Source organism: Polypterus senegalus, chromosome 8 (assembly GCF_016835505.1).
Source record: "Polypterus senegalus isolate Bchr_013 chromosome 8, ASM1683550v1, whole genome shotgun sequence".
Lineage (NCBI taxonomy): Eukaryota > Metazoa > Chordata > Cladistia > Polypteriformes > Polypteridae > Polypterus > Polypterus senegalus.
The window spans coordinates 164437817-164714686 of record NC_053161.1 but is presented as its reverse complement, the minus strand read 5'-3'; the positions used below and the strand labels follow the sequence as shown (position 1 = coordinate 164714686).

General features: G+C 40.8%; 5 protein-coding genes, 1 long non-coding RNA gene and 1 pseudogene across 10 annotated transcripts; 3 read left to right on the top strand and 4 right to left on the bottom strand.

Moving 5' to 3' along the window:
• Positions 1 to 17583: 17583 nt before the first annotated feature.
• LOC120534678 lies at positions 17584 to 22921 on the top strand. Its single transcript, XM_039762269.1, has 7 exons — positions 17584 to 17668; positions 17979 to 18133; positions 18226 to 18362; positions 18489 to 18582; positions 19193 to 19361; positions 19460 to 19604; positions 22378 to 22921. Exons 1-7 carry the CDS (start codon positions 17584 to 17586, stop codon positions 22919 to 22921), a joined length of 1329 nt encoding a protein of 442 aa, XP_039618203.1.
• Positions 22922 to 98277: 75356 nt separating this feature from the next.
• Positions 98278 to 188426, bottom strand: LOC120534677 (zinc finger protein 708-like). Its single transcript, XM_039762268.1, has 7 exons — positions 187906 to 188426; positions 171783 to 172232; positions 151105 to 152006; positions 106077 to 106113; positions 104502 to 104598; positions 103965 to 104416; positions 98278 to 99076 (listed from the first exon to the last, which is right to left on the bottom strand). Exons 2-7 carry the CDS (start codon positions 172018 to 172020, stop codon positions 98304 to 98306), a joined length of 2499 nt encoding a protein of 832 aa, XP_039618202.1. The 5' UTR covers positions 172021 to 172232; positions 187906 to 188426; the 3' UTR covers positions 98278 to 98303.
• On the bottom strand, positions 117103 to 118884 carry LOC120533325 (leucine-rich repeats and immunoglobulin-like domains protein 2). Its single transcript, XM_039760173.1, has one exon. It carries the CDS (start codon positions 118810 to 118812, stop codon positions 117988 to 117990), a length of 825 nt encoding a protein of 274 aa, XP_039616107.1. The 5' UTR covers positions 118813 to 118884; the 3' UTR covers positions 117103 to 117987.
• On the bottom strand, positions 119994 to 148777 carry LOC120533367 (annotated as a pseudogene).
• Positions 188427 to 188469: 43 nt separating the features above from the next.
• LOC120533372 (zinc finger protein 260-like) lies at positions 188470 to 259824 on the top strand. Its single transcript, XM_039760224.1, has 4 exons — positions 188470 to 188639; positions 193550 to 193923; positions 221848 to 222861; positions 258525 to 259824. Exons 2-4 carry the CDS (start codon positions 193587 to 193589, stop codon positions 259538 to 259540), a joined length of 2367 nt encoding a protein of 788 aa, XP_039616158.1. The 5' UTR covers positions 188470 to 188639; positions 193550 to 193586; the 3' UTR covers positions 259541 to 259824.
• LOC120533375 lies at positions 207757 to 239576 on the bottom strand. Of its 5 annotated transcripts, none has more exons than XR_005634478.1 (5): positions 239536 to 239576; positions 218629 to 218695; positions 218398 to 218464; positions 216728 to 216917; positions 207757 to 208978 (listed from the first exon to the last, which is right to left on the bottom strand). It is a non-coding gene; the product is annotated as an uncharacterized LOC120533375 (long non-coding RNA). The 5 variants fall into 5 exon arrangements; XR_005634476.1 differs by lacking the exon at positions 239536 to 239576 and adding an exon at positions 219256 to 219563; XR_005634479.1 differs by lacking the exon at positions 239536 to 239576 and having other exon boundaries at positions 207757 to 208269; positions 208486 to 208978; positions 218629 to 218831.
• Positions 208972 to 210722, top strand: LOC120533334 (homeotic protein female sterile-like). Its single transcript, XM_039760185.1, has 4 exons — positions 208972 to 209592; positions 209819 to 209965; positions 210102 to 210318; positions 210632 to 210722. The coding sequence occupies exons 1-4, from the start codon at positions 209487 to 209489 to the stop codon at positions 210684 to 210686; spliced, it is 525 nt and encodes a 174-aa protein (XP_039616119.1). The 5' UTR covers positions 208972 to 209486; the 3' UTR covers positions 210687 to 210722.
• Positions 259825 to 276870: the final 17046 nt, after the last annotated feature.

Below are 276870 nucleotides of genomic sequence, written 5' to 3'. Positions count from 1 at the left end.
AAGGACTTAAAGAAGACCTCTAGTGCAGATCTACTCTAACTGGGACCTTGTCTGTTACCCTAACAGTGCTTTTAATCAGAGTCCTCACTCGCTCCTACATATCCTGGACAATCCTAACATACTGCTCTGGTCCTCCCTTCTCTCTCATGCACCTCCAGACCTCCTGACACTCGATCATAACCCTTCAGCACCATATGTAAACCTTTCTGTTTTTCTCAATACTCCACTATCAGTTGTCTCAATGCAAAGACTGCATCAGTTGCTTCTCTCTTTGCTATAAAACCAAACAGCCTCCCCTATGGTGTTTTTTTACCTAAGCCTTCTCTTGAAAACCCTTTCCCAATTTTTCATTGTGTGCGACATCGCTTTTATCCCTCTATAGTTTCCAAACTCCAGAGTATCAAAGAATACAAAAAATGTTGCTCAAAATTAGAAGTGAACAGATTACTAATGCCTGGCCTAAAGGTAACAATCACCACCACAACACCTTTTTGTTGTCAATAAAAATCTATTGTTAAACAAAAATGATTCCAGTTAACAGTAACAGATGTTTGTTGACCAATAAGATCAATGAAATCCAACAAAGAGCTGGAAAATGACATAAAGGAACTTTAAATTACAAGTGGAGCAGCCATTTAAGGAATGTTGGTGTAAGAGAATTCTGTATCTGTGTGGCCAAAATCTGAGCAGGGAGATGAGTAACATCTGGATGGAGAAACATAAAATGAATAGAGTCAAGAACATAGGGGGCTAAAAGAGAAGCAACAGACAGATAGAGAAGCTTTTATCTGTGGCACCTCTGCACGAGAACCACCTTTTCCCAGCCTCTCAAACGTACGCAGATTTAAATGTCTGGAGAACATTTGGGATTAAATCACTTAAGAGAACTGTACATACAGGGAGTGCAGAATTATTAGGCAAGTTGTATTTTTGAGGATTAATTTTAATATGGAACAAACACAGTGCTATCAGTCAATCCAAAATGTTAATAAACATGAAACCTGAATGTTTCACAACGGAAATGTGAGTGTGAACATCATCAGGGGAATACATATGTGCGCACAATTATTAGGCAACTATTAGTGTGCAGATTTATTATGCAACTAAAGGAAAAATGAAAATTTTCCCATCTCACTTGTTTATTTTCATCTGTTATAGTGAGAATAATAAACAAACACCTCAAAATTTACAAATAAACATCTCTGACATTTCAAAAAAAATCAATCAATCAATCAATGACCAATATAGCCACCCTTCTTTCCAATAACAGTCATAAGCCTTTCCATTCATGGAGTCTGTCAGTTTCTTGATCTGTTGACGATCAGCTTTTTGTGGAGCAGTGACTACAGCCTCCCAGACACTCTTCAGAGAGGTGTATTGTTTTTCTCCCCCGTAAATCTAGCGTTTAAGAAGTGCCCACAAGTTCTCGATAGGGTTTAGGTCAGATGAGGAAGGGGGGCCATGTCATTATTCCTTCATCTTTAAGGCCTTTACTGGCTGGCCACGCAGTGGAGAACTTCGATGCAAGTGATGGAGCATTGGCCTGCATAAAAATCATGGTCTTTTCCTGTATCACTGTTTGAAGAAAGTGTCTTCAAAACTGGCAGTAGGTTTGGGAGTTGATTTTGAGTTCATCTTCAATGCAAAATGGTCCAACTAGCTCATCTTTAAAAATACCAGCTCATACCAGTACCCCACCTCCACGTTGGAGTGGAGCTCTGTGCCCATTACTGATCCACAGGTCCATCCATCTGGTCCATCAAGAGTCACTCTCATCTCATCGGTCCATAAAACCTTTGAAAAAAATCTGTCTTCAGATATTTCTTGGCCCAGTTTTGACGTTTCAACTTATGTTTCTTGTTCAGTGGTGGTTGGGTTTCAGCCCTCCTTACCTTGGCCATGTCTTTGAGCACTGAACACCTTGTACTTCTGGGCACTCCAGGTAGGTTGCAGCTCTGGAATATGAAAGTACTGGAGGATAATGGGTTCCTGGTAGCTTCACGTTTGATTCTTCTCAAATCTTTGGCAGCTAATTTGCATCTTTTGTTCTCAACACGTTTCTTGCGACCCTGTTGACTATTTGCAACAAAATGTTTGATGGTTCTGTGATCACACACCAATATCTTAGCAATTCCAAAAGTGCTGCATCCCTCTGAAAGACTTTTTACAATTTTTGACTTTTCAGAGTCAGTTAAATCTCTTTTTTGGCCCATTTTGCCTGAGGAAAACTAGCTGCCTAATAATTCTGCACACCTTGATATAGGGTGTTGATCTCCTTAGGCCACACCCTCCCTCATTACACAAATACACATCACCTGACGTGCTTAAATCCAATAAGCATTCAAGTTAATACAGCTTGGAGTTGGAATATACGCATTAAAAATGATGATATGGTCAAAATACTCACTTGCCTGATAATTCTGCACTCCCTGTAGACGTCCTACGAACGATTACACTCCAAATTTAACTTTCCAGCAACACATTTCTTTCACTACCTCCAAATTAGAAACTTTGTTAAACAGAACCTACCCAGTTTCCCTCACCTCCTACCTACCTCAGAACCAGAAGAAATTTTGATCAGTCTTGAGGACTCCGAAAGTATTTCTGTAATATATAAAAACATTTTACAGTCACTCTCTTTCAAAGATCCCCGAGTACAGTGGGAAAAAGGATCTCTAACTCAACATCTCAGAAAAGGAATGGCAGGTAGCAATGTACAGAATTCACTCGAGCTCCATATGAGCAAAGCATACAATTATTCAACTTAAAATTATACATCGAGCGCATCTGTCTGGTTTAAAATTATCCAGAATGTTTCCAGGGCAAGACCTACAAATGTTGCAATCGAGCTCCAGCCTCATTAGGTCACATGTTCTGGACCTTCACCAAATGAACATCATTCTGGACCAAAATCTTAAAATGCCTTTCAGACAGCCTTGGTGTCACAATTCCTCCTAATCCACTAACAGCTGTGTTTGGTGGGCTCACAGAGGGGCTTAAAGTGGAGAAGGACAAACAAACTGTGATCGCCTTTACTTCACTACTAGCACGTAGACTTATCTCGCTCAACTGTAAGAATCCTATCCCACCTCTTTTAAGTCAGTGGGTAACCAATGTCATATGTGTGACAGATTAGGGCTTTCCTCGCACCCTTGTACCCTCAGACCACACGTCAGACACCAGATAAAAGTCCAAATAATTGATTTATTATTATAAATAAGTGCACAAAGCGCACACCTCTCCACAATTCTCAATAAACAATACTCCAAAATCACAATCCTCCTCTCCCAGACGCTTAGCCACCCTGCCTCCCAACTCAGCTCGTCCGTCTGGGATTTCCCACAGTCCTTTATAGTCCTTGACCCGGAAGCGTTTCACCCTCTCTGTCCATGTGACCTGGAACACTTCTGGGTCAAATAAAAATCCTTCTTTTCTTCACCCAGGAAGCACAACGTTCCCTTTGTCCACGTGACTATGACGTACTTCCTGGGCGTAAGGCAAATAGTCTCTGGGCCCCCATGGTATCCAGCAGGGCTGTGAATAAAGACTCCAATGTCCATAATGCCCTGCTGGTCTTCGGGGCACCTCTATGCTGCAAGGAGGGCACCATCTGGCGGCCTGGGGGTATTGGCCGGGATGAACGGCCGGCCATGTACCACATCTGAAATTGGAAAAAAATCCAATTCACACACTTACAGGATCTGTGCAGAACGTCTTCAAAACCTGGCAGGATCTAAGCAGTAACCTTTTAAAATATGCATTTAAATTGAGAAAGCTGATTCTCTCCCCTCTTTATTTTAATTCTACATATTTTTACTATTATTAAAGTTTTACTCTGCTGGCCTAGCTCTCTTTCTCATAGGTGGGGGTCAATTTGTTTCAAACCTAGCTTTGTTAATCTTGATTTGCATGTATGAAATGTTTTTTTGATTTTAAATAATTAAATAGAGAAGCAACAGTGTCAATTTAGTTGTAAAAAGGACATGTGACAATAATGGAGACAATAAACTGTAATCAAGTGGATGACTGTGATCCTTGTATATTTTCCTAACAGGCTAAATATATTGCATGCGAATCAAGCTAATGTCCCATGCATTCATTCAGATGACCACGAATCATCCGCGGTAGAGCTGATCAAGAAAGCGACATGCTCTGTACAATTCACATTTAATGGCTCACACGACTTCATCTGAACGTGATGAGGTGTCCATTACCACAATAGCGTCATCTTTCTCCTCTTGTTGTATATTAACTCTTTCAGGGCTGATGTTGACTTTTGTCAAAATTCAGGAGTAGAGGATGCTAAATCAGCTGTAAACCGCAACAAAACTCACATTTACATTTTTGTTTGACTCTCCTTGCAAGAAGGAAAGTTACATAGCTTTGGTGATTGAACCTTGATTCCCTAAGCATGCAAACAATCTCTAAAATGGTACTGACATCTGGCAAGAGACCAAAGCGAATGTACAAAGCAAAATACTCCATGGACGTTTTACGTAATTACGTTGAATAGGACTCGGACTTGTCGGACTCCGAGTTTGATGCAAGTGATCTGGAGATGGATATCAAAAGTGAAAGTGAGGTACCAGCATCATCTGATCGGCCCCCAGCTGATTGTTGTGCTGAACACTTTTTTTGCAGCTGATGCACCTGCCTGGTAGGACCACCACTTATGTTGTCAAGAGGTACAAACCAGATTGCGTCACACTGCGACCACCACCACCACCCACCTGCCAAGCAACTGGCCCACCGTGCATTCCTGCTGACCATCGACGTGCCCCCACGCAGCCACTGCTACCAGAGATGCCGCACATATGCCAACAGCAGCCACAGCACATAGCAACAGACGTTTTATGTTGACGTATGTGTGAAACCATTGCTGTGTGTGCTTTTCAGAAAACTGAGTTTTTTGGAAAAAATATTCAGCCCTCAAAGAGTTAATATTAGAGCCTCACCATAAACGAAACAAAGCTTTACATTCATCAAGAGTGAGGCTAAAGGAAGGATGTGTTTCAATAGTAATATCAGTGTTAGGCTTTCCCCTTACACTAAGATAAAAAGAAAGTCATCAGAAGATTTGAAAATGAGATCCAATACAGTGGCGTGCCAAAGTATTCAGTCCCCTTGAAAGTCATCCTAATTTTCTGCATGACAAAAGATTTGTACACAAATGTATACTTTTGAGGTGAATTCTTATGCTATAATGGTACATTTCCAAAATTATAATAAACCATTGTCTGTAGATATTTAAGTGAAGAAGAAAAACTCCAAAGCTCATGTTTGCAGAAGTATTTAAACCTCTGTGCTTTGGAAGCTCCTGGTTTATACAAATGAATCACAAAAGACACAAAGGTGACAATCATATTTAAGCATAATGAGGTACTACTTGTAAGTCCTTTGTATCGCTTTGAGTATAATTTGCTCACGTGAAATGCACAAAATGGCTACAAAAAACATTGAAGAGTTTGAATGTCCCAATGTGCACTGTTGGAATCATCATTAGAAAGTGGAAGGTTCATCACAGCAGCCACAGCAACTCTTACTAGAACCGGCCGTCCCTCAAAACCAAACATCACAGCAGGACATCGACCGGTGAGAGGGGCGACTAAAGGTCCAACCGTCACTCTCAAAAGTCTGCAATGCTCTTCGACTGAAAATGGAGTGAAGGTGCAGGGGTCCACAATTTCAAGAGCTTTCCGTAAAACAGGCCTCATTGAGAGGGTAGCAAGAAAGAAGGAAGCCATTCCTTACCAAGGTCCACATAAAAGCACATAAGACATTTGCTACAAAGCATGAGAAAAAGACCAAGTTAAAAATGTCGGAGAAGGTTTTATGGTCAGGACTTTTTGGCCTGACCTCACAAAGTTATGTGTGGTGTAAAACTAAAACTGTCCATGCCTGAAGAAACACCACACCTACAGTGAAATATGGCGGTGGCAGTATGCTGCTATAGGGATGCTCTTCATGTGCTGGGACCAGGAATCTGTCAGAGTTTAGGTGACAATGGATGGACACAAAAATGGTACAATATTGCAGTTGAATTTGTTGCAGTCTGCTATGAAGCTACAGCTTGGGATAAGATTCATCTTTCAACATGACAATGACCCTAAGGGTAAGGCCAAAGTGACACTGGAATGGCTCAGAAACAGAAAGATGAATGTTTTGGAATGGCCAAGTCAAAGCCCTGATCTTAACCTTACTGAGAATCTGTGCCACTATTTGAAAACTGCCGGCCAGAGTTGGTGCCATCCCACCAACACAGAGGAGCTCTAGAAATTCTGTCAAAAAGAATGGGAAAGAATCCCTCATGAACAATGTGCACAACTGGGGCCAAAAGAATGAAGGCTGTTATTACAGGAAGAAGGTTCTTGACAAACTATGAACGTGTACAGCTTGAATATTTACACAAACATTAACTTTGTTGACTTAAGTGTCTTATTTTTCAACTGCATCATAGCTGAAGGGATGATCCCCTGGAAAACAAGCACGGTGGTGCCCACATGGAAGGGCAAAGGGAATGTGGCTGAATGCAAAAACTATCTCCCCATCAACTTGCTAAGCCACACCATGAGGATATTTGAATGCATTCTGGATTCCTGCCTTCGCGCAATCATCAAAATCACGCCAAACCAGTTGCGGGTTCATCAAAAGCAGTGGCACAATGGATGCGATACACGCCGCCCGTCTGCTGATTAAGTGCCATCGAGAGAAGAGCCTGCTCCTTCACCTCCGTTCCGTGATCTGCCACACAAACGTATTTGACACTCGTTACGCTCTCACAGTGGCCCAGAGGCCTATGTCCAGTGGGTCAAGCTGCTCTATGGTGACATCTCGAGCACTGTCCGCTACCTGGTTGGCACTACTCGCCCTTCAACATCAATGTTGGCATCCACCAGGAGTCAGTCCTGTCACCACTCCCGTTCATCGTGTGCATGGATCCCACCATGGCTGATTATCCAACACCCCCCACCCATGGAACCTCTTGTGCACCAACGATGTAGGTCTCAATAATGAGACATACGTTGGCCTTAAAAACTAAATGCAGTGGTGGGCAGCCAAACTCCGTGCTTAAACCTTTAGAAGACGGAAAATCTTGAATGTGGTGACCAGACAGATGGCACCATCCAAGTCAAAGGCCACAACATTAAGAAGACTATGCAATTTTGATACCTTGGCACGATCCACTCTTAGGATGGCGACACTCTACCTGATGCTCGAACCCCCATCAATGCCACCTGGCTGAAATGCAGCCAAGTCACAGGCATCCTTTGCAACCAGAAAATTCCCATCTACTTGAAGACAAACACCTATAAATGGATGTAAATACTGGCCAGCGAACATGAAACGCGATCTGCTCCTCTTCATGGAAATGAAGATTCTCCAATGGTCGCTAGGGCTCAACATTCTAACTGTGTCATGAACGAGGATGTCCGACAGATGGTGGGCATTGCACCCATTGCTGCAAAGATGCGCAAGGCCAAGATCTGTTGGTATGGTTGTATCATCAACTCAGTAGTGCAAACTACTCTCCATCTCAGCCTACGTGGTCACTGAGCACAAGGCCGACCGACGTGTGGATAGAATTAAGGACGACATGAAACACACCAATGTTGCCCCCAAGGATGCGGACAGCAGAACCTGCACTTAAGTGGCAAAGCTGCTAGGATGAAAAAGGCTAACTTTGGAGTTTTTCTTCTTCAGCTAAATATACACAGAAAAACGGTTTATTTTTAATGCATTGTTACAGCATAAGAGTTCACACTAAAAATATCGAATGGATAAATGTGTAGAAATATTGTGTCATGCAGAACATTATGACGACTTGAAGGGGAATGAATGCTTTTGTACACCACAGTACAAGAGCATTACAGACAATACACTCACTTAACTGAGCACAGACACTGAGACCATAAACCTCATGGCTGACATTATGTAAAAAAGGCACAAAATGGCAATGAATATCCAAACTACAGAATCATGACAGTAATAACACAATTACTAAAATAACATTAAAAAAAATATTAAGTGCACAAAATGTCCAAAACTGAGAGGGGCAGGCTCCAAACTGAAATCAAACAAATCACCAGGCCCAGATAATATTTACCCTTGAGTTCTTAAGGAGGCTAGTGAGTACAGATATAAACCCTTGACACATATTTTTAGGAAGTCACTGTGCACTGGAGAGACTCTGAAGGACTGGAAAATGGCAAATATCATCCCATTATATAAAAAGGGTGACTGGGCAGATCCAAGCAACTATAGGCCAGTAAGCTTAACAAGCATCACAGGAAAATTAATGGAAGGAATTATTAAGGATAAGATTGAGCAACACATGACAAGGACAGGAGTTATTCTGAACAGTCAGCATGGGTTTAGAAGAGGTAGGTCGTGTTTTACTAGCATGTTGGAATTTTATGAGGTTGCAACAAAAGCATACGATCAAAGTGGAGCTTATGATATTATTTATCTGGACTTTCAGAAAGCATTTGATAAGGTGCCACATGAGAGGTTGGGCATCAAGTTAAAAGAAGTGGGAGTTCAGGGTGATGTTTGTAGATGGGTGCAGAATTGGCTCAGACACAGGAAGCAGAGGGTGATGGTGCGAGGAACCTCATCAGAACTGGCCGATGTTAAGAGTGGTGACCAGCAGGGGTCAGTGTTAGGGCCGCTGCTATTTTTAATATATATAAATGATTTAGATAGGAATATAAGTAACAAGCTGGTTAAGTTTGCAGATGATACCAAGATAGGTGGATTAGCAGATAATTTGGAATCCGTTATATCATTACAGAAAGACTTGGATAGCATACAGGCTTGGGCAGATTTGTGGCAGATGAAATTTAATGTCAGTAAATGTAAAGTATTACACATAGGAAGTAAAAATATTAGGTTTGAATACACAATGGGCGGTCGGAAAATCGAGAGTACACCTTATGAGAAGGATTTAGGAGTCATAGTGGACTCCAAGCTATCAACTTCCCAACAGTGTTCAGAAGCCATTAAGAAGGCTAACAGAATGTTAGGTTATATAGCACGATCTGTGGAGTACAAGTCACAGGAGGTTCTGCTCAACCTTTATAATGCACTGGTGAGGCCTCATCTGGAGTCCTGTGTGCAGTTTTGGTGTCCAGACTACAAAAAGGACATAGCAGCACTAGAAAAGGTCCAGAGAAGATCGACTAGGCTGATTCCAGGTCTACAGGGGTTGAATTATGAGGAAAGATTAAAAGAGCTGAGCCTTTACAGTTTAAGCAAAAGAAGATTAAGAGGTGGCATGACTGAAGTGTTTAAAATTATGAAGGGAATTAGTCCAGTGGATCGAGACTTGTATTTTAAAATGAGCTCATCAAGAACACGGGGACACAGTTGGAAACTTGTTAAGGGTAAATTTCGTACAAACATTAGGAAGTTTTTCTTTACACAAAGAACGATAGACACTTGGAATAAGCTACCAAGTAGTGTGGTAGACAGTAAGACGTTAGGGACTTTCAAAACTCGACTTAATGTTTTCTTGGAGGAAACAAGTGGATAGGACTGGCGAGCTTTGTTGGGCTGAATGGCCTGTTCTCGTCTAGATTGTTCTAATTCCAACTCAGGGAACAATACATATTATAATAAAATAAAATTCCATTCAGGTAGAAGCTTATATCATTGATGCAGAAAAGGGTTGTGGCAAACTGCGGAAGAGTGGCGTCTGTCTGTCTGTCTGCTCCACAGTATGCCTGGAAGAAGAACTTGGACCTCATCTTTCATCTGCCCAGTGATGCTGTTTTTATAACGCCTAAATGGGCAGCACAGCTGGGTGTTTCAAGGCCTAAATGGGAACAAGACGCCCTGCTGTGGATTATAATGATGGAGGAGTGTGCCCACTTCTCATCAAGCCGTCACTTGTAAGCTGTATAATATGAAGCTTTAATTACTTTGTGCTACTGAGCTCCTGAATTAATAAGAGCAACCCTAGCTTTTTCTCTCTCTCTCAGTGTCAAGTCTTTTGTTCTCGTCTAAAACTCCAATAATTCAACTGGTAGTTTAATTATCCAGGCTTTCATAGACTGCTTTTTTAATAACTATGTAAAGTTGTCTGTCAGTTGGTATTGTTGTGTCCCAAGTGACTCGCACCTCCTTGTTCTCCGTCATACAGTCTTTATTGTGATCAGTTGCATTCCCTGCAGAATTTACAGTCTGGCCACTTTGTACCATCAGGACCTCACAACCAGGGGCCTCATGCATAACGCAGTGCGTAGAATTGACACTATAACATGGCGTAAGCACAAAGGTGGAAATGTTCGTACGCACAAAAAATCCAGATGCATAAATCTGTGCGAACAGCCACTTCCACGTTCTTCTGCTCCACAAATCCCAGTCAGCGTGAAAAGTAACGCACGTGCATGCGCCTGCTGTCCTGCCCCAACTCCTCCCAGAATTACACCTCTTTAAATATACAAAACAATATAAATAGCCCTTAAGCTCAGCCTTTTGTGAAAAGACAATGGCAAAAGCACGAGGGAAAAATAGAAGAATTTCAGCAAATACCAAGTGGAGGCAAGGAAACGCGTACTATTTGTTGGTTTAAACAGTGGTACAAACAACAAAAGGAAGTTGATCAAGTGACATAGAGGGTCGGAGAAATTCGAAAGCTCAAGTTCACAAAGTTGCACAATCCCCAAAATAAAAAGGTTGTCAGATATCAAAGTCGCCATGAAAAGGCGAGTCTTAGCCCACTGTCTGAGTGTCAGATAAAAGCTTATTAGGGTACAGAGAAAAAAAAAAAAAGGTACATAGTGGGAAAAAAAAAAAACGAAATGTCAACTTTAATCTCAAAATTTCCACTTTAATCACGTAGTTTATTTTGTCATTAAAGTAGAACGTCATAAACTTAATCTTAGTTTCTCAAATCCCATCGTATCTAAAGTAGCATGTTAAATGCTTTGTTTTGCATTTGATCCTCTATGTGCTCTATGTGTGTGAATCACTACGTGCTTCCGGGCTTTCTCTTCCTCTGACAGGACACAGAATCCATTACAGCTCTCTGAATAATTAAAATTCAGAGAGCTGAGATGTATACGTGATATAATTTTCATGACGATAGGAGTTAAAGTACGTTATTAAACATGTGAACACGGTGGCACAGTGATTGTTCCTGCCTCACCCAAGATGCTTGCTTTGTCATGCGTGACCTTCGATGAAATAAATTATTGCAGCAGTACTGTCTCTTTCAAACGTACTAACCTCCAATTCCTGTTCTTCCCTTTCTATCTCCAAATACCCAATCGCCACACAATCAGCTCTGTAAGAGACGTTAAGCCATCTGTAAGCTTTGAATGCTGATTCTTCAAAACTTTTAAGGAACATTGAAATATCTTAGTAGTATATGTTTAATTATTCTATCCTTCCAGTGTCTCGTCAGCCCCAGCAAGAATACAGTACGAGGCAGAAACAATCTGTGAACAGAGCGCCAGCTCCTCGCTAGTGCTGGCACCGTGTCCTCACATGTTTAAGTATTAACAATATAGATTATTTAAATAAAGTTGAAGTTTTATCTGTATATTTTGCTGCATTTCATTTTAAAAATGATATTGTCATCATATGTAAATACGCGCTTTATAAAGTGGCTCAGGTTGTGCGATATTATAACTGTATTGCAAGTTTACAGTGAGGTGATTGTACTAATAAGTATACGAGGTGTGGCAGAAAAGTAATGAGACTGGCAACACTGCAAGCGATGTGGCAACGCTGCGCTGTTGTCCTTGATAGAACACGTGTATCAGTACCCTCTCATAGCTCAGTGTGAGTTTCAACTCCTTCCGTTAACTACGTGATTTTTGTGACTGCTGTTAGCGAAGTTGTGTTTTTGGTTGTGCGTCACGCAAAATGGAACAGCGGAATTTGGAGCAACGTTGTGCCATTAAATGGCAAGTGTGACGTTGGAAAAGTTAAAACAGGCCTATGGGGAAGATTCTTTATTCCAAGCTCAAGTTTTTCGCTGGCACAAATCATTTTTGGAAGGCAGAAAACACGTTGAAGATGAACACCGCTCAGGGAGGACTTCAACTTCGAAAACCAATGAAAACATCAAACATGTGAACACTCTTGTGAGATCAGACCGTCGTTTAACATTAAGAATGTTGAGTGAACAATTAAATTTGAACAGATTTACCGTTCATCAAATTTTGACTGAACATTTGCACATGCGAAAGGTCTGTGCCAAAATGGTGCCGAAAAACTGCCCTCTCCATAACAGACTTTTTGACCTCAAAAGGCATTCCTGTGGTTCCCCAGCCCCCTTATTCACCCGACCTCAGTCCGTGTGACTTTTTCCTTTTTCCTAAACTGAAAAATGTCCTCAAAGGACGTCATTTCTTTAGACTTTAGAAAACATCCAAAAGAGTGTAACGGACATGCTGAAGACCATACCGGTTGAAGACTTCCAGCGCTGCTACCAACAGTGGGAACAACGTCTCCATCGGTGTGTAGCTGCCCAAGGGAACTACTTTGAAGGAGATAACATTGATGTTTGAAAAAAAAAAAAAAAAACTTTGGTAAATATAAAATCAGTCTCATTACTTTTCTGCCACACCTCGTAAACAGTTCTACAAGGAGCACTTGATGGACTGATTGAGTGCATTTAGAGTTCTTGGGATGAAACTATTTCTGAACCGCAAGGACCGTACAGGAAAGGTCCTGAAGCGTTTGCCGTATGAGAGCCTCAGTTCAATGAGGCTGAGGCAGCGTGTGCTTGATGCTGTATACCGATAATTCTCTTTCCAGTCTGCTGCTGTACAGCTGTGATTCACACTCAGATACAGTGATATAAATACTCTGAGTGGTGCAGTGAGAGTGATATGGAAAAAGATGATCTGCTGTGGCAACTCCTAACGGAAGGAGCTGAAAGAAGAAACAGAAGGGGCAGTGAGAGTAACAATTCTAAAGCAGCTATGGTATTTGGAATACTTTGGCCATTCCGTGGACAATTATATTGTTACAGGTTAATTACAATCAGATGCCTTAAACTAATAAACAATATGTGGTTAATTTCAGTGTATTTATAAAGTCAGGGATGTGGATCTAAAAAAGAAAAGGAAACCTAACTGGAACAGTAGCACTGCTTTGCCACTGGGAGCCGCAAGTCTGCAAAACCGAGCGCAGAACTTGCGTACGCCAGGGTATGAGCTGCCGTGGAAATGTTTACAACTTTACAACAAGTTTAGGATTTATACATCACGATTTGAGCGTGGAAAGATTCGTATGTAACATTTTTGTGCGTACGCACCATTTATACATGAGGCCCCAGGTGTTCAAATGGAGTTTCTAGCTCCATTTCACAGAAGCAGTATTTATCTGATATCTGATGTGCCATTTGTTTTCTATTGATGTCCTTGACCACCTTGTGTGCAGCCATGTTTACGAGAAAGCACTCATCTTTAAGTCATAGTTCACCTCTTCAGTGTCATTCACAAGAAAGGTCTTGAGATTTTCCATTGTGGTTTGTTGCCTTGTCTCTTGTTCTCCTTTTCTGCTTGAATTCATGTTTCTGATGCTCAGTGTGATGTACTGTGTCTATCTGGGCACAAGACCAGGTAATTTCAGTCATTCCATCCCTTTTTCAGCGTAGATGAGCAAGGTTGATTACGTTTTGGACTTTTGGATTTTTCATTTAACAATTTTTGGTAAGTTTGGGTCCTTGGAGTTCATTAATTGCTAATGTATATGTGTAGTCAGTGTCAATCACACCCTGTCACACATGTGCATAAAAGAATCTCATGATAGGCTCTGTCAAGGTATGTAATAGCCCATCGGGACAAGAGGGGGCACTATCACTAACAGTCACTCCTTCTCTCCATACAGTAGACAAACCACCCAGTGAGAATAACGGACTCTAGCCAGTCCAGTTCACATTCCATAGAAGCCAGAGTTTTCCAGAAGGAGTCATTTCTGACATGAGCTACCTTCCAGACGGACCGCCGTTCCTGAAGTTTCCCAGCTTCTGGCTAACCAGGCAAACTACTTTGATGTGTTTCTCAATCCTGTTTTGAGGGACACACATGCCGAAGAGCGTTATTTTCAGTTACAATAAACAGGATAACCCGGTTGGCACCGCACATTTCTGGCACTGTCATTCCTGCTCCCAGTCACAATCCATATCTCCTTATGCCCTTTTGCATATAAATTCTTTATTCGAATGCACCGATTCTTGTGTATTAGTTGGTATGCATGCCGTAGTTTTCTTGTTTTGGTGTCAAGTTCATGAAGATGACTTTGTGGCTTGTTGATTATTCCACAATGGTAGGGCTGGGATTGCTAATTGGCTTATGGTTTGGAATTTGTTAAGTTGGTAAGGGAGCTCCTGAAGATCATATTTGGTCTGTTAGTATACACACCGCTGACTGTTTGCCTTAATGTCTTATGATATACAGTGGGTACGGAAAGTATTCAGACCCCCTTCAATTTTTCACTCTTTGTTATATTGCAGCCATTTTCTAAAATCATTTAAATTAATTTTTTTCTCTCATTAATGTACACACAGCACCCCATATTGACAGACAAAAAAGAATTTTTGAAATTGTTGCAGATTTATTAAAAAAGAAAAACTGAAATATCACCTGGTCCTAAGTATTCAGACCCTTTGCTGTGACACTCGTATATTTAACTCGGTGCTTTCCATTTCTTCTGATCATCCTTGAGATCACCTTCATTTGAGTCCAGCTGTGTTTGATTATACTGATTGGACTTGATTAGGAAAGCCACACACCTGTCTATATAAGACCTTACAGCTCACAATGCATGTCAGAGCAAATGAGAATCATGAGGTCAAAGGAACTGCCTGAAGAGCTCAGAGACAGAATTGTGGCAAGGCACAGATCTGGCCAAGGTTACAAAAAAATTTCTGCTGCACTTAAGGTTCCCAAGAGCACAGTGGCCTCCATAATCCATAAATGGAAGACGTTTGGGACGACCAGAACCCTTCCTAGAGCTGGCCGTCCAGCCAAGCTGAGCTACCGGGGGAGAAGAGCCTTGGTGAGAGAGGTAAAGAAGAACCCAAAGATCACTTTGGCTGAGCTCCAGAGATGCAGTCAGGAGATGGGAGAAAGTTGTAGAAAGTCAACCATCACTGCAGCCCTCCACCAGTCAGGGCTTTATGGCAGAGTGGCCTGTCGGACACATGACAGCCCACATGGAGTTTGATAAAAGACACCTGAAGGACTCTGAGATGGTGAGAAATAAGATTCTCTGGTCTGATGAGACCAAGATAGAACTTTTTGGCCTTAATTCTAAGCGGTATGTGTGGAGACAACCAGGCACTGCTCATCACTTGTCCAATACAGTCCCCACAGTGAAGCATGGCGGTGGCAGCATCATGCTGTGGGGGTGTTTTTCAGCTGCAGGGACAGGACGACTGGTTGCAATTGAGGGAAAGATGAATGCGGCCAAGTACAGGGATATCCTGGACAAAAACCTTCTCCAGAGTGCTAAGGACCTCAGACTGGGCCGAAGGTTTACCTTCCAACAAGACAATGACCCTAAGCACACAGCTAAAATAACGAAGGAGTGGCTTCACAACAACTCTGTGACTGTTCTTGAATGGCCCAGCCAGAGCCCTGACTTAAACCCAATTGAGCATCTCTGAGAGACCTAAAATGGCTGTCCACCAACGTTTACCATCCAACCTGACAGAACTGGAGAGGATCTGCAAGGAGGAATGGCAGAGGATCCCCAAATCCAGGTGTGAAAAACTTGTTGCATCTTTCCCAAGAAGACTCATGGCTGTATTAGCTCAAAAGGGTGCTTCTACTAAATACTGAGCAAAGGGTCTGAATACTTAGGACCATGTGATATTTCAGTTTTTCTTTTTTAATAAATCTGCAACAATTTCAAAAATTCTTTTTTTTGTCTGTTAATATGGGGTGCTGTGTGTACATTAATGAGGGAAAAATTTAATTTAAATGATTTTAGCAAATGGCTGCAATATAACAAAGAGTGAAAAATTGAAGGGGGTCTGAATACTTTCCGTACCCACTGTATGTCTACACCTTAAATGATTTCCAAGTATTTATATATTCTGTGTTTAAATTTGCTATAATGTACTCCTGATCAAGATTGGTATTTTCAGTAGATGATAAGTCCTCATTACACAGCAAAATCTTCAGTGTTGTTTAGTGTTGTTTTTTCCGAGTTAACAAGTGTTGATTCTGGTGTTAATTTGAGAATATCAACACTTGGAGTGTTACACAGTGTTTGCACTCAGTGTTATTTTGGGGAGTAGGTATACATTACACCACCAAAGAGTGGATTTGATTTCCGGCAGTGCAGCAGCACTTCCCCTTTCTTTATTGTGGTCATTACTGAACACACTGCGAGAATGGCCAATAAATTAATGTGAGAATAATACTTATTTTTAACAAACTGATTACTGAAAAATGATTGATTGTCAATTGTTAAATGGTTACAATAACAAGCATATTGCAATTGTATGCTTATAATTTATATATATATATATATATATATATATATATATATATATATATATATATATATATATATATATCTGGCTGATCTTTTCTTTTCTCTCAGAGATGAATATTTTTCCAAAAAGCTGAGTTCTCTAACAGCACACAAAGCAGTGATTCTGACCTGAATTAACATAAAACGTCTGTGGATGTATGCAGTGTGTTGTCACCGCGTGTTAGCTCTCTCCAACTCCGGCGACTAACATCTATTTTCTGACAGGCACTACAAACAATGGTTTCACACATAGATCAACATAAAACATCTGTTGCATGTTTGCTTCCCGGGTCTTCCCTATGTGGAGAGCGGTTTGAGTAGTGAGAAAAGTGCTGTATAAATGTAAAATAAATAATTAAAAGAATTAAGTCAACGTGAGAAGCAATCTGGATTGTACGAGCCCCTCGTGTGCCTCGTTTGGACAAAGTCGACATCTGCCTTTAACAATCCCCTTTCTCACCATCTTCCACTTAACGACATTAACTCTTCTCCGTTCAGGTAAAGTGAAGTTACATTTTCGTCTATATTTTATGTATTTATTCTTTTGTGTAAGATTGTATGCATTTTCATTGTTCTAGTATACGATTTTATGCATGAAGTGTGGTTATAAAGGTTTAAATAAGCAGTCATGGGGTTCGGGAGCGGATGAATCAGTTTTACATGATTTGGTATGATGGGGAAAATGGTTTCAGTTTTTAAACAAATCGGTTTATAAACAGCCTTTAGGAACGAATTTATAATCAAAATCCGAGGTTCCACTGCATTTCCTTATTTATTTCTTTGTGTGTTAAATTAATTATGTACTCATTTACTTATTTCAATGCCGCTGACAAGATACGAAACACACCTTGAAATGTAATTATTCTTAGATTTAGTTGTCTGCGTATTTAATTTTGACCAAAATATGCCTCCATATTAGATACATTTATGTTCTGAAATATATATTGTATGTAGCAAAAACAAAGTTAAAAAATTTAATGACAGTTTAAGTTGCTTTAGCCAATATATTAAACTGTTGTACCGAGATTGTTAAACAACTGCTCTCTCAAAGCTAAGATTGAAGTTCTTTCATGAGGTCTCATCATGCTGGTGAAGGTGAATTATCTTCAGGTGAAGAAATACATCAAATTGCAAGATGGGTTCACATTTGAGGAGTTTCTAAACGAAGGTAAATTTGAATTTAATTATGTGTTGGATAATGTTTCAGCTGATTCAAAAAGTTAATTTTATTGACATTTCATAACCAAATGTATCTTGTTTTAGTAAAAAAAAAATTTGGGCTTACAGCAAATGATGCACTTCAAGTCTTTGATGAGACAAATACTAATGTGGAGGAAGATATTTTTCAAGAGTTGGTTCAGAGCAACTCACAGATATGCTTCACAGTAAAATGTCCTCCACAAGGACTTTTGCTGATCTGGATGTTTCTGGTGGTATTAATTTTTTTTTTCTGAAATGACTAAACAACTTAATAAAATATTTGATAATTAAAATTTCACCACCAAGTACATGCACTGATCCACTTTCAAACTCCAGTGATGTAGAAGGGTTGGAGAGAACTAAACTGAACCCGTCTGCAAGCTCAAACTTTAATAATGGCAGAGAAATCACAAGTGCTGAAAAGGCAAAACAGGTAAATGTGGAAATATCTGCATTCACGGGTAACTTTTGTGTGTGATGTCATCATACCATTCCTTCATGTTTTTTTTTGTCTTTAATAACTAGATTGTTCAAAATGCCCTGAAACAGAAACCTGTTGGTTTGGATGTTCTCGAAGAATATGAGCTAACTAAAACACTGAAGCACAGCACAAGACGACAGCTTGTTAATGTTCTTGTTAGCCATATGACAGAGGTTCATGGGTAAGCTATCAGAGAATTAATAAATCAACACAATATCAGGCTTGCTTTGTGTCTATTCATACATATATGGAGGTTTAAGTATTGGATAAATGACTAAGTTCTACTTAATCTTCTACAATTTGTCAGGAGGATTCCCACACTTAAACAGAGAGAGACGTATGCCTTGGGCATTGTTTCTCTTTTCCCTGCTCTAAGAGACCCATATTCATCGAAGGGCTATGTAAGCACACCTTAGTCACTTTCACGTACTTTTATGTAGTTGAATACTGCAATTATTTAAAAGAAATACCTGGATTTTATTTAACACTTTTTCGTTTGGTGTGATTTTCAATGTTAGTGTTTATGTAGTTCTAATTTACTATTGAGATTTAATAAATGTACTTTATTGCTTCTTTGTTTGTTCTTTCATTTTAGGAACATTTTTATGACCCCGAGAAGGGAACAGGATTTATTTCTTGGCGGCTTAAAACTCTGTCAATCCAAAACGTGTTTACTTGATGTCTCATAAGACTAGAGGACCAAGTCGTCGAAGAAAAATAGAGGACATTGAACAACTTGATGGAGATGCATGCAGAGAAGCCATTTCACTCCTTCTCCACACCGCTGATGAGACTGAAGTTAGGCAAAAGATGAAGCAAACCTTTAAGCATCGGCAAGAGCTCGTTCATGACCCGGAAAGGTCAACTGACATCTTAAAAATCTTTCCAAGATTTTTAGAAGTAAAAGGGTTGGTAAGTATAAAAATCCTTTCCTGTTTATTTCTTGGTTTAAGGGATTAAGTGTGATTCAAGCATGATGCCATTATGTTTTGTTGTATGCAAAATCATTAGTTAAATCAAGACTTTATTTTGCTGTTTAATGCTGAAACATCTGCAAAATTGCTTGAGCAGTGGGAGATGGCATTCAAGCCAAAAGTCATTGAAGAAGCAAAGTCTCTCACTTTGACAGCAGAACTTCAAAGTCACATCAGTGCAGCAGAGAAACAACAGTCTGAACACGGTAAGCGGTATTTTGAGGTTTTAAATGGCAGGCAAGGCTATCTATTCTACATACTAATTTATATTTCTGAACATTGATCCCTTCTCATTTTCCATCAGAATGGGACAGTGACATTTCCTCTTTCTTGTTGCTGTTGCATTTGCTACCACCTTCTGCAGGGAGAAAGAAAGTTAAAATCAGTCCCACTGATGCTGTTGACAGGCTTGTACATTTTCAGAAGGTGAATTACAACGTGGGATCAATGTGTTGTACAGTCATAGATGCATTTATTTGGTTGATACTGAAGGAAGTTGTTCTCATTCTTTTCACTTCTTGATGGCATACAAACTTGATATCAATTTTAACCGTGTCACAGTGGCCTGCACTTGTCTGTCTTTTCTAGTAGATTTTCTTCCTTTTGGACATGACATGAATTACAAACAGCTATGTATCTTGTAGTTGCAGATCACCTCCAGACTTACTTTCTGTTAAATTTTAGCTGTAGCACTTTTCAGATTTTCACCCTGATAAATTCTTAGTCGTGGTTTGAACTGTTTAATGTATTAAAGAATTCTGTTCTTTTTTTTTTTTAAAGGGCCGTGCATTCATCAGCTGTAAAATATAACTTGTCATTCTTTTATAGTCCTGTACCAGCATTGAAGAACATCTCATGGGAAGAGAAGGCCACCAACCATACCTACTTGCAGTAGGACGAACCAAGAAGACGATTGACAATTTTGATGTCGTTGTTGACAAGCAGCTCATCCCCTGTGCAGGAGCCACCTCCCTGAGTGCCACAGATGAACTTTTCAAAGTTCATTACATCTTTAACCTAACCTATGAGGAATCCCTGGCAAATGTCTACACCTTTCTACAGACAACAGTCTACAACATTGACATAGTGTTTCCGATGGGAGTGTTAGCTCCGTGGAAATATGTTCTTTTATATTGCGGCGTTTTAATAAACCTTTCTTTAAACAATTATAAATTATAACGGCGATCTCCCTCTTTTCGGCGATAGGCGGCGACAAAGTCACAGAAAAGACAGAATATTAGGTCTAACAAACGAGTCGCCAAGAGTAAAGAGAACTACGTGTGAAATTTGTTAAACAATGTTTAAATGTTTTTGCTGTGAGAGTTTGTATGCAAATAGCCAGCAGCTGATATCTCACTTGCGAGTTACACACAGTTTCTATCCTTCATTGAAGTTCAGGTTGATTTGTATGCAAGGCGATTGTAGGCGCCGGTTTTGTACTTTTTCAGGGTTTAGGAAACATTTCAACAGTGTTCATTTTGAGGATAATAGTTTGCATTATGTAGAACCACAGTCATCCCAAGATGTTGATAGTAATCAGTTAGGTTCTATACAGACAGGCGTTGGTGATTCCCGGGGTGCCTCTTCTTTTGAGAACAATGGTGACAGTGATGCCCCAGCTTTTCCCACAGATTGTCTTTACAACAATGATGACTGCCTTTCTGAAAGAGATACAAAGGCTATGTGTGCTTCAATTTTGGCCAAATTACAATGCAGCGGTGTGGCAAACAGTTTAATTTCAGTACTTGTCTCAGACCTTGAAGAGCTTACTTCTGAAGTTCACACACAAACTTTTGTCATCTATTCCTCTTGATAATCCAGTCAGGTTGGCAGTCGAGAGAAGTTTTAGACATTTTGAAAACCCATTTGTTTGCTTTAACACAGAAAGCAAAAGAACCAATTATTTCATTGATAAATGGAGTGCAGTTGAGCCAGTTGAAATTGGACTTGGCATAAGGTATGATGTGAGACGCAATAAAAAAAACAGGCTGTTATGATCAGGTCCCAGTAAAAGATACCTTTGTTTATGTACCAATATTAGAAACTTTAAAATTTATGTGTCAAAATTCAGATGTATGTAGATTGATTAGGGAATCTTCAGAAAGGCAGCGATCAAATGATTGTAAGGACGTTTGTGATGGAAGTTACTTCAAGGCTCATCCATTATTTTCCAGACATTCCACTGCGTTGCAGATCCAATTATATTATGATGATTTTGAAACAGCAAATCCCCTTGGATGCAAACACGGGATACACAAAGTTGGAGCACTTTATTTTGTACTAAAAAATCTTCCGCCCAAATGTAATTCAACACGGATGAATATCCATTTAGTTGCACTTTTTCATGCTCACGATTTGAAAAAATATGGGTTCCAGCCGGGCGGCACGGTGGCGCAGTGGTAGCGCTGCTGCCTCGCAGTTAGGAGACCGGGTTCGCTTCCCGGGTCCTCCCTGCGTGGAGTTTACATGTTCTCCCCGTGTCTGCGTGGGTTTCCTCCCACAATCCAAAGACATGCAGGTTAGGTGGATTGGCGATTCTAAATTGGCCCTAGTGTGTGCTTGGTGTGTGGGTGTGTTTGTGTGTGTCCTGCGGTGGGTTGGCACCTTGCCCGGGATTGGTTCCTGCCTTGTGCCCTGTGTTGGCTAGGATTGGCTCCAGCAGACCCCCCGTGACCCTGTAGTCGGATTCAGCGGGTTAGAAAATGGATGGATGGATGGGTTCCAGCCCATACTGGAGCCTTTGATCCATGACATCAGTATTCTAGAAACCAATGGCATTGAACTGCCAATTTCCACAGGGACAATTTATGGCACTCTGTGTCAAGTGAATGGAGACAACTTGGGAATGCACTCAATCCTTGGCTTCTCTGAATCTTTTAGTGGTCAGTATTTTTGTCGTTTATGTTTGACTGAAAAGGCAGATGCCCAGGTTATTTACAATGAGGATGACCCAAGGGTTGTTTTACGTGATTGTGTAGTCTATGAGCGCCACTGCCTTCAATTGGAATCGGACCCACAAATCTCATCACATCATCATATAAAATCATCATATGGCCTCAAAAGAAAATCATCACTCAACAATCTAAAATTTTTTCATGTATGCCACAATTTCTCTTTTGATGTAATGCATGACATCCTAGAAGGAGTTGCTCAATATGAAATGAAATTGCTCTTTGAATATGTTGACAGTAACTTTATGTCATGGAGTGAATTGGTTTCCAGAATATATGCCAAGACTGATTTTTCTAAGGTTTTATGGACTGATGAAATGAGAGTGAGTCTTGATGGGCCAGATGGATGGGCCCGTGGCTGGATTGGTAAAGGGCAGAGAGCTCCAGTCCGACTCAGACGCCAGCAAGGTGGAGGTGGAGTACTGGTTTGGGCTGGTATCGTCAAAGATGAGCTTGTGGGGCCATTTCGGGTTGAGGATGGAGTCAAGCTCAACTCCCAGTCCTACTGCCAGTTTCTGGAAGACACCTTCTTCAAGCAGTGGTACAGGAAGAAGTCTGCATCCTTCAAGAAAAACATGATTTTCATGCAGGACAATGCTCCATCACACGCGTCCAAGTACTCCACAGCGTGGCTGGCAAGAAAGGGTATAAAAGAAGAAAAACTAATGACATGGCCTTCTTGTTCCCCTGATCTGAACCCCATTGAGAACCTGTGGTCCATCATCAAATATGAGATTTACAAGGAGGGAAAACAGTACACCTCTCTGAACAGTGTCTGGGAGGCTGTGGTGATGGTGAACAGATCAAAACACTGACAGAATCCATGGATGGCAGGCTTTTGAGTGTCCTTGCAAAGAAAGGTGGCTATATTGGTCACTGATTTGTTTTTGTATGTCAGAAATGTATATTTGTGAATGTGGAGATGTTATATTGGTTTCACTGGTAAAAATAAATAATTGAAATGGGTATATATTTGTTTTTTGTTAAGTTGCCTAATAATTATGCACAGTAATAGTCACCTGCACACACAGATATCCCCCTAAAATAGCTAAAACTAAAAACAAACTAAAAACGACTTCCAAAAATATTCAGCTTTGATATTAATGAGTTTTTGGGTTCATTGAGAACATGGTTGTTGTTCAATAATAAAATTATTCCTCAAAAATACAACTTGCCTAATAATTCTGCACTCCCTGTAGTTTACACCAAGTGGATGTTCAACACACTTCTGGTGTTAAAAAATGAACTCTTACAGTGATGATTTCAACACCTGAAAGTGTCCAAAAATATAACACTACACAAAGTGTAAATTTAACTCGATTTGGTGTGGACCTATATAAACTCTGAAGAAGTGTTACAATTAACTCTGTATGTATGAATTTAACACTTTGGATTTTGCTGTGTAATGAAGGTTGCTTTGGCACACTTGTTAAGCCTGAATGTAATTCTGGCAGTTTGAAATTCCCTTTGCCAAGTGTACCTGCTGCCCCTGTCGCCAGTTGTGAGAGCTGTGCAGTTTGAGATCATCCACGGGAGGTGAGTGACTATCACCGGGTCCAGCTCATTGCGAGTACGGGTGTTACTGTAAATTCAAAGATTGAGCTTGTTGAGGAGGGTCTTAATGTGTTTAACACCAGACAGAACAGCAATGGTGAAAATGAGTCTCCTTGAAACATTTTTATGTTTGTGATTAGGATCTTTTCTTGGCACAGTGAAGCTACACAGTTGTTTGGCAGTTGTGCCTGGTGGCTGAAATGAACTTTATCGTGACTGGGGGAATTTCGTACACTGTAAAAAGCTTTTTTGCAACCAACCCATGCCACGATAAGGTTTGTGCCCTTCTTGGAGATTTCCATGACCATTTTGTTTAGTAGCAGTTGGTCTTTAATTCCATAGGACTCTTTTACTTCCTTCCATTGATATTACCAACAAGCTATTTTGGTCCAGTAGTTTGTTCATTCCGTCTGCGTCTACAGTTGAGAAGCAGGTTACTGGATGGTAATTTTTAGAAATGTTAGTTTGTTGGACATTTTGGGAGCAGGACAGTTCTCTCTGTAGTGAGCCCTTGTTTGGTCATCTCCAGTTTTTGCATCACCATATTTTTACAGTTAGCCAAATCCTGATGCAGTGATGTTAGGTGATTTAACCAGAAGTTAGGTACAGAATCTGGACCTTCCAATTGGCACTTGGGTTATTTCCGTTTCCATCTGTAGTTTGGTTATCCTTGTTGCTTCTTTGCAATCTTCATAAATGCCCCCACCCAAATTCTTTATTTTTGTCAGGTGGTATAGTTGCTTTCAGGTTTTCTCCACTATATAGAAATTTTTTAGATTATCCTTGTATGATCTGGTCTGTGCCCTTTCTTTGTGTTTCTGTTAGTCCATTCTTAATTTGTGTGCTTCTTTTAAAATTCTGAATTTGTTTGCCATCACAAACTTTAGGTCTTCAAATCTTAATATGCACACTGCAGTTTCAACTGTTGTGTTTTTGTTAGAATGTTGCATGTTCTCACCCCTGCCTTGTAGACTTTGTCACCACAATAGAAGTCTTCTTTGTCATCTGACAATGTTGCACAATTGATACCACCTTCATCTGCCCTAGCACAGAGGCAAGGGGTGGGCACCTTTTCATCATAGGAGATGTGCTACCAGGATGAATTATTATTTTTTTTTATAATTTTCATGCTAAGAAAGTAGTTTTACCATGATGCGATTTTGCATGGATCTTATACAAAGAAGCCCACCACGTGAAGGGTCTCATCACTACTTGAGTAGTTATAAGGGTAACTTCTGAATCCTTTCTCATTCACTCCCATCTAACTCACTCCTCAGGGCTTCATTCAAGTTTGAATTGTAGGGCATCCCTGAAGATGACTCCCGTCATACAATTGTTTTACACATTCCAAATGGCAAAATAGCTCGCCTCTCGGAATTAATTTCTTAAAAATACTTTAGTTTGCTTATTTTCTGAACCTCACTCTGGAGTCCTGGAGCAGGAGTTCTGCATATGTTCTGCTGTATATGTGGGCTTACCAATTGCTCTTCCTCTTCTGTTGGCCAATCATATATATTCTTCTTATAGTTTTTTTCTGGTAGTTGCACAGCTGTTGTCTGCACACAAGATGGGGGCGTCTCTGTCATGTCCTTGTTTTTTCAAAATGTTTTGCCGAGCTTAACAGTTGAGGTTGATTTGGGCTTGTTTGCTTCCTATTGTTTTATCTTCTATGCATGGTGGTCTATCGAGCAGAGAAGGTATGTCTGCAGTCCAATACGTAGTCTATATCGATGAGCCCCATGCCTCCTTCAGATCTGGGAATATAGAAGATTTTTATATATTGAATGGCGTACATGAAGTCTGCATGTTTTTATGTCTAGTTTATATAAATTGTTCCATGGCCAGCGACAGGATGGAATGGCTGGTTGGTTTATCGCCTGGCTTTCATTGTGCACTGGAAGGGAAGTTTTGACATTATCTTTGCTCAATGAACATATTCTGTTCCAGTTTTTCTCCACAAATCTTTAGGATCGATTTCTTCATGTTCATTTACTCCCAAGTACTTATATCTTTCTTCTGGATTACGATTTTTGATGATCCACTCTTCATTCAGTTGTTTTCATTGCAACTAACCTTTCCATTTATGAAAATTGCCTTGGCACACTTGTCCAGCTCAAAGGTCAGTTGGATGTCTTGTGAGACGTTCTTTACCAGGTGAAGTTGGTCCTGTAGTTTCCTGTTGCTGGGGCTTCAATAGCTTCAAATTACAGTACAATCCCTCTTAAACGGCCTCGCATTAACTGGCCGATGGATTAACTGGCCTGTTAATCCATCCATCCATTTTCTAACCCGCTGAATCCGAACACATGGTCGTGGGGGGGTGCAAACGAGGTTAAAACAATGGCTGGAAGCAGTTGCTTAAAATCCAAAGCACGGTGCCGCCTTCTTTCCACCTGGCGGCTCCCCTGCTTCTCCCATCGGGCTTCACAACAGGGGAGTCGCCCTACCTGCAGGTGCAGCTGCCTCCCACACTGGTGGGGTAACCCTCCGATCCCTGGCTACGTTGGGTTCCATCCGGACCAAGACTTGGGTTCTTTCCCCAGCGGCCAGGGTGCTCACACTACGGCTAAACCAGCCCAAAGCCTCCATGACTGCCGCTGCCTTTCGACGGCCACTCCAACTCCGTAATTGCTCAGCTGGGCCGACCGCTTTCTTCAGCCCCACCGGGTATCGGCCAAACACTCCTCTGCAGGGGTTCACCTCCCAGCTGCCTGCCTTTGCTCCATTGAAACTCCTCTCTCTCTCACTCACTCACTATCCTGCACTGGCTTTCCCCTACAAGCTTCCTTCTCCCGTTCTTTCCTATTCTCCCCCTAGCCGCCTCACGTTTCTATTTAACACGGGGACGTGGATCAGATCAGATATGGCAATTAGCAGTTCGTGGGAACAATTACAGAAGCGGACGACTCCTCACCTGTGCACTTAAGCTAGGATCGCCAGCATCACGAATTCCCCGGGAACCAATCTGCCACACATACAATGCCCCCTCGGTAAGGCGCGAGTGCGGTGAATATTTATTTAAAAAGTGACCTTTTTGTCTTGAGCTGTGGATCTGCTACATCACATTGCCCAGTCGTTGTACGAGAAAAACACCTGTGTGCGAAATCGTGGATGAAGCCTTGTGGATATGGTTCCTTTAGGAACGTCAAAAGAGGTACAGTAAATACCTTAGAAATATTTTTGTACCTGAAAATAGGTATGCATCAGATTAACCGGCCAAAATAGCAACCGGCCATGGGTCCAGTTCCGAGGTGGCTGGTTAAGAGGGATTGTGCTGTACCCTCGAACAGGAGAGATGTTATAATCTGGGTATTGGGCTGGTTCTGAGTGCTGATGTTCCATCTGTGACTGAGGATATTGAGAAGGGTGCTTAATGGATATTTTGATAGTCAGAACTGTGCTGTTGAAAGTGACACCTCCCTGGAAAATTCCTTTTTTGATTTGTATATCTGGTAATGTAGTTTTTCCTTTGTTGTGGTGGAACTGCAAGCTTGTTTGCCAGTGGTTCATAGTGGTGGAAATTTAACTTTATGAGAGCAGGTTGGATTTTGTACCATTCCAGATATTTCGAGTATCCATGAGTGTGGTACACTGCCAAAGGCTTTCTTGTAATCAACGCAAGGCACACTCAAGTTCCTGCCCGTTTTTACAGCACTCCATCTTTGCTCAACAGTAACTGGTCTTCTTTCACATTATATTTGTTTCTCCAAAATGTTTCAATTCTCATTTTCTATGTTGGTGTAGTTACTTACACTGTGCCAATACTTAACATTTTATAAAACATTTTGGGGTTTTTCCTGAACAACTCAGGTATCCAGTGTGAGGTCTTGAGTATTTCTGAAGATTACTCCTGGTAGACAATTGTTTGCCCAATTAAGAACAGGAATACGACGTCTCTCAGGGGTCATTATATGAATTTTCTCAGTGTGCTGAGGATTTAACTTCACTCTTTAGTCAGGATAAGTCTTTTGTAACTGTGAAGATTACTATTGTCATTGAAACACTGGGCACAATCCAAACAGTAATATGGCTTCTCTTGGGGATTAATTTCTCAACAAGCGTTTAGTTTTCTTTCTTCTCACAACACGAGTTTTTAGTCGAGTATGAATTACAGCGTGTCTGTGAAGACAACTCCTGTCACGGAATTGTTTGCCACATTCCAAACAGCAATATGGTTTCTCCCCAGTGTGAATTCCAGCATGTCTCTGAAGTCCACTCTTGACACGAAACTGTTTGCCACATTCCAAACAGCAATAAGGCTTCTCTCCGGTGTGAATACTTGTGTGGCTTCGAAGACTACTTGGGTCACAGAATCGTTTACCACATTCCAAACAGCAATATGGCTTCTCTCCTATATGAATTCTTTTGTGTCTCTGCAGAGTATTATTGCTAAAGAATCGTTTACCACATTCCAAACAGCAAAACGGCTTCTCTCCAGTGTGAATTCCAGAGTGTCTCTGAAGGCCACGCCTGTCACGGAACTGTTTGCCACATTCCAAACAGCAATATGGCTTCTCTCCAGTATGAATTGTAGTGTGTCTCTGAAGACCACCCCTATCACAGAATTGTTTACCACATTCCAAACAGCAATAAGGCTTGTTTTCTGTGTGAATTCTTTTGTGTCTCTGCAGAGTACTCTTGTCACAGAATCGTTTGCCACATTCTAAACAGCCAAATGGCTTCTCTCCGGTGTGAATTGCAGCGTGTCTCTGAAGACTACGACTCTCACGAAAGTGTTTACCACATTCTGAACAGCAATATGGCCACTTTCCAGTGTGAATATTGGCATGGCTCCTAAGACCACTTGGGTTACAGAATCGTTTGCCACATTCCAAACAGAAATATGGCTTCTCTCCTGTGTGAATTCTTTTGTGGCTCTGAAGATTGGTGAAACGTGAAAAATATTTGCCACATTCAGAACAGCAATATGGCTTCTCTCCTGTGTGAATTCTTTTGTGACTTTGAAGATGGTCGATTCGGGAGAATCCTTTGCCACATTCAGAACAGCAATGAGGTTTGTCACCTGAATGAAGTATAAAACAGAGAAAAAAAACTTTTCAATCCATTGGCATTTATTCACTTTAAACTACAACATTAAATAAATGCTAATTGAAATAATGAATAGCAATAGTAAGTTTATTTGCCCATAGAAAGACATTCAACTTATTCATTTTCCCATCTGAAAAACAACTACTCACCACATGAGGACAATCAGTGGAACCACCTCCAGTTATAGTTAAACTTTTAACATATTCTAATCATCAAAATCATTTTGGGGGGTTGGCACAAAGCCAATCACTCTGAAAGAAATCAAAATTGTATTTTTTTCCCAGATTATAGTGCCTGGACTGTGCAGGCCCCTATCATAATTTCCCAAGTTTTGACAAAATCCTGAAGGAATGGAATTGATGTCTTCCGTTCATATCAAGCTGTAGTTCATTTAACACACGCAGGCTTGCACCGCCTCTTTAGTGATGCCAAACTGGCTTTAAAACAGACTGGTATTTTTATTATCACCAGTGCTTGGCCTATCTGATTGTTTCTTGCTAAGAAATGTTAATAGCATTATCATAGTTAAGTTCTATTTGCGAAATAATTTTGACTCCTCTGCTTTTGAAAATTTTAGGCCTATTTCTAACCTGCCTTTCTTAAGAAAAATCCTAGAGAAGGCAGTCATTATGCAGCTAAATGACCAACTCAATAAACCTGCTATACTTTATAAGTTTCAGTCGGGTTTCAGAACAAATCACAGTACAGAAACTGCACTCAAAGTAGTAAATAACTTGCGGGTAAATGCAGACAGAGGCCGTTTATCTGTTCTCATCCACCTAGATCTGAGTGTTGCATTTGATACCATTGATGACAATATTCTTAGAAATCTCCTTAGTCAATGGGTAGGCCTCTCTGGCAGTGTCTTAAATTGGTTTGAATTCTACCTGGCAAGTAGAAAATAATTTGCTAGTTGTGGCAATTATACTTCAAAGACATGTGATATTCTATATGTTAGTCCACAAGGCTCTACTCTGGGTCTGATGCTCTTATTGATTTACATGCTTCCGTTAGGTCAGATTATCTCGGGGCATAACGTGAGCTACCACAGCTATGCTAATGACACACAACTGTATTTATCAATAGCGCCTGATGACCCTGACTCTCTTGATTCACTGACACGATGCCTTACTTGTGTTTCTGAATGGATGAGTAGTAATTTTCTCAACCTAAATACGGAGAAAACAGAAATTTTCGTAATTGGCAAAAAATGAATATAATGAAATTATCAGAAATAAACTTGATGCATTAGGATTAAAAGTCAAGATGGAAGTAAAGAATTTGGAAGTAACTATTGACTCTGACCTGAATTTTAAACCACATATTAAATCAGATTACTAAGACAGCATTTTTTCACTTAAGAAATATAGCAGAAGTTAGACATCTCATAACACTACAAGATACTGTGAAATTAGTTCACACTTTTGTTTTCAGTCGGCTAGATTACTGTAGCGTACTTCTCTCAGGACCACCCAAAAAAAGACATAAATCGATTACAATGAGTGCAGAATGCAGCTGCTAGAATCTTAACTAGGAAAAGGAAATCCAAGCACATCTCTCCAATTCTAATGTTAATTAATTCTAACACTGGTTACCTGGGTCATTTAGAATTGACTTTAAAATCCTGCTGATGGTTTACAAAGCCTTAAATAATCTCTCTCCATCGTAAAATTTTGGAATTTCTTACAGTTTACACTCCAAATTGTAACCTTAGATCATCAAATGAGGGCCAGCATATTATTCCAAGCGCTAAACTTAAAAGAAGTGGTGAGGCGGCCTTCTGCTGTTATGCACTTCAAATCTGGAAAAGCTTGCCAATAGGAATTCAAAAGGCTAATACGGTGGAGCACTTTAAAAAAACTTTTAAAAACTCATTATTTTAACATGGCTTTCTCATAGCTTCATTTTAATTTAATCCTGATACTCTGTATATTCAACTAATTATCATTCATGGTGGCTCCGAAATCCGTACTAACCCCTACTTTCTCTTCATTTTATTTTTTTTTTCCAGTTTTCAAAGCACCATGATGTCCGTACAGTGAAGAATTAAAAGCAAGAAGTCCACATGACCATCATCATCAAGTTCTTCCATGTGAACCTTGAATACAATGAGGACGGATTAAGATCATTTATGTTAGGTAGAATGCATGCAGGGGGTGAGCGGTCTCGTGGCCTTGAAACCCCTGCAGATTTTCTTTTTTTATGCAGTCGTCTGGAGTTTTTTTTTTTCCCCCGTCTGTCCTCCCTGGCCATCGGACTTTACTTTTATTCTATGTTACTTAGTGTTCCCTAATTCTATTTTCTCATTTATTTTGACTTTTTTCTCTTTCTTCATCATGTAAAGTACCCTGAGCTACATCATTTGTATAAAAATGTGCTATAGATATAAATGTTGTTGTTGCAGCAAACATCCAGCAGTGTTATTTTTTACTTTTAAGTTTTTATATTTAAACAATTTGGTATTCTGAATTCTCTAGTATTCTGATCTGAGGGGTGACTTTACCATGAAATGAGTTTGCTTGTTCTGAACTTTCTCTAAATGGTTTTAAAATTTACAAACTGCAATGCACACAAATCCAGAAACTGGCTTGTAAAGACCACACTTCAAATGGGCTGTGAACTTTGATGGAGTCGTAAAAAGGTCCCGAAGCTGCCTTATGTCTACAACACCTGAAACTCTAAGAGACACTGAGAAAATGAAAGCGGTGCATATTAAATACTCCCATAATCAGCTACTTGCACTGTGATCACAAGCGCCTAAGCAGCTAAATTACACTTTATCGCAGGAGCTGTTTGCTCACAGGCAGGGAGGAAGACATGACGGCACAAGAGTAAAAGCAAAGCAAAAAGGTTTTAGAACTGGTCTACTATCTCTTGTAATGGGAAATGTTCAATCACTGTCAAATAAGATGGATGAACTGTCTGCACTTAGAGCACACCGCAGAGCATTAAAGTATAGGGGTATTTCATGCTTTATGAAAAGCTGGCTTAAACTGGATATGCTTGACACCTTATTTCACCTTATATGAGCATACAGAGACCCAGAGCAATGTGGAATAAAAGACAGGAGGGGACTGGTCATCTAGGTGAATGAGGAATGGTGTAAAATGGAGCATATTACAGGTTCAAACTAGAATTTGTAAATTAGACAGTGAAATTCTGGCTGTTGGAATTCGACCACATTATTTGGCCAAGGAGAGAAATAACATCATCCTTTGTGATGTGCGAGTACCTGTCTTGCACCCCAAAACATGAGGCTGAGTCTCAGTACTTTAGCAAAACCAGCTTTTATTCATCTTGAAACAGGAACAGCACGGTTATTTATTGGAGTGGGATCTACCATTCTCTTATACACAGACACAGCAGTCAGGCAGGATCATGGCCAAGTAATATTGTTCCCTGCATTTATAATGTTCCTTGCATCACCCATCGGCGACAGGTGCTTATAGCGCAACCGCGGTCGACTCAGATTTATTTTTGTGGCGAACTGCTGCAGCTCTGGGAGCTTGTGGGGTCTTCGGCACTGGATAAGCTGTCCTCCACTGATGCGGCAATCATGCCTCAGGACGCTCTTTGGCATGTCGTCCTATTATGGATGGGGTGGAGTCCCAAAAGAGTTTAGAAACCTTACACCTTATTAATGTTTATAATCCTCACTCCAAAAATAGGGAGCTAGCAAAGGAAATGATTCATTCTGTCACCGATACTTTAAACACTAGAATTACTGAGGCCTAGGAAAAAGCTCGTAAACCTGCACCACCTTAAATCCGTTCACACCTCTCCATTCAGCGTCTTTTGGGCTTTGACACATTTACAACACAAGCAGCAAGCAGCCTGATATCCCATTGCTGTAGAAAGGGCAAAAAGGTCTCCCCAACTCAAGCCATTTATCAGGGAATCGGGTACCTAGAGCTGTACAGTGTAAATAATATAGCGTTATTTGGAACACATGCATTTCATGCATGTTCCGTGTCTACAAAGATCTATGTAAGTGTAGGATGACAGGAAATGCAAGAAATGTTGAACACATACTTAAAAGACCAACTTTTTTCCTGTTTTAGGACTAACAACAAAATTTTGACATGAAGTGCATAATGTGTGAAGATTGAAGTCCAAATATCAAATAAATACTTTCACAAAAGGCATATAAGCATATAACCAAAAAAAATGGAATTAGTGTGGCTTGTTGTTGTGACTTCTTTGGTAGTATAGTGGTAAGAGCGGCTGACTCCTATTCAAAAGGTAACGGGTTTGAGTCTTCCCATGTCACAAAATTAACGTTTTGAGTAGTGGGCTGCTCTTATTGTTATTATTATGCAATAAAAAATACATTTGATTTGAGGCTGTAACAGCCGGTGTAAATGTATGGTGCTTGTAAAGGTTAGCTTTTTTTTTTAGTCAGTTTTATTTTCTCAGTCACATTCACGCTCACCCCGATCTGACACTGCCGTTTTCAAATAAAGATGTGCTATAACAGAGGTGAACTCGGATGAGGACGAGAGTTCTACATTGGAGAAAGAGAACAGAAGCCCTCCCAAGAAATGTCCACTCACATATAAGAACAACACAGCTGCACCAGGTGTAAAGGCGAAAGATGGCACCGTTTAGATGCAGCAACAGGTCGGGCGTCATCCTGCCAGTCAGTTTGCCCCACACCTGTCCTTCAATGAAACAGCACGGCTTACAGAACTCACAAACATATCAGGCAAAGTCCTGTTTGTGATTATGTTTTGTGATGGTCTTTATATAGATGGTGTATCGCCACGACTGCTGAAGTCCTGTGCGTTGGAGCTCGGGAGTCCTCTACAGCGCATCTTCAACCTGAGCCTGGAAGAGGGGAGAGTTCCTAGGCTTTGGAAAATATCTTGTATCACCCCAGTCCCAAAGGTCTCATGTCCTAGTGAGCTGAATGACTTCCGGCCTGTTGCTCTGATGTCACATGTGATGAAGACCACGGAGCGGTTGCTGTTTCGCCACCTGAGGCCACAGGTCCACCACACCCTCGACCCTCTGCAGTTCACATACCAGGAGAAGGTGGGAATGGAGGATGCCATCATCTAAATGCTACACCGATCCCTCTCCCATTTGGACATAGGCAGTGTGTCTTATATGTGAGTGAATGTTTCTTGTGGGGAGGGCTTCTGTTCTCTTTCTCCAATGTAGAACCCTCATCTGAGTTCACCTTTGTTATAGCACATCTTCATTTGAAAACTAACAGTGTCAGACTGGGGCAAGCGTGACCGCGACTGAGAGAACTGAATAAAAAAAATGCTAACCTTTACAAGTTCATAAAATTTGCAACAGCAGTTACAGACTCAAATTAAATTATTGTACCGTATATTAGTAACAATAACAGCAGCTCACTACTCAAAATGTTTATTTTATTAAAGTGGCTAGGCTCAAACCCGCGACCTCTTGATTATGAGTCAGCAGCTCTTACCGCTGTACTACCAAAGCAGTCATAATGACGTACTCTAACCAGATTTCTTTTTCGATTATAGACTTGAATAAAGGCACACTTGTTCTGTCATACTTGTACCTTTTGTGAAAGTGCTTTTTGATATTTTGACTTCAGTCTTCACACCTTATACACTTCACGCCAAAATTTTGTTGTTAACACTAAAGCGTAAAAAAAGTTTGTCTTTTAGGTATGTGTTCAGCATTTCGTGCATTTCCGTCATCCAACACTTACATAGATCTTTGTATACACAGAGTACAGGTGAAATGCATGTGTTCCAAATAATATATTATTTACCCTCTACAGCTCCAGGTACCTCACACTACGATAAACAAGGCTTGAGCTGGGAGAGTGATTTTGCCATTTCTGTGGCGGTGGGAGGATGGGATAGCAGGCTGCTTGTGCTGATCGACACATTTACAATGCAAAAGAGGTGCAAACAGATTTAAGGTGGGCCAGGTTTACCAGTTTTCGTAGGCTTTGGTAATTCTAGTGTTAATGATGACTCACTCCAACCCTGCAGTTATAAAATGTGTTGACTTCAACCATGTGACTTTGTAAAGAACATTGACAACTTTCTATTAGTTTGCGATATGTTTCACTGGAGGATGTCACGCTTAGGTCACAGAACTGCACAGAAACACATGAGACAGGAACTTTATTCAAACAAACATGTCTCTTTCAGAAGTAAAACAAGCTCAGTATGCCGTTAGTCCTCGATTAAAAGAATAGACAAACATCATAGGGGAGCACAATGGGAGCGGGACCCCCAACAGGAGCAGAGGATGTCTGGGGGAGAAGAGAGAAACAAAGCAATCAGCCAAAAAGGACAGGTCCTGTTCAGGCTTTTAAGTATGCGTAGCGCGCGAGAACATATCACGCGACAGAGCAGCCGCCAGTAAGCCCAGCCAGTAAGGGAGCAATGTGAAAGTAGTCTATCAGAATTTTTAAGAGGGTTTTTTTGTTTACTGAGCCCGTGTCTTCTAGGGGTGCATTCAGCCCCTGCTCAGAAGAAAATAAGCTGGACTTGCTGTATTCAAAAGTTAAAGATGCCTTTAAGGGCACATTGGCTCCTTCAGGCAAACCTGACCACAGCCTGATTCACCGTGTTCTCAGCTATAAGCCTGTTATTATTATTATGGCAACCTGTTACCACCAGAATAGTCAGGAAGTGGAGTCTGGAATGGCTCTGAATGACGGCTTCCAAATGAGAGAGTGGGAAATGATGTTTGAGTCACATGGGGACAACACCAAGGGTCTCTGTTACTGCATCACAGACTATATTAACTTTGGTGTCGACAGTGGTACTCACAAAGACAGTGCGTTGCTTTCCAAACAACAAGCCCTGCATTACTAAGGAGCTAAAAGGTCTACTGAATGAGATAAAGGAGAGTGATCAAATTCAGTGACAAAGAAACTCTGAGGGACATACAGTGTGTGCTAAAGAAAAAGCCGAGTGAAGGAAAGGCAGCTTACAAAGCTAAAATAGAAAACAAATTCACTCAGAATAATATGAAGGATGTCTAGAATGGACAGGGCAGGATAAAAGGATAAAGATGGAAACATACTTACAAAAGAGAAGGGTGTGTTGAGCAGATGGAAAGAGTACTTTGAGAGGCTGATGAATGAAGAGAATGAGAGAGAAAAAGGTTGGATGATGTGGAGATAGTGAATCAGGAAGTGCAATGGATTAGCAAGGAGGAAGTAAGGACAGCTATGAAGAGGATGAAGAATGGAAAGGCCGTTGGTCCAGATGACATACCTGTGTAAGCATGGAGGTGTCTAGAAGAGATGGCAGGTGAGTTTTAAACCAGATTGTTTAATGTAATCTTGGAAAGTTAGAGGAAGCCTGAGGAGTGGAGAAGAAGTGTACTGGTGCTGATATGTAAAATAAGGGAGATGTGCAGGACTGTAGTAACTACAGGGGAATAAAATTGATGAGCCACAGCATGAAGTTATGGGAAAGAGTAGTGGAAGGTAGGTTAAGAAGTGAGGTGATGATTAGTGAGCAGCAGTGTGGTTTCATGCCAGAAAAGAGCACCACAGATGTGATGTTTGCTCTGAGGGTGTTGATGGACAAGTATAGAGTATTCCAGAAGAAGCTGCATTGTATCTTTGTGGACCTGGAAAAGCATATGACAGGGTGCCTAAAAAGAAGTTGTGGTATTATGCAAGAAAGTTGGGAGTGGCAGAGAAGTACCTAAGAGTTTCACAGGAGATGCACAAGGGAAGTATGACAGTGATAAGGTCTGCAGTAGGAGTGACGGATGCATTCAAGGTGGTGGTGGGATTACATCAGGGATTGGCTCTAAGCCCTTTCTTATTTGCAATGGTGATGAACAGGTTGACAGACAAGAGTAGACAGGAGTCCCCATGGACTATGATGTTTGCTGATGACACTGTGATCTGTAGCGATAGTAGGGAGCAGGTTGAGGAGACCCTGAGAGGTGGAGATATGCTCTGGATAGGAGAGGAATGAAGGTCAGTATGAACAAGACAGAAAACATGTATGTAAATGAGAGGGAGGTCAGTGGAATGGTGAGGATGCAAGAAGTAGAGTTGGCTAAGGTGGAGGAGTTTAAATACTTGGGATCAACAGTATAGAGTAATGGGGATTGTGGAAGAGAGCTGAAGAAGAGAGTGCAGGGTGGAGTGGGTGGAGGACAGAGTCAGGAGTGGTTACCAGCAAGAGTGAAAGGGTGTCTACAGGATGGTAGCAGACCAGCTGTGTTATATTGGTTGGAGACGGTGGCAATGACCAGAAAACAGGAAGCAGAGCTAGAGTTGGAAGAGTTAAAGATGCTAAGATTTGCATTGGGTGTGACGAGGATGGACAGAATTAGAAACGAGGACATTAATTGGACTGGCGGTTAAAATACTAAATATTATTTATCAGAAGCCAAGCCATATATATCGTTAGCCTTGAGGCCCTGTGAGATGTGATGCTTTCTTCTCATACCAATCCGTCAACACTGTATTGAGCACACTTCTTAACAATCAGTTCATCCACTTTAACAAAATCCTATCCTCACTATTTCATTTTCTATGAAATCAATCAGATTCAGTCAGGTGTTTAAGCAAACTAGGGATTTGTTACTTAAAGAGATTATATAATTCTGTTGAAATTCAATTGCCTACTTGTGACTCTGTGGGATTTCTTAATAATGCTGACTATTTAATTCTGTGTCTGGAAGACAGCTAGTGTGTGTGTGTGTTTATATATAGACTCTGTTTCAGTGTTAATAGAAACTTCAATCTGCCGATATGTGTGACATTTCCAATATTGTGAAGAAAACTGCCCTTTATATAAAAACAGGAAATATCTACAATTTACATGGATGTCACTTGAAAGCAAATCACTAAGACAGAAAACGTCAAGATTTAAAATGTTGATCAGGTATATTAAACTCTTGGCTGTGAATTGGTAACATTCATGCCAACACTTCCCTGAGTATGCCAGAATGTCTCATCAGTGTTGTTTTATATTGCTCGGGCAGAATTTTGCAAAGGAGTTGTGCTTCCTCAACGATTGTTCATTCTGAAAGGGGCACAACATTTTCACTATTTCATCGGCCATTTCTGCTTCTTAGGAATTGCAGCCGAGATCAACATTTGTAACAGGACATTTACAACCTTTGATCTTTTGATTGAATGCTCTAATCCTTAATTACTGAGGCCTCAAAGTGTTAATCCTTCAACATTAAACCTACTCTTCACCAGATTAGTTTGATAGCATTGATTGCCCCTGTTATTGAGCTTAACTTGGTGAAGTTTTTCTTTCTGAAATATGGAAATCCTGATGCTGTTCCAAAAAGCAGGTTTAGCGAGTTATCTCCATTTTGGCCTCACAGATCATTTAGTTCTTACTTAAACTGTTCCAGAAATGCAGGTTTGGCAAAATCCTGGTCTTCTGGAAATAAAATACCATCATGTCGGGAATCCCAATTTACTTTAAATGGAATTTACACTAATCCTGCTTTCTGGAAAGACCCGCAATTACAAATGATTTCTTTACACCTTATCCCTGGGTTGGAGATGAGGATCTGCCTTAAGCACAGGTCTTTAACTGTCTCCGAGTCTTGTTTATGAGTAAGACAAGAAGGGAGCAGTTATTCTGATATTGTACTGGTCAGTCATGGTGAAGAGAGAACTAGGTCAAAAAACAAAGGTCTCAAATTTGGCCCATCTAATTTTCCGATCTCACCTATGGCTACTAGTTTTGAGTAGTGACCAAATGGACTAGATTGAGAATCAAAGTTTTTAAAAAAGAGTTTTCTTTGCAGGGTGTCTGGGCTCAGCCTGAAGCTGGGCATACACTGTGTGATTTTGGCAGGGTTTTAAGCCTGATATGCAGTCAGTGACTGACTTTTGAGTCAGCCTAAATTTCAGCTTTACTGGCCATCATTTCCCATGAAGTATGAGCGGAGTTTTGATGCCCAGTTCCATCTTACGATTGGGTTGTCACGCAATCAGTAGAATTTCTTTCACGTCAGGAACTTCAGTCAGCTGTCTTGCGGTGTGAGCAGTCTCATAAGCCAGATCTCTAATGTCGCCACTAACTTTCCTGAAATTCATTGTGCAGCAATTGCAGTGACTATCATGCAGTGATACCCATGATGGAAGCTGTGAGCAGACAAATGAACAGAAAATGCAGTCCTACATGAGGATAAACAGTGCCAAGGACCTGTGACATAATGATTATTTCTAGTTTCTTCTCGTTATCACAAGAATGCCTCAAAGAGACAAAAGGCATATATATTTATTTATTTTTTTTTAAATGGAGACCTTTCTGCTTCACGGTAAATGTATTAGCTAAGTTTAAATGCTTTTTCATTCATAATGGACCCTTGTATCCAATGATCCTGTTGAAACCTTTAAGAACAGTCAAGGAATTTGTACTTTTTTTTTTATAAAGCTTTACTTTAGAACATTTATATGGCAAGTGACTACATACCAAGATTGTGAAGAAATTAATTTGGCTTGAAAAATAACACACTACCCTTTCAGATTAGATTTTAGAAAATAACAGTATAAATTAGAAAATTAACACAATATAAATAAAAATAATACAATATATATATAAATTGAAAAATAACGCACCATCCTTTCAGATTAGATTTAGCCATAGCTGTAATAGTTCTATAAAATTGCTGTTTAAATGCATAGATATGGCAACTGCATCCCTTACATCATTCTTTTCATGAGCGAAAAAATAAGAAGCTGAAAATAATTTAAAATGGAATTAAATATACAGATTCATTTGTACACATTAAAAGAGGCCAAATGAAAGAATTTTGTTATCTAAAATGTGGTCTGATCTTCAGCTGCATCATAATATCAGACAAACACAATCAACTTAAAAATCGTAACACAGAAACAGGTGGACTGTCAATGCTGTTCACGTGTGACCCTTAATGCTGATGACCTCTCTAGAAAATCACTGCAATCGAAGAGACTGAAGGGGTGGCTTGGAACACAAATGCTGTGTCCCATCTGAAGTGGGAAGTCAAAATGTCTGAGTTCCAAGTCATAATTTTCAACTGGAATCCCTCCTAACATCCAATTTCAAACTCAAAACTCGGGGCTAGTCTATCAAATCTGAGTTTGTCCGACTTCAGATTATGATGTCATTTTAAAATGGCGATGTACATTGCAAACTTTAGTGAAAGTTGTAGTATTAGACAGAAGTGCTAATAAACAGAACACTTGTGTCTTATTAAATTAGTTGTAACCAAGGTCTTGTCCAACTTCATGTTGCTACAGTGTTTGGATACTCAATATTGCTTTATTTGTTGCTACTGACTGATATTTATTCCGCGTAATCACGACAAAGGTTTGCCTGGACATTTCCAATTCTTTTTCTGGAATGCGGTCAACTCACGTGTGATGTCAATCCCTGCTCCGACATCCGAGGTAAATGAAACACAGCAAAGGTTTAGGTACTGCCAGATGGTTCGTCTCAAAAGGGATCTGCTCATGAGATGTTAGCGGGCCTTAGAAGAGCTGGAGAGATACATTAAGGCCTGAAAGCCCATCAATATATAAGGAAGACAAGCTGTCTACAAATGGGGAAAATTCACTACTGCAAAGATCACTGCAAGAGCACACAGGTGAAAACGGACCCTGAGAGGAAAAGCAAAGGACCGGCAGAAATCAGATTAATTCTGTTCATGCGGCTGTTAAAAGGAAAACGCAAAAATGATGTTCATGGAAGGAGAAAACCAGAAGAAAATACTTTTCGCTAAAACAAACATCACTTCACATCTCAAGCTTGCAAACAACCATCTTGATGTTCCAAAGCAGGCAATGCCCTGTGGATAAATGAGAACACCTTGGCAGAAACGTGCAACATCATGGTCATGGCGGAAGGAGCATCATTGTTTGGGGCTACTTTGCTTCATCAAACCTGGGACAGCCTGCTGCCATCAAGAGAACATCGAATACAAAATATTATCAAGAAATCTGACAGGAGAACGTCAAGGTAGTAGAAAATTAAATAAAGTTGGATGATGAAACAAGACAATGATCTCAAACACAAGGAGAGAACAACAACTAAAAGGCTTACACAGAAGAAAACCGTTCTGGAATGGCCCAGAAATGGAGATGTTGTGGAGGATCTGAAGACAGCTGAGCAGGAAAAGAAAGCCAGAAATAAGACGGTGCTGAAAAGTTTGGAAAGGAGGGACAGAAAATAAAAGTTAAGCCAGCTTTTATTCATCTTGAAACAGGAACAGCACGGTTATTTATTGGAGTGGGATCTACCATTCTCTTATACACAGACACAGCAGTCAGGCAGGATCATGGCCAAGTAATATTGTTCCCTGCATTTATAATGTTCCTTGCATCACCCATCGGCGACAGGTGCTTATAGCGCAACCGGTCGACTCAGATTTATTTTTGTGGCGAACTGCTGCAGCTCTGGGAGCTTGTGGGGTCTTCGGCACTGGATAAGCTGTCCTCCACTGATGCGGCAATCATGCCTCAGGACGCTCTTTGGCATGTCGTCCTATTATGGATGGGGTGGAGTCCCAAAAGAGTTTAGAAACCTTACACCTTATTAATGTTTATAATCCTCACTCCAAAAATAGGGAGCTAGCAAAGGAAATGATTCATTCTGTCACCGATACTTTAAACACTAGAATTACTGAGGCCTAGGAAAAAGCTCGTAAACCTGCACCACCTTAAATCCGTTCACACCTCTCCATTCAGCGTCTTTTGGGCTTTGACACATTTACAACACAAGCAGCAAGCAGCCTGATATCCCATTGCTGTAGAAAGGGCAAAAAGGTCTCCCCAACTCAAGCCATTTATCAGGGAATCGGGTACCTAGAGCTGTACAGTGTAAATAATATAGCGTTATTTGGAACACATGCATTTCATGCATGTTCCGTGTCTACAAAGATCTATGTAAGTGTAGGATGACAGGAAATGCAAGAAATGTTGAACACATACTTAAAAGACCAACTTTTTTCCTGTTTTAGGACTAACAACAAAATTTTGACATGAAGTGCATAATGTGTGAAGATTGAAGTCCAAATATCAAATAAATACTTTCACAAAAGGCATATAAGCATATAACCAAAAAAAATGGAATTAGTGTGGCTTGTTGTTGTGACTTCTTTGGTAGTATAGTGGTAAGAGCGGCTGACTCCTATTCAAAAGGTAACGGGTTTGAGTCTTCCCATGTCACAAAATTAACGTTTTGAGTAGTGGGCTGCTCTTATTGTTATTATTATGCAATAAAAAATACATTTGATTTGAGGCTGTAACAGCCGGTGTAAATGTATGGTGCTTGTAAAGGTTAGCTTTTTTTTTTAGTCAGTTTTATTTTCTCAGTCACATTCACGCTCACCCCGATCTGACACTGCCGTTTTCAAATAAAGATGTGCTATAACAGAGGTGAACTCGGATGAGGACGAGAGTTCTACATTGGAGAAAGAGAACAGAAGCCCTCCCCGCAAGAAATGTCCACTCACATATAAGAACAACACAGCTGCACCAGGTGTAAAGGCGAAAGATGGCACCGTTTAGATGCAGCAACAGGTCGGGCGTCATCCTGCCAGTCAGTTTGCCCCACACCTGTCCTTCAATGAAACAGCACGGCTTACAGAACTCACAAACATATCAGGCAAAGTCCTGTTTGTGATTATGTTTTGTGATGGTCTTTATATAGATGGTGTATCGCCACGACTGCTGAAGTCCTGTGCGTTGGAGCTCGGGAGTCCTCTACAGCGCATCTTCAACCTGAGCCTGGAAGAGGGGAGAGTTCCTAGGCTTTGGAAAATATCTTGTATCACCCCAGTCCCAAAGGTCTCATGTCCTAGTGAGCTGAATGACTTCCGGCCTGTTGCTCTGATGTCACATGTGATGAAGACCACGGAGCGGTTGCTGTTTCGCCACCTGAGGCCACAGGTCCACCACACCCTCGACCCTCTGCAGTTCACATACCAGGAGAAGGTGGGAATGGAGGATGCCATCATCTAAATGCTACACCGATCCCTCTCCCATTTGGACATAGGCAGTGTGTCTTATATGTGAGTGAATGTTTCTTGTGGGGAGGGCTTCTGTTCTCTTTCTCCAATGTAGAACCCTCATCTGAGTTCACCTTTGTTATAGCACATCTTCATTTGAAAACTAACAGTGTCAGACTGGGGCAAGCGTGACCGCGACTGAGAGAACTGAATAAAAAAAATGCTAACCTTTACAAGTTCATAAAATTTGCAACAGCAGTTACAGACTCAAATTAAATTATTGTACCGTATATTAGTAACAATAACAGCAGCTCACTACTCAAAATGTTTATTTTATTAAAGTGGCTATAAACTATGAATCAACAGCTTTCACTACTTGGATTAAACATACAGTGTTCTTGTGGTTCTAGACTCACATCATCAGTTATGTTGAGGAATGTTCACATAGGTAGGGCCACAGAACTGCGTTAAGAAACTGATGCACGTCAGGAAGGGCGAGATAAATCGAGGAAATTATCTTTGTTCAAAAGCATGGCCAGCAGCAGGAGAAATAAAGGATTTGTTAGCTTATGTTGAAATGTGTAGTGTTTGATGCTAATATATGATTTTTGGTGGTAGGTTGGTGTTTTGATTTGGGAAAATGGTTCAGGGGATTAAAACATAAGTAGGCAAAAATCAGAGAGAAGAGGTCCGATACTTCAATAAAATTTACTTATTCAATTATAACATATAAATACATATGAATGGGTATAGAAATAAATATATACGCTTAAAGAGACAAACTTATACTTACAATGACATACATACATGCAGTAACATACATCAAAAGACCCAGAGCCATCATCCTAGACCAGTAGACTGAGGGAGCCCGCATGTCAGTCTCGCCAGAGGATCAACCCATGTGCCTTTTATCAGATAAGACCGGGCGGTGTGCGCCTTTCCCCACGGTTGAGCGTCCAAAGAAACTGAGGGCGGAACCTTACATATATATACTAATTAGGTGTCCTTGCCCAAAGCGGCCTACGTGGAAGCAGTGTATGCAGAAGTGATCAATTTCAGCCTACCACCTCCTTCCACGGACACGGCGCTATGTTTTTCTTCTACTCGGCCTTGAGACTAGTGCCTGATACCAGAAGACACAGTAATATGCTTATATGTGAAAAAAGCCTCTTGAAGTGAAAAACAAGTCGGCATAACCTTGGCTGTATCTTTAGAACATTCCCGGCTGTTTCTCTCAAAACATTAGTAATGCAGCTGGGTTTGCACTGGAGCGATCAACACCCATCTGCTCTCCTGATTCCCTTCCTCTCTTTAGAAAAATCCTTCCATTACAGTTGGACAAAAACATTTGCACGGTAACAGACAAAAAGAGAGAAAGAGAGCAAGCTCTCTCTAATCTATCCTTTTAATCCTTATAATTACCAACATAACAACAATAGACTGCATGACAATAACCCCTGGGAAAATTGGAAATTAAGCTCAAAGCTATCTCACTTTCCGTTAAGACTACAAAATGACATTAAAAATTCAGAATCAATGTCTCCAAGACGGGACAGTTAACTTTGTGAGCTGGAATGTTAAAGGCCTGAATCACAAATTAAAGAGAAAGAAAGTACTCTCTCACCTAACAGGTCTAAACGCTAAAACAGTATTTTTTTACAGGAGACCCACTTACTAAGCAAGGATCAGTTCAGGCTGCAAAAAGACTGGAGTGGCCAAATGTTCCATTCCAGCTTTACAAAAAAAAACTGGAGGTGTGGGAATTCTTATACATAGAACAGTCTCATTTGTAGTATCAAATGTTGCATCTGATCCTGAAGGGAGATATGTGATGGTTATGGGCAATTTATTCAATTGTAAAGTGATTTTAATAAATGTTTCTGCACCCAATGTGGATGATAGAGAATTCATCCAAAGTGTATTTGCATCCATTCCCAATGTGAACACTCATAAAATTATAATGGCTTGGGAGTTTAATTGTGTTTTAAATTCAGACCTAGATAAGTCTCCTATCACAGGGGCGATGACATCTAACACTGCAAAGACAATTAAACAGTTTGTAACTGACCACAACTTATCAGACCCCTGGAGATTTCTAAACCCAAACTCAAGAACATATTTCTTCTACTCATCAGTGCATCATTGCTACTCAAGCATTGATTATTTCTTTGCAGATAACCATTTCATGCCTACAATTAAATCCTGCAAGTACGACACTGTTGTTATTTTTGACCATGCTCCTCTGATCTTGGAGCTAAAATCATTATGCCCCACATACTAATCTCACAGATGGCGCCTTAACCCACTTTTATTAGCAGACGAGAACTGTACAGAATTTATATCCAAGCAAATCAGTTTTTTTGTAGAGACAAATATATCCTCAGAGGTCTCTGCAGGAATACTCTGGGAAACCTTGAAGGCCTTCTTAAGAGGTCAGATTATCTCATATCTTTCCCACAGAAATAAATTGGAAACCAAGCAGGGATCAAAGCTAACAAGCGAAATTACTAGAATAGAACTAGAATTCAAGAACATGCCAGGTGTCCAAGTGAGGCTCTTCATAGGAATAGGCAGGCTCTGCATTCAGAACTCAATCTCTTGACAACTAAAGAAACTGAACAACTCATTTTTAAATCAAGACATCATTACTATGAACATGGAGAGAAAGCTAATAAGTTTTTAGCTCAACAAATCCACAAGCAAGAAGTTAGCAATGCAATCCCAGCAATCACCAACACAAACAGAGACAAAATCATTGACCATAAAAATACAGTGGCTACGGAAAGTATTCAGACCCCCTTCAATTTTTCACTCTGTTATATTGCAGCCATTTGCTAAAATCATTTACATTAATTTTTTCCCTTATTAATGTACACACAGCACCCCAATATTGACAGACAAAAAAAAAGAATTTTTGAAATTGTTGCAGATCTATTAAAAAAGAAAAACTGAAATATCACATGGTCCTAAGTATTCAGACTCAGTATTTAGTAGAAGCACCCTTTTGAGCTAATACAGCCATGAGTCTTCTTGGGAAAGATGCAACAAGTTTTTCACACCTGGATTTGGGGATCCTCTGCCACTCCTCCTTGCAGATCCTCTCCAGTTCTGTCAGGTTGGATGGTAAACGTTGGTGGACAGCCATTTTTAGGTCTCTCCAGAGATGCTCAATTGGGTTTAAGTCAGGGCTCTGGCTGGGCCATTCAAGAACAGTCACAGAGTTGTTGTGAAGCCACTCCTTCGTTATTTTACCTGTGTGCTTAGGGTCATTGTCTTGTTGGAAGGTAAACCTTCGGCCCAGTCTGAGGTCCTTAGCATTCTGGAGAAGGTTTTTGTCCAGGATATCCCTGTACTTGGCCGCATTCATCTTTCCCTCGATTGCAACCAGTCGCCCTGTCCCTGCAGCTGAAAAACACCCCCACAGCATGATGCTGCCACCGCCATGCTTCACTGTGGGGACTGTATTGGACAAGTGATGAGCAGTGCCTGGTTGTCTCCACACATACCGCTTAGAATTAGGGCCAAAAAGTTCTATCTTGGTCTCATCAGACCAGAGAATCTTATTTCTCACCATCTCAGAGTCCTTCAGGTGTCTTTTAGCAAACTCCATGCGGGCTGTCATGTGTCTTGCACGGAGGAGAGGCTTCCGACAGGCCACTCTGCCATAAAGCCCTGACTGGTCGTCCCAAACGTCTTTCATTTAAGGATTATGGAGGCCACTGTGCTCTTGGGAACCTTAAGTGCAGCAGAAATGTTTTTGTAACCTTGGCCAGATCTGTGCCTTGCCACAATTCTGTCTCTGAGCTCTTCAGGCAGTTTCTTTGACCTCATGATTCTCATTTGCTCTGACATGCATTGTGAGCTGTAAGGTCTTATATAGACAGGTGTGTGGCTTTCCTAATCAAGTCCAATCAGTATAATCAAACACAGCTGGACTCAAATGAAGGTGATCTCAAGGATGATCAGAAGAAATGGAAAGCACCGGAGTTAAATATATGAGTGTCACAGCAAAGGGTCTGAATACTTAGGACCATGTGATATTTCAGTTTTTCTTTTTTAATAAATCTGCAACAATTTCAAAAATTCTTTTTTTGTCTGTCAATATGGGGTGCTGTGTGTACATTAATGAGGAAAAAAATTAATTTAAATGATTTTAGCAAATGGCTGCAATATAACAAAGAGTGAAAAATTGAAGGGGCTCTGAATACTTTCCGTACCCACTGTATAATGCACACAATTAGAGACTACTATAAATCCTTATATTCTACTGAGTTTAAAGAAGACAAGACACAATCTAATGGATTTCTGGATGCATTAGAGATACCACAAATAGATACTCTTAATGCAGAGGAATTGGATAAACCACTGGCACTATCAGAATTATTAGATGCTATAAAGTCACTTGAGGGTGGGAAAGAAGCAGGCCTCGATGGCTACACTGCCGAATTTTATAAGAAGTTCTCCACTCAGCTAGCTCCCCTCCCATTAGCAACATTCACAGAAGCTAGAGACAATAAAATTCTAACTCAAACTTTTCGCCAAGCATTAATCATTGTCTTTCCTAAACAAAATAAAGTATTGTAATAAATATTACAATGTGCATCATACAGACCAAATTCACTTCTGAATAATGATGTTAAGATACTCTCCAAAGTCCTAGCTAGAAGGATGGAGAAAGTGCTGCCTTCGGTAATATCACAAGATCAAACTGGATTTATTAAAGGCTGACACTTAACGTCCAATCTTCGAAGCTTGTTTAATGTGATATATTCACTCGCAAAGTCAAACACCCCAGAGATATTATCCTTGGATGCAAAAAAAGCATTTGATATGATTGAACGGAACTAGCTTAGCTTAGCTTAGCAGACCCTGCCGCACATTGCATTCAGCACTTTAATAATTTTAATCCTGTAACTCACCAGGAAGTCTTAACTTTAATTACTAAAATGAAGCCCACTACTTGTTCCCTAGATCCAGTGCCAACAAAACTAGTAAAAAGTGCAATGGATGTTCTTGCAGCACCTATTCTAACCGTTATCAATAGTTCATTACTGCATGGCATAGTACCGGATGCACTAAAAGTGTCAGTCATTAAACCTTTACTTAAAAAGTCAGACCTAGACCCACACATGCTAAATAACTATAGGCCTATTTCAAATTTACCATTTCTCTCTAGAATATTAGAAAAAGTAGTCGCCAGTCAGCTTCAGTCACACCTTACGCATTACAATTTATTTGAGAAATTCCAGTCTGGCTTTCGCACTGGTCATAGTACAGAAACGGCACTAACACGGGTTGTAAATGACATTCTGATATCCTCTGATGAAGGAAACTCCACTGTAATTATGTTGTTGGACTTAAGTGCAGCATTTGACACCATTGACCATTCTATTTTACTGCACAGGCTAGAAAACGATGTTGGGCTTACAGGCCCCGTGCTCGCTTGGTTCAGTTCTTATTTATCAAATCGATTCCAGTATGTACAGAAATGTGCTGATAGTACTCCATCATTATACACAGAAGTTCAATATGGTGTCCCGCAGGGCTCAGTACTGGGACCTTTACTGTTTTCACTTTACATGCTTCCACTGGGATCTCTCATTAGGAAACATAATGTTAATTTTCACTGTATGCAGATGACACCCAGTTATACCTTTCATTTAAATCAAATGAAGTTTCTCCGATGTTGTCTTTAATTAGTTGTGTTAGTGAATTAAAGGAATGGATGAATGAGAACTACTTGTCTTTAAATACAGATAAAACAGAGATGTTAATTGTTGGAGGAATTGACGCTGATCACAGCAATATTTTGTCGTCATTTAACTCAGTTGGAATCCCAATTAATTTTACTGAATCAGCCCACAATCTAGGAGTTATCTTTGACTCTAGCATGTCATTTAAAGCACATATTACAAAGTCGTCCAAAACATGTTTTTCCATCTTAAAAATGTTAGGAAATTAAGGCGCTTTCTAAATAAACAGGATTGTGAGAAATTAATTCATGCATTTATCTCTAGTAGGATTGACTACTGCAATGCGGTGTTCACTGGCTGTTCAAACTGTTCTCTATACAGCCTCCAGTTAATCCAAAATGCGCTGCAAGAATTATTACAAGAACAAGAAAATATGAACACATAACCCAGTTCTTAAATCTTTACACTGGCTCCCAGTTAAGTTTAGGGCAGATTTCAAAATCCTCCTTTTAACATATAAAGCATTAAATGGCCAAGGTCCGCTTACTTGTCTGAACTTATCATGACTTACAAACCTGAGCGCACATTAAGATCTCAAGATGCCGGTCTGCTTAGGATTCCAAGGATTAATAAAATAACAGTGGGAGGTCGAGCTTTTAGTTACAGGGCCCCTAAACTGTGGAATGGTCTTCCTGCTTCCATAAGAGATGCCCCTTCAGTCTCAGCCTTTAAATCCCGGCTGAAGACTCACTACTTCAGTTTAGCATATCCTGACTAGAGCTGCTGATTAACTGTACAGACTGCATCTCTGTTGTTAGTCATTAGCACTAAAACATAAGTAACATGATAATTATATTTGAATACTAACCCTCACCTATTCTGTTTCTTTTCTCGGTACCCAAATGTGGCCATTGGTGCCACGGCCCACCTGCCAAGTTGTTTGCCTGCCTATGGTAAAGTCATCCCTGATGGAGGATCACAGGAATCATGGGAAAGAGGGTCCTTTCATCGGAGCAACGTTTCAGCCGTGGCATGGCCAAATGGGGAGGCAGCTAGATGGATGAGGTCTCCAGGACTCTATAAATATCCAAACCTAATTATGTCATATCATCTACTGTTAAACCGTACTTCTAAAGTTTTTATTCTTATGCTGTATTAAGGAATTGCTCTGTTCTGTGTATTGTATTGTATTGACCCCCTACTTTTGACACCCACTGCACGCCCAACCTACCTGGAAAGGGGTCTCTCTTTGAACTGCTTTTCCCGAGGTTTCTTCCATTTTTCCCTACAAGGTTTTATTGGGAGTTTTTCCTTGTCTTCTCAGAGAGTCAAGGCTGGGGGGCTGTCAAAAGGCAGGGCCTGTTAAAGCCCATTGCGACACTTCCTGTGTGATTTTGGGCTATACAAAAATAAACTGTATTGTATTGTATTGTAACTACCTTTTCACTACATTGGAGAAATTTGGGTTTGGCCCAAACATTTGTGCATGGATCAAACTACTGTATACCAATCCAGAAGCTTCAGTTTGTATCAACAACATTAATTCAGACTGCTTTAAACTAGAACATGGTACCAGACAAGAATGCCCCTTGTCACCACTGCTTTTTGCAATCGCCATTGAGCCACTGGCAGTTCACTGTTAAAATGTTTATGAGATAAAGGGGATTATCAGAGAAGGACTTGAACAGAACAGTTCTCTATATGCAGATGATATGGTACTGTATATATCAGACCCACAAAATACTGTGCCTGCAGTCCTAACAGCACTAACAGAATTTCAAAAGATTTCTGGTCTCAGAATTAATTTGACTAAAAGTTTGCTCATTCCAGTGAATTCTCAAGCACACAATATTTGATTGGACACCTTCCCTTTTATCATTGCAGATTAGTTTAAATATCAAGGGGTTAACATCACAAATAAACATAAAGCTCTTTATCAACAAAAGATCACCATCTGTATGGAAAAAATTAAGACTTGCATAGATGGTCAACCCTTCACCTCACTTTAGCTGGAAGAATTAACATGGTTAAGATGAATATTCTTCCTAAGCTTCTCTTTTTATTTCAAAATATTCCAACATACATCAATAAATCGTTTTTTTTAAGAAATTTGATTCAACCATTACCACATTTATTTGGAATTCAAAACATGCACGTATCCAAAAAGCGACCCTACAAAGACCTAAGACAGAAGGTGGCACGGCTCTACCTAACTTTCAATTTTACTACTGGGCAGCAAACATACAAACTATAAAAACCTGGACATGGATATAAATAGATGAACATAAACAGGCTTGGTCTGCAATAGAAAAAAAATCCTGCAGTACTTCTTATATTCCTTGCTTTGTGCCCCAATAAATGCAAGTTATCGCCAAATTACTAACAACCCAATAGTGCTTCACTCACTCAGGATATGGAACCTAAGCATTTTAAGATAGAGAATCTTTTATCGGTGGCACCTCTGTATGAGACCCACCTTTTTCAACCCTTGCAAACATTTGCAGTTTTTAATATCTCAAAAACATTTGGGATTAAATCACTTACAGATCTATACATAGACAACGTCTTTGCATCCTACGGGCAATTACATTCTAAATTTAACTCTCCAGCAACACATTTTTTGCACCATCTTCAAATTAGAAACTTTATTAAACAGAACCTGCCCTATTTTCCTCATCTCTCACCTTACCTCTATGCTGCAAAAAATACTGCTCAGTCTTGAGGACTCAGACAGCATTTCTGCAATATATAAAACCATCTTACAGTTCCTCCCTTTCAAAGATCCAAGAGGAGAGTGGGAAAAGGATCTCTCACTCAACATCTCAGAAAAAGAGTGGAAGGTAGCAATGCACAGAATCCACTCGAGCTCCATAAGCGCAAAGCATACAATTATTCAACTCAAAATCATATATCGAGCACATCGCTCTGTCATAAAATTGTCCAAAATGTTTCAAGGGAAAGACCCAACCTTTGAACGCTGTAATCGAGTTCCAGCCTCACTGGGTCACATGTTTTGGGCCTGCACCAAATTAAAATCATTCTGGACCAAAATATTTAAATGTCTCTCAGACAGCCTTGGTGTCACAATCCCTCCTAACCCACTAACAGCTGTGTTTGGTGGGTTCACAGAGGGGCTTAAAGTGGAATAGGACAAACTGTAATTGCCTTTACTACGCTATTGGCACATAGGATTCTTCCAGCTAAGTAAGATAAGTCTAACTCACCTCTTTGACGTCAGTGGGTAGCTGATGTTATACACTCACCTAAAGGATTATTAGGAACACCTGTTCAATTTCTCATTAATGCAATTATCTAATCAACCAATCACATGGCAGTTGCTTCAGTGCATTTAGGGGTGTGGTCCTGGTCAAGACAATCTCCTGAACTCCAAACTGAATGTCAGAATGGGAAAGAAAGGTGATTGAAGCAATTTTGAGCGTGGCATGGTTGTTGGTGCCAGACGGGCCGGTCTGAGTATTTCACAATCTGCTCAGTTACTGGGATTTTCACGCACAACCATTTTTAGGGTTTACAAAGAATGGTGTGAAAAGGGAATAACATCCAGTATGCGGCAGTCCTGTGGGCGAAAATGCCTTGTTGATGCTAGAGGTCAGAGGAGAATGGGCCGACTGATTCAAACTGATAGAAGAGCAACTTTGACTGAAATTACCACTCGTTACAACCGAGGTACGCAGCAAAGCATTTGTGAAGCCACAACACACACAACCTTGAGGCAGATGGGCTACAACAGCAGAAGACCCCACCGGGTACCACTCATCTCCACTACAAATAGGAAAAAGAGGCTACAATTTGCACGAGCTCACCAAAATTGGACAGTTGAAGACTGGAAAAATGTTGCCTGGTCAGATGAGTCTCGATTTCTGTTGAGACATTCAAATGGTAGAGTCAGAATTTGGCGTAAACAGAATGAGAACATGGATCCATCATGCCTTGTTACCACTGTGCAGGCTGTGGTGGTGGTGGTGTAATGGTGTGGGGGATGTTTTCTTGGCACACTTTAGGCCCCTTAGTGCCAATTGGGCATCATTTAAATGCCACGGGCTACCTGAGCATTGTTTCTGACCATGTCCATCCCTTCATGACCACCATGTACCCATCCTCTGATGGCTACTTCCAGCAGGATAATGCACCAAGTCACAAAGCTCGAATCATTTCAAATTGGTTTCGTGAACATGACAATGAGTTCACTGTACTAAAATGGCCCCCACAGTCACCAGATCTCAACCCAAAAGAGCATCTTTGGGATGTGGTGGAACGGGAGCTTCGTGCCCTGGATGTGCATCCCACAAATCTCCATCAACTGCAAGATGCTATCCTATCAATATGGGCCAACATTTCTAAGGAATGCTTTCAGCACCTTGTTGAATCAATGCCAATGTAGAATTAAGGCAGTTCTGAAGGCGAAAGGGGGTCAAACACCGTATTAGTATGGTGGTCCTAATAATCCTTTAGGTGAGTGTATATTATTTGAAATTGGAAAAAATCAAATTCTCACTTAGAGGATCTGTGCAGAAAATTTACAAAACCTGGAAGAATCTAATCAACAACATTCTAGAATAAGCTTTTAAAGCATTGAGGAAGAAGATTCTCTCCCCATTTTCTTTATCTTCTCCATTTATATATATGCACTTATTAATTTATCTATTTACTTATTTTTATTAGGTTTAAGTTTTATTCTGCTGCACATGCTCTCTTTCTCAGGGGTGGGGGTTGATTTGTTTTCAATCCTATTCTTGTAAAATTGATCTATTTGTATGGAATGTTGTGTGATTTTGATAAAATCAATAAAAGTAATAAAAAATAAAACAAACATTAAAGAACAAAAAAAATAAAACTACAAGGCACCCTATTGCCCACCTAACTGGTCATAATATTTGATAGGAGTAACCCATTTTATAAAACTCCTCGTTCCCATTATACATACTGTATTAAAGCACTTTGTTTGATTGAAATATGGAGTTCCCTCGCAGCTACGACGACATATTTCAGTGTTTAAAAGTTAAATCAGATTTACTTATCATATTATCTTAACCTAAAATGTTTTAATTGAATTTTCACAACAACTTAGTGGGAATAAGGTACAGCTATCAGTTTGATCCCAATATATGCGGTTCTAGAAAACGTCTGAAAGAGATGCTCCTTTTTAGTGGAAATTTGCCATCATTGCTTTCAGTGGGGAACAAAAATTTGTCCCCAGCACATCCTTAGTCCGGCAACTATCCATCCATCCATCCATTTTCCAACCCGCTGAATCCAAACACAGGGTCACGGGAGTCTGCTGGAGCCAATACCAGCCAACACAGGGCACAAGGCAGGAACCAATCCCGGGCAGGGTGCCAACCCACCGCAGGACACACACACACACATCAGGGCCAATTTAGACTCGCCAATCCACCTAACCTGCATGTCTTTGGACTGTGGGATGAAACCCACGCAGACACGGGGAGAACATGCAAACTCCACGCAGGGAGGACCGGGAAGCGAACCCGGGTCTCCTAACTGCGAGGCAGCAGCACTACCACTGCGCCACCGTGCCGCCCAGTCCGGCAACTAATTTCCCCAAATATCACTCAATGGATGGTGGGATAGTCCACCTATAATTCCTACAAAAAATAAAGCATTTCAAACAAAATTGACCTAACTATGCAATGCTTAACAGGATTATTAAAGTGCTGTGTTTGAGTACAGCAAACAAGTCAATGCGACAACACTTTGTGGTACGGGATAACAATTATGCTTTCTTGTAAACTAGAGTCAACACGTACCGTAATTTAAATAAACAGAGAAATGCTTCTTCTTTCGGCTGCTCTCGTTAGGGGTTGCCTGTCTTCCTGTCCTCTGCATGTTGCTGGGGTTTATTGGCAGGATTGACATGCCAGTCACTGTACAAAACCTCACACTCTTCAGCGTGGTGCTGAGGTGTCACCCGTTGCACGGCTGCACTTGCATCTCAATCCGGGTGGTTTGTCATGTGGTGGGTGTGGCAATGCACTGTAATCCGAGCGTGCTCTCTCTCTCTCTCTCTCTCACACCACCTATGAATTGTCTAACAGCAGACGCGGACTCCCAGCCAGGTCACTCGCACCTGAAACACAGAAGGGGGAAGCGTACAGGGTCTCTCATGTGGTTCAGGAGATGCACATTTCAAGCACCTCGTCCCGGTCTAGTTTTATCCAAGGTCAGATCACTTGACAAACTTAATCTTCTTCTCACAACAAGTAAGGATTACTTTCTCTCTTCAGCGTATTGCTTTGTGGAGACATGGCTTAATGCATCAGCCCCCGCCGCCACATTAGAACAGCCGGGATTTCTGCTTTAAAATTTCAGACAGAGATGCTGCTGATCATTGCAACAAGTCAGAAGGAGTCTACTTCTACATGAACAACAATTGGTGTATTGATGTTTCCATAATATCAAAGCACTGCTACAGCAATCTGGAACTATTTACTATTAACTGTAAGTCATTCTAATCACCTTGAGAATTTTCTTCAATAATTCTCGCTGGAATTTACATCTCGCCTGAGGCGAACGTGAATAAAGCGCAGCAACAGTTGGCAAACTTCATTGCTAGTTTGGAGAATAGCCATGTGTACTCCCAGATTATTGTGATGGGCGATTTTAATAACGCAAACCTAACCATCGAGTTTCCCAGATACAAAAGGCTTGTTAAATGCTCTAGCAGGGACGGGATGATTTTGGAGCACTGCTACAGCACTACAAAGGTCAAAAACCGGGCTTTGTCACCGGATAATTCTCACCATGTTACACTGCAGTTGCTACCCACTTATAAACAAAGGCTAAAATCAGCTACACAAGTATGAAAATCTATACGTTCATGGACTGATGAGTCAGCTGAATCATTAGATGATTGTATGGATTGTACAGACTGGGCTGTTATTAGAAATGCTTGTGAAAACATTCAGGAGCTGACTGACACTGCTGTTACTTCTCATATCAGTATTTGTGAAGAGATTTGCGTACCCAGCAAATCCACTGTGATTTACAACATTAGAGAGCTTTGGTTCACCAAAGAACTAAGGAGTCTCCATCAGGTAGAAGAACAATCCCATGAAACTGGTGATAAAGACGCTTACAGACAGCCCAGGAATAGGCTAAACAGTTCAATCAGACGTGCAAAATGAAAACACCAAAACAAGCTGAAGCTTCAGTTTTCAGCAAACAATAGTACAGAGAAGCCTTCAGTCTAATATTACTTAGAAAAAGACACCTCCCGGTGCTCACTCAGATTCATCCCTCCATGATAAACTTAAAATGCTTTACGGCAGATTTGCACAACAAGGTGCTGAATATCTACACTCCCTATGCTCCTCGAAATTCTGAAGTGGTTTTGACAACAGGCCACTTCTTCACATAAGCCTCACCCCTCTTCTATCAAGGAATGCGACGTCTGAACGCTGTTTGCAACACAGAACTGCAAAAAGTCATCCGGTTTGAATTGTCTCACCTGCAGCAATCAAACACTCCGCTAGGCAGCTCACTCCTCTCTTCACAGACGTCTTTAACCAGAGTACCATAACAGATTGATTTAAATCTTCTGTTATTGTTCCTGATCCCAAAAGTGATAAAATAAGCTGCCTTCGATGATTGCAGACCTGTTGCTCTTACATCAGTTCTAATAAAAACATTTGAACGGATTATTCTAACCCATCTGAAGTCTGTTACTGCTACCGATCTTGAGCGACTAAAGTCTGCATAGCGAGCAAATAGCCCTGTGGACAATATCTTCAACAGGGCCTACATTTTGTGCTGGAGCATCTGGACAATGAAGGAACAAACGTATGCCACAATACTGTTGGTTGACTTCAGTTCAGCTTTTAACACCATTGTCCCTGAACTGTTCTTAACTAACCTTGTACAGACTGAACTGAATCCTTCCACCTGTAAATAGATTTAGAGTTTTCTAACAAACTGGAAACAATACACTGGTGTGGGCTCCCATCTCTCAGACTGTCAACATATTAGGAAGGGTGCCCCTCAAGGCTGTGTACTTTCCCCCCTACTTTATTCCTTGTACACTAACGACTGTAGGTCCACTGATCCTTCAGTAAATATGATTATGTTTGCTGATGACACCATCGTTATTATTACTAACTAGCCAACCCTCGGCGTACCATACGCCTCATAATCAGGCCGGTTTTTTAATGATTTTGGAGAAAATTAACATTTGAAAAATCGGTAATGTAATAAATCAGCAAGAAAAGCAACATTGTAACAATGCACGCAACCAAGCAACACACAATCGTCCGTGACTGAAAACAGGCGGACCGCCATCGCGCCTTCTCCTCCCAGATGGAGGGATGGGGGTGGACGGTGCTCAGGCGCGGAGGGATGCACTGCCTGCTCACGTGCCCACCTCCAACTTGTCACTTGAGTCGTTGTCGTCTTTGCACAGTCCACATGCACCTGTGACTCACGTAGACTTTTCATTGCTCTGTGAGGTTTTGGCTGCTTTTCTATATATAATCCACCAAGACACCCGACCACGGTAGTAGCGCGAATTGCTGTATGTAGCGTGTAAAACAGTTTGCTATGGTGCACGCGGTCATGCGTCGTAACCGAAAACTCATTTTTTAAAGACTGCTCACTTCATTGTGTTTTAACCTCAGTTGTAAAGGATTGTTTTAAGGATCCCATGGGATACCCCTCACAAACTGTTTTACACGCTGCATATGGCGACTCACCTCCGAGAAACATGCCTCTATGAACAGTCAACGTGGCTCGGAGGTGCATGTGGCCTCTACGACAGATGAATATAAATGACGCTGGTTTTTCTGTGTCGTCGCGTCTGAGTTGGTGGGCGTGGCTCTGCGAGTTGTCATCATATCCAATGGTCTTGGAGTTGGTGGGTGTGGCTCCTTCCTGCGTGCACCATAGGAGTCTCACTTGTCGGCGGCTTAGTGAATCCACGCCCCTTCCGGCGTGCTTTCCATGGTCGTCTTGCCTTAGTGAATTCTATATATAGATGGCAACAAAACACCTTAAAGAAAAGAAGTGTCTCGTCTTGGTGAGTTTCCAACAACCTAGACTTCAATACCACCAAGACAGAGGAAACGGACATTGACATTCGCAAACAGCAGTTACCACATCTCCAATTAGAAAATAACAATTCTGCAATCAATGTGGTGAAATCCATCAGAATTTTGGACACAACTATCATGAACACTCTCAGCTGGGACATTAACACCACTACCATCACTGTTGAAAAGGCAATATATTATTTATGTGTTGTATCCCCTTAATTAGTTGTCTTCCGCCTTGGTTTATTGGTTGTTGTGGTTGGCCCGTGGTGAGTTGGAACTTGGCCAATCACGGGGCTTCACTTTGAACATTTAGATTAGTTTGGTGGCGTCTGAGCAGTAGAGTAGGAGCTTCGTTTAAATGTGAAAGTTTGCGTAATTGATTATAAAGTAAGTGGAATTCGTTTATCCTTAAAGTATATTGTTTATATGTTTACATTTGTAATTTGGATATAGATATATATATATATATTTAGTACTGTTTCTAAATATTGAAGTTTGAAGAAGTTAAAGTATAGTTGAACAGACGCTATATGGAGTTTCTCACATTGTTTGTTATGGAATTGCGGTATTATCGTTTCCTCGTATATAATATGTATATCTGTTAAGAATAATTACTTTTTTAAGTTGAGTAAATGCTTTATTGTTTAACGTTCTAGTAATTTCCGATATTGATGTTATCTGGGGTGTAGTACGCCATCTACTGGATAAATGAAGTAACTGTTAAATGTTAACATTGACAAACTGAAGAGAAAGAAAGTGGGATAGCTAATTTATGTTTATTATTATTTATTTAGACCATATCTTCACATTGTATAAGTTTGGAAGAAATTAATAATTACAATTTGGACATCTTCATCCATCCCTGACCGGATGTGTGCAGTGGTTGTAATTTAATCCGAACCAACATAATTCTTCATTACAATCACTAAAAAGGCACAGCAGCAATTGCACTTCTTACACCAACTAAATAAATTAAATATTTCCCAGTCACTCCTTGTTCTGTTTTACAAAGCCCTAATTGAAAGTGTAATCACATTCTCCATTATTGCCTGGTACGGTTCGGCCAACAACACACTCCAAAAATAAATGATAGGGTATTGTGAGGTGTGATGAGAAAATAACTGGCTGTGCTCTTCCATCTGTTGCAGGCCCGTATACATCTCGTGCCACTAACCTGGTCATAAGGACCACCATGGACTCATCTAATCCAGCACATCACTTGTTCCAAAAACTCTCCTCAGCTCAATTAAAACTAAAACTAACAGACACCTCAAAAGTTTCTCTCCCAGAGCCACAGCCTTCTCAAACCAGCAACTTAGCCGTGTTCTTGTATATTCAGGTGTTGGCATATACTGTATGAAGGTGTGTGTGTGCATACAGTGGGTATAGAAAAGAATCCCCCTTCAAAGTTATTCTAATTTTTTTTGCTTTACAGCCTTAAATGAAAGCACACAAACCAATATTTTTTCCAGCTTTGCTTACTCAATGCAATCTATAACATCCTAATGTGAAAGAATTATAAAAAAATCAAAAACAAGACCTACTGAGATGAATAAAGGATCCCCGTACCCTCCTAAACTCAATCAGGTGTCAGTGCCCACCATTTTCATTGCAGACCATGATAACTGGTGTCCTTCCAACTGTCATCAGTTGTAATGAGTGTGATCAGTGAAGCTGTTCCTGGATCATTCCATTCATTCCCTTGCTTGGTAGTGCAACTGACAGCAAACAACTGACTATGGGTGGCAAGCCACTTTCAAACGATCTCAGGGATAGAGCTGTGGACAGACATAAGGCAGGAGTTGGATACAGAAAAAAATCTCAAAGGCGTCATCAATCCCAAGTAGCACAGTAAAGTCCATAATGAAGAAGTGGCAAGTGTCTGGTACTACTAGGACGTCCTTCCAAACTGGATGGAAGGGCAAGGAGGAAACTGGTAAGCGAGGCTACCAAGAGGCCAATGGCCACTTTGAATGAGTTACAGGATTTTATAGCAAAGAGTGGTCATTACTGGTGTGCATGTGACAACAATTTCACAAGCGCTCCACAATTGTGGCTTGTTCGGGAGGGTTTCAAGGAAAAAGCCACTTCTCAAGAAAGGCCACATTAAGGCTCGTTTGAGCTTTGCCAGAATGCACCTTGAAGATTCTGATGCCAAGTGGAAAAAGGTCTTATGGTCAGATGAAACCAAAATCAAACTATTTGGCCTCAATACCAAATGGTACACCTGGCAGAAATCCAATGCAGCTCACCATCCACAACACACCACACCTACAGTAAAGCATGGAGGGGGCAGCATCCTGTTGTGGGGGGTGTTTCTCTGCTGCAGGGCCTGGGACTCTCGTTAGGGAATAAGGAAAAATTGATGGAGCAAAATACCGTCAAATTATTGAGGAAAAACTGCTACCCTCTGCCAGAAAGTTGAAGATGGGCAGAATGTTCACCTTTCAACGTGATAATGACCCGAAGCACACAGCAAAACTGACCACACAGTGGCTGAAGGAGATACAAAAAGCGAATGTCCTCGTGTGGCTGAGTCACAGCCCAGACCTAAATCACACTGAAAACCTGTGGAAAGATATGAAGATAGCAGACCACCAACGCTCAGCATCCCATTTGACGGAACTCGAACAGTTAAACTGTAAAGAAGAGTGAGGGGTAAATATGAATAGCTGATCCAGATCCAGCAATCCAGATGTGCAAAGCTGATAGAGAAGAAAAATTCCAACAGACTCAAGGCTGGCATTAAAGCAAAAAGTGGCTCAACAAAATGACATTGTGGGGTGATCCTTTATTCATCTCATTATGTCTTTTGATTTTTTTTTATACTTCTTCTGAACTGTAGCTGTGATATCTTTCACTTGGATGTTATAGGTTGCGTTGAGTAAGTAAAGCTGGGAAGAAATATTGGTTTGTGTGTTTTCATTTAAGGCTGTAAAGCAAAAAAAAAAATGTGAATATTTCGAAGGGGGCGATTCTTTTCTATACCCACTGTAGGTACACGTATGTGTGTGCACATGCATACACAATATACACTCACATCATGATTTGCACATCTCCTTTATAACTGTACTATTCTTCCAACTTTGTATGAAGTTTTTCTTTTTAACTTATCGTTATTTATGCCTGATATTTTCTATTATAAGCAGCTCCAAATCTACCAAGTCAAATTCATAACATTAAGTATTGGCGAATAAAAAGTGATTCCGATATACACTTTAATGAAATGTCAACAGCTTATATTTAACTGACATGTCCAGCAGAAACACTAAGGAGGTGGGGGTCTGGCATCATTGAACAGACTGACTGCAGAAAAAGGATTTTAAAATAATAAAAACCAGAAATATCCCATTATCCATCCATTTTCCAACGCGTTGAATCGGAACACAGGAGCCAATCCCAGCCAACACAGGAAATAAGGCAGGAACCAATCCCGGGCAGGGCGCCAACCCACCGTAGGATACACACACCCACACACCAAGCACACATTAGGGCCAAGTTAGGATCGCCAATCCACCTAACCTGCATGTCTTTGGATTGTGGGAGGAAACCCACGCAGACACGGGGAGAACATGCAAACTCCACGCAGGGAGGACCCGGGAAGCGAACTCAGGTCTCCTAACTGCGAGGCAGCAGCCCTACCACTGCGCCACCGTGCTGCCCAATATCTGACTATTGTTCTCCTTAAATCTAACGAGATTTCTAATATACAATTCAAGTAAATTTGAGTCATAAAATACCTAGTAATTCGGACCATTGTATACTTTTAATAAACGTAATGTTCTCCATCCCCCTTAATCCAGTTCTTTTCTATTATGAACTGCTTGTGGCCACAGCCATAACAGCCATTCTAATCTCACATTTTGAAGACTAATAGAGAGTCATGTATAACAGAGGCATTAGGTGTCAGTTTAGGGTTTACAAATAAGACTGTCTGGGGGGGAAAAGGGCTTAATGATGGAGAACAGCAGCTAAACAGTACCTCTTTTAATATACCTTTGCAAAATTTCCTGAAAATCACTTTTTTATATAAAAAAAAAATCATCTTTTGGCTTTGTTTTCAAAATCTAAAAGCAAATAATTACATTTTAACATGTTGATAAACCCCCTACTAAATACCAGCTCCTATCAATAATGTGAATTTGATGTGTGGTGGAGGCCTGGAGTGGTTCAATCATCCTTAGCGTTTCATTATTTGGAGATTTGTGCTCCTGATTGATCCACTTGTTGGATTCAGCAAGGTAAAGCTTACATGTATTATCAATAAAATGTAATACTAAAAATACTTTGGTGGATTTCATCCTGCGATCTCAAGTATACATCTTAGTATTCTAAATGTTCAGAGGGCTCTCTTAACATGCATTTAAATGAGCACTTTGTGGAGATGGCTACTGGCTGCTACAGTCATTGCAAGGGGAAGACTAAAAAGGGCTCAACAATTAGCGACTGGATCGGGGATTAACGCTTTACTAAGGTCACAGTGAATCATGGAAAATTTGGTTCCTTGGTGCAAAGAAAACTGTCTGCATCTTAACATCAACAAAAGCAATGAACTCCTTATTGACTTTTACAGCAACAAAATGCCTCTCTTTCCTATCATTATTCAAGGAGTTGATGTAGAAGTAGTCCATATTAATAACAGGTTGGACTGGTCTCAGAACACAGAGGAACTATGAAGGGGAAGAGCAGGCTCTTTTTCCTTGGGAGATTGTGTTTGTTTAATATGGGAAGCAACATCCTTCGCATCTTCTATAACTCTGTGATGGCCAGTGTGATGTTCTACACTGTGGCGTGCTAGGCTGGTAATATCACTTCAAAAGAAGCCCACTGAATCGAAAAGCTAATAAAAAAAACGTTAGACTCAGTTATAGAACTCACTCTGGATCCCCAGATGTCGCAGCAAATGACAGAATTAAAACGAAACTAAGTGTCATTAAGAACAATGCTGCACGTCCTCTCTCTGACACACTAACACTGAGAACTTTCAGACAACGAATTCACCAGCAGTGTTAAGAAACGCAACAGGGGCTCCTTTATAACAATGGCAATACGTCTGCATAATGCTTCACTGAAACTGACATCCAAGTCAGAACACTTCTTTCTTTTTAATTGTCTTGCTTTATAATCATTCTGGTGTGGCTTCAGACCAAAGTATTTGTGTATTTGTGTATTGTTACTTACGTATCTATCTATCTATTTATATATTTATGTAATTAAACCGATTCTTTAAAAAGCCACATCCTTCCCAGTGGACAAATAAAGTTTTATCTAAGTAAATCAAGGATCGATCTTAACAAGGATTTTACGAAGTTTCTAGCGTTACGATACTATCGGGAAACACACCCCAGTGCAGTAAAGTCAGACACATCACTGTCACCGCAAACTCATCAACTTTGCGATCGCCTTTGAAATGTACGCGATAGACCGAATAAAGAAACACAGGCAGAAATCAAAGCTGCGTATGCGGAGTCAACACCCCTCTAGAGATCAAATTTAAAGCGGACACAACTGACACAATATACAATGAGGAATGAATATTAAGTAAAAGCGAAGGTGTGTACTGAAGCTTTGAGGCAGAAATAGGACTCGATGACATCAAGTAAGCCGGAGAAAATGACACACCAGCTCAAGCCAAGTTCGGCGGTGGCCTGATGGACACGGGCGCTCTGCTCCTTTCTGATTCAGGTGGAGTGCAGTAAATCTCTGCGGAGCGAATGAAAACTCAAACATCCATAAGGTGGCGTCCTTAAGCCCCGGGCACTTACCTTCAGTCTTTCACGCTGTCGGTGAGAAAATTCTTTTTAAACTCGTTCCCACTCCCGCCTCATTCACCATGGCAGCCTTTTGTCTCTTGTATTACCCAGTGTCAGTCGGCAGCGTGCCTTCAGTTTCCGTCGCCCTGCATGACGTCACGGATTTCATTCTTAGAAACTTCCCCAGAGAGCTAAAACGCGGAAGTGAGCATGTAGATTAAATCACCGACAGTAACGAGGGTAAGTTAGCGGAGTTTTAGTTATTATTCTTCGGGTATGGGATTTCTGTGCCCACCGAACCGAGTGACAGCATATTCGCTGGGAGCATAGACATAGAATTACTAGACGCCGCATGACCAGCTGCATCGCACGTCAACGTCGCCGCCATATTGCGAGTGGCACTGCTGTGGAGTAAAGTAATGAATAATGTACTGATAGATAGATAGATAGATAGATAGATACTTTATTAATCCCAAGGGGAAATTCACATAATCCAGCAGCAGTATACTGATACAATATATATATATATTAAATTAAATAGTAATAAAAATGAAAAATGAAAAAAAAAAAATAAAAAAGCAGACAATAACTTTGAGTAATGTTAGCATTTACTCCCCCGGTGGAATTGAAGAGTCGCATAGTGTGGGGGAGGAACAATCTCCTCAGTCTGTCAGTGGAGCAGGACAGTGACAAAAGTCTGTCACTGAAGCTACTCCTCTGTCTGGAGATGACACTGTTAAGTGGATGCAGTGGATTATTCATGATTGACAGGAGTTTGCTTAGTGCCCGTCGCTCTGCCACAGATGTTAAACTGTCCAACTTTACTCCTACAATAGAGCCTGCCTTCTTAACAAGTTTGTCCAGGCGTGAGGCATCTTTCATCTTTATGCTGCCACCCCAGCACACCACCGCGTAGAAGAGGGCACTCACCACAACCGTCTGGTAGAACATCTGCAGCATCTTACTGCAGATGTTGAAGGATGCCAACCTTCTCAGAAAGTATAGTCTGCTCTGACCTTTCTTACATAGAGCATCAGTATTGGCAGTCCAGTCCAATTTGTCATCCAGCTGCACTCCCAGATATTTATAGGTCTGCACCCTCTGCACACAGTCACCTCTGATGATCACAGGGTCCATGAGGGGCCTGGGCCTCCTAAAATCCACCACCAGCTCCTTGGTCTTGCTGGTGTTAAGGTGTAAGTGGTTTGAGTGCACCATTTAACAAAGTCTTTGATTAACTTTCTGTACTCCTCCTCCTGCCCACACCTGATGCAGCCCACAATAGCAGTGTCATCAGCGAACTTTTGCACGTGGCAGGACTCCGAGTCATATTGGAAGTCTGATGTATATAGATTGAACAGGACCGGAGAAAGTACAGTCCCCTGCGGCGCCCTGTGCTGCTGAACACAATGTCAGACCTGCAGTTCCCAAGACACACATATTGAGGTCTGTCTGTAAGATAGTCCACAATCCATGCCACCAGGTGTGAGTCTACTCCCATCTCAGTCAGCTTGTCTCTAAGGAGCAGAGGTTGGATGGTGTTGAAGGCGCTAGAGAAGTCCAAAAACATAATTCTTACAGCACCACTGCCTCTGTCCAGTTGGAGAGGGATCGGTGAAGCATATAGATGATGGCATCCTCGCTCCCACCTTCTCCTGGTATGTGAACTGCAGAGGGTCGAGGGCGTGATGGACCTGTGGCCTTAGGTGGTGAAGCAGCAGCCGCTCTGTGGTCTTCATCAGATGTAACGTCAGAGCAAGAGGCCAGAAGTCATTCAACTCACTAGGACGTGATACCTTTGGGACTGGGGTGATACAAGATGTTTTCCAAAGCCTTGGGACTCTCCCCTGTTCCAGGCTCAGGTTGAAGATGCGCTGTAGAGGACTCCCCAGTTCCAATGCACAGGCCTTCAGCAGTCGTGGGATACACCATCTGGACCCACTGCTTTGCTGGCACAAAGTCTTTTCAGCTCTCTGCTCACTGGGCTGCTGTAATTGTGGGTGGGGATGTCTCACCTATGCTGGTATCAGCAGAAGGATGGTTGGAGGATGCAGTACTCCGAGGTGAGAGTGGGTTAGGGTGATCAAACCTATTAAAGAAGTTGTTCATTTGGTTTGCTCTCCACATCTCTCTCGATGGTGGCACCCCCTCGAGCTGCAGCCAGTGATAATCTTCATCCCATCCCACACTTCCTTCATGCTGTTGTTCTGCAACTTCTGCTCCAGCTTTCTCCTGTACTGCTCTTTCACCGCCCTGAGCTGGACTCGAGTTCCTTCTGCACGCTTGAGCTCATGCTGATCACCACCTTTAAAAGCCCTTTTCTTCTGGTTCAAAAGGCCTTTGATGTCACTTGTAATCCATGGCTTGTTGTTAGCATAGCAGCGTACTGTTCTTACTGGAACTACAATGTCCATACAGAAGTTGATGTAATCAGTTGTGCATTCAACAGCCTCCTCAATGTTCTCACTATGTGACCCCTGCAGGATATCCCAGTCTGTAGTTCCAAAGCAGTCTCTCAGAGCCTGCTCTGCCTCAGGGGACCACTTCCTGAATGATTGTGTGGTTGTAGGTAGCGCCCTCACTCTTGGATTGTAGTGAGGCTGAAGCAGAACCAGGTTATGATCTGCTTTCCCAAGCGCAGGCAGCGGGGTGGCGCTGTATGCGTCTTTAACTTTTGCATACAGTAGGTCGATAGTCCTGTTTCCCCGAGTGTTACAATCCACATACTGGGAGAAGGCAGGTAATGTTTTGTCCAGCGTTACATGGTTAAAGTCTCCAGCGATTAGCACAAGTGCCTCAGGGTGCTGCGTTTGTACTGCTTGGGATTGTACAAACCGCTGTACGCTCCAAACCAGATCCCAGAGGATAACATTTCATAGGTAAAGCGGAACAATTGTTTTTGGTTATATTTGGCCATTAGAAAATCCCGTTTTATAATCTTAGCACTCAAGGTCACCTTACAATAAAATTAAACATCAGTAAAATTCAAACAAGAGAATGATAAATCAAAAAGCAATAATTAGCAAACAAACAAAAATAACTGGCAGTACAAGTACAAAATTCACAATTGGTATGCCAGTTTGAAAAGATAAGTTTTGAGGGCAGTTTTAAAATGTGTTATTGAGTCGAGCTGACGAGTATGAGCCGTAAGAAAATTCCGGAGTTGAGGAGCACTAAGAGAGACGCTTGAGCTCCCATAGCACTGAGTCTGATGTGCGGTACAGAAAGTCGAGCTGTAGATGAGGATCTGAGTGAGCGAGAGGAGTGTCAGTCTGTAGGAGATCAGTGAGGTTGTGGAGAGCTTTAAATGTCCAGAGCAGTATTTAGTATTGGATTCTGTAATTAACAGGGAGCTAGTGAAGTTAAGAGAGAATAGGTGGGATATGTTCAGTGGATTTAGAACAGCAGGTTATTATCCTGGCAGCAAATTTTTGAATAAATTATAAGCGATGGATACGTTTTTGTGAGATGCCAGATAGAATAGCATTACAGTACTCTACTATACGTGAGGTGACTCGGGCATTAACCAATACTTCAGTACTGTGTTGCATAAGAACAGGAGTACAGGACGAAGTCCAGAAATGTTTTGGAGATGGAAGAAAGCAGTCCGAGAAATGTTACGGAATTATTTAATAGTAATAATTATTATTATTTAATAATTGTCATTATTAGTGTATAAATAGTTATAAATGATTACATTTAAATGATTCGCCAAAATCTGTTGTATGAAAACGATACTGTTTTAAACGTTATTGTTCTTTCATCAGAAAACCTGTATTACCTGTATTAGTTTAAATGGCACTTTTGGCACTCGCAATAGGACGGACACGCTGACGTATCGTGTGGACTGGGCAACACAGTGAATGCTGCGTATATTTGTCTTTGGCTGCGAGTACATGAAATCGTCACCTGGATTGCCTTGCGATGTCATACCGGGCGACAGAAATTGAAGCTACGCTGCTGACTGACATTGGGTAACATAGACTGTCACTAAGTGACACAGACATACAGACGCCGCATTCACTGTGTTGCCTGGTCGACACGTGACGATTTCATGTACTCGCATATATCTTAACATTCTAAATTTTCAGAGAGCAGGAATATCATGAAGTGAATGGATTCTGTGCGGTGATCGCTGCCTGCACTTCCTTAGTACAAGAGGAAGTCAGTTTAAGAAGCGCGCAGTGATTAACAACTGGCTCGGGGAACACAACACAAAGCATTTCATGTGCTACATTAACTTATGACGGGGTTTGAGAAAATCTAGTAAATTAAACATTGATTTTAGGATGAAGTTTATTTAACGACTTTCTACTTTAATTATAAAATAAACTATGAGAATAAAGTGGAAATATCGACTTTAATCTCGATATAAGCGTCAAAATGAAAGTGCAAATGTCTAGAATAAAGTCAACAAGTCGACTTTATTCTCAACATATAGTTTGTTTTTTTTGTTCTTCACTGTGGCCCTAATACTATTCCGTAGGGATATTCCCCTACAGATTTTATTTATTTTTTTCTCCAGCCTTTGGAGTTTTTTTTTGTTTTTTTCTGTCCACCCTGGCCATCGGACCTTACTCTTATTCTATGTTAATTAATGTTGACTTATGTTTATCTTTTATTGTGTCTTCTATTTCTCTATTCATTTTGTAAAGCACTTTGAGCTACATTTTTTTGTATGAATATGTGCTATATAAATAAATGTTGATTGATTGATTGATAGGGCTATACCACAAATAGCATTATAAATGCAAGTTGCAGTTTTATTATTTATGTATACAGCTTAGCTTGAAGCAAGGTCCATATTAATGCAATTTGCCTTAATGATGGTTCACTTGGTAAAGATGTCATCACCAAGTTGCACTTGTTTAATTTTATTTTTATTTGGTGAATACTTTGTAATGCACCTAGTCTTGAAGTAATAGCATTATTACTGGAAGCTGCACTATTATTTATTTTATTGTTATTATTTATCAGTTTAAATATTATGAAGTTTAATGATGATAAAGTTATTTAAAAAGTGTCAGTGGACAGAGATTGTTAACATTAACAGAAAGTGTAGTTGGTTTACAGAAAATATTTACTATTTATTCCTTTTCTAAGACATGTTCAGTGCAATATACCTTTTGACAAGCACCTCCGGATATTTTACTAAGTCTAAATGCCTCTTTGGATGGTTGAATATATGTTGTCAAAATTTTAGTTTAAGTTGTTTGCAAAATTTGTTCAATAAAAAGGTTCTGTATTTTTACTGCATCTGTCATGCAATGTGATTCCTTCTCTTCATTAGTGCCACCCCCTTGAAAACTGTCACTTTATGGGGCCATGCAAACCTGTATTAATACTTGTGTGCACATGAAAATAATTTTTTTTGTACAGTGCTCATGACAGTGGAATAGGTTATTCTTAGCCAGTCTACTGCAGTAATTACAATGGAAAATGTGGTTAACATCCAGTCATGCATGGGAAAAAAATACCGTGAGACCGGGATAATTTAGAAAAATATCGTGATATAGAATTTTGGTCATACCTCCCAGCACTACTTTATACCTATAAAAAAGTACAGGGGCCTCATATATAAATGGTGCATATGCACAAAAACATCATAATGTATAAAACCTAAACTTGGCGTAAAGCCACGCTCATTTTCACGCCAGCTAAATTCTTGGCGTACGCAAGTTCTCAATTCGGTTTTGAAAGCTGGCAGCACCCAGCGTCAAAGCAGTGCTTTTTTTCCAGAGTGGTTTCCCTTTCTTTTTTAGATCCATATCCCTGACGCGGCTTTATCATATACACTGAAAATAATTGCATATTGTTTATTAGTTTATGGCATCTGATTGTAATTAACCTGTAACAATATAATAGTCCACGGAATGGCCAAACTATTCCAAATGCCATAGCTGGTTTAGTGTTGTTACTCTCACTGCCCCACTCAGAGTATTTATCCCACTGTACATGAGTGTGGAATCACAGCTCTACAGCAGCTGATTGGAAAGAGAATTATCAGGATACAGCATCAAGCACACGCTGCCTGAGCCATGCTGTCTATTGAACTGCTCTCATATGACAAATGCTTCAGAGCCTTTCCTGTACGGACCTCGTGGTTCAGAAACAGTTTCATCCCAAGAACTATAAACACACTCAATCAGTCCATCAAGTGCTCCTTGTAGAACTGTTTGTACTTATAAGTACAATCACCTCACTGTAAACTTGCGATACAGTTATAAAATTGCACAACCTGAGCCACTTTATAAAGATTGCATTTACATATGATGATGATATCATTTTTAAAATGAAATGCAGCAAAATATGTTTATTACATTTGTCACAAGCGGCTGGGGGCCAGACCCTGCCGGACACCTGGAAGGACCGGGAGGTGGCATGTACGTTCTCCGGGCCACGAAGGGGCAACCGCCCTGGATCAGGGGAGGACCACAGGAAAGGAGCAAGGAGGCTCAAGACCACTGGGGCCCATGGCCACCGCCAGGGGGCGCCCGAGTCTCCGAGGGCCCGGGAAACATCTACTTCCGCCACACCCGGGAACATGGAGGATGTTCCTTCCAGGGATGCCTGGAGTGCTTCCGAGTGCTCTCCTGACACTTCCGCCACACCAGGAAGTGTCGTCAGATGGAGCACCTGGAGCACATCTGGGTGGGAAAAAAAGGGGCCGCCTCCCTACAGTCTGGGAGCTAGAGTCAGGAGTAGGAGCAGGACGAAACTGCCGTGGAGAGATGAAAGGCGGCCCACAGACATTTAAAGAGAGGCCCGGATTTAAGGTGATTAGTGTTATTTTTCTAAAATCTAATCTTAAAGGATTGTGTGTTATTTTTTTCAAGCCAAATTTATTTCTTTGCAATCTTGGTGTATAATCACTTGCCATATTAATGTTCTAAAGTAAAGCTTTTTTTTATAAATTGTACAAATTCCTTGCCTGTTCTTGAAGGTTTCACTGGGATTGTTGGATACAAGTGTCCATTATGAATGAAAAAGCATTTAAACTTAGCTAATACATTTACCGTGAAGCAGAAAGATCTCCATTTTGAAAAATATGCCTTCTGAATGTATGAGGCATTCTTGTGATAATGAGAGGAAACTAAAAATATCACAGGTCCTTGGAACTATTTATCCTGAAGACTACATTTCCTGTTCATTTGTCTGCTCACAGCTTCCATCTGCATGATAGTCACTGCAATTGCTGCACAATGAATTTCAAGAAAGTTAGCAGCGACATTACAGATTTGGCTTATGAGGCTGCTCACACTGCAAGACTGCTGACTGAAGTTTCTGACATGAAAGAAATTCTTCTGATCGCATGGCAGCCCAATCGGAAGATGGAATTGGGCGATGACCAATAAAGCTGAAATTCAGGCTGACTCAGAAAAAGTCAGTCACCGACTACACATCAGGCTTAAAACTGTGCCAAAATCATACAGTGTTATGCCCAGTTTAAGGCTGAGCCCAGACACCCTGCGAACAAAACTCTTTTCCAAAGCGTCAATTCTCAATCTAGTCCATTTGGTCACTACTCAAAACTAGTGGCCATAGGCGAGATCGGGAAACTAGATGGGCCAAATTTAAAGATGTCTGACTGACCAGTACAACATCAGCGTAACTGCTCCCTTCTTGTCTTACTCATAAACAATTCCTGAGACACTTAAAGACCTGCACTTAAGGCAGATCCTCATCTCCAACCCAGGGATAAGGTGTAAATAAATCATTCTAATTGCAGGGTCTCTTCCAGAAAGCAGGATTAGTGTAAATTCCATTTAAAGTAAATTGGGATTCACTGAAATGAGGCGAATTTAGTTCCAGAAAAACAGGATTTAGCCAAGCTTGTGTTTCTGGAACAGAACTACATGATCTGTGAGGCCAAAAATGCAGATAACTCACTAATCCTGCTTTTTGGAACGGCATCAGGATTTCCATATTCCAGAAAGAAAGACTTCACAAAATCCAGCTCAATTACAGGGGGCAACAAATGCTATCAAACTAATCTGGAGAAGAGTAAATGTGTGAATTTCCCCTTGGGGTTAATAAAGTATCTATCTATCTATCTATCTATCTATCTATCTATCTATCTATCTATCTATCTAATAATAATAATAATAATAATAATAATAATAATAATAATACATTTTAGGTCTAATGTTGAAGGATTAACACTTTGAGGCACTGGTAATTAAGGATTAGAGCATTCAATCATAAGATCAAAGGGTGTAAATGTCCTGTTAGAAATGTTGATTTTAGCTACAATTCTTAAGACGCAGAAAAGGCAGATGAAATACTAAAAATGTGCCCCTTTCAGAACGAGCAATCGTTATAGAAGCACAATTTAAATTGTAGATATTTCCTGTTTTTTTATATAAAAGGCAGTTTTCTTCACAATATTGGAAATGCCGCACATATCGGCAAATTGAACGCAGAAGTTTCTCTTAGCACTGAAGTTCCGTCCACACACACGCACACACAAGCTGTCTTCCAGACACAGCAACAACAACAACAACATTTATTTCTATAGCACATTTTCATACAAACAGTAGCTCAAAGTGCTTTACATATTAAAGAATAGAAAAATGAAAGACACAATTATAAAACAAAATAAATCAACATTAATTAACATCGAATAAGAGTAAGGTCCAATGGCCAGGGGGGACAGAAAAAACAAAAAAACTACTGACGGCTGGAGAAAAAATAAAATCAGTAGGGATTCCAGACTATGAGACCACCCAGTCCCCTCTGGGCATTCTACCTAACATAAGTGAAACAGTCCTCTTTGGATTTAGGATTCTCACGGAAGGACTTGATGATGATGATGGTCACGTAGACTTCTGCCTTTTAATCCGTCCATCATTGTTTGAGCATCATGAAGCTTTGAGTAGGTGGTGGTGGCGCAGGCGGAAAAAGAAACAGAAAAGAGAGTAGGGGTCAGTACCGATTTTAGAGCCACCATGAATAGTTATTTTGAGGAAATTGAACATATAGAGTATCAGGATTAAGTTAAATTACGATTAAAATGAAGTTATAAAAAGGCCATGTTAAAGTAATGTGTTTTCAGCAGTGTTTTAAAGTGCTCTATTGTATCAGCCTGGCGAATTCCTATTGGCAGGCTATTCCAGATTTTAGGTGCATAACAGCAGAAGGCCGCCTCACCACTTCTTTTAAGTTTTGTTCTTGGAATTCTAAGGAGACACTCATTTGAGGATCTGAGGTTACGATTTGGAATATAAGGTGTCAGACATTCCGATATATAAGATGAGGCGAGATTATTTAAGGCTTTATAAACCATAAGCAGAATTTTAAAGTCAATCCTGAATGACACAGGTAACCAGTGTAGTGACAGAACTAAATTACCAGCATCAATAAGAAATTCCAGAGAGTCACAGGTAGGACAATTGAATTTAAACAACTGGGACATTTCTGATCAATAATAACTAATAATAGACTCATTAGTGGAACAAGCTGCCCACCTTCATTCTGTCTGCTGAATCCTCTTACCTTTTCAAAGAAATGACTCTGAAAATCACTGCCCCCCCAATATGAAGTTTCAAGTTTTGCAATGGAACAAGACAACTATATGACACTGACCCCTGCATTGCATTTAGAGATCATTTGGCTGATGAAGTTTAAGAATGAAGTGTTAATTGTGTACAGTATATAAATACATACAGTAAGTGCAATTATCATTGTGTCTATTCTTAAAATTATATGAGGTGCCATGCACATAATTGCAAATGTTGAGGCCAAATTGTCAGGGTCTCACGTTTGAACAGAACAATTTACCATTTAAACAGATGATCCCGTGTCTTCTGTTGCAGATTTGTCCATGAAAGTAATTAACCTTTGTTTTCATTTGGCATGTAATTACCGGTCAGACCATTTTGCACAATGTGACAATTTACCACACAAAGTTTACATGAATTTCACTGATTGACTGTTTTACACATTCATTCTTTCAGTGCTATTCCGTCACACCCTCTCTCTTTCCCTAACAGCTGCTGTTGCTGTTCTTTGGGAGGATATTCTGACGATCCTCATGCACTGCCACTGGCACCTCTTGCTTTAATGGCATGAAGGTCATTCCCTCCGTTTCTCAGATTTGTAGTCTGTGGTTGATTGAGTATTCAGCGCTTCATTCAAAAGGGCTTGTAAACTTTGCCGTGAATGTGCGTTAATTGGAATCTGCTTATCCAGGAATCCATGACCCAATTGGAACTCTTTTGGGTTTTTTTGTTGATGTGAAATCATGAGATAGCAAATTGAACTTTATTCTGAAATCCACAATTATCTAATCACTCTTTAAGAAACAAATCCCTGGTTTAATTAAGCACCTGATTGAATCTGATAGATGCAGTGTTGATGGATGGTATGGAGGAGAGATCATCACATTTACAGGGCCTCAAGGCTAATGATATACTGTATATGTCTTGGTTACTGATAAATAATATTTAGTACAAGTACAATGAATTTGTAATCCAGCTTTTTTTAACTGCCAGTGATTGAGCTCAGCCCTGACTTGACATGTACATAACATGTATCGAGAGTTGAGTATTAAGAGATGGCCGTTATTGGGACAGTCAGCCTAGAATCCTCTGATAAATACTTTGATAGCCAACCATCAAAAGCAGGGTCAGCAGCCAAATTTACTTCTTCTTCTTCTTTTTCTTTCTTTCTTCTGCTCCTTAGGGGTTGCCACAGCAGATTATTTTCTTCCATATCTTCCTGTTCTCTGCATCTTGTTGTGTTGCACCCATCACCTGCATTTCCTCTCCCACCACATCTATTACCTTTCTCTTCAGGCCTTCCTCTTTTCCTCTTACCTGACAGCTCTATCTTTAGCACCCGTCTACCAATATACTCAGCATCTCTCCTCTGCACATGTCCAAACCAATGCAATCTCGCCTCTCTGACTATGTCTTCAAACCGTCCAACCTCAGTTGACTGTCTAATGTCCTAATTTCTAATCCTGTCCATCCTCATCACACCCAATGCAAATCTTAACATCTTTAACTCTGCTATCTCCAGTTCGGTCTCCTGTTTTCTGGTCAGTGCCACCGTCTGCAGCCAATATAACATAGCTGGTCTCACTACCGTCCTGTAGACCTTCCCTTTCACTCTTGCTGATAACCGTCTGTCATAAATCACTCCTGACACTCTTCTCTGCCCATTCCACCCTGCCTGCACTTTCTTTTTCACCTCTCTTGCACTATTCCCATTACCCTGTACTGTTGCTCTCTAAACCTCACCACTGTCACACTTCCCTCATACATATCCTGTACAACTTTTATGTACTTCTCTTCCACTCCCAACTTCTTCATACAATACCACAGCTCCTCTCCAGCACCCTGTCATATGCTTTCTCCAGGTCCACAAAGACGCAAGGTAACTTCTTCTGGAATACTCTATACTAGTCCAACAACACCCTTAGAGCAAACATCACATACTGCTGCTCACTAATCATCACCTCACTTCTTAACCTACCTTCCACTACTCTTTCCCATAACTTCATGCTGTTGCTCATCAATTTTCCCCCCTATAGTTACTGCAGTCCTGCACATACCCCCTTATTCTTAAATATTGGCACCAGTACTCTTCTTCTCCACTCCTCAGGCATCCTGTCACTTTCCAAAGATTCAATTAAACAATCTGGTTAAAAACTCCACTGCCATCTCTCCTAAAGACCTTCATGATTCCACAGGTATGTCATCTGGACCAACGGCCTTTCCATTCTTCATCCTCTTCATAGCTGTCCTTACTTCCTCCTTGCTAATCCATTGCACTTCCTGATTCACTTTCTCCACATCATCCAACCTTCTCTGTTTCATTCCCTGCATTCATCAGCCTGTCAAAGTACTCTTTCCATCTGCTCAACATACTCTTCTCAATGAGTCGAAAACCAGGCAAAATGAAAAGAGTAAACACACAATAAGTAAAAAACAATTTAAGGATTTTTTTCCACAGATCGGGTAAGGCTCATAGCAAAAGGCTGAACTTTTAGGCCGGTTGCTGATTGGGTCAAGGTCACGACCCTGGACACCCGGCCCCTAGGAACGTGGGAAGTGACCCTGACAACAGTACACGATGTCTTTTCTCAAAGGAAAATGCTATAAAACATCTGTCAAAGATAAATCCCTTCAGATGCGTCCATCCGGGATTCCCAGAGAAGTGAGTATGAAACTGAGTCAGAAGGTGAGGGGCGTGAAGGGTATTAAACTTACCGTACCCCTTCCAATGCACAAGATGTTCCACTGTGGACCCTTGTCTTCTCGAATCCACCAGGTATTGTACCTCATACTCTTCAGTACCATCAACACAAGCCACTGATGTGGGTGAATGTAGAGAATAATATGGGCTGCTACAAACTGATTTTAACATGGAAACATGAAAAGTGGAGTGGATCTTAAAATGTGCCTAGAGAAAGAAACTATAGGATACCGGACCCACCAAGCATCTGATGACATGTGGGCCAATAAACCTAGGGACTAATTTATGAGACGGCACTTGAAGCTGAGTATCTCTGGCTGCCAGCCACACTCTTTGACCTGCTGTCAGAATTGGTGCCTTTTTACACTTTATCTCTGCAAAGCACTTCGTAGTTAATTTTGCTTTCTTTCATTTTTTACGAACGATGTCCCATTTGGCATTAAGGTTTCTAACATAATCCCTGGAGTGGCACACGGAGTGAATGGTAATTCAAACAACTGGTAATTGAATCCATACTTGCAGTCAAACACCGATCTCTTTATAAAGATGACTGAAATTGACTTTTTCTGGAAAATTCTGCCTTAGGCAATATATCATCCCTGTCATCCTGCTTAGAATTTACTGTACTGCATAAATATGTTTCCATGTCTTGTCTAATTCTTTTGGTTTGCCTATTGGTTTCCTGATGATATCCAGATATTAAATGTATCTTGAACCCAAACTGTTCACAAAACACTTTTTGCAAAGCTTGTAAATAAATTGTGGACCCATGTCTGACACAATCAATCAATCAATCAACATTTATTTATATAGCACATATTCATACAAAAAAATGTAGCTCAAAGTGCTTTACAAAATGAATAGAAAAATAGAAGACACAATAAAAAATAAACATAAGTCAACATTAATTAACATAGAATAAGTAAGGTCCGATGGCCAGGGTGGACAGAAAAACAAAAAAAAACCTCCAAAGGCTGGAGAAAAAAATAAAATCTGTAGGGGTTCCAGACCACGAGACCGCCCAGTCCCCTCTGGGCAATCTACCTAACATAAATCAAACAGTCCTCTTTGTATTTAGGGTTTTCATGGAAGGACCTGATGATGATGGTCACGTAGACTTCTGGCTTTCAGTCCATCAATGTTGGTGCATCATGATGCTTTGAGTAGGTGGTGGTGGCGCAGGCCGCCACCACAAAGAAACCGGAAAAAGAAACAGAAGAGAGAGTGGGGTCAGTATGGATTTTGGAGCCACTGTGAATAGTTATTATGAAGAATTGAACATACAGAGTATCAGTATTAAGTTAAAGTGAAGTTATAAAAAGGCCATGTTAAAGTAATGTGTTTTCAGCAGTGTTTTAAAGTGCTCTACTGTATCAGCCTGGCGAATTCCTATTGGCAGGCTATTCCAGATTTTAGGTGCATAACAGCAGAAGGCCGCCTCACCACTTCTTTTAAGTTTAGCTTTTGGAATTATAAGGAGACACTCATTTGAAGATCTAAGGTTACGATTTGGAATATAACGTGTCAGGCATTCCGATATATAAGATGGGCGAGATTATTTAAGGCTTTATAAACCATAAGCAGTATTTTAAAGTCAATCCTGAATGACACAGGCAACCAGTGTAGTGACATCAAAACTGGAGAAATGTGTTCGGATTTTCTTTTCCCAGTTAGGATTCTAGCAGCTGCATTCTGCACTCGTTGCAAATGATTTATGTCTTTTTTGGGTAGTCCTGAGAGGAGTGCGTTACAGTAATCTAGTCTACTGAAAACAAAAGCGTGAATTAATTTCTCAGCATCTTTCAATGATATAAGAGGTCTAACTTTACTATGTTTCTTAAGTGAAAAATGCTGTCCTAGTGGTCTGATGAATATGATTTAAAATTCAGATTACAGTCAACGGTTACCCCTAAATTTTTACTTCCGTCTTAACTTTTAATCCTAGTGCATCAAGTTTATTTCTGATAACCTCATTGAATCCATTATTGCCAATTACTAAAATTTCAGTTTTCTCTTTATTTAGTTTGAGAAAATTACTATTCATCCATTCAGAAATACCAGTAAGACATTGTGTTAGTGAATCGAGAGTCGGAGTCATCAGGTGCTATAGATAAGTACAGCTGTGTGTCATCAGCATAGCTGTGGTAGCTCACGTTGTAACCTGAGATAATCTGACCTAACGGAAGCATGTAGATTGAGAAAGAGCGGACCCAGGATAGAGCCTTGTGGAACACCATATCGGATATCATGTGTCTTTGAGATTTGATTACCACAACTCACAAAGAATTTTCTCCTGCCAGGTAGGATTCAAACCAATTTAAGACACTGCCAGAGAGGCCCACCCATTGACTAAGGCGATTTCTAAGAATATTGTGATCAATGGTGTCAAATGCAGCACTCAGATCTAAGAGGATGAGAACAGATAAATGGCCTCTGTCTGCATTTACCCAAGTCATTTACTACTTTAACGAGTGCAGTTTCTGTACTGTGATTTGTTCTGAAGCCTGACTGAAATGTATCAAGAATAGCATGTTTATTGAGGTGGTCATTTAACTGCATAATGACTGCCTTCTCTAGAATTTTACTTAAGAAGGGCAGGTTAGAAATGGGTCTAAAATTTTCAAAGGCAGAGGGGTCAAGATTATTTTCTTGAGCAGGGGTTTAACTACAGCAGTCTTAAGACAGTCTGGAAAGACCCCCGTATCTAATGATGAATTAACTATGTCCAGAATATTGTCAATTAGCACGCCTGATATTTCTTTGAAAAACCTGGTTGGTATTGGGTCAAGGACGCAGGTGGAGGGTTTCAGTTGAGAGATTATACTATGTAATTCAGGTAAATCTATCCTGGTGAAAGCATTTAATTTGTTTATAATGGAGTACCGGGGCTTTGGAGGTTCTGCAGTGTTGGGGAGATATACTATGTTATCTCTAATATCATTAATTTTTTGATTGAAAAATACAGCAATGTTCTCACAGGTTTCACTGGAAGTATTCTGGGGGCATTCCTTTGTGTTACCTGGGTTTAACAGACGATCAATTGTAGAAAATAAGACTCTGGGATTACTAGCATTGTTATTTATAATATTAGAGAAATCGCAGCGCCTCTCAAGATGGACTGTGTTATTGTATTCTGTTATTTTAGCCTTCAGTATCTCATAATGGATAATTAGTTTAGTTTTCCTCCATTTACGCTCAGCTCTGCGACATGTTCTTTTTAAATCAGACACTCTTTGGGTCTTCCATGGAATAACAATACTAGAGGATTTTTTAACTGTCTTTTCAGGTGCAACTATGTCAACAGCAGCTCTTACTTTAGAATTAAAGTTTTCCACTTTACTATTTACATTATCCTCGCTATTATAGTTGGCATTATAAACGGACTGATTGCTTAGAATATAGAATATTGCTTAGAAAATGGGAACCACTGAAGGCACTGTAGTTGTAAAAAGACGCCTGCCAGTAATTTGACTGATTGTAGCCCCTTTAGAGGAACAAAGTGAGCACTTTTAGAAAACTTGTAACTAGAATTGTGGTATAGCCCTTGGAGGGAGGCAGATCTGTGGTAAAGTCCAGGGATATGTGCTCCAGGAACGCGGTGGCACAGAAAGAGACTGCAGCAAACCCAGTGGAAGTCCAATGATGTTCGTAGGGTGACAACAAATTTCACAAGGCGGCTACACTTCTTTTATGCCTGCTGTCCATCGCACCAATATTTAGTTTTTAATAAATTCATTGTCTGCCCCTCCCCCTGGTGTCTGAATGTAAGCAATTGGTGGCACAGATCTACTACAAATTTATAGGGATGAAAAGTTCCCCATCTAGCATATTTATACAGTAGTAGGTATTGCCTGCCATTAAGCATTAAGAACTTGATTTAAAATACCTTCCATGTCTGGTACTTTAAGCATGCCAATCATTTTGTCTGAATCAGTAATAGATGAGGGGTCTTTACAGAACGCATCAGGCTCATGTATGCCTTTCCATTTTTTTCTGTCTTGGCAGTACATTAATGTGAAATGGAATTGGCTGAAGAATAAAACTCATCAAGCCTGATGAGCGTCGATTCTTTTTGCTGACTTTAAATACATTAAGTTTTTATGATTGTTTTTTATAACAAATGGAACTTAGCTTCCCTCTAAATAATGATACAACTCCTCCAAAGCCAGCTTAATTGCCAGCAGCTCACAGTTACCTGTGTCATAATTCCTCTCAGTAGGAGTTAATTTCTTTGAGTAAAAGGCACATGGGGTGAATAACTCCTGTTTCTGGACATCTTTTGAGATAGTGTTGCTCCAGTTCCAATATTGGATGAGTCCATGATAAATGACAATGCAGGATGTTGTCCACAGCAGTGAAGCCTTAGGGACAGATTGAACAGGTGACAGAGGACACCACAAAGTTGATCAGCACAGGCTTAAGAACTCAAGGTCTGACACCATTTAGTCCCACTGCTTTTCCTGTGTGTAGATTCCTCAGTTGTCTCCTTACTCGGTCTTTAGTTATGGACAGTTCACACTGATGGTCAGAGGTGGACTTGTCACTAGCCATTCCAGTTGATGTAGTAGGAATCGTGTGGGAAGGCTGGTCATTGGAAGAGTGTGGCAGTGGAGGGAAAATCTATTATAGAATTGATTCAGGGTGATCGCTTTGTCCACATCCCCTTCTAGCACCTGATCCCTGGACTGCTTGAGTCCATTTTAGACATCCTTCATATTATTCGGAGTGAGTTTGTTTTCTGTTTTAGCTTTGTAAGCTGCCTTTCCTTCACTCGGCTTTTTCTTTAGCACACACTGTATTTCCCTCAGAGTTTCTTTGTCACCGAATTTGATCACTCTCCTTTATCTCATTCAGTAGACCTTTTAGCTCCTTAGTAATGCAGGACTTGTTGTTTGGAAAGCAACGCACTGTCTTTGTGGGTACCACTGGGTCGACACCAAAGTTAATATAGTCTGTGATGCAGTAACAGAGACCCTTGGTGTTGTCCCCATGAGACTCACACATCATTTCCCACTCTCTCGTTTGGAAGCCGTCATTCAGAGCCATTCCAGACTCCACTTCCTGACTATTCTGGTGGTAACAGGTTGCCATCTAATAACAGGCTTATAGCTGAGAACACGGTGAATCGGGCTGTGGTCAGGTTTGCCTAAAGGAACCAATGTGCCCTTAAAGGCATCTTTAACTTTTGAATACAGCAAGTAAAAAAAGCAAATGAAGCACACCACAAACTGATTCCATACAAATAGATCAATTTTTACAAAAAAATAGGATTGAAAACAAATCAACCCCCACCCCTGAGAAAGAAAGCATGCCCAACAGAATAAAACTTAAAACTAGTAAAAAATAAATGAATTGATGAGTTTAATAGGCAGATAAAGATAAATGGAGAAGAAAAGGAAATGGGAAGATAATCTGCTTCCTCTGTGCTTTAAATGCTTATTCTAAAATATTACTGATCAGATCCTGCCAGGTTTTGAAAAAGTTCTGCACAGATCCTTTAAGTGAGAATTTAATTTTTTCCAATTTCAAATAATATAAAACATCAGTTACCCACTGACTTAAAAGGGGAGAGTTAGGATTCTTCAAGTTGAGCAAGATAAGTCTGTGTCAATAGTGAAGTAAAGGTGATCACAGTTTGTTTGTCCTTCTCCACTTTAAACCCCTCTGTGTGCCCACCAAACACAGCTGTTAGTGGGTTAGGAGGGATTGTGACACCAACGCTGTCTGATAGGCCTTTAAAAATGTTGGTCCAGAATGATGTTAATTTGGTGCAGGCCCAAAACATGTGACCCAGTGAGGCTGGGACTCGATTGCAGCGTTCACAGATTGAATCTTACCCTGGAAAAATTTTGGACAATTTTAAGCGAGACAGATGTGCTTGATATATAATTTTAAGCTGAATAATTGTATGCACATATGGAGCTCGAGTGAATTGCATTGCTACTTTCCACTCCTTCTCTGAGATTTTATATATTGCAGAAATGCTGCTAGAGTCCTCAAGACTAATCAATATTTCTTTCGGTATAGAGGTAGGTGTACAGATCTCTTTGTCATTATTCTGTTTTATTTCAAGATATAAGTTAAATTATCATTGACTATGTGCTCCATTATCTTCCTCATATGTGGCTGGTGTTGTCCCTGGTTTTCAAACTGGTATCACTACTGCTGTTTTCCCAGGTTGAAGGCATAGCACCTAATTTCCAAATGGTTTTTATAAAACTCTTAAATTATTTCTAGAGATTTTTTTACTCATATTTTTAAAGATACAAAGCAAATCTCATCTTTCCGGGAGATGTCTGACCCATACTGTCTATCTCCTTTTTAAATTCATACTTAGAAAATTCAACATTTTCTGCAGTAACTGCAATAGCTAGTTTCTAATATATCAGGTGCATATTTCAAAGTTGACTTCCTACCATCTTTAGGGTTAGGGGTAGGGTAGGGTAGGGTAGGGGACGAGGCCTTAAAGGCATGCTCTGGCACACTTAGTCTAAATCAATGAAATTAGTTTTATAGAAGGTCTTAAACCAGCCTGGCTGTCTCTCTAAGATGAATAAATAAATGAATAGATGGAAATAAATAAATCTTTTTAAAATATTTTCTTTACACTGTGCCTAAAACCATTATAGTATAAGTTCTCTAAAATCTTCTAAGAAGGGTAAAATGAGTAGGGTTCTAAAAATAGACTATACCCCTCCCACTCCCCTAAAAAAAAAAAAAAGATTGAAAAGATATTAAGAAGAATTTTAAATTAAATGTACTATTTAAAGAGATTAAAAAATCAATCAATTAATAAATAAGTGATCTTTATAGACACATTCTTTCCAATTAAATTAGGGCTAAGAAGAGAAGTAAATAATTAAGATTAGGGGTAAAAAAAGGAAATAAATAAATGTGACCTATACAGACTTAACATAAGGGGCCTATTTCTACTAATTTTAAGGTTAGGGGTAGGGGTAAGGGGTAGACCATTATTATTTTTTTATTACAGAAGAATAATTTTAACATTAGGGACCCTGTTGAGGGTTTTCTTTAACATCAGGGACCCTCTCGGGAGTCTTATTAACATCAGGGATGTAGACAGCCTAATGGACATTGGGGTAGCCTGGTGGTGCAGTGCTTGGCAGAGCTTAGGAGGCTGGCTTTGAGTCCTGGCTCGAGCTTTATCTCCAAATCAAACAAGATCAGTAAATTTGTGGATGATTTTAAAAGGATTTTACTGTTGTAGCATTTTAGTTAAATTTACATGTAGGCTTTATTTTAAATGTATTACTCTAATTTAAAATGAATGCAAATAAGATGTTTATTATGTACTAGCAGAATACCCGCGCTTCGCAGCGGAGAACTAGTGTGTTAAAGAAGTTATGAAAAAGAAAAGGAAAAATTTAAAAAATAACGTAACATGATTGTAAATGTAATTGTTTTGTCATTGATATGAGTGTTGTTCTCATATCTATATATATACAGTATCTATCTATCCCGCTGCCAAGCACGGGTATTTTGCTATATATAGCAAAATACCCGCTCTTGGCAGCGGAGAAGTAAAAGGAAAAGGAAACATTTTAATAATAATAACATGATTGACAATGTAATTGTTTTGTCATATATATATATATATATATATATATATATATATATATATATATATATATATTGTTAATGTAATTGTATATATACATACATGTGTACATATATACACACACACATATACTATGGGATTGACAATGTAAACAGGCAAATAAATTGATTTTGTGAATATATAAAGTCAGGCAAATAAATTGATTTTGTGAATATATAAAGTCAGCGTCGGAATATATAAAGTCAAACTTGTTTCTGAATATATAAAGTCAAAAGTTGAATATATAAAGTCAGTGTCAGAATTTATAAAGTCATTCCTGATTATATAAAGTCAACATCAGAGTATATAAACTCATTCCTGAATATATAAAGTCAAAGTCAAAATCTATTGATTGAAACGACTCTGAACTGAACTAAGTGAACAAAAACGTATTCAGAAAAATAAATTAAAAAAACACTGTTCGGTTAATGTTTTGAAAACGATGCATGTGCTCTGCCCAGGATTGGTTCCTGCCTTGCGCCCAGTGTTGGCTGGGATTGGCTCCAGCAGACCCCCATGTCCCTGTGGCCAGATTCAACGGGTTGGGAAATGGATCGATATTCCGACGCTGACTTTATATATTGAAGTTTTGACTTTATATATTTGGGAATGACTTTATATAATCAAGTTTTGACTTTATATATTCAGAAACAAGTTTTGACTTTATATATACAGACGCTGACTTTATATATACAAGTTTTGACTTTATATAGTTAAATTTAGTCATCATTGCATAAATTTTTCTTCACCATAGAAATTTAAAGACTAAATTCAACTTCCATTCCTACCAAAGATACTTCTGGTGATTAAATAGAACCTACTTATATCCAAATTCGAGCTATTAAGCCGTCACCTGCCTGCCTGAATAAGTCACCCTCGCTTTGCTCTTACTTTTTTTTCATTTAATCATGGCTAGTGCCAGAAAAATTATAAAATGGAAGGAGGATTACACGGAGTATGGCTTTACCAAAACAATTATTGATGGCGAATCGATTATTCATAAAGCTTGAATTGGTGATCTGTTTTTCTGTGTTAACCTCATATTTTTTCATACTTCTTCTGAAACCAAGGTGGTGCGAGGGTAAAATGAATCGAGAAGCGCTGATCAAAGTAATCGGTGTACCAGGAAATCATGCATTGACAAAAGCTCCCCTTTGCTTGTAATGCAAAGTGTGATTAAATGCATTATTTTTTAACGCGTTATGGAGCACATGCATCGAAGCTTCTCAGCTGTGCTTGTGCTAAGAAAAGGAAACATTTTAAAAATAACGTAACACGATTGTCAATGTAACCTTTTGTAAGTAGTGCCTGGAGTATTCAGTGTGGAGAAACTCTAGAGACAGCGTGTGTATTAACTTGTGGATTTTTCTGTGAGTATTTGGTGGCAGCGTCACAAAGTCGCTTCCGTAACACTGTGTGCGTTAGCTGCGGAGCTCAGCTCAGAGCAAAATGAGGTGAATGGGAGGGGAGATGATGACGTGACTCCCCCACCCGCCTTAACTGTCAATCCCCCACAAACACAGTCTCTCTGAATTTTCATAAGCACAGCCCTTCACATGCAATTTTAACTTAGTTACAAAGTGATCAAAACTCTCGTTTATATCCCGCGTCCTCTCATTAAACTTGTATCCTGCATTACCCGTGGGGATGAGAAACACCAGCGGCAGCCTGTCAATGAACTTAATTTAAAGTTTAGGTTTACACCGTGCTTTGTTTCCGAAGTAGCAGCACTCATGAATATGGTAGTATATGTCACTCGCTCGCTTCTTATTGTTTCGCTGCCTTCTCAATTATATAATGCGTGTTTTCTTCAGCGCTTTTTGGAGCTCTTCCTGGTTTTCTCCGTACTGTGTTGACAGTCAGTTCACGTGATTACGTAGGAGGCGTGATGATGTCACACGAAACTTCGCCCCCCCACGGCTTTCGAGCTCAACTCCATTACAGTATACGGAGAAAAATAGTTTCCAGTTATGACCATTACGCGTAGAATTTCGAAATGAAACCTGCCCAACTTTTGTAAGTAAGTTGTAAGGAATGAGCCTGCCAAATTTCAGCCTTCTACCTACATGGGAAGTTGGAGAATTAGTGACGTTGGAAAGTTCAATATGGCGGCCGACCGTGGCATCATACCACCGAAATAAGTACGTACATCGGTTTCAATTAGCGCAGGGAAGCCGCCTACCAAATTTCGTGAAGATGGGGCCATAAATAAGAAAGTTCAACATGGCGGACGTTGTCGACTGTTATGACCGTTACGTGTAGAATTTCAAAATGAAAGTCACAAACTATTATAATTTATGTATAACCTCAATATGAACTGCCATATATATATATATTTTTTTTAAATACACAAACTAGGTATAAAGTGGGAAGCCCCACGTTAGGCTGCAGGCTGTCTGATGTGACCAGTCAGTGGCACTGAGCTGAGAGGGGCTGCAGTCTCTTTGACTCACCAAGAATAAAGAAATTGCTTTTTACTTTTTATTGGTGTCCACCTCCTGTTGTTTCCGACTTTCAGCGACCACAAATGCCAATACAGAGTTGTTTAAAAGTTTGCAAACCACTTTAATACTTAACTAAAAATGAGTAAAGGGCATGCTATGACAAAAATCACATTAAATGAAAGAGTGTAGTACTAGGTTGTTGTACCGTGTTAGCCATTATGAATGTAGAGAAAAGCCAAGCAAAATGACACCTTTATTGGCTAACTAAAAAGATTACAATATGCAAGCTTTCTAGACAACTCAGGCCCCTTCTTCAGGCAAGATGTAATGTAATGAAAGAGTGAATATTCAAATTTTAATGGTTATCTCACATTATAACACTACTCCAGACAGATGACACTGCGCTTGACGGCATCCACTACTGACAGCACACGCAGAATTGTGTCACCATGGAGAAATCAACTTGGATTGTCTTGCATTGCTAATCACACTTGAGCCATAAATGCAATTGTTTCAAAATAAATTCCACAGAAAGCCACCAGATTAAATTTTTCATTTTTAAATTTCACAAAGCAGCTCATGGAGTAAAAATGCATTTGCTAGGGAGGAGCACAGACTTCCAAGCAGTGACGTAAATGACTGCTGAATGTGTGTGTACTTCAACCATCGAGAGTTTGGAATTAGCAGGTCTCTATACTAATAAAAGGCAAAGCCCTCACTGACTGACTGACAGACTGACTGACTCACTAATTCTCCAACTTCCCGTGTAGGTAGAAGGCTGAAATTTGGCAGGCTCATTCCTTACAGCTTACTTACAAAAGATGGTTTCGAAATTCTACACGTAATGATCATAACTGAATCCTATTTACGTACATATATACGGCCATAGCCTGCAGCTTGGTCACCGTGTGAGGCGGAGTTGCGTCCCCCATCACCACGCCTCCCACGTAGTTGGCTGCCTGCCTATATTGCGTCCCCCATACCCATGCCTCCCACGTAATTGAGTGCCTGCCCATATAAGGCCATCTGTCAGCAGCAATCCAATAGACACGCTGCCACTACGAGGCATTTGTCATGCCTAAGACGAATACGATTTTCGCGAGATACAAGTTTAGTGAGAAGACGCAAGGTATAAACGAGACTATTGATCACTTTGTAATGGAGTTAAAATTGCTGGTGAAGGACTGTGCTTATGCAAACGAAGATGAGATGGTCAGGGATAGAATAGTGTTTAGCACAAACTCCGCAAAAGTGTGAGAGAAACTTTTAAGTGCCAGGTCTTAGCTAACATTAAATAAAGCCGTGGACATCGCAAGATCGCACAAGATAGCACAAGCACAGCTGAGAACCTTCGATGCATGTACTCCGAGCGGCTCACGTGAACTGACTGTGAACGCAGTACGCAGACAACAAGCAAGAGCTCCAAAGAGCGCTGAACAAAAAACGCATTACACAATTGAGAAGGCAGCAATAGAATATGAAGCGAGTGACGCATACAGGCATATTCATAAGTGCAGCTACTGCGGAAACAAAGCACACAGTGGAAAAAGTCAATGTCCAGCTAAAGGAAGACAGTGTAAAAAATGTGGTAAATAGAACCACTTCGTTAAAGTTTGCAGGACTGGGAAAGGTAAACCCGTGCATGCCGAGTGTAATGTCTCAGATAAAGAGGAAGACGAGCTGTTTATTGATGCAGTAAGAAAGGAACAACCCTCTGAATCTGAACAAGCCTTTGTAGACATATCAATAGGAAAGCAAGGTGTAAAGCTTAAGTTTAAATTAAGTTCATAGGTACGCTGCCGCTGGCGTTTGTCATGCCCAAGATGGATACGATATTCGCGAGATACAAGTTTAGTGAGAAGACGCAGGGTTTAAACAAGACTTTTGATCACTTTGTAACGGAGTTAAAATTGCTGATGAAGGACTGTGCTTATGCAAACGAAGATGAGATGGTCAGAGATAGCCTAGTGTTTGGCACAAACTCAGCAAAAGTGCAAGAGAATCTTTTTTATCTTCATAGACACGCTGCCACTAAATATTCACAGGCAAATCCACAACTTAATACTGGGAATGCCTGTTAAACGTCTTAGATTCACGAGTACCGGTAGTTGGGTAGTGAACACTTCGATGAATGAAGCCTGTTATCTTTACAACAGTTGACAACGAAGATGAGACGGTCAGGTATAGACTAGACAAACACGGGATGTAACTTGAACACAACACGTCCTCCAAATACGAACCTGATTGAAAGAAATAATGATAATCAAATCCTAGATAACAGCAACACTCATAACAGTCACAAAACAATTACACTGACAATCATGTTACGTTATTTTTAAAATGTTTCCTTTTCTTTTTCATAACTTCTTGAACACACTACTTCGCCGCTGCGAAGCACGGGTGTTTTGCTAGTTTTGTAATAAAGCAGCATTTCTCAGCCTTTAAGTATTTGCGACCTGAATTTTCGTAACAGTTTTAATCGCGCCCCCCTAACGTTTTTTTGAAAGGAGTTCACTAATACCAATTTGTTCTTTTTTTAATTGATGATATATCATAGATGCATATTTTATTATACCTACTTAACTTTTATCGACACTTATCTAACTCTATATTTATTTATCTAGTATCAGAAAGTAGTTTAAGTTAATTTGTTTTGTTTTCTATAGATGCATTTTTCATATTTTCGATTCTTGTTTTCTTTTTTTCACATCTTCGCACCCCCCTTTTTGTTACTTCATGCCGCCCCACAGTCTGAGAACCACTGTAATAGAGTGATGATAATCTTGGCTGTGCTCTGTTTTACTTACCTTATTTAACATTATCAACAATTAACCATAAGCCACTTTCTTCAATGATCGCCTCACAAAGGCTGAAGCTGTATTCACATATAAAAACAATTTAGGAGAGCAAAAACGGATGGGGTTCCACTTCCAATCGCAAACTGTTTCAGGAGCTCGTGGCAAAGAGTTGTGGTTGTGCGCTGTGAGAATTGCTGGCTAAGTCAGAAGATAACAGAAGGTGGCACGGCTCTACCTAACTTTCAGTTTTATTACTGGGTGGCAGATATACAAATTATAAAAACCTGGACATGGACACAAATAGATGAACAGACACAGGCTTGGTCCACAATAGAAATAAAATCCTGCAGTACTTCTTTATATTCCTTGCTTTGTACCCCAGTAAATGCAAGTTATCACCAATTTACTAACAACCCAATTGCACTTCACTCACTCAGAATTTAGCAGTAGAGTGTTGTACCGTGTTAGCCACAGATTGGTACAGGAGAAAGCAGGGTGAAATGACACCTTTTATTGGCTATTTAGTTAACGGCTAACTAAGTAGCCAATAAAAGGTGTCATTTCACCCTGCTTTCTCCTGTATCACTCAGAATACGGAACCAATGTAGGAAGCATTTTAAGATTGAGAAGCTTTTATCTGTGGCAGCTCTGCAAGAAAACCACCTTTTTCCACCTCCTGAAATGTTTCCAGTTTTTAATGTCTGGAAAACATTTGGGATTAAATCACTTAGATATCTGTACATTAGGCAACGTCTTTGCATCCTATGAACAATTACATTCCAAATTTAATTTTCCAGCAACACATTTCTTTCACTATCTTCAAATTAGAAACTTTGTTGAACAGAACCTGCCAAATTTTCCTCATCTCTCACCTTACCTCTATGCTGGAAAAAATATTGCTCAGTTTTGAGGGCTCAGACAGCATTTCTACGATATATAAAACCATTTTACAGTCCCTCCCTTTCAAAGATCCAAGAGGACAATAGGAAAAAGATCTCTCATTCGACATTTCAGAAAAGGGGTGGAAGGTAGCAATGCAGAGAATTCACTCGAGCTCCATATGCGCAAAGCATACAATCATTCAACTCAAAATCATATATCGAGCACATCACTCTCTCTTTAAATTGTCCAAAATGTTTCCAGGGCAAAATCCAACTTGAGAACGCTGCAATCGAGCTCCAGCCTCACTGGGCCACATGTTTTCGGCCTGCACCAAATTAACATCATTTTGGACCAAAATTTTTAAAGGCCTATCAGACAGCCTTGGTGTCACAATCCCTCCTAATCCACTAACAGCTGTGTTTGGTGGGCTCACAGAGGGGCTTAAAGTGGAGAAGGACAAACAAACTGTGATCGCCTTTACTTCACTATTGGCATGCAGATTTATTTTGCAAAACTGGAAGAATCCTAACTCTCCCCTTTTAAGTCAGTGGGTAACTGATGTTTTATATTATTTGAAATTGGAAAAAATCTGATTCTCATTTAGAGGATCTGTGCAGAACTTTTTTTCAAAACCTGGCAGGATCTGATCAATAATATTTTAGATTGAGCTCTTAAAGCACTGAGGAAGTAGATTCTCTCCCCTCTTTTACTCCACTTATCTTCATTTATATTCATTTATTAATCTTAATCTATTCACTTATTTTAACTAGCTTAAAGTTTTACTCTGCTGGCCTAGCTTTCTTTCTCATGAATGGGTGTTGATTTGTTTCAAACCTATTTTTGTAAAACTTGATTTATTTGTATGGAATGATTGCAATAAAATTTTCAAAAAAAGCAGGTAACAGTACGTCAACTCTCCACCATTCCTCATCTCTTTTGCAACAAGTAGCAAAGGCCAAGTGTGATTAAAATGATACACGAAAAATGTACTGGTTGACCAGTGTCTCTCTTCTACCAGTATACTGAGCAGTTCTGGTCCAGCGTCAACTACAGTTGGCATGTCTGACACACCTCATGTCTAAAAGTCATGAAATGTGACATCAGCGTAAGAGACAGAATTCCAGACAAGGATTATTTGGCATTATTTTTGAGTAGGCTTCATTTTACCATTTCCTGCAATCTTGACAGTTTAAAATGGAAGAGATGACACTCATTCGTGTATGTTTGACATCGATAGCCTTTGGGGAGACCAGAAACTGTTCTTCCCCCCTGAAACGTTTTTGCATTCAATCAATTTGATGCATCTGGACTCCTTGCTGGTTAAGATTAAGTCCACTACTTCCTCCAGTGAGAAGGATTTCAGGGTAAGATTGCATGTCACTTGTTCCTTGCAAGAGGAGCTCCCATAGTGGGGCCGTCCTACTAAAGTTTTTGGGCATCTGACCTTGTCATGCCTGCGTTATGGAGGGTCTCCTTACAGGCTAACTTGAGGTATGTAATAACCACCGAGATGAGGCAGGGCACTATTGATGACAGTGTCGAGAAACCGCCCAGTGAGGGCAACTGACTCTGCCCCTTAAAGCTCACACTCCATAAAAGGCAGATCTTCCTGGAAGGACTTATCATTTCTGACAAGAGCAACCCACTAAACGGAGTTCTGTGACCTGGCTTGTGGTTATCCAGCCAAATTACTTTGATTTCTTTCTCAGCCCTGCTTTGTGGACACACACATGCCAATGAGTGTTTTTTTAGGTCATAATAAACAGGATGACCCGGTCGGTGCCCCGAAATTTTTCCATTTAGTGCATCTGGATGTTTCTCAGACTGTAGAACTTGAACAAACGTAATATGTGGCCTATGATGTTTGTACACAGGCTCAGTTAACCCCACCATTAAAAACTGGGTCTTTATGTGGGTCTGTTGTAAAAACTTCCCCATATCCAACAGACAGTGGGAATCTTTTGGCACTGATTTTGTGATGAATGTAAACCTGAAATTTTGATGGTGGAGGATCAATTCTCAATGTGTGCTCACATTATTCCTTCCTTCCCACTTGTAAAAGAATATACTCTCTCTCTATATATATATATATATATATCCTCTTTAATAAAACCCTTGTGTGTGTCCAGTGTCCGTGTGTGTGTGTCTTCTGGTGAGGTGCGCATGCGCGGGGCCACACAGCACATGTTCAGTCTCTTCCTGTGCATTCCCCGTGCAGAGAGAGAGAGAGACAGACACACAGGCGCGCGAGAGAGAGACACACACAGGGGCACGCGTGCATTGTTGCAATGTTACTTTTCTTGGTTGTTTATTAAATTACAGATTTTTCAAATGTTCATTTTTTCCCCTGTGCTTAAAACTCACTAAAAAGAGAGTTTTTAGCGAGTGGGTCATAAGGCTATAGTGCAAATTCTTGCAGTGTTAGTTTTCTCTGTTGTTCAAGGTTTTCTTAGTGTTAGTCAATGTTTTTACATTTAGTTTACTATTACGCTGTGATTTCTATGGTATAGTTAACTATATTTGTGCTTAAAAACTTATAAAATATATATTTACATACAGTTCATACAGTCTGGAACAGATTATGGTCGTGAACCGAGTTTCCACTGTATTACTGTCAGACAAAATTACAGGCATTTCACGGAAATACAAACCAGTATTACTGTGAGAGAAAATTAAAGGCACACAATACAGTGACACGTATTACAGCCACATACAAGGTCCCTTGCCATTTAATACAGACTGTTCATACAAATGTTTATGCACTACTGTTCTAGCGCCCGGGCTTAATGTCTAGTATATATATATATATATATATATATATATATACTAATAAAAGGCAAAGCCCTCCCTCACTCACTCACTCACTGACTGACTCACTGACTCATCACTAATTCTCCAACTTCCCGTGTAGGTGGAAGGCTGAAATTTGGCAGGCTTATTCCTTACAGCTTACTTACAAAAGTTGGGCAGATTTCATTTTGAAATTCTACGGGTAATGGTCATAACTGGAACCTACTTACGTACAAATATTCTCATTTCCACACATGTATTCTGTTTTGTTCCTACTGACCTTCATTCCTCTCCTCTCTAGAGCATATCTCCACCTCTCCAGGGTCTTCTCAACCCACTCCCTACTATCACTACGGATCACAATGTCATCAGCAAACATCACAGCCCACGGGGACTCCTGTATAATCTCGTCTGTCAACCTGTCCATCACCATTGCAAATAAGAAAGGGCTCAGAGCCGATCCCTGATGTAATCCCACCTCCACCTTGAATGCATCTGTTACTCCTACCTCAGATCTCACCACTGTCACACTTCCCTCGTACATATCCTGTACAACTCTTCCATACTTCTCTGCCACTCCCGACTTCTTCATACAATACCACAGCTCCTCTCGAAGCACCCTGTCATATGCTTTCTTCAGGTCCACAAAGACTCAATGCAACTCCTTCTGGTATTGTCTATGCTTCTCCATCAACATCCTCAGAGAAACATTACATCTGTGATGCTTTTTCTTGGCATGAAACCATACTGCTGCTCACTAATCATCACCTCGCTTCTTAACCTACCTTCCACTACTTTCCCATAACTTTATGCTGTTGCTCATCAATTTCCCCCCCTATAGTTACTGCAGTCCTGCACATCCCCCTTATTCTTAAATATCAGCACCAGTACACTTCTTCTCCACTCCTCAGGCATCCTGTCACTTTCCAAGATTCCATTAAACAATCTGGTTAAAATCTCCACTGCCATCTCTCCTAAACACCTTCATGATTCCACAGGTATGTCATCTGGACCAACGGCCTTTCCATTCTTCATCCTCTTCATAGCTGTCCATACTTCCTCCTTGCTAATCCGTTGCACTTCCTGATTCACTATCTCCACATCGTCCAACCTCTTCTGGGGCTTATTTACATTCCCCAAAAGAATGAAGGCTGTTATTACAGGTAAAGGGATCTCAACAAAGTATTCATGTGTAGAGCTTGAATACTTCTGCAAACACAAACTGTACAGCTTTTCTTCTTCAGTTAAATATTTATAGAAAACTTTGGAAATGTATTGTTACAACATAAGAGTTCACATTTAAAATACTAAATGGAAAAATAGGTGGCAATATTTTATCATATAGAAAATTAGGATGACTTTCAAAGGGATTGAATACTTTTGCACACCACTGTACAAAAGCAGTAAAGAGAAAATACTCACTTAACTAGGCACAGACACTGCGACCGTAAACTACATGGTTGACGCTATGTAAAGAGAGGCACCAAATGGCAACAAACATCCAAACATCCAAACTACAGAATCATAACAGTAATCATACAATTATTTAAATAAAAACAACATGTTAAGTGTACAAAAAAAGACCAAAACTGAGAGGGGCAGGATCCAAACATCAGGTACAATACAAGTTATAATAAAATAAAATTGAAAACAACTAAATTCCATTCAGATAGAAGCATAAATCATTGATGCAGAAAAGTGCTGTGCCAAAATCTGAAAGTGTGACATGTCTGTCTGTCTACTCCACAGTATGGATGTTGGTTGGCCTGGAAGAAGAACTTGGACCTCATCTTTCATCTGCCCAGTGATGCCGCTTTTATGACGGCTAAATGGGCAGCACAGCTGGGTGGCTCAAGGCCTAAATGGGAACAAGACCCCCTGCTGTGGATTATAATGATGGAGGAGTGTGCCCACTCCTTATCAAGCCATCACTTGTAAGCTGTATAATATGAAGCTTTAGTTACTTTGTGCCACTGAGCTCCTGAATTAATAAGGGCAACCTTAGCTTTCTTTTTCTCTCAGTGTCAAGTCTTTTGATCAGTTTATTTTGCTCTCATCTGAAACTCCAATAATTGAACTGGTAATTTAATTATCCAGGCTTTCGTAGACTGTTTTTTAATAACTATGTCCAGTTTTCTGCCAGTTGGTATCGTTATGTCCCAAGTGACTCACACCTCCTTATTTTCTGTTATGCAGTCTTTATTATGGTCAGTTGCACTTGTTGCAGAATTTACAGTCTGGCCACTTTGTGCCATCAGGACCTCCCAACCAGATGTCTAACAGTTTCTAGCTCCATTTGACAGAAGCAGCATTGATCTGATGTGCCATTCACTTTCTGTTGATGCTCTTGACCAACTTGTGAGCAACCATGACTAGGCACACATCTTTTGGTCAGAGTTCACCTCTTCAGTGCCATTCATAGGAAAAGTCTTGATATTTCCCACAGTTTTGATTGTCTTGTTTCTTCTCCACTGCTTGAATTCTTGTTTCCGTTTCTTAGTGTGTTGCGCTGTGTCCATCTGGGCACAAGGTCGGAGTCATTCCTTCACTTTTTCACTTTTATTATAGTTTGAATTTTTAATGTAATTTTTTTTTGTACATTTGGGTACTTGGAGTTCATAGGGTAAGTCTGGAGTCCAATTATTGCTAATCTGTATGTATAGTCAATTTCACTTAGACCCTGACATGCCTGCGTTTTGGAGGGTCTCCTTACAGGCTCTATATGTAATTACCCATCAGGATGAGAACAACAACAACAACAACAACATTTATTTATATAGCACATTTTCATACAAACAGTAGCTCAAAGTGCTTTACATATTAAAGAATAGAAAAATGAAAGACACAATTATAAAACAAAATAAATCAACATTAATTAACATCGAATAGGAGTAAGGTTCAATGGCCAGGGGGGACAGAAAAACAAAAATCTCCAGACGGCTGGAGAAAAATAAAATCTGTAGGGATTCCAGACCATGAGACCACCCAGTCCCCTCTGGGCATTCTACCTAACATAAATGAAACAGTCCTCTTTGGATTTAGGATTCTCACGGAAGGGCTTGATGATGATGATGGTCCCCTCATGATACTGCTAACAGTGTCATCTCCTTCTCTCTCCACAGTTTCAAGAAATGCCCTGTGAGGGCAACTGACTCCGCCCCTTCCGGTTCACACTCCATATAAGGCAGGGCTTCCTGGAAGGAGTCCATTCAGAGTATGGAGTAATCACTTGGGACTGAGACTTCATTGATCCAAGCTTTAATAGGCTGCCCTTCTTTGACAACTATGTCTGGTTTCCTCGCATCTGTGTTGTTATCCATTGGCATTGGTATGTCCTGTGGTAGAAATTTAACATCTTATCAAAGAAAGAAACGTCCCCTAACAGGACAATTCAGTAATCAGACAGGAGAAAAACTCTTCATGGTATATTTTAATTACTCCTCAGCCAAATGCCTTGGAGGGAGCATTCTTCATAAGCAGTCTGTTACAGCCTGGTCAGAGAAACAATGAATAGAGGTTCAGTTTATAAACTATTGAATTTACATACAGTGTCAATCAATGCTTACACTTCACTCTGGTTAGTTTATTGGTTTACACCCAAATGATTTATATAAAACCAGTAACGGTGCACAGCACGATAACGTGATTATTCCTAGTTTTCATCCTCTTTCTCTTTATGTTTACCATTCGTTTGCTCAGAGGTTGATGCACTTGCTGCTTCCGGAGCAGCTCTTCTTTTCTCCATCCTAGCGGCTCGTTTCTTCTCTTGTCGGCTTCTTTACTCATTAATACTGGTTAAGTCTGTTTTTGTGTTGCAATTACTTAGTACTTTTTCCTTAATTTTTCACTTTAAGTCTTCAATCTGCCTCAAGAATGATTTAAGATATTAAGTGGTAGGGGAAGTGACAGCGAAGGTGGTAGGGATGAGAATGGCGCCCGTACGAATGCACGGCACGGCAGCCCTGCTGGTCACTGCAGAGAGTTGATTCTACAATAATAAAAAAAAATAAAGCAGACAGTAGATGTCACTTAGTATATGCGTACCAAATTTCAGGTCGATTGGTCAAACAGTTTGCGAGCTACAGGTGATTTAAAATCCCGGACAGACAAATGGACAGCCATGGTAGCGTATTAAATAAGAAGATAAAAGTCTGTTATATTATATTCTGATTCTTCTTATACCTTTGAGTTGTGCCACCACCCTTAAAATGTCTGTGCATATAACGACTGTCCATTCTCGTTGTTTATAGGACATCTGCTGATTTCTTAGTCCTCCTTCAGTACATTTTGTATATTACATCAATCTTTCTTCTGATACATTCTGTATTTACTTGACCATCTCAGTATTTTTCCTAAACCAGTTCTTATATTTCAGTGTACGTTTTGTTGTTGACTTTAGAACATTAGAACACTCGAGACGAGAGCAAGCCATTCAGCCCAACAAAGCTCGCCAGTCCTATCCACTTATTTCTTCCAAAATAACATCAGGTCGAGTTTTGAAAGTCAAACATCTTACTGTCTACCACACTACTTGGTCGCTTATTCCAAGTGTCTATCGTTCTTTGTGTAAAGAAAAACTTCCTAATGTTTGTGCGAAATTTACCCTTAACAAGTTTCCAACTGTGTCCCCGTGTTCTTGATGAACTCATTTTAAAATACAAGTCTTGATCCACTGTACTAATTCCCTTCATAATTTTAAACACTTCAGTCATGTCACCTCTTGATCTTCTTTTGCTTAAACGGTAAAGGCTCAGCTGTTTTAATCTTTCCACATAATTCATCCCCTGTAGCACTGGAATGAGCCTAGTCGCTCTTCTCTGGACCTTTTCTAGCGCTGCCCTATCCTTTATGTAGCCTGGAGCCCAAAACTTGACCTTTATCTGGTTTCCTGGTGTGCCTGAACAGGTTTCTGACATTTATTAACCCTTTATGCTATTTCTTTAAGATGAATGCCATGTTACTCTAAAAGTATTTTTCCACTGTCCTAACACTCTTATTTTCGGTTATGGGTGGTACTGGTAAGTAGTATTTTTTGAATATTTTCCAGTGAAGTAGTCTGGCAACTTTATAGTGTCTTTGTGTGTATAATAAGCCTTCTGCCATCAGCACCTCGCAGCCGTCAACCAGATGAGTGACTGTTTCCATCCCCAACTGGTAGAATCTGCACTTGTCTGTTTTCTCATTCTTCTCCGTCATTGCCATGAACCATCTTGTGTGCAGGCCACTGCTCTGTGCAGCCGTTATTAGGTGCATGTCCCTTTGTTTTAACTCACTGCTTCTAAGCTAGCCAGGTTTTAGCTCTTGATTGTCATGGGACTGGTGCAAGAGGTCTACATATTTTCCGTTATATCTGTCTTTCCAATTGCCCTCCCTCTACCGTTGGTCAAGCCTTTGCTACACTTTTTTTTCTTGTCCAGCCAGCTGCACTACTGTTGTTTGCGTACAAGGTGGGGGGGCGTCTCATTTCTTCGAAATGTTTGGCAAAGTTTAATAAATGAGGTTGATTGGGGCTTGTTGTAACTTCTGGACACGGTGGTCTGTCGAGTACAGGTTGCAGGTCTGCAGTCCGATGATTGTAGCTCTGTACAAGAAATCTATTTTCATTCAGCCCCAGGCCTATTTCAGATCTAGGAATGTATAACCTTGGGATGCATTGATTCTTGTACATTAACTGATGTTCATTGCAACATTTCCATGTTTTTATGTCCAGTCTCTGTAAATTGTTCTGTGGCCAGCCTATGATACCAGAGCTGTAAGACTGAGGCTGAACAGCTTTAAATTACTAACAAACAAGAGATGCTAGGCTGCTTCCAGGTGCTGATTTTAAATCTGTGACTGAGGATAGTGAGAAGTGTACGTAATGGATTGAATTCTTGACAGAACAGTAAGGGTGAAAGTGAGTCTCCCTGGGATATAACATTTTTGATTTTTTATGTATTTTGAATTTTAATTGATCTTTTGTTGTGTTGGAGTTGCAAGATTATCTACCAGTAGTTCATAGTGGTGGAAATGAACTTTATTGAGAGCAGGGTGGGTTTTGTACATTTCCAAACATTTGAGTATCCATAAGTGTGGCACACTGTCAAAGGCTTTCTTGTAATTCAACCCAGCCACACACAGGGGGCTCTCTCATTTAATATTCCCAAATGTTCTTGGTGTGCTTTCTATCAAAACAGGAGTGAACCTCACTCTTTAGTCAGGATAGTCTAACTGTATGGTTTAATTTCTCACTCTCAAGTTTGCCGTGAGGGCTTGTCATAGAACCTTCATTGTTCCTAATAAGTTTTATCTTTACAGTTAATTAGAAGTTATTGCAACTGGCAGTGTGTCAAGATGGCCCTGAAAGTTTTTCTTTATTAGTCTTGTTGATCCTAGAACAACAGGCACTATCTGTTTGCTTTTTTTTTTCCACATTTGCCACATCTCAGACTGAATTTCTTCCAGTGTGAATTCCAATATGTCTTTGCAGACCACTCCTGTCACGGAATTGTTTGCCACATTCCAAGCAGCAATATGGCTTCTCTCCGGTGTGAACTCCAGCATGTCTCTGAAGACCACTCCTGTCACGAAAATGTTTGCCACATTCTGAACAGGAATATGGCTTCTTTCCAGTGTGAACACTTGTGTGGCTACGAAGACCACTCGGGTCACAGAATCGTTTGCCACATTCCAAACAACAATATGGCTTCTCTCCTGTGTGAATTCTTTTGTGGCTTTGAAGATGGGTGGTACGTGAGAAACATTTGCCACATTCTGAACAGCAGTATGGTTTCTCTCCGGTGTGAATTCTTTTGTGGCTCTGAAGATGGGTGGTACGTGAGAATGCTTTGCCACATTCTGAGCAGCAATAAGGCTTCTCTCCAGTGTGAATTCTTTTGTGGCCTTGAAGAGTTCTCTTATCAGAGAATTTCTGGCCACATTCCAAACAGGAATACGGCTTCTCTCCTGTGTGAACTCTTTTGTGGCGCTGAAGATGGGTAGCACATGAGAATCCTTTGCCACATTCCAAACAGCAGTATGGATTGTCTCTAGTGTGAATTCTCGTGTGTCTCTGTAGAGTACTCTTGTCACAGAATCGTTTACCACATTCCAAACAGCAAAAGGGTTTCTCTCCTGTGTGAATTCTTTTGTGGCTCTGAAGAGAGGTCTTCTGATGGAATTGTTTGCCACATTCAGAACAGCAGTGAGGTTTGTCACCTGTACAAAGTTTAAAAAGAAAAAAGACAAAAAAAAAAAAAAAACCTTTTTCAATCCTTTGCCAATTTGTCACTTTAAATCACAAAATTAAATAAATGCTGAATAACAATAATTGATTTGCACTTGGAATGATACTTGACTTGTTATACAGCTGGGAAAATGAACTACTCCTCACCACATAAGGACAATCACTGGAACCACAAAGTTTAAACAAGAAAATATGCTGATCACGTGTGAATGACCCAAGTGAGAAGATTCATGGTGTAATTTTCTTAATTATATTATGGAACTGTATCATCATACTCTTTAAAAATGATTCAAAACTATATGTTGTTCTTATTGTATTCAATAAATTTAAGTAAAACTTGGAAGTCTTCAGTTATCATGAAATTGAAGGGAATTTCATTTATAGCCTGCCATGCCGAGAATGTGAAATGCACTTTTAATCATCAGAATGTGCCCTGAAACTTCTCCACACTTTATAAAAAGGCACTTGACTCCAGAACATACAGTATATCAGAATGGTTTATTTATATCAGCAAACAAAAACAGAGGAATCCCCTTGCACAGGCATGCAGGGGATGAAGGGGTCTGGGAGAAAACCCAGAATCAGACATTTGTGTCTGTTTGCATCTGTGGATTGTCAAGGATGCGAAACCAGTGAAGGAAGAAACAGACACGGTGAAGTCATTGAGGTCACAGAAAAGGAGTGTGTAGCGCTCATGATATCTTTGGAAAAGAACAAAGGTCCAAGTCTTTAGAGTCCTGGTGCTTCCTGTCTTGCTTTATGGTTGCGAGACATGGACGCTATCCAGGGTCTGTGTTCCGTGAAATTCGACATCACAATTTCGACAGGGTTGCGAGAACAGCTTCTAAAAAAACAATAACTGCGTGACACGTGAGATCGTTTCACAGAGGCATCCGACCTGGCTACTCACTGGCGAGGAATGAGAGAACAAGCACTGAACTTCATCCAACCCCCTCCACTCACCATCCAGCCACATGGAGGCCAGTCTCATTTCTTTTGGGTCCCCCCTTATATTAGGTAAGTTGTAAAGGCTTTTTTATTCACTATGGACTTGCTGTGTCCGATAATCCCATTATAACCTGCAAGAACAGTCAAGGGATTTTTACAATTTATAAAACAAAAATGCTTTACTTTAGAACAAAACTTTATGTGGCAAGTTAATGATTACCAAGATTATGAAGAAATAACTTTGACTTGCAAAATAACACATTTATCCTTTGATGTTTTGGTTGTCTTATTGTTGCAATAGCTGTAATAGTTGTATAAACGTTCCGTTTAAACACATAGATGTGGCAACTGCATCCCTTCATCTTTCATTCTTGTTTTATGAATAAATAAGAAGCAGAAAATAATCACTTAAAATGGAATAACATATGACAGATTCATTTATACACATTTAAAAGAGGCCAAATTAAAGACAAATAGAACTTTGTTATCTAAAATGTGGTCTGATCTTCAGCTGCATCATAATAACAGACAAACACAATCAACTTAAAAGTCGTAACATAGAAACCGTTGGACTGTCAATGCTCTCCACACGTGACCCTTAATGCTGACGACCTCTCTGGAAAAACACCGAGATCGGGTATCGAGACTGAAGGAGTGGCTCGGAGATGGCTGATTAAATATGCTGTGTTCCATCTTAAGAGGGAAGTCAGAATTTTCAACTGGAATGCCTCTTCACGTCCGATTTCAAACTCGCAAATTCAGGGCGGGTCTACAAACATTGACATGTACTGTATTTAAATGGTTTTGCGAATGTGATGTTTAAAATCTCTTTATTAGAATGTACTGAACTGTAATGCAGTTTGCATACCGTATATAAGAAGTGGTGAACCCTTTGTTTGTGAAGCCCCCTCCTGACCATGAGGTCTGATGTTTAGCTGCATCATAACAACTGTCACACTCGTGCGAGTAGGAGTCAACCAAAGGGCTTGAATAATGGCAATTCCATGTCTGACCAGGGGGCGGCAGCGTGCACGAACTGTCTCTCTCGATCCCTTGAAGACCATTTTCGGGAGATCCCAAAGGGTTCCGGTGCCTCGGATGACGTAATTTCCCGTCCCGCCTCAGATGATATCACTTCCTTCACTGGCTTTTAAAGCCTCCATTTTTGTCTTTATTCATCAGTTCTGTTTTCGACTCGGTCGAGTAAACAATACTCTGTTCTACTAAAAGTCTTTTTGCAGCCAGAGAACATTATACAGGTGGCTGCCCCACACTTTTACGAATGTCTAGGTGTCGTTCTTGTCACACAACAGACAAACATAATTAACTTGCAAGTCATAACCCACAAACAGTTGGACCGTCAGTGCTGACCCTGTGTGACCCTCAATGCTAATGATCTCTCTAGAAGCTCATTGTTATCAGGTGTTTAACCAATGAGATGAGACAGGAGGTGTGACATGGAGATGTCCAGCTCCATATAAAAAGAACACAGATGCTGTGTTCCATTTAAAGTGGGAAATTCCAAGTTCCTAGTTGGAATTTTCAACAGGAACACCCCCTAAAGTCAGATTTTTAACTTGGAAACTTGTTTGTCTGACTTCATATTATGACAAAATGGTGAAGTACACCACAAACTTTAGTGAACTGCTGTAATATTGCACTGTTTACTAGCACCTCTGGCTATTTGTGTCTTATTAAATCAGTTGTCCCCCCAGTACTGTCCAATTTCTATCCAGACATGATGATATGCTGTTTGGATATGCAAAATACTGCGTTGTGTGTGGTTATTATTCAAAGGGTTTCCTGGACACATGCATATTGATTTTCAAAATGTTTTATTGAAACGCGGTCAACCCGGTTCAGATCGAGTGCCAACATCTGACTTAACAGAATGCAGCAAAACTTTAGGTACAGCCAGTCAGCTCATCTCAAAAAGGATCTGTTCAAAAAACGTTATAGGACATTAGAAGAAGAGTTGGAGTGATGCATAAAGGCCTGAGACTCAGTCAGTCTATCGGAAGAAAAGCTTTCTACAAATAGAGGAAATTTACTACTGTGGGGATCGCTGCAGGAGAGCAGAAGTGAAAAAAGGACCGAGAGAAGAAGAGCAAAGGACCTGCAAAAATCTCCTGAACTTTATTTGGGTGGTAATTAAAAGGACAAACCCAAGAAAATACTGTTCTCTAAACAAACATCACTGCACATCTCAAGCTTGCAAAATACCACCTGGATGACAAATGAGAACTCCTTGGCAGAAATGTGAAACACCACGGTCAAGGTGGAAGGTATACCATAGTTAGGAGCTACTTTGCTTCTTCGAGGCCAGGACAGCTTGTTGTCATCAAGAGAACACCGAAAACAAAATATTATCAGGAAATCTGACAGGAGAATGTCAGGGTGGCGGAAGATTAAATAAAAACTGGTCGATGAAACAAGACAAGGAGCCAAAACACAGGAAGAAATCAGCAACCGAAAAGCTTAAAACAGAAGAAAACTGGTGTTGTGGAATGGCCTATCACAGCCCAGAACTACAGAAAGAGAGATTTGATCTGAAGACAGCGCATCAAGAAAGGAAACGCAGTGATAACAAGGGGCTGAAAAAGTTTGGAAAGGAAGATTAAGCTAACATTCACAGCTGATCAACAGCTACAGGAAATGTTTAGTGGAGATCAAGTCGGGTTTTGAAAGTCTTACTGTCTACCACACTACTTGGTCACATATTCCAAGAGTCTATCGTTCTTTGTGTAAAGAAAAACTTCCTAATGTTTGTGTGAATTTTACCTTTAAGTTTCTAACTGTGTCCCCGTGTTCTTGATGAACTCATTTTAATGTCACAGTCTCGATCCACTGGACTAATTCCCTTCTTAATTTTAAACACTTCAGTCATGTCTCCTCTTAATCTTCTTTTGTTTAAACTGTAAAGGCTCAGCTCTTTCAATCTTTCCTCATAATTCAACCCCTGTAGCCCTGGAATCAGCCTAGTCGCTCTTCTCTGGACCTTTTCTAGTGCTGCTATGTCCTTTTTGTAGCCTGGAGACCAAACCTGCACCCAGTACTCCAGATGAGGCCTCATCAGTGTCTTATAAAGCTTGAGCAGAATCTCCTGTGACTTGTACTCCACACATCAAGGCGCTATATAACCTGACATTCTGTTAGCCTTCTTAATGGTTTCTGAGCACTGTCTGGAAGTCAATAGCTTAGAGTCCACTGTGACTCGTAAATCCTTCTCATAAGGTGTACTCTCGATTTTCCGACTGCCCATTGTGTATTCAAACCTAACATTTGTACTTCCTATATGTAATACTTTACATTTACTGACATTAAATTTCATCTGCCACTAATGTGCCCAAGCCTGTATGCTATCCAAGTCCTTCTGTAATGATATAACGGATTCTAAATTATCTGTTAATCCACCTATCTTGGTATCATCTGCAAACTTAACCAGCTTGTTACTTATATTACTATCTAAATCATTTATATATATATATATTAAAAAGGTCATTGAAGCTAAAGGATGGACAACCAGTTAGTAAAGACAGGGGGGGGTCACAGACAGGACTGTTAATATTTAAAAGATGTGTTCAGAACTGACAAGAAGTCATCCAGTTGTGAGCGTGGTATCATTTTAAGAAAATTGCATTTGTCTGTTTTTGGAATTCAGCTAAAGATTTGACAAACTAATTAGGAGGAGTATAAGGAGAAGCCCAAGAAATTTCACCGGATTGACAAACTTTTTTTCTTGCACCTGTACTTTTGTATACCAAAATCTTGTACTTTTGTAAAGGTGTAAAGCATTTGCACAAAGTTACAGCTTAGCTACTTTTCTATGCTATTAATAAAAATCACAAGACCACTTTTTCAAGTCCATATCCTCACTCCTAAAACTTACCCGTATTCTAATTTTATACTTACTTTTACCAGAATGATTTGTAGGTGGTGGCTTATCTTCTGCAGTCCTAACAGATGGATTTTTCTCAGTCATCTCTGTGTCAGACTCTAACGATTCAGGCTTTACATTGACAGATGAACAGTGCCTGCTTTGAGAAGAGACTAACCCGGCCATCACTCCATCTTGACATCCATAATGAAGGTCGTCTTCCTTGACCCGCTCCACACTTTTATTTCTGTGTGCCTCAATGGTGACAGACATCTCTTCTGCCTCTTGTTTAATGTCCACTGATCCCAGTTCACATTCCTCATCCAGAATGTCCAGCTTCTCCGGTTTAGGGTGGACACACTCCCATTCACAGTCCTCCCCTTTAACATTTGTGCTCCATATCTCCATGATATTTGTGTCAGCTTCATTTGTTTCTTCTTTCACATCCATCCAGACATTACAGTAATCAGCAGCTTTGTGTGTCTCTCTGTGGAAAGAAAAGGATGTAACGTGATCAAAGATATAACAAAATTTGAGTTTCATTCTACAACATTGTCTCACTTCAAGTTTACATCAGGTTCGATACTTCATGTTGACAGTAACCCATTACTCTTATGTTGAAAAGGATCTGGAGGGGTTCGGTGGAAGTGTGGATAAAGCTCCAGGAGGCTGGAAGAGAATGAGCACCTTCCCAGAGTCGTGGGCCAGCAGTATTCAATAGCTGGCTTGTTGGGGGGTCCCAGAATTGTATTATCAGTTATGACGAGGACTGTTTAGACAAGCACGGCCTCAGGATTGTGTTAAGAAACAAGAGCAAGTCAGGAAAAGAAAGAGGATGAACTAATGGATTTTCTAGCTTATGATAACATGTAATTTATAATGTTTACATTCTGTTTCTTGGTGATATGTTTTGACAAAGACTTTTTACCAGTAACTGTCCAAAACCAATCATAAAAATGCCACCATTCCCCCCATTATCTGCTGGGCTAACCAAAATATTTTATTGCGGTGACAATTTTTATAAAACTCTTTGTTCTCCTTATAATTCTTAGTGATCTGTTCCGTTGAACTGTGAACTTCCCATCTGCAGACGTCAACAGCTAATTGACGTTACTTGAGCTCCTATGACATCCTTCATTGCACTGCCATTACTAGGATAGACATTAATATAGTTTAAAGGTAGAGATGCTGCATGGCAGGCAGTCAGATTTGCTTGATGTACTGGTTTAACTTAAAGAATGTTCACTGAAATTTGGAAAAACAATAAGGCATTACCAGCACGCCAAATCCTCCACCAAGTTCAAAACATTAATTTGTGTCTTATTAAATCAGTTGTCCCCCCCCCCAGAGTACTGAATCAGCTTGTTTTGCCTGAACATTTACAAAATGTTGGTGTCCATAACTCACATTTTGCATTAAAACATCACAAACTAATATTGAGTTCACCTGCAAGTGCATTTTGTATCTCTGTATGATTTTCTAGTGTCTCACACTATTGAGTTAAAACATGAATGCTGTCAAAACAAAACAATTCCAAACACACAGATATGACTTCTTCATTTGTCATTTTTTCCATGTCACCAATTCACTTTATTCACATGTTCAGTTACACGTGTGATGTGTTTTTCAGTCAGTCAAATGACTGGCACTGAGGTGTATGGTGGAGTGAAGCCACTTAGGTTCACTCTTATGGAGTCCTTTAAGTGTTCATCTCTCAGTCTTGTTCTGAACTTTGACTTCATGCCATTCATGTCAGACTCACAGAGGTATGGAGACCCAAACAAAGCAGACATTTTCAGAGCTGAAGACTGGTGAAGATTCTTATAGTTATCTGTGCTCTACTAAGCTCCAGAAATGCCGAGAATGCTGTCGAGACTTTAACTGCGCATTATATTGAAGGTTTACTAATATATAATGTAGAAAATCCAATGTCTCTCTCTCTCTCTCTGTATATCTGTCCACTTTTCACGAGAGAACTACTTAACAGATTTAGATCGGGTTTTTTTCTATAATTTGCTTGAACATCCTGGTTGATTCTGCAACTTCTCTCATTTCGCTATGCATCATAGTTCATTTGCGGTACCGATTTATTTGAGCGCATCCGAGAAACATACAGAGGGCCGAAGGGAGGGGCCTTCCTCACTCACTTGTCAGCTTCATGGCGTGGTCCTTAACTCTGCTTAGCTAGGGAACAAGAGAACAATTGAATTCAACTTTGTTGGATATTTAAAATAAAGTGTTTCTTAGGTCTTGATGAGTTTGAGTCCGGATATTCTCTTAAGTGTATGCCACATTGAAAAGATAGATTGCAATTCAGACCGTGGATGTTAAAAGGATCGTGATGATTTTTTGGAAAGATCGCCCACCCCTAATTTGACTAATCAAGTTTTCAAATGTATGTAGGATTCATTAACCCTTTGGCGAGCTACTTGGAAAGTGGTGGCAAGTTACCGGTAGCTCACGAGTGACGTGTTGGAGATCCCTAGTCTAGATTCCCCAGTACAAAAATTGCAGTCCCATGTTGATGGCATTGCCCACCGATCGGTTTACTCGACATGCAAACTGAAGTTGGTCAAGACGAGGAGTAGTAACAGACTACAGATGGGTTAGAACTAGCCATTAGAACTGACGTAAGTAAAATATGACTGTAATCACTGAGGCGGCTAATTTTACCTTTTTTGGGAACGTGAAAAGTAACCAAAGACGCAGAGCAATCTGGAGCAGAGCACTGTGCGAGAGATGGGTTGAAGATGTCAGTGATGAGAGGAGCGAGCTGCCTAGAACGGTGTTAGAGATTGAGTCAGGGCTGGCAGATGTTTTGAACTTCTGTCTCGCAAACAACTTCCAGGCATCACATTCCTTGATAGAAAAGGAAGAAGAGGAGTGAGGCTTCTGCAAAGAAATGCCTGGTGCCAGATCCCCCTCAGAATCTGAAGGAACAGAGGAATCATTGATACTCAAGTCCTTGTTAATCAAATCTGTTGTAAAAGGTAAGTTTGTCTGTGAGGCATGAATCTGAGTTAGCCCTGCAAGATGTCTTTTTCTTTTGCTGAGAGCTAAAGCTTCAGTTTGCTTTTGTGTTCCTATTGAAATGTTTAGCCGATTCCTGGCCTGTCTGTAGTCATAAAGTTTCTTTTTTGCCTTTACTTCACCTAAAGTGTTATCCAAAAAAAATATCCAAAGTTGTGCTGCTGCTTGGCAATAAAACTGCTTCACTATCGCTCTATTACAAAAGGAAATCCTGGGACGAGACTTTCTTGGAGATAATTTCAGGTCCCACGAGACAAAACTTTTTGCCAAGAGATTCTGATAAGTTCCACCCTGTTCTCAAACATTTACAACCACAACGATGGTCCACTCACTTCTCATTCGAGTGAATGCTATTGTCAGACACAGCTCCTGCGCTCTCAGCTCCAAGCGGGGTCGGAAATAAAAGACAAAGAGTAGAAGGCAAAGTAGAATGTCGCAAAGAGGCTCAAACACGTTGGCGCGATACACATGCCGAGCAGGTTAGAGGTTATGACAGTACTAAACTTCGAAAGTCTCAAAAAAAGGATAGTAAAGATCACATTAGCACAAACAAACGGAAATTATTACTAGTTGAAATAACTGATGAGCGAAAAGAGATCAAATATATTGACATAGATGATATGACAGAAGTATGTAGATATTGCTCCGCTTTAAATTTAAGTCGGAGACTTGTAGATCATCTAATTCGTGTTGCCATCTGGGAATAGTAGCGTTTCTTCCCAGCGAAGAGGCATATCCACAAGAATTAAAAGATTTGATGTTTGATGATAGTGAAATCTACATAAGTGAGCGGCAGGGACGCAAAGTGGCTGGTGTGTAGTGCAGGCCGGGGGTTTGGTGAGTGAAGCAAGCAGGGGGCAAAGCCCCCTAGTAATCAAAAAGAGCAAATCAACACTTTTAAATCAGCTTGCCACATTCAATAACACATTAGTGTCATTCTGTATAGGCGGTTAAAAAAAAACCTACAGTCAAGATTTACATATTTCACACATTGTGTATGTAAACAGTGAGGAACACGATGGGCTGATTCTAGAACTGTCCACATCGGCAGTCCACACAGATTTTTGGTGTTTGTTGTGAGCACACAAAAAGGCAGGGCTTCACTTTTGTTTTGTTGCATGTGCATCCTCTCACCCGGCACTGCCAACAGTTTTCCAAATTTTTGTACATTTTCTTCATTGCATGTAGTGAAACAATGCGAGTGATTTAAGTGAGATACTTTTTCAAAGATTATTTTTGTAATTGTCAGTTGACAGCAAGTCACACTTAGGCAGCCACGCTCAATAATATTAATAACAGCAGCAGGAGAACATTTGTTTAGATAAAAATGGTATACAGATTGGTCTGCAGTCATATCCTCACACAGGGTCCAGTGGGTCTGCTGTAGCCAATCCCAGCCAACATAGGGCGCAAGGCAGGAAAAAATCCCCGGGCAGGGTGCCAGCCCACCGCAGGGCGCACACACCCCACACATACCAAGCACGCACTAGGGACAATTTAGCATCTTGATTTTATATATAAAAATGAACCTCAAGTTTAAACGGGGTGTGTTTAAAACAGAATGTCAGAAGGAGGACTTATGTCGTCCTGTTCTCCATACCCAAACTATTAAAATTAGCCAAATCAAAAGGTTTCTTAAAAATCCTTGCTGTAAATGGAATTGCAAACCCATTTTTATTTTCAGCAAAGCTGGCAGGTTATTGTTTCTGAAAAATTTATAAAATTGTCTGGCCTTCATTAACAAGTTTTGAGGAGTTGGCTTTTACTTCATAATAATTCTCTGTACAGTAATCCCTCGCTATATCGCGCTTCGACTTTCGCGGCTTCACTCTATCGCGGATTTTAAATGTAAGCACATCTAAATATATATCACGGATTTTTCGCTGGTTCGCCGATTTCTGCGGACAATGGGTCTTTTAATTTAGGTTACATGCTTCCTCAGTTTGATTGCCCAGTTGATTTCATACAAGGGACGCTATTGGCGGATGGCTTACAAGCTACCCAATCAGAGCATGTATTACATATTAACTAAAACTCCTCAATGATATAAGATATGCTTCCCGCGCGGTGCTTGTTTGCTTCTCTCTATCTTTCTCACTCTCTCTGCCTGACGGAGGGGGTGTGAGCAGAGGGGCTGTTTGCACAGAGGACACGGATGCTCCTCTACAAAATGCCGCTTTATCGCGGTGCTTCTGTATACTTAAAAGCACGTATTGATTTTTTGACTGTTTGCTTTTCTTAGCGAGCGCTCTGTCTGACATTCTCTGCTCCTGACGGCGCTCTTTTGAAGATAAGATATGTTTGCATTCTTTTAATTGTGAGAAAGAACTGTCATCTTTGTCTTGTCCTGGAGCACAGTTTAAACGTTTGACTAAAGGGTGTTATTTCATGTCTAGAGGGCTCTAATAATGTTAACAGGGTGGGAGAGTTTATAAGGGCTTAAAATATATAAAAATAACCATACAAACATATGGTTTCTACTTCGCGGATTTTCACCTATCGCGGGGGGGGGTCTGGAACGCAACCCCCGTGATCGAGGAGGGATTACTGTATAGCTTTTTTTCTGAGACACTGAACATATCACCCATTGCACAAGATTACTATCCTTGGTACAATATTAATGTTTGATTGGTTCACATATTAATTGATAGGAAAAACCATATGATTGCCTATTTGGACTTTCGTTCAAAAGTTCTAAATATCCATTTAATAAGAGAATATAAAATTGAATGGCTCTATCCCAGATATTTTTTTCTGTTTAATTAAAAAGACTACCACCCAAAATGGATAATAAATTCTCTAATGAAAAAGTATCATAAAATCAGTTAATCTAATGGACTAGAAATATAATAATAAGGTACTTTGAAGTAAATGATGCTTGTGTGTTTTGTAAAGGGTTTTCAAAAAATGTTGAACACTTATTTTTTATTGTGCATTTGTCTGCTCTTTTGTTAGCCTTGAAGAAAATTATGAGTAGGTAGAGATCGCTGTCAATGTCATTAAACTTTGATGATGCCTCGTTTAGCTCAGATGAACAGAATATGACTAACTGTGATACCAGATGATTTTAGAAGACAAAGCTTTGCACAAAGACACCATCATTTGGATAGCTTGTATGCACTCAATTATTAAAGAATTCAACTACACTACCAACTTTGTGACCCACCAAAACGTACAGTCAAGTAAATGTATTGATTTTATTTAATTTAATCCTAATTTAAAAGGTATTAGTATTCCATTTTTTATGCTCATTCTTTTTCTTTTCAGTATTTTATATACAAATATATCTTCATGTCAGTGTTTGTGTAAATTTCAATTAAAAAATTAAGATATTCATCTTAAATTGGAAGAATTAAAATACAACGCTATTAACTCAATTGAACCGTGAAGTATAAACCTTAAACTGAAAAAATACTGAACGTATCCGATTAGTCGTTTTCTTTTTATTTTAATGAACGTTAATTTAACACCAGAGCTGCACCTGAGTGAGCTGTGTTTTAACGTGTCTATTGCGTTATCTTAAATAATAAAACAAAAGAAATCCAGGCATATTTCTGCATTTCTTCTCGAAGTCAAAGCGTTTCGCGGTCAACAGAGAGCCCTGACTGAAGGAAAATCCGGCATAGAAAGAACAGGAATCGGTGACGATGCTCCTGTGCGCTTTGAACAGAAACAGGAATTCACAACGTGAAGGGCAGTGAGGTGCACACCGAAGTAAATGAATGGCAATTCACGAGCGACACAATGAAATTAAGTCGAGCAGTGTCCTCAAGTCACAACTTGCCTATGAATGAAATCGCGTTAAAACTGACAGAAGCGAATGAAAAATGCAGCATCCAAAGAGTGACGGACCTAAACTCGGATTACTTACCTTCTGCCTCTGTGTAATTTGGTAAAGTTTGCTCACTCAAGGAAAGAAACTGCAGTCGTGTTCAACGCCCCCAGTTTACTATTTGGGCGTGCGCCGACTTCTGTTATCGTCGCTCATGTTGACGTCACGCGCACGTTGTGTTGCCTGTCATTTACGTGCACGCGCTTTCGCACGCTTGCTGTTTAAATGAATACGCGCGCCTCCGTGTGCCTTTTCTGCCTGTTCCCCATTAAGACGAAAAATGAATATTTAGAAAAGCCATTTATAAAGTGACGTAGTTGCTATAAAAGTATAATCCGTGTGAAAATTTTATTTTACTTTAATACATAATCTGTCTTTCTCTTGACAGTACAGAAAAGCCATGCAAAATGAGTCCTTTTATTACAAGACGTAATCCAGAAGGGACCTAAGTTGCCTCAAAAGCTTGCATATTGTAATCTTTTTAGTTAGCCAATAAAAGGTGTCATTTTGCTTGGCTTTTCTCTACATTCATAATGGCTAACACAGCACAACACCCTACTACTCTTGACAGTATGTAATGGTCCAGATCCCAGTATAAAACTGTAAGTCGTTAAAAAAACTTTAATGTTAGGAAATCTGTTTATAAAGCGTTTGATCACAAGCTCTATTTTATCCGCAACATAATTGATGTATAAAATCTAAAACTAGCACCAAACGGAACAAATAAATATACTCTTATACGAATGTGCGAATTATTTTAATAAACGCAGCACTACCGCCTCACATATCCAGTGCACTGCGCGAGCCTGCTAAACGAGAAGAGTATTGCTGCAGACCGGACACATTATGGGCGGATCTGAAGGCGGGATAACTGTAAATGCCAGTGGATAGTATTGGCTAAATAAGAATTTCAACGAATGAGATTATTGTTACTTTATGACAATCAAAAACTCACCTGTCCAATTATCAAGGTTTGAAGTTGTCTATCAAGTGTAACTTCAACCAAACGTTTCACAGTTCGTGATCCCTCTTTGAGGTTCCGCCTTATAGAGTTTCCTCTAAAATAATCTGCTGTTGTACCAAGCGACGAAACTCCATTAAACGAAAGGAGACAAAAAAAAAAAAAAAATGAAGCTGCGGCGATGAAACTCCATTAGACAAAAGAAAAAGCGGCGAAACTAATTGCTCGCATTTTTGACAATGGAAGTAAGTGTGCTTCGAAATGAAAACGTTTGAAAGTTGCAGTTTTTTCATATTTTTAATAACTTTGTTTTGCATGGTTATGTTTGTACCGTGAACCTTTACGTTTCTATTAATAATCATTTTCGCTGCAGTAATTGATTTATATTCAGTTCTTGAAGTGGACCGGCACTCAGCGGTACCGGCAACTCTTCAAATTCCACAAGGCAAGTTTCACGAGAACTCATCGACTGTGCATGGAAGTAAAAAAAAAAAAAAACTTTTACAAGCATCTAGGAAATCCTTGATCAGTTATACTGTCATGAAGCAGGCTTTTGATAAAGTTCAGATTGACTACAGTGATGCACGATATTACCTTTTCTTCTTTTCAGTTTAGTTCCTTATGATGGAGTGATGTGTCTAAATTGTAATACCAAATAATCTGCGATTTTTTTAATAGAATTTCATGGTAGTTTTGTGCAGATGATGCCTGCCATTTCTAAATTGTTAAAGACTTTCCTGCAATGGGCAGTGCACCACTAAATTATATGCGAGTCAGACTGAGAGTCGCGATGTGCACAGAGCCTTCAATTAAATTACAAGTGACGTTTATATTTTTTTTCCTTTCAGCCAGCTTTCTACAAGATTATCTTGTGGAAATTGGATGTTAATGAAAAATCAGGTACATTGCAAACAATCCTTTCTTAAACTTGTAATTCACTTGTAGTGTTTGACTTTCACGTGTATTTTTTTTTTTCTTTTCCTAGGACATCCCTACTGGTTCTGTAGACTATGGAGTAACCCTTTGATTTTACTGCTCTCAGTCTTTTAAGATGCTGATTATATATATATATATATATATATATATATATATATATATATATATATATATATATATATATATATATATATATATATATATATGTGTGTGTGTGTATGTATATATATATATATATATATATATATATATATATATATATATATATATATATATATATATATGTCTAATTCACTAAGGCAAGACAACCATGGAAAGCACGCCGGAAGGGGCGTGGATTCACTGAGCCGCCGACAAGTAAGACACCTATGGCGCACGCAGAAGGAGCCACGCCCACCAACTCCTGGCACCTCCGAGCCACGTTGACTGTTCATAGAGGCATGTTTCTCGCGGAGGTGAATCGCCATATGCAGCGTGTTAAACGGTTTGCGAGGGGTATCCCATGGGATCCTCAAAACAATCCTTTACAACTGAGGGTAAAACACAATGAAGTAAGCAGTCTTTAAAAACCGAGTTTTCGGTTACGACATACCGCGTGCACCATAACAAACTGTTTTACTGTGTTGGTTCGTTCCGTGCATTGTTATAATGTTGCTTTTCTTGCTGATTTATTACATTACCGATTTTTCAAATGTTAATTTTCTCCCTGTGCTTAAAAATCATTTAAAAAACGGCCTGATTATGCGGCGTATGGTACGCCGCGGGTTGGCTAGTATAATATAATATAATATAATATAATTTTCTTCATGTGTGGTATACCTTTAATTGTGGCATTCATTTAACGTGCCCCCCACTATTAATGACACCCCTTGAAAAATTGTAATTTTAAAAATATGTATTTCTTGATGAGGGCTTTGTTTTTCTTTGAAATAATTTGCTTCAATTAAAAGTCAGATGTTTCTAATTTTTTCAGTGCAAGGTGACATTTCTTCAGCAGACAGGGATTTTTATTCTAACCCTTCTTACTAATGTTTACAAGGCGTGCCAATAGGAGTGGAGAGCACTGTATACAGTATATCCTTTTTATCTTAGGATGGCATGCCTGTGACTTGCATATTACTTTAGGTAGTGTCCAGATTGGGGTATTCATAATACTCTGAAATAATTGATGTATTCTAAAAAAAACTATTGAGATCACCATGAACAAGAGTTTTTGTAGTGAATCACAGAGCAATCCTCACAGTTTGAACTTTATTCCAAAATGTCCACTTTTATGAGAAAACAGGAGTGTTCAGGCCAAAACCAGACAGCTTGCCCAAGAAAAATACTAAATGTGACAATTTGATGTTTTATTTGTGTTTCCACCGTGTAGGAGTGCAGGCTGGCTGTGTGGCTGCAGTAGAGCAGCTAACTCGAGAACAAGGGGCTTGGGTTTTTGTGGCTGCAGAGATCAGCAGGGCCTCTAGGAGGACTCAGCTTGAAAAACTGTTGGAGTTCATCATAAAGGGCCATGGAGCAGATGATCACTTGCTGGTAACTTTAATTCAGATAATAAGTAAAACATTGTTATTATGTAGCAGTAAAGAACTATGATGACTTTATAGCACCAAACTCTTGTATTTGTTTGTCCAACAGGCTGTTGTATCTGAAAAGGTGTCATCCAAATGGTTTAAAAATAATGAAGATCCTAAAGGCTACCATGTAATGACCTCTATACAGTAGAAGATGAGAAGCTGACAGATGGCATCTACAACTACCTGATGAAGTAGCCGGCCAATACCCCCAGGCCACCAGATGGAGCCCTCCTTGCAGCATGGAGGTACCCCGAAGACCAGCAGGGAATCATGGATAATGGAGTTTTCATCCAGAGCCCTGCTGGATACCACAGGGGCCGCTAGAGGGAGCTGGAGGGAGGAGCAAAGAGTCATATGTGCCCTATAACCCAGAAGTGCGTCATAGGCAAAGTGACAGCAGAAGTGACATACTTCTGGGATGAAGAAAATGATTTTTATCTGACCTGGAAGTGATAAGGATCACGTGAACTGGGGAGTGGAACACTTCCGGGTCAGGGAATATAAAAGGATTGTAGGAGCTCCAAGATGGTGAGCTGAGCTGGGTGATGGGAGGGCAACATGTCTGGGAGTGGAGGACTGTTTATTGTGATTATTATTGAGTATTGGATGAGTATAGTGGATGAGAGGGTGCTTTGTGTACTGTTGCATATAAATAAAGTCAACTTTTGGACTTTTATCTGGTGCCTGGAGTCTTGGACAGGGGTTCAAGGGAGCGATAGCGCCCCCTACAGGGGTTCAAGGGAGCGATAGCGCCCCCAATCTGTCACTATATATATATATATATATATATATATATATATATATATATATATATATATATATAAAAATAAATATATTATAAATAATATATATATATATATATATATATATATATATATATATAAACTGATAAAAAAATTAAGGGAACACTTTGAAAACACATGAGATCTCAATGAGAAAAAAATCCTGCTGGATATTTCTACTGCTATGTACTGAAATGATGATGTGTTAGGAATGAAAGGATGGAAATGAAAATGATTAACTTACAGAGAGAGGGCTGAATTCAAAGACAACCCGAAAATCAAAGAGAAAAAATAATGTGGCAGGCAGGTGAGTCCAGTTTGCCAAAATTTCATTGCAGCAACTCCAAATCATACTCAGTAGTTTGTTTGCTCCCGCCCTACGCCTGACAGCGTCCTAAGGAGATGATGGATGGTGGCCTGGGGGATCTCCTCCCAGATCTGGACCAGGGCATCACTGAGCTCCTGGACAGTCTGAGGTGAAACCTGGTGGTGTCAAATGGACCGAAACGTAATGTCTATTGGATTGATTTCAGGGGAGTGAGTGTAGAGGCCAGTCAATGGTATCAATTCCTTCATCCTCTCACCACATGAGGCTGGGCATTGTCATGCACCAGGAGGAACCAGCATAGGGTCTGGTAATGGGTGAAAGGATTTCATCCCGATACCTAATGGCAGTCAAGGTACTGTTGTCTAGCCTGTAGATGTCTCTATGTCCCTCCATGGATATGCCTCCCCAGACCATCACTGACCCACCACCAAACCGGTCATGCTGAACAATGTCACAGGCAGCATAATGTTCTCCATACCCTTTCACATTTGTCACATGTTCTCAGAGTGAACCTGCTCTCATCTGTGAAAAGCACAGGGTGCCAGTGGTGGACATGCCAATTCTGACGCACCGGTGGCCTGTCTGCTGGAGGTCATTTTGTAGGCTCTGGCAGTGCTCATCCTTTTCCTCCTTGGCCAAAAGAGCAGGTTCTAGTCCTGCTGATGGGTTAAGGACCTTCTACGAGGGGCCCTGTCCAGTTCTCCTGGAGTAACTGCCTGTCTCCTGGAATCTCCTCCATGCCCTTGAGACTGTGCTGGGAGACACAGCAAACCTTCTGACAATGACACGTGGTATTGATGTGCCATCCTGGAGAAGTTGGACTACCTGTGCCAGCTCTGTAGGGTCCAGGTATGGCCTCATGCTACCAGTAGTGACAATGACCTTAGCCAAATGCAAAATGAGTGAAAAAAACAAATGAGAAAAATGTCAGTGGCCTCCCTCCACCTGTTAAACCATTCGTTCCTGTATTGGGGGTTGTCTCATTGTTGCCCCTCTAGTGCCCCAAAGCAGCTGAAACAGATGAACAACTATATTGATGTAAACAGTTTTTCAGTATAAACCTATGACAAACAAGAAAATAAGATGCCTTACCAGAAATAATCACTGTCAAAATAAATACCCAGCTGTTCAGACTGAATTATTTAATGGTTAACATTAGACAGACTCAGTATAGGGTGTGCTAAAATGACCAGTAAAGTGGAGTCGTTTACAGCTGTACAGGTTGTTATGGCAGGGCCATACTGGAGTATACAGACTATGTATGCTATTAATATGCTGTTTGCTTGGGTAGTCATATAGGATGATGCCCAGCTGAACTATCTACCATGTCTAACTTGTTAACAGTCGTGATGCTGATGCCCATCAGTGCCTGCTGTTCAGTTGAACTCCTGACCTCCTCCAGTCTCAGAGACACTAAAGACAGGCTGACGTGTTTAACACACCACAACAACAACAACATTTATTTATATAGCACATTTTCATACAAACAGTAGCTCAAAGTGCTTTACATAATAAAGAATAGAAAAATAAAAGACACAATAAGAAAACAAAATAAGTCAACATTAATTAACATCGAATAAGAGTAAGGTCCAATGATCAGGGTGGACAGAAAAAACAAGAAAAAACTTTAGATGGCTGGAGAAAAAAATAAAATCTGTTGGGATTCCAGACCATTAGACAGCCCAGTCCCCTCTGGGCATTCTACCTAACATAAATGAAACAGTTCTCTTTGGATTTAGGGTTCTCACGGAAGGACTTGATGATGATGGTCATGCAGGCTTCTGGCTTTTAGTCCATCAATGATGGAGCATCGTGAAGCTTTGAGTAAGTGGAGGTGGTGCAGGCCACCAAATTCTTCAAACACAATTCATGATATATTTCTTATTTCCGTACCAATATTATACAATGTATGGTTTCCAACAGTTTAAGAAATTCAAACAATACTTTGTAATACCAGAAATATATATTTACATTAGTGTTTTACATTTGTACATAAACATTTAAAATGTTTGAATCTATTTACAGTTCAAAATAACTTCTAGTAACTGGTTTCTCTTTTTTTAATTGCTCAGGAAATCAGTCATCTGTACCTGGATGAAGCCTTAGTAAACTGAACACCTGTGACTGAGAGGCGACTGAGTAGCAGCATCACTGCCACAACTCTTAGAGTATCTCAGATGTAGAAGGTTAACGTGGCTGTGTTTGGTAACTGAGTGGCCACAAGTTTAGCTTGTTCATTGGATCCTGAGTAGCAACAGTGTTTAAAGTTTCAGCAAGTGGCAGCAGACAAGATGCTCTCATTTCATTGGTTCCATTGGATGTAAACATTGATAAAATGTTTAGCCTTTACTTCATTCATTTCGAGGTAGTGGGTAACTCAAGAGGAACTTATCTTGCTGCTCTTTTTTTATTTTTTGTCAGTCTTTTGTTCCCTCAAGTCTGAAGTCCTGCTAGAACTACTTGTCTGTTCCTGTGTCCGTGAAACTGATGTCCCATAGGAGTCTGAAAATGTATATACTACTCCTGTAGCTCCTCCTTTGTCAGGCCGCATGTGACTACTGGAATGTCCCGGCACCACGTGTTGTGAAATGTCAGACGTTGAAGTCAATTCAGCATCATGAGAGCCAAAAGTGAACAGGTGCAGTCTCATTACTGTGGGTCTGCGAAGAAATTTCTGGCTTGGTAGCTCTAGAAAGAAATACGGTCATATCCTTCTCAGCAACAAGCTTATCTGACAACATGCTGCCTCGCTGGGGAAGGCCAAGAGGTTCTTTAGGTAGCTGCAGTACATTGCTAGATAGGGACTTGTCTAATAGGTCTTCTTCAGTCAGATAGGCATAAGGGTAGCACTCCCGTGTCCGAATGTAGATGTTTGCATTGTCATAGCAGTCAGAGCAAATAACTAGTGTTCCAGAACCTGTAGTTGCGTGTGCTATGCCATCACGCTGATCTCGTAAAGGAAAGCCATCTCTTCCTGTAAACAATGAACTAATTCGAGGTACTAGAAAGGAGTTAATGTCTGCATCAGTGTCACATCCCGAGTCTAGGTAGCAATTACCATCTGCTGCTTTGTGAGGATGTCGATTTGATGATGGAGGCATTAGCTGCTGATGACTCCCTGCCTCAGAGTTGTTATATCCATCCCGAGGCTCTGAAAGAGTGCCCTGAGATGAAAGATAGCTTGGGATATCAGCTGGCAAATTAATTTCATCTGTGTTACCAATGCTGTAATCTTCATTCCTCTTCCTCATGTGATAAATAACTACTACCCAGATAAGTGATGTCCCGACTACACAGCATACAACAACAATAATCACAATTCCAACTGTAGTCCAACCATCTGTGTCATAGCCAGGGCTGCCTGGTACCAAGTCGCAGTTTGGAGTAGAAATAATGTTTAAATAAATATGACCCCTCTCAGTGCCCAGTGTGTTTGACATAAGGCATGTACACTCACCTAAAGGATTATTAGGAACACCATACTAATACGGTGTTTGACCCCCTTTCGCCTTCAGAACTGCCTTAATTCTACGTGGCATTGATTCAACAAGGTGCTGAAAGCATTCTTTAGAAATGTTGGCCCATATTGATAGGATAGCATCTTGCAGTTGATGGAGATTTGTGGGATGCACATCCAGGACACGAAGCTCCCGTTCCACCACATCCCAAAGATGCTGTATTGGGTTGAGATCTGGTGACTGTGGGGCCATTTTAGTACAGTGAACTCATTGTCATGTTCAAGAAACCAATTTGAAATGATTCGAGCTTTGTGACATGGTGCATTATCCTGCTGGAAGTAGCCATCAGAGGATGGGTACATGGTGGTCATGAAGGGATGGACATGGTCAGAAACAATGCTCAGGTAGCCCGTGGCATTTAAACGATGCCCAATTGGCACCAAGGGGCCTAAAGTGTGCCAAGAAAACATCCCCCACACCATTACACCACCACCACCAGCCTGCACAGTGGTAACAAGGCATGATGGATCCATGTTCTCATTCTGTTTACGCCAAATTCTGACTCTACCATTTGAATGTCTCAACAGAAATCGAGACTCATCAGACCAGGCAACATTTTTCCAGTCTTCAACTGTCCAATTTTGGTGAGCTCGTGCAAATTGTAGCCTCTTTTTCCTATTTGTAGTGGAGATGAGTGGTACCCGGTGGGGTCTTCTGCTGTTGTAGCCCATCCGCCTCAAGGTTGTGCGTGTTGTGGCTTCACAAATGCTTTGCTGCATACCTCGGTTGTACTGAGTGGTTATTTCAGTTTCAAAGTTGCTCTTCTATCAGCTTGAATCAGTCGGCCCATTCTCCTCTGACCTCTAGCATCAACAAGGCATTTTCGCCCACAGGACTGCCGCATACTGGATGTTTTTCCCTTTTCACACCATTCTTTGTAAACCCTAGAAATGGTTGTGCGTGAAAATCCCAGTAACTGAGCAGATTGTGAAATACTCAGAGCGGCCCGTCTGGCACCAACAACCATGCCACGCTCAAAATTGCTTAAATCACCTTTCTTTCCCATTCTGACATTCAGTTTGGAGTTCAGGAGATTGTCTTGACCAGGACCACACCGCTAAATGCATTGAAGCAACTGCCATGTGATTGGTTGATTAGATAATTGCATTAATGAGAAATTGAACAGGTGTTCCTAATAATCCTTTAGGTGAGTGTATATTTTCCAGCATCTGCAGGATTAGCATCAACAATTATCAAAGGTTGGTTGGCAGCAGCAGAGAAGTGCCTCTCTGTGATCACTAGGGGCTCATCCTCTTTAGTCCAGTTTAGCCATAGTGGAGGGCTGCCCCCAGCAATGCACTGTAAAACAACGGTTTCTCCCCAAGCAACTGTGCGGTCCTCCAAAGGCCTGATGAAGGAAGGTGTTTCTAAGACAGTCAAGTGCTGCATTAGCAGACATTGTGCCAGCCGTATTCTGGGCAGTACAGCTGTAAACTCCCATGTCTTCAATTTTGACATTTGCAATAAAAAACAAATCATCCTCTGGCATGACATGCATCCGTCGTTCTCGTGCAGCTGGGAAATCCGTGCCTCCATCTTTCTGCCAAGCAATCTGTGGCAATGGATGACCTTCAGCTGCACAATCCAGTCGGGCCATGGCACCAGTCCTTATGGTGAGATCCATTGGAGCTTTCATTAAAGAAGGTAGCTCATTCACTGTGAGCTTTGCCTTTTGGGAGTAATTAGAACCAAAATGATTTGTCACAACACACTGGTATCGGCCCTCATCAGTAAAGTTTATATTTAAAAGATGCAATACTGAAGTGTATTCAATAAATTAAGCTTCCTTTTCTTTATAGCTGGCAAAATTCTGAATAACAGCATCATAAAGAAGCTCTCCATCTTTCCTCCAAGCTACAGTCATCGCTGAATCACTGCTGCTGTGAGCCTGGCATGTTAGAGTGACATTGGAACCCTTCAAAGCTACAGCAGTCTCTGGGCGAACCACTATGAGAGGCTTTGGAAAGTCATCACAAATCAAAGCCTCTGTCTTGACGTCAAGAATACTGCTCCCAGCCAATCCAACAGGATGTGCAAAGACTGCTACAACAGACTCCTGGAAGTTATTTTCGACCAGCCATTGGCGGAGCCAGGCCAGCTGACAGTCGCACAACAGGCTGCTTGAGTTCATTAAGATTTCTTTTAAATTCATCTGGGCAAAGGCATCTGGGTGAATAGACATTATGGAAATTTTTGTCAAGTCCAGATGTTTGAGATTATCCAAACCAGCAAATGCTCTCTTTGTGATGGATTTTACCCTATTTCCTTGAAGCACCAGTGTGTGCAGCTTTTCTAAGCCAAGAAACACTCCGACTGAATCTTCAATTGCCCAAGAGATTTTGTTGTTCTTTAAAGACAAAATTTGGAGGTTAGACAGGCTGTTAAAAACTCCGTCAGCAAGGTGACTCAAAGCATTGTCCCCTAAATGAAGGCTCTCAAGAGTCCCAAGGCCAGCAAAAGTAGTTTCATCCAAACGAGTTAAGTGGTTAGAGGACAAGCCAATAATTTGAAAAAAATCCCATGCATCTGGGCTAATTCTGCTAACTGCATTATGGCTAGTAGTACATATAGATAGTTAGTGTCAAAAGAGGTGTGAATTTGATTGATGGCTTTAAGCCCCGCCCCCAAATATGATGGATGACATTAAGCCCCGCCCCAAATATGAAAATATGAAAAATATGAAAATTATGAAAATATGGAAATATGAAAATATGAACTATGAAAATATAATTTATGTAAATATGAAACTATAAAAGTATGAAAATGTATTTATAATCTTAGGACACGTGGGTTTATTTTATAAACATTAGGTTCAAAATTAATACTGTGAAATTAAATATACACTTATCTTGCAGTCATAGCTATGCTTATGTGTAACTTTCTGAAAATATTCACAGGCCCGCGCTAAGATATAAACGCACGGACACATTTTATAAGCATTAGATTCAAAACTAATATTATAAAATTAAATATACACTTATCCCGCGTGCAAAGCCACGCATATGTACGGCTACATAAAAACGCTATAAAATATTCACACAACCGCTCTAAGTTATAAACTAATTGCAAGAAAATAAATATACTGTAATATCCCTTCCCAGACGGGCAAGTGTTAGTAAATTATCAAATAAAAGAACTAATCAATGGTTTATATTCACTTTCCTTCTTACTTCAACAAGCTGACAACCACAACGTAGGCAGGACAAAGAAAAACGCGCACCACTAAAAATCCTACACCCATACAAGAAAATAAAATTTTCTAAAAACGATTTTCACTCCACCTCCAAGTTTTAAGTTCACGACACGCGTCTTTATCTTTCCTTCACCCCATAACTGAAATGATGTTCACCCCACAGCCAACTCAAACCAAACTAACTAAAAACGAACGCATATGCATGACTACATAAAATATTCACACAACCGCTCTAAGTTGTAAGAAAATAAATATACTGTAATATCCCTTCCCAGACGGGCAAGTGGTAGTAAATTATCAAATAAAAGAAGTAATCAATGGTTTATATTCACTTTCCTTCTTACTTCAACAAGCTGACAACCACAACGTAGGCAGGACAAAGAAAAACGCGCGCCACTAAAAACCCTACTCCCATACAAGAAAATAAAATTTTCTAAAATCGATTTTCACTCCACCTCCAAGTTATAAGTTCACGACAAGAGTCTTTCCTTCATAGCCAACTCAAACCAAACTAAGCTCACGGCACACCCTTAAATAAAAACGATTTTCACTCCGCCTCCAAGTTTTGAATTCACGACACGCGTCTTTATCTTTCATTCACCCCATAACTGAAATGATGTTCACCCCCTCAAACCAGACTAACTAAAAACGAACGCATATGCATGACTACATAAAAACGCTATAAAATATTCACACAACCGCTCTAAGTTGTAAACTAATAGTAAGAAAATAAATATACAAATTTCTAAAAACGGTATAAGCTGCATTAGAATCAAAAGCACGAAAATACATGGCCACTCCAAATGCCTGAACGCCTCTTTGTAAACTTCACCGGTTCAAAAAACTTAAGCTAAAGACTCGTTTTCAATTACGTACCTCCCCCCATCGGAATGCACCAAACATGATCGATCAAGGCCTGTCTCTTAATTTAATTACCAGGGCCTTTCTGATAACCGGCTGTTTTAGGCATTAGCCAGACGTTACAGCAATTAGGTCCCCTTCATGTTATCAATTAACAAAAGTCTTAATCTAATTTAAACGTGTTCTATTTTTATATCATAAAGTAAAATACTTATTCTCACCCCGAATCAAAGCGATTAAGAATATATACACTCCTTCTGATTTTTACTAAAATTCTTAACACGCTTTTCAGCACTGTCTCTGAACACCCACTAAAATTAAATATACAATTTTCTAAAACGATAGGGACTCTCTGCTCTAAGTTATAAGTTAACGACACGCGTCTTTATTTGATAAGCACTAGATTCAAAACTAATATTAAATATACAGTACACTTATCCTGCATGCAAAGCCACGCATATGTGTGATTTTCTAAAAAAATGTTCACTCCTAAAGTTCTAAGTTATAAACTCACCATACACGGCCTCATTTTATAAACATTAAGAAATTAAATACAGTATATACACGTCTTGCCGTTATACTGTAGCTATGTGTAACCTTCTGAAAATATTCACAGACCCGCGGTAAGATATAAACTCACGACACGACCTCATTTTATAAACACTTTTCATGCTTTTTAGTCATGTATAGTTCTGCGTAGCTGTAACTGTCTTAAAAACTCTATAAAGTGAAATATTCAATTACCCGCAAGTGTGCCTCCTTTTATAAATTCGGGGAAATAAATTTTCTTTCACCGCCATGCGAACACATTTGGCAGTTAAATTTAAATGGGAACAAACTTTCTTTCACAGAACATGGATACCTCTGGTATTAAACTTCAGTTGATCAATAGCGAGAACCACGAAGCCCCCATGCAAGGCGAACACATTTGACCGCCAATTTTAAACGCTTGGGGAACAAACTTTAGTGTTAAAATATTTATTGTAACAATTCATGCTTTTGTAACAATTCATTTAATGAAATCGGAAAATCGTACGATTATTAAACCAACCCACACACATTCAAAGGGGTTTGAGAATATAAGTTGCCTTTAAAATTCATAAGACCCTGCTCTTTGTTAACTCGTTAATCGGTTAAATGTCAAAGCCTTTTTACATACCTATGGTCTAAGAACAATATTATTAGACGAACTACTTCCTACTAACGATTCTCTCTTATATACCAAAATGCACAATGAACTTTAAAAGCTCGCGAGAAAAGTTATTAAAAACATCCGCGTTGAACACAGCGGTTTCTCGCTGTCTATGGCACTTGATAAAAAGTTATTTATATGCCGAGTACAAACACAGCTCTTTCTGATACTGTATTTCAGCCGCTTTAATCTTGTAAATATCAAAATTGATCTAGTTTCATATGGTTTGCATGTATACCCATTTACATCAACTTTAAAATACACGTGGCTACCTAAGAAACGATCTCTCGGTAAAACATAACGTTTACATGATTTAAGCCCTTTCCAATTGATATCATTCATATTCAACTTGGCCCTATAATGCTGAAGTCACAAAAATCACTAGAGACATAAAGCGAAATGTTAAAACAAAAAATGTACAGAACGTGTGCACCCCGACTGTAAAGCCACGCCCTTTTCTACATTACCGTGACGTGTCTCTCTGTTGGTGTGGTCAGGCTTTAGCGAAATGCCAGCCTCATTGTTAGTAAATAACAATTTAACCCTAAATGCATTGTCATTTAGATTCAAGCTATTATCACTCCAGCCTTTTGTTGGATTGTATGTTATGGTCACATCCCTGCGCCCCCCCCGGCCAGCGCGCACATGTTCACGCCTCGTCATGCGCAGCCCGGCCGCGACACGACGCATCACGGCACCACGTCCTTCCTCCGAGAGCAACATCCTCAGTGCCCTGCCGCAGGCACGATGATCTCGAAATTCAGCGTGGCAGATGGCAGCCGCGTCGCTTAATCCTAGCACGTCCCGCTACTGACAAGTTTTGTCTGCTGCAACGGACAATGCCGCAAAATGTCATCTCTCACATCACTACCGGTAATGGAATCATGCACCAAATCACGAAAGTTCCCGCCATTCGGCCGCCAAACGTCGCACGGCAGTTCAGCAATGCGAGCCAGCGGTGAGACACTGCGATGGCAACCTCGTTAACGGCTCAGTCATCGCCGAAAACGCCTGGTCGCTCTTCAGAATCGCGCACAGCAGCCACAACAGTCCTGATCTGTGCCCATGTACGGGTTCAGCCATGTATTACAGCGAGCGCTTCGCATTTACCACAACAGCAATGTCAGCTACGCTTCCGTGATCAGCTTGGCACTGCACCTGTAATGCGCAACTCATTTAGCTGACTAATCCTTAGCATGTGTTCACGAAAGGTATGAAGATACAGCGGGTGATTGCAGCAGAATGTCTTAAATGATTTCTGTTCGGTACAGTTACTCCGCTCAATGCAATTGACGCAATTTTTCAAAGACAATATTTTCCACCCTTGCAAATCACATTCGTAATCTGTACTACTGACAGTAACATCATTTTACCAAACATTCTGCCGAGATCTTTCCATCCTGGTTCACATAAGACCGCTCTAAATGGTACAACTGTAGATTGTAAACTACAAATAGAGGTGCCATATCTCTTGAGAGTCAATGCCAGAGCGTTAATCTGATACACAGATGGGATGGTATGTTACTGTACTCATTGACTATTTGTGAAATTAGTTCACAGGTTCTGAAAAGAAATGCACTCAAATATGTATAAAAGAAAACATCCTGAACTCCGTATTCAAGTGTCTGATTTCTAGGCCTAGCTGCTCGCAGTGGTGTGCTTTTTCACAATTATCGTACGCACAAATCTATCTAATACATGAGCCCAGACTGTTTTTTAAAATCTAAGATTATTTTCCTGCCTTGTTGTTATGCATGCAGAAGTTGCCCATCAAGGTTTCTCCACCTTCCACACTTATCCAGATTGTTGAGCTTCAACGCAGCCATCTTCCCTCTATGCAGGGGTAGAGAAACCGCTGATAAGCTGTAAACCTTACATTTTGAACAGAGGACATGAAGTAACCGCAGAGTGAGGGAGAAGGATTTCTGTTTCCAGTGGAAAGCAGAGGAGAGGCAAACGTTCCATAACAGGAATGTGTCACAGTTTGCTTGGCGAGTGAAAATGGTAATGATATTCTCGAAAGAAGAAGCACTACCTGACCCTTCTCAGTCTGGCACCCTTTGTAGCTAGGCAAGCTGAAGGTGCAGTAGTGATTTCTTTGCAGGACTGTTTGTCAAGATGTATTGACTGGAAGCAGCACGAAAAGATTTACTCCTTTCATCTAAGGACAGCTTGTCTTTCCCTCGACATCCTTCAAACTCGTGAAATTTTTTCAGCCCCCAGTCCTGTTGTCTCGCTTTACAATCTTGAGTCAGGTAATGTCGTGAGGCTGGATTCTTAACGGATGGATAGTAATAGTAAACAGATGAGAAATACAATTAAGTGTAATTAGCCTGCAGAGAAAACATGACCACAAGAACTCTGAACCTGGGTCACCCAGACCTCTTCATGAACCTTTTTAGCGCTAGTCAGTGCAAACAGCCTCTAGCGCTGTCAGGGTTGGATCTCAAATTGAGGTTCCCAGGACTCTTGTGATTCTTGTCAGGTCAAGGCTTGACCCCATCGGCTCAAGTTAAAGCCACCATTGTGGATTATCTTATCTCTTCCTATGTGCTTTCCTGAATTCTGGTGCAAGGAAAAGCTTGATCTCCGGGCATTGCCGTGACTCTCAGGCGCGGTGTCGATCGATTCTGCGAGAAACCGGCCTCCTTTTCCCCCAGGCTTTCCCAAACATCCCATGTTCATCCTGAGAGAGTTAGAGAAAGTATGCGTGAAGGAGGATGATGAAAGCAGGACACTTTTAAAGCTCTGCTGTAGTGAGTGACAGCTGATGACGGTTTGCTCTTCAGTCATATACAATCATTGCTGCGGGCGTCCTGCTCACAAACCACACGCGGCCTTAACTGCTCTAGCAAAAGGTTGCCAGACTGCAAGGCCCGGTCAGGTAGTCTTCTTCTTTCGGCCAATACCCCATAGCATTTTCACATCCGCCAAGCAAACTGCAGCACATTCCTGTTAATGGACAGTTGCCTCTCCTCTGTTTTGTTCCACTGGAAACAGAAAATCCTTCTCCCTCCACCCTCATGGTTCCATGTCCTCTGTTCCAAATGAAAAAGTGCCGCATCCAGCGGTTCTGCCCCTCCCATGAGAGGAAGTGCCGTTACCGGCACAATCTGGTTGGTGTGGAAGGTAGAGACACTTGATGGGCAACTCATGCTAACAACAGAGAGGAAAATAATCTGTAAATTTTAAAAACAGTCCCGCGCCTTTTAGAAGGTTTGTGTGACATAAATTAATAAAAGCCACCCACACGGCGCAAAGGCCTAGAAATCGACACTTGAATAGCGGAAGTTCACGATGTTTTCTTTTATACATTAGGTCTTTTCTTTTCAGAACCTGATGAAGCTAATTTCACAAATAGTCAATGAGTACAGAAATCCATCCCAGTCTGTGATCAGTTTAAACGCTCTGGCACTGCACCTCAAGAGATATGGCACTCATTTGAGTTTAAAATCCTACAGTTGACATTTAGAGCGGGTCTATGTAGCCCAAAGCGGTGGAAAGATCTCGCAGAATGTTTGGTAAAATGATTTACTGTCAAGTAGTACAGTTACTCCTGCTCAATCAATTCTGCGGCAATTTTGTCAAAGACAATTTTCTCACCCTTACAAATCACATCGTAACTGTACTATGACAGTAACATCATTTTACCAAACATTCTGCCGAGTATCTTTTCCACGCTGGTCTACAAGTACCCGTTCTAAAGGGGTACAACTGTAGGATTGTAAACTCAAAAAGAGGTGCCATATCTCTTGAGGTTCAGTGCCAGGCGTTAATCTGATACACAGACTGGGATGGGTATGTTACTGTACTCATTGACTATTTGTAATTAGCTTCATCAGGTTCTGAAAAGAAATGCACTCAATATATGTATAAAGAAAAAAATGCTGAACTTCCGTTATTCAAGTGTCGTATTTCTAGGCTAAACTGCCGTGTGGTGTAGCTTTTATTAATTTATATCACGCACAAATCTATCTAAAAGGCGCCAGCACTTTTTTTAAAATTTAAGATTATTTCCTGCTCTGTTGTTATGCATCGAGTTGCCTCCATCAAGTGTCTCTCACCTCTCCACACCAACCAGATTGCGTGCTAGCGCCACTTCCTCTCATGCAGGCGGCAGAAACCGGCTGGATAAGCGTTGCACCCACTTTGGAACAGGGACATGAAGTAACCATGCAGAGGTGGGGAGAAGGGATTTTCTGTTTCCCGTGGAACAGCAGAGGAGAGGGGTCGTTCCATTAACAGGAATGTGCTACAGTTTTGGCGGATGTGAAAATGCTATGATATTGGCGAAAAAAGAAGCACTACCTGACCGCTCTGCAGTCTGGCAACCTTTTGCTAGGACAAGTTGGAAGGCCGTTGTGTGTATTCAGGGGCAGGGCGTCAACAGCAATGATGTATATGACTGGGGAAACAGCACCGGTCATCAAGGCTGTCTACTCACTTACAGCAGAGCTAAGTGTCCCTGCTTCATCATCCTCACATACTTCTCTAACCCCTCTCCCGGATGAACATTTGGGGTGTTGGCAAGCTGGAGGAAAAAGGGACCGTCGGTGTTCTCCAGAATGCCGACACCTGCGCTCTGAGAGTCAGCGGCAATGCCGTGAGATCAACTTCTTCTCCTTGGGACCAACAATTCAGGAAAAAAACACTAGTGAAGCAGATGAAGATAATCCACAATGGTGGCTTTAACTGGAGGCCTGCATGGGTACAAGCCCTTGACTCCCTGACAAAAATCACAAGAGTCTGCAACCCTCAAATTTGAGATTCACAACCTGCAGCGCCTATGAGGCTGTTTGCACTATAGTCTTCTGAGACAAAAGGGGGTTTATGAAGAGGCTCTGGGGTTGACCCCGGTTTTTCCCAAAAGTGCTTCTGTTGCTCAATGAATGCCTTTGGGGGATAACCGGCTTACTATCTTAATGACCTTGATGCATTTCTCGGTTGACTATATCCTAACCATTGAAGACATTCTCCCGTCCGAACATGACAACTGGATCGTAGAAAACATGTTTACCTTTAAAGAGCTGACATTCAAAATGTAGACGTGGGTGGATGGTCTCTGAACGAAAAAGTGGGTTCACTGTTTTGAAGGGTCAGTGGCTATCACCTTAAGCTGTTGCCGATAATCAAACGGTAAGTACAATGGCTTTCATTTGTATATCCTGGGTGTCTCACCCAAACCCCTAACAAAACTCAGACTGCTTGAAGAGCAAAATTTCCCGTAAATGAAGTTGAGTGGGGCCACAGTGACAAAGCTTTAGGACGGGCTTTATTTTTCCCCGACTTACATGATCCAGAACCTCATTTCCCCGATCTTTTGGCATGCTACATAATGCAGAAGAAAAACATCTGATTAGCATCAAATTTTTTCTTTACACCAGGTTTATCGCATTTAGCTCGGATTGATTAATCCGGGAAAGGAAATTAGGCGTCAGACTGAATCTGGGTGTACTGAAAACAGTATTAATAAACAGTGGCTTGGGTTTTTTTATCAGGATCATTTGAATAAGTCACAACCACCCACATTTTCAGGATGTGGTATCAGAACCTGTTCCTGCATTTTTGGGGGAAAACTATTTCTAAATCAGACTTCCATTCATAACTACCCAACATGTGGAGGACCCAACCTTTTAAGTACATCGTTCATTTGTGAACATGATTAATCCAAGCAGCGTCAGGCATAAGGTCTGGCATGTCACCTACTATATTTAGGGCTTGGCATTGCGGAAACAGGCCAGTTTAGAGCTTGTAATTAACCAAGTTACATGTTTTGTAAAAAATCACGAAAGCCCTGTGGCTAGAGAGAACATGTAAACATTATACAAATAGGGTCAGATCTGCTACCTTCTTTCCCCCAACCCCATGGGAAAGTGTACAAACTGACATGTTTACAGTCAACAAGATTTAAGAGAGCTCGAATTTTATAAATCCCTCATCTGTTTTGGCAAAATGTTATCACAGAATGGCAGTTATTGGTAATGTTATTTTATGCATTTTAATCTGGGCCATTTGCAAATTCGTTAATCCTTAACATTCCACTTTTAATGTGGCTTAATATGCAAAATACCCAGGATCTGTAGCATTTAAATGTTACTCTGGTTGATATTTGAAATCCTTTTACCTGAATATGGCATTCCCCAGATCTATTCGGTGGTTTGCCAGAATTGTGCTAATTAGGGATATTATCAGGATAATGCAGGAAAAGTTAAGATGATAATTACAACCAAAAAATATAGTATTTAAACATAACATTTAGGACATATCTTCTTAGAGACAGAAAATGCTATGTTAAAGAAAGGTTAAATGTAAATAAAGTGTTAAAGCTTGGGCACCAAAATGTGACCATAAATACAATCCAACAAAGGCTGGAGTGATAATAGCTGAATCTAAATGACAATGCATTTAGGGTTAAATTTTATTTACTAACAATGAGGCTGGCTTTTCCCTTTAAAACCTGACCACACCAACAGAGACACGTCCGGTAATGTAGAAAGGGCGTGGCTTTACAGTCAGGTGCACCGTTCTGTCATTTTTGTTTTAACATTTCCTTTATGTCTCTAGTGTTTTTTGTGACTTCAGCATTATGGGCCAAGTTGAATATGAATGATATAAATTGGAAAAGGGCTTAATCATGTAAACGTTATTTTTTACGAGAGTCGTTTCTTGGGTAGCCCGTGTATTTTAAAGTTGATGTAAATGGGTATACATGCAAACCATATGAAACTAGATCAATTTTGATATTTACAAGATTAAAGCGGCTGAAATACAGTATCAGAAAGAGCTGTGTTTGTACTCGGCATATAAATAACTTTTTATCAAGTGCCATAGAAGCGAGAAACGCTGTGTTCAACGCGGATGTTTTTAATAACTTTTCTCGGAGTTTTTTAAAGTTCATTGTCATTTTGGTATAAAAGGGAGGAATCGTTAGTAGGAAGTAGTTCGTCTAATAATATTGTTCTTAGACCATAGGTATGTAAAAGGCTTTGACATTTAACCGATTAACGAGTTAACAAAGAGCAGGGTCTTATAAATTTTTAAAAAGGCAACTTTATTCTCAAACCCTTTGAATGGTGTGGGGTTGGTTTAATAATCGTACGATTTTCCGATTTCATTAAATAAAAGCATGAATTGTTACAATAAATATTTTAACACTAAGTTTGTTCCCCAAGCGTTTAAATTGGCGGTCAAATGTGTTCGCCTTGCATGGGGGCTTTGGGTTTCCTATTGATCAACTGAAGTTTAATACCAGAGGTATCCTTTTCGTGAAAGGTTTTTTATTTAAAAATTTAATGGTTATATGGGTAAAAAAACCAATTTTGGGAATTTAATTTAAATTTTAATTTTTAGAGTTTTTAAGCAGAACCCACGCAAAAATAATGTTTTAAAAATGAGGGGTTTATAAATATCGGGGCTTTATTTATTCAAGGTTTAATGTTTCAGAAGGAACAATTTTGTATTTTTTTTAAGGAAAAATAACCGTATTTAATTTTAATTTATAAAGGGGTGAGGTTTTAAATAAATTTGGTGAACATTTTGAAAATACAATTTTTGGTTTGAAACAGTAGGTTTCTTAAATTTTAAAGGGGTTTTTTTTACTTATAAAAAGAAGCCTTCGTTTAGAAAAGTTATTTTTTTAGGGGTTTTTAAGAGAAGTGTGAAAAGGTGAAGTTTAAAAAAATGAAAAGGGGTTATTTTAAACCTTTTTTTTGGGGTGAAAAAAAATTTATTTTATAAAAAAAAAAACTTAAAAATTGCTTTTGTTAAGAAACATGGGGACCTAAATTTTTAAAAACTGGCAACCAAAAGGCCTTACGAAAGGCCTGGTAAAATTAAAAAAAGATGAGGGTTTTTTTGGGGGAGGACAAGTTTGGGCCGGATAGTGTATTTGAATTTTTTGTTTTGAATCTAGCTTATAAAATGTCCGTATTTTTAAAGGGGCCGTGATATTTTCAGAAAGTTACTGCTATGAGGCGAATGTTTTTTTATTTTAATTTTTTTGCAATTTTAAAAAGGGTCGTGAGTTTATCTTGGCGGTCTGGTATTTTCAAAAAACCAAAACATGCTGACTGCAAGATAGTGTTTTTTAAAGATAAGAACCAAATGTTTTAAAATAAACCCGTGTCCAAGATTAAAAATACATTTTCATACTTTTATAGTTTCATATTTACATAAATTATTTTTCATAGTTCATATTTTCATATTTCCATATTTTCATAATTTTCATATTTTTCTATTTCATTTGGGCGGGCTTAGTCATCCATCATTTTTGGGGCGGGCTTAAAGCCATCAATCAAATTCACCCCTCTTTGACACTAACTATCTATATGTACTACTATGCCTCAAGCAATTTGTAGCTTATGTAGCCCATACAGCCAGCCCTTGCTTACTTCTTCAGATTATTGTACTCCAGTTCCAGTTCCTCCATGTTGTTTAGACCAAAAGAAGCTCCATCCATAAGTTAACTATTCCATTAGTTGAATCTTCAATGACTTCAGGACTCTGAACCCTGAAAGGTAAGACCTCTACTACTTTTATGCGATTTTTTTTCAATTCCAGAAACTGCAGCGGTGGGTTTGAAGGTCTTCAGGGGAGAATGTATTCGATTTCTGTTGAGTTTCAAACCACCAGTGAGCTAAAATTTCCATCCGGTTTAAGAAGTCCAACTTTTTTTATTTCCAGTTTTCCAGAAAGAATCCACTTGAACCCCAAATGAATTAACTAAATCCAAAAATCCCAAAGAAAAATAAGGAAAGGGTTTGGCCAAAACAAAATTTTTTGGGCCAAAAAACTTATATTTTAGGTCATTCCCACAAAAGGGGCTGCGGGGGTTTGCCCCATTAGGGAATGATAGGGGGATAAACCCACCTGTAAGTTATTAAATGAATAAAAAAAAAAAATTTGTATATTTATTTTCTTACTATTAGTTTACAACTTAGAGCGGTTGTGTGAATATTTTATAGCGTTTTTATGTAGTCATGCATATGCGTTCGTTTTAGTTAGTCTGGTTTGAGGGGTGAACATCATTTCAGTTATGGGGTGAATGAAAGATAAAGACGCGTCGTGAATTCAAAACTTGGAGGCGGAGTGAAAATCGTTTTTATTTAAGGGTGTGCCGTGAGCTTAGTTTGGTTTGAGTTGGCTATGAAGGAAAGACTCTTGTCGTGAACTTATAACTTGGAGGTGGAGTGAAAATCGATTTTAGAAAATTTTATTTTCTTGTATGGGAGTAGGTTTTTAGTGGCGCGCGTTTTTCTTTGTCCTGCCTACGTTGTGGTTGTCAGCTTGTTGAAGTAAGAAGGAAAGTGAATATAAACCATTGATTACTTCTTTTATTTGATAATTTACTACCACTTGCCCGTCTGGGAAGGGATATTACAGTATATTTATTTTCTTGCAACTTAGAGCGTTGTGTGAATATTTTATGTAGTCATGCATATGCGTTCGTTTTAGTTAGTTTGTTTGAGTTGGCTGTGGGTGAACATCATTTCAGTTATGGGGTGAAGGAAAGATAAAGACGCGTGTCGTGAACTTAAAACTTGGAGGTGGAGTGAAAATCGTTTTTAGAAAATTTTATTTTCTTGTATGGGTGTAGGATTTTTAGTGGTGCGCGTTTTTCTTTGTCCTGCCTACGTTGTGGTTGTCAGCTTGTTGAAGTAAGAAGGAAAGTGAATATAAACCATTGATTAGTTCTTTTATTTGATAATTTACTAACACTTGCCCGTCTGGGAAGGGATATTACAGTATATTTATTTTCTTGCAATTAGTTTATAACTTAGAGCGTTGTGTGAATATTTTATAGCGTTTTTATGTAGCCGTACATATGCGTGGCTTTGCACGCGGGATAAGTGTATATTTAATTTTATAATATTAGTTTTGAATCTAATGCTTATAAAATGTGTCCGTGAGTTTATATCTTAGCGCGGGTCTGTGAATATTTTCAGAAAGTTACACATAAGCATAGCTATGACTGCAAGATAAGTGTATATTTAATTTCACAGTATTAATTTTGAACCTAATGTTTATAAAATAAACCCACGTGTCCTAAGATTATAAATACATTTTCATACTTTTATAGTTTCATATTTACATAAATTATATTTTCATAGTTCATATTTTCATATTTCCATATTTTCATAATTTTCATATTTTCATATTTTCATATTTGGGGCGGGGCTTAATGTCATCCATCATATTTGGGGCGGGGCTTAAAGCCATCAATCAAATTCACACCTCTTTGACACTAACTATCTATATGTACTATTATGGCTCACGCAAAGCACTTGTAGCTTATGTAGCCCATACAGCCAGCCCTTGCTTACTTCTCTCAGATTATTGTACTCCAGTTCCAGTTCCTCCATGTTGTTTAGACCAAAAGAAGCTCCATCCATAAGCTTAACTATTCCATTACGTTGAATCTTCAATGACTTCAGGGACTCTGAACCCTGAAAGGTAAGACTCTCTACTACTTTTATGCGATTTCTTTTCAATTCCAGAAACTGCAGCGGTGGAAGTTTGAAGGTCTTCAGGGGGAGAATGTGTATTCGATTTCTGTTGAGTTTCAAAAACCACCAGTGAGCTAGAAATATTGTCAAAGCATCCAGGTTCAAGAAGTCCAATCCTGTTGTTACTCAGATTTAGGTATTCCAAGTGCATTCGGAGAAAAGAATCCACTTGAACCTCCGAAATGAAGTTGGAACTTAAATCCAAAGAATCCAATGCCACATACGGCTAAAGTTGGTCCGCAACAATCTCAGGAATCTGATTGTGAGCCAGAGACAAAACTGTGATATTCCAGGTCACTTCTCCCACAAAAGGAACTGCTGTCAGGTCGTTATAGTTCATATTCAGGTAACTGATCCAGGGCGGAGGCTCCCGGGGAGCGCTGCGGACCTGATGAAGTCAAATGGAGGTTAAATGAGATATGAACAAACATTGGTTATGTTTTAATATCTAAATGTAACTTCTGCATAAATGATACGTATTATAATAAACATATATTTGATGATCTTAAAGAGGTATTTAAAATCTCAAAAGTAATAAAGTTCCAATTAAGTCAAATAATTGAATACCCTGATTAACAGGTGCAGTGTCACAAAAATCTGCACAATTATTACTCTTTTTAAGGCATAATATTTGCTCTTCACAGATCGTTTAACATAGTAAACTTCATTATAAAAATAACTAGCAGACCTCGTGCGCTTCGCTGCAGTCGCTGTATTTGGAATAATTATATATCTACATGCGACTTATAGAGCTTCTTTATATACAACATTTTTGGTTTGTCCTCCTGGAGCCAAAATATATAAATTTTCTCTATGACTAATTCGTGAACATGCTACATAAAAAATGGAAACGGGAAAAACGGCAACACCGCCGGGAACAACAGTAAAAAACAACAGTAAATGAGATAAAGTAAAAGTCTACTAAACACTAAAGTACAAAATCGAAGTAGAAAGTAACAGTAAACCGCAACACCGCCGGGAACACCGGCACACCGCGAGTACTAAACACAAAGAAACACTAAGTAGAAACACTAAAGGAAAAAATACTATTCAGTAAGTACTGCGTCTAGTAAACAGTACATCAGTAAAGGAGAGAAGACTAAACACTAAGGAGAAAGAACGGCAAGACCGCGTCAGCTGCAGAGCTCAGCTCAGAGCGAAATGAAGTGAATGAAATGACGTAAATGGGAGGGGAGATGATCACGTGACTCCCTCACCCTCCCTTCACAAACACACAAACACAGTCTCTTGGATCCCAACTCTCCTTTATATGTATAGAAGATAATTGAAAGGTGACTATTAGCTCTATAATAACTGTGTTTCTTACATTTAACATTGATAACATAGAGACAGCCAATGGATTCTTTAAAGTCACAATTTTATTGCCAGCTTTCTTAACGTTGTCTATTCCTGATACATGAACGTGAGAGTGTCAAGTATGTGATTTGTAATATTTTGTAATCATAATACAGCTAAAAACAAACTTGAATACGAGATCCACAGGCAAGAAACTCACTAGAGCTGCTGGTATGTTGAGAACAGACATGAAGACCGCAGAATATTTAACAGACATCAGCAAACAAAGAACAGAGGCTGACCTGCAGATAGAAGGGGCTACGATGGAATATTAGGAATACATAAATAAATAAACGTGGATAAATAGTAATGAAAGTAATAAACATATTTTAAGGTTGTGTATTATAGTAGTAAAGATTGAACTCTGACAGTTTATTCAATGTTTAAAATTGTAATATGTTTGTCTTTAAGGTGACCTATTAAATGTAGGCGACTACAGTATTTCGTTTGGACATTCGAGTAAACAACAACAGTCAACCTTTTACAAATTACTCCCACCTTTCTTTTTACGTATCCATAAGGCAATTGGCTAAAGTGGAAAATGAATGACAAATAACACAGATTGGCGATTTTTTTAAATTAAAAGGTGATTGACCGCGTAGTTTAAATTTTCAATTGGATGATCAGTGCCTGACGTACGCAAATTTAATATATGATTGGCTGAAGTCGAAAATGATATTCATGCCCATTTTACTGGTTCTGTAGCAATATCTACTTGTGCTGAAGTGGTACGACCTGCATGTGACATCATCATGGGCCACCAAAACCAAAGTCTGCACGCGCTTCACGTGGCTCATTTGTGAGCCGTTAAACTGGAGGCTCTGAGCACAGAGCCAATCTGTGGGAGACAGGATTCTGGCTGGGTTGTAGGGGATCAAATGCTCATTTCTCTCAATGACATGGAAATTAATTTATAACTTTCATATAATGGGTTTTTTCTGGATTTTTTGCTTTGCATTCTGTCTCTCTCCATTAAAATGAAACTGCCATAAAATTAGAGACGGTTCATTTTTTTGTAAATGAGCAAACTTACAAATTCAGCAGGGGATCAAATAATTTATTCCCCCACTTTTTGTATAAAACAACTAGTGCATGTATAAACTGCCTGTTCAGCAATCGCCACCTTACTGTGATGAAGAAGTCTGAGGGCCCCTGTGACCATGGAAGCTACAGTTGTGCTTGAAAGTCTGTGAACCCTTTAGAATTTTCTATATTTCTGCAGAAATATGACCTAAAACATCATCAGATTTTCACTCAAGTCCTAAAAGTAGATAAAGAGAAACCAATTAAACAAATGAGACAAAAATATTATACTTGGTCATTTATTTATTAAGGAAAATGATTGAATATTACATAATTGTGAGTGGCAAAAGTATGTGAACCTCTAGGATGATCAGTGTCAGGGATTCCAGGAGCAACGACCCGGCCGGGATGCCGTGAGGGACCAGATGTGGGTCTGCGCCCACCCTGGATCACGTAGGGGCCGCCTTCCTGGTTGCTTTGGGGGCCACGGGTTAAGGGCATGGAAACCCCACCCTGCAGGGGCCCGTGGTCACCGCCAGGAGGCGCCCCAATGCCTTGGGGACCTGTTCCCTCAGCACTTCCACCATACTGGGGGGAAGATTAGGAAGGACACCTGGAGAGCTGCAGGGAGAACAGCCAGCACTTCCACCACGCTGGGGTGTGGCCAACGAGGGAATGCCGGGAGCCACCTGGAGCTCGTCTGGGAGAGAATAAAAGGGGCCGTCACCCTTCATTCGAGGCTGGAGTTGGGTTGAAGCAGGATGAGGCAGAAGAGGTATGGAGGCGGCCCGAAGAAAGGCATTTTGTGGCCAGGACTGTGTGTTGGGGGGTTTGTGTACTAAATGGACTGAGTCTGTGTGACTATAAATTGTAAATATTATTGTAAATAAATACGTGTGGTGGTGATTAACAACATTTCCACCTGTCTGTGTCTGGGTCGGCTCCACATCAGTTAGTTTGAAGGTGAAATTCGAGTCCGGTGTTTTCAATCAATGGGATGACAATGAGGTGTGAGTGGGCACCCTGTGTTATTTAAAGATCAGGGATCTATCAAAGTCTGCTCTTCACAACACGTTTGTGGAAGTGTATCATGGCACGAACAAAGGAGATTTCTGTGGACCTCAAAAAAAGAGTTGTTGATGCTCATCAGGCTGGAAAAGGTTACAAAACCATCTCTAAAGAGTTTGGACTCCACCAATCCACAGTCAGACAGATTGTGTACAAACGGAGGAAATTCAAGACCATTGTTACCCTCCCCAGGAGTGGTTGACCAACAAAGATCACTCCAAGAGCAAGGCGTGTAATAGTCAGCGAGGTCACAAAGGACCCCAAGGTAACTTCTAAGCAACTGAAGGCCTCTCTCATATTGGCTAATGTTCATGTTCATGAGTCCACCATCAGGAGAACACTGAACAACAATGGTGTGCATGGCAGGGTTGCAAGAAGAACGCCACTGCTTTCCAAAAAAAGCATTGCTGCTCATCTGCAGTTTGCTAAAGATCACGTGGACAAACCAGAAGGCTATTGGAAGAATGTTTTGTGGACGGATGAGACCAAAAATAGAACTTTTTGGTTTAAATGAAAAGCGTTAGGTTTGGAGAAAGGAAAACACTGCATTCCAGCCTAAGAACCTTATCCCATCTGTGAAACATGGTGGTGGTAGTATCATGGTTTGGGCCTGTTTTGCTGCATCTGGGCCTGGACGGCTTGCCTTCATTGATGGAACAATGAATTCTGAATTATATCAGAGAATTCTAAAGGAAAATGTCAGGACATCTGTCCATGAATTGAATCTCAAGAGAAGGTGGGTCATGCAGCAAGACAACGACCCTAAGCACACAAGTCGTTCTACCAAAGAATGGTTAAAGAAGAATAAAGTTAATGTTTTGGAATGGCCAAGTCAAAGTCCTGACCTTAATCCAATCGAAATGCTGTGGAAGGACCTGAAGCGAGCAGTTAATGTGAGGAAACCCACCGACATCCCAGAGTTGAAGCTGTTCTATACGGAGGAATGGGCTAAAATTACTCCAAGCCGGTGTGCAGGAATGATCAAAAGTTACCGGAAACGTTTAGTTGCAGTTATTGCTGCAAAGGGGGGTCACACCAGATACTGAAAGCAAAAGTTCACATACTTTTGCCACTCACAAATATGTAATATTCGATCATTTTCCTTAATAAATAAATGACCAAGTATAATATTTTTGTCTCATTTGTTTAACTGGTTTCTTTTATTCTACTTTTAGGACTTGAGTGAAAATCTGATGATGTTTTAGGTCATATTTCTGCAGAAATATAGAAAATTCTAAATGGTTCACAGACTTTCAGCCGCAACTGTATGTTTTCAAGAGCAAAAGCTCCTAGTAAGGCCTCACACAGCAATTTGGTCCCAGGTGTGAGGTCAAACAAAGAGTGATACACAGCCCTGACTAATGCAGCTCTACATAGAAAGAAAGAGTATCCCACCCAGTATGGTGGAGCCAGGCCAGGGAGAAGTGCCCGCAGACGAGTGCCTAGCAGCTCAACCTACCACCGGGCCTGGTCTCATGATTTCTGTCCTTATTTAGTATTTCCTAATCTTATTTATATATTTTTATTTTGTATAAACTTTTTTTCTTCATCCTGTAAAACACTTTGAGCTACATCACTTGTATGGAAAGGTGTTATATAAATAAATATTGTTGTTGGTCTGGCACAACTCAAAAACATAACATGGGACTGTCCACCTGTGGACCCACCACCTACAGTTGGATAAGGGGCTGGGTGCAATGTGACCTGGGTGGCAGTCAAAGGTAGAGGCTTTGGCGGACTGTAACCTAGACACACAAACTGACTCTTGGGACATGTAATGTCACCTCTCTTGGGGGGAAGGACCTGGAGTTAGTGGGTGAGGTGGAGAGATACCATCTAGAGATAATTGAGCTCTTGTCCACTCACTCTCATGATTTTGGAACCAAATCCCTCAAAAGAGGCTGGACTCCCTTTACTTTGGAATTTGCCGGAGATAAAGATGTGGGACAGCAGAGGGCTTCTTATTGAGGCCCTTCCAGGTTGATGCCCTGTTGGAGTTTGTCCCTCTGTGCGGCTGAAGGTCACAGGGGAGAGGACTCTGACTGCCAGCGTTCTTGGTGTCACTGGAGGAGTTTCAGGAAACTGGTCCCAGCTGAGGACTCCATAGTTTTTCTGGGAGACTTCATAGTCCACAAGGGTAATGATGGAGACACCTGAAGAGGTGTGATTGGGAGGAATGGCTCCTCTGACCCAAACCTGAGTGTTTTGTTATTGGACTTCTGTGCTAGGCATGTTTTGTCCATAACAAACACCATATTCAAACATGAGGTGGCTTAAAAGTGTGTTCAGGACCAGAGCACCCTAAGCCAAAGATCTATGATTGATTTCACAATCGTATCCTCAGATTTGCGGACATATTTTCTGGACACTCGAGTGAAGAGTGGGACAGAGCTGTCACATGATCACCACCTGGTGATGAGCAAGGTCAGATGGTGGAGCAAGTGCCTCGACAGACCTAGAAAGCCCAATCGAGTAGTGAGGATGGACTGGGAATGTCTGGGGGAGACCCCTGTCCAGATGACTTTCAACTTTAACCCTTTAAAGAGCTTTTCTTACATCCTGGGGGGTGGGGCTGGGGTACACAGAGTCTGAATGGGCCTTGTTCAATGCCTCCATTGTGGTAGAGGCTGCAAAGAGCTTCAGCCTGAAGGCCATAGGTGCCTCTCAAGGTGGTAACCCAAGGAACCAATGGTGAACACCAGAAGTGAGGGATGCCATCAAGCTGAAAAAGTAGACTTTCCGTATATATTTAACACTGGTGACCTCCGAAGGAGAAAAGAGGTACTGACAGGCATAAAGGGCTGTGGCCTTGGTGGTCGAGGAAGTCAAAACCCAGGTGTGGGAGGAGTTTGGGAAGACCATGGAAAGTTCTGGCAAACCATCAGGTGACTCAGAAAGGGAAGGCTGGGATTCACTCACCATTCTCAGCAAGGGTGGAGAAGTGCTGACCCGGGCTGAGAATATTGTCTGGCGGTGGAAGGGACACTTTGAGGAGCTCCTGAACCCAAAAGACTGGCAGAGCCATAAACTGATAAGGGATCAGTACCCATATCCTTGAGGGAGATCACTGAGGTAGTTAAACAACTCCATAGTGGCAAATCCCCAGAGGTGGACAAGATTTGAAATTTTGAAGGCTGTGGACAATATTGCATGGTCATAGGATGCTGTGCCTCTAGAGTGGCAAACCGGGGTGGTGGTCCCCATTTTTAAAAAGTAGGACAAGAGGGTGTTTTCCAGCTACTGAGGAATCACACTCCACGGCCTCTGTGGAAAAGCTTATGCCAGGGTGCAGGAAAGTAGACTTCACCCAGTTGTAGAACCTCAGCTCCAGGAGGAGCAATGTGGATTCCGTCCAGGCTGTGGAACGGTGGACCAGCTTTTTAGTCTCATGAGGATTCTGGAGGGGGCATGGGAGTATGGCCAATCGGTCTACATTGAGTTTTGTGGACTTAGAGAAGGCTGGGAGAGTATGGGTTTCCAGGACACCTAATAAGGGCTATGTAGCCTGCATACTTGGAAAAACATCAGCACCACTTCCAGTTGGTGTTGGACTCCACCAGGGCTGTGCTTTGTCTTTAATCCTGTTTGTGATTTTCTTGGACAAGATATCAAGGTGCATTCATGGAGCGTAAGAGGACCAGTTTGGTGGCCTTAGAATTATATCACTACTTTTTGCAGATGACATACAGTAGTCCTGTTGGCTTCATTGTGCTGTGGCGTCCAGCATGCATCGGCACGGTCTGCAGCTTGAAATGGCAGGGATGAGGATCAACACTTCCAAATCTAAGGCTGTGGTCCTCAGTAGGAAAAAGGTGGACTGTTCTCTCCAAGTGTAAGGCAAGTTACTGCTCAAGTGGAAGAGTTTAAGTACCTCTGTGTTTTATTCACGAGTGAAGGGGAAAAAGGGGCAGTTAGATCGTTAAACAGATTGGGGTGACGAGTGCATTTATGTGGTTGCTATACTAATATGTAGTGGTGAAGAAGGAGATGAGTCAGAAGGCAAAGCTCTTGATTTACCAGTCAGTCTGGTTTGGGTAATGACCAAAAGAATGAGAATGCGGGTGCAAGCAGCCAAAATGAGCTTTCTCCAGGGTGACATGCGGGAGAGGCTCAGAGTGAAACCAGATGACCCTCCGCGTCGAGATCAGCCAATTGAGGTGGTTGGGGCTTCAGATACAGATGCCTCCTGAATGCCTCCTTGTGGAGAATTTATGGGCACAAACAGCTGGAAGGAAACACTGGGGAAGGTTCAGGGCTCTCTGGAAAGATTATATTTCCCAGGTGGCATAGGAACCCCATGGGATCCCACAATATGAATTGTTCAGTGTGGCTGGAGAAAAGGAAGTATGGGCTTCACTGGTAAGAATGCTGCCCCTGCAACTTGGCTTTGGAGAAGTGATGGAAAATGGATGGGTGTATAACCAGAGTCAATCGGCACAGCAGTAGCGTAAGGAGTAGTTTGGTTAAAGTCCCATATTGTATAATTTTGCTTGTTAGTAAAATTGTCAAATATAGTCTGAACATTGCAACACATACCACTGGCATTCTTGAGAGCTTGCCTTGACCTCAGTTAACCACCAGATGTCGCTGCTCATACTGGGGCTGAGGCTTCAAAGCTTCAAATCTTTTTCAACACAAAAAAGAAAGAAAGCCTCAAAGCTTCACGAGGCTTCATTTTGCCATCACTAATGGATACCAAATCCTGATTACAATCCCCTATTGGCATCACCTGTTTGAAATCACATCATTAATTAACTATTTTACCTCATTACTGGCTTTAATTGTCCCCCATCTCAACTTTTGTTTTGGAATGTGAAGCAGGCCTGAAATGCAGGAATAGCTGTATATTAACAAATGAAAGGAAGCTGAACAGGTAAACATGAAATATCTTGGGTTCAGACTGTCTGCAATGAAATAAAAGTCAAAGTAAATTTAACAATCACCAAGTCTTTGTTTTATTTATTTGTTTGTCCGTTGGTTTTTTCCATACTGTCCCAACTTTTTTGATTTGGGGCTGTGAATGTTTAAAGTCTAAATATTCTTGATTGTAATAGAAATGTACCATTTTTCCTAGTATAGGAATGAAAATAATATGATATTCATATACTGACCTTAAAACATTCTAAATCAGGGGTGTCCAACTCCAGTCCCAGTGAGCTGCAATGGCTGCAGGTTTTCATTCTAACCATATTCTTAGTTAGTGAGACGATTTTGCAACAAATTAACCTCTTTTGCCTTAATTGACGTGACTCAGACCCCTTAGTTGTCTCTTTTTCCTTAATTAGCAGCCAAACAATAACAAGGCATAAAATAAGCCACCACATGGCCAGCTCACCTGAAAATAAAGAAAGGTGAAGGTCTTGGTCGTTTTGTTCTGGTCAGGTCACCAAAACATCTTGACGGTGGGCTTAAAAAAAACAGAAAATCAACAGTCTGCTGTGACAGAATGAGAGCAACAACAAGTTCATAGAATTTAATAACAGCTTTAACGAACAGCAAGAATTGGCTTCTCATTAAGAAACTGGTTGGAGTGAAATTGGCTGGAGTTTGACGTTCCAGTTTAGCTGGTCATCTGTTGGCTTGTTTCACATCTCATATTTAATAAAGAAATCAATGAATTCAGAGGACTGAATCCTTAAGAACAGGGCTATTAAAATGAAGGGAAAAGGAGTTAATTATCAGTGAAAACTGGTCACTGATTAGGAATAGGGTAAGAATGAAAACCTGCAGCCACTGCGGCCCTCCAGGACTGGAGTTGGACACCCCTGCTGTAAATGATACCCGACATGCTTATGTTTGAAAGTTGTAACTTTTAACCATCTGGGAGGTGACTATCACTCTCACTGAGAGAGCTTGGATCACTGGTAGAACTGGATATCAAAAATATCATCACATCTGTGATCAACAAACTCGAAATAGTAAAATGACACTCCACATGCCTATATTACCATTCCCTTTAATTTTAAAGTTTTCTGAAAAAGAAGTAACTTGGACCAATCATATCCTATTAGAGGGTGAACCCCTCTGGTCGGTTGATGTGGCCTGCAGAAGTTCTGATCATTTTTAATGAAGGCAGCGATTGGTTTACTCTTTATCATAAGAGTGTTGTTTCTTGCTCAAAATCTTCTTCTTCTTCTTTCGGCTGCTCCCGTTAGGGGTTGCCAGAGCATCAGCATCTCTCCTCTGCACATGTCCAAACCAACACAATCTTGCCTCTCGGATTTTGTCTCCTAACTGTCCAACCTGAGCTGACCCTCTAATGTCCTCATTTCTAATCCTGTCCATACTTGTCACACCAAATGCAAATCTTGGCATCTTTAACTCTGCCACCTCCAGCTCTGTCTCCTGCTTTTTGGTCAGAGCCACCGTCTCTAACCCATATAACATAGCTGGTCTCACTACGGTCCTGTAGACCTTCCCTTTCACTCTTGCTGATACCCATCTGTCACAAATTACTCCTGACACTCTTCTCCACTCTGCCAGCACTCTTTTTCACCTCTCTTCCAAAATCCCTATTACTCTGTACTGTTGATCCCAAGTATTTAAACTCATCCACCTTCACCAACTCTACTCCCTGCATCCTCACCATTCCACTGACCTCCCTCTCATTTACACACATATATTCTGTCTTGTTCTTACTGACCGTCATTCCTCTCCCCTCTAGAGCACATCTCCACCTCTCCAGGGTCTCCGCAATATCATCAGCAAACATCATAGATCCCTGATGTAATCCCAACTCCAACTTGATTGCATCCGTCACTCCTACCGCAGACCTCACCACTGTCACACTTCCCTCGTACATATCCTGTACAACTCTTATGTACTTCTCTGCCACTCCAGACTTCCTCCTACAATACCACAGCTCCTCTCGAGGCACCCTGTCATTTGCTTTCTCCAGGTCCACAAAGACGAAATGCAACTCCTTCTGGCCTTCTCTAAACTTCTCCATCAACATCTTCAGAGCAAACATCACATCTGCGGTGCTCTTTCTTGGTATAAAACCATACTGCTGCTCACTAATCATCACCTCACTTCTTAACCTAGCTTCCACTACTCTTTCCCATAACTTCATGCTGTGGCTCATCAATTTTATTCCCCTGTAGTTACTACAGTCCTGCACATCCCCCTTATTCTTAAATATCGGCACCAGTACACTTCTTCTCCACTTCTCAGGCATCCTCTCATTTTCCAAGATTCCATTAAACAATCTGGTTAAAAACTCCACTGCCATCTCTCCTAAACATCTCCATACTTCCACTATCTCATCTGGACCAACGGCCTTTCCATTTTTCATCCTCTTCATAGCTGTCCTTACTTCCTCCTTGCTAATCTGTTGCACTTCCTGATTCGCTATCTCCACATTATCCAACCTCTTCTCCCTCTCGTTCTCTTAATTCATCAGCTTCTTAAAGTACGCTTTCCGTCTGCTCAACACACTCTTCTCGCTTGTGAGTACATTTCCATCGTTATCCTTTATTATCCTAACCTGCTGCACATCTTTCCCAGCTCGGTCCCTCTGTCTAGCCCACCGGCCCTTTTCTCCCTCCTTAGTGTCCAACCTCTCATACAACTCATCATACGCCTTTTCTTTAGCCTTCACCACCTCCCTCTTCACCTTGAGCCTCATCTCCTTGTATTCTGGTCTTCTTTCTGAATCTCTCTGACTATCCCACTTCTTCTTTGCCATCCTCTTCCTCTGTATACTCTCCTGTATTTCCCCATTCCACCACCAGGTTTCCTTTTCCTCCTTCCTCTGTCCAGATGCCACACCAATCACTCTTCTTGCTGTCACCCTTACTACATCTGCTGTAGTTTCCCAGCTCTCTGGTAATTATTTACTACCACCCAGTGCCTGTCTCACCTTCTCCCTAAACTCAACCTTGCAGTCTTCCTTTTTCAACTTCCACCATTTGATCCTTGGCTCTGCCCTCACTCTCTTCCTCTTCTTGATCTCCAACATCATTCTACAGACCACCATCCTACTCTGCTTAACTACGCTTTCCCCTGCCACCACTTTGCAGTCTTCAATCTCCTTCAGATTGACTCTTCTGCATAGGATGTAATCTACCTGTGTGCATCTTCCTCCACTCTTGTACATAACCCTATGTTCCTCTCTCTTCTTAAAATATGTATTCACCACAGCCATGTCCATCCTTTTGGCAAAATCCACTATCCTTGGACCTTCTTCATTCCTCTCTTTGACACCATACCTACTCATCACCTCCTCATCTCCTCTGATCCCTTCACCAACATGTCCATTGAAATCCGCTCCAATCACCACTTTCTGTCTCTTGGGTACACTGATCATCACTTCATCCAACTCACTCCAAAAATCTTTTTCTCATCCATTGCACACCTAACTTGCAGTGCATATGCACTAACAACTTTCATCATTACACCTCCAATTTCCAGCTTCATAATCATTACTCTGCCTGACACTCTTTTCACCCCCAGAACACTCTTGACATACTGTTCTTTCAGCATAACTCCTACTCCATTTCTCCTCCCATCCACACCATGATAGAACAATTTGAATCCACCTCTGACCCACCTGACCTTACTCCCCTTCCATTTAGTCTCTTGCACACACAATATATCAACCTTCCTTCTCTCCGTCATATCTGCTAACTCTTTCCCCTTACCAGTCATACTGCCAACATTCAAAGTTTCTACCATCAGTTCCACTCTCCTTACTTTCCTCCTCTCCTCCTGCCTCTGGACACATCTCCCCCGTCTTCTTCTCCTTCGGCCAACAGTAGCCCAATTTCTGCCAGCACCATGTTAGCTAACAGTACTGGTGGTGATCGTTGTTAACCCGGGGCTCTACCGATCCGGTATGGAAATTTGTATTGTTGTCCATATATTAATTTGGCAAAATTTTACACTGGAAGCCCTTCCTGATGTAACCATCCCCATTTATCCGGGTTTGGGACCGGCGCAAAGAAACACACCGATTTCTGCATCCCCTGTGGCTGGGTTTTAGCAACACTAACAACAAGATCTAAAAAAAAGAGATGGAGCTTGAGGTGTCATAAAGTGTAAGGGATAAGTGTGGGTCATGTTCATTGATGTACCTATGTACTGTATAAGAAACAGCTTCATTTTACCAAAGTCCAATGCCAATGCACTCAATGAACCGATTGCTGCTTCTATAGATCACTCCAGCACCTCCTCCCCAGTCAGGCCCATTTACTTCAGCTCTTCTTTCCCTTTATCTGACCACCTTTGTTTTGTCCTCCCTCTTTCTCTTCCCTTGTATTTCCATTCCCATCACTCTTTTGCCCACATGTTCATTGTCCCTCCTCATCACATGTCCATACCACTTCAACCTACTTCCCTTAAATCTCTTGGTTATCTCTCCCACTTTTGTTGTTCCTCTGATTGTCTCTTTTCTTCTTCTCTCCTTTTATGTAAGGCCACACATCCATCTCCACATTCTCATTTCTGCCACATCTATCTTCTTCTGCTGCTGTGCTCCCTTTACTGCCCCTGTCTCAGCTCCATACATCATTTTTGGTATTACCACTGTTGTAAAAACCTCACCTTTAACCTTCAATTTAATTCTTCAGTCACACAATACACCTGCTGATACTTTCTTCCAGTTGTTCCAACCACACTGCACTCTATGGGTTATTCCTTGGATCTAAATCTTCATCTTGGACTACCTCTCATCCTAGATTTCTGAATTTAGACCTTATTTTCAATAGCTCTCCCTGCAAGCTAACTTCTGAATCCTGATCATCATTAAACCTCAGATATTCTGTCTCCTTCTTCCTGTCTATCTTCAGTCCTATATCTTCCAAAGCCCTTCATCATTCTTCTAACTTCTCCACTTCATTTTTTACTGGTGCTACACAACACAATGTCATCAGCAAAAAGCCAACACCAGTGGGAATTGATCTTTGATCCCATGACTCAACACAACCATAACCAGATCTAAGAGGTAAGGACTTGAAGATCCCTGGCACAGACTTCCTCTAACTGGGGTCTTGTCCGTTCCCCCAACACTGCTTTTAACTCAAGTCCTCACTCGCTCATACATATCCCACATACTGCTCTGGTCCTCCTTTCTCACTCACTCACCTCCAGACCTCTCTTGACGTGACACTCAATCATAAGTCTTCTCCAAATCGATACACTCCATATGCAATCCTTTCCGTCTCCCTTGACGGTTTTCAATCAGGCGTCTCAATGCAAAGATTGCAGCTGATTGTTGACCACACTGAGAGACAGAAAATGACATTACAGAACTTTAGACTGCAAGTGGGGAGGAGCTGTTGAAGGAATTCTGGTGTATATCAAGTTACCTGGGTTTCCTTCTTCAATGTCTGCCCAAACTTGCAAAAGGCCTTTAGGTGATTAATGAGGACACATGGAACAACTCTTCCTTTCCGCTATTTAATGCCTTTTTAATGGTGAAGAAATCACAAGGGTAACAGGTAGAAGCGTACCACAGATTGATAATCTTAAATAAACAAAGCAGATACAAGAAAATACACATTTTCTGTCATACTACACACACTGTTCATTGTTTCAAACATGCTAGTTGCTAATAACAGACGTTTACAGGATTACGCTATATTGTGCAATAACTTTACCTATTACACTTTTTACATAAATAACTGCCATCACTAGTACTAGGGTGTTGTACTGTGTTAGCCATTATGAATGTAGAGAAAAGTCAAGCAAAATGACCCCTTTTATTGGCTAACTAAAAAGATTACAATATGCAAGCTTTCGAGGCAACTCGGGCCCCTTCTTCAGGCAAGACGTAATACAGAAACTGAAGTTCCCTGTGTTTAAATCCACACACCAGGACAAGATCTTATCCAAAGATCTTGACCATACATTGTTCTTCTCTCTCTTGTTAAATTAATCTTAGCCTGAATGAACCTATTCATTTCTTACATTTAAGATTTTTTCCTTTAAAGATTTACCAGTGTTGTTTCTTGTCCTAGTGTGTGGATATAAACACAGGGAACTCCAGTTTCTGGATTACATCTCGCCTGTAGAAGGAGCCTGAGTTGCCTTGAAAGCTTTTGCATATTGTAATCTTTTTAGTTAGCCAATAAAAGGTGTCATTTTGCTTGACTTTTCCCTGCCATCACTAGTCAGAAATACATTTTAGATCAAAAAGAAAGTTTTGAACATACCAGTAACTTCCCCAAATTCAACATAATATTCCTCTTTTTAGTTTTATGTTTGTGATTAGGATCTGTTCTCGGCCATGGTGAAGCTGCAGGGTTGTTTGGCAGTGGGGCATGGCGGCTAAAATTGAACTTGTCACAACTGGGTGGATTCTGTACACTGTCAAAGGCTTTTGTGTATTCATCCCAATGTTTGTCTTTCTTGGAGAATTCCATGACCGCTTTGTTTAGTAGCAGTTGATCTTTAATGCCATAGGACTCTTTTTATTTCCTTTCTTTGCTATTACCATCATGCTGTTCTGGTCCAGCCGTCTGTAAATTCTATCTGTGTCTACAGCTGTGAATATCCCATCTACAGTCAAGAGGCAGGTTATTGGATGGTAATTTTTAGAAATGTTGGTTTGTTAGATTGTTTGGGAGCAGGACGGTTCTCTCTATAGTGAACCCCTGTATTGTCATCTCTGGTTGCTGCATCACCGTATTTTTACAGTCAGGCATATCCTGGTGCAGGGATGTTAGGTGCTTAAACCAGATGTTAGGTACGAGACCTGCACCTTCCCATTGGCATTAGTTTGGAATTTGTGCTGTTGTTGTTGTTTAATGTTTCCGCCTTTACCACAGTCCATAACATTTCTTTCACTTGGGTTATTTCTGTTTCCATCTGTAACTTGGTTATTTTCAGGTGTTATTTAAAATCTGTATAAATGCCCCCCCATTATTTTTGTTAGGTGCTATAGTTACTTTCAAGTGATCTCCACTATAGAATTATTTTGGATTATTCTTGAATAATCTGGTCTGTGCCATGTTTTGCGCATCTGTTTGTATCTTCTTAATTTCTCTGCTTCTTTCAGAATTCTGAGTATATTGTTTGCCATTGCATAGTTTAGGTCTTCACAGCCTAATAAGCAACACTGCAATCTCAACTGTTGTGGTTTTCTTAGAACTTCACATGTTCTCACTCTTTCCATGTACACTTTAATCGTTACCACAAAGAAGGTCCTCTTGTCATTTGAAGATGTTGCACCACTGATATCACCTTCATGTGCCAGAGTGCAGAGGCAAGGGGTGGGCGCTTTGTTATCCCAGGAGATGTGCTGCCAGGATGAATGATTATTTTTTGATCATTTTCACCTTAAGAAAGTAGTTTCACCTTGTTGAGATTTAGTATGGATCTTATACAAAGAAGCCCACCACATGAAGGTACTTGAGAAGATTGAAACCTTACTCCCTCGTCCCTAGCAGGAATTGTTTCCAGTTTTACTTCAAGTGACGACTCCTGTCACAGAATTGTTTGACACATTTCAAATGGCAAAACAGATCGTCTCCGGTCTGAATTCTTAAGGGTTTCTGAAAACTACTCCTGGTGGAAAATTGTTTGCCACAATCAGAACAGCAGTACTGCTTCTCTCTGGATTTTATTTCTATAGATTTTCTCGGTGCGCTTATTATTAAGACAGGAGTGAACTTCACTCTTTAGTCAGGATAAGTCAATTGTACTGCTTTATTTCTTACTCCATTGGGCTTGCAGCAAGGGCTCAGCATGAATTTTCTGTGACTCCAAAGTATACTATTGTTCAGTAGAGCAGAAACATCAAAATGGCCGATGACTCTACCATAATCTTAATCCGGAAGAGATTTATAAGTACTTGGAAGTAAATGAAGGTGCAGAAATCAGAGGGAAGTATATCACATTTGTCAAACAAATAAATCGTCAAAACTTCCCTTACAGCAAGAAATAAAACCAACTAGCCATTCCCATCGTATCTTACAGGTTTGGTATCATAGACTGGCCACAGAATGATTTACAGAAAATGCATATAAAAGCACGGAAAGGTTTCCATGCACACCAGTCAATATACAAGGTTATACATTCCCAGATCTGACGGAGTCATGGGACTTGCCACAATGTTTGAATTCTTTTTTCTTCTCTCTTGCGTGAATTCTTTTGTGTCTCTGAAGAGAGCTCTTCTTAGAGAATTGCTGCCCACATTCTGAACAGCAATACGGTTTCTCTCCTGTATGAATTATTTGGTGGCTCTGAAGATCAGTGACACATGAGAATGTTTTGCCACATTCTAAACAGCAATACGGCTCATCTCCTGTGTGAATTCTTTTGTGGACCTGTAGATGTGTGTTAAGCAAAAAACATTTGCCACATTCAGAACAGCAATATGGCTTCCTCCCGGTATGAAAACTGGTGTGGTTCCGAAGACTGGCCATGTCGCGGAATCGTTTGCCACATTCCAAACAGCAATATGGCTTCTCTCCAGTGTGAATTCTTCTGTGGACCCGAAGAATAGTATTACGCGTGAATTCCTTGCCACATTCTGAACAGGAATATGGCTTCTCTCCCGTATGAATTCTTTTGTGGTTCTGAAGATAGGAGGCACGTAAGAATGCTTGTCCACATTCTAAGCAGCAATACGGCTTCTCTCCTGTGTGAATTCTTTTGTGACTCTGCAGTGAACTCTTGTCAAAGTATCGCTTTCCACATTCCAAACAGCAATACGGCTTCTCCCCTGTGTGAATTCTTTTGTGTTTGTGCAGTGAACTCTCGTCGAAGTATCGCTTTCCACAATCCAAACAGCAATATGGCGGCTCTCCTGTGTGAATTCTTTTGTGTTTGTGCAGAGAGCTCTTGCTAAAGTATCGCTTTCCACATTCCAAGCAGCAATATGGCTTCTCTCCTGTGTGAATTCGTTTGTGTCTCTGAAGATAGGCAATTTTTGAGAATGCTTTGTCACATTCAGAACAGCAGTGAGGTTTGTCAACTGTATGAAGTTTAAAGGGTGGGGTGGGGAGGGGTGGATTGGGGAGAGAAAAAAAAAATCAATCCACTACTAATTATTCACTTTAAATCACAGCATTAAATGGTAATTGAAATGATGAATATCAATCATCAGTTAATTTGCCCTTGGAAAGACACTTGGCTTATTAATTTTCCTATTTGTATAACAACGAGTCACCAGAACCACAAAGTTGAAACAGGAAAACATGAAGATCACAGGTGATAGATAGATCCACCGGAGAAGATTAGTGGTGTCACTACATCCTCATTTTGTCATCATACTCTTATTGTATGTTGTTATTGTCATGCCAAGAATGTGAAATGCACATTTGATCATCAGAATGTGGCCTAAAATTTTGCACACTTAGACGAAGCCACTTGACTCCAAAATGTATATCAAAATGGCTTATTTAGATCACCAAGGAAAGAAGAGGAATGAACAAAGTGATGTATTCATGCACAGGCATACAGGATTGTACAGATGGCGCCAGAGTGAGGCAACGTGTTGCGTGTTGCTCCTCGTGGACTTTTCATTTTTGTGTCTGTATTTCTGTTATTGTCATTGTCTGTACTACCTGTTCACTGTTTTATTATTTACAACCTGTCACACGGGTGAGTAGGAGGAAGCTGAGTGGACCAAGTGAAGATGGAGATACGCAGGCATACAAAATGAGCAGGTATGTTTATCCAGTAGAGAGTGCGAGCTCCCTGGGAATGAGTACTTTTGTAATTGTGGCATGTTACATAACCCGAATCTACTGTATATAGATATGATATAAAAAGGAGATACCCCTCCCTTAGTGATATGGCGGTAAGAAATAACTTAACTTTGTTTAATGACATTACATAACAGATGAAGAAGCCAATGGCTAAACCCACTTTGGTAGTTAGGGCCCGATGTGTAGAGTTTGCCATTTTCGCTGTTGCAGAGGTATCGCCTTTACAGTGGTGTGAAAAACTATTTGCCCCCTTCCTGATTTCTTATTCTTTTGCATGTTTGTCACACAAAATGTTTCTGATCATCAAACACATTTAACCATTAGTCAAATATAACACAAGTAAACACAAAATGCAGTTTTTAAATGATGGTTTTATTATTTAGGGAGAAAAAATTCAAACCTACATGGCCCTGTGTGAAAAAGTAATTGCCCCCTGAACCTAATAACTGGTTGGGCCACCCTTAGCAGCAATAACTGCAATCAAGCGTTTGCGATAACTTGCAATGAGTCTTTACAGCTCTGGAGGAATTTTGGCCCACTCATCTTTGCAGAATTGTTGTAATTCAGCTTTATTTGAGGGTTTTCTAGCATGAACCGCCTTTTTAAGGTCATGCCATAGCATCTCAATTGGATTCAGGTCAGGACTTTGACTAGGCCACTCCAAAGTCTTCATTTTGTTTTTCTTCAGCCATTCAGAGGTGGATTTGCTGGTGTGTTTTGGGTCATTGTCCTGTTGCAGCACCCAAGATCGCTTCAGCTTGAGTTGATGAACAGATGGCCGGACATTCTCCTTCAGGATTTTTTGGTAGACAGTAGAATTCATGGTTCCATCTATCACAGCAAGCCTTCCAGGTCCTGAAGCAGCAAAACAACCCCAGACCATCACACTACCACCACCATATTTTACTGTTGGTATGATGTTCTTTGTCTGAAATGCTGTGTTCCTTTTACGCCAGATGTAACGGGACATTTGCCTTCCAAAAGTTCAACTTTTGTCTCATCAGTCCACAAGGTATTTTCCCAAAAGTCTTGGCAATCATTGAGATGTTTCTTAGCAAAATTGAGACGAGCCCTAATGTTATTTTTGCTTAACAGTGGTTTGCGTCTTGGAAATCTGCCATGCAGGCCGTTTTTGCCCAGTCTCTTTCTTATGGTGGAGTCGTGAACACTGACCTTAATTGAGGCAAGTGAGGCCTGCAGTTCTTTAGACGTTGTCCTGGGGTCTTTGTGACCTCTCGGATGAGTCGTCTCTGCGCTCTTGGGGTAATTTTGGTCGGCCGGCCACTCCTGGGAAGGTTCACCACTGTTCCATGTTTTTGCCATTTGTGGATAATGGCTCTCACTGTGGTTCACTGGAGTCCCAAAGCTTTAGAAATGGCTTTATAACCTTTACCAGACTGATAGATCTCAATTACTTCTGTTCTCATTTGTTCCTGAATTTCTTTGGATCTTGGCATGATGTCTAGCTTTTGAGGTGCTTTTGGTCTACTTCTCTGTGTCAGGCAGCTCCTGTTTAAGTGATTTCTTGATTGAAACAGGTGTGGCAGTAATCAGGCCTGGGGGTGGCTACGGAAATTGAACTCAGGTGTGATACACCACAGTTAGGTCATTTTTGAACAAGGGGCAATTACTTTTTCACACAGGGCCATGTAGGTTTGGATTTTTTTTTCTCCCTAAATAATAAAACCATCATTTAAAAACTGCATTTTGTGTTTACTTGTGTTATATTTGACTAATGGTTAAATGTGTTTGATGATCAGAAACATTTTGTGTGACAAACATGCAAAAGAATAAGAAATCAGGAAGGGGGCAAATAGATTTGAAATATACAGTGGTGTGAAAAACTATATAGACTTGGGTTATGTAACACGCTGCAATTACAAAATAACTCATTCCCAGGGAGATCATACTGTATCCAGCAGGGGGCATTATCTCTGGAAAGCCATTACACATGCAAAGCAACGGTATACCCACAAACTGGACTCTCAGTTAAACAGCACAGCAGATGCTTGTCGGATATGGCAGACTACAAACCTCAGACACACGCGGCTACATCTACCATTGCTTCACTCCCGGACAAGCTATATCAGTTTTTCACCCACTTCAAGCTCGCTAACTCAGACAGACCTGTGCAACTTCCCTCAGCGCCGCAAGACTCCAGCTTGAGGATCTCTGAGGATGACATGAGGAGGACCTTCTCCCGAGTCAGCATTCGCAAAGCAGCCAGCCCAGATGGAGTTTCAGGTTGCGTTTTAATAACATGCTGCAACTAATATGTCTGTGAAGATTCTCAGCCATCCAGGTGAAGGTTAAGCTGCTTGGATGAGCAGTGAAACATATCTACCTAACAAGAAAGAAGTCCAGTTGCCATGACTCAACTACCAGTTATGCTGCAACCAAGCTAGCTGCTGTCTTTACGGACATTTTTAACACATCTTTGAGAGGTTCATCTGTCCCCACCAGAGCGTCAAGAACACAGGCATCACCCCTGTACCAAAGAAAAATAAAGTGGACTGCCTTACCCCCTTTGCTGAATCGGGGAGAGAGTCTATAGAAACGCTTAATAAAAAGATTTTTTTCCCTATGAATGCAATTCCTTCGGATCTGTGCTCTGCTTGGTTCTGCCATCTAGTGTGATTTTTATGAACTCGGTAGTCATAGTGGCAGAAGTACAAACACCCTTTACTTGAGTGAAAGTTTTATGGTAGTTTTGAGACCAAAGAACTCCTACCAACGCTACTTTTTCTTTTCACTTGCCCTCAGTCACATATTTAAGGGAAAAGGATTTAGTTTTGGCATTTATTTTAAGTGGACGAACATTTCTCTTTCGGCAGCATACCCTTCGCAGTTGTTATCGTGGGTGTGTTTTGAACATTTGAAACTTCTTTGATTACCGCTCTTTATTTTGCGAGTGGTAATTCAGTAGTTTTCTCCATATTTTGGGGCTTTATAGGTTTATTTTTTGAGATTTGTTCCTTCTGTGTAGCAATTAGATGTGTGTTACTCATTATTTGATAATGAAGCATATAGTGGCGCCGGACCAGTTTCTCCAAAGATGTATGAGATCAAACCTTTCGTTGACAACTGCATTCGAAAACTTTCAGGAAGTTACTGTGGGGATATAAAAGAATCCCCTTAGAAATATTCCCTTTTTTTTTTTTTACTTTAGTTTTAAATGAAAACACACACAAAAAATATTTCTTCCCAGCTTTACTTAGTCAATGCAACCTATAACATCCAAGTGAAAGATATCACAGCTACAATTCAGAGAAATGATAAAAAATCCAAAACAAGACCTACTGAGATTCATAAAGGGCCCCCTCCCAATGTCAAGGTCATTTTATTGACCCACCTTTTGCTTTAATGACAGCCTTGAGTCTTTGGGGATTCTTCTCTATCAGCTTTGCACATCTAGATTGAGCCCACTCAATATTTGCCCCCCACTCTTCTTTACAGTTTTACTATTCACGTTCGGTCAAATTAGATGGTGAGTGTTGGTGGTCTGCTATCTTCATATCTTTCCACAGATTTTCAATGTGATTTAGGTCTGGGCTCTGACTGGCCACACAAGGACATTCACTTTTTTCTCCTTCAGCCACCATGTTGTCAATTTTGCTGTGTGCTTAGGGTTGTTGTCGTGTTGAAAGGTGAATATTCTGCCCATCTTCAACTTTCTGGCAGAGGGTAGCAGGTTTTCCTCAATAATTTGATGGTATTTTGCCCCATCCATTTTTCCTTCTACCCTAACGAGAGCCACAGGCTCTGCGGCAGAGAACCCCACAACAGGATGCTGCCCCCTTCATGCTTTACTGTAGGTATGGTGTGTTGTGAATGGTGAGCTGCATTGGATTTCTACCAGATGTACCGTTTGGTATTGAGACCAAATAGTTTGATTTTGGTCTCATCTGACCATAAGACCTTTCTCCACTTGGCATCAGAATCTTCAAGGTGCATTCTGGCAAAGCTCAAACAAGCCTTAATGTGGCCTTTCTTGAGAAGTGGCTTTTTCCTTGCAACCCTCCCGAACAAGCCACAATTGTGGAGCGCTTGTGAAATTGTTGTCACATGCACACAATGACCACTCTCTGCCTTCAAACCCTGTAACTCCTTCAAAGTGGCCATTGGCCTCTTGGTAGCCTCTCTTACCAGTTTCCTCCTTGCTCTTCCATCCAGTTATGAGGGACAGCCGGATCCAGGGAGGGTCCTATTAGTACCAGACACTTGTCACTTCTTTATTATGGACTTTACTGTGATCCATGGGATTGATGAAGCCTTTGAGATTTGTTTGTATCCATCTCCTGCCTTATGTCTGTCCACAACTCTGAGATCTTTTGAAGGTGGCTTGCCATCCATAGTCAGCTGTTTGTTGTCAATTGCACTACCAAGCAAGGGAATGCTCCAGGAACAGCTTCACTAATCACACTAATTACAATTGATCACAGGTGGAAGGACGCCAGTAATCTTGTTTTTGATTTTTTTAAAATTCTTCTGAACTGTAGCTGTGATATCTTTCACTTGGATGTTATAGATTGCAATGAGTAAGTAAAGCTGGAAAAAAAATATTGGTTTGTGTGTTTTCATTTAAGGCTGTAAAGCAAAAAAAATGGGAATATTTCGAGTGGGGGGGATTCTTTTCTATACCCGCTGCATATTCCTGAGGGAGATCTTTTGATCGATGAAATTTTACTGCTATGGAAACCCTGTCCAGGGTGGAAGGTATACATTCCAAAAAGAAGATCATGTTTTGAGATGGAATCCTTTATAAACTTTGTGAGGCAAGAAGTGGATGTGTGTGTGTAATGAATGGGCTAGAATTCAGTGTTGTAAAGAAAATTACATTTCTGTGTGTTGCTTAGTGTAATGGGCTCTTAACCAGTGTTTGAAAGTATAGGCAAAATTCCTGCAAATTTCTGATACAGGTTATTGTTGATGGCTACCTAAAGGACATAAATATTTGGTAGAGTGGTAGCTCAGAGGCTGGGGATCTGCTCTGGCAATTGGAAGGTTGCCAGTTCGAATCCCATAAAATGCCAAAATGGTCTCTGCTCTGTTGGGCCTTATCCTGCAATTGCTCTGTCTTGGGTATGACGTTAATCTGCATCCGTCCCTATATGTAGGCCTGCAGGGAAAAACTTGGGGGTTGGTGGCAGAATTGGCACTCCAGCCTCCACACAAAAACCTCACACCTCCATCTGAACTAGTGTGGTGCTGAGGTATCACCCGTTGTATGGCTGGACTGTGGTCCTAATCGGGATCCTGAGTTGGTGTGTCGTGTGGTGGGTGCGGCAACGTACTATATCAGCGCCTGCTCCTAACCTCTCTCTAAAATGTCACCTGCTTTGAATAGTCAGCCTGCTTTGTTTAGTATCTCATCTACACGAATGAATGTGGTGATACAGAACTGCCCGTTTCCTTTGAAAATGAACAAGTTCTGGGGACATTGGTTTCTAATTAGGCACTTTTTGATAGCTGGCCACGATATTATTGTTGAACCAAAGTAAATGTGTTTACACTATTTGTTCTGCAGAGGAAATTGTCATGCACCATTGTTTCACTGATCGTCATGTTGATCTGTGCAGAGATTGAAGCAATATTATATATATTTCTGGGTAAATAAAGGAGAACAGAGAAGTCTGGTCTGAGACTCGTGACTGCTGCCTGCTACTTTTATACTTTTTCACCATATTGCTCTGTAGCAACAGAGGGCTTGTGCCTGGCCAGGTTCCCCTAGGCCTGAGGCTAGTAACATGTGCAATATGATGATGTACACGGGGAAAAGATACAAAACTTCTGAACAATGTAGGAGGGGTTCATATGCGCAATTGTACAAAACTGTCGCAGACTGTGCAGACGCTTGTGGAGAAGCTACTGAATCAGGGAAATCTGATAGGACGAGACAATTACTACAGCAGTCCCGAGCTGTATGAAGTTTTGAATTCGATGGAAACTGACGCGGTAGGATCAGTAAGATCACAACAGAAAGGATCTACCAAAATCAAAAAAATGTAAAATCGGGAGATGTTGCCACTGCATTCAGAAATGAGTTGATGGCTTTGAAGTGGAAGGGTAATGACAGAGATGTTTGCATACTGAGCAGACGTCTCTTAAGAGATGTGGTAGTGTGTTTGTCATGCAAGCAGAGGAGAGAAAACGATAAACTGCTGCAGAGACGGCAATGTTCCACTCTGTGCTGCTCCGGGCTTCCATGTGTACCGCACGCAACTGGAGTGAAAAATGGAAAATTTGTACATAGTGTAAATAAATCTAATCTAATAAATTCAACCATTTCTATAGACAGATAAACCCCCACCAGGGGGAGTCACAACTGAAAAAGGGCCCCCATTAAAGGGGTTAATGATTAACGCCCCGTAGCACTTACTCCCACAGCCATGAAGTGCTTTGAGAGGCTGGTGCTGGAACACATTAAAAAGACAGTTTGGACCCCCTCCAGTTTGCCTACCGTTGTAACAGGTCCACTGAGGAAGCCATTTCCACTACTCTGTCTCACCCAGAGAACAAGAACTGTTATGCCAGGCTGCTGTTTGTAGAGTACAAATCTGCATTTAGCACCGTCATCCTAAACTCCTGGATGTGGGACTCAGTTCTTCACACTGTGCCATTGGAACCTGGACTTCCTCACTGGCACACTTCAGCATGTGCGTATTGGTGGATAAATCTCATCCACTATCATCATCATCAACACTGGCACCCCACAGGGCAGCGTGCAGAGTCCCCTACTTTACTCTCTACGTGACTAAGTACGGCTCTAAAACCATCCTCAAGTTTGCTGACAACACCACCGTAATTCGCCTGATCAGCAAGGACGATGAGACGGCCTACAGAGAGGAGGTCAGACTCCTGGCAGAGCGGTGCCAGGACAACAACTTCACCCTAAATGTTAGGAAAACTAAGGAGCTGATCGTGGATTTCTAAAAGCAGGTGAGAGAGCATCGTGCCCACTTACATCGGAGGGGAGGCTGTGGAGCAGGTCAGCAGCTTCAGGTTCCTTGGAGTGACCATCACCGATGACCTGAAATGGTCAAGTCACATTGCAGCAGTAGTTAAGAAATCTCAACAACGCCTGTACCTAATCCTCAATACAAATCACATACACCTCAAGTCAGGGCTGAGCTCAATGACCGCCTTTCAGAGCAGAGTGAATTTCAAATTCATTGTACTTGTACTAAATATCATTTATCAGAAGCCAAGCCAACTCAATCACTAGTCTTGAGCTTCTGCAAATGTTATGCTTTCTTCTCCATACCATCAATCAACACTACGCTGAGCACGCTTCTTTACAATCTGTTCATCTGCTTTAACCTCCTTAGTGTTAGACCCGAGCATTACTCAGGCTGCGAAAACCGAGCTAAAAGCGTTAGCCCCGAGTGTCATTTGAGCAACTGTACAGATGCGTCTTGTGTAAGCAATCACTCGGGTTGTAAAAGTGCTGTCAGTGCCGCCGTTCTTTGGAGAAATTCTGTCTGAGTGTAGGTTTTCACTAATTATGAAATACAGTGGTACCTCGGTATACGTCCGCTTTGGAATAAGTCCAACTTGGTATACATCCTGTTTGGACGCAAAAAATTTTGCTTGGTATACGACCTTTGTTTGGAATACGACTCACATGCTACCCTTGTTTACCTCTCTCGAGACAAAACCACGACTGTCCACGAGCGTCAGTACGCCAGTTGCTAGCATTCAGTGAACAACTCTCTGTGAATTTTCACGTGTGCAGTATAGCGGGTCCACAGCTTCTGTCACAGGCCAGTTTTAAAATAAATAATCACCACGCTCGTGGCTTGGAGTGGGGGCACGGTGGTTGTGTGGCTGAAGCGGTTCTCAGGGCGATTCGTGATGTGGCCGTTTCTCACCTAAGTGCACAGGTGAGAGACCATCAGCATTCGTGATTGTTCCTAGGGCTGCTTATCTTGATAAATAGAAGAATGAGTCGGCTAGAAGGGGAGGAAAAAGAAAGAACGGACGGGAGGTTGCGAGAGAGAGAGAGAGAGAGAGAGAGAAAGATGGTGCAGGAGAGCGTTGCAGCTGAACCGGGAGCCTGGGTGTTGGGCTGACACCCGGAGAATAGTAGTAGTGGTCACTCCCGCTGAGTGATTATGGAGCAGGATTGACCGGAAGGAAGATGTCTGTCTGGGTAAGGCCGCGGGAGTCGAGACTTGGGTGAGTGTATTCCCCAGCGTAGGCGCCCTGGTCACTGTGGATCCCAAGTCGCTGTCAGGAGGAGCCTACGGGAGCCAGGGATCGGAGAGGTGAACTGAACAGCTGAAGTAGGCAGAGTGAAGGTCAGCTGCAAGTAGGGGAAGCAGGGGGGCGCCAGGTAAAAAGGCACCGGGCTTCTTCTTTTTTTAAAGAATGCATCCTGCTGTATTTTAACCTTGTTGTTTTAAGAAGACGTTTTCTATTGTTTTTAACCTCCACGTTTCACTTCTGATTTTATGGATTATTTATTGGAACTTTGGACACTGCACTTTAATTTGAACACCTTGTTTTGTTGATTGTTTTACACTTTTTCACCATCCCCGTGCTTTGTTGTGCCTCACTGCTAAGCTCATCGGTAACATTACCGACGGTGTAGGGTTCAAGGGCTCCCTGACAGCAGATGGGAGCATACAGCAAACCCGCATCGTCACAATGTGATTTTGTATTTTTTCACGTAAATTTGAATTGATTGTTGAAAAGTATGAAGGTCGCATGCGTATCCGGGACATGACTGCTGCATACCGTTTGCCGAGAACGACGGTATCTATGATTGTGAAAAACAAAGACGTTATTAAAAAGTAAAGTGAGGTTACATTTTCATTTATTTCATCTAATTTCTTTTGTATTTATGTATTTTAGTATTAAGCAGTGTTTAAATTATTTTATACAACCCCATCAATGTAGTATAATATGCCAATAACAATAGGATTTTTTTTTCATGGGAACAGATTAATCATTTTCCCATTATTTCTTATGGGAAAAATTAGTTTGGTATACGTCCTGTTTGGTTTAAGTCCAAGGACCTGGAACGGATTAAGGACGTATACCGAGGTATCACTGTACGTATCTGCACTTTACCAGCAACAAAGACTTGATGAGCCACAGCATGAAATTATGGGAAAGAGCAGAGAAGCTAGGTTAAGCGAGGTGATGATTAGTGAGCAGCAGTATGGTTTCATGCCAAGAAAGAGCAGCACAGAAGTGATGTTTGCTCTGAGGGTGTTGATGGAGAAGTACAGAGAAGGCCAGATGGAGTTGCATTGCATCTTTGTGGACCTGGAGAAAGCATATGACAGGGTGCCTCGAGAGGAGTTGTGGTATTGTATGAGGAAGTCGGGAGTGGCAGAGAAGTATATAAGAGTTGTACAGGATGCCAGAGGAGTGGAAAAGAAGTGTACCGGTTGCCGATAATTAAGAATAAGGGGATGTGCAGGACTGTAGTAACTACAGGGGGATAAAATGATGAGCCACAGCATCAAGTTATGGGAAAGAGTAGTGGAAACTAGGTTAAGAAGTGAGGTTACATAAGGGATTGGCACTGACCCCTTTCTTATTTGCAATGGTGATGGACAGGTTGACAGACGAGATTAGGCAGGAGTCCCCGTGGACTATGATGTTTGCTGATGACATTGTGATCTGTAGCGAGAGAAGGGAGCTGGTTGAGGAGACCCTGGATAGGAATGAAGGTCAGTAGGAACAAGACAGAATAAATGTGTGTGAATGAGAGGAAGGTCAGCAGAATGGTAAGGATGCAGTGAGTAGAGTTGGTGAAGGTGGATGAGTTGAAATACTTGGGATAAACAGTACAGAGTAATAGGGATTGTGGAAGAGAGGTGAAGAAGAGAGTGCAGGCAGGGAGGAATGGGTGGAGAAGAGTGTCAGGTGTAATTTGTGACAGACGGGTATCAGTGAGAGTGAAAGGGAAGTTCTATAGGACATTAGTGAGACCAGCTATATTATATGGGTTGGAGGCGGTGGCACTGTCCAGAAAGCAGGAGACAGAGCTGCAAGTGGTAGAGGTAAAGATGCTAAGATTTGCTTTGGGTGTGATGATGATGGACAGATTTAGAAATGAGGACATTAGAGGATCAGCTCAAGTTGGACAGTTGGGAGACAAAGTCAGAGAGGCAAGATTGCATTGGTTTGGACATGTGTAGAAGAGAGATGCTGAGTATACTGGGAAAAGGATGCTAAGGATAGAGCTGCCAGGCAAGAGAAAAAGAGGAAGGCCTAAGAGGAGGATTATGGATGTGGTGAAAGAGGACATGCAGGCGATTGCTGTAACAGAACAAGATGTAGAGGACAGGAAGATATGGAAGAAGGGGATCCGCTGTGGCAACCCCTAATTGGAGCAGCTGAAAGAAGAAGAAGTGGTATTTTCACCAAATTCCGAGGAGACCTTTGAGAGACTGAATTGGCATTATTTATGGAAAATTCTGCAGGTGATGGGTTTTGGTGACCCTTTCATTAATATTATTAAGAAAGTGTACTTGACTCCTATACTTTCAGTATAGTATTGCCATGCAAGGTGGATTTCTGTGTAGGTACAGTCGTGTAATCTCCCAACTCAGAAGTTTAATGTCTCTTCTCTTTTCTAATACATCTTGTTAAATGTTCCATTCTACACTGGCAAGAGCAGTGTGAGATTAATTTTAAATAATATATAAATCCATCCATTTTCTAACCCGCTGAATCCAAATACAGGGTCACAGGGGTCTGCTGGAGCCAATCCCAGCCAACACAGGGCACAAGGCAGGAACCAATCCTGGGCAGGGTGCCAACCCACCGCAGGACACACACAAACACACCAAGCACAAATTAGGGCCAATGTAGAATCGCCAATCCACCTAACCTGCATGTCTTTGGATTGTGGGAGGAAACCAGAGTGCCCAGAGGAAACCCACGCAAACACGGGGAGAACATGCAAACTCCACGCAGGGAGGACCCGGAAAGCGAACCCAGGTCTCCTAACTGCGAGGCAGCAGCGCTACCACTGCACCACTGTGCCGCCCTAATATATATATATATATATATATATATATATATATATATATATATATATATATATATATATATATATATATATATATATATATATATATATATATATATATAAAAAAATATATATATATATATATATATATAGGTTTGGCACAGCCTTGTTGAGTTCTCTGGAAGCCACAAGGGGGGAGCCCTACTTTGTTAAGCTTCCATCACACCTGAGAGTGCATCCAGACCTCGCTAGCAAGCCACATGGAGTACTACCAGGTGCAGCATAAAAGGAGCTGTCTGCCTTCCTTTGGGTAGCCAGAAGGACAAAGCTCCAGGAGGTGAAGGACAAAGAGAGAGAGAGGAGAGAGAGAGAGAGAGAGAGAGAGAGAGAGAGAGAGAGAGAGAGAGAGAGAGAGAGAGAGAGAGAGAGAGAGAGAGAGAGAGAGAGAGAGAGAGAGAGAGAGAGAGAGAGAGAGAGAGAGAGAGAGGAACAGAAAGAAGGCAAAGATAAAGTGCCAAGTGCTCTGTATTTGTGCTGTGCTACAGGAGACTAAAGAAAAGTGTTTTTCCCTTGTAAATAAAAATGTGTGTCATGCTGGATTTGTACCTGGTGTCTGTCTGTGTCGAGTTAAGGAAGCTGGAGTGCTCCCTGGTGGCCACAATATAATTTATACATAAACACACACATCTCTCTATTATAAAAATAAATCCTGGAATGCAAAAGCAAGACGACGATATGTGATTTTCTCTGAAGTTCTCAAAAGACATTTAAAAGACCCGCAAGACAAAAGAGACTTGCCACGGAGCGTCTCGCGGGGACCGTAAACATGAGACTTGGTGCCAAGAGACTGTGCCAGGGCCGTCTCGCGGGGACGTGGAACATGAGATTCTTGCAAGACATGCCCTACTTACAACAGATATCATATAAGAGCACATCCATCAAAAAACAGTCTGTCGTGTGAAAGCACGTAGTGCACACACATCTTGTGCTCTCAACACATATGAAGTGTATAAGGACAATACAGAGAATAGACACCCAAAGGCATTGGAGAGAAAAAAAGGCAGATAAGAGATCATGAAAGCAGTGTAATTCGAAAGGCTCAAACAAATGATGGTGCGAAACACATGAAGAGAAAGGTGCAGAATATGAAACCATTGAAATTCTAAAGTATTGCAGCGTCCCAGCTAGGTTGCGGCCTTTTAAGTGACTGTTCGGTCTGATTGAGGGAGGGCGGAGTACAGCATGGAAGACTGATAGCAGGGTACTGATTGATGTGGTGGTGGGGGGTGGGGGGTTGGAGTAGGTGCTAGATAGTTGTGTTTGGGGTTACGAAGTCGGCGATTGTTCAAGTAAAACTTTTGTGACACTTTATCATGTCAGTCGCTACAGTATCAAAGAAAAGATAGAAAAGGTTGCATTACCGCAAAACAAAAGGTGATTAATCATCAGAACCAGGTGTAATTGAAAAAAGAGCAGGATAAATCGAGGTCAGAAATAAAAGGCAAAGAGTAGAGTCTTTTCGCATTCGCATCATTCTTATGCACAAATAATAGACCATACGCTATGAGAATCTGTGGTCCCGCAACACTTAAAGCAACGACAAGTTGAATTTCAAAGAATACACAATTCGGTCAGGTGTACATTTATGATCACGGAGAGGCGATGCAAATTTTAACATGCAAAAAGAAAGGTAATGTATATATTCCGCAAATAACATTACACACCAAAGGAGATCGTGATATGCCATTCGTATTAAAATGTTTACAGTTTACTGTGAGAATAGCTTTTGCTATGACAATCAATAAATCACAGGGACAAACATTAGAAAAAGTTGGATTATTTATTAGAGAAACAGAAACAATATTCAATTACGGGCAGTTACACATTGCATTGTCACAATGTGTCTCCAAAATATATTGTTTTTAATAAAGCTTTAAAGTAAAAGTGCAAATAATGAAATTGAAACAATTCCAAAGAAAAAAAAAATTAAAATTGTATATCCGATTAACCAAAACACAGGGGTTGGCGAGCAAAGTGAGCAGGGGGCAAAACCCCTAGTATAGATATATATCTATACTAATAAAAGGCAAAGCCCTCACTGACTGACTCACTGACTCATCACTAATTCTCCAACTTCCCGTGTAGGTGGAAGGCTGAAATTTGGCAGGCTCATTCCTTACAGCTTCCTTACAAAAGTTGGGCAGGTTTCATTTTGAAATTCTCCGCATAACGGTCATAACTGGAACCTACTTATGTACATATATACCAGCCATAGCCTGCAGCTCGATCGCCGTGTGAGGCGGAGCTGCGTCCCTCATCGTCACGCCTCCCACATAATTGACTGCCTGCCCATATAAGGCCGTCCATCAGCGACAATCCAATAGAAACACTCTGCTGCCGAGTGGCTCATGTGAACTGACTGTGAATGCAGTACGCAGACAACAAGCAAGAGCTCCAAAGAGCGCTGAACAAAATACGCATTACACAATTGAGACGGCAGCAATAGAATATGAAGCGACTGATGCATACGAGCATATTCATAAGTGCAGCTACTGCCGAAACAAACCACATGGTGGAAAAAGTCAATGTCCAGCTAAAGGAAGACAGTGTAAAAATGTGGTAAATTGAAGCACTTTGTTACACTTTGCAGGACTGGAAAAGGTAAACCCGTGCATGCAGTGTGTGATGTCTCAGATAAAGAGGAAGATGAGCTGTTTATTGATGCAGTAAGAAAGGAACAACCCTCTGAATCTGAACAAGCCTTTGTAGACATATCAATAGGAAAGCAAGGTGTAAAGCTTAAGTTTAAATTACTTAGCTGCCGCTAAATATTCACAGGCAAATCCACAACTTAATACCGGGAATGCTTGTTAAACATCTTAGATTCACGAGTACGAGTATTTGGGTGGTGATCACTTTGATGAATGAAACCTGTTATCTTTACAACGGTTGACAATGAAGATAAGATGGTCAGGGATAGACTAGACAATCAAGGAATGTAACTTGAACACAACACATCCTCCAAATACGAACCTGATTGAAAGAAATAATGATAATCAAATCTTTGATGACAGCAACACTCAGTAACACTCACAAAACAATTACACTGACAATCATGTTACATTATTTTTAAAATGTTTCCTTTTCTTTTTCATAACTTCTTTAACACACTACTTCACCGCTGCGAAGCGGGGTATTTTGCTAGTAGATATATATAACCCAGTCACCAGAGTCACAAAAGTCTATGCAGTCTTCATGCCGGTCCAAAGTCCAGATAACCTGGGAAGGGTTACGTCAGGAAGGGCATCTGGCATAAAACCTGTGCCAAATCAAACATGCCGATGACAAACAGAATGTCCATACTGGATTGGTCGATACCCGGGTTAACAATGACTGCTACTGCTGGATGAAGAAGGTGAAGAAAAACAAGGAGGGGAAAACAGGTTCAACGTCAATGGGAGAGGAGGAAGGGAAGCAATTGTGGAGTTCCGAGTCAGAACTTTGAATGGTGGCACTATGACTGGCAAAGGGAGAGAGCTGGCCGATATGATAGAACTGAGAAAGACAGATGTACACTATGTGTACAGGAGACCAAGTGGAAAGGGTGAAAGGCCAGAAGCATCAGAAGTGGGTGCAAACTGTTCTACCATGGGATGGATGGGAAAAGAAACTGGGTAGGAGTAACTGTGAAGGAAGTGTATGTCAGGAGTGTTTTGGACGTGACAGATTGATGATCATAAAGTTGTAAATCAAAGGGGTAATGTAAAATGTCATCAGTGCATATGCCCCAGAAGTGGGATGTAAGTTGGAGGAGAAAGAAGATTTCTGGAGTGAGTTAGACAAAATGGTGGAGAGTATACCTAAAGAAGAAAGAGTGGCGATTGGAGAAGAACTTCATTGTGAAGGGAAAAGTGGCAATGAGGAGGTGATGGCACGCATGGTGTTGAGGAATGTTGAAGGGCCGATGATGGTTGACTTTGCAAAAAGAATGGAAATATGAAAAGGGGCTAGATTGAGATGGCTTGGGCACATGTGGAAGAGAGATGAGGGGGTACATCAGGAAAAGAATGAGGAGGATGGAACCGCCAGGGCAAGAAGAAAATAGGAAGGCCAATGAGGAGGTTTATGGATGTGCTGAGGAATGACACAAAGACAGTCGGTGTGGCAGAAAATGATGTGAAAGACAGGGACAGATAGAGAAGGATGATATGCTGTGGCGACATTTAAATGGGAACACCTGATAGAGGAAGATGCAGTATGAGTGGTGTTGTGACGCCCGATTACATCTTATGATTTGGTTGTTATATGAAGAGAAGAATTTCCTTGATGTCAGAAACTTCACTCAGCTGAGCAGACTCATAAGCCAATTTTCTAAAGTCACTGCTAATTTTCCCGAACTTCATTGTGCAGTGACTAACTCTCATGCAGTACCCATGATGGAAGCTATGAGCACACAACTGAATGGGAAGTGCATTCTTACCTCACGAAGCCGTGATTAAATGATCACTTAAAGTTTCCTTTTGCTATAACAAGGATGCCTCATAAACACAGAAGGCATTTGTTCTTTAAGGGAAACCTTTCCTGTTTCAAAGTGAACGTATTAGGAAAGTTTTATTCACTACGGACACAGGGATCCAATAATCAAGTTGTAACCTGCAAGAACAGTCAAGAAATTTGTATAATTTATGAAAAAATGCTTAGTTTAGAACAAAATTTTCTGTGTCAAGTTAAAGCATACCAAGATTGAGAAGACATAACTTTGGCTAGAAAAATAATAAATCGATCCTTTAAGATTAGATTTTTATATTGTCCTATTGTCGCAACTTCTGTAACAGTTATATAAAAGAGCTGTTTAAATAAATAGATGTGGCAACTGCATCACTTTAACTCATTCTTTTCATGTATTAAAAAATCAGAAAATAATTTAAAATGGAATTAAATGCAGCAGATTCATTTGTACACATTAAAATAGGCCAAATTAAAGACAATTTAGAGATAACCGATACTGACATTCACTTAAATTAAATGGGTTTGAGGATGTGTTGTTTAAAATCTTAAATTTCATTGAATTGTAATTCACTTTACAGATACAAGAAATAGTGAATCCTATTCTCTTGTGAAGCCCCAGGATTTCTGCATGAATTCCTCCCGACAAAGCAGACTGATCTGCATCACAATAACAGATGGACACAACCAACTTAAAAGTCGTAACACACAAACAATTGGACTGTCAATGCTGACCGCATCATTTTAACAAACACAGCCAGGTCTGTCGCCCTCCATGCTAATGGCATCTACAGAATCTCATTGCAATTAGGTGTTTAACCAAGGAGATGAGACTCATGGTGTGTGACTTGAAGATGTTCAACCCGATAAATAAATAAATAACACACATGTGGCATTGCATTTGAAATGGGAACTGGGAATTCTCAAGTTCCTACTCGGAATTTTCAACGGGAATGCCCCCTAAAGTCCAATTTCCAGCTCAGAAACTCAAGGCTGGTCTGCCAAATCCAAGTTTGTCCGACTTCAGATTATGACGTCAATTCAAAATGGCACCATACTCCACAAACATTAGTGAAAGCTGTAATATTATACTGTCTGTTAGTACCTGGGTCTCATTAAGTCAGTTGTACCCACAGTACTGTCCAACGTCTATCCGTGGACATGTTGCTACAATGTTTGGATACGCAGATGACTGCTATTCATTCTGCACAATCACAACAGTTTTCCTGGATGAGTCCATTTTGGATTTTCCAAATACTTTACTGGAACGCGGTCAACTTGGGTGTGACGTCCTTCCCAGTTCCGCCATCCATGGTAAATGGAACGCAGCAGAAATTTAGGTACTGCCAGTCAGCTTGTCTCAAAAAGGATCTGTTCGTGAAATGTCAGAGGACGTTAGAAGAGTTGGAGAGATGCAGAAAGGCCTGAGAGTCGGTAAATCTATAGAAAGACAAACCATCTACAAATGGAGGAAACTCACTACTACTAAGGGTGCAGCAGTGCAAAGGACCTGCAGAAACCTCTCAAACTCTGTTCATGTGGTAATTAAAACAAAAAACAGAAGAATGGTGTTCATGGGGAGGAGAATTCTGTTTTCTGAACAAACATCACTGCATACTTTAAGCCTGTAAAAGACCACCTGGTTGATAAATGAGAACTCCTTGGCAGATACACGCAACACCATGGTCATGGATGGTGGAAGGAGCATCATGGTTTGGGGCAACTTTACTTCTTCAAGGCCTGGACAGCCAACACTGAATACAAAATATTATCAAGAAATCTGACAGGAGAATGTCAGGGTAGCAGAAGAATAAAAAAATCTAGGTGATGAAACAAGACAAGGAGCCAAAACACAGTAAGAAATCGACAACTGAAAGCCTTAAAACAGAAGAAGACTGGTGTTCTGGGATGGCCTATCACTGCCCAGATCTCACAGAAATGAAGATGTTGTGGCTTGATCTGAAGACAGTGCATCAGTAAAGGAAATCCAGTGAATACAAGGGGTTAAAAAAGTTTGGAAAGGAAGAATAAGCTAACATTCACAGCTGAGCTGCAGCTACAGGAAATGTTTAGAGGAGATCATTGAAGCTAAAGGATGGACAACCAGTTAGTAAAGACAGGAGGTCACAGACAGAACTGTGAATGTTTAATAAAAGATGTGGTCAGGACAGACAACAAATCCAATTGTTTGTGTGTTACCAATTTAAGAAAATTGCATTTGTCTGGTTTTGGAATTTAGCTGAAGATTAGACAGAATTATTAGGAGGAACATATGGAGAAATGGAGGGAATTCCACAGGGTTCACAAACTTTTTCCTGAATCTGCAGTTTTATACAGCAAAAACCTGTGCTTTTGTATAGGCGTAGGACACCACCACGTTGGAAGGACCAGGGTGTTATACTACATTTTTCTTTAATATTAATGTCACTGTCTCTATGCTCACTGGTATGGATTTATTCACATGTGCATGTTAAATTTGGCACACAGGGGCTCAGCAGTTAGATTGGAGACAGAGAAGACCAGCAAGTGAAGCAAGGCATTATTTAAAGGCTTGGACAACAGCCAGACCCTTCGAGGCACGTGTCAGCAAAGTTTCCGAAAAACCTCCCAGCGTGGGGACGAGAAATGGCAGCCTGTATTGATACAGACTCCCACCTGGATAAAGTCTGTCCATATGCCTCACGTCTGTAACCACGTTAACCATCAGTAAATGTAAGCTAAAGTATATTTTTTCTCATGTGATTCTTGTACCGCCGTAATCACGATGGGAGGGATATCACCTTTTCTGGTATATTACTATATTGTTTAGTTACTTAATATGCCGCAATTTCAAAAGAACACATTTCCAAGAGAGCTAATGCATTTTCAGGAAACACAGGGGAGCAAGCATGGCCAGAGCTTTACCTCCCCCAGGATGCTAGATGGCAGACCCCCTGGGTTGCAGCGGTGCCTCAGACTCCCGCAGGGCTTCATGGGAGTTGGAGTTTGGTGCAACTCTTTTGGGATCCGTGGGCGTCACCAGGGGCTGCTGCAGCAGGATCTGCCAAACCCTTTTGGGCAGTTCTTCTGCCACACCTGGAAATGCTGCCGGAAGCTAGGTCATCAGGCACCCGGAGCACTTCCGGGTGTTTTATAAAAGGAGCCAGCAGCTACTACTCAGGGAGCCAGAGTCAGGAGGAGGAAGATGAAGTTTGACACGAGGAGTGGAGGAGAAAAGAAAGAGCGAAGGAAGACTTATTGTATTGTGCGGTGTTAGTGCTTTGGACTGTGCTGGGCTTGTAGGAAACGGGGAAGGCATTTCCCACGAGGTAAAAAGAAAAATAAAAACACACGTGTGTGCCTTGAACTTGTTCCACGCTCGTCTGTGTTGGTTTAAGCTGGCAGTGCTAGCCTGGGTGGTCCACAGCGTAAAGCATTTGCACAAATTTACAACTTCTCACAATTTCTGTACTTCTCAAAAAAATCACGAGACCGCCCTTTCAAGTTCATATCCTCACTCCTAAAAACTTACACATACTGTTTTTTGTTTTTTTTATATACTTACTTTTACCAGACTGTTCTGTAGGTGGTGGCTGATCTTCCTGAATCCTAATAGATGATTTTTTTTCAGTCACCTCTGTGTCAGCCTCCAATGATTCAGACTTTACATTGACAGATGAACAGTGCCTGCTTTGAGAAGAGACGGACCCCGCCATCACTCCATCTTGACATCCATAATGAAGGTCGTCTTCCTTGACCCGCTCCACACTTTTATTTTTGTGTGTCTCAATGCTGACAGACATCTCCTCTGCCTCTTGTTTAATGTCCACTGATCCCAGTTCACATTCCTCCTCCTTAAATGCCCGGATTCTCCTGTTTAAGGTGGACAGACTCCCATTCACAGTCCTCCTCTTTAACCTTTGCCTTCCATATCTCCATATTTATGTCAGCTTTAATTGCTTCCTCTTTCACATCCATCCAGACATTACAGAAATCAGCAGCTTCTTGTTTCTCTCTGTGGAAAGAAGATTATTTTCATCAAAACTGCATCATTAAAATCGAAAGACATTTGAATTCCATTTTACAACATTCTCTTAGTTAAGGTATACGTCAAGTCAGACAGTTCATGTCGAGATTAGTAACTCATTACTCTTTATGTGATTTTATCTGGTGTAAAATAATCTTGGGCAAAACGTGAGGATAAAGGTCCAACAGGCTGGAAGAGGATGACCTCCTCCCAGTATTGGGGTGCAGAAGTATTCAATACTTGGCATGCTGGGGTCCTAGAATGTGTTATTAGTCACGATGAGAAATGTTAAGGCGAGCAGGGCCTAAAGATTAGAATATGAAATAAGTGCAAATCACGAAGTCACAGATTTTATAAAACTCTTTGTTCTCATTAGAAGTCTTAAAGTGATTTGTTCTTTTAAACTTTGAGCTTCCCAACTGATGCAACTTGAGCTCCTATGATGTCCTTCATTGCTCCGCCGTTACAATGTCAGACCCTAACAGAGTTTAAAAGTAAAGGTGCTGCATGACAGGCAGCCAGATTTGCTTGATTTAATAGTTTAGCTTAAATTACGTTCATTGAAACTTTCACTGCAAGTTCATGTAACTCAAGTACAGCAATACCTTACCATCCCAAAGTGAGCTTTTAAAGAAAACATCATTCTTTCATTACACTGGTCAACAAGCATTTTGCTACTGGGATTCTTTCACCTGTACTTTAACAAATTTCACTTGCCAAATCCAAATCTGAAAACCATTTTCGTCCAGCACGTCTCATTTTTTAGTTATGATGTTCCAGGTCTTGGACAACGAGGGTGACTGGAAAGTAAAGGCGATGCATTTCAGCATTTAAGAAATAAGTTTGGTCTCGAGAAAAGTGAAGCCAAAATTAAGGAAGGTGTTTCTGTTGGCCCTGAAATCTGTGAACTGATGCTTGACGATGAGCTCAAAATGAAACTGAAGCCCACTGAATCAGCACCCTCATTCGTGCGGGTTGTCCAGAATTTTCTTGACAGCCACAGAGCAGAGAATTATGCTGAGCTTGTGGAGAATATGCTGAAAGTATATCAGCTTACGGGAGCCAGAATGTCAATGAAGACGCATTTTTTACACTTTCATCTCGACTCTTTTCCACCAAATCTAAGCGATGATGTCAGAAATGAGCATGGGGAAAGATTTCATCAAGATATAAAAGGTGATGGAAAACCGATATCGGGTAAAATTCACTCCGAGCATGATGGGTGACTACTGTTGGTTCATGCAAAGAGAGACGGATGTGCGGTACAAACGCAAAAGCAATTGCCTCAGACAATTTTGAGCACACTGACCTCATTTTTAGTTAGTCAGTCAGTCATTACCCAACCCGCTATATCCTAACACAGGGTCACGGGGGTCTGCTGGAGCCAGCACAGGGCGCAAGGCAGGAACAAATCAGGGGCAGATCGCCAGCCCACCGCAGGGCACACACACCAAGTGCACACTAGGGACGATTTAGGATCGCCAATGCACCTAACCCACATGTCTTTGGACTATGCATGGAAACCCACGCAGACACGGGGAGAACATGCAAACTCCACACAGGGAGGACCCGGGAAGCGAACCCAGGTCTCCTTACTGCGATGCAGCGCTACCCACTGTGCCACCTGACCTCGCTTTTATATTGAGGTAAATTGACATAAACACATTTTAAAGTGTCTCTGGTATCGTCTTCTAGTTTGTTTTCAGAGTAAACACATTCAAACAATTTTGGTGGGGCAGAGTTCAGACTCCAGATATCGTATTGATATATTATATTGATATTCAAAAGTGTCAAAACGGCAATGATGTGTATCTCAAAAACCTGACGTGCTAACTTAATTCCGATTTCATAAATGAAATCAGTGTAAAAAACTTAATAGAGAGCTGGTCTGAAGTTCCCAGTAGCAAACAAAAACAATTTTTTTTATAGACCAGTGTTATCTTTAACAGAAAAACAACAAGGCATTCCCAGCACATGCCAAGTCCCCCACCCCGTTTAAAACATGTATTACCTAAAATGTAACAGTTACCAGTCTCATCAGTGTGTATGTTTGGATTTAGTACAAAAGTACACTGTGTGCACAATTATTAGGCAAGTTGTATTTTTGAGAATTCATTTTATTATGGAACAAATACAGTGCCAACAATCAATCCAAAATGTTAATAAACCTGAAACCTAAATGTTTTACAAAGGAAATGTGAGAGCGAACATTCTCAGGGGAATACATAGATGTGCAGAATTATTACGCAACTAAAGGAAAAATGAAAATGTTTCTATCTCACTTGCTTATATTTTCATTCTTTAAAGTGAGAATAATAAACAAATAACTCAAAATTTACTAATATATACTGCTCAAAAGAATTAAAGGAACACTTTTTAATCAGAGTATAGCATAAAGTCAATGAAATTTATGGGATATTAATCTGGTCAGTTAAGTAGCACAGGGGGTTGTTAATCAGTTTCAGCTGCTGTGGTGTTAATGAAATTAACAACAGGTGCACTAGAGGGGCAACAATGAGATGACCCCCAAAACAGGAATGGTTTAACAGGTGGAGGCCACTGACATTTTTCCCTCCTCATCTTTTCTGACTGTTTCTTCACTAGTTTCACATTTGGCTACAGTCAGTGTCACTACTGGTAGCATGAGGCGATACCTGGACCCTACAGAGGTTGCACAGGTAGTCCAACTTCTCCAGGATGGCACATCAATGCGTGTCATTGCCAGAAGGTTTGCTGTGTCTCCCTGCACAGTCTCAAGGGCATGGAGGAGATTCTAGGAGACAAGCAGTTACTCTAGGAGAGCTGGAGAGGGCCATAGAAGGTCCATAACCCATCAGCAGGACCAGTATCTGCTCCTTTGGGCAAGGAGGAACAGGATGAGCACTGCCAGAGCCCTACAAAATGACCTCCAGCAGGCCACTGGTGTGAATGTCTCTGACCAAACAACCAGAAAGACTTCATGAGGGTGACCCAAGGGCCCCATGTCCTCTAATGAGCTCACTGCCCAGCAGCATGCAGCTCGATTGGCATTCGCCATAGAATACCAGAATTGGCAGATGCACCACTGGTGCCCTGTGCTTTTTACAGATGAGAGCAGGTTCACCCTGAGCACGTGACAGAAGTGAAAGGGTCTGGAGAAGCCATGGAGAACATTATGCTGCCTGTAACATCATTCAGCATGAGCAGTTTGGTGGTGGGTTAATGATTGTCTGGGGAGGCATATCCATGGAGGGTCACACAGACCGCTACAGGCTTGACAAAGGCACCTTGGCTGCCATTAGGTATCAGGATGAAATCCTTGGACCCATTGTCAGACCCTATGCTGGTACAGTGGCTCCTGGTGCACGACAATTCCTGGCCTCATGTGGTGAGAGTATGCAGGCAGTTCCTGGAGGATGAAGGAATTGATACCATTGACTGGCCACCACACTTTCCTGACCTAAATCCAATAGAACACCTCTGGGACATTATGTTTTGGTCCATCCAATGCCACCAGGTTGCACCTCAGACTGTCCAGGAGCTCAGTGATGCCCTGGTCCAGATCTGGGAGGAGATCCCCCACAACACCATCTGTCATCTCATTAGAAGCATGCACCGATGTTGTCAGGCATGTATACAAGAACACAGGGGCCATACAAAGTGCTGCGTACAATTTTGAGTTGCTGCAATTAAATTTTGGCAAAATGGACTAGCCTACCACATAATTTTTTTACTCTGATTTTTGGGGCGTCTTTGAATTCAGGGCTCTGTAGGTTGATCATTTTCATTTCCATCAAACGATGTGGCATCCTTTCGTTCCTAACACATTACCCAGTCTATATCAGTATAGATATCCAGGAGGATTTCTTTTTCCCATTGAGATCTGATGTGTTTTCAAAGTGTTCCTTTAATTTTTTTGAGCAGTTCACATTTCTGACATTTAAAAACAAACAAAAATCAGTGACCATTACAGCCACCCTTCTTTTCAATAACAGCCAAAAGCCTTCCATTCATGTCAGTTTCCTGATCTGTTGATGATCAACATATTGTGCCGCAGCAACCACAGCCTCCCAGACGCACTGTTCAGAGAGGTGTTCTGTTCTTCCTCCCCGTAAATCTCCTGTAGGGTTGAGGTCAGGTGAGGACTGTGGCCATGTCATTATTCTTTCATCTTTAAGGCCTTTACTGGCTAGTCACGCATTTGGAGTACTTCAATGCATGTAATGGAGTGTTGTCCTTCATAAAAATCACGGACTTCTTGAAAGATGCCGACTTTTTCCTGTACCACTGCTTGAAGAAAGTGTCCTCATCTTCTAAAAACTGGCAGTACATCTGGGAGTTGATTTTTGAGTCCACCTTCAACCGGAAAAGGTCCAACTAGCTCATCTTTAATAACACCAGCCCATATCAGCACCCCACCTCCGCGAGTCGAAGTGGAGCTCCGTGCCCATTACTGTTCTAGCTATGGGCCCATCCATCTGGTCCATCAAGAGTCACTCTCATCTCATCATCTCATGAAAAACATATTTCTTGGCCCAGTCTTGATGTTTCAACTTGTGTGTCTTGTTCAGTGGTGGGTCGGGTTTCAGCCTTGCTTACCTTGGCCATGTCTCATAGCACTGAACACCTTCTACTTCTGGGCACTCCAGGTAGGTTGCAGTTCTGCAATATGACGGCACTGGAGGATCATGGCTTCCTGGTAGCTTCATGTTTGATTTCTTTTCAAATCTTTGGCAGTTAATTTGTGTCTTTTTTTTTTTTTACTCAATATGTTTCTTGCGACCCTGTTGACGATTTGCAATACAACATTAAATGGTTCTGTGATCACACTCCAATATCTTAGCAATTCCAAGAGTGCTGCATCCTTCTGAAAGACTTTTTACAATGTTTGACTTTTCAGAGTCGGTTATCTCTCTTTTTTTGGCCCATTTTGCCTGAGGGAAAACAAGCTGCCTAATAATTATGCACATCTCCTTAGGCCACACCCTCCCTCATTACACAAATACACATCACCTGACATGCTTAAATCCAATAAGCATTCAAGTTTATACAGCTATATTCATAAAAATGATGATATTTGGTCAAAATACTCACTTGCCTAATAATTGTGCACACAGTGTATACGCAGAGTTGGTATACGGTATTGGAGAGCTATCAAGTATTCTCTCAATGTGGGCATGAATGGGTACTTTAAATTAAATAAACAAACACTTAGAAAAATAAACTACAGTAATAGTGAAAATCCAAACACTCTTAAACACTTTTAAACTGTACAAAGTGTCATCCTGTGAAAAGCACAGACATAACAAGGTGCAGTCGGGTAGTTTAAACAGCTTTGATGTCAAATCAAGTCAAAATGTATTTGTAACACACAATTTTAAAACACCATAAAGTGTAAAACCAATGTACTGTACAATAAAATAAAATATATATCTATCAATAATAAAATCAGTAAAACAAAGTACAAAAAATACATAAATACTAAAATAAATAAGTTAAAAGAACCGATTAGAAGATAAACAATTTACAGAAAAACAAATTTATATGAAAAAAATTAATACATTATTAATACAACTGATACCAGAGATACTCATATACAGTTAAAAGCAATTGAAAACAAGTGTGTTTTAAGTCTAGATTTAAACATTTGGGTTGATCATGCTGACCTAATTTCATTTGGCAGAGCATTCCATAAAAAGGCACCATCACCCCTTGTCTTCATCTTAGACTTTGGCACAACCAACAATTGCTGTTGAGAGGAACGTAAAGAGCAGACTGGTGTATATGGAACCAGCAACTCAGCCAGATAGGATGGGGCAACACCATTTAACGACTTATAAACCAAAAGTAAAATTTTAAAATGAATCCTAAATTCAACTGGGAACCAGTGAAGCGAGGCCACAATTGGAGTAATGGACACAACTTTCTGAGACCCAGTAAGAAAACGAGCAGCAGCATTCTGAACCATCTGCAGCTGAGAAAGATAAGATTTATTGATTCCAGAATAAAGTAAATTACAATAATCAAGGCGTGATATAATAAAAGCATGGCATACCTTCTTCAAATCAGAGTGCCCCAGAAACAGTTTGGCTCTAGTAAGCAGTCTAAGCTGAAAAAAGCAGCTCTTAACAATGGACGGAATCTGTTTATTAAAGTAAAGATTGGAATTAAGGATAACCCCAGGATTTTTAACGTGGGGTTTGCAAAACCCAGCTAATGAGCCAAGCTGATCCCTGATAGTCCCATCAGAAGCCATTGGTCCAAATACAACAATCGCAGTATTACTCCGATTGAGATAAAAAAAAATAATAATAAAAAAATGTATTTACTGATGTCACACATACTTTGAATTTGTTTCGGGTGTAACGTCAGAAGTTTAAGTTTTCGATAGAACGCTCACATTGACGAAGCCAACTCATCAGTGAGGTTGTTCTGATCTGCTTATTAACAAGGCACTTTGGTCGTGGGAGGACACTGTGGGGGGAAATTTTTCAAATCTATATATACTTCTGCAATGTGCTGCTCTTACTCAACCTGGACGGTCAGCAATTTAATGGGCTTTTCTGGTGGGAACTATGGTAGGTTATCAGATCCAGAAAACTGGGTTTTACAATTTGGATAATGAATTTTGGCCACAAATTGCCAGGAATCACAAAAGCGAATTTCAGATAGCAAGATATACAATAAATGTAAACTGCTTGTGTCCACAGCCATAACATCAATACTCAACTCCCATGGATGGAGGAGATAAAACAGTCCAGCGCTTAATGATGGAGTAGAGCAGCTACATGGCTTAATGAACATTTGCAGACTTGTCTTTAAAGCCCCTAAAATAAAAAAAACTTGAGCTGTGTTTTCAACCCAAAAAAAATAAATAAATAAAGTTTTATGACTACCAATTTCATCTTGTGAAAGTAAACTTTTCCCACAAAATCATAAAATCTTATCAGTTTAATATTTAGGTCAGTTATGAATGTTTATTTAATAAGGACAAGTAAAAACATTTGATAAGGATAAAATTCATATAAATTGGAGCTGTATGTGATTGAACTGTCTGAAATAAAGGAACCTGTGTCTTTAAGAATATTACCCAGAGTACTTTGAGCTTCAGACTGACATTTCAATCCATTGAATTAGATGGTTTGGCAACGTGTGTGTGTTGATCCTTCCCACCTTCCATTACTGTCACCTTAATCTGAATGGGGAAGTCTGGGACAGAAATGCCGGAACCCCCTACTTAACCATGGCATGGTGGGTAAGTTAACACATGTATCCCAAACCCAGTCCTAATAAATCTGTGAAGAGCTGCGATATGGGCTAACCACTCACAAGCTGAAATGTAAGTTATCAGGTCAACTAGTAGGCGATGGATGAGCAAGAGTGGGATGCATCCGGCATATTAGACCTAGGCAGTAGAAAGGAGCTTGTGTGACGTGGAAATTCACTGCTCTGGCAGAGGATGAAGCAGAAACTCGACTTTTAGCTTTGAACATTAAAATGCCATCGCAGTTTAAAACATGATCACTCACAAAGCGGATTATAAAGACTTGCACAACATTTAAAATGATGTCGGCAAACTATTACAGATGTATTGGTAGCTACATTTTTAGGAATATGGAAGGATAATGAATTAACTTGGAAGTATCATTTAATTATTGTTAAATGTAAAAGGGCATTAAATATACTTAAATGCTAATGTGAATATGATTGAAGTTTGACTGCAAACGGTTTATTGACTTTTTAATTGAGATTTAATTGAAACTGGTTTGGATTATAATTGTACAGCTTCAATCTCTAGAGTAAGACAACTGGAGGACATTTAAACACGCAATTATATTATACAAAGTATAACTGGCTGAAATACCCGGCGTTGCCCGGGAGGAAACTTCAGGTAATGGTAGCAATGATCCAACTCTATGATACACTTGCTCCTTAATTTAAAAAGTCGGCATGAATCCTTGTCATTTGAAAGCATAAACATACTTTTTTATGTTGTATAAGAAGTGCCAGGATCTCGCCGTTTCATTTGCCATTACAGATTTAAGTGGTTCTGTGGGAGATAGTAGGATTGGCAGCTTAACTTTACCATTGGCTCTTCTATCCATTTTAGTGCTCCACAGTGTCCACAATCAATATTCATTGTACCTGTCTGAAACGGAGGAAGATCCCAATATTTTACATTTGAGTTGTAAGCAAAGGCAAGACATTTAAGGTCTCTCTGAAAGCTTCTCCTCATAGACGTGGCTGTTCTTATTCTTTGTGCACTAAGTCTGGATACTCTCTGTTCTGCCAGCTTCACTTGCCCATGCAGCTGAATCTCTGGATTTTTGAGATGCAAGTCTGGCTTCTCTTCCAATTGAAATTCGTTTTACAGGAGGTATATTTCAATGAAGGGTTAAATATTTGACCTAATTAGTGTTTTGATTATAAACATAACTAAATTAATCAATTGTTAATGTGTCAACATAAATTTATGTCAATAAACACTCAAATCTATACATATGTATTTTAATCTCCAATTAGTCTCTTCCAATTGAAATCCTTTTACAATCAATTAAAGGTTAAATATAAATATAAATAAATATTATAAGTTAAATGTCATAGCTATATTTGGTCTATACTTTTGATTTTGATAACTTAATTAAATGAGGTTTTTGATTATGAATGTATTAAAAAAAACTTTCTATTACTTTTTTACGAAAAAATTGTAACACGTCAGCTACGTTGCTACAAAACAAGGGACATTTTGTTCATTAATGATAGACAGCTTGGCAGAGTCCCCGTGGACTATGATGTTTGCTGATGACATTGTAATCTGTAGCGATAGTAGGGAGCAGGTTGAGGAGACCCTGGAGAGGTGGAGATATGCTCTAGAGAGGAGAGGAATGAAGGTCAGTAGGAACAAAACAGAATACATGTGTGTAAATGAAAGGGAGGTCAGTGGAATGGTGAGGATGCAGGGAGTAGAGTTTAAATACTTGGGATGAACAGTACAGCGTAATGGGGATTGTAGAAGAGAGGTGAAAAAGAGAGTGCTGGCGGGGTGGAATGGGTGGAGAAGAGAGTCAGGAGTAATCTGTGACAGACGGGTATCAGCAAGAGTGAAAGGGAAGGTCTAGAGGAAGACCAGTTATGTTATATGGGCCGGAGACCGTGGCATTGACCAGAAAGAGGAGATGGAGGTGGCAGAGTTAAAGATGTTAAGATTTGCATTCGGTGTGACGAGGATGGACAGGATTAGAAATGAGGACATTAGAGGGTCAGCTCAAGTTGGACGGTTGGGAGACGAAGTCAGAGAGGCGAGATTGTGTTGGTTTGGACATGTGCAGAGGAGAGATGCTGGGTATATTGGAAGAAGGATGCTAAGGATAGAGCTGCCAGGAAAGAGGAAAAGAGGAAGGCCTATGATAAGGTTTATGGATGTGGTGAGAGAGGACATGCAGGTGATGGGTGTAACAGAACAAGATGCAGAGGACAGAAAGTTATGGAAGAAGTCACGACGTCTAACGGGAGCAGCTAGAAGAAGAAGAACAATGAATAAACAAAAATTCCAAAGAGAGCCACTGAATTCACAAAATAAATATAAGATGTTTATGGTAGATAAAAAATAAAATTGCTTACTTATCTCGTTATATAATATGCTACCATGGCTGTTCGTTTGTCTGTCCAGGATTTTAAGTCACCTGTACCTCGCAAACTGTTTCACCTATTGACTTGAAATTTGGCACACATATACTACGTGACGTCTACTATCCGCTTTTGGGGTGATGATTACTCTTTTTATTTTCATTTTATTTTATTGTAGACTCAACCATGTGGCGCATACGTATGGGCACTGTTCTCATCCCTACCACCTTTGCCATCACATCCTCTACCTTTTCATATCTTAAATCATTCTTGGGGCAGATTGAAAACTTAAGTGCCAGCTTAAGTGAAAAATTAAACAAAAGGCACTAAGTAATTGCAACACAAAAACTAACAATCAGTTTTAACGTAAAAAGATGCCGACATAAGAACAGAAGAAGCGAGCCGCCAGGGTGGAGAAAAGGAGAGCTGCTCAGGAAGCAGCAAGTGCATCAACCTCTGAGCAAATGAATGGTAAACGTACAGAGAAAGAGGATGAAAACTAGGAATGCTCAAGTCAAGTGTATTCACTGCTGGTCTTACAGTATAATAGATTTTCATATATTCATCAAAATATAGTTGTTGAATATATTCAAAGAAGTGTAAAAACAATGGAAAAAGTGAAGCCTTTAAGGTTTTTGGACAGATTAATTTTTGTTTTGTGGTGTAGTAATAAGTTTTAACATGCAGAATTTTTGACGACGAAAAAAAAGTCTATTAAATGAATATTATTATTAGGTTGATTAAATTCTATTACCACCATAACATTGTTACAATAAGAGTAATGCAAGATGAAAATATAGTTAACAAAAACAAACATTACACAACAAACAAATAATACTACGGATTTTACATGATAAAACTGTCGGTTGCTTTTACAGATCACACCAGAAACGTTCCGAGTGTCAACTGGATGATAAGATACATACAAGACCGAAAGATTGTTACAGTCTACTTTATATACTCAGCAAAAAAAGAAACGTCCTCTGACTTTCAACTGTTTTTACTTTCAGTAAACTTAATGTGTAAATATTTGTATGAACACTAAAACAGTCAACACCATAAGACATAAACTAAAAACGTTTCACAATGTGTCCCTGAATGAAGGGAGGCTCAAAATCAAAAGTACCAGTCAGTATCTGGTGTGGCCACCAGCTGCTTGAAGTACTGCAGTGCATCTCCTCCTCATGGACTGGACCAGATTTGTCAGTTCTTGCTGTGAGATGTTACCCCACTCTTCCACCAAGGCACCTGCAAGTTCCTGGACATTTCTGGGGAATGGCCCTAGCCCTCACCCTGCGATCCAACAGGTCCCAGACGTGCTCAATTCCTTCGACGATAAAAACGAATCCGTCCATCACCCCTGGTGAGACAAAACCGTGACTCATCAGTGAAGAGCACTTTTTGCCACTCCTGTCTGGTCCAGCGAAGGTGGGTTTGTGCCCATAGGCGGCGTTGTTGCTGGTGATGTCTGGTAAGGACCTGCCTTACAACAGGCCTACAAGCCCTCAGTCCAGCCTCTCTCAGCCTATTGCGGACAGTCTGAGCACTGACGGAGGGATTGTGTGTTCCTGGTGTGACTCGGGCAGTTGTTGTGGCCATCCTGTACCTGTCATGCAGGTGTGATATTCGGATGTACCGATCCTGTGCAGGTGTTGTTACACGTGGTCTTCCACTGCGAGGATGATCAGCTGTCCTTCCTGTCTCCCTGTAGCGCTGTCTTAGGCGTCTCACAGTGCGGACATGCCAATTTATTGCCCTAACCACATCAGCAGTCCTCATGCCTCCCTGCAGCATGCCTAATGCACGTTCACGCAGATGAGCAGGGACCCTGAGCATCTTTCACAGTCGGTAGACAAGTCTCTTTAGTGTCCTGCGTTTTTAGAACTATGACCTTAAATGCCTACTTTCTGTAAGCTGTTAAGGTCTTAACGACCATTCCACAGGTGCATGTTAATTAATTGATTATGGTTAATTGAACATGCATGGAAAACATTGTTTAAACCCTTTACAATGAAGATCTGTAAAGTTATTTGGATTTTTAAAACATTATTGTTGAAATACACAGTCCTGAAATAGGGATGTTTCTTTTTTTGCTGAGTATATATGCAAGATGATAAAAATGACACAATATTTTTGTTCGATTTTCAACTATTTCCACTACATTCATTGAAATGGCAACACGCAAATGTATTTTTTTAGCCCTAAGATTATGTCAAGTGGCATCTGAATTCAGTTAATGCATCCATACTGTCCTAACTCAAAAAAACATAGATAGCCTAAAAGCTTGAGTGAATGTTAAAAATAAACAAATACATACATAAATAAATAAATACGGTCATAAAGTTTATATTTTTTGCATTTATCTCTCCTAAAATGTTAGCATGTGCTTTTAATTTGTAAAATAGATAAATAAATAAATTAATCTCTCTATTATAATAAAAAATCGTGGGACAAGACGTGACTTTTTCAGAGAGATACTTTCATGTCCCGCGTGACGAGACTTTGTGCCTAGAGATTTAACCACACTCGGGGCAGAAAATAAAAGATAAAGAGTAGATGACAAAGTAGAACATCTTAAAGAATTCAGAAATGTTGGTGCAATACACATGCAGAGCAGGTTAGAGATAATGGAAGTAGGAAAATTCAAAAGTCTTAAATAAATGATGGCAAAGACAAACGGAAATTATTACTTGGTGAAACAACAGAACAGCAAAAAGAGATCAAATATATGGACATAGATGATCTGTCAGAAGTATGTAGATATTGTTTGGAGACTTGTAGGTCGGTTCGCTTCCCGGGTTCTCCCCGTGTCTGCGTGGGTTTCCTCCGGGCGCTCCGGTTTCCTCCCACAATCCAAAGACATGCAGGTTAGGTGGATTGGCGATTCTAAATTGGCCCTATAGTGTGTGCTTGGTGTGTGGGTGTGTTTGTGTGTGTCCTGTGGTGGGTTGGCACCCTGCCCTGGATTGGTTCCTGCCTTGTGCCCTGTGTTGGCTGGGTTTGGCTCCAGCAGACCCCCGTGACCCTGTATTCGGATTCTGCGGGTTAGAAAATGGATGGATGGACTTGTAGGTTGTCTAATTCGTGTTGCCATCAGGGAAAAGTATTGTTTCTTCCCAATGAAGAGGTGTATCTGCGAGAATTAAAAGATTTGTTGTTTGGTGAAAGTGAAATCCACATACGTGAGCGGCAGAGTCATGAAGAGGCAGAGCAGGCCGGGGGTGTGGGTTTGGCGAGCAAAGCCCCCTAGCAAATAAATAAATAAATAAATGAATAAATAAAAACAAAAAACAGATCTTTAACTTATGCTGCTGTTTTGCAATAAAATTACTTCAGTATAATCAAAAAAAAAAAGCAAAACAACTTTTAAATCAGCTTGGAAAAACTTGGGATGATGATGGCAGGACTGGCACTCCAGCCACTATAAAAACCTTTCACTGTTCCAGTGTGGTGCTGAGGGGTCACCCGTTTCATAGCTGCACTCGGGTCCCAATCCGGGTGGTTCGGCATGTGGTGGGTGCAGCAATGCACTGTATTAATGCTCCCAACCCTTCTCTTGCCACATACAATAACACATTAGTGTCATTCTATATAAACAGTTCAAAAAAATGACAGTTAGATTTACATATGTCACATGTTATGTATGTAAATGATGAGCAATATGATGGGCCGATTATTAAACTGTCCACACCGGCAGTCCACACAGATTTCTGGAGTCTGCAGGGCTTCACCTTTGTTTTGTTGCATGTGCAATCTCTCACCTGGCACTGCCAACTGTTCTCCAGATGTTTCTATTATCTTCTTCATTATATGTAGTGAAACAATGCGAGTCATTGAAGCATGACACTTTTACCACTTTTGTTTTTCTTCTAATTGTCGGTTGACAAGTCACACTTGGGCAGCAATGTTTGATATTATTAATAACAGCGGTAGGGGAGAATTTGTTGAGGTACGAAGGATATGCAGGGTACAGGCAAGATTCTTTTTGATTTTACATAGAGAGGAGGATGTTAGGAGCATGTGCTGATACAGCGCATTGCCGTACCCACCACATGACAAACCAACTCAGGATCCCATATTAGGACCCGGGTGCAGCCATGATATGGGTGACACCTCAGCACCACACCAGTTCAGATGGAATGAAACAAGCCTCAAAAGTTCAAAATGGATGTGCTTAAAACAGAAAATCAGATGGAAGACAATGTCCTAGTGCTCTCCACATTCAACCAAATTATTATAACTGGCCAAATCAAAAGGTTTCTTAAACTTTCTGTGAATGTGATTGCACACTGGTTTTTAATTTGAGCGAAGATGACAGGTTAAAGTTTCTGCACTATTAATAATATTCTCTGGCCTTCATAAACAAGTTTTGATAAGTTGGCTTTTATTTCATAATTATTCTCTGCACAGTTTTTTTTTTTCTGAGACAATACATACATGACCTATTGCACAAGATTATTATGCTTTGGTAAAGGACACAATAACAGTATTTACTTGGTTCACATGTTAATTGAGAAGAGCCATCATATGATTGCCTACTCTGACTTTCATTCAAATGTTGTAAGTATCTCTTCAGTAAGAGAATATAAACTTGAATGTCTCTATCCAAGATTTTTTTTTTTGGTCTCTGTTTAAAGGCAATCACACAACTGGACACTTTTTTTTTTTTTTAGTTTTCATTAGATAGTTTACCACCATAAAATTAGTTAATACAATAGACAAGAAGTGTAATCATTTTATAAGGTACTTCTTAATTCATAAAACTGCTCCTCGAGCGATATTTCAGTGGTCAACTCAACTAAAGGAAACATCCTCACTCAATCTGGACTCAATTCTTATCCATTTTTTATAAGACAAAATTAGATCATTTCTGTTTAAAACACTGCTAAAATTCTTTTTGTGTGCGAGTTGTTAGATGTAAACAATGCTTGTGTATTTTGTGAAGGGTTTTCAAAATCTACTGAACACATTTTTTTTAGTGTGCATTTGTCAGCCTTGAAGAAAAGTAAGAGTAGGGAGACCCTTCTCAAAGTTTCTACATTTCATTACACGTTGAAGAGGCCTCTTTTAGCCCAGATGAACAGAATACAATTAACTATAATAGTAGATGGTTTTATAAAAGACGAGGCATCCAATAAAATTACCATAATCTGGCTTGGTGCGTGTGTGTGCCCGGCTTTGGGCTGGCGCCCTACTCAGGTTTTGTTTCCTGCCTTGCACCCTGTGTTGGCTGAGATTGGCTCCAGCAGACCCCCGTGACCCTGTAGTTAGGATATAGCAGGTTGGATAATGGATGGATGGGTAGCTTGTATGCACTGAATTATTAAAGAATTACACTAACAACTTTGTGATGGCACCAAAAGTTACACTTAAGTAAATCTATCACTTTTTATTTAATTTAATCCTAATATAAGAGGTATTAGAGTTATAGTTTTTATGCTCGTGCTTTTTCTTTAATATTTTGTATAAAATTTTTAATGCGATGTATAGTTGGAATGTGCACAGAATTTTATATAAAAAGTTGAAATACTGTATATAATTTAATAAAAACTATTATGATATTAATCTCGCATAATTGGAAGAAGCCAGATACACCACTATTAATTCAATGGGATCATGAAGAGTAAACCTTAAACTGGAAAAAATTAAATTACGTTACTGATGAGCGGTTTTCTTTTCATTTTATTGAACATCGGTTTAATACAGTAGCTGCATTTGACTCAACTGTGTTACTGTACCCGGTCTGTTCTACTCAATAATAAAACAAAATAAACCCAGGCGTTCTTTCTGGATGAAATCAAAGCATTCGACGATCACAAGAGGACCCTGATTTAAGGAATATCCGGCATTGAAAGAATTGATATCTGCGGCGGTGTGACTGGGCGCTTTGAATAAAAGCAGGGATCAACATCGTGAAGGGTAATTGAGGAGCACATGCACGACACAACGAGCTTCAAGACTATTCTTCCTTGTGATTCAAATCGCGAAATACTGATAGAAGTAAATGAAGATCCCAGCGTCCAAAAACTCCCGAATCTGAACTCGGATTACTTACCTTCTCCCTCCGGGTAATTTGATGAAGTTGGCTCACTCGACGCCTATACAGTTTACTATTTAGGCATGTGCCGTCTTCGGTATTTGTCGCTTTTAATGACGCGCACGTCGTGTTGCCAGTCATTTACGTGCACGCGCATTCGCCCCCTATGCTTTATAAGAACGAAGTGCGAGCCTTTTCTTCACGTTCTCCTTTAAAACTCAAAATGAATAATTACAAATACAATAATTGTAAAGTAGCTTAAATGCTATAAACGTTTACTCCGTGAGAACACTTAATTTTCTTTAAAACAGAAAGATCTCTCTTTGCCGATAATTTAACGATCCAGGTTCCTGTATAAAATACGCCCTTGAAACTGGAAGATTTCCTTTCTTTATTCCACTCGGATTTTAGAGCATCTTTTCATAACGCTTGCGATCACAAGCTCTGGTTTCGTCACATTTTAAATGTATAAGATCTAAAACTAGCGCCAAATAGAACAGACAGATAAACCCTTAAACGAGTGTGCGAATTAATTTAACAGTCACCTCACATAGAGTATCCAATGCACTGAGCGAACACGGTACAGTGAGAAGACGTGCTTGTGACGTAATCAAATGCGCCAGAAACCAAATCCTGCACGCGCGTCGCGTGCCTTGTTTGTGCGCCGTAAAACAGGAGACTGAACGCGGCGACAGACTTTTGCTCTGTAGTGAGCCGCCTGTAAAAAGTATCGCATAACCCAGAGGCACAAGGTGAGTCCGACACTTTGAGGAGGTGTATTTTTTGGCGCATTAGTTAGTGTTATCCCAAGCACGCAGAATGCTGAGGACTTTGCTCAAGTGAATGTTCCCGTGTCCTGCGGTACTCGCCATTCATTTTCCTCCGCCTGCGGCTCATTCACGTCAGTTCATGTCGTCGAGTTCCGTTTGTACTTCAGACCGCACAAACACACCGTAAATCCTTCTGTAACCGCTGTCTCAGGCATCCTCTTTGTTCTGATTAATTTATTGTTGTTAGATGTGCGATAGAGGGCACATAATCATTTGTCCCACTCTCCTGTGAGTGTATTTCATTCACTGTAATCAACTGCATGCCCTCATAGTAGCCATCATAGAATTTATACATTTTATTTAATGTTATTTTTTTTTTTATCTGTACTACACAGCATGTGCAGAGTTTCTTCACCTGCATGCCCTGTAATACAAAACATTTAAATCTCTCTCTCTCTCTCTTTTATTTATATATATATATATATATATATATATATATATATATATATATATATATATATATATATATATAGCGCCAAATTCCACTGACTCACTCATCACGACATCTCCTGAACCACGAGGACTTGAAATTTGGAATGGATGTTACCCTTGGCCCATAGGTGCTCGCTAAGATACGGTTTTAAAATTTCGTGGTCCAACCGCGTTATGTCTGTATGTCCGCTTTTCACGAGAGCATTACTTAACGGATTTGGATCTGGTTGTTTTCAATAATTTCCTTGAACTTTCCGGTTGATTTTGCGACTTCTCTCATTGCGCTAAGTACCATAGTTCGTTTGCGGTACCCACGTATTTCTGCAAATCAGTGCCGGATTTAGACTTGATAAGGCCCTAAGCTATTTGAGACATGGGGCCCTTTATAAGTATGTATGATAATTGCTCACTCGTACAATTTGTTTTGGGGGCCCCAAACTATAGCTTGTGTAGCTTATACGTAAATCCTGCACTGATGCAAATCCAACAGAGTGGCTGTAGGCCGAGAGCGTGGGGGCGGGGCCTTCCTCATTCACTCGCCTGCCTCTGTTCCAGTTAATCTGCGTCTCGCCACGTGTTGGAGTGCACCTCGTCTCCGCTTAGCTAGCGATACCCGTTTGTTCAACAGACATTATCATCTAAAATTGTTAAGAAGTAAAGTTTGACGTGCTTGAGAGAGAGTGAGATCAGAGCTCCATGTGGTTTAGAGGGTAGCTGCTGGTTGCCAGAGATATCAAGGCCATGTTCTTTTCACCCCACCCGGGGAATGCTCTCCTGTCAGAGCTGAACACGATCAGATACAGTGCCAACGTCTATTGATTTTTAAAGTTTGTCCTGCTTCATTACTATGTGGGCGAAGTCACGGGGTGCTTGCAGCTAGTATTAAAATACAGTGGAACCTCGGTTTACGAGTAACTTGGTTTACGAGTGTTTTGCAAGACGAGCAAAATTTATTAATAAATTTTGACTTGATAAACGAGGGATGTCTTGCAATACGAGCAGTATGGATACACTTTGTCTGCTGAGTGTCGTGATCACAACTGAGCTGATGGTTCTTCTCTCTCTCTCTCTCTCTCCTTATCTCTCTTGCTCGCAAAGCGCGTCTTTTTCTCCTTATCTCGCTCTCGCTCACAGTGCAGTCTCTCTCTCTCTCTCTCTTCTCTTGAGGGCAATTGTCTCCTATTCTCCGTCTGAGTCTGTTTGCCTCACTCATATAGTCATCATCTGTACGAGCGTATACTGTTTACTACAGCATTGTGACTGTGTGTGCGCGCTGTGAAATGCGATTCCCCATCTTGCGCCCCAAAACTCGGCGAGTCTCATTACTTTAACAACACCAGCCGCCTTCAGCTTGAAACAGCAACAGCGCTGTTATTTATTGCAGCAGGATGTTTATAATGTTTCTTGTATAGCCCTTATTGACGGCAGGCGCTTATAGCATGTCTGTGATCTTTTTAAATGTGCTTATACGGCGAACTGCTACAGCGCTGGGAGACTGCAATTGCTTTGGGACGCTCTTCCGCGTGTCGTCCCGTTGGGTGGAATCCCACATGAGTTTAGAAACACACTCACACCAGCCATGATTCTTTTTAAAGGTAAAGCGTAGGTTAATTTGTTTTATGTATTTTTACTTTATATTTTGTATTAATCATTTTTATATGAATAGTTTTGGGTTGTGGAACGAATCATCTGAGTTTCCATTATTTCTTATGGGGAAATTCGCTTTGATATACGAGTGCTTTGGATTGCGAGCACGTTTCCGGAACGAATTATGCTCGCAAACCGAGGTTCCACTGTATAAGCAAATGAAACAAGGGGTGCAGAATAGAAAAGCGTCACTTTATAGCGGCCACTACAGAACCGAAGGCGTAGCCAATATCGCCTGCTTTTCCTTTCTTGTGGAAAGTTCCATTTATACGTTAGTAGTGTTGATGTTAACAACTGTCAGTATTGCAATGGCACTGTTTCCCACGAATATCACAAATGAAACTTAATGAAAATATCCCTAGGCTTTATTAGCCCTTCCAATCTTTTAAAAAAATATATGTACTGGATAGTCTTATATGGAAGTGTTATCGTTTGATCAGACAGTTTTTTTGAGGTTTAGGAGGAGGCGGCAATTTCACTTAGAAGCATTTCCCATTTCTCTCTGCATTCATATTTTTCTTTCATTTTTTGTGAGTATTTTTTTTTTAATTAAAGGTGTTTCCCACTCATTTTTAACATAGTGAATTTTTTTTTTTTGTTCATGCCACAGGTCATATCATATTGTATAGCTGGTCAGCTGGTTTTATCATCCCCCTCCTAACTGCCAGTATTGAAGAGGTCTTCATAATTCTTTTAAGTCTTCAGTTAATGAAGGTTTTCTCTGTGTGTGTGTGTGAGAGAGAGACAAACTATCACATGATTAAATCAGTAAGCATGAAACTTTAGTTTGAGTTGTTGAAAATGGAGCTGAAATTTTGTTTTAGTGATGTTACAGGAAAATCTGCAAATGTTTCATTCTCAGACTGTTTAGCTGCTGTCCTCCATCATTAGGCATTTTTCTTTCTTTTTTTGGTACTTGTATACTAAACGGGTGAACCAACACTAGAATGAATAGGAATGGGAACATGGGAACACTTTTTATTTTCTTTGTCTGTGGGCTACGCCTTCCCCGTACTCACAGACACAACACAGTCCCAAGCACACAACAACACAAATCTTGCCTTCCTTCTCCACCACTCCTCACCAAGCTTCGTCCTCCTTCCACCCAACTCTGGCCACTGAGTGGTGGTCGCTGGCTCCCTTTATAGTTCACCCGGAAGTGCTCCAGGTGCTTGATCCGTGATTTCCGGCTGCACTTCCGGGTGTGACAAATTGGTTGCCCACACGGGCCCAGGAGTCCCAAATACAGCACCCCCTGGCGGCACCTGCGGAACCCAACAGGGCTGCACCCAACTCCAATTCCCAGGATGCCCTGTGGGAACCCGAGGCACTGTTCCACCCCAGGGAGGTGGCCAACTAGCGTTCAGGGGGAGGTATTGCAATGTCCAAGGTTGCTCCCCCTGAATATAGTGTGCAAGGGCGTCCCAGCTGGGTAAGGACGCCAAGCCCCTGTCACAGTATGTATTTCTATAATATTCCAATTTCTGTAAATTTCTATATATTTTTTTATCCCAATAAATATGTTATGAATTTGTCAAAACACTTCTGTTTTCCTTTGTCATGCCGTCCGTTTAGTACACAAGTACCCTTTTTTTTAAGGCAGTTTCATTTGTAAGCTTTCTGCTGGCTCCTAATACTTTGATTATATTCTATTTGTGGAGGACATGTTCAGAAACACACAGTAATTTATTATTATTAGTAGTTCTAGTAGTAGTAAGAAGTCATTTCTCTATCATAAAGCTGTAGCTGGGCTCTTCAGTGAGGCAGGACTCCCAACAACCCCCCCAAATATTTGTGACAAACACTTCACTAAAGTGCGGTCTGGTATCGGTTCACTAAAGTGCGTATCTCATTACTCATATCTAATCGTCTTGAGCACCATTACAGAAACACAGCACAGTGACCGCAAACCTCCATGTAGCATGGAAGAAGCCCTGTGACTAATGTACTGGCTTTAATGGGTACAAACTCTTCAATGATCAGAAATGTCTTCTAATTGTTTATTTTTTATGCTAATTTGGTTGCTTGCTGCTTAAATCTGTGAGGCAGAATTCCAACTCTTCATGTTTGACTTTTTTTGGATTTATTTGCCGTTGCTGCTTTGATTTTATTGTGCTGGTCAATTCTGTTACACCTTGCATTGTAATTTTTCACTCTGAAAAGTGCCTTGTGATGACTCCTCTGGTCAATGATGCCATCTGTGATAAAGTCTGCTTAACTGCCGCACTGTACATTTGCTTTCATGTATCCCACACTGCTACTTTGTTTCCACTAAGTTCTCAAAGAAATTGAATTACGACATCTAGAAGTTAAACTAATACACAAGGAAATCCAGTGGCCTGCCATTTAGAACATTAGAACAATCTGGATGAGAACAGGCCATTCAGCCCAACAAAGCTTGCCAGTCCCTTCCAGTTATTTCTTCTAAAAAAAATCATCAAGTCGAGTTTTGAAAGTCCCTAAAAAAGTTTAGCGCATTAACCTTTAAACACTTTATCTGTAAACCTAGTAGTGCATTCCAGTGGGCCACAGCTGTGTGAGGTGGTCCTCTTCAAGAGTGTCAGACCTTCACTCCACTAAATTTGTTTTGCACTTGATAATGTGATATGAAGAGTGATGAGTTGCTTTCAATCTGCTATAACATGACTTCTCTAAACTGTCTGTCTTGACCTACACCTTAGCTGAAAGCTACTAATAAAGAAACTACAATGTATTTAAAGCATATTGATGGAATTGAATTGTTCTTTCAACAGCAAGAAAGAAGCAGCTGCCATTAACTATAACATCAAGATGGATGTCAAAGAAGAAACGTGTGAAAACGATGTAAATACTATGGAGATAATGACAGTGAGTATTAAGGGAGAGGACTGTGAATGGGAGGCTGTCCACCCCAAACAGGAGAGTCTGTGCATTAAGGATGAGGATTATGAACAGGTAACTGTGAACATTAAAGATGAGGCTGAGGGGACGTCTGTCAATAACGAGGAACAAAAATGGAAAATTATGAAGCGCAATGACCTCAAGGTGAAGTCTGAATCGTTACAGTCCGACTCAAAGATGATTGAGGACATTTTATCTTTTAGAACTCTGGACAGTCAGTCATCATCATCAACTTGGTCTGGAAAAAGTAAGTGTAAAATAAAAATACTTTTAAGTGTTATGGTAGGTTTTATGAGCATGGAGAGGCAGTCTTGTACTTTTTAACTTGAGACCTGAAAATATTGTGAGGTTTATATTTAGTGGTGAAAAGCGGGAAGATGTGTTTTGTTTCTTTTTGGTAAATTACCGACTTGGCAAGGGTAATGTGAACTATTTTGCGGCAGTATAAGAGCTCATGATGTGAACATGGTTCCTACTGCTGCATTTTAGACCATCCAGTAAGCGTTTTATGACATTAACGAATATCCAGGATTTTAATTTTACTTTCCCTATTAAAGCTGTCAACTGGAGTTTTCATTTTCTTCTGCTCCACTGCAAATCTGTCCATATCTCTATTATCAGTATAAGGGACATTACCATGATCTGCTTTTGGTAACCATTGAGTTTAATTTTGTTTAAGTCCATGTTTAATTAACCCTAGAGTTAAAGAGTTTTTTTGAATGTTTGTGCATTTGTATGTAAATGTTTTCCGGTGTTTCCTCCCACAGTCTAAAGACATGCAGGTTAGGTGCATTGGCGGCCCTAAATTGTCCCTTGTGTACGTGTGTGTGTGCCCTGCAGTGGACTGGCACCCTGCCCGGGATTTGTCCCTTATCTTGCGCCCTGTGTTGGCTTGGATTGGCTCCAGCAGACCCCCGTGACCCTATGTTAGGATATAGCGGGTAGGAAAATGACTGCCTGACTGTTTTCTGGTTTTAGAAAGAACAGGTAATGCTTTGTACGGCAGTATATAAATGTGTGTAAGTGTGTGAGCCTGCACATCATGAAGAGCATTACGTAAAATACGAGGCGAGACACAAAAATAGCCGGATTGGTAAAAATAAATATTTATTGATGAATCACAGCATTCTAAACATCATCACTTTCTATAAGAACTTTTGTCATGTGAAGATCTTGGTGCAAAATGCGTCTCACTGCTTCCCTATCAATACCAGCCAACTCTAAGATAGCTCGAACACCTAGGCGACGATCATTTCAAATAATCTGATTCACCGTTTTGATGTTTTCATCCATCCGAGACGAGCGCGGGCGAACTGGCCGTTGAACGTCTTCCACATTTTCTTGTCATTCCTTGAAACGCTTGTGCCACTCAAAAATTGTGTGTGAATCAAACTGTTATCACTGTACACTGTTTTATCATTTCATAAGTTTCTGTGGCTGTTTTGTTCAATTTCGTGAGAAATTTGATGTTGATTCACTGTTCGATATTTTTTTTGTTTTTTTTCACCCAACATTATAGCGGCAACTCGTGTAGCGATTGTTGTGCAAATACTGTCTGGGCTATTCATATGATATACCTAGCCGGTCGGCGGTTTGAGAGGGCATGTAGGAGGGTATATAATTCACGTCCAGCTGACCTCCAGATGTTTTTCCAGGTAGCCCCAAGCCCATTCCAGTTATTTTTGTGTCGCACCTCGTAAACTGAGTTCATCAGTTTGTGTGATGTTGATGCTGGGGTCTTTTTTTGGTTAGTTTGCTCAGTTTTGTTTGACCTTATTCTCTAATGCATCATTTACAAGTGCTGTTGTGTTCAAGTGTGGTGGTCCTGTGCATTCTGGGAATGCAATTTTAAGAGGTGACCTTTGAGCCCTGCCATTTTGTAAAGGTCTCAGTTCTTGTGTCAAGGCCACCTCAACCCTCTAGTGGCACATGTAGTCGAGTACACCTGCTCTTTTTACATTCACACCCCAATGCAGAACATTCTCACGCAGGAGCGTAAGTTTTTATTATGGAGGATCAGAAGAGAAGATGGACAAAGACAGAGTCAAGCAAATTTGAAAGAGTGAGCTGGTGGCAGCGCTAAGAAGTGGAGAGATCAATCCCCGCCACACAGGCTTGTCAGATCAAATATAAACGTACCTCATAAACTGTCATTCTCCACCCCAACAAAACCAATGACCCTCCCAGTTTAGTAGTGCATGCCAATGTTGTTAGAAGGAATTCAGTTTCTTACAGATTGGTTCAAGGTGCCAGCTTCTCACGTGAAATTCAGTATGGCTGAGATGTTTGTGGGCTGACTTTTGAAAAATACCCGCATTCAATAATCTTTACATTTATGTAATGCTTTACTCGCTACTCAAAGCGCTTTATATTGTGAGTGAGCAGACACTTCAACCGCCTCTAATGTGCGGCATCCACATGGATGATGTGACGGCAGCCATTTTTTCACCAGTATGGTTACCACACATGAGCTGTTGGGAAGTGAAGGGGTGAGTGATAGTTGGCCAGAGTATGATTAGTGGGGTCAGAAGGACTATGCCATGGTGGGCAGTTTAGCCAGAACATCAGGATATCTCCTGCTGTTTACAATAGATGCTGACATTAGTGCTACTAAATTAATATGCAAGGTCTGTCTATTAAATAACAAGACTGATGAAATAACTCCCTTTTATCTATATAACAATTCTAACTCTTGTCCCCATCCACAGTTACGCACCGATGCGGTCTTGGCTTCCACTGGTCGAAGGCGTGGAGCCGATCAGTTTCTGTCAGCTATTTCAAGACCTCGGACGTTTTCTTCTTTACTTTTTACTGCATCCGTTGACTCGGAAGGTGTCTCTTTACACACCAATTTCAATGTAGGAGAAACACGCGCGCACAAGACATGCAGTCTTCCCCATAAGCCTCAGTAAGCATTTGAAAAGATTCTGTTGGTGGTTTGCTCGATTTTACTAAAAAAATTTCAAACGGACATGTTTCTCCACTTTTAAACTTAGCAGGATTCCAGCTGACAAGGGGAAACAAAACTGCATGAAACAGTGACTGACCATCAACTAAACAGTAGAGAATGCTGTTGCTTGTCGTGCGGGTTTGGACAGGTTTAAACCTGAATGGGAAGTGCTCCGAAGCGGTTCTCACTGCTTTGTTTACGAGCTAGAAACACAGTCGCGTTATTTAATAGACAGACCTCGTACTCTGATACATGACCACCTATCACCATAAAGCACACCCATCTAACTTTCTTGCAGGTGGTAATAGCGTTTTCTTCAATTCCATGCCTTCCTGCTCTGCTTTCATTTGGTTTATGTGGTCACCTCTCTCTCTCTCTCTCTTTCTCTTTCTCACACACACACACACATCTTCATGATTTTTTATGTTTTATTTTATTGATTTTAATTAGAAATAGATAACATTCCATACATCCATCCATTATCCAACCCGCTATATCCTAACTACAGGGTCACAAGGTTCTGCTGGAGTCAATCCCAGCCATCACGGGGTGCAAGGCAGGAAACAAACCCCGGGCAGGGCGCCAGCCCATCACAGGGTGTGCACACACACACACCCACACACCAAGCACAATTTAGAATCGCCAATGCACCTAACCTGCATGTCTTTGGACCGTGGGAGGAAACCCACACAGATATGGGGAAAACATGCAAACTCCATGCAGGGAGGACCTAGGACGTGAACCCGGGTTTCCTAACTGCAAGGCATCAGTGCTACCCACTGCGCCACCGTGCTAACCACATTCCATACAGTCAATTCAAATTTAACAAATCAAAGCGAAATTCAACCCCCACCCAAGAAGGAGGAGAGAGGAGCTGGCAACCGAAACTACTCTATAAAAGGAGCAAGAAAAGAAGGGAATCCTTTACTATCTGAATGGAAGCTTATTCTAAAATTTTATTGATTAGATCATGCCATATTTAAAAAAAAAGTTTTGAACAGATGCTCTAAGTGAGAATTTGATTTTTTAAGTAACATAGAACATCGGATAACCACTGACTTAAGAGTGGTGGGGTGGGATTCTACCAGTTGAACAAGATAAGTCCACGTACCAATAGTTTAGTAAAGGAAATTACGGCTTGTTTGACCTCCACTTTAAGGTCATCTGGAAGCCCATCAAACACAGCTGTTGATGGATTAGGAAGGATCGTGACACCAAGACTGTCTTGATAGCCATGCAAAGATTTTTGTCCAAAATGTTGTTAATTTGGTGCACTTACAGAACGTGTGGCCCCAGTGAGGCTGGAGCTCGATTGCAACGTTCGCAGGTTGGACAATTTTAAATGAGATAAATGTGCCTGATGAAAGATTTTAAGTTGAATGACAGAATGCCTTGTAGATATGGAGCTCAAGTGTATTCTGTGCATGGCTGCCTTCCCCTTTTGTTGTGAAATTTTGAGTGACAGATTCTTTCCCCAATGAACTCTGAAAGGAAGAGACTTTAAAATATTTTTTTATAAATGGTAGAGATGCTATCTGTGTCTTCTAGACTGATCAATAATTCTTCTGGAGTAGAACAAGGTGGAAGGTGTGGAAAATTGGTCAGGTTCTGTTTAGCAAAGTTTCTAGCTTTGAAGTAGTGGAGGAATTGTGTTGATGAGAAGTTGTATTTGAAGCGTAATTATTGCAGGATACAAAGATATTATCTATTTACAAGTCTCCAAGTGTTTTAATCTGGGACCTTTTCCAAACATTGAATAGTGTATATGTTTGAGAGGGTAGAAAAAGGTGGTTGTTCTGTAGAGGTGCAACAGATAAAAGCTTTTCTGTCTTTAAATGCTTCCTACATTGGTTCCATATTCTCAGAGAATGAAGAGAAATTGGATTTTTAGTGTAATAATGGTAATTTATATTAACTGGAGCACAGAGCAGGGAATATAAAGAAGTAATGCAAGATTTTATTTCTATCGCAGAAGAGGCTTATGGATATTCATCAATTTATGTCGATGTCCTGGTTTTTATAACTTGTATTTTTGCTGCCTAGTAGTAAAATTGAAAGTTGGGTAGTGCCATTCCATCTTCTGATTTAGATCATGGTAGATTCGACCTTTGAATGCATGGATGTTTCAAATTCCAAATAAATGAAGTTATGATTGGGTCTAATTTCTTAAAAAAATGATTTGTTCAGGTATATGGGGATGCTTTGAAATGGGATGATCGGCTTGGGAAAGAAGGTCATCTTAACAATGCTGATTCTCTCTACTAATGTAAGGAGGATGGTAGACCATCTAGTCACGTCTTGTTAATTTTTTTCCATGCACATCTACATGACTAATGTGTTATGCTGGACTACAGACTGAAACCTGGGGCTTTGAAATGCAAATCCAGCAACACTGGATTTGAATCTTAGTATTTCTCACACAAATTCCTCTCCTAATATAAACTTATGAAATGAAAAACAAAATAATGTGAACGGGTGACTGCCAAAGTGACCTGCTGTTTGCAAAGTGGTCCTCAGTACAAATATATCCATAAAGAATCCTTTCATTACCCCCATTCCCCCTTATTTTCATCTCTCCTGCCATCCTACTGCTATCTCAACGCAAGGACTACAATTCCCATCAGTCAGCGGTACATAAATAGGTAGATAAACAAAAAAATAAATAAATATACACACACTATTTGGTCTGAACACACACCAGAATGACTTTAAAGTGAGAAATTAAAAAGAAGAAAAACTTCCGACTTGGTATTGCTGTTGGTATAAAGGAGCCTGAGTCGAGTTTCATGACACACTTCTGATGAATAATTCGTTGTCTGACGGTCCTCGGTGTTGGTGCATCACAGAGAGGATGGGCAGCATTGTTCATAATGGCTCTCAGTTTTGTTTTAATTCTCTCCTTTGCTATGACCTCCAGGGAGCCCAGAGTGTGTCCCATAACTGAGTCTGCCCTTTTAATTAGTCTGTTGATTTGGTGAGCCTCTTTTGAAGTGATGTTACCAGCCCAGCATATCACACTGGCCATCACATAGTTGTAGAAGATGTGAAGGATGTCACCTCTCACATTTAAGGAACGCATTCTCATAAGGAAGAAGAGAGTACTTTGCCCTTCCTTCTCTAGTTCCCCTGTGTTTTCTGAGACCTGTCTAACATTTAATTAATGTGGACCCCCAAGTACTTGTAGGAGGTTCTAGAATAGTGACCGGACGTAGAAGCTCTTTGGTGAGGCGAAAGTCAATCAGCAGTTCATTGGTTTTCCTAATGTTAAGATGCAGACAATGCTGTTTGCACCAAAAAACAAAGTCCTCCACCTGACTCCTCTCCTCTATCCCATCACCTTAATCAATATAACCCTTAAGTGCACAATCATGAGAATTTCTGTGAGTGACCTGACCTGGTGTTATATTTACAGGCTGAGGTTTGCAGAGTAAAGAGAAAAGGAGACAGGCCTGTTCCTTGAGGTGCTCCAGTGTTGCTCATATAGTCCTCAGGTCTCGCAAACTGTGGTCTGCCCAACAGACAGTACATTATCCAGGACACCATAGGCTCATCCACCTGCATATCTCTGAGTTCTACCTTTAACAGGGATGGCTGGATGGTTTTGATAGTGCTAAAGAAATCAAAAACACTGGGGATGATCTTTGTCTTTAAATTGTGGTGAGACCATTCCAGGATTTTCTTCCATGTGAACAGACTTCTCTCATTCACATGAACTTATCTCACTAATCATACCTGTTGTTCTTTGGTGAATGACTAGCGAGATATGCAAGTTCACACATCATTTGTGTCATAAAAATTGAATCGGACATTGGGATGCTGTTGCTTGGTCTGTGTCAGTAGGTATCATAGCATCATGGTACCTTCTAACATTGTCTGACAAAATAGAACAATAAATGGCGAATAACCGTATTTGGTAACTTGTATAGACATCAATAATGGCCTCTTCATGCCTCTCTGTGAGGTTGTAGAACCACACGTACAGTCATAAGATCAAAACTAACAATGGTAAGCTGATGAAATTTGCACGTTATACGGTTGAATAGTTGTGTTAAATGTTGAGACAGGTGTTGTTTGAGTAGGATTTCTAGAAATTAGTGGAACTTTTGGCATGGATAATGGAGATCTAAATTTGATCTTGTGCCCCCATTCACCTGAGAATACTTCAAGTGATGGTAAGTCCAATTTTAGACATACGCCCAATGCATCTTTTAAACAAATAACACATTATAACATAGGGCAGTAGTACTCAGTAGTGCATTGAATGTTGCATCAGATTTGTATAACACCATCGACCGATTCTTCAAGATCCAGCCAATGTTCAGCCTTCAGGAGTGAACCACAATCCTCCAAGCAGTCAGTGGATGAGGTCATGGTTGCCTACAAAGGAAAGAAAGATGGCAACCTGGGGCATTGCATCAAGAACAAACCACACAAAAGGAGCTTCAAGTTGTTTGCAAGTGCTTCTGAGGATGGCTTCATTCATGAAGTATGCGCTGGAGGTCCATGGTGTTGCCCTAATCTTCTTCTTCTTTCGGCTGCTCCCATTAGGGGTCGCCACAGCGGAACATCTTCTTTTATATCATCCTGTCTTCTGCCTCTAGCTCTGTTACACCCATCACCTGCATGTCCTCTCTCACCACATCCATAAACCTTCTCTTAGGCCTTCCACTTTTCCTCTTCCCTAGCAACTCTTTCCTTAGCATCCTTCTCCCAATATACCCAGCATGTCTCCTCTGCACATGTTCAAACAAATGCAATCACGCGTCTCTGACTTTATCTCCCAACCATCCAATTTGACCTGACCCTCTAATTTCCTCATTTCTAATCCTATCCATCCTTGTCACACTCAATGCAAATCTTAGCATCTTTAACTCTGCTACCTCCAGCTCTATCTCCTGCTTTCTGCTCAGTGCCACCGCCTCCAACTCATATAACATAGCTGGTCTCACTACCATCCTGTAGACCTTCCCTTTCACTCTTGCTGATAACCGTCTGTCACAGATTACTCCTGACCCTGTTCTCCACCCATTCCACACTGCCTGCACTCTCTCACCTCTCTTCCACAATCCCGATTACTCTGTACTGTTGATCCCAAGTATTTAAATTCATCCACCTTCACCAACTCTACTCCCTTCATCCTCACCATTCCACTGACCTCCCACTCATTCACACACATTTATTCTGTCTTGTTCCTACTGACCTTCATTCCTCTCAATGGCATATCTCCACCTTTCCAGGATCTCCTCAACCTGCTCCCTACTATCGCTACAGATCACAATTTCATCAGCAAACATCATAGTCCACAGGAACTCCTGTCTAATCTCATCTGTCAACCTGTCCATCACCATTGCAAATAAGAAAGGGCTCGGAGCCTATCCCTGATGTAATCCCACTGCCACGCTGAATGCATCCGTCACTCCTACCGCAGACCTCACCACTGTCACGCTTACCTTGTACATATCCCGTACAACTCTTACGTACTTCTCTGCCACTCCTGACTTCCTCCTACAATACCACAGCTCCTCTCGAGGCACCCTGTCATATGCTTTCTCCAGGTCCACAAAGATGCAATGCAACTCCTTCTAGCCTTCTCTAAACTTCTCCATCAACACCCTCAGAGCAAACATCACATCTGTGGTGCTCTTTCTTGGCATGAAACCATACTGCTGCTCACTAATCATCACCTCGCTTCTTAACCTACCTTCCACTACTCTTTCCCATAACTTCATCAATTTTATCCCCCTGTAGTTACTACAGTCCTGCACATCCCCCTTTATTCTTAAGTATCGGCACCAGTACACTTCTCCACTCCTCCGTCATCTTCACACTTTCCAAGATTCCATTAAACAATCTGGTTAAAAACTCCACTGCCATCTCTCCTAAAAAACCTCCATGCTTCCACAGGTATATAATTTGGACCAATGTCCTCTCATTCTTCATTCTCTTCATAGCTGTCCTTACTTCCTCCTTGCTAATCTGTTGCACTTCCTGATTCACTATCTTCACATCATCCAACCTTCTCTCTCTTTCTCATTCTCTTCATTCATCAGCCTTTCAAAGTACTCTTTCCATCTGCTCAACACACTCTCCTCACTTGTGAGTACGTTTCCATCTTTATCCTTTATCACCCTAACCTGCTGCACATCTTCCCCAGCTCGGTCCCTCTCTCTAGCCCACAGGTCCTTTTCTCCCTCCTTAGTGTCCAACCTCTCATACAACTCATCATACGCCTTTTCTTTAGCCTTTGTCGTCTCTCTCTTCACCTTGCGCCTTCTCTCCTTGTACTCTTGTCTACTTTCTGCATCTCTCTGACTATCCCACTTCTTATTTGCCATCCTCTGTATACTCTCCTGTATTTCCTCATTCTATAAATAATAATAATAATAATTTATTACATTTATATAGCGCTTTTTTTCAAGGCACTCAAAGCGCTTTACATACAAGGGGGGGGATCTCCTCAACCACCACCAGTGTGCAGCATCCACCTGGATGATGCGACGGCAGCCATAGTGCGCCAGAACGCCCACCACACACCAGCTTACTGGTGGAGAGGAGACAGAGTGATGAAGCCAATCAGTGTATGGGGATGATTAGGAGGCCATGACGGTCAGAGGCCAATGGGCAAATCTGGCCAGGATGCCGGGGTAACACCCCTACTCTTTCCGAAAGACATCCTGGGATTTTTAATGACCACAGAGAGTCAGGACCTCGGTTTAACGTCTCATCCGAAAGACGGTGCTTTTTTTACAGTATAGCGTCCCCATCACTATACTGGGGCATTAGGACCCACACAGACCACAGGGTGAGCACCCCCTGCTGGCCTCACTAACACCTCTTCCAGCAGCAACCTAGTTTTTCCCAGAAGGTCTCCCATTCAGGTACTGACCAGGCTCAACCCTGCTTAGCTTCCGTGGGCAACCAGTCTAGGGCTACAGGGTGATATGGCTTCTACCACCAGATTTCCTTTTCCCCTTCCTCTTTCCAGTCTTTCACACCAAGCACCCTTCTTGCTATGGCCCTTACCACATCTGCTGTAGTTGCCCAGCTGTCTGGTAATTCTTCATTATCACCTAGTGCTTGTCTCACCTTCTCCATAAACTCAACCTTGCAGGCTTCCTTTTTCAACTTCCATTATTTGATCCTTGGCTCTGCCCTCACTCTCTTCCACTTCTTGATCTCCAACATCATCCTACAGACCACCATCCTACTCTGCTTAACTACACTTTCCCCTGCCACCACTTTGCAATCTTCAGTCTCCTTCAGATTGACTCTTCTGCATAGGATGTAATCTTCCTGTGTGCATCTTCCTCCACCCTTGTACATAACCCTATGTTCCTCCCTCTTCTAAAAATACATATTCACCGCTGCCATGCCCATCCTTTTGGCAAATTCCTTCGTCATTCCTCTCCTTGACACCATACCTACCCATCACCTCCTGATCTACTCTGTCCCTCTGGTGTCGCCCTAATGCCTGAACAAAAAGCCATGGGTGCCACAAGTCTCCTGGCCAGCATCCTATCCTCTTCCACCACTACAGCCATTTTTGTGAATATCTTCTTCACCAGCCTGGAGATATGATGCAGTACCTCAATGACAAGAACTGCACGTACATGGGGGACAGCCAGAGACAACAGAATAGGAAAACCTCCACTCAAGTCCATTAAGGAGATGGAGAAAAATGCTGTCCCTCATGGTACATTTGACTACGTCACCAGTGGCAATGGGATCATGGCCCTTGGGTGGAAGGACAACAAGATTGTCACCCTGCTGTCAATAGATGTGGGGGTGGAGCCCATGTTCTCAGTCTACTGCTACTGCAGTGACACCAAGTGGAAGTTGCAAGTGAGCTGCCCTTCTGTCATCAAAAGCTACAGTGCCAACATGGGGGTATTGACAAGAGAGAGGTATTGACAATTGACTATACCTCCATGAAATCCAAGAGGTGGTACATGCAGATGTTTGCATATGCAATTGATGTCAGCCTCACAAATGCCTGGGTTGTCTACAGGTGGGACTGCAAGGCTTTTCTGTGGATGGCCGCTCACTAAAGAACTTCAAGTTTGAGGTGCTCCTTGGGTGCCAGAAGTCAGTTGCATCTCGACCTGAAGGAGTTCAGCATTTCCAGGCAGCCCCATCACCACTTATGATGTCCCCAAGCCACACCCCAGATTATTCTGTGTGGTTTGAACTGTCCCTGTTCAATTCCCTTATCTACACCAACTGATAAACCTTCAAGTATTGCAGCAGGAAGGGTAACCCCTTCAGGTCAAATGGGGTTTACAAGGTGCCTCAATGCTGAACACAACTGCTTCATCAAGTACCATGAAGCAGTTGCCTAAGTGACTGGACTTTGATACATGTGTGAAACTTGAATGAAAACAAAAAAAAAATGTCTCTAAATAAATGTTCCCTTAAGTTTTTATGTGTTTTTCTTATATACATAAACACAAGAGGGGACCCAAAAATAGCTATAATTTAAAAAAAAAAAAAATTAAAAAAATGGTATATTTGTCTGAACATTTCGAAAATGTAATCACCCTCCAAATACTCTCCCTGAGACGCAATGCACTGGCCCACCACTTTTGCCATTGTTCAAAACTGTTCTGAAACTCTTGCAAAGTGAGAGCCTTCAGTTCCTCCGTCGTTTGCTTCTTGACCTCCTCCACATCCTGAAAGTATTTTCCTTTAAGGTCCCTCTTCATTCTTGGAAGTAAAAAAAATCACAGGGTTGATGGGGACTGTCGTGATCCGTTTTTCATAAGAAACTGCCACACACTCGATGCTGTGTTGACGAGATGCAGAAACCATTCGCCTGATTGTCACAATTCGGGTCGCTTTCTCCGCACAGAATCACACAGTCGCTTGAGCACTTTAAGGTAAAAAGCCTTGCGTGGCTCAAAGCTTCTTTGAAAGCCTCTTGAAGCATTGTGACAGCTTCTGCTGCTGTTTTCCCCAAAAGGAAACAGAACTTGATGCAAACACGTTATTCTTTCAAATCTGGCATCACAAAATTGACAAAGACGGTAACAGAGGCTCAAGAAAAATAAAATTACACTGACTTTACAGACCCTTCTGCAAGGACACCGCTTGGCCAAATGATGCAGAGGGAAATCTGGTATGCGCATCTAGCAGCAAATGTCGGAACTAATGCCCCTCCAGAAAAAAATATTGTTATTTTTGGGTCCCCCCTCATGTGTGTATGTATAATTATATATAATACTAGCTGTGTAAGCCTGTGATGTAAAAAGCCCAGGCTCCTAGAAACCATTGAAATCGTCAGGGAAATAAAAACTGAAATGCAGAGTTAGTGGTTTTGTTTTGCGGACGTCCTCACCACCCTTGTCTATCAATGGCTGTTGCCGTGTACTTCTTTCTTCTTCCGACTCATTACCTTGGGGCCGCCTTGCTGGCTCTTTGAGCTTCATGCTGTAGCCTCGCACTTCTGGGCCAGACAGACATACACACTTCCATGAGTAGATGTTTATATATAAGATGTGTGACACCTTGGTAGTGAGAAACCTTTTTATTGGCCATCAATTAGGACTAAACTTGCTGATATTCATTTGCACTGATAGGGGGCTGTTAGGATTGGCAGATGTCAACTGCTTTCTTGGCTTTCCAGGCCTTTTTGCACCTCCTTTTCTTCATGTGTTCAATATTTATCAATGTGTCATTCCACTTTATTATCTATAACTTAATTTATGGACTTTATTTGTTTTGATTTCTTTGTATGTGTGGATTACTTGGGTTTTTACCGACATCTAGTGAACATGTCACATCAGTAGCCCCATGAGAAATATATTTACTGAGAGAAACGTTGAGGCGTTTAATACTTCTATTCCCTGCTGTGTACATGTGTGTGTGTGTGTGTATATATGTATATATATATATATATATATATATGTATATATGTATGTGTATGTGTATGTGTGTGTATATGTATATATATATATATATGTGTGTGTGTGTGTGTGTGTGTGTGTGTGTGTGTGTGTATATATATATATATATATATATATATATATATATATATATATATATATATATATATATGGTAACACTTTATAATAACTGCACACTATGAAGCATTAGTTAAGCATGACTAAATACTTTGTTCATCATTTAGAAAGCATCGCTTCCACATTCATTGGCATTAGCAACCACTTTATAAATGCCATTATAAACGCTATAAATCACAAAGCATATTTATAATGTCTTTGATAACTGCATTTACGATGCTTTATTAATGATCAATTAATATTTTTCAAAGAAGTATTAAATTACATATAAACCAGTTATGGAGAGGTTGTGAGTGGTTCATAAGATCATTTACAAAGTGTAAGTAAATAACTAATAAACTATTTAAATGTACATCTAGTTGTTTGACATACTGATACTGTGTTAACAAATGCTTTATAAACACACATCCCGGATATAAATCATGATTTATTTAGATAGTTAAAAATCATTTGGCACTTGCTAGTTAACTATTGTTGTGAGCTAATCTAAAGTGAGGACTACGGTACTTATGTTTTGTAAAGCATTTACAAATGAGATTTAAAGGCTCAGTTATGGTCTCAGCAGAAAAAAGGAAACCGCACAGGTTGATAAAGAACATACAAATATTTATTACAAAGAATGTAACTTCAACTTAATACTTGATATGAAATAGAAAAATGAAACTCTGCAATCTCATGTAAAAATTTACAAAAATACACAAAATATATTACCAAATGAAGAAAAATATTAAAATATGCTAACATAGTAAAAAGGTTTCTTGTAAAGGTAAACATGGTCGTACAAGTACACAAATTCCATAAGAAAATTTAAATTCTACATTTCAAACTCAATAGGTACAATTAGCAAAGACTGAAAAACAAATATACTCAACAAATACTTGTATTGTAATATATATATGATGTTTATCTTTTATTGTGTCTTCTATTTTTCTATTCATTTTGTAAAGCACTTTGAGCTACATTTTTTTGTATGAATATGTGCTATATAAATAAATGTTGATTGATTTGATTGATTGATATATATATATATATATATATATATATATATATATATATATATATATATATATATATATATATATATATAAAATATACAGTATATATTAAAGACATAAATCCTAGCCATCTCATTTTTCTTAACTGACTTTGACTACTTGTATTTTTTTTAAAATGTCATAAATCAATCTGCCAAATGCACCATCATGGTGTTTCTTTGCTAGCCATTCATTCCACTCAATCACTGCAAGGTGGTCAGAAAGCAAACTCTCAGTCCGATTTCCTCTAAGCCTCCAAATCTGCTCCTTGTAGGATCTCCATGCCTTCTCAATATGCTGGGTATGGGCACCAGTGTGGGGATCTACATACCACCTGCTGTGGTTGACAGTGTGATGGTTGTACCCTAATGCAGGCAGTATACAGTAGGCACGCCACTCGTCACTAATAATAGATGACCCAGGCCTCACATGATGGGCAATCAAGGGGACAAAAGATTTCTTCTAGATCTTCTCTCTATAAGACGTAGAATAGGTTTTCCAGATCTTCTCTGCTGATTTAGCCTCACACCTAACATCCCAAAGACCCACTTCTTTCTTTTCCATCCACCAGCCATTATTCCTCTACCATACTGATGGAGAAGAAACACAACAAACACAAACAAACCAATACGAACATCATAATAATAGTAATTTTAGTAATTGATATTTACAAAGGAGATTTAAAGGCTCAGTTATGTTCTCAGCAGAAAAAAAGAAACCGCACGGATTGATACAGAACATACAAATATTTATTACAATTGTACATCAATTGACATTTAGTTAAAATTGATATTTTTATAACATACCTTTCTTTTGTGCCGAAAATGGCTTTCGTCGATCACAACAAACTCCCTTCTTCCACCAATCTGCTGGCCTGTACGCCTTCTCATCCTTTTAATTGCTGTAACGCAGACTTCCCTTATTTTCTTTGACATTTTACTAAGAGTTGCTGAACTGCCTGCAATGCTGTCATCCATCATGTCTATCTGCCGTAACCGTAGACCCTGTGTAAACCATCAAAGGCAAATAGAACGTGTACTTTTTATGTAGGCCTTTTTGTAAAATAATTGACACTGTATGCCATATTAAAAAATTTTACACATTTTATTAAAATTATAAAAAGGACAGCAACAAAGTGAATTTATAACATTAATATTTATGTTTCTACTGTTATTAGTTGCCTACCTGTACATGAATTGCACCCACTTGCTAAAGGAGACCTTTGATGCACTGAAGATTGATTTGTGCCCGACAGAAATTTGTTTTGCCCTTCCCTCATGTGCTGCTTGTCGACAATTCCTATTTTTAAAAATATTAAATACTGATTTTTAGAAAGTTTTTCCTCAATGCCCACCAACATTATCACACACAGCAAGTGTTGCAATTTATTTTACATATGCATTTATTATTATTAATTTATTATATATTTCTTACCAAGCATATTGATCTCCACTGTTTGTCCTTTTCTTCAATTCCATGTTCTGGTGGCATATTCTGCATTGAATTTTTCTTTTTAGCAGTTTCATTTTTTGAAGCCACTTGATCAGCTTCAGTGTGTTTTTGACAGAACTGCACTCATTAATAAGCTTCTTAAGCCGGTTTAATCTGCTCACTTTAAACAAAATAAACTAAAATAATTGCTGTAGAAGGTGGTGAATTTATACTGACGTCCAGGTAGTTTGTGAGCTGGTGGGCGGAAGAAATCGCACTCCCGCCTTTATACGTAATCAACGTTGGACAAAGTTTAACTCGCGCATTTAAACGTCATCAGCGGACGGAAGGAATACCAAAGTCGTGCATTTATGCCATGGAGAACCCCGAGCAAAGTCGAAAAGGCGTGCGGACCCGGGCCAAGAGGAATGCCAACTTGAACACGGAAACACTGGATGACACGGCCGTCAGTGGCACTAGCGGTGAGTATATTGTTTGTGTGGCACGAATTATGGGTGATGGGTAGCATAAGGTCATAATTTCGGGGGCGCGCAGAGGGGCGGGAGCGCGCCGCGCTGCATGCATTTTCCTTCCTGTTAACAGATGACTTGTGTAATGATGATTTTAATTGTGAAAGTTTGTTAGACAACATTAGAGATAATAAAACCGTCTTCATTTATTGAATGATGTACAATTATTTTCAATTAGGTATGTCCATGGCCCCCACTGCACAGCTGGCAGACAAAAGAAAATCCCATGAGTTGGAGATGTGTAAGCTGAGATTGGAGTGTCAAAAGGAGAAGATTGATGAGCTGACCAAGGAGAGAGACTATCTAAAAGAGCAACTGGCATCAGGTTGGTCTCCCATCACACAACATCTATTCACATGATAGTACAGTTGTCTCATTATGTGATTTTATCTTTGTGGTCCTGTGTGCTATTACTGCTAGCTGTGAGCCTTATGTATTTGTATTTGTATTTATTTTAACAGCTCTTAGAAGAGAGGCCACAGGTTCCATCCAGGCAATACCCTTGTCTTCAAATTCCTCTAGTGACAGCTCATCTGAATCTTCCTCTGGTATTATGTCTGACTCCTCCTCTAAGACATCCTCATCAGATGGGGACAGAAAGAAGGAAAGAGATGAGGATCAAAAGGAAAAAGTACAGAAAGAAGTCAAAGAAAATGGAAGCAAAGACATGTCAGAGAGGTTAGAATGTTATTTTCACCCTTTCCACTAACAGTGTTTTCAGTATGCCACTGCTTATGACTGCTGTACAAGTGTTTCTGTATTGGCTGGTTTTTTTCTGCATGATTACTTAATTCTGGAAGAAGTTACAGCAAACTACATCAACTACCCTTAAGAGAAGTATTATTTGATAGCTGAAGTATTTTAAAGAAAAAACTAATAAATCTGCTCTGAACTTTGTAGAATGTATCATACTGTAGATAAAAACAATGTTTCAGTCAAAGAATGAGCGAAAATATTAAAACCAAATGCTAATCTTTTCTGTAAATTACAGCTCAAAACCCACAGCAAGTGGTGGCACGATACAAGAAAATTCTTCGGCACTTTAGTAAAGAAGGGACCATGTCAGCTGCTTTCAAGCATGTTGGGGTGGACCGGAACACAGTGGCGGTCACTGCTCCAGTAGCAGAGCTGTACATAGCCGCACCTGTCAAATATCAGGAACTCCTTAAAAGCCACAGCAGTCAAGTTAAACTTGGTGTGTTTGCCACACAGTGTGGTGCTGCCATTCTGGAGGATGCAGCTATAGAAGACACCCTCAAAACATTTAAGGCTTCTGGAAAGCTGCTGCCTTTAAAAAAAAAAAAAAGTGAACTGAGTTCACGTTAAACTGGTACAATGAGTCCAAACTCCTCCACTATATACACTGCTCTTCTCTAATGTTTTAAAGTTGGTATTCAGGTAGTTCAATTTAATTTGACTATATTATTGTTGTATTTATACAGATTCTATTTGTTGTATTTTGGCACTTCTGTGAACCAGTGTTGGAACTGGACTATTTTTATTTAGCAATATTTTACATTTTACAGATTTATATTACAGAAATATATTAATTTACTTCGCCAAGTTAACTGTTGCAAGAAACCTTTTTTCAAAGTTAAACATCATATATTTTGAATCGTTTGTTGAGTATATTTGTTTTTAATTTAACTCTTGAGTTTGAAATGTAGAATTCATTTGGATTTTGCCAAACTGATTTTATGTGGAATTTTTGTTGCACTTTTTTTACGACCATGTTTACCTTTGCAAGAAACCTTTTTACTATGTTAACATTTTTTGCTATTTTTCATTTGGTAGTTTTTTACATGAGATTGCAGAGTTTAATTTTTCTATTTCATATCAAGTGTTGAGTTGAAGTTACATTCTTTGTAATAAATATTTTTATGTTCTTTATCAATCTGTGCTGTTTCCTTTTTTCTGCTGAGACCATAACTGAGCCTTTAAATCTCCTTTGTAAACATAAGTAGTCCTCACTTTAGATTAGCTCACAACAATAGTTAACTAGCAAGTGCCAAATGATTTTTAACTATCTAAATAAATCATGATTTATATCAGGGATGTGTGTTTATAAAGCATTTGTTAACACAGTATCAGTATGTCTAAACAACTAGATTTAAATAGTTTATTAGTTATTTACTTACACTTTGTAAATGATCTTATGAACCACTCACAACCTCTCCATAACTGGTTTATATGTATTTTAATACTTCTTTGAAAAATATTAATTGATCATTAATAAAGCATCGTAAATGCAGTTATCAAAGACATTATACATATGCTTTGTGATCAGTACTAAAGCATTTATAATGGCATTTATAAAGTGGTTGCTAATGCCAATGAATGTGGAAGCAATGCTTTCTAAATGATGAACAAAGTATTTAGTCATGCTTAACTAATGCTTCATAGTGTGCAGTTATTATAAAGTGTTACCATATGGGATATACTTTTTTGTAAATAAGATTACCGTTATTAGGTCATTGGTTTCACTTCTTGCTCAGGATTCATCTCTTCCCATTGTGTGTTCAGCTGTCTTTGACCACTTTGTTCCTGTGTGTGTCATCGTCTCTGTTGTCTGATTTAGTGCAACGCCTGAATCCTACAAATTGCCCCCTGGACAGTGTCCCCTCTTGATTAGTTAAGGTTTTTTTGATTCTGTCAGACCGAGTATTGTTACCTTAATAAATGTTAGCTTGAGTTCTGGTTGTGTTCCTGCTGCCGTGAAACACGCTGTGGTGCAGAAACGTATTATAAAAAACAAAATAAGGACCCTCTAATGTGTCAAGTTTCAGGACAATTTCTAAACTGCCTGTTTTATCTAAAGCCTTAGAAAAAGTTGTCCTAACTCAAACATTTCTAGATGAAAATAGTATTCTGGAAAAATTCCAATCCAGATACAGATGTTCTTGCAGCACTGAAACATCCTTATTAAAGGTTAACAGTGACCTCTTCGCAATTACTAATGCTGGAGATTCTGCCATTCTTGTACTGCTAGATCTTACCTCAGCTTTTGATGCCGTGGATCTTATGATTCTTGTATCCTGCCTTGAACAGCATGTAGGCATCCAAGGTAATGCCCTTAAACGATTTAAATCTTATCTAAGAGCATTTCTATTCATTTGGGTGAGTTCTCATCCTCTGTAGCTCCTCTTACTTGTGGGGTTCCACAGGGTTCCATCGTTGGACCAACTATCTTTTTGGTAGGCATGTTACCTTTAGGCTCCATTGTTAACAAGTATGGCTTCTCTATGCTGATGACACTTAAATATATTTGCCACTAAAATCAACGCGAGAAAATACAGACCCTCCATGCGTGCTTGAATGATATTAAAACCTGAATGGCATTGCATCTACGCGGTGGTGCGCTGGGGTGGCAGCATAAAGATGAAAGACGCCTCACGCCTGGACAAACTTGTTAAGAAGGCAGGCTCCATTGTAGGATTAAAGTTGGACAGTTTAACATCTGTGGCAGAGAGACGGGCACTAAGTAAACTCCTGTCAATCATGAAGAATCCACTGCTTCCACTGAACAGTGTCATCTCCAGACAGAGGAGTAGCTTCAGTGACAGACTTTTGTCACTGTCCTGTTCCACTGACAGACTAAAGAGATCGTTCCTCCCCCACACTATGCGACTCTTCAATTCTACCCGGGGGAGTAAATGCGAACATTAATTTTATTTTAATTCTTTTCATTTTTATTACTATTTAATTTAATATTGTTTCTTTGTATCAGTATACTGCTGCTGGATTATGTGAATTTCCCCTTGGGATTAATAAAGTATCTATCTATCTAACTATCTAACTATCTATCTTTCTATCTTTCTATCTTTCTATCTAACTATCTAACTATCTATCTATAACTAAATGATAATAAAACTGTGATCATGGTGTCCAAAAGTTAAGAAAGTTTGAGTGTCTCTAATGTTGCTCTTGGACTCCTTGCCATATACGTATCATAAAGCTTCAGTTAGTCCAGGTGTGATCTGTGACAGCTCATTCAAACTCGACAAACAGATAAACTGTGAGGTTAAATGAAGCTTTTTCTAGCTGAGACTTTAAGGTAAAGGCTTTTCTTTCTCTCAGTGATCTTGAAAAGGCCATTCAAGCTTTTACAACATCTTATTTGGACTATTGTAGTTCTTTCTATGTAGATGTTGGTCAGGCCCTGTTACGACACCTACAACTAGTCCACAACTTTGCTGTTCGCTTATTGAATGGCTCTCGTAAGTGTGGCCATATTTCACCAATACTGTCCTCGCTTCATTGGCTTCTGGTCCATTTCAGAATTGATTTTAAATTTCTATTTCTTGTTTTCAAATGTTTGAATCAGCCCCATCCTGCCTCTGGGAACCTCTTCACTTGTATGTGTCAACAAGAGCCCTGCGGTCTACTAGCCCGGTGCTCTTAGTTGTGCCGAGGTCGAGGCTGAAGCAAAGAAGGAATCGGGTATTTGCAGTGGCTGCTCCTTTTCTCTGGAATGGCTCGCCTTAATATGTTAGGTTGGCTCCAGCACAGGCCATTTTTAAGTCATCATTAAAGTCTTATTTCTTCTTGCCGCCATTTGACTCTGCAAGAGGTTGACATTGTGTGTATATGTTGGCTCACATACATTCATGATAAGAAATATGTATGTATGGGTATTTTAAGTTTATCTTTTATGTAATGGTTGGTTATTCTTGCAGTTTTGTGATGTGTACTGTGGACACTTTTTTTCTATAGTGCCGTTACTTGTGACTGAAGACAGAGAGATATAATTAAAGTTAGTAAAAATCTTTAATTGATACACACCAGGCAAAGGTAAAATGACAGAGAAGCACAGTCCTAGGACACCTGCCCTTCGTCTGCCCCAAGGGGTCGGTGTCCCAAATTTTTATAGGGCTTTTGTCTTATGACTTTAGTTACACAAGTATTTCAAAATATTAGCCTGAATCAGCACTAACAGAAATCTAAAGGTGGAATACATCTGCTAGTTTCCTTAGTTTGGGGCTCGATGAGTCCACACTTGTGGTTTTTTGTGTAGTAACCTTAAAACAAGAAGTAGCACTTAGCACGCATACTTTGGACACGCAGAATCTGCATGGCTCTTGTCATGTACACCAGATTGATCAAGCTGTTTTGTATTTTTCCACAGTACATACAGTATACAGTAATCCCTCCTCGATCGCGGGGGTTGCGTTCCAGAACCCCCCACGATAGATGAAAATCCGCGAAGTAGAAACCATATGTTTGTATGGTTATTTTTATATATTTTAAGCCCTTATAAACTCTCCCACACTGTTAACATCATTAGAGCCCTCTAGACATGAAATAACACCCTTTAGTCAAATGTTTAAACTGTCCTCCATGACAAGACAGAGATGACAGTTCTTTCTCACAATTAAAAGAATGCAAATAGATCTTCTTCTCTTCAGGAGCTGAGAATTTCAGAGAGAGAGAGAGAGAGCGCTCGCAAAGAAAAGCAAACAATCAAAAAATCAATACGTGTGCTTTTAAGTTTGCCGCGGCATTTTTTAGAGGAGCGTCAGTATCTTCTAAGCAAACAGCCCCTCTGCTCACATCTCCTCCGTCAGGCACAGAGAACGTCAGAGAGAGAGAGCGAGATTAAAGCAACAATCAAAAAATCAATAAGTGTGTTTTTGGAAGCACCGCGATAAAGCGGCCGGCATCTCTTAGAGGTGCGTTCGTATCCACTAGGCAAACAGCTTCTGTGCAAACAGCACCTCTGCTCACAGCCCCTCCGTCAGGCGCAGAGAATGTCAGAGAGGGTGAGAGAGAGGCAGAGAGAGACAAGCAAACAATCGAGCACCACGCAGGAGGCATATCTTATAGCATTGAGGAGTTTTAGTTAATATGTAATACATGCTCTGATTGGGTAGCTTCTAAGCCATCCGCCAATAGCGTCCCTTGTATGAAATCAACTGGGCAAACAAACTGAGGAAGCGTGTAACATAAATTAAAAGACCCATTGTCTGCAGAAATCAGCGAACCAGCGAAAAATCTGTGATATATATTTAGATGTGCTTACATTTAAAATTCGCGATAGAGTGAAGCCGTGAAAGTTGAAGCGCGATATAGCGAGGGATTACTGTATTTGAACTGCTTCTTTTACCCTTTCTTGTACAACACTTTGGTTCAGTTCTGGCTGCTGCTGTAAATGTGGTTTATAAATAAAAATTGCCTTTCCCTGCTTTATAAAACATTATTTTAATACATAACACTAAGAAGTGCAGATCTGAGACAATGGACTGTAAAGACGAAGTTGGTTTGCAGCATTTATTACAGAAAAGTTAAAGAAATATATAAAACATAGAACAAGAATTGTAGGTTGTAACTGAACAATGAGGGACACGTATGTTTGTTACATTTTCTCACAAAACACAGTCATTTTCCTTTTTCCTCTCACGTTATCTATAAACAGATACATGTCTTCCATATGTGAAAAAAAATATGTCTAAAAACACATTCCCTCTCCTCTTTTTCTGGAAATTCAGATAGCAAATCAAATTTTTGGAAGGGCCTCCTCAATGTCGTCTTTGTGTATTGACAGTAATGAAGGGAGTGAGATGTGCCCTCTGAACACAGAAATGTTCTCAGCACACCACTTCTCTGCCTTGGTAAAATGCTGAAGGATTCTGTGTTGCTGTAATACGTTTTATTAAAAAAAGAGAGAGAAAATTCTTTAAATGGTCATCATAAAGCGTATAGCCTTTTCCTCCACATTTACATTACAAAAAATAATGTACAGTATATTTAATTTGTTATACATTATTAACATTACTGCTGTCGATCACAGATTCGACAAGTCTTCAATGTTTCTTACCATACACTATTATTAATACAGCACACAATGCATTTCAAACGTTTTAAGGCCTTTAAGAGTTGTACTAGCACTCAAGTTTGTCAGAAGACGTAAAACAGGCTTTTAGTCTTTTGGGCTTTGACTCCTACTGGTTAACGATTAACAGTCGGCATCTGAGATAAGCATGAAGTCTTTTTATACATTTTATTCACTACACCATAGGCATTGTAAGGCAGCATCAACAAAATGTAATTCATCTTTCTTATGGAAGTTTATAAAGTGATGTGTCTGTACCTGCTCATCGATGCCCTGTGCTGGATGTTGGAGAAGGTGGCTGACGTTTCTTCTAAAAGAAAAGACCTGAAACCTGCAGAACGCAGTGCTATGGAACAGAATAGCAAGACTTTTTTTTTTTTTTCTCATTTCGGATGTAGTGCCAAGTCTTTACTTTGTCTTCTCATTACTGGCTCAATAAAGTCTAAACCTGAAAACAGAGAAAATAATATTTACCTAAGGAAATGTTGAAAAAGAACCACAATATTAAGCACAATAAATGACCCTGTCCTGGCTGTCCATTATTTCTGTACCTTCTAATTTTTTGTTTGGTTCTTGGCCTTCATTGAGAAGGGCGTTTGCTCGCTCAGTCCGATGTGAGCAGTTACTTCAGTGATTTCAAAAAGAAGCACTAAGTTTATAATGGTAAACATTTTGACTATTTGTCTTTGATTTACAATATGGCTGAGTATATTTGCCACATTAGCACAGAACTAAATTAAAGTTTTTAAAGGAAATTTAAATTTCATTTACCCCTTGGGGCTGTTCGGTCCCTGTACAACCGGTGTCAGAGCTTGGTCCGCATTGCTGGCAGTAAGTCGAGCCCGTTTCCACTGAGAGTTGGACTCCGCCAGGGCTGCCCTTTGTCACCGATTCTGTTCATAACTTTTATGGACAGAATTTCTAGGTGCAGCCAGGGTGTTGAAGGGGCCCGGTTTGGTGGACTCAGGATTGGGTCACTGCTTTTTGCAGATGATGACGTCCTGTTTGCTTCATCAGGCCGTGATCTTCAGCTCTCTCTGTGAATCGGTTCGCAGCTGAGTGTGAAGTGGCTGGGATGAGAATCAGCACCTCCAAATCCGAGAGCATGGTCCTCAGCCGGAAAAGGGTGGAGTGCCCTCTCAGGGTTGGGGGAGAGATCCTGCCCCAAGTGGAGGAGTTCAAGTATCTCGGGGTCTTGTTCACGAGTGAGGGAAGAATGGAGCGTGAGATCGAGAGGCGGATCGGTGCGGAATCCGCAGTGATGCGGGCTCTGCATCGGCCTGTCGTGGTGAAAAAGGAGCTGAGCCGTAAGGCAAAGCTCTCAATTTACCAGTCGATCTACGCTCCTACCCTCACCTATGGTCATGAGCTATGGGTAGTGACCGAAAGAACGAGATTGCGAATACAAGCGGCTGAAATGAGTTTCCTCCACAGGGTGTCTGGACTTTCCCTTAAAGATAGGGTGAGAAGCTCAGTCATCCGGGACGGGCTCAGAGTAGAGCCGCTGCTCCTCCACATCGAGAGGAGTCAGATGAGGTGGCTTGAGCATCTGATCAGGATGCCTCCTGGACACCTCCCTGGTGAGGTGTTCCGGCATGTCCAACTGGGAGGAGGCCCCGGGAAAGACCCAGGACACGCTGGAGGGACTATGTCTCCCAGCTGGCCTGGGAATCGTTGAGATTCCCCCGGACGAGCTAGAAGAAGTGGCCAGGGAGAGGGAAGTCTGGGCATCTCTGCTCAAGCTGCTGCCCCCGTGACCCGACCCCGGATAAGCGGAAGAGGATGGATGGGCTGGAGTTCTCAATTAACATTCTACAACAGCACTTCCTCAAAGCCGGCATGTCATTCTAAAGAGGACTGCGGAGAGTCATGTTGTTAAAAGGAGTTTAATGTTACAAAAATATTTAGGCAAACCATTATAAACATACATTTTAAAATATCTGGATTTTGAAAGGTAGGCACTTTTGGAACTTCAAAACCACTATGGGCAGTATGCTGAAATTAAAAAAAAGAAACAAATATAATAAAGTCAATTAAACATAACACAAATATCCAACACACATTGTAGAAGGTGACAAAAATGGGAACCAGCAACCAGATATAATCCTCCCTCTACAAATACTACAATGAAAGAAGAGAGGACTAAAGTTGAGACAAACCTTGTTAAAATTGAATGGGGCCTCGAGGATGAAATACAGAGACACCACAAAATGGTCCTTTGGAAACCTGGACACAACATTAAATACAGACATACAAAAAAAGATAGTTACAATATGAAATGGTCATACCATCAATATGGAAATTCCACAGTCATGGCTATTCATCTGACTTGGAAGGCCCTAATACATCCATCCATCCATTATCCAACCCGTTATATCCTAACTACAGGATCACGGGGGTCTACTGGAGCCAATCCCAGCCAACATAGGGCGCAAGGCAGGAAACAAACCCCGAGCAGGGCGCCAGCCCACCACAGGGTGCACACACACACACACACACACCCACCAAACACACACTAGGGAGGCCCTAATACAAGAGTAAAAAAAAATTAATCAAAGAAAAATATTAAATATTGACATACAGTAAACTGTTGACAATGACTTTTAAACAAAAACAAAGTGGCCACTTGGGACACCGCCTGTGTTACATATGTAAATAGTAAAACCTGCCAAACAGCGGAAAATGCTCAGCTTTTTAAACTGTATTTAAAAACAAATCCAGTTCAGAAATCTAAACGTCAGTATTGTTTGCAAGCACACACTCCTGGCATACATAAAGTACACTACCTGCATACTTCATAATGTGATCTTCATGACTCTGAAGGCAGGCAGCAGGATGCTGTAGTCTCTGTGCTTTTTACAAAGAGGGCACTTGGATTCATTTGGATATTTAATCAATGTAATCAAAGTTGGTTTTATATTCTCTGCCTTTATGGAGAAATGTAACTGTGGAAATCAAGTTGAATATAATATGTAGTGCTAATTTGGCAGAAAGGCTAACATGCTTTTATAAATTGCTAACTTAACTAAGTTAAGATAAAATATTTAACATACGTTAATGACGACGATAAAACATAAATACCTTTCATATTGTACACTAACATTGCAGATTCTCTACATAACATCTCATAAATAAGTGAAAAAGTTAATATAGATGAAATAATATGGCAAATATTAAAAAGAAATAATACAAGAGGTAAAAATGAATGACTTCTGTCCTGTCGCTCTGACGTCACATGTGATGAAGACCATGGAGAGGCTGCTGCTTCACCACTTGAGGCCACAGGTCTGCCATGCTCTCGAACCTCTGCAGTTCACATACCAGAAGAAGGTGGGAGCAGAGGATGCCATCATTTATATGCTACACCGATCCCTCTCCCACTTGAACAGAGACAGTGGCGCTGTAAGAATTATGTTTCTGGACTTCTCTAGTGCCTTCAGCACCATCCAACCTCTGCTCCTTAGGGACCAGCTGACAGAGCTGGGAATAGATTCATACCTGGTGGCATGGATCGTGGACTATCTTACAGACAGACCTCAATATGTGCGTCTTGGGAACTGCAGGTCTGACATTGTGGTCAGCAACACAGGAACGCAGCAGGGGACTGTACTTTCTCCGGTCCTGTTCAGCCTATATACATCAGACTTCCAATACGACTCGAAGTCCTGCCACGTGCAAAACTTAGCTGACGACACTGCTATTGTGGGCTGCATCAGGAGTGGGCAGGAGGAGGAGTATAGGAACCTAATCAAGGACTTTGTTAAATGGTGCAACTCAAACCACCTACAACTGAACACCAGCAAAACCAAGGAGCTGGTGATGGATTTTAAAAGGCCCAGGCCCCTCATGGACCCCATGATGATCAGAGGTGACTGTGTGCAGAGGGTGCAGACCTATACATACCTGGGAGTGCAGCTGGATGATAAATTGGACTGGACTGTCAATACTGATGCTCTGTGTAAGAAAGGTCCGAGCCGACTATACTTCTTTAGAAGGCTGGCGTCCTTCAACATCTGCAATAAGATGCTGCAGATGTTCTGTTAGACGGTTGTGGCGAGTGCCCTCTTCTACGCGGTGGTGTGCTGGGGTGGCAGCATAAAGATGAAAGACGCCTCACACCTGGACATACTGGTGAGGAAAGCAGGCTCTGTTGTAGGAATGGAGCTGGACAGTTTGACATCTGTGGCAGAGCGACGGGCACTGAGCAGGCTCCTGTCAATTATGAAGAATCCACTGAACAGGATCATCTCCAGACAGAGGAGCAGCTTCAGCGACAGACTGCTGTCACCGTCCTGCTCCACTGACAGACTGAGGAGATCGTTCCTCCCACACGCTATGCAACTCTTTAATTCCAACTGGGGGGATAAACGTTAACATTATACAAAGTTATTGTCTGTTATACCTTCATTGTTATCACTCTTTAATTTAATATTGTTTTTTATCAGTATGCTGCTGCTGGAGTATGTGAATTTCCCCTTGGGATTAATAAAGTATCTATCTATCTATCTATCTATCTATGCTTAAAAATAGGATATGTCTGTAAATGACGATAAACAGAGAACACTTGGATTTGCTATGCAGTATATAATCATACATCTCATCAAAATCTCATTAGTTTTGTTTAATGGATCTAAAGTTTCTTTAAATATACTGAGCTTTTTATTCTGTGAGTCCATACCTTTTTCTGTTGTGCCATTGTTCTGTGGCGGAAAACGTTTTCATCTCCTTTTCTTTTCCAAATTGGAAAAACTGTACAGCTGCTCTTCTCATTCTCTTTCTACGGACTGTGGGCAGTTGTGAAGCAGACTGTGGAAGGGCAAGTCTGCGACCTGCACCCGGACCCTTCTCATTCTTTCTGCCCCAGGACTCTGCTGAGGTTGTGCTCGGGTTCACTGTAAACATTTTAATAATAAGCTTCCAATTGTCTTTTAACAACTTACTTATTTTGCACATCAAGTGCTGCTTAGGCTCTGACCGACCATTAATGCCTAAAGACCCCTCTCTTTGTTAAAGTAACAGCACTGTCTGTCTTTGTAGCTGATCGTCTTGTTTTCCGTGTTTTTCCTACTTGACATCTTTTTCTATTAGAAGTTAAAATACACAAAGTGAAATTCACAGATCAGACTTTGTTCTGCCTACTCGTGATTTTACATAACAAATGCCTAACTTAAATATATTAATTGAGGTTGTGAACAATTAAAATAACTCCTTTCCATTCTCTTCACTACTATGTTGCTGTATACTTTATAGTGTTAAAAACGCAGTATAATAATCAAATCAGAATCAATAAAATGAAGGTCAGTTAATGTTGACAATAAACCACTGTCTTAACAAATTTCTTTCTAAAGTTGCAATTAATTTCTTTTTTTTTTTGGCAGCTGCACAAGACAATGGCAGCTTCTTCTCATCTCCATCATCTCAGACCTCTCTTCAGTGCAGATCACAGCAGACAACAAATGATGAAAGTATAAAGAAATTGACGTCTGGACCAGAGAGTTTGATACCAGCCTCACTGAGTAGTGCTACTCTGCCAGTGATGAAACTAACAACAGCAGGTGTGATCACCAGACAGATACAAATACATGGTTTAGATGCAGCCGCTGTCCACCAGGAGCAGAGGAAAAGGTCCAATCTGAGTGAAACACAACAGAAGCTGTATCAGTGTTCTGAATGTGGTAAAGGATTCCCAAAATTGAGAAGTCTTCATAAACATAAAAAAATTCACACTGGAGAGAAGCCGTATTGTTGTTCTGAATGTGGTAAGCGATTCACACAAGTGAGCAGTCTTCAGAGACACAGCAAAATTCACACGGGAGAGAAACCATATCATTGCTCAGAATGTGGTAAAGGATTTACCTGCACACGCAGCCTTCAGGACCACCTAAGAACTCATACTGGAGAGAAGCCATACTGTTGTTCTGATTGCGACAAACGATTTCCCAGTGCCAAGAACCTTCGAGTCCACAAAATAATTCACACTGGAATTAAGCCATATTGTTCTGAATGTGGCAAGCAGTTCACCACCAACGGTAGCCTTCAAGTCCACAGAAGAATTCACACTGGAGAGAAGACCTACTGTTGTTCTGAATGTGGCAAGCGATTCACACAACTTAGTAGCCTTCAGAGGCATAGAAGAATTCACACGGGAGAGAAGCCCTATTGCTGTTCAGAATGTGGTAAAGGATTTACCAGCACCAGCAGTCTTCAGGACCACACAAGAGTTCACACTGGAGAGAAGCCGTATTGTTGTTCTGAATGTGGCAAACGATTTTCACAAAAGAGTGCACTTCAGACTCACAGAAGAATTCACACTGGGGAGAAGCCATACTGCTGTTTTGAATGTGGCAAACAATTCACTACACACAGCAGCCTTCTGAAGCACAGAAGAAGTCACGCTGGAGAGAATGAAATGCTGCAAAAGAGGCAGAAACCTTAGCATGGCCTGGATTGAACACAAAAAGCCTTTGACGGTATACCTCACTCTTGGAGCCTGAATTGCAAATGCCACCCCGTGTTGTAACTTTAATTTCTACCACCATACCCCAAAGGCCAACAAACCCTGTAGTTTCTTCAGGACAATGGACAGATCACTATCCAGAACATAAAAATAAAATGGGACTTCTTATCACCCCTACTGTTCTGCCAGACACTAAACCCATTAAGCAGTCTCCTCAATAATCTCGACTATAGATTTAATAGTTTCAGAGAGTCAGTTGCCTCCTGTTTATGGATGACCAGAAACTGCAGATGGAAACTGGTGGAGCGGCTACACTTGGCGACATCAGAATGGCATTCAGTCTTGACAGCTGTACCAAAGCAACCTTCATGAACCTCTTTAGTGTTACATTTTTTTCTCAAAAAAAAAATGCAAAACACACTGCATTCTTTGGCTTGAAAAATTACATTTTTTATTTAAATCTCATTTCTACAGAAAATTAGCAAAACACTAAAAGTACAAAATCAGAACTGTAAAAAGTATAATAATGATACAAATAATATGAAATGAATAATAATTATGATGGTAATATACTGTCAAAATGTCTTTTGTGTGGTATATCTGTGAACTGCTTAAGTCTACGGTCATTTACCCGACACTGTTCAGCAAAACGGTTCAACAACTTCTTTCAGTCACATTATCATCAAGAAATAATTTCAAGTAAATAAGTGGATCTTGGCTGTCGGTGCCCACTTTTACTCATGGCTGCCACACAAATTCAAAATGAGGTGGTGCTGCTTTATTTGAAGCAGGCTCAACAGAAACCAAAACGCGAGCGTCACTTGCTGATTTATTGAAATCACTTTTGGTTTCACTGCTCGTTTCAATTTCAGTGCACACTACAATACTGTAAAGCATAATAATGTATAAAATGCAATTTGGTCCTTAAAATGTTGTGCACACGGCACTGTCATTAAACAAGCTTGAAAGTACTGACGCAATTTAAAGAACATTATGAGACGCGCTATTCATGAACTGCAATATTTAAGCATAGGCATTTGTTTTTGACTTGGTAGAGTATTATATTACTCTGCATTCCCCTTTGGTTTTATTAATATGTAGCCTTTGTCAGAATACCTCAACTCTTCCAGACTTACCACTGTTTATAAGGTATTGAACTTTATAACTTCTCTCCACCTTCCCTTCAACATTTATAACCTCAGGCAATTAGGTGTAGTAAAAGACAAGTAGGTGTTAAGTTACAACTTTCAATAATGTATTATTGATAATATTCATAAATAATAGCAATAAGCAAAGTACAAGTGAATACTGGCAACCATACATCCTGATAAATGTTGATGTGTAGTTTCAGGCGGCACACAGACTTGTTAGTTACTTAAAATGTCTCAAGTTAAGGCCTTATTTTGTGATCAGCTTTCTTCAGAACAGGCCACATGCCTGTCTCAATATGGCTGCCAAGGTGTACTCTCCATTGTGTTGTCCTTTTTCAGTTCATGGTGTGTGAGTTGCTCCTTCATGGCGATGGCGTAAGAGTGACCGGGAGGGGTAAAGCAAGCAAATCTGTAGACTCTGTCAAAATCTTACAGCCAATAGGGTGTCGTGGTACTTAATGGCTTCTGATTTAAAACCAAACAGGCAAGTTTAGACCAATAGAATTCCAGTGCGACAGAATGGGTTTCACACCTGCACCCAATATAGTTTGTTAAGTTGAAGCCTGCCAGCTGGGTAGTCTGGTGTTCCTGTGGGGGTTGATTGAGAGAGTCCTGCAGAGAATTACTGGTCCAAACTGGTCTTAAGCACTTCTACCGACCCGGTTGTAAAATTACAAAGACTCAGTCCTAAAGACTTGGGGGTCTTAATAATCAAACCATCATTGTTCTTATCAATAATGTAAGACTAATATTACATTTGCTTTGTCTAAGTTACAAATAAAGACTTACAAAATATGTATCTCATATATATATATATATATATATATATATATATATATATATATATATATATATATATATATATATATGAACGCTGGCCCCGCACAGACAGACGGACATCATATTTTCACCACACACCATTTATTAAGCAACACTATTTACAAGTTTGTGCTCACGCACCCCAGTGCCTTCTTGCACCGATTTCCCCAAAGTCCAGGCCCACAGTCTCTTGTGCCTTCCCGGCCGCCTCCAGTCCTTCCTTAAGCTCTGTCCGCTTCCTCCCGACATCCACCAATGACTGGAGGGAGGCGGCCCCTTATATAAATGCTCCCGGATGAGCCGCAAGTGTTCCCAGTATCCGCTCCTTGGCCACGCCCCAGCGTGGCGGAAGTGTCGGCTGTCCTCCTGGCAGCTCTCCGGGCGCCACATTAAGTCTTCCCCCCGGCACTTCCGCCACACCAGCTCCCGGGATAATTAGGCCCTGGGGCGCCGCCTGGCGGTGGCCACGGGTCCCTACAGGGCTGGGCTTCCATGCCCTGTACCCGAGGCCCCCTGCCTAACCAGGACGGACGCCCCCACTTGGTCTGGAGGAGGCACTCGCCTCCTCTGGTCCTCCAAGCGTCCGGCCGGGCTCCAGCCCCGCCGGCGACCACACGGGATAAACCGGCATCGGCGCCGCCTGGCGGTGACCACGGGCCCCTACAGGTAGGGCTTCCATGCCCTCGACCCGTGGTTCCCAACAGAACCAGGACGGACGCCTCAGCGGTCTGGAGGAGGCACAAGCCCTCGTCTCGTCCTCCTGGGCGTCCCGGCCGGGCTCCAGCCCCGGTCGGGGACCACAGTGCCCCACCGCTAGCGAGGACACGTGGGTCCGAACGGCACAACCCGAAAGGGCAGCACGTCCCCGGAGAGGGTCCTACTATGTCCCCAGGGTCCACCACGGCACCCTGGGACATCTTTCTTCAGCACCCCCACCAACGCAAACGTGCCCCTCTGGTCCGCGCCGCTCTCGCCCCCGTTGTCCCCCCCTGCTGGGACACTATTGGCCTCCCGGCGTGGAGCTCTCCCACGGAGCGGCCCGTTTCAGGAGGGCAGGTCCCTGACGACGTCGTCCTCAGTGCTCGTTGGGGCTTCGGGCCTGTGGAAAAAGGAAAAAGAGGGCCAGAAGCACTGCCAGGACACTCACCCCGAGCGCCCTGCCAGTCTCCGTACCCGCAGTGCTCCTGCCCCCTTCCGACAGCCCCTAACTTGCCTTCTGAAGTCTTCCGCCGCAGGTGCCATGCCCGCCCGCTCGTCGTCCGCGGCACCGCTCTCGAAGGCAGCTCGCCCAGCCGCCAAGGGGATTTCCTCTGCCCGCACAGAGGACGGCCCTTCTCCGGACGCGCGCACCCAGCGCCGCGTCCTCTCCTATCGGAGGAACCGGCACTCACCCTTCGGTTCCTCCTTCTTCTCTTGGACGGCTTGACGGTCTGGGTCTGAGCATGGGAATAGCTCAACTCCAGCACCGCTCGCCCCTGCAGAGCGACATGCGACTGCCGCGGGCTTGGAGCGCAGGGCGCTAGGACCCAGGGCACTCATCAGCCATTGTCCTGCCAGCGCCTGCGTGCTCGCTCTCCTCGTGCGATCGGCCGTCTGCACTGCCGCGTCCGCTGTGGGGGGATCGCTTACTTGAAGTCGGTCCTCCTTAAGTAAGTCGCGACCATGTTCGGCGGATCCCCCTTCATGCTGTACGGGACGGTATAACTCACCTTCCCCGCGATGTCCCGATTGCCAAAGGCTCCAGCGTCGTGCGATTCTCCGTCACCGCGGCGTCTCTCCGGCCACCGCCTTCCCCTTCAGCTGCTCCAAACGGAGCACGAGATCATCTAGCACCTGCTGCAAAGACGGCTCGGCGGGCCAAAGGGATTCCTCCGACACGCGGCGAGCCGCTGGTGGAAAGAAAGAGACAGACGTCGGGGAGCTTACCTGTCCATCAGCTCCACGCGACGCCTGCCTTCTCTGGGCCAATCCCTCTGGCCCAATCGGGTCCTTCTTAGGCACGAGACTGGCGTTCCTTGGTCCCGCCTCCGTCCAATCCTTGGCGGGCACACAAGACACACCAGCCAATCCCGTGCCTGTCAGCGGGCGGGACATCCGGCCCGCGGCCATTTTGGCTCTTTCCTCCCCAGTGCGGCGGCATGCTGGCTCTTCAGGTTGCAGCGTCTCCCTTTTAGCAGCTCTCCCGGCTGCTGCGGCGCTAACAAGGCGCCGCGGTTCGACAGGCCCCTGCCACCGACAAGGATCCGGGCGGCCCCTGCCTGTTGAAGAAAAAACAGATGCGGGCCCTTCCCCTGCGAGCAGGAAACTTACCTCCCGGGTCCTGTCTGTCCGGGGAAACGTCCCCGGCATGGCCTCGATAGGCGCCTGCCGTCCCGGGCGCCTTCTGCCGCGGCGTGCTTGCGGGAGCCCGCTGCACTCCAGCAATGCCCATGGTCCTTCCTCCGCACCTGGGAAGCTTCGGCCATATGCGGTCCGGCGGCGGTCCCTGGGTAAACGCTCAGCGGGCTGTGCACAGGCCGCTCCTGCGGCCAGTGTGTGGGATCCGCTGCTGCGCCGGCCCGTTCACAGACATTTTGATCCAGGTCCCCGCCTTGCACCAGGCGGAGCATCCTGCCGGCTACGCCACTGTGAACGATAGGGGGCGCCCTCGCTCCCTTGAACCCCTGTCCACGACTCCAGACACCAGGTAAAAGTCCACAAATCGACTTTATTTTTCTTCCACAGTGTACAAAGCACACTCTCCTCCACAATACTCATATAACTCACAATACAATCAATAATAAACAAATAACCAATCCTCCAGCTCCCAGACGCGTTGCCACCCTTCCACCCAGCTCAGCTCGTTGTCTGGGAGTTCCCATAGTCCTTTTATAATCCCTGACCCGGAAGTGTTTCTGCCCAATAGTCCACAAGTCCTTTTCCCTTCCAGGTCAGGGTAAATAGTCCCTTTCTTCAACCCGGAAGTCCGTCGCTCTTCCTGTGACGAACCTCCGGGTCACAGGGCACGAAGAAGCCTTCGGTCCTCCCTGCAGCTCCCTCCTGTGGCCCCCACGGCATCCAGCAGGGCTTTGCATAAAAACTCCAATGTCCATGATGCCCTGCTGGTCTTCTGGGGACCTCCTTGCTGCAAGGAGGGCTCCACCTGGCAGCTTGGGGTATTGGCCGGGATAAATGGCCGGCCATCCATTACAATATATATATATATATATATATATATATAAAATACAGGACCTTGAAATGCTTCTTACAAAGCCACTCCTTCATTACCCGGGCAATGTGTTTGGGATCATTGTCATGCTGAATGACCCAGCCACGTTTCATCTTCAATGCCCTTGCTGATGGAAGGAGGTTTTCACTCAAAATCTGACGATACATGGCTCCATTCATTCTTTCCTTTACACGGATCAGTCGTCCTGGTCCCTTTGCAGAAAAACACCCCCAAAGCATGATGTTTCCACCCCCATGCTTTACAGTAGGTATGGTGTTCTTTGGATGCAACTCGGCAATTTTTTCTCCTCCAAATACGACGAGTAGAGTTTTTACCAAAAAGTTCTATTTTGGTTTCATCTGACCATATGACATTCTTCCAGTCCTCTTCTGGATCATCCAGATGCTCTGCCCATGTACTGGCTTAAGCAGGGGGACACGTCTGGCACTGCAGGATTTGAGTCCCTGGTGGCGTAATGTGTTACTGATGGTAGCCTTTGTTACTTTGGTCCCAGCTCTCTGCAGGTCATTCACTAGGTCCCCCAGTGTGGTTCTGGGATTTTTGCTCACCGTTCTTGTGATCATTTTGACCCCACGGGGTGAGATCTTGTGTGGAGCCCCAGGTCGAGGGAGATTATCAGTGGTCTTGTATGTCTTCCATTTTCTAATAATTGCTCCCACAGTTGATTTCTTCACACTAAGCTGCTTACCTATTGCAGATTCAGTCTTCCCAGCCTGGTGTAGGTCCACAATTTTGTTTCTGGTGTCCTCTGACAGCTCTTTGGTCTTGGCCATAGTGGAGTTTGGAGTGTGACTGTTTGAGGTTGTGGACAGGTGTCTTTTATGTTGATAACGAGTTCAAACAGGTGCCATTAATACAGGCAACAAGTGGAGGACAGAGGAGCCTCTTACAGAAGAATTTACAGGTCTGTGAGAGCCAGAAATCTTGCTTGTTTGTAGGTGACCAAATACTTATTTTCCACCATAATTTGCAAATAAATTCTTCAAAAATCAGACAATGTGATTTTCTGGATTTTTTTTTCTCATTTTGTCTCTCATAGTTGAGGTATACCTATGATGAAAATTACAGGCCTCTCTCATCTTTTTAAGTGGGAGAACTTACACAATTGGTGGCTGACTAAATACTTTTTTGCCCCACTGTAAGAACTGCTAGGCAAGCATTAGAAGACAAGACAGTTATGGACAATTGTGAAATAGGCAGTCACACTGAGGACTGCTGTAAACTGTTTTTTGTCTGTCAAGGTCAGCATGAAACCATATCCTCGTTGCCTTGGTTGGAATTGCATGATTCACCTAAGTGGGGGCCTGCACGTGGAGAAAACAGTATAAAGCCTTGGAAAATGGAAAAGCCCGCTTTAGAAGTCGATGGACGGATGGGAGATAATGTCATTCGCTACTGAAAATCTGGTGAAGATGGCAGACTGTACACATCGGGCCCCCACTCCCAGACTGGGTTTTGCCATTTGCTTTCCTCGCCTGTTATGCAGCTTAAGCCAACATTAAACAAAGCTAATTTATTTCTTTTGTGTGATTTGTTACCGCGTATCACTAGAGAGGGGTATCACCTTTTATTTTATATCTATATAGATTTGGGTTATGTAACATGCCACAATCTCAAAAGAACTCTTTCCCAGGGAGCCAGCGGTCTCCGCTGGACACAGTATTGTGGTGGACAGCAAATGCCCTTATCTGGCAGGGACACCTCTGTTGTGGAAGGACCGGGGAAGAGAACATGCACAGGGCATTATCTCCCCTGGACTGCTAGATGTCAATCCCCCTTGGTTGCAGTGGTGCCTCGGATTCCCACACGACTTCATGGGAGTTGGAGTTTGGGACTGCCCTGTTAGGTTCTTTGGGCACCGACAGGGGACTGTGGAGCCTTATTTCATTGGGCTTCAGCTTCACCCAGAAGTGCTTCCAGACCGTGCTAATGGACCTCAGGAAGTGCTCATGGGTGCAGGATAAAAGGAGCCAGCTACCACTGCTCCAGAAGCCAGAGTCGGGAGATGGATGGACAACATTTGCTGGGGGAGGAGTGGAGGCAGAGGCAGGGAAGAGTAGAAGAAGAAGAAGAAGAGATGAAGACAGAATGTTGCTGTGCTTTAAACTGTGACAATGCTGTGGGAAGCGTTTCCCACAAAATAAACCTGTGCACTGTGCTGGACTGGTTTGGGTTTTGGGAGCTGGAGTGCCACCTGCAGGTCACAATATACTTGTCAGTCAACTCAATTACCTGTTAGAGCAGGGGTCCCCAACCCCAGGTCCGCCGGCAACGGAGACTCACTCAGTGAAGGGCAACAGCAAAAAGGTTGCCCCCTTCACTGAGGACACTTTTCAGAACACTAGGTGGGCGAGGCTTTGCAGCAGCGCAGAGAGGGGAGAGAGACCGAGGTGAGAGAGTACTACAACAAAGTATTTTTTATGTTTCTGACAGTTTCCCCATATGATACGAGTCTATAGAAATCTCGTTACTACGAAGTACATTCACCAGCAGATACTTTCATTACAATGAAGTGACCTTGAAATGCTTGAATGAATCATCCACAGAGCAGTTAGTTCTGTGGTCGCAGCTCAGTTGTGCACATTTGCACAACAATCCCCAAACAGAAACATTGTAAATTTGTTTTTCTTTCTTGAAACTTTCCTCGTACTGTTTTTTTGCTGTTTTTGTTTTCAGTGATACCTTTTGCTTATTGCTCATCAACATTTGAAAAACATCCATTGGAATTTAACTCATTGTCACCCTCCTATAGAAATGGCAGACACGAAAAACACGATAACAGTGTTAATGTGTGTGATGTGCAATCTGTTGGAATGACAAATATAATGCATATGTCTTTGTTATATGCAAAAAAAGAAGAAAAATCTCGGATTGCCAACATATGCAAACTGCTGCATTTGAAGACGCAGAAAAAGCCATTTTTATGTGGTTCAGTGATGCTCGTTCAAGAAAAATTCCTATTAATTCGGCACTCTTTTTCAAGAAAATTTGACGTTTTTAAACTCTCTGGGACTCCGTCAACGGGACAACATACTGTGAGCCTGATTCGCTGCCCCTGTAATGGACAACCAATATTACACAGACGTAGCAATTGCGCTTTGGGACGCACTTCAGCGTGTCATTCCCATTGGGTGGGAGGATCCCAAAAGAGTTCAGAAACCTCACAATACATGAAGAAGAAGAAAAGGATGATTTGACTTCTGATTGATAATTGTGCTGCCCACAACATGCATCCGCATTTAGATATTGTTCACGTTGAATTCCTCCTAGCCAATTGCACGGCAGTGCTTCAGCCATTGGATTTGGTTATCATTCGCACCCTGAAAGTGTGTTATCGCAAGGAAATGCTGAGAAAAATTCTCGTCAGCATAACTTGTAGGCAGGAGAAGATTAAATTAACGTGAAAGAAGCTATTGAAGCTGCTTCCATTTCCAACATCCTATCTTTGTGAGGCAGCGTTTTCTGCAGTGACAGCAACCAAAACGAGATTACGGAGTAGACTGAACATAAGCAACACACTTCGCATCTCACTGTCTTCCATCTTCCCCAGATGGGATCGTCTGGTTGCAGGAAAACAAGCTCAGAGCTCTCACTGATTCTGCATTATGGTAAGCTGTATAATTTCTATTACTAAATTATAACTTAATAATAGAAATGTAATGTAAATTGTGTATAAAACTGCCCTACGAACCCGCCCATAATCACCCCACAAGCCCCAGCCTGGCAACCCTCTCGGTCCCTGAAAAAATTTGCTTCTAGTAAAGCGGTCCTTGGTGTCAAAAATGTTGGGGACCACTGTGTTAAAAGACCTTTTGCAAACATAAAAGACTACGTGTACCAAGGCTGTTGACGGCTCTGTTTCTTAACTTTCTATTCCCATCTTACCATAGGCTGACTATCATTAACCATTAACAAAAAAAAAACTGTTGAAATTTGAGCAGGCGCAAAATAGGCTCACTACTGTTGAAACCTTTCAAAATGTTTTTTTTGCTGACGAATCTGTCCTAGAGAATTTATCCTCCTGTCCTTTTGGATGACAGGCATACACGCTTACGTCAAAGCATCCCATTAAAGTACACGTTTGGGCTGCAATATCTCCAAAGGGGGGAGGAACACTACTGCCGGGCATTATGGGGCCACGGTTCACATATTCATTTTGTATTACAATACTTGTGCATTTTTTAGGTCAATAAGTTTGTTTTCATCTATCAGGAATAATGGACTGACATTTCTTTGAGGACAATGACGTCAAATCTGTCCTTGGTCCAATGGTCGGGAACGATTTGTCAGGCCACATTACTTCTTTCAAGTTTGTCACACAAACATCATGCAAAAAAGAAAAATCCCATAAGAAGAGATCTTCATGTGCTTCATGTAATAAAGTCAGTTATCCAAGTGCCTTATTGAAGGTTGCAGATAATGGTCAGACTGTAGAGGGAAGGAAGGTATAACCTGCGTTAGAACACCACTAGAGTAAGTAGTGTAGCAGTCACGCTTAATTTCTTCATCCACATTATGGTACTTAATGCATTAAACAACCCTGAATTTTAAGTTCTTTTCATCACAAAGGTGTCTTTGTTTATGTATGCAGGTCAGAAGATCTAAATTCCAAGAATGTACTGAATGCTGACATGGCATTTAATGAAGCAGCACGTCAAATGGATTGCAAAGCCATCAACAAAGGACCTGTGTATGTGTGTGTGGGTGTGTGTGTAATAAAAAGAGGACTGGGAATGTGGGCTACCGTCTAGGAATTGTAACCAGTACATCAACAGACTTGTGTTAAGAAAAGTGGTTACAGTAAATGGTGGCTGTTTCTTTCTTGCCGTTGAACGAACAGGATTTAATACCACCATAAATACACCAATCAGATCTAAAACTATTGAATTTTTTTCTATAGCACTCTCTCAGTCAAATAGTTTAGAGAAATCACATTAAAGCATATTGACAGTAACTAGACATGCCCACGTGTTAGTGAAACAGGACAGTGAGAAGGGCCCTGCCTGACTCCCTACTCCTGATGTCACGCTTTCCCCTTCCCTCGGCCCACAGCCTCTGTCTCAGATTACCACAAATATATCACTCGAGTAAACTAACTATGATTCTTAGCGCAATGAGAGAAGTCGCAAAATCAACCGGAATGTTTAAGCAAATGCTAGTAAAAAAACCTGATTTAAATCTGTGAAGTAGTTCTCTTATTCGCTAACTAAGCAGAGTGTGAGTACAATACAATACAATACAATACAATACAATACAATTTATTTTTGTATAGCCCAAAATCACACAGAAAGTGCCGCAATGGGCTTTAACAGGCCCTGCCTTTTGACAGCCCCCCAGCCTTGACTCTCTGAGAAGACAAGGAAAAACTCCCAATAAAACCTTGTAGGGAAAAATGGAAGAAACCTCAGGAAAGGCAGTTCAAAGAGAGACCCCTTTCCAGGTAGGTTGGGCGTGCAGTGGGGTGAGTGAGGAGGGCCCTGCCCCCATTTCCTCGGCCCGCAGCCTCTGTCTCGGATTAGCGCAATTATATCGCTCCTGCAAGCAAACTATTATTCTTAGCATGCTGAGAGGAGTCACAAAATTAACTGGAATGTTCAAGCAAATTATGAAAAAAGAAACGATCTAAATCCGTTAAGTAGTTCTCTCGTTCGCTAGCTTAGTAGAGTTAAGGTGAGAGGCTGGTGCATGAGTGAAGAGGGCCCCACTCCCCTCCCCGCAGCCCGCTGCATCTCTCTTGGATCCGTGCAAATAAATCGGTACTGCAAGTGAAGTATGACTTTTAGCGCCACGAGAGAGATCGTAAAATCAACCAGAATGTTCAAGAAAATTCTAGAAAAAAGCCTGATCTAAATCCGTGAGGTAGTTTTCTCATTCGCTAGCTAAGCGGAGTTAATGAACACAACCCAACCCGAGGCTGGCATGTGAGTGAGGAGGGCCTCTCCCCCCTTCTCCCCTCAGCCCACTGCGTCTCTCTTGGATTTGCGCAAATAAATCGGTACAGCAAGCAGAGTATGATACATAGTGAAATGAGGGAGGTCACAAAATCAACCGGATTGTTCAAGAAAATTCTAGAAAAAAAGCCTGATCTAAATCCGTTAAGTGGTTCTGTCGTTTGCTAACTAAGCGGAGGTAAGGTACACACCCCGAGGCTGGTGTGTGAGTGAGGAGGGCCTCGGCCCACAGCCCCTCGGCCCACAGCATGTCTCTCTCGGATTCGTGCAACTAAATGATACTTAGCGTCGAGCTTTTAGTTACAGGGCCCCTAAACTGTGGAATGGTCTTCCTGCTTCCATAAGAGATGCCCCTTCAGTCTCAGCCTTTAAATCCCAGCTGAAGACTCACTACTTCAGTTTATCACACCCTGACTAGAGCTGCTGATTAACTGTACAGACTGTATCTCTGTTGTTAGTCATTAGCACTATAACATAAGTAACATGATAATTATATTTGAATACTAACCCTCACCTATTCTGTTTCTTTTCTCGGTACCCAAATGTGGCCATTGGTGCCACGGCCCACCTGCCAAGTTGTTTGCCTGCCTATGGTAAAGTCATCCCTGATGGAGGATCACAGGAATCATGGGAAAGAGGGGTCCTTTCATCGGAGCAACGTTTCAGCCGTGGCATGGCCAAATGGGGAGGCAGCTAGATGGATGAGGTCTCCAGGACTCTAAAAATATCCAAACCTAATTATGTCATATCATCTACTGTTAAACCGTACTTCTAAAATTTTTGTTATTATGCTGTCTTAAGGAATTGTTCTGTTGTGTATATTGTATTGTATTGACCCCCTACTTTTGACACCCACTGCACGCCCAACCTACCTGGAAAGGGGTCTCTCTTTGAACTGCCTTTCCCGAGGTTTCTTCCATTTTTCCCTACAAGGTTTTTATTGGGAGTTTTTCCTTGTCTTCTCAGAGAGTCAAGGCTGGGGGCCTGTTAAAGCCCATTGCGGCACTTCCTGTGTGATTTTGGGCTATACAAAAATAAACTGTATTGTATTGTATTGTATGAGAAAAGTCACAAAATTAACAGAATGTTCAAGCGAATTATAGAAAAAAGCCTGATCTAAATCCTTTAAGTAGCTCTCTCGTTCACTAACGTAGTGGTAAGCTACATGCCCCGAGGCTGAAGCGTGAGTGAGGAGGGCTCGCCCCCCCCATACTGCGACTCTCTCAGATTTGCACAAATAAATCAGTACCACAAGTGAACTATGATACTTAGTGTGATGAGAGAAGTCGCAAAATCAACCGGAATGTTCAAGCAAGTTATTGAAAAAAACCCAATCTAAATCCGTGAAATAGTTCTGTCATGAAATGCAGACAGACAAACAGACATTGGATTTTATATATAGAGAGATTAGGAAGTGTGGTGTGAAGGTCCAAAAGGCTTGAGGAGGACCACCTTACAAGTTGTGGCCCACCAGTATTCATCACTTGTTTACTGTGTTTAAAAATAAAAAGTGCTGGATGGCAGGCCTCTGGATTTGCTTCATGTTTAACTTAATTTGTACTTATTTAATTTTAGTGGAAACAAAGTAGTAACATGGGACCTATGAAGGCAAATCTGCAGCGTGAAATTCTTGACCTTATTATTGATGGTTTCAGTGACATCAGATGCCATACACAAGGAGTCCAATGAAGTGGGAAAGCTGTCAGTTTGCTATAAGGGACAATTAAGGAACAAGTCCTTGGAATATCCCTTCAAACCACTGTGAGTATGTGACTCAGTACATGCACCAGCATTTCAATATAGCTCTACTCAAACTGCACTTCATTCACTGCTATGTCAGTCAGTCAGTCATTGTCCAACCAGCTACAACCGAACACAGGGTCACAGGGCTCTGCTGGAGGCAATCCCAGCCAGCACAGAGCACAAGGCAGGAACAAATCCCGGACAGGGTGCCAGCCCACCGCAGGGCACACACACACACCAAGCACATACTAGGATCGCCAATGCACCTAACCTGCATGTCTTTGGACTGTGGGAGGAAACCCATGCAGATTTCATGCAGGGAGGACCCGGGAAACAAACTCAGGCCTCTTTACTGCGAGGCAGCAGCGCTACCCACTACGCCACCCTAACCCTAACCTCACTGCTAAATCTCACCTTCCATCTATCCTTCAATCAATCAACATTTATTTATATAGCACATTTTCATACAAAACAATGTAAATCAAAGTGCTTTACAAAATGGAGAATAGAAAAATAGAAGACACAATAAAAAATAAACATAAGTCAACATTAATTAACATAGAATAAGTAAGGTCCGATGGCCAGGGTGGACAGAAAAAACTCCAAAGGCTGGAGAAAAAAATAAAATCTGTAGGGGTTCCAGACCAAGAGACCGCCCAGTCCCCTCTGGGCAATCTACCTAACATAAATGAAACAGTCCTCTTTGTATTTAGGGTTTTCATGGAAGGACTTGATAATGATGGTCACGTAGACTTCTGGCTTTCAGTCCATCAATGTTGGTGCATCAGGATGCTTTGAGTAGGTGGTGGTGGCGCAGGCCACCACCACAAAGAAACCGGAAAAAGAAACAGAAGAGAGAGTAGGGGTCAGTACGGATTTTAGAACTACCATGAATAGTTATTATGAAGAATTGAACATACAGAGTATCAGGATTAAGTTAAAGTGAAGTTATGAGAAGGCCATGTTAAAGTAATGTGTTTTCAGCAGTGTTTTAAAGTGCTCTACTGTATCAGCCTGGCGAATTCCTATTGGCAGGCTATTCCAGATTTTAGGTGCATAGCAGCAGAAGGCCGCCTCACCACTTCTTTTAAGTTTTGTTCTTGGAATTCTAAGGAGACACTCATTTGAAGATCTAAGGTTACGATTTGGAATATAACGTGTCAGGCATTCCGATATATAAGATGGAGCGAGATTATTTAAGGCTTTATAAACCATAAGCAGTATTTTAAAGTCAAATCCTTCCAGATGTACAGTCTTCAGTAACTTCCTGTAGCACAAAGCAAGTAATTGAACTCTATTTTTCTTGCATTTGTATACATTGTCAGGTCTGCCGTGTGTGTGAAAGCGTTGTGAGTGAGCTGCCTTTCGGTACACGTCACTCATGACTTGCTCCATCCACAACGTGCCATCTTCTGTGTCAAACAGATGCTGGCCGTGAACTTCATATTCCAAGTTGTGTGAAAAACATTGTGATACTATTTCAGCTAAGTTTAAATTAGTTTTCTACCTAAACAACATAAGAGCGCTGAGAGTTCTCTGGATTTGTCAATTATTTTCTTTATCACCTGCAATGAAACAACAGGAGTGATTATGTGACACGTTTTCTGTGATTTTCTAGTTGTCTGCACAGTAGACAGAAAGCAACTGACACCTGGACAGCAATGTTTAAGAATGTCAGTAACAGTGGCAAGGGATGAAAAGATGTGCAAATGTGCTCGAGATTCTTTTTATTTGTAACCCAAGAATGAGCTCCAAAGTCCAAAAGGTTGTTTTTAAAAACAGAATAACAGGTGAGGAGTTTAATGTCCTTGATTTCTTTACACTCCACTGAGCTATTAAAATCATCTCAATCAAAAAAATTCTTAAAAGTCCTTGTTGTAAATGGAACTGCAAGCCCAATTTTAATTGTTAGGAAAGTTCACAGGTCAGAGTTGCAGCTATTATGAGCCTGAAAAATTAGTAAACCACCTAAGAAACGGACCGCCCTTCATTAACAAGTTCTGAGGAGTGGAGTTTTACTTAACACGTGCAATTCTTCTCCACGAGACACTGAATCTTATGAGCCGTGAGAGAAGACTGCTATTCTTAAGTAAATGGTTTAATAACATTTTATTGGTTCACTAATTAATGATAAAAACTGCCTGTTCTGACTTGTCTTCAAAATGAGGAAATTTTCACCTTAATAAATCGATAAGAGTCTGTGCGTCTGTCCAGTCATTACAGTATGTCTCTGCTATCTAACAGATGGCGCATCACAAACTTTAGCACTGCTCTCATGGATCCTGCACCAAATGGTGTGTAACAGAGGTGAAGCAAACGTCTTCATTGATTACTTAGATTTCCACTGTTCTTAGATGGGTAAGCACAGCCAGTCTCTTCAATAAGAGAAAGTAAAATTGTATGGGACCCTATTCAGATTTTTTTTTTTTAACTAAAGGCAATCAAACCATTGGGCACTTTCTCATTAAACAGGTTATCATCTAAAAGTCAATGTAATATAATGAAGAAGTGCAATAATTGTATAAGGCGCTTATTAATTTATAAATCTGATCATAAATCATTAACAATTTATTGGTCACCTCAACAAAGTGACCACCAGTTTTTTTTGATTTCATATCAAGCTAAATGATTTTCTGTTTAAAACACTGCACAGATATCAAATTAATAAAACACAATGTGAGTTCTTTAATGTTAATGATGCTTGTGTGTTCTGTAAAGGGGCTACAGAATATTTTGAACACATTTATTTTCTTAATTGTCTATTTGTCAGCTCTTCTTGGAGAAAAGTTTTCTTAGACTTGAAGAAATTAACTGGTAAGGAGTTCCCTCTCAAAGTTGCTACATACCATTACAATTTGATTATGTCTCCTTTAGCTAATACAAACTCTTTATAATTAATTATACCACTAGATACATTTTACAGACACAAGATGAGGCTGTCCAGAAGGGTACAACCAGACAGACAAATAAGAAAGGCAGTATATGATAGAGAGATTGATAGAATTGAAGAGCACTATAATAGATAGAATTGAAGAGCACTGATTGATTGATAGATAGTTAGAATTGAAGAGCACTATAATAGATAGATGAAAGGCACTATATAATAGATAGATGGATGAAAGGCACTAATATAGACTGACAGACAGATAGAACCGAAGAGCACTATAATTGATAGATAGATATGATTTATTAAATAACTAAACTACACTTACATATTTGTGATGCCACCAAAACAAACAATTAAGTAAATCTATTACTTAAAGGCTTTTCATCCTCAATAAATTTAAACTTAATTTAAAAAGTATTATGCTTTCTTTTTGATACATTGTATAAAAAAAGATATCAGCTTTATCTGTATCTTATATATTCTTGGAATGAGCAAAGCAATCAATAAAGAAGAATCCTTTTTAAACGTGTCTGACGAGACGCGCGTCGCACGCATATCCATCTTGCTTAATCGGAAGAATCGAAATACACCTCTCGTACCTTAAAACGCGCACACGTCCCGGTCCCGGGACATAACAGCGGTTCAAAAACGTTACAGTAATGTGTGCATGCCCATCTGCCATGCATCTCGACACCCCACCCATCAAATGAAACTTCAAAGTCTCGTCTTTCCGATGATATAAACCATTTTGACACACAACAACCACAGCACTGACACTAAAGCCTTTTTTACAGAGAAGTACATACTTTTAAGAGTTGACTGTGCCTACCTTTGAAGACCCCCTGCAAGTCAAACATCAATATTTCCGAGCAGATTTGATCCCATTGTGTCCGTAAGGCTCCAGCGAATATAATCCAGTAAAACGATTTAGGTCCAAAACACACGATATATTCTCAAAGGGACAAAAACTCCAGAAAATGCTTCATAACTTGAGACCACCTAAGTAATTTTTTTTCACTTATATTGCTCATATTAGACGTAATTTGTTTCTGTCGGTGATAACCATGCTACCGCATGAAACACGGAAGTGTTAGCTTTCGAAAGACACCTAAGTTGGCCATTTACGATGGGTCTGGGGTTGACTGGCACCTCGTATAGCCAACCAGTGTCACAGAAAGCTTTAGATGATGACGTCTGCTTCAAACTCTGGTAGAATCTACCAGTTTGATTGGACACTGTGACTGACACTCAAAACTTACAGCCAATGAGCAGACGAGCATTTTGATATGTAACTTGCTATACTAACTTGTAAACAAAGCGATAGAATCGGCGCGAAGGTGGCATTTGTGCCAATCTGCAGAGTTGGTTCGTGGTTGTTTATTGTGATTTCGCCACGTTTTTTCGCATTTTAAATATGAATTAAAGTACCGAGAAGCGTAAATAAATGCTCGCGGAAGTGTTAGCTTCAGATCGACACCTAACTTGGCCAATTACGACGGGTCTGGGGTTGACTGGCACCTCGTATAGCCAACCAGTGTCACAGAAAGCTTTAGATGATGACGTCTGCTTCAAACTCTGGTAGAATCTACCAGTTTGATTGGACACTGTGACTGACACTCAAAACTTACAGCCAATGAGCAGACGAGCATTTTGATATGTGACTTGCTATGCTTAACTTGTAAAAAAAACAATCGCAGCTTCGTGAAGGTGGCATTTGTGCCAGTCTGCAGAGTTGGTGCGTGGTTGTTTATTGTGATTTCGCCAAGTTTTTTCGCAGTTTAAATATGAATAAAAGTAGAAGTTTAAACGTAAATAAACGCTTGATTAAATAATAGATGCATGTACGCGTTGCGAAAGTATTCAACCGGCACAGGGGACATGTAATGGCGGAGAGCGACGTGCCACGCCCTTGTGCTTTCTGCTTGCTAGTGATTGCTGCCATCAAGTGGCACATGGAAAAACGCTGAGCTGTGTTGTAAGTTTGTAAAAGAAATATATATAGTTTGTGTGCATTTTATAAAAAAAAAAAAGTAAAAAATAAAAAATATAAATATATTTTTGGCTCATAACTTGTATTGACTATTTTACATAGAAATGTGTATTTTTTATTGTTTTATTATTTTTATAACTAATAGAGTGACACTGTATGTAGATATAGATTCCTTTAGGTGTAAGCTTTCAGTAGAGCCCTCATTGATATCTGTGGGTTGAAGCATTCAAAAGTTATTACACTTTTTCCATATGTTCCAAAATGTGGATAATGGTCCCTCTAAAAACCCCCTGGGCATGCCCACATAAAACTGGTGTAAAATGTCATTTTACAGGTATTCTTTTCAAATTTGAAATGTGAGTAGTCAACAAGTTATTCTGTTGGTACATTGTGTGTTTCTGTCCTCACCTACCTACTGCAACTTTATTTTCCTTTATTTTCATAAAAAAACTTAGGCGAGAACAAAAAAATTCGTTTTTTTTGTGAGTTCTAATGTGCATAACTTTTGATCAGTCACACCTACAGTGATTCTGACTACTAAGGGTGAAACTAGAGAATGTTACCTTTACAAAGAGACCAAACATGTGTTTATACTCCAGATAGTTCAATAACAGCAATGATTCTAATTTGGAGAGGTCGAATTACAAGCGATTTAGCAAAAATGACCCCGAATGTTAAGGGGTTTTAAAGGGAAAATCAAGTGTAAACCTTATATAAATAAATAAATAAAAAAAAAATTGTCTCCCGGAAGAGCTATTTTCTGATTTTTCTTATTGATATAAAATAGTTGAACATTAGTTGAACTATATGCTACTGTAGTTGTGCTACTCTCTTTTAAAAAAAATACCCAAATCAAAACGCTATTTCTCATGAAATCGACCCATTCTCGAGCTCAGAATATTCGGCGATCCTCAGAGAACACTCGCTGACAGCACAGAATAAATGAATCAGCAGCGGTGTGTCTTAGCAATGTAATGTGAACCGATAACCGCAACCAGAAGCCAGTGAATGGCAAAGATAAATGCAGTCGGGCAGAATGGAAAAATAATGAACCCAAACTCGGATCACTTACTTCTCCCTTCTGGTTTTATAATAAAGCCAATTGACTTAACGGCAAGAGCACCCCGTCTTATTTACTCCCGCCAGCTTACTGTTAAAATTTAGAGACGCTTCAGTTTTCGTCGCACTTGATGACGTCTGAATAGACCGGTCCTGTGTGACGTCATTGGAGGCGACAAATACGGAAGTCTTGCTTGTGTGCGTGTTGTATCCAAAGCAGGCTGCTGAGTAGGTCTGAGTTTAAGTATTATATCGTAGAGCGGCAGAAGGTAAGTGATCTGAATATGTGGCCGTCACGTTATAAATGTGTATTTTTTTCATTTGCTCCAATCAGAGTTACAGCACGCGATTTAGATCACTGTGCGAGCAGCGCATTCGTGCCATTCTCTTAACTTGTAAGTCCTCCCCTCGATTTGGCCTCTGTCTGCGGCTCACTTCATGTTACGCTATCTACTTAAAATAGCCCCGAAACATCATCGCCGCCGATAAATAATTCATTATTTGCCGTTTATACGTTAAGTCAGTGTCAAAACTCTTAACGGTCTGCAATTAATCGATTTCGCACAGAAACGTCACTTTGGTTTCTGCATTTCTTTTTGTATTTAAAATACCTTCACTGACACACAACATTAAGTCGCAGATACGCCCACCACAAATACTGCATGCAGCATTTAATACAGGGAGATCACACGCAGTCTCCTTCTCATTCCCGTGTTATTTGACAATATGAAAAAAAAAACAGTGTTGTATCGTTACATTTAATGAATTGTTGCCAAATTCCAAAGTTAGTTCTTCAGAGATACGATTGATGTTTTTTCTTATGAGAGGTGGATTTAGAATCTTCTAAGAAAGGTTCGTTTTTGTGTGAGCCATGCCATGTAGGATGTTTCAATAACACAATGTTATCTCATCTGTCATTTCTCCTGATATTGCTGTTACATGTTTTGAAGTGATTTTCAGATCCAGCACTCATAATAATAAACATATTGGAATTGTTCTTCAGAGTCATGCCATAGGGGAAACCATTTTTGGTTCTGAAAAGACCAATCCACATTAAGAGTTCAAGAAAGAAACTTTACTTATTTAGATAAATAACAGTCCCCGTACAGTAAATAACTATGAATAAAGGGTAACAGATTTGTGAAATACCAATGGCTCCTGATTTTAAAAGGGCTAATTCCAGATATTCTTCGTTTATTAGTGTTCTTCTAAGTACACTACCATACATTCAAGGTTTCAGTTTTTTTCTACAAATAAGGTTTTCAAAGTACAAAGAACTAACTTCATATGAAGAAAGCCCTTCCCAGAATGAACTGGGGCCTCATGTATAACGCCGTGCGTAGAACTCGCACTATAACATGGCGTAAGCACAAAAGCCGAAATGTGTTTACGCACAGAAAAATCCAGATGCAGGAATCTGTGCGTACTCCAACTTCCACGTTCTTCCGCTACATAAATCCCGATCAGCGTGAAAACTAACGCCGTGCACGCGCATTATGTAACGCCCCAACTCCTCCCAGAATTACGCCTATTTGAATATGCAAATCAATATAAATCGCCCTTAAGCGCAGCCTTCTGTGAAAAGACAATGGGAAAAGCACGGGGAAAATATAAGAATTTCAGCGAATACCAAGTGGAGGCAAAGGAAAAACATACTATTTGTTCAAATAAACCGTGGTATAATCAACAAAAGGAAGTTGATCGAGTGACATAGCGTGTTGGAGAAACTTGAAAGCTCACATTCACAAAATCGCACAGTGCCGGAAATAAAAAAGAAGTCACATATCAAAGTTGCCGTGAAAGAAGAGTTGTAAGCCCACTGTCTGAGTGTCATACGAAAGTTTATTAGGGTACAGAGAAAAAAGGCACACGGTGGGGAAAAAGCACTAAATGTCAACTTCAATCTCGACATTTCCACTTTAATCACGTAGTTTATTTTGTCATTTAGTAGAACATTATAAACTTCATCTTAAAATTGTTTAATTAACCAGTTTCTCAAAATTACATCGTAATTAAAGTAGCACGTTAAATGCTTTGTTTTGTATTTGATCTTCTACTGTATGTGATCTATGTGTGTGAATCACTACTTGCTTCTTAAACTGGCTCTCTTCCTCCAACTGGACACAGAGTCCATTACATTTGTGATATTACAGCTCTCTGAATAACTAAAATACTGAGATGTATACGTGATGTCATTTTCATGATGATAGGAGCTAAAGCACATTATTAAACATGTGTTTCATGAGCCTCGTGCTCATGACAAGCATTTATCTTTTGTCGAAATTTGTCGCTGCGTTTTTAGCTGTGTTGTTATTTTCTCTTTCTGTTTTATATTCAATATATATTGGCGTGGCCGACCCCAAGAGTCCTTGCTTTTCTTTCCCCAAGTAACCGATCGCCACACAATCAGCTCTGTAATAGAAGTTAAGCCATCTGTAAGCTTAGCGCCGATTCTTCAAAACGTTTAAAGAACATTGAAATATCTTCGTAGTACATGTTTAATTATTCTATCCTTCACGACACTCCCAGTGAAGAATATAGATTATTTAAATGAAGTTAAATTTTTCTGTGTATAATTTAACAAACATATTTTGCTGCATTTCACCTTAAAAATGATATCGTCATCATATGTAAATATCCGCTTTATAAAGTGGCCCAGGGTGTGAGATATTATAACTGTAGTGCAAGTTTACAGTGGGGTGATTGTACTTATAAGTACAAACCGTTCTACAAGGAGCAATTGATTGAGTGCATTTAAAGTTCTTGGGATTAAACTGTTTCTGAACCGCGAGGTCCGTACAGGAAAGGCTTTAAAACATTTTGCAGTGGCTGAGACAGCGTGTGCTTAATGCTGTATACCGATAATTCTCTTTCCGATCAGCTGCTGCTGTGATTCACACTCAGATACAGTGATATAAATACTCCGAGTCGTGCAGTGAGAGTAATATGGAAAAAGATGATCCGCTGTGGCAACTCCTAACGGGAGGAGCTGAAAGAAGAAGAAGAAGAAGTGAGAGTAACAACGCTAAAGCAGTTATGGTATTTGGAATACTATGGCTGTTCCCTCTACCATTATATTGTTACGAGTTAATTACAATCAGATGCATTACACTAATAAACAATATGCGGTTAGTTTCTGTGTATTTATAAAGCCGCGTCATGAAAATAATGAGTAATCACACAAGAACAGTAGCATTGCTTTGACGCTGGGTGCCGCCAGTTTGCAAAACCGAGCGGAGAACTTGCGTACGACAAGGCATGAGGTACCGTGGAAAAGTGCGTGGCTTTACACCAAGTGTAGGTTTTATACATTGCGATTTGAACGCGGAAAAGTTCTTACGCAACATTTCTGTGCGTACGCACCGTTTATACATGAGGCCCCTGGTGCTTTGTCAAGCAAGTACGTCAATGAGGAACCACAAAACCAAGTAAAGATTTAAGAAGGTAGGTTGAAAGATTTGCAGAAATGATTTGAGTGCACAGCATGCCTAAAACATATGACTTAGTGAGGCAGGCATCGTCGCCAGCGAGGAATCACCTAGGCTCTCATCCTTCATGCTAGGACATCAAATGGAGAAGATGCTGGCTGTGACCCTGGAACCTTTCAGTCAAAAACAAATGGTCATTGAGTTTTCTAAAGGTGAATACACTGACCCCGGTTTCTTCATTTTATTTTTCCCTGTCAGTAAATTCCTGTTGGCAGAGCTGCTGGACTGGAGTGCAATGCAGGATAACGAGAGCGATAAAAAATTACTGGGAATACTGAATCAAGCAAACCTTATGGCTTTAGCCTAAATGACCCCTTTTAGGTATAAATTGCAAAAACAAAAAAAACACAGCTCTATGAAAGTCTAAACCTTTCTAAATATCCTAATAACTTAGTAAGTTTTTATTTGTATGCCCCATACTGTAACAAGAAATGCTCAGCTGTCTCATTATAATTACAAAATTTACATACTACTAAATGATGTGTTGCGATCAAAAATAAATACAGTGGAACCTCGGTTTGCGAGCATAATTCGTTCCGGAAACGTGCTTGCAGTCCAAAGCACTCATATATCAAAGTGAATTTCCCCATAAGAAATAATGGAAACTCAGATGATTTGTTCCACAACCCAAAACTATTCATACAAAAATGATTAATACAAAATATAAAGTAAAAATACATAAAACAAATTAACCTGCACTTTACCTTTAAAAACAATCATGGCTGGTGTGAGTGAGTTTCTAAACTCATGTGGGATTCCACCCAACGGGATGACACGCGGAAGAGCGTCCCAAAGCAATCGCAGTCTCCCAGCACTGTAGCAGTTCGCCGTATAAGCGCATCCAAAAAGATCGCAGACATGCTGTAAGCGCCTGCCGTCAATGGGTCATACAAGGAACATTATAAAGATCCCACTACAATAAATAACAGCGCTGTTGCTGTTTCAAGCTGAATAAAACTAGTGTTGCTAAAGTACTGAAACTCAGCTTCGTGTTTTGGGGAGCAAGATGGGGATTCGCACTTCACAGCGCGCGCACACACACAGTCACAATGCTCTAGTAAACAGTATACGCTCGTACGGATGTTGACTATATGAGTGAGGCACACAGACTCAGACGGAGAATAGGAGACGATTACCCACAATCCCGCAGCAAGAGAGAGAGACATAGACAGACAGACACGCGCGGTGTGCACGCGAGAGATAGAAGAACCATCAGCTCAGTTGTGATCACATGACGCTCAGCAGACAAAGTGTATCCATACTGCTCGTATTGCAAGACATCGCTCGTTTATCAAGTCAAAATTTACTAAAAAATTTTGCTCGTCTTGCAAAACACTCGTAAACCGAGGTTCCACTGTAATTTTAAAATGGTATGTCCATGTTGAATGCATGTTATACTTTATTTCCTTTCTGTACAATCACTGAGTTAGGAGGTGAAACATCTCCACAAATTCTGTAAAGATGCCTCACTTTATTTAAAGTGGGGTAACACTTTAGTTTAGGTACTACTATTTATTTATCATTGTGGAACAAGTCCTTAACAAAGGCTTCTTTTGGTGATCGTAATACTTGCGAAACATTGGTAGAGTGTGTCTTCATTTGTGCAATGTGGCCTACTCAAATAACTGTGGAACGGTCAGAGGTATCTCCTGATATTGCATATTTCAATAGGAGACTTGGGAATACTTTGTATTGAGTATATTCATGAAGTCACTTTACCGTCATGTCGGTATGCCATACTGCTCAGAGATAACTAACCCATCTACCAATGTTTTCGAAGTGTTATGAAGACCAAAAGAAGCCTTTGTTATGTAACAGTAAATGAGCAAAGGGTGCATCTTTGCGGCTCTTGTTCAAAAAGTGGACGCCACTTGTTTTTAAGATTAGGCACCCTTACACTATTTTAAGATGAGGCACCTCCTCTAAAGTTTTAAGATCAGGGACCCTGGTGTACCTTGCCTTAGCCCCACGAACCTTAAGTTCAGGGTTTGTAGTAGGAGTAGGCCAGTCTAAAACAAAAATGAAAAGAAGGAGATGGCGTCCACTTTTTGAGCATTACCCCATCTTTGCAGTATCACATTTTGGTTTTTAATAGTCTTTATAGCCAATCAACTTTCTTTTTCCCTTTTCCTCCTCCTTACTATGCTAGAACCCAAATAAATTCTATTTATATATTGTGACCACTAAGGGGACTTGCAGCACCCCATACACAGCTGCACAGAAACAAGTCCCGGTTTATTCTCACAAATACCTTTTGAAAAGGCTTAACCAGTGGCATCAACACAATTCTTGTCCCTCTTTCTTCTCCTCCACACCCCTCACACGAGTTTTGTCTTTCCTCCACACCCGACTTCAGCTCGCCTGGATCAGGCCGATCGGCTTCTTTTTATCTTGGACCCAGGAGAACTTTCGGTGCTAACCTGTTAGAAGCACTTCTGGGGCTCAACTGGAAGTCTCGTAAAGTAGGAAACGTAACTCCCTGCACCACCCACACACCCCAGCAGGACTACCCCACTGGACTACAATTCCCAGCATTCTCTGCGGGTATCTGAATGAGTACCAAAGCCCAGGGATCTTGCCATCTATTAGGTCCAGGGAGCATACAGCTTTGAAATTGAGCCTTCCTTTGATCCCTCTGTTATATGGACCTCATGCCAGTCCATGCATGCCATCGTTTGCAACATAAAAGAGTAACAAAGAATGGAATAATAGTGTGAGGACCTCAAGAGAACATGTTTAACTACTTCAACAAAAATATGTCACGGGCAATAAACAAAAAAACGGAGGGTCTGTCTCCACCTTTCCATGTATTGCTGTCTGGTTTGTTAAGATGGATGTCTTTAGGTGCTTTATTCGGAACAATTTGGCAAACCCCCTTAAACATACAGTAACTGAAGTGAAAGTGGTTCCCTGTTTCATAAGAACATTTTTTGGAAAACCTACCCTCACAAAAACCCTTAATAACTACCCAGCAGTAATTTACCTATTCATCTGTCTCATGGGAATGGGTTCAGAATACCGGCTCGCATAATCTACGAGATCTAAGGTGAATTTATGGCCTCACATGGATAGATCAAGGGGTGCAACAATATCCGTGCTAAGACGCTCAAAAGGTATGATATGGAGCGTGATGAGCGGCACACTTTATCTTCAGGGAATCGGGTGTAGTTGGAATTTGGAACAGTAGATGCAATATCACTGTAATTCGTCATGTATCTCTGGCCAATTAAACCGTAACTTCATACACTCCAGGGCTTTTCTACTTCCAGTTGAGTACCCAAGAGATGCGAATGACCAAACTCACAGACTTTATGTTGGTAAGTCCGCTGGACTAACAATAAGCATTGGGTCTGTCCCTGGAGTTTGGCCATCTGGTACAAGAGATCAATTTTGATTACAAAATACAGGCCTGGTGATTTGGAATATATACCAGAGGTTGGTATGTCATTTACAGACACATTTTGCATTCCTCACAGATGTCAGGGAATCGTCATTTCGTTGCTTGATTTTTGTACTTTGTGTCAAATGACCGAAGCAGGTCAGGTAGTGGTGCATCCTGTCCTCCATGATTGACATCGAAGGGAAGGCAGTTGTCATTAAGTCAGCAGTGTCCCACTGTGTGGTCATGCCTTTCACACTTTACTTTCCAGTGTCTCTGGGTGTCCTGGAGGCTTGTCTTTCTAGGTTCACGTGGTGTAACATGACCCATTCATTTTTTCCATCTGTCTGCAGTGTATCGCAACATGGATGATCTCCGTCTGGCCCAAGAAGTTTATTGAACAGCATGCGGTTGAATATAGACAGGTTTCCCGTTGTATACAGGTAAGGCTGTTTGTTTTGCGATTCTATTGTTGTGGGTGGACATTATGGTGGGCAATGATAGTCGCGTTCCTGCTAAAGTTGATTAAGACCGTGAGCCATGTCCGTTTTACTTACACTGAACCTGTGGAAGGTACAGTGATATGGCAAGCTACAGTTGTGGCACAGGATCTTCTCCAGTGAATCCACCAGTAGTCCATAGGCCTATTGAGGTGTGGACAGTTTGGGACTATACGTCCCAGCTACCTCCATTTGTAGTATGAAAGTTCAGTCTGGCCACAGACAAACACCAGGACACACAATGTTCAAAAGCCCACACATTTATTTTACAGTTCTTTTCTCACACAACGCAGTGAACCAAAACAGCCACCACAACTCAGTCCTTTACTTTTACTTTCTCTTCTTCTCTCTTTTCTCGTCTCTTTACCTTCTCTTCTGCCACCTGAACTCCTCCAGTCTCAAGCTCCGTCCTCTGCCTCCCAACTCCAGCTCCCCCGAATGGAGTGAGGTGGCCCCTTTTATGTTGCACCCGGGTGTGCTCCAGGTGTTCCCTGATGACCTTCCTGCAACATTTACCAGTGTGGTGGAAGTGCTGCATGGGCACCTAGAAGCACTCAGGGTGTACTTGGTTTCTGTTCCGGTAGCATTTCTTGGTGTGGTGGAAGTGCTGCATTCCATGGCTCCGGAACCATCCAGAAACCCCCTGGTGGCGGCCACGGGTCCCCAAAGGGTTGAGCTTCCTGGCTCCGTGGTTCCCATGCAATCCTGGAAGGTTGCCCTCTTAAGTCTTGCCTCTCTCCCGGTCCCTGGCTTCTGCAGGCCTCCCGGTGGGGCATGGTACCCATCCGTCTATCACAGTAGCAGCGGTCGGGCAATGCATAGGCATCTCAACAAAGCTCTCCATGTTTTTTGAGAAGTGTCCCTGTACTTAGCTTCCAAGCTAATCCAAGCACCAAGTAATCACAAGCTTTTCTGCTTAGTTTTCAGCCAAGTTAGGCCAAAGGGCAACCTTCCCCCATATATCAAGGGCCTGGGGTGTATGTTGGCTTTTATATAAGCACTTCTTTGTTTAGCACAGAGGTCCAAGGTGAGCCCCATAATGGACTAAGATATTTCCTTCATTATTTCCTACTTGGCCGCTGTTCTTTTATCAAGGTTATAATAAGCACTCTGGGCTTCACCTGTCAGGAACGGGGAGAGTATGTTGGCCCACTCCTCTTGTGGCCAATGGTGATGGACTATGGGCCTTTCAAAGAGAAGAAAGTAGGCCTCAATATCACTGTCAGGTTTTAGGATCATGATTACCTTGTGATGTGTGAGTCCCTGTCTTCCACCCCAAAACACAAGCCTGAGTCTCAGTACTTTAGGAAAAACCAGCTTTATTCCGCTTGAAACAGGAACAGCCCGGTTATTTATTGTAGTGGGATCTACCACTTGCCTATACACAGACACAGCAAACGGGCAGGGGCATGGTCAAGTAATACTGTTCCCTGCATTTATAATGTTCTTTGCATCAACCATCAATGGCAGGCAACGCAGTCTTTTAGGATTTGTTTTCGCGGTGAGCTGCTACAGTGCTGGGAGCCTAAGGTTACCCCGGCAACTGAGAAGCTGTCTTCCACAGACATTGCTCTTCGGCATGCCATCCCATTAGGGGGAGTCCCGAAAGAGTTTAGAAACCTTACAACCTGTGTTTGAACCACAGGCACTGTCCATTTGACAGCCGTCTTGGCCCATGTACTGTGCCTCTGCCTCTGCAAAAATTGTCTGCTGTGATGTCAATTGTAACTGCAGATGCCATCCCTCACCTGGGTAACAAATGTTTCAAAGTCTGTCTAGTTGGTCATGACTTGGGTAAAATCCTGCCATCTACAACCACTGTGAAAGGAGAATCAAAGAACAAAATGAGTGTTGGGGGACTGCTGCACATTAGTTATTTCAACAGGAATAAAATAAGTAGTGGGTAATAAATCGAACGAAAAAACAGAAGGGATGGCACCACTATCCAGTATATTCCCATCCAGGCTTCTGGGGCAAACTCGGTCTTGATTGAAATGTGTTGTTTTTCTTTTCACTAATAATTATAATACTAATAAATGCAAACGTGAAGCTGTGTACCAAGGTATTAATAATTTTGCTCTGCGCCCTCCCTCACCATAACCTGTCATCTATGGAGGAGGAGCAAAAGCTCTAGATTTCGTCAAAAATTCTGGTTTCTGCCAACGTTTTTGGATCCTCTAAAACCCCAAAACATTGATATCTCGATGATGGGTGTGTATCTGTCTGTCCTCTGTGTGTGTCAGAGTTTCTTGAGGATGGTCTAGAGCTAAAATGGCTAAATGGAAAAATACCAAACAAGAAACATAAGCCTGTTATGAGATGACGATGTGCTGATTAGTTTTTGAGCTAAATCGTGCAAGAGAAAGAGGTGCTCTAGAGGAGCCTTCAAATACTGCAGTTCTACAATTAATTATGCATTGTTCTCGTCAATTGCTATTGTAATGACCTACTTTATGATCAGAAAGATCAGCATCAGAGCAGTAAATAATTACTGAAATGTTAGAGAATAGCTCGGGTAACTTGGTTCCTAAGGTACAAAGCCTACTGATGCTCACGTCCGAATCTTTTACATTACCTCAAACTTTATAGTCAGTGTATGGTTTTTAGGGGTAGACCATCAGGGATGAGCTACCACAATGCTGAGTTCATGCACCATTAGATAGGTAGAAGTTTATTAGTGAGACCAAAAGGATTCAAATGCCACTTGGTGTGGCCTTTGGAGCTTTAGTACTAAAAATACACAGTGGCTTTGTAAACTGAGGTAGGGTTGTACAAAGGAATTCAAATGTTTGTAGATCTTAATGTAGAAGCTTTGATTATAATTTAAATTGTGTTCTTTTAACAGTGAAAAACAGCAGATACCATTTACTGCAGCACCAATATGGATGTAGAAGAGAAGATGTTTGAGGGTGGTGTAAGTGCCATGGAGATAATGACAGTAAGTATTAAGGAGGAGGACTGTGAATGGGAGTCTGTGCACCCTGACCATGAGAGTCTGTGCATTAAGGATGAGGACTGTGATCTGGTAACTGTGGGCATTAAAGAAGAGTCCAAGGAGACATCTGTCGGCATCAAGACGCACAAACATAAAAGTGTGGAGCCTGTTGAGCTCAATATGAGGTCCAAATCAGTAGAGTCTGGCACAAAGAGGACTGGGGAAGCGTTGTCACTGACAACTCGGGAAGATCAACCATCACCTACACATCAGTCTGAAGAACGTAAGTATAAAATAGAAAAAATAGGCTAGTTTACGGGTCAAGGTATGGTCCTGAAATTGGGGGGGGCTTGGGGGGGTGTTCACGTGCTTTTTATGCAGAAGTTAGAAATGCAGCGAGGTTTAATATGTCATGATGAAAGGGAGTACACATTTTTTCTTGTTCATAAGTATAGAATTGGTTTGTATCTGTTAAAGTAGCTGCAGAGATTTAGGAAGCCTAATATTTAACACTGAAAATTTGCTTTGTTTTAGACTGACTAGCATGTGTTTATAACGATGGATATTGACCAGGGGGTGGGCTAGGCTAGGGGTCATCAGGATTGTGAAGTTCTCTGTTAGTTCTGACTGCACACTGCCCAGAGTTTTATTTTCTCCATTAAAGCCATTTTTGTTTTCTTTTCCACTCTTGCCATCTCTCTCTATATCTCTGTTACAAGAATAAGGAACAGGGCCATGATCTGTTTATTTACCCATCCATCCATCCATCCATTATCCAACCCGCTATATCCTAACTACAGGGTCATGGGGGTCTGCTGGAGTCAATCCCAGACAACACAGGGCACAAGGCAGGAAACAAACCCCGGACAGGGCGCCAGCCCACCGCAGGGCACACACACACCCGCACACCAAGCACAATTTAAAATCGCCAATGCACCTAACCTGCATGTCTTTGGACAGTGGAAGGAAACCGGAATACCCGGAGGAAACCCACGCAGACACCGGGAGAACATGCAAACTCCACACAGGGAAGACCTGGGAAGCGAACCCCGGTCTCCTAACTGCGAGGCGGCAGCGCTACCCACTGTGCCACCATTTTGTTTTGTTGTATACTTAACATAATTTATTAATTTTAAGTTCATAAATGTTTTACAACTTTTATAATGTACTTGTAATGCATTGTAGTTGTAAATGTGTATAAACATCATATAGCAAGTTAGACAACGTCTACGTGGCGTAACACTTGGGTGCGTTTATGTGACTAAGTAAACTGATAGGAAAGTGGGGCTTTTCACATTTTTTATTTATTGCATCCAAAAGTCAGTTCTTACATTTTTGTTTATTAAATTGTTTTGTAACAATGAGTCTTTCTCAAAAGTAATGTCAATAAGAGAATGTAATTCCATGTGTTTGTAGGCTTCATTAAATAAGCACTTTTTAGCAGGACGTCGCAATGGAGGGTTCTGGTGGCTCAATGGCTTTGAAACACAGCAGACTGTAATTTGAGTGACATGATAATGGCTTCGACTGATGTGTGTCAGTGGTGGAGGGTGTATGCCTAATTGTTTTTCAGATTTCTTAAAAGTAACATTTTTGAAGGTATACTAAATAGAACAGTAATAATCAATTGAAGATTGATTATTAATACAAAACGACCAATACTAGCAGAAAATAACGTTCAATATTACCCAATGAAAGAAGAAAAGCATCTGAAATAAGTTCTCTGTCTAACTATTAATATTACTGAAAACACAGTAATGCATTCAAATGATTTAAATAAGTATATAGCAGGAATATGAATGATACACGATGGAGAAGAAGATTGTTCACGTATATCTGGGACTGAAAGATGAGCGGCAGGGTGACAGAGATCAGGTGCTTAAGCTACTGAAGCTCCCCACCCTCCGACGCTACTGTCCATTATTAAACCCATCCTATGTTAATATTAGTTAGGGTAGCTTCACCTTTTACGTGTTATCAAACACCATTTAGCAGCAGGTTGATAATGTCGGTTCTATACAATAGATTATGTTGTTCAATCAATTCTGTCTTATTTATGATTTTGTAGTTGCTTTCCATTTCCATTTATTTCTAGAAAAGTTATTTTTTTTTTGTCCTCTGTTAGTTAACTTGCCTAACACAGCAGGAGTAGGACGCTGCAGTCTGAGCTGTTTGCGAACATGTGCTCCATTAGACCTCTGACTCAGTTGCATTAGATATATGAGCGGCTGTTAGATGAGAAAAACAGGAAGATATGCATAATATATAATTTCAAGCAACTGCTGTCAATGTAAAATAGAAACAGTAAATGAAGTCCTAGCTAAAGTACCACAGAACATTTCACCATTTTAAGGTGGATGAGTTTGCACATGTTTTTTAGTGGGAAATTTTAAAACATCATATAGTACGATCTGTTCGAGACATCTTAATGAAAATTAAACCACCTCAACAAGTTTCTTTGCGGAGTTAGTGTGCCACATCTCAACTAAATTGGTCTGTTTGGCCATGTTGTTTCATGCGGACAGACAGACCAGGGACCTCACGTATAATGCCGTGCGTAGAGTTCATACTAAAACGTGGCATCCGGACAAAAGTGGAAATGTGAATATGCATAAATCTGTGCGTACGCCAACTTCCACACACTCCTGTTCCATGAATCCCAGTCAGCGTGAAATGTAACGCACGTACGCACGCCTGCCGCCCCACCCTGACTCCTCCCAGAATTAGGCAACTTTGAATATGCAAATCAATATAAATAGCCCTTTAAGTTCAGTGTTTTGTGAAAAGACAATGGCAAAAGCACAGGGGGGAAAAAGAAGAATTTCAGTGAATTTGAAGTGGAGGCAATGAAAAACGTACTATTTGTTGGCTTAAGCTGTGGTATAAGCTACAAAAGGAAGTTAATAGACTTATACAGAGTTGCAGAGACACTCGAAAGTTCAAGTTCAGAAAGTTGCAGAGTGCCCGAAATAAAAAAGAAGTGCTGAGATTTCAAAGTCAAGTCACAGCCCACTGTCTGAGTGTCATACAGAAGCGTATTAGGATACAGAGAAAAGAAAAAAAATAGCAACAAAATGAAGAAAAAAAGGTCAAAATGTTGACTTTAATCATGTATTTTATTTTGTCATTAAAGTAGAACGTTGTAGACTTTATCTTAAAATTGATGTTGAATTTACTAGAGTTTCTCAAATCCCATCGTAACTAAAGTAACACGTTAAATGCTGACAAGATTTGCAGCATGTGGCGACCACCATATTTCACTGTAGGTCTGGCGTTTCTTCAGGCGTGGACAGCGTTAGTTTTACACCACACATACCTCTTTGAGGTCAGGCCAAAAAGTTCTATTTTGGTCTCACCTGACCATAAGACCCTTTCCCACATCTTAACTGGATCTTTTTTCTGCTTTGTAGCAAATGCCTTATATGCTTTTTTGTGGACTTTTGTTAAGGAATGGCTTCTTTCTTACTACCCTCGTGTGGAGGCCTGTTTTATGGAGAGCTCCTTAAATTGTGGACCCCTGCACTTTTACTCCAGTTTCAGCCAAAGAGCACTGCAGATATCTGAGAGTGACAATCAGATTTTTAGTCGCCCCTCTCACCAGTTGATGTCCTGCTCTGGGGCCTAATGCATAACGCTGTGTGTAGAATTCACACTATAACATGGCGTAAGCAAAAAAGCGGAAATGTTCGTACGTATAAAAAATCCAGATGCATGAACCTGTGCGAACACCAACTTCCACATTCTTGCGCTACATAAATCCCAGTCAGCGTGAAAGTAACGCATGTGTACGCGCCTACTGTCTCGCCCCAACTCCTCCCAGAATTACGCCTCTTTGAATATGCAAATCAATATAAATAGCCCTTAAGCTCAGCCTTCTGTGCAAAGGCAATGGCAAAAGCATGGGGGAAAATAAAAGAATTTCAGCGAGTACCAAGTGGAGGCAAAGAAAATCATACTATTTGTTGGTTTAAACAGTGGTATAAACAACCAAAGGAAGGTGATCAAGTGACAGAGAGTGTCGGAGAAACTTAAAAGCTGAAGTTCACAAAGTCGCACAGTGCCCGAAATAAAAAAGAAGTTGTCAGATATCAAAGTCGCTGTGAGAAGGCAAGTCGTAGCCCACCTTCTGAGTATCATATGAAAGCTTATTAGGGTACAGAGAAAAAAAAAAAATAGGCACCGTGGGGAAAAATACTCAAAATGTCAACTTTACTTTCGAAATTTCCACTTTAATCACATAGTTTATTTTGTCATTAAAGTAGAACATTATAAACTTCATCTTAAAATTGTTTAATTTACTAGTTTCTCAATTTCCATCATAATTAGAGTAGCACATTAAAGGCTTTGTTTTGTATTTGATCTTCTATGTGCTCTATGTGTGTGAATCACTAGTGCTTCCGGACTTTCTCTTCCTCTGACAGGACTTAGAATCCATTAAATTTATATTACAGTTAAGGTTTTATCTGTATAATGTAATAAACATATTTGGCTGCATTTCATCTTAAAAATGATATCGCTATCATATGTAAATACCTGCTTTATAAAGTGGCTCAGGTTGTGCAATATTATAACTGTACCTCAAGTTTACAGTGAGGTAATTGTACTTATAAATGCAAAGCGTTCTACAAGGAGCACTTGATGGACTGATTGAGTGTGTTTATAGTTCTTGGGATGAAACTGTTTCTGAACCGCGAGGAAAGGCTCTGAAGCATTTGCCATGTGAGAGCAGTTCAATAGACAGCATGGCTGAGGCAGTGTGTGCTTGATGCTGTATACCGATAATTCTCTTTCCGATCAGCTGCTGTAGAGCTGTGATTCCGCACTCAGATACAGTGATATAAGTACTCCGAGTGGTGCAATAATATGGAAAAAGATGATCCGCTGTGGCAACCCCTAACGGGAGCAGCTGAAAGAAGAAGAAGGTGAAGTGAGAGTAACAACGCTAAAGCAGTTATGGTATTTGGAATAGTTTGACCATTCCGTGGACCATTATATTGTTACAAGTTAATTAGAATCAGATTCCTTAAACTAATAAATAATATGCGGTTAATTTCAGTGTATTTATAAAGCCGCGTCAGGGATGTGAATCTAAAAAAGAAAGGGGAACCACACAGGAACAGTAGCACTGCTTTGACGCTGGGTGCTGCCAGTCTGCAAAAACGAGCGGAGAACTTGCGTACGTCAAAATGCGAAAATGAAAATGTAAATGGCTTTATGCCAAGTTTAGGTTTTATACATCACGATCTGAGAGTGGAAACGTTCGTACACAACATTTTTGTGTATTCGCACCATTTATACATGAGGCCCCTGATGTTTAGTTTTGAGGAATGGCCTGTTCTATTAACAGTCTGGCTGCTGTGATGAACCTTCACCTTTGTGATGATGGATCCAGCAGTGCGCATTGGGACATTCAAGCTCTTTGATATTTTTTTTTGTAGCTATTCCTGCCTTGAGCATTTCAATTACTTTGTTTCTCATATTTGCAGAATGCTTCTTTGTCTTCATTTTTGCAGTGCTTGTCTCACAAAGACTACGACCCTTACAAAGGGGGCTTTTTATATTCAGAGAGATATCAAGGACTCGCAAGTAGCATCTTACTATGTTTAATTTTGACTGTCAAATGACTGTCACCTTTGTGTCATTTGTGGGTTTTTTGCCATTTGTGTAAACTGGGAGCTTCCAAAGCACAAAGGTTTAAATACTTATGCAAACATGAACAATAGAGTTTTTCTTCTTCAGTTAAATATCTACAGAAAACAGTTTATCTTATTGTTGCAGCATAAGAGTTCGCATTCAAAATACTGAATGGATAAATGTGTGTAAAAATCCTCTGTTATGCAGAAATTATGCTGAAATTCAAGGGGATGAAATACTTTTGCATATTTACGTAAATATCACCAGTGTGTCACACAGCTTACCAGTCCTGGTGTCATCTACAGCTCCCCTTCATTTGTTATGTCTACCCCTGATGCCCCTGTAAGCCTGAACATTAATTTGTCACTTGTTAATTTCTCTGTTTTATTCCTATAATTATAGAATCCATTTTTATATTCTTTCTGTATTCAGGTAGCTTTAATCTAAGTGTAGAGAAACTAAAAGTGCATTTCACTTGCTTGGCTTGTCACTTTATTTTACAAATTGAAATAATCTTTGTTACAACAATATGGAAGGTCATCACGTTATATAGCCATTAATTGACTAAAATATGAACATCATAACATTGAATGATGATGTGATGACATAATGAAGATGCACTTCTGTAACTTGTTTTTAATTAACAGTTTTAATTGTTAAAACATAATCAGACAGCACTATTACACATGATCAAATTGTAAAGTTCCTGTTCATTTAACACCTAAACATCTTGGCTCCAGAAGTTGTGCTCCTGTGCTGAGCAGTTGCAATACAGAGGTCAAAATGATCAAGTTGAGAGTAAAATAACCTTTTATTTCTCTTCTTAACATTTAATACAGGAGACAAACCTCATTGCTGTTCTGAATGTGGTAAACGATTCTCAAGAATTGCTCATCTTCAAAGTCACACAAGCATTCACACTGGAGAGAAGCCGTACTGCTGCTCTGAATGTGGCAAAAGATTCTCACAAACCTCCCATCTTCAGAGACATAAAAGAATTCACATGGGAGAGAAGCCGTATCGGTGTTTGGAATGTGGCAAACATTTCTCACGAATTGATCATCTTCAAAGACACACAACAATTCACACCGGAGAGAAGCCATATGGCTGCTCAGAATGTGGCAGAAAATTCTCACAAATCGTCAATCTTCAGAGCCACACAAGGACTCACACTGGAGAGCAGCTGTATTGCTGTTCTGAATGTGGCAAAGAATTTTCACAAATCTCCCATCTTCAGAGTCATACAAGAATTCACACTGGGGAAAAGCCATATTTATGTAATACATGTGGCAGACAGTTCAAACATATGATCAGCCTTCAGACCCACATACAAGTACACGCTGCAAAGAAGCCATACTGCTGCTCTGAATGTGACAAGGAATTTTTTAACAGGCGTAGTCTTGAAACTCATTCAAGAATTCATGTAGGAGCAAAGCCATATTCTTGTTCAGAATGTGGAAAACACTTCTCTACAAACGACTATCTTCAGAGACACAAAAGAAATCACACTGGGGAGAATCCATATTCTTGTTCCGAATGTGGAAAACAATTCTCTAGCATCAGCTATCTTCAAATCCACAAAAGAAGACACACTGGGGAGAAGCCTTATACTTGCTCTGAATGTGGAAAACAATTCTATGACAACAGCCATCTTCAGAGCCACCAAAGAATTCACACTGGAGAGAAGCCGCATTGTTGTTCAGAATGTGGCAAACGATTCTCACGAAAGGCCAGTCTTAGGACCCACATAAGAATTCACACTGGAGAGAAGCCATATTCCTGTCCTGAATGTGGAAAACAATTTTCTGACAGCAGCCATTTTCACAAACACATCAAAAATTCACACTGAAGGGAAGCCATAATGCTGTTTGGAATGTGGTAAACGATTCTCACAAATGAGCAGTTGTCAGGCCCGTACAAGAAATCACACTAGAGAGACTCTGCATTGCTATACAAAAGGTGACAGGCGATTTGCACAGTTATGTTGTCTTCCCAGCACACAGTTTGACATTTGCCCAGTGCAGGGCAGCCAGCAGTGGCCCAATTGGGATTTGCACATCAGGGCAACGTTGGCTTGGTGTACGTAAACAGATTGAGATTTCAACTTTGGTCAAGAATAAAAAAATGCCAATACCTTACTAGTCCTTACCTTTTTTTTATTTAGTTATTGTTTTTTTATCATTAATTATATTATTAAACATTTACAGTTTATTAATTAATAAGAAAAAAAATTAAAACCATCATCAGAAATGTTGCTTTAATTGTTTACTCATATAAAATGTCTTTGCATGTATGGGTGTTAATCCAGCTTACTCTTTGTCATTTCACAACCCTGAACACAAAAGCATTACTAATAGTATAAAGGAAATAGAATAATTGATAATGGAAATAACAAATTGTGCGGTGTGTCCATACGGATCATGCATATTGGAAAAGAAAGTCTTTTGTTATCATTAGTGCTTTGCTTTTCTCTCAACACATAGATGATCCGCTGCTTCCTTCAGCCAGATGTGTCTCTGGCATTGCCAAGCCCGACTTCAGCTAAGTTTTCAAATGAGGCATCTTCTGAGGGAGCATTCAGCATTGCCCATTTAACAAAGCTCAACATAACCATGAAAATCTATTTAGGGTGGGCAGGATCACGATTTTAAAACATGAGACCCTAGTCTGATAATTGCTATTGTAGGATTTTTTGAAGGTTAATAATCGATAAGACACCATAATAGTGTGGGGTTTTGAAGAAAACATTTAACTTGCTTAAATGATTTTCAGTGTTGTCTTCAGAAATACTGGTAATTAAACAAATAATTCATTAAGGCTCCTACTTTGTTTACCTTACCCTTCTCTATCTTAGGAGAACATGTAATGTATATGTTACCGGCAAAGTTTGAAATCCGGCATTCTACACCGACACACTAGACAGACAAACATATAATATTGAGAGGCCGGCTTTTTACTGGTTATTTACAATCCTACTTTATTTTAGCAGAAATAAATAGTTTTACGATGCCAGGTCTTTACGGATATGTCCAATGTTGTGTGGAGTTGTTGCGTTATTGTTTCTTCGTGTTGAAGTGGAAGATGGTTTTTGCATTGCAGTGCACTCTTTTTCTTTGCTGTTTCCTCAACTTGCCTTTTGCTGTCTTTTGGGCGCTACTCATTCTGGGCCAAGATTTTAGATGTTGAATTTCCCTTCCTGAAGTCATGGCTTCTCACCCTTGCCTGTCTATTGGCCCACAGCTTTGGCTTCACAGACTGGGTCTTAGCTTCAGGTTCACAAAGAGATAAAAATTTCACCTTCTCAGCTTCTGAGGGAGAGAGCGGTCTGTAATGTCTTAGGTTACAGACACCAGGTTTTGAAGGTCATTTTGCGTATTTTCCCCAGAGAGGGTACCATGAGAGAATCCCTAGGGAGGTCCCTTAGTGAATGTCTAGCGAAATAATAATAATACATTTTATTTATATAGCGCCTTTCCCATGCTCAAGGCATTTACAGAATATAAGAAAAAAAATGGCAGGGTATACAATATATAGCATAGTACAAACCAGATAAACAAATAAAGAAGATTAAAACAGTAAATTCAGAGAGAGCCCAACAGACAACATAATTGATGGTCTTGCACACACATACAGGTTACATGAGCATCTTGACAGAGAGGTAAACTGAGAGAAGGGTAATAAAGTCAAGTAGAGCTAAAAGCCTTCCTGAACAGATGAGTTTTGAGTTGTTTTTTAAAAGAATTCATGGAGTCAGCTGATCTGATTAATTTCGGTAGGTCATTCCAGAGTCTGGGCACTCGCTATACAGCTGAAGGCCCTGTCACCCATGGAGTGTAGATTAGTGTGGGGCACAACAAGATTGCCAGAATCAGAGGACCTTAGTGGGTGGACAGGCACATAGTGATGGAGAAGGTCACTGATGTAGTTTGGCGTGAGGTTATTTAAGGCTTTGTAGGTTATTAGTAGGATTTTATATTCGATTCTGTAAGACACAGGGAGCCAGTGAAGATGGAGCAGGATGGGTGTGATGTGCTCGCTGCTGCTGGTTCAAGTGAGGACTCTTGCAGCTGAGTTTTGAATAAGCTGGAGCTGTGATATAAGATTAGAAGGGCACCTGCCAGCAGAGAATTACAATAATCGATGTGGGATGTGATAAAAGCATGGACAAGTTTCTCAGCATTAGAAAAGGAGAGGAAGGAGCGAACACAGGATATGTTACGGAGGTGAAAGTAAGAAAGTTTCTTAATGTGATTTATGTGGGGAATAAGAAGGGAGGAATCAAAAATGACACCAAGATTCTTTGCAGTAGAGGCAGGTCTGATGAGATCACCACCAAGATGGACTGGGAAGGAGCTCATTTTATTAAGTTGCATTTTAGTCCCAATTTGCAGGAGTTCAGTTTTGTTGCAATTTAATTTTAAAGAGTTCTGCTCCATCCAGGTTTTAATTTCACTAAGGCAGGTTGTGAGCTGAGAAAGCTCTGATGAAGTTCCACTTTTAACATTGAAGTAGAGTTGAGTATCATCTGCATAAAATGATAGCCCAGTCCATAGCTACGAATAATATGGCCAAGGGAAGCATATAAATACAGAAGAGAAGAGGGCCGAGGACAGAGCCCTGAGGAACTCCTTGTGTGACTGGCGCCGAGCTGGATCTGCTGTTGCCAAGACTAACAAACTCTTGCCTATCAGTCAGATAGGACTTGAACCACTGGAGGGCAGTGCCAGAGATACCCAGCATGTTCTCCATTCTGGACAGTAGAATGTCATGTCTGACAGTGTCAAATGCTGCACTGAGGTCTAACAGAATTAATATGCTGGTTTGTCCAGAGTCTGCTGCCATAAGCAAATCATTGGTTACCCGTAGCAGAGCAGTTTCACAGCTGTGCTGCCCTGAAACCAGACTGAAAGGGTTCCATCAAATTATTAGTGGTTAAGTAATTGGTGAGCTGGGAGGCTACAACACGCTCAAGAGCTTTTGACAGAAAGGTAAGTGGGAAATAGGCGGAAATTGTTAAGATTGTCAGCATCAAGACCAGACTTTTTAACATTGGGGTTACAGAAGCGATTTTAAAAGTGAGCGCACAGAGCCAGTGTCAAGGGATGAGTTTATTATTGTTGTAATAGTCGGGATTATGGCATGAAGGCAGGATTTAAGTAGTGTGCTGGGGATGGGGTCCAGTACACAAGTAGTCGGCCTCATCTTACAAAGCAGGTTATTAACAAAGCAGATGTGACTGGTGAGAACTTAGAGAAGGAGCTGGATGGAGTGGGAAAACAGGGAGAGATATAAACAGATGATGTATTTATGTTAGTTGAATTATTTAGATCTTTAATTTTGTTACGGAAAAAGTGGAGGAATTCCTCACAGACTTCAGTAGAAGAGGTAGTTGGGCCAGATGCAGGTTCGAGTAGTTTATTAACTACAGAAAACAAAACCCTTGGGTTATCATGGCCACTTTCTATTATTCTGCCATAGTGGGTGTTCTTAGCAGCAGTTAGTGCTTCTCTGTAAGCTCTTTGGTGGTCAGAGAAAGCCTGGATGTGCACGTGAGGCCAGTCTTACGTGACATTCTCTCAAGGCGTCACCAGCTGCTTTCATAGATCGCAATTCTGAGTTATACCAAGGAGCTGAACGTTTAAAGGAAACCTCCTTATGTTTTAAAGGAGCTGTTTTATCTAATGCTGAATGAAGGGCTGAGTTATAGTGGTCAACAAGACTATCTAGTGTTGAAGGAATAGGTTCAGACAGTAAAAGATCAGAAATGGATCCAGAAAGGATAGAGGGACAGATATTTTTAAGGTTTCTGTAAGAAATTTGTCGTTTACAGGTAAGAGGAGGAAGGCAGTGAGACAGTGAAAAATACTGCTTTATGGTCAGAGAGTCCCAAATCAGTGCTGTAAATGTTGGCAACAGATAGTCCAGAAGTGCAGATCAGATCCAATATACGACCACCAGAGTGGGTGGGAAAATCAACATGTTGTGTCAAGTCAAAACAGTCCAGTAAGGATAGGAATTCATTTCTCAGTTTAGATGTAGTAGTGTCAATATGGATGTTGAAATCACCAAGAAGGATAATTCTCTGAGAATAAGAGCTTAGGTGGGTTAAAAGTTCAATCAGGTCAGATAAGAAGGATGCATTGTATTTTGGGGGACAATAAAGAACAATGAGTGAGACAGGACCTGTTTCCGTTATTAGTTTAAGAGCCAGGCTCTCAAAAGACAGTGGACAGTCAACTGGGATTCGTTTGATGTTTAAGTCTGCTCTGATAATTACCGCTAGCCCACCTCCTTATCTAGAACTGCGAGGTTCTGTATGGAAAGTGAAACCAGGTGGAGTCGCCTCCGTGGGAGACGTCAATTTGTTTGGTTTTTGCCAAGTATCCGTTAAACATAGCATATCAAGTTTGGTGTCAGTGATGAATTCTGACCGCACCAATGCATTGCCATAAAGAGATCTCGAGTTAAACAGTGCAATATTAGTTAATGAGGCTTCCTTTTGCTCAGAGTCGTGATCAGGGTTTATTTTCACATAAAATCCCAGAGGTCTTCTTCAGGATGGAGCAGAGTTGTAAGGGAGAAGGTTAAACCTTCTTCTGTTTGGATTAAAGTCACTTCCAGTAACAAAATCAGTGTCTTCTAATAGGTGAGTTCTTCTGTCCATCTTAGTTGTCATCCCTTGAATTACAGGTCTTTGTTCTTGCTTGAGTCCATCTCACACCTTCTGGCTTAAAAGGTCCACAGAGGGGCCTCTGGAGAGACGTCAGTGCCACTCTGATTTACACCTTTGTTATCAGATGAAGCCTGGACAGATCCTGATACAAGCTGGAGCTCAGTCACTTAGTCTGGAATGCCAGTGGGGGTTTTGTACAGCTGGGTGTCTGCTTGATGTGCTGCCGTAACAGGCCTGATGTGCCACTTAAGCCTGGCGGAATGGACAATGTCCACTTTGTCCTACACCATTCATACCTTTAAAATAATTATGTATTTTGTTTGTAGTACCTATTATTGTTTGTAATGGATACAGAGTAAAATTAATCTGCAAAACTTCGAACGACAGCAAACAATATGCATGAAAAGTAAGCCAAATGTCGAGTTCTTTGCTCACTACTTCTCAACTATGTGCATCTTAATGCTAACATATTCCTTCATATACCATTTCTGAAAATCTCGTGTACAAATGTGTTGCATGCCATGCACATTTTTTATTCATTTTTACAATTTGCTTTTCTTGAATGGAGTCAAACCCACTCCTGTGAAGGACTACGGTGGGCACAGCAGCAGGGGATTGTGAGTGTCCACTGTATCAGGCATAATCGCAGGTCTCCACAGAAATGTTTTCTTGGGCATCATTGGGGGGGAAAAAAAAAATGGCATCTAACATGCTACTCTTTTCATTTCCAAGTCACAATGAATTTTAATTTAACTGGTAGCAGTTAACAGCTTTTCATTCATTTTGAAATTAATGGAGCACTTGACAATAATGAAAATAACATTTATTTCATAGGAGTGTCAAGAGTATGGCTGATCATTTGAAATGAAGCAAATATGCCAGATTTCCCCCTGAGGACAAATAAAGCTCTATCTGTCGATTTTCTGTCTATCCTATAGTGCCTTTCTTATCTATCTATCTATCTATCTATCTATCTATCTATCTATCTATCTATCTATCTATCATGAAAGGAAAGAAGGAAGAGATTTTTTTCGAGTCCTGCCCTCCTCTCCTCTTATATTCAGCCTCGCCCACGGTCCTCTCACCTCTCATTCGTGTGAATGCTTTTGTCAGACACAGTTCCTGCTCTCTTAGCTCTTATAATTTTTTACGTTTTCCTCACTTTAAGTTCCCAATGAAAGAAGACGTATTATGTCCAAATCTTATTGAAGAATTTCAATCCGAAAGGGTTATCAACAGAAGAATTGAGTACACGGGCAATCCTAGCACCAAAAAACGATGAAGTCAAACGAATTAACGTGAAAATTGTCAATCGGTTACACGGCAAATTAGTTAAATGCGTATCAATAGACTATGAAACAGTTGGTGGTGATCATGCGGAACATGAAAACATCAACTTACAATATCCTATAGAATATGTACAACCGTTAACACCGTCCGGTCTTCCACCACATGAATTACTGTAGAAAGAAGGATGTATCCAAGAAAGGTAATGTAGTACATCTTCCGTGGATAACATTAGACACCAAAGGAGATCTTGGTATGTCATTCGTGTTAAAACGTTAACAGTTTCCCGTTAGAATAGCTTTTGCAAAAACAATTAATAAATCACAGAAACAAACATTCAAAAAAGTCGTTTTATTTAATTGAGATAAAAAAACTAAATTTAATTACGGGCAGTTATACAAACATGGAACCAAAATTCAGTGCGGTATTGATGAAAAGTTACTTCAAAAAAATTGGTTTAACTGAAGTTTTACAGTAAAAGTGTGAGTTTAAAAAGTATTTGCATGTTAATTCCAAAGCCAAACAGAACAAAATCGTATTACACAACGAATACCTCTAACGCCACATGAGACATAATTTACTTTCAATTTATTACCTTTTAATATTTATTTACTATGGTTAATTCTGCATATGTAACAATTCCCATGAAAATAACAATCTGTTTAAATTGTACATCCAGTTCCTCATACGTGAGAGGCAGAACTGCAAAGAGGCTAGCGCTGAGTGTAGGCCAAGGGGTTAGCAAGCGAAGTGAGCAGGGGGCAAAGCACCCTAGTATCATATAGTGCCTTTCATCTATCTATCTATGAAAGCCACTTGTCAATTCAGTGGTCTTAATGACTAATATCAAGAGTGTTGGTGCGGTACAAGAGAAAATGCTGGCTTCTGTCTGATAGAAATGTTTCAGTCTGTTTACCCGCAGATGAGCGATTGCACACTTCTTTACAATAGCCTGCTAATGATATTTAGAAGAGTCGTTCAATGATATGACCATGTCTTATTGGTCACAAGCTGAAGAAGATGATAATAATAATCTGTCCATTGTGATCTGTTATGTCATGGAAGGACCTTGAGGTGACCCTATCCCAACCTTGTTAGGTAGACCCACACATATATCCCTCACCCCAGCTGTTCCCCTCTTATCACCTTTGAGGATTAACAAAGTATATCAAATCAAAAAATATAAGCAAAGGGAGTAGGTCATAAATTTTCCTTCAGTCATTATAGTCTTTAACGTTCTTAAATATTCTTGATGTACCAACAGCAGAAGAAAAAGCAAACAGTTGTAACAAACACAACCTGGTTATTTCAGCAGCTGTCATAGACAAAGCTCTTCGGCATTGTGGCGTTCCGTCACTTAAGGTTGCACTGCAATGTCTCATGTTATGGGTCTTCTTGGTGATGGTCTTATCCCTGGTTCTTTCTTTTTGCTGACTTTTTATAAAGGTTGTCAGGTCCATGCTGAACACCCAAAGCCTCTTTCTGCCCAATCTCATCCTAGCCAACCATATCAGCACATGTTCATGAGGTACGCATGCACAAAGATAATCAATGCTTCAATGGCTTTACACACGTGGAAAGACCATAAAAAATGGCCATTTTACCATTTAAAGTGCAGTCCTTTCATTTTGCTATGATATTTCATTTTCACTGGTTTGCACTTCTCACTTACCTTGGTGGCGACATTCATGTCTCTAGTGACTCTTCCTGTGAAGTTAGTATACGGATTGGGAGAGCATTGGGTCATGAGGTCACTGGAAAGGGTGTGTGGCACTCCCGATATCTATGCAAAAGGACGAAGGTTCAAGTCTTTAGAGTCCTGGTGCTTCCTGTCTCGCTATATGGTAGCGACACATGGACGCTATCCAGTGACCTGAGATGAAGACTGGACTCCTTTGGTACTGTGTCTCTCCAGAAAATCCTTGGGTACCGCTGGTTTGACTTTGTGTTGCTCATGGAGTCCCGAATGAGGCACATTACTTGCATCGTGAGGGAGCGTCAGTTACGGCAGTACAGCCATGTGGCGCATTTCCCTGAGGGTGATCCATGTCGCAGGATCCTCATTGTTGGGGACTCGAGTGGCTGGACCAGGCCAAGGGGTCGCCCATGTAACACCTGGCTGTGGCAGATAGACGGACATTTCCAGAGGGTAGGACTGGACTGCGTGTCTGACTGTGGGGTTGCAAACCGGGATCCTGAGTTGTTTCGTCGTGTAGTGGGTGCCGCAACACACTGCACCAGTGCATGCTCCCCGACTTGATTTGACTTGCACTTCTCAAACCATCTCTCTGCTGCACGTGCCCTATTTTTGTGATTTATCTACTGTTGCAGAGATCAAAATTTAAACGTAAAACGAAAAAAGATAGATAGAAAGAGGCACTATATAAGATAGATTGATATAGATAGATATGAAAAGTTCTATATGATAGATACTTTATTAATCCCAAGGGGAAATTCACATACTCCAGCAGCAGCATACTGATAAAAAACAATATTAATTAAAGAGTGATAACAATGCAGGTATAACAGACAATAACTTTGTATAATGTTAACATTTACCCCCCCGAGTGGAATTGAAGAGTCGCATAGTGTGGTGGAGGAACGATCTCCTCAGTCTGTCTGTCGAGAAGGACGGTGACAGCAGTCTGTCGCTGAAGCTGCTCCTCTGTCTGGAGATGATCCTGTTCAGTGGATGCAGTGGATTCTCCATGATTGACAGGAGCCTGCTCAGTGCCCGTCGCTCTGCCACGGATGTCAAACTGTCCAGCTCCGTGCCTACAATAGAGCCTGCCTTCCTCACCAGTTTGTTCAGGTGTGAGGTGTCCCTCTTCTTTATGCTGCCTCCCCAGCACACCACCGTGTAGAAGAGGGCACTCGCCACAACCGTCTAACAGAACATCTGCAGCATCTTATTGCAGCTGTTGAAAGACGCCAGCCTTCTGAGGAAGTATAGTCGGCTCTGTCCTCTCTTACACAGAGCATCAGTATTGGCAATCCAGTCCAATTTGTCATCCAGCTGCACTCCCAGGTATTTATAGGTCTGTACCCTCTGCACAGTCACCTCTGATGATCACGGGGTCCAGAAGGGGCCTGGGTCTCCTAAAATCCACCACCAGCTCCTTGGTTTTGCTGGTGTTCAGGTGTAGGTGGTTTGAGTCGCGCCATTTAACAAAGTCTTTGATTAGTTTCCTATACTCCTCCTCCTGCCCACTCCTGATGCAGCCCACGAGCATCATTTGTAGCATTTTTGAAACATTTGAAGCATTTATATTAATCATGAATGGTGGCACCTTGCCATTGTCCTCAACCTGGTTCTCTAGGGTTGTCCAGATCTCTGGGTGCAGGTTGATGGCACAGATCCTCTACACACCTCAGAATTCATTGTGCCACTGCCTTCAGCAGTTCAATTGTCAGTGAAGAGAAGTGTGCCATACATGCCCAAGCCTCAACTTGATTTTATTTTAGAGGGGTTGGTGGATAGAACTGGCAGTCTTTGGTGGGCTGAATGGCCTTTTCTCGTTGAGACTGCTTTAATGCCCCGAGACTCTATTGTCCAATTCCGTTTGTATTATTTACTGTCAGAATATGATAAATTTGTCTTCTTTTTTTGTCATTCACTTTCATCAAACCCTCGCCAGCCACACTGCATGTTATCGTAAAGAGATGAAGTCCCTTTACGCTGCCCCACGGCGTGTAGTTCGTTTATTTGATAGCCTGTAGATTGGAGTAATTATATTCATTGCATTCGTAGTCTTGAGTCCTGACCTGATTGTATGGGTGGTTACCTACCAGGTAACACATGTGGTTGGTTTGCTATTCGGCAAACATCCGCCACGGGGCCCTCCCCGCAAGGGGAGTAGTGGAGTGTGTATGCCTGATGAGCCCAAATAAGGCGAAATAAGTGTCATGTACTCTTTGCATTATTTGACAGTAAACTATGCTACATATATAAATTTGATACTATCCGTATGTATGGTGTTCGTGTCAGTAAACCCGTATGTATGGTGTTCGCGTCAATACCTCGACTCAATACAAGTTAGAACCATGCAATGGGACTCTGCCTCCGTAGTTAGAACATAACGTGGCAAACGCGGACGCAGTATTGCATGATTGGCGAAGAATGTTCGAATACTTCAGTGATGCTGCTAGACGGCCGAGTATCGTAAGTCGGTGTTGATTCGAGCAGATAACAGTAAGTTCGGTTGGTTTTTGGAACGTTGGTGTGGTGGGGCGTACTTTTCCAGGACTAACATCATCGACTGACTTAAACCCTTCGACAGCTCCAGAACCGTAAGCAATTTAGAACGTATCGCCATTTGCTTGGTACGTTGAAATCTATCTTTGGGCAGTTCAGTTTTGGCATCCGTCCTTCTGACATCTATTGGCAAACTGAGTAATGATGGCTGGGTATTAACAACGGTTATTGTTTACATTTTAGCCGATCTCAGTTCTAAAATGACCACGCCAACATAATTATTATTCCGACTCTGATTAGAGTCATAAAATACGGTTTGTTTTGAAAATTTGTTTGCCAGAAAAAAATCAAATGAGGTGCGCCGAAGAGCTGAGTTCACGTCTCGCAGCCCCGTTTAACTCTTTTTAGGGCGGATGTCGACTTTTGTCGACAGGAGGGGTTGAGGGCGAATGTCAACTAAAGTCGACATCCAGGGATAGAGGCCGATAATCAGCTGTTAATGGCGACAAATCTCACTGTCACGTCACAGGCATTCCCTCTGTGCTTGGAGGAATGCTAGACTCGTTGACTCGGCAACTAATCCTTGCGTGTGTGTGAGTTGCGAAATGTAAACAATGGCAAGATGGCATCGACATGTGACAAGGGAGCGAAGTGAGTGCAAAAAAGAAAACACTCGGCAGACAATGTTTTGCGCATTATCGCGGAGTCGGACTCCGATTTTTCAGAATCGGATTTTATTGACAGTGATCAGGAGATCGAGCAAGAGAGTGAGAAGCCGGCATCAGCTGATCAAACACCAGCCGATGCCACGCCAGCAGATCTGCTGCCAGCTGAGCGCTTCGTGCAGCCGATGCATCTACGGCAAGGTTCGCGTGGAATAAATACACAGACATTGATCTGTTGAGAGCTGATCTGGCTACTGGACTTCACAAGACGGTATGGCTTGCTGTTGGACACGACAGATCACCAGCTACTGTACTTCAGGCTGCTCTCTCCTGATGCTGCTTTTCAGCTACCGTCAGACGAGATAAAAAGGTAGGCAGAGAAATTTTTTGAATCGCGGGCTGCGCTTTGCATCGCATTCTCGTTTTTCAAAGTGTAAACCCACAACAAAAGACGAAATGAAGCGTGCTGTGGTATTACAAATAGAGATGGGACAGAACTGGTGATATAACTTCAGGGAGCATTGGTCCACACGTGCTTTGTCCACTGGTGGCTTTGGACAGGTTATGCAGCATGGCGATAGGTACGTGCTGCTGCAAAGTTTTATTCACTTCTGTAATAAACAGAAGCAAATCCCATGGGGTGAGCCAGGCTATAATGCCATGCATAAAGTTCATAAAGTTTCAGAAGATGAAAAGAGGTGACAATACGGTTTTCATGCGGGCAGAAAACTTGGTGGCAGTGGAATGGCACAATGGCAAAAGGGTGACTTGTCTCTCTACAGAACACACTAACAATATATGTGAGAAAGTGCAGCAACAGACAACTGAAAAGTAGGCACCAAAGCAACACGTATTGTAAGCAGTGCAATGTGGCAATGACTGAAATTGGCTGCTTTGAGCGAGATCAGACTTTGCTGTGTAAAATGTATGTGATGTGTATGTGAAATCATAGAGTATGCAGGCTCCTACAACATGCAAGACAGTAACATTTGTCAAAAGTAAATATTTTTTGTTGATTTGATATGTTAAACAATTGCTTTGTGTTCTTTTTTAAAAAATGTTAGTTTTTGGAAAAATATTCAGCCCTGGGGAATAAGAAACAAAAAAAAAAAATTAGCCCTAAAAGAGTTAAACAGGCAGCTCTTCATTACATCGGCCGAAAAGGTCTATTTTAAGCACAAATCAGCGCCATGATAACAAAATCATTTCAAGGACTTAAAAAAACAAAGAATTCTTTGCAGAGAAAGTATGGATTTCACAAATGTAGAATTTGTAGCCCGATTTGATCGGGTTCCCAGTTGCTAGTTTATAGATAGAAAGAGAGAGAGATAATTGTGTTTATTTGCCTGTTTATTGTGGCTGTGGTGCTTAGGGCACTGTTTTTGAGAAGAGAAGAAATAAAAATACTTCTCAGTGCTTTTCTCCTTGTGTCCTGAGCGTCTGTCTTTTGGGTTTAAAGGGGCAACAGCGACCGTTCACACTGTATAATATTATTGCCTAATCTTGAAAATGTTTTACATTAACTTTCATTAATTTCATCTTGTAAAGCACTATGAGGTACATTGTTTGTATGAAAACATGCTATAGAAATAAATGTTGTTGAGCATTCAGCTGTGTGGTACCCTATCACTGGCTTGTTATGGTTGATCCATGCCACACTCACTTTTTGGAACTTCTTGAAGCGCAGAATAGACTTCATTTAACACCAGCCGGTTCTTTGTGCTTGTCCTGGAGTGAAAATCTGAATTTTATTCAAACTGCAGACTGCTTATATTAAGTTTTTCATCATTTTGTTCAAACTAAACAAGAATGAACTGGATATCTAGGACTTTAATTACAAGCATCCTTTCTTGTACATTCTTCCTGTGTAGTATTAGTGAATTATAAACCTTAGTGCATCTGTGTTAACAGGTTGAAAATGTAAAGGTGGAGAGAAAAAAATAAAATAAAAAGGCAAGTCCATGCCACAGAACCTGATTCAATTAGCTTATAATCTTGAAACAGAGAGACGCTGCAGGACTAAAAGTTACTGAATTAGTACATAGCTTGAGGAAGAAGTAAGGAGGAACTTAAAAGATCAAACACTCGGATCAGAGGCATTCATCACTGGGACAAGACAGCCAGTCATATGTGTGCAATGTCACATGGCCCGGAATACCACATGTGCTTGTCCAAGGGACCAAAAGAGATGACGACAGAAAGGCAATGACAGAGGAAGTGACATCAGAGATTGAGGCACGTGTAACCATTTCATCTGGATGTTGAAGAGTGTAATCTACAAATAACTCAAATGGGTAAATCAAAAGCCACTCAGGACAACATCCACCGTCAACACTGATTTTCAGTAAGCTTTTCCAAGATCTTTTTAATATCTAGACTTCACTATCTATTTTTTTTTTATATTTCATTCTACTTACTTACCCTTAACCTAGGGGGAAGTGTACTCATCAAGTTCGTTACTGGGTTGGTCTACTGTCACGCTTTAAGATTAACACAGACATACATAGATATACGCATACACACAGAAACTCAATAGTGCCCCATGAATGACACACACAGCTGGTTCACCTCTAGCACTTTAAACCACACAAGTGCCTTAGGAATAACGCAGCCTGTCACTCTCTCAGCACTTCAAGAGACTTACTTATTATCGGCACAAACAACATACGATGTTTTAAAGATATCTCAGACCTTAATATTACTTCGGTCTTTAGAAATACATTTAAACATACAAAGGCTCAGCACTCTTGACTATAGGCCATTTATCAACCAAGAATGCCTTAACTCTTTCAGGGCTGATGTCGACTTTTGTCTAAAGAAGGAGTTGACGATGGTAATCGACTGTAAACTTTGACAAAACCAACCGTTACGTTGGGCTCTCGTTGCTAGAAGGAAAGTTAGATTCATTGGTTTGACTGAGATTCCCTGCGCTGTCGTGAGTAGCAAGGCGCACACAATGGCAAAAATGGCACATGACATCTGGCGAGAGATCTAAGCAAATGCGTAAAGCAAAATAGTCCATGGATGACGCTTTGCCTATTATCTCTAAAATGGACTCTGACTTGTCGGATTTAGATTTTGATACAAGTGATCGAAAATGAATGTGAGGTTCCAGCTTCAGCTGATCGGTCCCCAGCTAGTCGTGGTACTGACAATGTTTGCCAGGGAAGACTGCCACTTAACAATGATAAGAGGTAGAAACCAGATTGTAATGCGCTGCAACCATGACCACTGCTGCTGTCCCAGCCACGTCAAGATAGCCTGGCAGCAAACATGACAAACTGGCAACCACAACAGACGTTTTAGGTTGATTTCGGTGTGAAAGTATAATTTTTTGGAAAAAATATGCAGCCCTCAAAGAGTTAATTTACGTACTGTTCTCGATTCTTGGCTGGAGCTCTCACCCTCAGCCCTAATAAAGCTCACAGCACAGAGCGTATGGCAAACTTCCGACTGCACCAGGTGCTCAAAGAAATCTAACTTATTACTTCAATCACTCTATAAACATTAAGACAAAGCATAGAAAGTTAAAAGCAGCCTGGTATTTAATGCATGAATAATACTACAAAGTAGTACAAAGAATAATAGAAAATAAGGTTGATAGTAAAGTCTGGATATACTGTATATAGTCTTTAGAAAAAGCTTACGAAAAAGTAAAGATGTCGAGGATGGATGTCCCAGGGTGGCTTTATCTTGCACTCGAAGTTGTTCGAGAGATGCTTTGCTGCTGATCAGATGGAAATGGCCACATATTGCTGGCGCCCTCCTCAGACAACGCTCACACCCTCCTCTCATATCGCTCTGTTCTCTTCGTTTAGTATGTTAAATTTATTTTAAAATGCTATGGGAGTTTCACAAGATGCGATTGCTACATGCACCCGATTGGTTGGCTGTCAATATAATGAATGAATTTTCTCAAGCTTTTTCATCAGTTCGAGTACATCCATTTTTCCAAGCAATAAAGTTTCTAATGTTTTAGCAATCTCCTGTCTCAAGCTGTAATTTCCAGTCCTATGGCATCTCCTTCAGGTCATAGATTGTAAAGTAATCAGGTACAGCTTGAACCATAGCATGTCTTCCTTTCCCAAGCTGTAAACCAATTTGGTCCTGGTGCCCTTCCCTTCACATTTGAGTAAACCATTAAAACAGCTTGAGGCATCTCCTGAATTCCTACTCAGATCAAACAGATGATACTATGATTCAGGAAAACAGACTGCTTTTGATGTTAACTGTTCATGCAAGTGTCCTGTATTTAAGTTCATTTGTTGTTTTGTCTTGAGCAAAATATAATGAAAATATAGACCAGAATTTACAGATTTTTGCACACCACAACAATTTTCTATTGTATTTTCTCCTATTTTGTGATTATAATAAATACCCCTGTGGATTTTATATTTTCTATACTTTGTCTTTTATCTAGTGTGGAATGGGTGGAGAAGAGGGTCAGGAGTGATTTGTGACAGACGGGTATCAGCAAGAGTGAAAGGGAAGGTCTACAGGACCGTAGTGAGACCAGCCAGGTTATATGGGTTGGAGACGGTGGCACTGACCAGAAAGCAGGAGACAGAGCTGGAGGTAGCAGAGTTAAAGATGCTAAGATATGCATTAGGTGTGACGAGGATGGACAGGAATAGAAATGAGGACATTAGAGGGCCAGCTCAAGTTGGACGGTTAGGAGACAAAGTCAGAGAGGTGAGATTGCGTTGGTTTGGACATGTACAGAGGAGAGATGAGGGGTATATTGGGAGAAGGATGTTAAGGATAGAGCTGCCAGGGAAGAGGAACAGAAGAAGGCCTAAGAGAACTTTTACGGATGTGACGAGAGAGGACATGCAGGTGATGGGTGTGACAGAGCAAGATGCAGAGGACAGAAAGATATGGAAGAAGATGATCCACTGTGGCAACCCCTAACGGGAGCAGCTGAAAGAAGAAGTAGTCTTTTATCTAGAGTAATTGAAATAATAAAAGGGCACCAAGTGTGGGAAGATGCTGCTTACTCGACCACAGGATTTGTCAAGGCTATTAAGGTCCTCTTCTTCTTCTAATATATCATTTACGCCCTGTCCATGCAGCTGAAAAACACCCCCACAGCATGATGCTGCCACCGCCATGCTTCACTGTGGGGACTGTATTGGACAAGTGATGAGCAGTGCCTGGTTGTCTCCACACATACCGCTTAGAATTAAGGCTAAAAAGTTCTATCTTGGTCTCATCAGACCAGAGAATCTTATTTCTCACCATCTCAGAGTCCTTCAGGTGTCTTTTAGCAAACTCCATGCGGGCTGTCATGTGTCCGACAGGCCACTCTGCCATAAAGCCCTGACTGGTGGAGGGCTGCAGTGATGGTTGACTTTCTACAACTTTCTCCCATCTCCTGACTGCATCTCTGGAGCTTAGCCAAAGTGATCTTTGGGTTCTTCTTTACCTCTCTCACCAAGGCTCTTCTCCCCCGGTAGCTCAGCTTGGCCGGATGGCCAGCTCTAGGAAGGATTCTGGTCATCCCAAACGTCTTCCATTTAAGGATTATGGAGGCCACTGTGCTCTTGGGAACCTTAAGTGCAGCAGAAATTTTTTTGTAACCTTGGCCAGATCTCTGCCTTGCCACAATTCTGTCTCTGAGCTCTTCAGGCAGTTCCTTTGACCTCATGATTCTCATTTGCTCTGACATGCATTGTGAGCTGTAAGGTCTTATATAGACAGGTGTGTGGCTTTCCTAATCAAGTCCAATCAGTATAATCAAACACAGCTGGACTCAAATGAAGGTGATCTCAAGGATGATCAGAAGAAATGGAAAGCACTGGAGTTAAATATATGAGTGTCACAGCAAAGGGTCTGAATACTTAGGACCATGTGATATTTCAGTTTTTCTTTTTTAATAAATCTGCAACAATTTCAAAAATTCTTTTTTTGTCTGTCAATATGGGGTGCTGTGTGTACATTAATGAGGAAAAAAAGTAATTTAAATGATTTTAGCAAATGGCTGCAATATAACAAAGAGTAAAAAATTGAAGGGGGTCTGAATACTTTCCGTACCCACTGTATGTGTATGTATATATTATATATATATATATATATATATATATATATATATATATATATATATATATATATATATGTGACGGACAGCGGGTCCCATGCCCGGCCGTGCGCTCTGCTGCATACGTCCTGGGGGAGCCGTCATGGACATTGCAGTACCTTCCCCGGAGCGCTTGGGGCAGTCCCTGGCCGTGGATCCCTCCTCAATCTCCCCCGTGGCTCCATGGGACATGAAGTCCACCACATCAGCCCGGTTGGGAGATGGGGTGGCCGCTAGGGGGTGCTGCAGAGAACCAGCCACCACATTGGACGGTTTATCAGCC

Excerpts from the sequence above, each read along its gene's own strand:
- LOC120533325 (XM_039760173.1), bottom strand. The coding sequence starts at position 118,812 with ATGTCAAACACACTGGGCACTGAGAGGGGTCATATTTATTTAAACATT.
- LOC120533334 (XM_039760185.1), top strand. The coding sequence starts at position 209,487 with ATGGAGAACCCCGAGCAAAGTCGAAAAGGCGTGCGGACCCGGGCCAAG. Across the intron at positions 209,966-210,101 it reads AAAAGAGCAACTGGCATCAG|CTCTTAGAAGAGAGGCCACA; the intron begins GTTGGTCTCCCA and ends TTATTTTAACAG. Across the intron at positions 210,319-210,631 it reads AGCAAAGACATGTCAGAGAG|CTCAAAACCCACAGCAAGTG; the intron begins GTTAGAATGTTA and ends TGTAAATTACAG.
- LOC120533372 (XM_039760224.1), top strand. The coding sequence starts at position 193,587 with ATGGATGTCAAAGAAGAAACGTGTGAAAACGATGTAAATACTATGGAG. Across the intron at positions 193,924-221,847 it reads ATCAACTTGGTCTGGAAAAA|CTGCACAAGACAATGGCAGC; the intron begins GTAAGTGTAAAA and ends TTTTTTTGGCAG. Across the intron at positions 222,862-258,524 it reads TCTGAAGCACAGAAGAAGTC|ATACAGGAGACAAACCTCAT; the intron begins ACGCTGGAGAGA and ends TCTTAACATTTA.
- LOC120534678 (XM_039762269.1), top strand. The coding sequence starts at position 17,584 with ATGCTGGTGAAGGTGAATTATCTTCAGGTGAAGAAATACATCAAATTG. Across the intron at positions 18,363-18,488 it reads CATATGACAGAGGTTCATGG|GAGGATTCCCACACTTAAAC; the intron begins GTAAGCTATCAG and ends ACAATTTGTCAG. Across the intron at positions 19,362-19,459 it reads GAAACAACAGTCTGAACACG|AATGGGACAGTGACATTTCC; the intron begins GTAAGCGGTATT and ends ATTTTCCATCAG.
- LOC120534677 (XM_039762268.1), bottom strand. The coding sequence starts at position 172,020 with ATGTCTGTCAGCATTGAGACACACAAAAATAAAAGTGTGGAGCGGGTC. Across the intron at positions 104,417-104,501 it reads CATGAAGTATCGAACCTGAT|AGAGACACACAAAGCTGCTG; the intron begins GTAAACTTGAAG and ends TTCTTTCCACAG. Across the intron at positions 99,077-103,964 it reads TACAAATCATTCTGGTAAAA|GTGACAAACCTCACTGCTGT; the intron begins GTAAGTATAAAA and ends AACTTTGTACAG.